This window comes from Podarcis gaigeae (assembly GCF_964106915.1).
Source record: "Podarcis gaigeae genome assembly, chromosome: 1".
In the NCBI taxonomy this organism is placed as follows: domain Eukaryota; kingdom Metazoa; phylum Chordata; class Lepidosauria; order Squamata; family Lacertidae; genus Podarcis; species Podarcis gaigeae.
The window spans coordinates 42060360-42348717 of record NC_139678.1 but is presented as its reverse complement, the minus strand read 5'-3'; the positions used below and the strand labels follow the sequence as shown (position 1 = coordinate 42348717).

The 288358-nt window shown below is 43.9% G+C and overlaps 6 protein-coding genes and 1 long non-coding RNA gene across 27 annotated transcripts; 4 read left to right on the top strand and 3 right to left on the bottom strand.

Moving 5' to 3' along the window:
* Positions 1 to 8984: 8984 nt before the first annotated feature.
* Positions 8985 to 12724, bottom strand: INAFM2 (InaF motif containing 2). The gene has a single exon (XM_083745703.1). The coding sequence runs from the start codon at positions 12061 to 12063 to the stop codon at positions 11722 to 11724; it is 342 nt and encodes a 113-aa protein (XP_083601829.1). The 5' UTR covers positions 12064 to 12724; the 3' UTR covers positions 8985 to 11721.
* A 22425-nt stretch (positions 12725 to 35149) lies between these two features.
* On the top strand, positions 35150 to 88389 carry PLCB2 (phospholipase C beta 2). Of its 4 annotated transcripts, XM_083744359.1 has the most exons (32): positions 35150 to 35747; positions 40455 to 40532; positions 47587 to 47655; positions 50869 to 51009; positions 51744 to 51823; positions 52671 to 52724; positions 54363 to 54438; positions 55393 to 55493; positions 56054 to 56220; positions 56891 to 57037; positions 58058 to 58215; positions 63815 to 63897; positions 64247 to 64331; positions 64501 to 64672; positions 65363 to 65457; positions 65967 to 66063; positions 67849 to 67933; positions 68747 to 68871; positions 72179 to 72333; positions 72922 to 73086; positions 74803 to 74902; positions 76182 to 76286; positions 77466 to 77551; positions 78856 to 78958; positions 79180 to 79251; positions 79611 to 79824; positions 81316 to 81493; positions 83628 to 83704; positions 84170 to 84265; positions 85606 to 85663; positions 86471 to 86557; positions 87710 to 88389. In XM_083744359.1, exons 1-32 carry the CDS (start codon positions 35664 to 35666, stop codon positions 87968 to 87970), a joined length of 3654 nt encoding a protein of 1217 aa, XP_083600485.1. In that variant the 5' UTR covers positions 35150 to 35663; the 3' UTR covers positions 87971 to 88389. The 4 variants fall into 4 exon arrangements, with proteins under 4 accessions (XP_083600485.1, XP_083600488.1, XP_083600486.1 ...); XM_083744360.1 differs by lacking the exons at positions 35150 to 35747; positions 40455 to 40532 and adding an exon at positions 46973 to 47056; XM_083744361.1 differs by lacking the exons at positions 35150 to 35747; positions 40455 to 40532 and adding an exon at positions 46974 to 47040.
* A 2638-nt stretch (positions 88390 to 91027) lies between these two features.
* Positions 91028 to 98104, top strand: ANKRD63 (ankyrin repeat domain 63). Its single transcript, XM_083745517.1, has one exon. The coding sequence runs from the start codon at positions 94544 to 94546 to the stop codon at positions 95366 to 95368; it is 825 nt and encodes a 274-aa protein (XP_083601643.1). The 5' UTR covers positions 91028 to 94543; the 3' UTR covers positions 95369 to 98104.
* A 1551-nt stretch (positions 98105 to 99655) lies between these two features.
* LOC310847078 (serine/threonine-protein kinase PAK 6-like) lies at positions 99656 to 145196 on the bottom strand. Of its 10 annotated transcripts, none has more exons than XM_083744541.1 (10): positions 144861 to 145196; positions 133041 to 133102; positions 121948 to 122156; positions 117784 to 118416; positions 108786 to 109271; positions 107802 to 107935; positions 105358 to 105484; positions 103561 to 103686; positions 102593 to 102727; positions 99656 to 101441 (listed from the first exon to the last, which is right to left on the bottom strand). In XM_083744541.1, the coding sequence occupies exons 3-10, from the start codon at positions 122149 to 122151 to the stop codon at positions 101274 to 101276; spliced, it is 2013 nt and encodes a 670-aa protein (XP_083600667.1). In that variant the 5' UTR covers positions 122152 to 122156; positions 133041 to 133102; positions 144861 to 145196; the 3' UTR covers positions 99656 to 101273. The 10 variants fall into 10 exon arrangements, with proteins under 10 accessions (XP_083600667.1, XP_083600672.1, XP_083600670.1 ...); XM_083744546.1 differs by lacking the exon at positions 144861 to 145196 and adding an exon at positions 133990 to 134152; XM_083744544.1 differs by lacking the exons at positions 133041 to 133102; positions 144861 to 145196 and adding exons at positions 124205 to 124357; positions 127573 to 127652.
* Positions 125176 to 148277, top strand: LOC310847735. Of its 5 annotated transcripts, XR_014565977.1 has the most exons (4): positions 125176 to 125998; positions 128936 to 129011; positions 139620 to 139766; positions 145958 to 148277. It is a non-coding gene; the product is annotated as an uncharacterized lncRNA (long non-coding RNA). The 5 variants fall into 5 exon arrangements; XR_014565978.1 differs by lacking the exon at positions 145958 to 148277 and having other exon boundaries at positions 125176 to 125256; positions 139620 to 140090; XR_014565979.1 differs by lacking the exon at positions 145958 to 148277 and having other exon boundaries at positions 139620 to 140090.
* A 17524-nt stretch (positions 148278 to 165801) lies between these two features.
* BUB1B (BUB1 mitotic checkpoint serine/threonine kinase B) lies at positions 165802 to 190579 on the bottom strand. 2 transcript variants are annotated; one of them, XM_083744428.1, is made up of 23 exons: positions 190307 to 190579; positions 189412 to 189616; positions 187939 to 187998; positions 187591 to 187735; positions 185908 to 186104; positions 185616 to 185791; positions 185333 to 185529; positions 184166 to 184260; positions 182535 to 182761; positions 181697 to 181809; positions 181432 to 181580; positions 181204 to 181253; positions 179812 to 179893; positions 179297 to 179399; positions 177828 to 178114; positions 176576 to 176742; positions 175649 to 175792; positions 174067 to 174179; positions 172641 to 172802; positions 171232 to 171365; positions 170241 to 170412; positions 169673 to 169779; positions 165802 to 166343 (listed from the first exon to the last, which is right to left on the bottom strand). In XM_083744428.1, exons 2-23 carry the CDS (start codon positions 189549 to 189551, stop codon positions 166184 to 166186), a joined length of 3180 nt encoding a protein of 1059 aa, XP_083600554.1. In that variant the 5' UTR covers positions 189552 to 189616; positions 190307 to 190579; the 3' UTR covers positions 165802 to 166183. The 2 variants fall into 2 exon arrangements, with proteins under 2 accessions (XP_083600554.1, XP_083600555.1); XM_083744429.1 differs by lacking the exons at positions 165802 to 166343; positions 169673 to 169779; positions 170241 to 170412 and adding an exon at positions 170426 to 170936 and having other exon boundaries at positions 190307 to 190471.
* A 143-nt stretch (positions 190580 to 190722) lies between these two features.
* On the top strand, positions 190723 to 274265 carry BMF (Bcl2 modifying factor). 4 transcript variants are annotated; one of them, XM_083745533.1, is made up of 6 exons: positions 190723 to 190953; positions 195963 to 196203; positions 207010 to 207126; positions 233946 to 234266; positions 238012 to 238175; positions 250678 to 260141. In XM_083745533.1, the coding sequence occupies exons 4-6, from the start codon at positions 233951 to 233953 to the stop codon at positions 250777 to 250779; spliced, it is 582 nt and encodes a 193-aa protein (XP_083601659.1). In that variant the 5' UTR covers positions 190723 to 190953; positions 195963 to 196203; positions 207010 to 207126; positions 233946 to 233950; the 3' UTR covers positions 250780 to 260141. The 4 variants fall into 4 exon arrangements, with proteins under 4 accessions (XP_083601659.1, XP_083601658.1, XP_083601656.1 ...); XM_083745530.1 differs by lacking the exons at positions 190723 to 190953; positions 195963 to 196203; positions 207010 to 207126; positions 250678 to 260141 and adding exons at positions 227146 to 227382; positions 270945 to 271103; positions 273946 to 274265; XM_083745532.1 differs by lacking the exons at positions 190723 to 190953; positions 195963 to 196203; positions 207010 to 207126 and adding an exon at positions 227114 to 227382.
* Positions 274266 to 288358: the final 14093 nt, after the last annotated feature.

Here is a 288358-nt window from a genome sequence, read left to right as displayed (position 1 = left end):
TAAAAGCTTCATGTAACTCTCTCCAAAATCCTTGAAGGAAGAGGGAGATGTAAGTATATAAGTATAATAAAAGAAATACATACCCTTGTAAAAAAAAAAAAAAAAAAAGCTCCAGTATTTGTTGGCAGTATTTCATCTTTGGATTTGAGCCTCTGGTCTGCAAACCCCACCCGATAACCCTTGATATGTCAGGACTTGCTACAGTAAACCACTGGTGAAAAATACTTTGTATATGCTCAGAGGACTCCATCATTGCTTCTTTAGAACAAGGCTGAGTACAAGCATTAAACAAAGAAGTCTGGATTCCAGTTCTGATAAGCTAAAAAGCAAATGTGATATTAGGAGCTCATCCAAAGAGGAAGATGATGGATATTGTATCAATTAAATAAAAACAGTTGACGGGCACTGGAGGAGAAGTCCGCTGCTGCTGGACCTACTATTCAGTCCATCTTACATATGAAGGGCCCCAGCAAAATCAAATACTTCCTATTTTCAGTCCTTGCTATCTCTTATGCTGCATTAACTGCTGTTATATTTTAAAACTGATATTCCATTGCAAGTGTTTCATTGGAAAGGAGATCTTAAAATTATTTTCCATACTGATTCGTCCCTGGACCCAACTGACTGTAATTGGCTTGCAAGCCTGAAGGAAGCTATAAAGACTTTTAATTAAGGGAATTTAAATTACAGAATACGAAGCTTAAATAAAACATGGGGAGGCTATTTAAATCTGGCTACCCGGCACAAAGCTTCTGTAAGGCATCATCATCGTACACCATTTGTCATGTAGCCTTCAAGAAAAGGAGATGTTTGGCAGCAAATCACACCGTCAGCTACTCCATCCTGGTCCCAGAGGCACTCAATATTCAGGGCTGATTCTCCATTTACCTTTTGTACTGGTACACATAACGGAGTACCCAAATGCACGCATGCCCCGTGAAACCCAATGTGTGCATGCATAAGGCAAAAGAACAAAAACAGGAAGCAGCAACCAGGAAAGGATGGGGCCACAATTTCTGAGTTTCTCAGAACAAAAATTGGTGGAGAACATCTGTATTTGTCATGTGTGGACCCATGAAAGACAGCCATCAGAACTCTGGGTACCACTAATACCATGTTAATATTGTCATACGGTTGCTCCATAATGGCCAGGGTCTGAAGGGCGGTTGCTAAATCATGATGATGATCAAAGGTATCCCTAAATAATTTGAGAGGTGATTGGACATGAAGCATCTGCTGGAATGCTAGTTCAAAAGTGACTCTGCACAAATAAATACATACAGCCACATCTCTGCGGTAATTTTTCCTGAAATATCTAAACACAGAAGCGTTTCTGCAAGATTTGAGTCAAAGCCCAGGTGGTGGAAAGGCATGTTCTGGAAAAGGGCATAGATGCATAGATTCTCAGAAAGCTCAAACGGTACAGCATAAGACTCTGAATCTCAAGGTCATGTGTTTGAGCCCTATGTTGGGCAAAAGGTTCCTGCATCGCAAGGGGTTGGACTAGATGACCTCTGTGGTCCCTTCCAGCTCTATGATCTTCAACAGGAACAAGGCACACTGCAACATTTTTGCTACAACGTAACACGCCACCTGTGCAACAAAACTGAGATCCAGAAAATTCAGTGAACCCCAGATGTCCGCTGCACCTCTGCTCTTACAATTATTTTACCTACTACAGCAGCACTAGATATTTGGCTAGGAGCCGCCCGGAGTGGCTGGGGAAACCCAGCCAGATGGGTGGGGTATAAATAATACATTATTTTTATAGAGAACTCCTTGACTGTCGCTGTTTTAAAAACAGAACACAAAACAAAGACGGGGGGGGGGGGGAATACAGCTCCAGACTTGTTCACGTTAGACCTTTAAAAGCACCTTTCAATTTGATTTATCATGCCAAAAATTGACACCCCCCCCCCAATGTTTTAGCAACAGATAGTAGCTAGCTGTGACTCTTAATTTCGGGGCAAAAAGATAAAAGATTCCTGCATTGCAGGGGGCTGGACTAGATTACCCCTGTGGTCTCTTCCAGCTCCACAATTCTACGATTCTTTGATATCTAAGAGCTGTTTCATATGTTATGGCTATCATTTGGAGGCTGCTTTCAAATGCTTCATGTGGTGACTGCCACCATGTGGGAAACCACTCATCTACAGAGGCTTACGCTAAGCAGATTGATTTTTCCCCATGCCATTTTCACCCCCTCCTTTGAACCTTTGTGATGCTATGGAGAAAATCGCAACATCCATATGGTTAAGTACACAAACAGCTCAACATGCAGTGACACAGATCATCTGTGGCAATGACCCTCTGCAGCGCCACCATGCTTTGCAAGCCAAGCCCAAGAGCCCCTTCACAAGCTTCTAAATGCTTAGAACCACTAGAACAGTCAGGCTTCACTAATACGCTCATCTTGGGCTAAGACCCCATCTTATTTTACACAGTGTAACCTTTGCTGCAAACGGACAACTGTAAGATCAGCATATCCCAGAGGAAGAAGCAGTTCATCAAGTGATGCTTCGCCCATTAAATCAAGAGAAATATACCTTAACGTATCAGGCCTGAGACTGGTGCCCAGAGAGGCTGAGCAGCCCAACCTTCAATGAGGCCCAAGGGAAATGCAATGCTCAGTATAATATAACACAGTGGACTTCATGTCTACTGCAGGCATCCCATTAATGAACAGCTAAGGATGCTTTTAGTAAGGCATTTGCTTCCATCCACAATTGCAGTGCTTTTGCCAATCAGAGTTACAGTGGTACCTCGGGTTGCATATGCTTCAGGTTACAGACTCCGCTAACCCAGAAATATTACCTCGGGTTAAGAACTTTGCTTCAGGATGAGAACAGAAATCGTGCTCCAGCGGCGTGGTGGCAGCAGGAGGCCCCATTAGCTAAAGTGGTGCTTCAGGTTAAGAACAGTTTCAGGTTGAGAACGGACCTCCAGAACGAATTAAGTTCTTAACCCAAGGTACCACTGCACATGGAATACCACTAGTCAGATGAGATTGTAATGGAACCAGTGGCGGAGCAAGGTCAGGTGGTACCCCCCCCATTGATTTTTTTTAAAACTTGCAACAATGGTTTGACTTTATTTCAAGGGGGGAGCAAAGTTGTTGAGCTTTTTGAGGGGAGATTGTGTGCCTTGCAATGAGGAACCTGCTGGCCACCATACAGCTGAGGGAAAGCCGGCGGACGGGCAACGGGAAGCCTGGGCGCGCCAAAGCAACAGTGTCTCTCACAGCCGTTGACTGCCGCACAGCATTTTGTCATCCCCCTCAGAGGTGGCACCTGGGGAGAACTGCACCCACCACACCCACCTTGCGACGCCTCTGAATGGAGCCCAGTTTTGATGCAGGGAATGAACTGACTGACACCTGGTCAGAGTCAGGATTCAGCTCAGCCAACCAATTATTATCCCTTGATGGAGGAAGCAGGGGCCCTTTTTCAACCAGAGGATGGCACTCCTTTGTGGGCAGTCTTCTGGGGTTGCATGCCAGGGGTGGGCAGGGCTAGAAGCAATAAGTCGGTGGAGAAACAGATGCAACACTTATCATCACCCAATAGGTGACATTCTAGCCACACACAAAACTGAAGTTTCTACACCACTCACATTAACATATCTCCATCTAGGCAACTGAAAGTTCAAGGACCAACGTCAGCCAGGAAAGAAAAGTAGGGGGGGGCACAAGGAGCAGGACCAGTAAGATGGCATGAACTGTGTAGGGTTCTAAGGGCCAAGTAGAGACCCCCACCCCTGCCTTAAAGGGGTAGCTCTCGCAGTTCTACGAACCAGGAAATGTTGCTTGCTTATGAGCCTATCAAGCATTTCAAGTCGTCGGACAGTTTTCTAGCAAACTTCCATCTTGCCTCTTTATTCATTACTCTTGTCTGCCGCAGATACTCTTGTTTCTCATTTGTCGTACACAATCTGACCATCAATTTTTAAGGCTTTCAGCAGCAACAGTTTCCAGTGGGCAGGCACTGTTGGAGCGAAAACAATACATGTTGCAGCACCTTAAAAGCCAGCGAATTGATTGTGGTAGAAGTTTTGCTGTGGCAGAGTCGGCAACACTTCATGCATCTAATGAAGTGGGCTCTGCTCCACCAAAGTTTATGCGGCCATTAATGTGTCATGAATGTGCCACAAGACCCTTTTAAGGCTGTGCTTCTGCTCCTGGAATCTCCCATTCGCCAAGCCCACAAGCTGCCACATCTTTTCACCTAAAAAAATACTGCTCTCTCCCCAGAGAGCACATCTGTGACTATCACATTGGAGTGCAGAGCGTAGGTGCAAAAGTTTTGTGGCATTTACAGTGGTACCTCAGGTTATATACGCTTCAGGTTACAGACTCCGCTAACCCAGAAATAGTGCTTCAGGTTAAGAACTTTGCCTCAGAATGAGAACAGAAATCGGGCTCTGGCGGTGCAGCAGCAGCAGGAGGCCCCATTAGCTAAAGTGGTGCTTCAGGTTAAGAACAGTTTCAGGTTAAGTACGGACCTCCGGAACGAATTAAGTACTTAACCCGAGGTACCACTGTATTGCAGTTTGTGGCATAATTATTAGCAATAAGCAGCATCAAGTCTCCTGCATGTGCTTCTACATCATACTGTGAAACCTTTAGATCTTTTAAAAAGAGCGTTACCGTATTAAAAATTAACACCCCAGTGCTTATTCCATCAATATATTTTTATGTAGGAGGAATGCCACCAGGACTGCTGCACAATGACACCCTGACATTTTGTGAACGTTTTCATTAATGTTACAATACCCTTTAGAGGCTGCTCAAAAAAAAAAAATGGGGTGGGAGAGAGAAAATGCAGCATATTGCAAAATTGTTTGTGACCTCTTATGGTACTGACAATCCAAATATCAAAAATGTTCCCTACTACAACCCTGTTTGTGTATTACAAGTGGAAGAGATCTGACAGCATCATTATATAAAAGGAACTCATATTAGCATTACACAAGGAAAGGCTGACACATAGTTTGGCCAGGGGTGGAGAACTGGTGACCCTCCAGACGTTGCAGGACAACTCCCATCATTCCTGACCATTGTCCATGTTATGCTGGCTTAAGGAACAAAATAGAGCTGGGGGGAGCAGGGGGGGCACATCTGAAGGGCCACAGGTTTCCCATCCCTGAGCTGTAAGTCATGCTTTCTGCCCATCCTCTGGCCATCAAATAGTGGCACACAGATTCACGAGCCATTAAATTGTCCATGCAGCTGTAATAGTTGATACAGTTAGCTAGGTAAAGGTAAAGGACCCCTGACAGTTAAGTCCAGTTGTAGATGACTCTGGGGTTGCGACGCTCATCTCGCTTTACAGACCGAGGGAGCCGGCGTTTGTCCACAGACAGTTTTCCAGGTCATGTGGCCAGCATGACCAAGCTGCTACTGGTGAAACCAGAGCAGCGCACGGAAACACCGTTTACCTTCCTGCCAGAGCGGTACCTATTTATCTACTTGCACTTTTGGGGGTGCTTTCAAACTGCTAGGTTGGCAGGAGCTGGGACTGAGCAACGGGAGCTCATCCTGTTGCGGGGATTCGAACCGCTGACCTTCTGATCAGCAAGCCCAAGAGCAGCGGTAGGCAACTCAAGGCCTATGGGCCGGAGGCGGCCCAATCGCCTTCTCAATCAGGCCTGTGGACTGTCTGGGAAGCAGCGTGTTTTTACATGAGTAGAATGTGTCGTTTTATTTAAAATGCATCTCTTGGTTATATGTGGGGCCTGCCTGGTGTTTTTTACATGAGTAGAATGTGTGCTTTTATTTAAAATGCATCTCTGGATTATGTGTGGGGCATAGGAATTTGTTCATTATTTTTTTTTTCAAAATATAGTCCAGCCCACCACATGGTCTGAGGGATAGTGGACCGGCCCACGGCTGAAAAAGGTTGCTGACCGCTGTCCAAGAGGCTGTGGTTTAGACCACAGCACCACCTGCATCCCTAACAGTTAGCTAATCTCCAACAAAGCCAGCAAATCCTGGATGTGTTAAAAAATTAATAAGCATTAATTGTTCTGACATGCCCCGGGCTCATTAAAACAGCTTGATTCCTAACAACAATGAATAACCATTTCTTTAAAAAAGGGAAAAAAAGAAATCAGGATTTTTTATTTTTTAAAAATCTAAATCTTAATTTCTACACGTCCGCACTCTTTGAGGTCTGGCTGCTGCATCCCAAGCACCAACCCAGGCAGGAAAAGAAGGTCTAGACAGCAAGACAGGCCTGTTCACAAGGAATGTTTACAAAGAATCAACAAAGGATTTAACCAGTTTCATCATCTGACACAGCCATGAAATCCACGGCAATTATCTTGAAAGTCTCCCATGACATATCTCAACCCTATGTTCTTTAGCTATATTTTGGGGAGAAAAGCAGCCAAGCTCACAAAGAAGGAATTTGCAATGTGTCATAGTTAATAACTACCCTAAAATCATACCCATGTGGCTATAATTTTGTGAACCAAAATAGGATTGTTATGGGCTGTGCAGTGCTTCCTCTGGTCAGCATAAAGACGGAACCTGCCTGTCCCCCAGAATGTTCATGGTGTTCCTGGTTTTGAGAACAAACACCCTACCAGGACCTTGGTCAGTTGACTTGGGATGCAGCCAGGTAATATGCTCCAACCTTCTAGGGACTGAACTATTGACACTTCACCTGCCGCAATCAGCAGCTCAGGAACAAGATCATCTAGCTCAGAATCGTCTATACACTGATTGGCAGCACTTCTCCAGGATTTCAGACAGGGAACACTCCCAGACCTACCTGAAGATGCCAGGAACAGAACATGGAACCTTCTGCATGCAAGGCAAATGCTCTACCACTTCACCATTGCCCAGTCCTATGCAACAGGTAGCAAGTTGGCACATGAGTCCAAGGGGTGCTGTCAATGTTGCCTGCCAGAAGTATCCAGCAAAATAAAAAGCTTGGGGGAAAGGAATCATAGAATCGTAGAGTTCGAAGGGTCTCTGAGGGTCATGCAGTCCAACCCCCTGCAATGCAGGAATCTCTACTAGATCCTACATGGCAAATGGCCATCCTACCTCTGCTTACAAACCTCCAAGGAAGGAGCAGTGGCGTAGCGTGGGGGGTGCAGGGGGGGCCGGCCACACCGGGCGCAACATCTGGGGGGGGTGCGCTCGCACTCACAGCTCTCTGCCCCCTGCTAAAATCCACGGGTTAGGGGGCACAAATTACTTGCCTTGCCCCGGGTGCTGACAACCCACGCTACGCGACTGGGAAGGAGAGTCCATCACCTTCCAAGGATCTGCCAAACAGAAAGTTTTTCTGGTGTTTAGTTGGCATCTGCTTTCTTGCAACTTGAAGCCATTGGTTCCAGTCCCACCCTCCAGAGCAGGAGGGGGGGAAAAGGCTTGCTTCATCTTCCATGGGACAGCCCTTAAGATGGTTGTCGCAATGATCTCAAACTATTCCTACCTCCCTAGCATGGCATTGCTTACACTTTCTCTATAACACTATGATCCACGCCAACCTCAACTGTTTTACAAATAAATGGACCGGCTTTATGGCACTCATACTTGCATCATCAAGCAGTTATGGGTAGACAAGATGTTTTCTGCACACGAATGGCTGTGTCGTGCATACTTGGTTGCTGGAATGTCAGCAACAAAAGTAGCTTTCAACTCCTGTTTGAAGAGTGAATTTGCTGAGATGTTAACAGCCAGTCAACAGGACTTTCAGGTGAAGCTGCCCTTAAATGGCAGGCAGGTTTTCAAGAAAGGGCCTTAATCTGAACGTATATGAAAAGATGCCGAACCACAGGAATTCTAAGTTGTCTCTGACGAAGTGGCAAGAGAACATTAAGCAGCGCTCATTTAATTGAGTTTACTTCTCTTCCCCTTCCATCTGCTTTACCCAGCAGACTTAAGAAAGCCATTAGCTGTTTGCAAAAAGAAAACATGTTTGCTCATAAGTCCCTGTCCGCCTTCCCACAAACATCCCGCAGCCTCTGAGGAATCCCCAATCACAGAGCAGTCCCAGCCGCGGCAGCTTCCTATTGAGTCTTTTCTTAAAAAAAAAATTTAAGCTGAATGACTTCTTAAGTGCCATGGGATCTTGGGAATGCACATTTCCCATAAACCCAGCTTCCAAATATACTGAACTGTCCTGGCACCCGATGAGTCTTCCTCCTTCCTTTCTCTCCCCCTCATTCCCCTTTGATGAGAGTGAGCAGAGATGAATCCCAGATCAACGTATCGCGAAAGCAGTGTTTCTCACCAAGTCTGTTCCTGCCAACTCAGAGGTCCAAACTACACAATAGTCTAATCCTACCCGCAACACAAAACCATCGCCACCGCAATGGGCCCCTTCCACCCATCACCTTCTGAATAGTCAGTAGTGTGCAGCAGGCATGTAAAAAGTCATGTATGTGGGATCAGACACACATTTTCCCACTCTGCACCTGCCCACTGGGAAGCCACAATTGGGCCCACTGCACAAACAGACATCAGACAAAACAATTGATAAGCTAACTGTACATTTTCTTTGAATGCCTTCCATGTATGAATTTTTTATAACACACGAAACAGTTCAACTTTCTACAGTTGCACCCTCAACAATCAAAGACATGCAAAGCTACTCCCAGACATGGTGCCCTCTATCCACAGAAAGCCAGGCTTGCTTTAATCCGAATTAAAGCTAATTGGAGTTCCTGTACCCACAAAGTTCTTTTTTCTGCCATTTGACCAAAGCGCTTCTCCTCCTGACCCCTGCTGCATACAGCCATCTCCAAATCACATAAATACTCAGATTTCCCCAGCTTCCTGTCTGGAGTAACGTACAAACCAAACAGCTGGTTAAAAGAGGATCTAGAATCTAGAGAGGAAGCAATTTTCTTCTTGTTGGGTAAGGCTGACAGGCTACTTGCCATTTCCTACATCTGTAAATAAGGAAGGGTAATACTCTCTTAAGGAATGTGATTTTTTAAATAAATAAAAAAAGTCAAAAACATTTGAGTTTAGGCAGAAATCTCTCAGTGTATTTTTTTTCACCTTAAAAATATTTTTTTAAAAATATACAGAACTTCTGAATACAGACATAGCTTACATGGCTGAATTAGATATAGACATAGAGCATGTTCACAACTTTGAATTTAAACCTATTCAAGCCTGACGTTCAGTGACAACCGTACAGAAGGTTAGTGGCTTGGCAGCCCAATATCAAGTAATTTTGCCAACATTTCATTTCATTTCTTCCCCCAGAGTAAATCACTCAGAAATATCACACATTTGTCCTTGCGTGTTCAAAATGTCTGACTAGCAGTATTAACTGTACAACATATCAAAAAATATACTGGAAATCCCTCTAAGGGCACAAATGTTTGCTATTTATTTGAATCAATAAAGGGTGGTGGTGGGAACCTTGTGTTTTCCTTCAAAGGCCCATCAGAGGTCAGTTCACTATTACATCTTCAGCTTTTAAAAAAACACACGCTGCTCTTTTTTGTTTTTAGTTTGCTACTTCAGCCACTGGATCCAGCTGATCAGAAGGGGGCAGCTTGCAAGCTTGCTTAGTTCAAAGCGAGAAAGTCAGGGAGCAGCTACACAACACCTGGTCCAGTAGTTTCCTGGGCCGGCATGCTGCTACCAGTGCTCTAGACCACTTCAGGCTGCTCACACATACAGTGTTACCTGGGGACTAATTCCCACTGTGAAAGCAGTGGGGCTTCCTTCTGAGCAGGCATGAATAGGATTTGCATTGCAGGCTTCCAAGCTCCCCTCTCCTGCTGCACAGTGGACTTAAGGTTACAATTTCCGATGGAGAAATCAATCCCCTTGTCACTGCAGGAACACAGATCAGGTAGCTGATATACACAGCAACTGCCATCCCACAGCAGACAACACACATGTGTGACACATTGTAATGCACATGTTCCAGAAAGGAAGCCATCTTTATCTTTTCCAGGAAAAAAAAATCAACCTTGTGGAACCTCTGACTAATATATTCTGGCGTAAACTCAAGTGTTTATTATACCCGATGCAATAAAGTTTTAAGAGACTACAAGATTCTTTGTGCAGATGCTTTTTCCTGACAAAAAGATTTATGCGCCTGTGGGAAAAGAGTACTGTACGAAGTGATGGAAACGATCAACTATAGAACTAAACGCTATGAGCTACGGAGGGAAAATGCATGTTTTAAAAAACCTGAATATCAGCTATGTCTAAGCACTACAGTGGGTTTTAAACCATGTTCTGCTCTCATTAGATTCTTCAGCAAAATCGTGAATGTTGTCAGCTCATACACTAATGTATTTCAAATCCCTAACAGATAAGTTTAAAAATATAAAAGATTAGGCCTCTGACATAGGTTCAAGAGAAGAGACCAGATTCAAGTCAGGTCCTGGGGAAACTAACCGTGGCCATTTCCAGGTATATATTTCTATAGGAGGGTGGTTGTGTTAGCTGCTTCACTGTTCCAATGCTCAGACTACTGGAATCGCTCATACCATTGTAAAGTCTGCACTTATAGGAATGGTCCTATGGCATTAAAATGCAATTAAAATGCAACTGTTTTATTTCTGGAAGCCCCAGCAGCAGTTGCAACCAACGAAGGAGAACAGAAGTGGCAGAAGGATGGTTTGGGGATTTCCAGACAAAAACAGTGACCAAAGGGTAGCTGTTTCCACTTGCTCTCATTCACTGCTGGGAAGGGGAGGGGGTGTTCACCATTTGCAGTGGGCAGGGTAGAGTCAACCCAAATTGGGAAGGTCAGCATGCAGGGCAGCAGCGATATCAGTGGGGGTTTAGGTCAAAGAATTTAGGACTGGCAGCAATGACAGCTGAAACAGAAGGAAAGTTAAATGAAACTCAAATCTGATGTAACTGGCCTGGGAAAAGGTCAGGAAGAAATACACCAAAGGTTAACTCTCAAAAGCAGCATCGCCATGAGGCCGGAGAAATATGACAACAGTAACCTCAGGAATGAATTCCTTTCGGGCATGTTTACAGCAAAATATTAACCGGAACACCTCTTCCTTGCTTACAATTTGGAAAAAGAATGGTTTAACAAAAGAGGTGCTGAGCAAGCAGTAATAAATCACAGGGTCAAACAGTGCTATAGCCAGGGCGTTAAGGAACTGGGCATCCTTTTCCACCCCAGATTAGCTGTGACTTGCAAAGGAAGCTTTCCCCAATAGCCCTTTAAACACCATTCAGCACCTGATCCTTCTCTCTGTCCGCGTGTGTACAGAATATAGATTATATAGGTCCTCTCTATGCATTAACTAAGGGAATCTGTATACAAAGAGGTATATGCACAGGGATACAAAGGAAATGCCTCGGGGTACATTTCAGATAGGCTGACATACCTGAGCTCCATTCCATGTGGTTCCCCCCCACTTATTTAGGGATTAATAAAGCGTATTTGTAAAAACTAAAAACCGGTACAGTTTTCCCTGCTCGAGTCCCAGAGAGCCGGGCGGGGAAGCCAAGGGCCAAGACAGGAGGAGAAGCGTCCTTCATCTCTCGGCCTTTCCGAGTCCACAGCCGAGAGCGCGCGCTCGAGTCCGGGCGACGGGGCGGTCCAGGCTCCCTGCTTGCTCCAGCGGCCGTCGGGGCTCCCGGTCGGATGGCTTCCCTTGTACTCCGCAGTCGCTGTCTCCGCCGGAGTCGGTGCAGCACGGTGGGGTCGGTCGAGGGATGGGGTTGGCGGGGAGAAAGGTTGTGCCTCCGGCCTCCTGGGCCGGATCGAGTCCCTAGCGCGCCGAGGTGTCGGGCGTCGTCGTGGGCGGCACGGCGGTGGTCAGCGGCCTCGTGGTCTCCCCGGTGCCGGGCGCGAGCGGGCCAGGGTCGGGGCCGGGGGCCGTCCCGGGCGGCTGGGGCGGGGTGTGCGGCCCGCCGCGCACGGGCTGCCAGATGAGGCTGTAGTAGACGGCCAGCACGATGGCGGCCAGCGAGACGGAGAGGACGTAGGCCAGCACGGTGGCCAGGCGCACCCACTTCTTGTTGGTCTTGGCCGCCATGCGCGCCTTCTTGTCCCCGGTGTAAGTGGCCGGCTTGCCCCGCTCCCCGCCCGCCCCCGCCTCCTTCTCCTTCATGGGGGCGCGGCCTTTGGCCCGCTGCTCCACCGCCCTCTCCGTCTTGCTGAGGCTCCCGAGCGGGATGGGCCCCAAGGGACGCGCCGCCGCCGCCGCCGATCACATCACGACATGCCCCGGGGCGCCGGGAGAACCAGGCGCGGCTGCTGCTGCTGCTTCTGCAGCGGGTGGGCCTCGCAGGCAGGCGGCGGACAGCGGTCGACGGCCTCGGCGGCGAGCTTGCGACGCGCCCGGCTGCAGGGAGGCGGCCGTGGGTGGGAAGCCCGTCGGGGGAAAGGCAGCGTCGCTCGGCCTCGGCCCGCGGCGAGGATGCTGCTGTCGGGGCGCGCGCCTCCCTCTCTCTTTCGCAGCAGCAGCAGCAGCTGAATCGGCGGCGTCTCGGCGGCGCTCAGCGGCCGGGCTGTGCAGGCATCGGGTATTAAAGGGGCACGAGCGCCGACGGAGGTGGGAGCGGATGCTGTGGCGCCTTAAAAAGGCAATGCAAGAGCGGGAGGACCACCGGTCAGCCGCGGCTCTGCGCTAGCAGCAGGCCAGGGACCGCCGATCCGCCTTCTGTCCGGGGAGGGGGAACAGCTCCGAGGCATCACATATTGGGAGGGGGAGCGAGTCGGGGGGCTGCGATCCCCATTCCCATTTCCCTGGGAGGCAGTCTCATTTAATGGAGTCACTACTTCCGAGTACATGCGGTTGGGTCGCGCTGGGGGGCGGGCGGGGGCGGGGGAGACAGGAAGCGAAAGGTACACGCACAGCTGCGATCCTAAACAAATTTGCAATCCTTGGTGGGGTGGGGGGAGTCGCACTGAATGAAATGGGACTTCCTTCCGAACGTCCCTGCATTGCTCCGCGTTGCTCAAAAGTCCTAAGCCATTCGAGAGAGAGGTCCGCTTCAGACACTAGTTTTCCCTCCTCTAGCTGATATTAGGGTACGGGCGTGTGGGAATGGTCAAATATCGAGGCTCCTGTCCGTGATCCCGAAGTGACAGGTATGGAAGAACAAACGGTCAGCGAGCTGCACTCTCCTCCCCACCGGCCTGTGTTGTAATGTCAACATGCGGACTCCCGGATTTTGTCCGAGAAGAACTTCTAAACTAGTTTGGGGGGCCCTTCATCTCACTGTGGACAAAATTTGTGAGTCTCATAGCTCCCATTTCACACATTGCAAAAGAAGCCAAGAAAGCCGCTTTTTCAATCTATCTAGCCAATGGGGGGGGGGATTTTTATACCAATAGGTGAGCACCTGGAGTCTGGACATTGCAAACATTAGGTACGTTTGACCGTTTGAAAAACGCTTTCCTTCCTCTAGAAATCTGATCTGCCCTGCCCAAGATGCTGCTGTATCTAATAGAGAGTCTAGTACCCACTAATGACTTTGGTGGAAAGTCTGATTAGCTCCTTGATTGGCATCTGGGTGTGTGATCTTGGTTAGAAATCCAACATTTTGTATTTTTGTTTCATGGGAGCAAGGAATTGAGGGGGAAGAAGCTAGAAAAGTGCTCACTGGTTCCAAACTTTCAAAACAGAGATTTTAAAAACAGGAGTGTTAGAATGAAGTCACCTTAAGACGATCTGTTACTGCCATTTGACTCTTAATGCAGTGATGTGCCAATATGACATGTTGAGAACAAAGGATTGGGATTTAATAATCCCTCTGCTGATTTTATACATATGTGATAGAACTTCCCTTTAATATAGGTATATTGGATCAAAATACTAAATGAGGTGGGTAAATGAATGACAGTATTGTATACCACTTGTCTTATTGGGACCATTTGATCTCTGATCTGCTGGCTGCTGCTAAATTCAAAGTCTTAAAGTATATGTGACAAAAGTTTGAAATGTTGCACAAATACTAACATCCAATAAATTGATGAAATGTCTAGATAGAAAAAGGACAGCTGAAACATCTTTGAAATGCAGCGTTCACGGAGGATACAGCTCTGTCACTCAGAAGTCCTAAATGGATTTCCAGAAGTTCAATTACAGTATAACATTTCACACTGTTTTAAATCTTTTTTAAAAAACCAAACAGTTCTGTGACATGAATCTAATTTGTTCTATCTGAAGGTATAACCTCTTAGGAAAGAAATGGTTCTGTAGTTCCTCTTTTTTAATATGACAGGCAAATAGCTATACATTCATTCATGTGGGTTTCATCTACGTCCTCTTGCTTGCTGACCTGCTTGAGTCTGTGATAGCCTGCTGTATGTTTAGCTTTCTCTAGTGGGTAAAGGTAAAGGTAAAGGTACCCCTGCCCGTACGGGCCAGTCTTGACAGACTCTGGGGTTGTGCGCCCATCTCACTTAAGAGGCCAGGGGCCAGCGCTGTCCGGAGACACTTCCGGGTCACGTGGCCAGCGTGACATCGCTGCTCTGGCGAGCCAGAGCCGCACACGGAAACGCCGTTTACCTTCCCGCTGGTAAGCGGTCCCTATTTATCTACTTGCACCCGGAGGTGCTTTTGAACTGCTAGGTTGGCAGGCGCTGGGACCGAGCAGCGGGAGCGCACCCCGCCGCAGGGATTCGAACCGCCGACCTTTCGATCGGCAAGTCCTAGGCGCTGAGGCTTTAACCCACAGCGCCACCTGCGTCCCTCTCTAGTGGGTAGAGAAGGCTAAAAAGGTAACAGGGGAGCTTGCTGTTGAGTACAACAGCACACACCTTTAACTGAAAGAAGGACAAGTCAAGAGCTGATCTTGTAATGGGAAATTTCATATACTTATTACAGTGGTACCTCGGGTTACAGACACTTCAGGTTACAGATGCTTCAGGTTACAGACTCCGCTAACCCAGAAATAGTACCTCAGGTTAAGAACTTTGTTTCACGATGAGAACAGAAATCGGGCGGCGGCGCGGCAGCAGGAGGCCCCATTAGCTAAAGTGGTGCTTCAGGTTAAGAACAGTTTCAGGTTAAGAACGGACCTCCGGAACGAATTAAGTTCTTAACCCGAGGTACCACTGTACTTCAAACCATTGATTTGGCTTTTGAGCATGTATAAGCAAATGGCTGAAAAAAGTTCAGGGACCTTTATTTACATAAACAGTCCCTGTATCACATGTCAGCAGCTAGTGGCCCTAAATTCTAATCAAGCCCTCTGACTTCCCAGTTGTCAGCTCAGGTGCAAGGGGGCAGCATATTTAAGGAGAAGCCCTTGTTGTCATGTGAATGGCTACCAGTTCCTTCTTGCAGGTGAGGTGGACCCTGGACTTCCGGTTCATGCCATTTCTCAAAATGACCCTCTGTTTATACAGGAATGACCAACCTTTCTGGGCCCATTTGCAAATCTTGTGGGCATCACACACCCAGAGCAACCAACTACACACCAACCTGTTCTATAGGCGACAACAGAATGCACATTTCAAGTCTAATTTCAGTGGGAGAAGAAGACCCTGTGGGCACCAGAGGAAGCCTATGGGTGCCCCTGGGCACAACTTTGGCAACCCCTGCTCTAGCAAAACATGTTTTAGAAAAGGGCCTTTTGAGCATCTTCCATTATAGCTGCTTAACACCTCTCATTCTAAAGAACAGCCTTATATTTTCACTCACCTCAGTCCCATATCATGATGGGAGATCTTTATGTCACCCAAGCCAATGAATGTCTGCTCAGATGTAAACTGCAATAAGCTCACTGAGGTTTACTCCCAGGTAACTGCGCACAGGGTGGCAGCCATATGGTGGTATTAAACTAATTTTTACACAGAATAGTTCCACTGAAATGAGTGAACATGACTAAGTTAGGTCCATTAATTGAATACCATCCATAATGACTAATCCGTATGCCACCTTAATTAGTTATTGCCACTCTGTCCTGAAGATGTAGCTTTGCAGCTTCACACAACTTCATAGTTGTGGGAGGCTAATTTGCCATTATAGGCTTGGATTGTTGGCTGACTAAAACAGAACAGTTTTTGCTGTCAGAATGCTATTTCCCCTCCACATTAAAATCCACACAGAAACAAATGCATAAGGGGAAGTGAATGCATGCCTAAACACACATTCATGTTAAGGTAAGGTTACCAGATTTTTTTCCAATGAATCTGGAGACACTTTTCAACTTCAATGGATTTTGTATGGGGACTGATTTGTAAATCTGGGGACTGTCCCTGGGAAACGGGGGCATCTGGTAACCTTATGTTAAGGAAAGTAGGATGAAAAATTAGTGTAATAATAATGGGCAGGGGGGATTTCCCCACTATTAAGATTCTTGTTATTTGAATAACTATCCTACATATGCCTCCAACGTTTTCCTTCTTGTCTTATAAATCATCTCTCTCTCTCTCTATCTCTCTCTCTCTCACACACACACACTCCCCATCTTTGTGTTCTGGCTGGCTATTGGTGAAGGAAATCCTTATTAAATGGGAATTGGTCTTCCGGTTCCCAGGAGCCCAGCAAATCTGTCTTAAGTGGGCAATGCTATTGAATGGAAGAGAACGAGCCGCACAGTCACAGATGCAGCTATTCTGCAATATAGCAACAGCTGATCGGAGCTCCAGCAGGATATGAAATTACTGGTTTCCAAATTGCACCGCTCATTAAAAGGCTCTGCTGTTGCTCAGCAGCTGATAGGAAACCTAAAGAAATAAAGTGGATCAGGCATATATGAGGATGCTGGGCTTTGAGCATGGCTTTCAGCAGTGGGAGATTTGGTATGGTGATATTATTTTCGTGATACAATACATTAGGGGTGCCTAATGTGGCCAGTGGGCCTTACATGCCCCCTAAGGTTTTTCATGGCCCCCCTCTATTTTGTCACTGTCAGCGGTTTTTAATTTAATTTATTTACTTATTCACCCAACTCCTCTCCGATCTCCTGTGTTCTGGATGTTCTCCATTTGTTTCTCCAGGCAATTTGGGACCCAAAATTTCCCTGCTGAAAGGGTTGAAAGTGACAGATCCCTCTTCCTTTGTTGAGAGCTGCCAGTAACTTTCTTGTTTCAACTGCTTCTGCAGCACCCTCTGAGTTTGTTGGAACCCCTGGAACCGTGACACAGAAAAAGCATCTGAGAATCGGCCTCTAGTTCTTTTTTTATATACGTAAAAAAAGGAAAGTTAAAGAAAAAGAGAGACTTCAGAAATCAGAGATTTAGCTCTAGGATGTTTTCCTTAGAACTTGTAGGGTGGAGAGCTGGATCAATGACTTAAGAAGATGTCTGGCTGCCCTGGCAGTCGGGCTTTGGCTTTTCTCTTTGCTGTCCGCAAATCAATGGATGTGTGCTTATATTGATGCCTCTTTGTGATATACTCAGTTGGATAAGGAGATGTGCTTTGAAAATAGCTTTGTTTATCCAACAGCAGCTCTAAGGTACCATGTGGGTGATGATGAGCACAATTAACCTTTCTTCTACGCAGGTCCAGGGGACATGGGTTGCAGACAAGAGGCTGGGAATAGGTAAATTGAATCTGCCTGTTGTCAAAAGGCAGGGAGTTCCAAAATGTGGGTGCTGCAAGTATCATGTGGCACCTGTAACAGCGCCAGTTCTGCAGATCAAAGCAGTCAAGTGGGCATATATGGGGTAAGGCAATCTCTCAAGACATCTGCACTCAGTACACAGATGTCAGGGGCATGGTTAGCCCTCTGGTGGCTTGACATTGAGGGCTGGGCCCAGAGGGTGGCCCCGATTGTGCTTCAGACTGCCAGTACCCTCCATGAAAAGTTGCAAGGAGCAGGGTTTGTGCTTAATTCTTCAAGGCCTGGCATCACTAACCCAGCATATCTCAAGCTCCTGTCCTGGCCTGGTCAGTCTGTTGCAGCAAAAACGAGAGAGGGAGAGAGCGCACCAGCCCTAGGGCGCCATCGAGACCAATGGATTTTGTACAAGATGCAGTACAAGGGAAAGAGGCCTACCAAAAGGTCAAAATGGGGCATGGCTTAGTTACATTCACTTTGGATTACTGCAGTGTGCTTTCCAAGTGGCAGCAAATGAGATCTAATTGAAAACAACTGCTCTGTCATCTGTCGGGAACTGTTCACCACAGCCCTGTAAATAATAATAATGATAATAATAATAATAATAATAATAATAATAATAATGTATTATTTATACCCCGCCCATCTGGCTGGGCCTCCCCAGCCACTCTGGGCAGCTTCCATAGAAACCAAAAATACAGTAAAATATCACACGTTAAAAACTTCCCTGAACAGGGCTGCCTTAAGATGTCTTCTGAATGTCAGGTAGTTGTTTATCGCTTTGACATCTGCTGGAAGGGCGTTCCACAGGGAAGGTGCCACTACCGAGAAGGCCCTCTGCCTGGTTCCCTGTAGCTTTGCTTCTCACAGTGAGGGAACCGCCAGAAGGCCCTCGGTGCTGGGCCTCAGCGTCCGGGCAGAACGATGGGGGTGGATATATACATAACTTCAGTAACTGTGTAAAGATCCTTCCAGGTTGTCTATTGTCTCCTACACAGAGAGCTTCTTGTCTCAGAGGTGATTTTCTTGAGCATCAAGTCCTGGTGTGTTGTATGCTTCTGCTCCTGGTCTTGTTCTTTGCTGCTGGCTCTGAGTTCCTAGCTCCTAACTCCTTCCCTTGACCCAGCTATGCCAGCATCCATTCTGTTTCCAGGTACAGTTTAGGGTGTTGGCCGTACTTTGGACCAAGGACACATGAGTGATGTCTTCTCTCATATATGTCTGCCTGTTTTTTGTGATCTGCAGAGGAGTCTCTTCTCTGCATCCCAGCAGTGATGGGAGTTGTGACTTGCTGGTGCTTGGAAAAGGGCCGTTTCTGTGTCTAAATTATGGCTCTCCCCACCTTGGAAGGTCAGTCTGGTCCTTCCCTTCCAACCTTCCACTGTCTTATTGATTTTATTCTGGCAGGCTTTTGATCTGCTGGCTAGATGAGTTATAGCAGTGTGGTTCCTTATTTTTAAGCTGTTTTTATCTGGTGTCTTGGGATTATTGTTTTGCTTATGTACTAAGTTTCCTATGTCGTATGGAAGATTTGATCCATTCTTAATCTCTTGTTGTAAGCCAGGGGCTGGAAAATATTTGTTTAGCCCAAAGGCTGCATTCCCTTCTGGGCAACCTTACAAGAACCACATGCCAGTGGTGGGTGAGGCCACAAATTTAAATGCCCCCATTGTAGAGCAGGCTAGCTTCTACACACTCAAATATCCCACTCTTTCCTACAGCCACACAAGCAAAAGATACTACCAGAGTTCCATGACACATTCCAGGCAGCCTAGGGAGAGTTCTGAGAGTCAGGCATAGAGACCTGGGTAGCTGCATTTGACCCCCGAGTCCTGTTGTAACCTGTACTTATGGTACTGAGTTTACACTGTAAGGATGGGGATAGTGCATAGTGCAGACGATGACTGAAATTCAACCACCTAATAGAGTAAACCAGCACTTAAGTATTCAAAGACATGCATATGCAAGCAAAACATAAAAAGAATAAATTTGTATTTTACGACTGAGAAAATGGAACTGAAGATAATAGAAAAGGCTGCTAACCTGGACTTTGGTTTGGTATTGATCGCAGGTGCAAACAGCAATGGCACTGAGCTTGGGTTACTATGGTACAAGAGTTTAAAGATCCCTGCTCAAACAAGACACAGCATCTCCCCGGCAGAAACTTCCTGTCTCTGCCCAGGCAGTGTGGATCGTTGTCAATCTAGCAAAAGCCCAAAAATCATATTTGTGTTGAAGACTACAAAACACCGTGTGGGAAGAACTGACAGTACAACTTCAAACAAATCCAAGAATTTTGTTGCTGAGATTCATAGAAAGAAGAAAATACATAGGATTTCTTGAAAGAGATTTGTGCATTGCATAAGTCACTGGTGCCAAATCGGGGGCGGGGGGCAGAGAGGAGGCTGGGTATCTCTGCTCCCAGAAAATTTCCACTGTGGGTGCCCAAGCAAATCCATGGCCCAGCAGCAGCAGAGGCCCTAGCCCAGTCAGAGAGCCAGCAGAGGCAAGGCAGCTGGCAGTTTGCGCACAGTGCATGCGCCATGACATCATGACGTCACACACACAATAGCCTGATGAGTTCTCAGGAGGAAAAAGAAGACATAAATGGAAGAAATAAGAGGGGTGTGTTTTGGTTTGAAATAAGAACCCTCCACATCCGTTAGAGCCTAACGATTAGGAGTTTGTGAAGGCAAAGCTGAGGTAAATCCCTGGCGCTGATATTCCTGGACAGTTCTTAACACAAAGATCACCTAGAAAATAGCAACACACTTCTCTTGCCTTTAAAAAATAAATAAGATGTCCTGAACTGTGAACCCAACTGTCTTCACATTATTAGAATGGAGCTCTGGGGTCATGCAATGCTCAACAACTGTGGATCTTTGGCACCGAAAGAAGCAGGCAGTTTGAACCCCCTGAGGGGTTCCTTTACCCTCATTAACCTAGCTTGAAATGCAGCAAAGGGATGCAGACTAGACTGCTGTAGGAATTATTCTGTGCTCATAGAAGCTCAGCCGCAGGATTCATATTGCTGGCCCCTGGCAGTGGTGTGCCTTCCAAAGGGTAATTACAGTCTCTTGAGCAGCGATCACTCATTTTTACTGGCTATAAATACGCTGCCTTTACAGAGAATCACTTCATTCTTGTACTACGCACAGACTTAAAGTCACGCTGTGTGCCTTCTAATTTTCACCCCATCATGTTCCTTCAAGTTCAGCCTCTTTCCAACTGCAGAACTGGGACCAACCCTTCATTGCTTAATTTTGAGGCGAGGGGCAGGGGTTGCCCTAACGCTACGGATTTTTCTTTTAATATGTTCATCCTATTCCTTCTCTGGTTTTATTTATTCCTGCAAAAATAAAATAAAACCACATTTTGCCCTCTGATTCCCACACCCCATTATACTTTAGCTTATAATTGCTTCTTGAAGGAAATATTTTCTCACACAGTGCAGTCCCCCCAGTGTCTCACAGGAAAACGTACAGTCTCTGGCTACACCTTCCCTGTATATTTAAAACACTATTATACCATTTTATAATAGCCATAGCTATTATAATCATGGCTCCTGCTGCATGCAAGAATCTGGACAACTGTAGTTTGTTAAGGGTACTGAGAGTTGCTAGGAGACGCCTATTCTTCTCACAAGGCTACAGTTTTCAGAGTACAGTGGTTCCTCGGGTTAAGTACTTAATTCGTTCCGGAGGTCCGTTCTTAACCTGAAACTGTTCTTAACCTGAAGCACCATTTTAGCTAATGGGGCCTCCACCGCTGCACAATTTTTGTTCTCATCCTAAAGCAAAGTTCTTAACCCGAGGTAATATTTCTGGGTAGCGGAGTCTGTAACCTGAAGCGTATGTAACCTGAGGTACCACTGTAGTTTATCAGCCAACCGTTTATCAACCAACCAATCAACCCCTCTTTCCAGGGAACTCTGAGAATTGTAGCTCTGAAAGCGGAATAGGGACTCTTTCTCTCAGCACCCTTAACAAACTGCAGTTCCCAAGATTCTTTAGGGGAAACCACGATTGTTTAAGTGGTATCCTAGTGCTTTAAATGTATGGTGCCTCTGTACCCTACAAAACTCTCTTGTTGTATGGTCAGTGGGCAGGTGGGAACATTCTTTCTTCCTTAACCCCCCCCCCCCCAATACACAGGAAAACAACAGGATATGGCAATGTGTTGTAGCTTGAAAGAAGAGCCTCTCCAGTAGATCTAGCTGGGTTGTGGAGGGGTGGAAAGGGACACGGCCGTCCTTTACGGGGTCCTGGTCCTAAGCCAAAAGAGATTTTTCTAGAGGAGATTTTCCCCAAAGTAAAGGCATGAAGTAGCCCCTTGGTAGGAAAAGCATGGGCACTGCCCAGTCTGACAATGAAAGAGCTTTTGGGAATCCCTTGGGCTTTCAAAACCTTTAGCGGTTGTGCACTTCACAAATGTCAAAATGTGCAAAAAGTGACATCTCCCTGTCTCTGCAAAGTGCTTGTACTGGAGAAGCAGGTGACTGCACACAGAATAGGTTTACACTTTTCAGGCTTCAAACCTATGCAGTCTATGAGGACAGACTTCTGAGTAAACCTTCCGATCAGCAAACCCAAGAGGCTCAGTGGTTTAGACCACAGTGCCACCGCGTCCCAACTGGAGAATAAAGGAGATGGTAAATCAGAAGCAGGTTGGTGTGCAGGGCTGGCCCAACCTATTTTGCCCTGTCTCAAGGCAGAACCTCTTGCGGCTGCACCTCCTAGCACCAGTAGCTGCTACTTTACGGAAGGTTTTACAAAGAAGCCTCCACAAGTCTCTTGAAGCTTTGTCAAGAAGCTGCTGGCAGTGGCAGCTCAAGCGGCATAACAGTAGCTGGCAAGGGAAGCAGCTTGTTCTGGCAGCTTTGCAGGGGGGTGGGCAGGTGGTGGTGCTTGTTCTGCTGCCCACTACCTGAGACGAGTGGGCCTCATGCTAGAGCTCATAATATTTGAACCATGGTTCCTAATAGGGATGCGGGTGGCGCTGTGGTGTAAACCACTGAGCCTTGGGCTTGCTGGTCGGAAGGTCGGCAGTTCGAATCCCCGCAACAGGGTGAGCTCCTGTAGCTTGCTCCCAGCTCCTGCCAACCTAGCAGTTCAAAAGTGCAAGTAGATAAATAGGTACCGCTCTGGCGGGAAGATAAACAGCGTTTCCGTGTGCTGCCCTGGTTTCGCCAGAAGCAGCTTAGTCATGCCACATGACCCGGAAAAACTGTCTGTGGACAAACGGCTCCCTCGGTCAGAAAAGCAAAATGAGCCCCACACCCCAGAATCATTTGCAACTGGACTTAACTGTCAGGGGTCCTTTACCTTTCCCCCCTAATATTTGATAATATCTGAACTGGGGTTAGCACAAAATATTAAGCAAGAAAAGGGAATTGTTCCACCTGTTCCACTGAGCATAAGCTGGATGTAGTGATCCATGCTACAAAGACACAAGACATCCAGCCGCCACTCACAAGCTCGATGTGTTTGGCAAAGGCATTGTCTGAATGAGGTGCACATCCCAGTGGCGTAGCGTGGGGGGTGCAGGAGGGGGCCGGCTGCACCGGGCGCAACATCTGGGGGTTAGGGTTAGGGGGCGCAAATCCACGGGTTAGGGGGTGCAAATTACTTGCCTTGCCCTGGGTGCTGACAACCCACGCTACGCCACTGGCACATCCACATGGAACCGTGTGTCATGGTGCTCCTAAACCTGCTCACCGGCTCCTCATAGATGGAGCAGGGAGGTGATTGGGTGTACTTATCAATCTGACTCTCTATTTGCATATATTATCATACACAGAAGTGACTCATCATCCAGTGTCTTAAAACGGTACTTTGTAAAGCAGTCCCCAAGGGAACCCAATGGAAGTGATTATGGTTTATGCAACCAAGATGTTATTTTGCTGAGGTGTTATTCTTTTCAGCAAGAATTGCTGCATAACTGCTTTTTTTTTTACACTGTTTGTTCTGCTCAGCATTGTTACCTAATATGAAACTAACCTCTTTTCAAGGCTAAATTTTCCCTGAGAAAAATAGCAAGATGAAAAACATGCTGTGGCAATTACGTCCATGCAGAGCCAAACATGGAAAACTTTGTAAAGTGTTTACACTACTGAATAGTCTTGTTGATTACAATCCTGAGGTGGCGTGTTTACCAGTAATACACCAATAATGCCAGAAATGAGGGAGCTGTAGCTGCTGAAGCCTGAGTCTCTATTACAGTGCAATCCTGTGCAAATTTACTCAGAAGTCCATCCCACTACGTTCAGTGGGGTTTTCGCCAGGCAGGAAGGGACAGGTCTGCCAATTCCAGTTTCTGAGTTTTCAGTTCATTTTTCCACATTTCAGCACCAGTTTGTGAATTTTCTTTCAAAGTCCTAATAAAATTTTATCAGCGTTCTAGTTCAATGAATGTTTTTTGCAAGCACGTTTGCCTCGTATGATGCATTTTTGTGCTATTTTCACCAATGTATGTGTTTTTATGCACCCTTCCCCCTAACATGCACCGCTTTTGTACACATGATTTGGTTGCAGACCTATTGTTTCAGAGAGTGTGAATTAGGAAATTTGCATTAAAATCCAAACCCCAGCCAAATTTCTCTCCCATCCCTGTTGTTGTTTAGTCGTTTAGTCGTGCCCGACTCTTCGTGACCCCATGGACCAGAGCACGCTAGGCACTCCTGTCTTCCACTGCCTCCTGCAGTTTGGTCAGACTCATGTTTGTAGCTTCGAGAACACTGTCCAAGCATCTCGTCCTCTCCCGTCCCCTTCTCCTTGTGCCCTCCATCTTTCCCAACATCAGGGTCTTTTCCAGGGAGTCTTCTCTTCTCATGAGGTGGCCAAAGTATTGGAGCCTCAGCTTCACGATCTGTCCTTCCAGTGAGCACTCAGGGCCGATTTCCCATCCCTACTCCCAGGTAAATGTGCACAAGATTGCAGCCCTAGTCTTTTCATCTGCTCTGCTGTCCCATCTACAACAGAGGGCAGGATGCTGGATTTGCGCAACTGCAAGAGAGGAAGATGGACCAAAGAAATAAGGGAGTAATGGTGGAATCAGAAAGGAGCAGAGCACCTTGCTCTTCTTCTTTTTTCTTCTTTTTGTTTTTTGAAATAGTTTTTATTTGGTTTTACAAGTATAAAATTATAACAATACCATCATACATTTCCACATTTGCAGATTCCTCTGGATCTCTGGATTTCCCACCTCCATGGGCCCTATTATTAAACCTTTTCTACTGCATCTTTTCCAATAATCTATATTTTATATCATTCCATTGTCTCCATAGTACTTGCTACATTACAAGTGTTACTGTAATCCTGCTAAGGTTTTCATTTTATTGTATTTTTAATATTTTGTTGGAAGCCACCTAGAGTGGCTGGGGAAATCCAGCCAGATGGGTAGGGTATAAACAATAAATTGTTATTGTTGTTGTTGTTGTCTGCTTACAGTGGTCTCCAAGATAAATTATAAATTTCCCCCATTCTTTGTTAACGTTCTGGTCTTCTTGATTCCTGAGCTTTCTGGTCAGCTTTGCCATTTCAGCATAGTTCAACAATTTGATTTGCTGTTCTTCTCTGGTAGGGACTTTATCTTCTTTCCATCTCTGGGCTAATAGCATCTGGACGGCTGTTGTATACATAAAAACGTCTTTTCTGCACCTCACTCTTCAAGACAGCCAGGCTACTGATATTAAACGTTCCTCTACCTGAGAGCATGGTCACACCTTTATCCATTGTGATATGGAAATTGCCACCATGTTATGAAATGAAGAGATTTTAACAAAGCCCAGCTTGGGAAGAAAGATATAAAAATTCCAGAAAGTTACACTTCTGCACTGCATCAGGTTTGGCCAGGGTCCTATGGCACAGCATGCTTAGCCTAATGGTTTATCTAGTTCTCTTAGAACCTGATATATATGTTTTTTGTTTTTTATGATTTTCAATTTTATACATTTCAGTAATTTTACAATCGTTTTAACATTTCAAAATTTGACTTCCTCCCCCCCTCTTTCTGCGGTACCTTAAATTTATTTTTTATATTTTCTGCATATTCCAAATTAGCTTAACAACTTAATCATTTATTCATCTATTTTAAATGTACACTCTTATAAAACTGCAGCTTATTACAATAATCCTGCCAGTGTTCTTATCTGTTTACAGTTTGTTTGTAAATATTCAATAAACCATTTCCATTCTTTTATAAAAACTGATTTTTGTATTTATCCCATACTCTACAGATTTTTCTGAGTTATATGATTTGTAAATCCTTTATGTACTTTCACCTTTTCATACTATAAATAAGTGTGCCAACCGAAAATATTATCATAACCTTCTAAATCTAAAATATGTGAATTCTCCAATGTCATCCCTTCTCTTAAATGGGAGAATTTAATTTTGTTTTCAATGATTGTTATAGCAAGAGTTTTTTTCTTATAGTGGCAAGAAGCTGCAGCGCCAGCAGGGCAGGCAGGGAGCTGCAAATGGACGTTCTTTGCACCAGAAAGATTCACACCCATTTGAAAAACAGTGTGATAAGAGCTTTTAAGGGAGTACAGCGCCTTCTTACAGTTATACCGCCAGATGGGAAGAAACACGAGCAGCCCATCAGAAAAATTGAGTGAGGTAAAGACATCTAGAGAATTAGAGGTTATATCAGAGAGCCATTTTATGTCTAGGAGAGACGAGGAACAACTTTTGCAAGCATCTGAGGTAGAGGCAACATCAGGGCAGGGCTTTGGAGCAGGTGTCCAGCGTTTCACGCAGCAGAACTAAGCAGGATAGTTCCCAAATGTGGCAAGGGTTATCAAATTTTGAAGTGAGCAAAGCAATCCACTCTACCATCTAAAGAGAGCCTCCCTCATAAAACTAGAGACTGCAGAGTCAAGAATCACCTAAATACTCTGAGACTATGGCACATGATTTAGCTTTTTGTCCTTTCTCCAGCAGGTATAGACTTTCTTGTTCCAACTGGCTTTTAATGAAAGAGTTGGTGCCATGCTTTTTAAAATAAATGAATAAATTGTAATTATTGGTGTCATTTAAATAGACTATATATGTATATAGTTTTAATTCTGTCAGTGTTTAATAGTTTTTCAGTTATTGTTTTCTCTGTGTTTTAGCCATTTTTATTTTTATCTGTAAACTGCCTTGAGTCCAGTCGGGGGGGGGGGGGGAAGTAATAGTAATAATATTAAAAACTGTGAAAGTGTGGGGGACTGCTGTTATGATGACTATTTTATTATTAGGCTGTCTGACAGTATGCTTTTTATTATGTTTTTATTATTGGTGTTCTGTAATGAGTTTTTAATGTTGTATACCACCGTGGGATCTGTTGATAAAGTGTGGTATATAAATTGAAATAATAATAATAATAATAATAATAATAATAATAATAATAATAATAATTAATAATGGTATAGTTTTTACAACAGAAGATGGAGAAGTTGAGTAGAGCACAAAGCAATGCAGTTCTGCACAACTGAGGCCTCTGTTTCCAGTAACATCTATGAATGTCTTGCATTTTATTGCCTATTGCAGAGGGAGATTGAGGTTATATATGTGAAAGTGCAGTGTTTAGGAAATATGTAGGGCCGTTTTGGCTTAGCATCTCATTGGCTTAAGGCCATACACTGCAAATACACTTTCTTAGAATTTCTCAGGTCAGCAATGAGAAGCAAAGGTCAAGTCATGCTAACCCAGCATTAATTCTGGGCTACGTATGTAGCAGCAGGGGTGCCAACTTGAATAAAATATTGGGGAGGGGGCCACATAATTGATCACAAGATGTGGTGCACACACATCATTTGAATGGCAATGCTCATCAATTTTTGGGGGGGGAGAACCTCCTCAAATATTTAATGGGAGGGGGCAAAGTGACCTCAGCCCCTAGGCATTGGTTCCCTTGCAGAACTTCCTGTATCCTGGCACCTTAAGACGTGGACTTCCTGTATCCTGGCACCTTAGGAGAGTCTGTTATATGCTGTCATGGCAGAGTATGTAATTTCACAGGTCAGCCACTAGATGCCAATATTTCATGCAACTGTTGAAAATCAAAAAATGTAAAAGGGAAGGTTTTATTTGGTATTTAGCCAGGTATCCTCAGAATACAGTGGCACCTCGAGTTAAAAACTTAATTCGTTCTAGAGGTCTGTTCTTAACCTGAAACTGTTCTTAGCCAGAAGCACTACTTTAGCTAATGGGGCCTCCTGCTGCCACTGCGCTGCTGCTGCACGATTTCTGTTCTCATCTTGGAGCAAAGTTCTTAACCTGAGGTTATATTTCTGGGTTAGCGGAGTCTGTAACCTGAAGCATATGTAACCTGAGGTACCACTGTACTTCATTGCAACACTTACAGTCAAAACTGCCAAGGTACCACTGTACTTTGAAAGAGAGAATTAAAAGGGAGCGTTGCCGGTATAATTACAGATAGGTAGCCGTGTTGGTCTGCCATAGTCAAAACAAAAAAAATTCCTTCCAGTAGCACCTTAAAGACCAACTAAGTTAGTTCTTGGTATGAGCTTTCGTGTGCATGCACACTTCTTCAGATACACACAATTATACACCGGTATAATTGTAGAACTTAGGGGAGAGGCCAAAATCTACATGAGTTTGTGACGTACAGAACAAGTGTTATCATTAAATGCACCTCTAAGGCGGGGAATGCCTTAGCAGCCATTGTTCTTCTCTGCCCCTTCCCTTTGCTATGTTCCCACACCTGGAGCCCAAGCATCAAGTAGGAGAGAGGGTAGAACCACATCTCCTTCTTTACGGGTGATAATTCCAGCAGGGCAGCTATATTAGACCCTTATAGAAAATGAAAGAGTCACCTTTCGAACTCACTGTTTACAATCCTTTCATAATACTAGAACTTGGGACCATACAACGAAGCTGAATGTTGAAGAGAGTTGGGGCAGGCAAAAGAAAGTCCTTCAAAGTCATTTTTGTTGGGAATCACCCAGACAGAAATTCCTAGGTGTCAGAAAAGGTTATTTATGCATGCCACTACTGCGGCCCGTGTTTTGTTAGCCCCCCCAAATGGAAAACGAGCGAAGTCCCAACTAAAGAAGAATGGCAACTTAAACTGATGGAATATCTGCAGCTTGCAGACTTAACATATAGAATAAGAGAACAAGAAGAACATAGGTTTAAAGAATATTGGAAAATGTTTATTGAATATATGGGGGGGATTGTGTACACCTGAAAACATTGGCAGCATTAAAATAAATTCAACAGTGCAAATAAGTTTTGATGGATGTAATAATGGAATACTGAATGTTTTAGTTTATGTAAAATATGCAGGGATTTATGTTTTGCAAAATGAACCATGGAAAGAGAAGAAGGAAAGTCATTGATATTTCAAGGTTGTTTCAATGAATATTCTAAATTGTAAAACAGAACATTTAATAAAAATTATATATGTTTGTGTGCGTGTGTGTGTGTGTCCTTCTTTGCACAGTGTATAACTAAACCACAGAATTTGCTCCCTCTAGCAATGGCCACCAATTTGGATGGTTTTAAAAAGGGATTAGACAAATGTGTAGAGAGACGGCTATCTTTTTTTCTTTTTTTTCTTCTTTTTTTTAATTAAAAAAAAAATATTTATACAACAAGAAAAAACAAGAAAACACACACACACACAAAAAACCCCCACAAGTATCAAATTACACACAAATTACAAAAATAACCATAGACGCATAATTTTCTTGACAAACAATAAAACATCTATTGGTCTTAACACTAAAGACCCAACTTCCCGTCTATTCCATATTTCAAGTTCAAATTACTTATTGCCAATACACATTTTTTCATAATTAAACTTATTCTCAATAAATCTAATTTCTTCTCTCTACCTAGCAACTATTACTGAAGTTCCTCGAATGCTGCAACAGAATTTAAACTACTATATTTATTTTTCAGATATTCTTTGAAAACCTCCCATTTAGAAACAAATTCCTGTTTGGATTTATTCTTTATTTTTTCTGATAAACCATCTAATTCGGCATATTCTGTCAGCTTTTGGATCCAATCTTGTATAGAGGGGATTTCATTACTCTTCCATTTTGCTGCGATCAAAACTCTTGCTGCCGCCGTTGCATATAAAAAGATACCCTTCCTCTTTTGTGGAATATCCAAATCTGTTATTCCCAGGAGGTAGGCCTCTGGTTTTTTATTGAATGAGATCTTTAGCATTTTTTGCAGTTCTGCGTGTATACTCTCCCAGAATACCTGTATTTTCCTACATGTCCACCACATATGGTAGAATGTTCCTGAGTCTCCGCATCTCCAACAATTGCTTGACACATTTTTATACATTTTTGAGAGTTTCCATGGTGTTAGATACCATCGATGTTGCATTTTTTGAAAGTTCTCTCTAATCGTGTAACAATTTGTGAATTTCCAATTGATCTTCCATAAATTTTCCCATTGGGCCATGGTTATTGAATGGCCAAAATCCTGAGACCACCTCACCATTGCCACTGTTACCTCCTCCTCCTTGACTGTCCAGTCAAGGAGGAGTCGGTAAGTTTTGGAAAGAGTTTTTCTTTTAGAATTTACAAGATCAGATTCGAATCGGGAAGTTTCTACTGAGAACCCCTTTTGTTTGTCAGATTTAAATTTTTCAAATAACTGATGGTATTGGAACCAGTCTGAAATGTGTTCTCTTATTTCCTCAAATTTTTTTAATTTTATTTGGTTATCTTCATTTTTTAGAAGTATTTTATATGTTGGCCAGCTTTCCTGAGTATTTTTCCGTTTTACTGCTATGGCTTCTACTGGAGAAGTCCATCACGGGACTTTAGGCTCCATCAGGTTTTTATATTTTTCCCATACAGCAAAGAGTGACTTTCTTATTATATGGTTGGTAAATTTTTTATGAATTTTCGCTTTTCCATATATTAGGTAGGCGTGCCATCCCCAACGGTTGTCAAAACTTTCCAGGTCCAGGAGGTCCGGATCCTGCAACGTGCACCAATCTTTTAACCAGGTGAAACAGGCTGCCTCATAATAAAGTTTTAGGTCGGGTAGGGAAAAGCCTCCTCTCTCTTTTATGTCTATTAAGATCAGTGTTTAATCCTGGGTTTCTTCCCTTCCCACAAAAATTTGGAAATTTCTCTTTCCATATCTTGAGACAACCTGCTTCACCGAGTATCGGAATCATTTGAAATAAAAAGATTAATTTTGGAAGCACATTCATCTTTATAATGGAAATCCTACCGAGAAATGTTAATTTTAGTTTACTCCAGGTTACCAAGTTTTTTCTAATCTCTAGCCAAGTTTTGGTGTAATTATCCTGAAATAAGTTTATGTTCTTGGGGGTGATCCAAATACCCAAGTATTTCGCTTTGGAAGAGATTTTCAAGCCCAATATTTTTTCCAAGTCGTCCTTTTCTTCTGTGGTTACATTTTTAACAAGCATTTTTGTTTTTGTAATATTCAGCTTAAAAGCCTGCCACTTCTCCAAATTCTTTAATCGGTTCCAGCACTCTTTTCAGACTTTCTTTAGGGTTTTCAGTCATAACGAGTAGATCATCCGCGAAAGCTTTAATTTTATATGTTTTGTTTCCCAGAGTGATGCCTTTAACAAGCTGATCCCTTCTTATCTGATTGTTCAATACTTCCATCACCAAGATAAATATCAGTGGAGACAGTGGGCAGCCCTGTCTGGTTCCCTTGTTTATTTTGCACTCCTCAGTAATTCTTCCGTTGATGATCAATTTTGCATATTGTTCTGAGTAGATGGCATTTATTCCTTTACAAATATTTTCTCCCAGTCCGATTTCTTCCATTAATTTTTTCATAAACTTCCAGGACACGTTATCAAAAGCTTTTTCAGCGTCTACCAACATAATAGCTGCTGGTTTATCAATTTTAATATCCAAATATTCTAATACATTAATCACACATCTAATATTGGATTGCATAAATCGTCCGGGAAGAAATCCGGTTTGATCTTTATGAATTATCTCTTTCAGCACCATTTTTAATCTATTTGCAAGAATGTCTGCAAATATCTTGTAATCGTTATTTAGCAGTGCAATGGGTCTGTAATTGGCCATGTTTGAGGCTTCTGTTCCTTGTTTATGGATAAGAGTAATAAAGCTGTCCTTCCAGGTTTTCGGAAGTTTTCCATTTGCCAGAATATTATTCATTAGGTCTTTCATAGGAAGACCTAATGAATAATAGAAAGAGAAAGAGAGACGGCTATCAATGGCTATTAGCCACAAGACATTTTGGCACCTGAGGTAAACCACAAAATAGTGTTTCCTCCCTGCCAAGGAAGAAGGAGTGAGTGAATATCTATATCAGGAACAAGACAGAAATAAATATCTATCTCTATTGAGCCTGTGAATCCAGCCACCTGAGGTGGTCACCTCACTCTGCCTCATGGGTGGGCCGGCCCTGGGAGTACCTCCACTTTCAGAGGATGTAGGCTTATGAACACCTGTTGTTGGGAACCAAGAGTATGGAGCATGCTGTTACACTAACATCCTGATTGTGGATTTCCCACAGGCATGTGGCTGGCCACTGTGAGAACAGAATGCTGGACTAAATAGGCCTTTGACCTGACCCAGCAGGGTTCTTCTTATTTTCTTATATTCTTATATTAATTTAGCACTTCATGCATCTGGATGTCTCCAGACTGTCACTATTTTGCAGGAGGGATTCAAGAACATACCATAAATTTAGGTTTGAGCAATTAAAGTGTTCTGTTGCCCTAGTGCAAGAAATCCACTTTTTAAAAAGAAGCAGACTTTTCATGGTTAATACTGATGGGGAAAGTATGGAATGAATGAACAATTAACGGGAAGGCAAATAAACACCCCACAAAAATGAATGCAGGATGAATGCTCGCTGTCATAAACAAATCAGAATAAATGCTGAACGAAAGCAAAATATAGTTTAACCTCTGCTTAAGCTTTGTGGAAGCAAATCAGGATGAATGCTCAATAAACAGGTTGTCTGGAGGAGTCATGAATCCATGTCAGTTTATTCCACAATAAATCCTTTCGACGTTAGGATGCCACAATCTTTTCCAGTTGAATTTAAGGTTAAGGCTCGCTGCAACCTGGCAGCCCTCCTCAGAGGGACCACATCTAATGCAAGACTTTTGAACGGAAATCTTCCTGGGGGAAAACTAATTATAGGCAAGATGTGGCAGATCAACTCCTGCATTTTGGAATGTGCAATGCCCATGGATTTCAACATATCCAAACCTTTCTACGTGGTTCCACAAATTCTTCTTTCTCTTCCTATTGGTTAAGACTGTAATTGTCTCACAGCAGAAGGGAAACCTAAGAGTTCAGTTATACAAGAGGAAGTAGGTCCAGATTCCCATCACCTGAACACAGGTGGGGAACTAAGCAATGTGTGTAGGTCATGGTATGTTGCAAGCCCAACTTTCCTTCTGAGTTTCAAGGTCAGTAGTGCATTTTTTACAGCTAATACAAGCAGCCACAAGAGCTTATTTGTGCTACTGCACCTCTCCTAATCTGGCTTGCTTTCCCCCCTCACCCATGTTGAAGTAACATTCAAGTACCTTTCTGCCAGCTTCTGTATGAAGAATTGAGAGGAAACACCATCTTGTCTTTCACCTCAGACAGCGAAAGGTCTTGGACCAGCCCTGAAAAAGAGAGAGGAACTGCAGATGGGAGAAAGGTTTACAGTGACTCCAGAGGAACATTTCTGTGTGAACTGGCCTTTAGGAGCCAAGTGTTATAAAATGTTCCAGACGGTGATTGGTCTTTTGCTTCTGATTATAGCCAGAGAATGGACAGAGAAACCTCCCTATATTGTTATTGTTGCAAAGATTTCCCACAAATAAATGAATCAGCAATATTCAGAGCTGTGCCATAGACTTTTAAAACTGTCTTTCCTCCAGATACAGCCCAGTTTTCACTATACTATACAGCTAAAGCATAACAGCTAATCTCTGACTTTAAGATATTTATATTGTTTAGTTTTGTGTATAATTGTTGTAAACTGTTCTGATATATTTGTGTGTGTGATTATGATACCAGGTTTCATAAAAAGTGATTGAATGATGTGTGGCAGTTTCATCCTCATTTTCTCACACTCACAATGGGTAAAATAACACTTTTGCATAAGGGAGGATTTTTATGAAATCTCAGTTTGTATATGGAAATCACTTAGATAGCAAGTTGGCGGTTTGAGCAAACCTCCTGTTTGCTGTAGTCAAAAAGGCAAAATGTTTTTACATGCTTCCTTTCGATGCAGTTTGCTCCTCTCTCCTGCTGTTTAGTCACCGCAATGTGTTCTGCCAGTGCATAAAACATTGCACTGGAAATATTCCAGGCTACACTTAGGATGGCTTAGACATTAGGCCAGATGAGGCAGCGTGCCCCAGATGGTAGATGATTTTAAAGGGTAAGAAACTGTCATGAATTCGTTTTCAAATTACATTTTGTAATTACCATGAAAGTACCAGGTCACACAATTAATATGGATCTGAAGGTCTTGTGCAACTTTTCTGTGATCAGGAAGTGATGGGAAAATTTACTGGAAAGTGTGGGATAACTCTTGCTCTGATGCAACATCATCTAACCTCCCTACAAACAAATCAGGTTGACTCTTGTTAAATAGCTGGCTTTAGTCTAATCTCTGCAACTAAATCAGGATGAATGCGTAATAGAAATAGGTTGCCTTAAAGCACACACAGTTCACACTGCAAAATGCGGCCTTTTAATAGCTGGGAAAATGCAATATCACAATAAAAGCACATATGCTAAAACTGGAACAATACAGAGAAGTTACAGATAGGTAGCCGTGTTGGTCTGCCACAGTCGAAACAAAATAAAAAAATTCCTTCCAGTAGCACCTTAGAAACCAACTAAGTTTGTTATTGGTATGAGCTTTCGTGTGCATGCACACTTTTTCAGATACACTGTTTCAGTTGGTCTCTAAGGTGCTACTGGAAGGAATGTTTTAATTCTGTTTTGAATACAGAGAAGATTAGCATTGCCCCTGCACTATAAAAGAAGCAGTACCTTTGAGAAATAATAATAATAATAATAATAATAATAATAATAATAATAATAATAATATGTCTGGACCCTTGCAACAATGAGCAATACAGGGATTCATAATGCAAAGATATACCTATCTGCTCAGAAGAAAATCTCATTAAGTTCAATGGGAGTTACTTCCAGGTCACCGGGGTTGTGCTTATTCTGTCTGTTAGATATTGTTCATAAACAGGGCCAACCCAACCATTAGGCAGAGCAAGACAGCTGCCTCGGGCAGCAGATTTTGGGTGCCATGGAAAGACAGCAAATGGTTTGCTGCCTAATTTATTATCACTGTATTTTGCTACCATAGAGGAGGGGTGTTTGTGGGATGTTCTACCTCAGATGCTAACATAACTTGGTCGACCTTAGATACTACGCACTTTGATTTTGGGTTGGGGAGGGGGCACCATTTCCTACTGTGCCACAGGCAGTGAAATGTCTAGCGGTGACCCTGTCCATATAATATTGAAAGCAGAATAGAGAGCCATTTTTAAAAAATTCAGTTGTACATTCTTGTCCATGTGGGCCTCCCATCCTCTGAAACATAGTTTTAGCTACCATTCTTTAGTGTCCTTTGTGAAAAGACTTTGTTTTACCCCAAATAGTTCTCACTGCTAGTGAGATATTTTGGTACCAACAAGTCCCCACCCCACACCCACCCCTAAGTTTCCAGGCATAGCTGTGCGCGTGTTTGTGTTGTGCAGATAGTACCACTCCCTTAGCTTTTTAGGGAGGAAACGTTACCAAAACAACAGCTTTGAAAAGGAACTCTGAAATCCTTCAAGCCCTTTTGAAATACTTTATGAATCAACTGTAAAGTTGAGAGGAGGGAAGCAGAAGCACTTATGAGGAAGTTCATAACAGGAAGCCCTTGCTTGTGGGTTTCTGCAAGGAACAGCCTGCTAATCAACTCCGCCTGTCCACCCCACATTCTCTGGGCTGTTGGCTTCCCAGAGCTCACCTGTTTCTTCTGGAAAGCTGATAATTTGCCATGCAGATCAGCGTCTCTGCTTTCAGTTTGTGGAGCCATCCTGGTATTTTCTCTGGCCTATAAAGCATCTCTGGCTCCTGAAGCAACGGAGAGCGTTATGTGAGGAGATCTAGAGAGACAGGAAGGAGGCGGCAGCTGAGAACAAGAGTCCTACAAGTCAGGACCTGAATGCCAAGATGTCAGTGCTTACCCCTATTTTGACCCCCCCTGAGGTGAAGGAGTACATGTCCAGAGGTGAACGCTTTATCAAGTGGGATGATGTGAGTACCGTAGTTTTTAATTCACCCTGGTTTGGGGCTCTTGAGAAGCAGGAAGTGGAAGGGTTCTAGACATAACTACCCAACTGTGTGAGTGAGTAAATCTCTCCTTCTGTGGTTGAGGGCAATAAATGAATGTTTGCATGTGGTAAGATTTAGGGGGAAGCAATGAGTGATGAGTAAAAAAGAGGAAAACAATGCAAAGTAATTATAAAGTTGTGATGGGCCCACTCCTGCATTTTGTGCATGTGAGATATTATTATTATTATATTCCAGCCATCCTATGGAAGGCACTGCTATGAAGTGTGGAGGAATAGTATCTATCATCTATCTATCTATCTATCTATCTATCTATCTATCTATCTATCATCTATCTATCTATCTATCTATCTATCTATCTATCTATCTATCTCTATCTATCTATCTATCTATCTATCTATCTATCTATCTATCTATCATCATCATCTATCTATCTATCTATCTATCTATCTATCTATCTATATCATCTATCTATCTATCATCTATCTATCTATCGTCTATCATCATCTATCGTCTATCATCTTCTTCATTTAATATCTATCATCTTCTTCATTCTTCAAGCTTAATCTGTTGAATACCCCAAGTAAATCATATATCAAATAAATAACTATAAATATAACAGCATTGAACAAAGAGCAACAGGCCATGTTCATACGAAAGAGCTGATCACCAGCCAGTCAAAACAAATGTAAGTTTTGACAGTTCTGTAAATAACAAGTGATAAACGTGAATCTGCCCTGGGAAGAATCACATTAAAGAGGCCGTGGTTCTGCAAGTTCATCCAATTATCTGTGAGATCTTTCAAAAGTAAGTCAACCACAGTCTTCGTATACGCTGCATTATCTGGCACAAATGACAAATTCACCGTGTTGATCTATGATTAATATCGGTCTTTGAGTGAATAGGAAACAACTGCATGTTTCAAATGAAGAATATTGGCAAATACAGAGGCCACGGTGGTTCTTCCGCAGGTCCATGTACTCTAAGGCTCTGCAGCATCTCATAACCTTTGTGCAGAAAGCGACATGATGTAGGGATGTCATTGTGCCACTTTATGTGCAGTAAGCCTAGCATGCTTTGGTGATGTCCCCAAACTATGAAAGGTCTTTAACAGAGGGTTAGATGAATTCATGGAGGAGAAGGCCATCAACAGGTTTCCACTATCAAAGGCAGTACAGTGGTACCTCGGGTTACATATGCTTCAGGTTACAGACTCTGCTAAGGGGGGGTAAGGAAGAGAGAATGCTCCCACCTGCCCACTGACCATACAAGATAGCAAGAGAGTTTTGTAGGGTACAGAGGCACCATACATTTAAAGCACTAGGATACCACTTAAACAGTCGTGGTTTCCCCTAAAGAATCTTGGGAACTGCAGTTTGTTAAGGGTGCTGAGAGAAAGAGTCCCTATTCCGCTTTCAGAGCTACAATTCTCAGAGTTCCCTGGAAAGAGGGGTTGATTGGTTGGTTGATAAATCATTAGCTGATAACCTACAGTGGTACCTCAGGTTACATATGCTTCAGGTTACAGACTCTGCTACCCAGAAATATTACCTTGGGTTAAGAACTTTGCTTCAGGATGAGAACAGAAATCGTGCTCTGGCGGCGCAGCAGCAGCAGCAGGAGGCCCCATTAGCTAAAATGGTGCTTCAGGTTAAGAACAGTTTCAGGTTAAGAACGGACCTCCGGAACGAATTAAGTACTTAACCTGAGGTACCATTGAATACCAGTTGCTGGAATCACTGGTGGGGAGAGTTATCTTGTGCTCACATTCAGCTTACATACTTCCAACAGGCATCTGGTCAGCCACTGTAAGAACAGGATGCTGGACTAGACGGACCACTGGCTTCTTCCAGCAGGCTCATCTTCTGTCCTTTTGGAGGCCTCCAGTTTGGCACCGGGGTGATTCCATCATTAACCTGTGTTTCCTTTAGAGCAGGGTTGGTGAACCTCCAGTCCAGGGGCCAAATATAGCCCTGCAGCCACCTGTTTTTGGCCCTTAGGTCTCTCACCAGCTAGCCCCACAAACTTCACTGGACCTACTGCGCACTCTTAAGTGTTTTTGGCCTGGCTGGAATGTGTCCTTAAACTCTAACAATGCCTCTTGTTTATCTGGATAGAAGATACAGAGAGGTGTGTGAAGATGCAGCGGCAAAGTTTACATCCATCGCTCCACTCCCTTTTGCCTCTGGTCCCACCCACCATTATCACATGGCCCTCTGGAGGAAGCAAAGAAGGAAATGTGGCCCTTGGGCTGAAAATGCTTCCCTGCCCCTGCTTTTAGGGCTTCAGCTGTATAGAATATTGTCCCGCATTGGTGACAATATTCATTTCCTGTGTTGGAATTCAGGTCAAACCAGGAAAATGTTTCCCCATTGTGTTTTGATGCCCAAATGCACTCCTTCCTGTTCTGTTTTGGTGTTTGTTTGTTTTTTTAAAAAAAACTGGTGTAGATTATATGGGTTCACATATGTTAATTAAGGAGATACCTTTGGATGACGTTAACTAATTATAGAGGGTTTTTAAAAAATGTTATTGAGGACCTTTATATTATCATTTGGGATGTGGGTGGTGCTGTGGTTTAAACCACTGTGCCGCTTGGACTTGCTAATCGGAAGGTCGCGGTTCGAGGCCCCGCAACGGGGTGAGCTCCCGTTGTTCGGTCCCAGCTCCTGCCAACCTAGCAGTTCCAAAGCATGCAGTACAAGTAGATAAATAGGTACCGCTCCGATGGGAAGGTAAACACTGTTTCTGTGTGCTGCTCTGGCTTCTCCAGAAGTGGCTTAGGCATGCTGGCCACATGACCCGGAACAATTGTCTGCGGAAGTGGACAAACGCCGGCTCCCTCGGCCTGTAAGGCGAGATGAGCACTGCAACCCCAGAGTCGTTCGCGACTGGACTTAACTGTCAGGGGTCCCTTTACATTTTATATTATCATTGCTCTTGAATTGTCAAGCAGAAGTTTCTTATTAACAGTGTAATATCCCAAGCCACTGTGGGTGGCAAAATCCAGAGGCAGGAGTATAGTACACAATGCTTGCACTATTTGATAGCTTTTCCTTCAGCAGCCTTTACAGCTCAGATGCTAAAGTACTGAATCAGTCATGAAGGAATCTATCACCTGGCTGCCCCCTCAGGTAACAGGTGTGTCGGTTGTTACTGTCAGCTGACTCAGTAGGCACAAGTTTTCTGTAAGTGGAGATACTGTATGTCACTTGGAGATAGACCATGTAACTATGGCTTTAATGGTGAAACAGAAAGCTCTTAAGGGCAGGCTTCATCATGGTCTTCATTCTGTGTGGTGCGGTGCAGCTCAGTATATCTGAGTGCCATAGATATTTTAAGAACTAAAACCAGCTCAGAGTCTTGTATGATGCAGAACAAGGCTGATCACACAAAACAAGGCGGGCACAGCTGTCACCTCTATCATATTAATTTCCACTCCTTCCCCATTTCCAAATCAAGGTGTTTGCTGTCAAAGACATCCAAATGCTGACTGAGTAGTTAGTTTAAACAAATACAATAAAACTGCAAAAACAAAGCAGTAAAACCACAGAAAACAGAAGCTGCAGCAAATCTACCCCACTAAAAGTCCCATGAATTGGATTAAGACTTTAGGATCTCTTCTTTTAGACAAGTGTGACAGTTTGACTTCCACTTTCTCCTCCAGATGCTCTGAGATGAATAAAAGGGAATTGTAGCCAAGGTAGCAGCTCATTCACATCAGATCTGGAGAAGAAAGTGGAAGTCATTATTACATAGTGAAATTAGCAACTAATAAACTCCTATTAAAAAAGTAGCCAATTCGATTTTGGAATCCAGAACAAACTTTTTATGAAGTTCTACCCCATGCTTTAAAACCCTCTCCCCCAATCTCTCTCTCTCTCTCTCTCTCTCTCTCTCTCTCCTCTCTGAAAATCCCGCTAATGAAGAAAGTGGGGTGGCAGAATGGGCAGGAATAAGGGCAGAACAAGAATTCCACTCAGCTGTAGAAAAGTTTGTACTGATTTAACATGGGATACATTCCTCTATTTACCATACAGCAATTCCAAAATACGGTATATGTGGATAGAAGTCAACTTAAATGATAGCATAGGGGAAAACCTTAAATCAATCATAATCTTAATCATAACCATAATAATAGCAGCTAACATGGAGGCATCCAGATGTTGATGGACTCCAACTCCCATCATCCCTTGCCATTGACCACGCTGTCTGGGGCTGATGGGAGTTGGAGTCCAACAGGCAGGCCCAGACAGAGGGGGAGCCATATGGGCCACTTGGCCCGGGCCTTCGATTCCAAAGGGGGCCTCTGTCAGCATATTCACAATCGCAGGGGATGCACTGGGGCAAACACGGAGGTGCGCGGGGGGGGGCACATTATCTACCTGGGCCAGGCCTCTGCCTGGCTCTGCAAGGCCCTGCCAACAGGTAAAATGTTGGCATCCCCTACCCTAAATATATGTCATCCAGCCCACCTCACGCAGTTGAAGTGACATTTCCTCCCCCTCACAGAAATATTAGAACACATAAATGACAGTTTCTGAGCTATTTAGTGTACGGCCTTCGTTGTTTTCTTTTATTGTATAACTTGCTTTGATGCACTCAAGTCCAAAAAGGTGACTAATAAATACAAATAACAAACAAACAAACCTGTTTTTCTGGTTTTGTCAGGATACAGCAACTGCATCTCCTGTGATTCTGCGGGTAGACCCAAAAGGCTTTTATCTCTATTGGACTTTGCAGAGTAAGGTAAGTCCTGATCCTCAGTCTTTAATTGGAGATGTTGATGTCAAAAGATACCAGAGTCATAGAATCATAGAATTATGGAGTGTCATCTAGTCCAACCCCCTTCAATGCAGGAATCTCAACTAAAGCATTCATGACACATGACCATCCAACCTCAGCTTAGAAATCTCTAAGGCAGAAGAGTCCACTATCTTCTGAGGGAGACTGTTCCACTGTCAAACAACTCTTACTCTCAGAAAGTTCTTCCTTAAGTTTAGTTGGAATCTCCTTTCTTGTAACTTTAATCCATTAATTTTGGTCCTCTAGAGCCAGAGAAAACAAGCTTGTTCCTATAGCCCTTTAGATATTTGATGGCCCCCATATTTCCTGTCAGTCTCCTCTTATCCAGGCTAAATATACCCAGCTCCCTCAACCATTCCTCATAAGACTTAGTTTCCAGACCCTTGATCGTCTTGCTTGCCCTCCTCTGCATACGTTCCAACTAGTCAGCATCCTTCTTAAATTGTGGTGCCCAGAATTGGACATAGTACTCCAGGTGTGGTCTGACCAAGGCAGAATAGAGTGGTACTATTACTTCCCTTGACCTCTACACTATACTTCTGTTGATGCAGCCTAGAATACCATTAGCTCCCCCACCCCCGCCACATCACACTGTTTACTCATGTTAAGCTTGTGGTCTACCTAGATCCTTTTCACATGTACTACTGGCAAACCAGGTGTCCCCCATCTTACATTTGTGCAGGTGTTTATTCCTGCCTAAGTGTAGAACCTTTCATTTGTCACTATTGAAATACATTTTGTTAGTTTCGGCCTGGTTCTCCAATCTGTAAAAGGTAATCTTGGATCCCGACTCTGTCTTCTGCAGCATTAGCTACCCTCTTAGTTTGATGTCATCTGAAAATTTGATGAGCGTCCCCTGAAATCCTTTATCCATGTAGTTTATAAAGCTGTTGAACAACAACAGGCCCAGGGCTGAACCCTGTGGGACCCCACTTTTCACTCCCCCCCCCCCGGATGATGAGGAACCATTACCGGTAGTTATCGTTGGGTTTGAGTCTTTGAAGGGCAAAGCACATGGGTCCCATCTATGAAGCTCCCATCTCCTAAATAAGACCATTCCGTCAAGCTATCTAACCCAGTCCCAGACATCTTCTCTGATTTAGGGAACAAACTATGTCTTAAATGCAAATGTGTGAAGCACACAGCCCTCGTGCCTCACCTTTTTCTGAAGGAGAGCAGCTTTGAGAGGAACCCATTGTGAGTGATGAAGCAAGAAGTGGGGAGAGGGTGAAGGTGCGCTTACTTTTTTCTCTGCTGGCTGTATCTTGGTAGTAAAGCATCTGCTTTGCATGGACAAGGTCTCAAGTTCAATCCCCGGCATCTCGAGATAGGACAGGGAGAGACCCCTGTCTGGAACCCTAGAGAGTCACTGCGAGTCAGTATAGGTGACAGTGGGGTAGCTGGACCAACAATCTGACTCTTTGTGAGGCAGCTGCTTCCTACGTAGCTGTGGTTTTCAACTCCAGCTCCATTCATGTGGGGTTCTAAGCAAATGTTTGCACATATGGTTGTGGGGGGGGGGACAGCTTGGTGGCAGAAGAAAAATGGAAATGATCCCCTTTATTCTAACTCCAGATGGGCTCTTCTTGGAGGCTTCAGAAAAAGCAGCCATAGCATTACACCTATCTTTGTATCATGCAAAGTTTTGAACTTATGATGGAGGTCCCTGACCCAGCTCTGCTCTTTGACATCCTTTTATCTGGAGATACCAGGCACCCAACTTCTGCATGTAAGGAGGGTGTTCTGCTGCTGAGCTCTGGCCCCTTCCAAGCTAGAAGGGCATTAATTATATTTGCTGACTGACCAGCATGTGCATCTGGGGAATTCTAGAGAAAAGCAGTGAGTCAATGGAGAGCGGAAACTAGAAAGCTAACTATTTTATGTATGGAGATGCTTCATGGGAAGTGATGATGATGATTTTATTCTTAATTGTGTGAGAACATTCTTTTCTCATGCAGTAATGTTCTAAAATATTAGACACAGGTCATTTTTTAAAAGCCTATATTAAATGCACAAAGTTTTTAAATATGTTTATTTGTAATGGTGTGTTGTTTCACCACGTTGGTGTTAGCTGTCCTGGACTCTCTTGGGTGGAAGGGCAGAATAGAAATGTAATAATAAGGGAGCATTGAATACCCCATGCCTGTTGGCCACTTCCTTCTACAGCAGGCAACCTCCAAACTCACTTTTTCTCTCAACCTTATACATCATCTATGATGTGCCTCTAAGCCTCATAGGAAGCTTTGTCTACCCTGACTGGCAGAAAACTTTCCTATCAGCTGCTATCTGATCTTTTCTAACTGGGGGTGCCAAGGATGGAACTTGGGACTTTCTGAGCACAAACCATGTGCTCTTTCATTGAGCCACACTTCCTCACTTGGAAGGGACATCCCAGACATTAATTCTGTATGTAACCTTTCTGATGCTCTTAATCTTTTGCTCCTAATTTGCATGGAATTGAACATGCAGGGGGTAGAAAATACAAAGTACTTGTGCATCCTGTTCTCCAGTATCTCTGTAACGGCTGGAGGTGCTACGTGTTCTTTAGGCATCCTCTTAGTCTCAGTTTCTCTTTGGCACATCCAATTTAGCTCTTCCAAAGAGCCACTTCCCACTGTCACCTGGCCAAAGCATGTACTTGTTGTTCATTGCTTGTGTAAAAGTTGGGACTTATGGAAGCACAAGGTTGCCTTACATGGAGAGATGCCTTGAAGATTTGAGACTGGGGTAGATTTGTCCTGCAGATTTGTCAAAACAGAGAAAAGAAGGAACATCCAAACATAACGGGTTAGGCCAATGTCTCATGGCATCTAGTGTACTGTTCTCACAGTTGCCAACCAAATGCCTATGGGGAGCTTGAAAACTTGTCATGGGTTTCTGGATTTTTGGTATGTGGATACCAAATGGATCATAGAATTGTTGAGTTGGAAAGGATCTTGAGTGCCTAGTCCAATCCCCTGCAATGCAGAAATCTCAACGAGATCACACATGACCGGTGACCATTGAACCTCTGCTTCAAAACATCCACCTTCTAAGAGAGACCATTCTACTGTCAAATAGCTCTTACTGTCAGAAAATTCTTCTGAATGTTTAGGCAGAATCTCCTTTCTTTTAACTTGAAGCCACTGGTCCTGTAGCTTTAAGACCTACCCTCTAGAGCAGAAGAAAACAAGCTTGCTCCATCTTCCATGTGACACCCCTTTAGATATTTGAAGATGGCTTTCATATCTCCTCTCAGTCTCATCCATTCCAAACTCCCTCAACTGCTCCTCATAAAGCTTGGTTTCCAGACCCTTGATCATCTTGGTCACCCTTCTGTGCACCAATCCCAGCTTGACAATATCCTTAAATTGTGGCACCCAGAACTGGACACAGTACTCTAGTTGTAGTCTGACTGAGGTAGAATGTTGTGGTACTACTTCTCTTTGGACACAATATTAGCCGAAACTATGGCTTAGATCCTGTGAGCACAGAAGCAGCATGAAGAGGAACAATCAGCTGTAATTCTAGCTCCATACACCAGCACACTCCACATTTATCCCCAAACCAGTTAGGCTTAACTGTGGCTCCAAGTGATATGCATGAACCAGCCCAGTGTAAGGATGTTTGGTAAGCGGAGCAATAATCCACATGAAAAGGAAGGCCATCTGTCCATGAAAACTGAAAATGCAGTGAGATAGAGCAGGCCAGTGGGTACTGAGAGCCTCTGATCGTTTAGTTCTGCTTTCTAGTTAAGTATGATACTGTGGTTTGGGGCTGCTTCCTTCTCTTAATCACAGGAGTAACTGAAGCTTGAGAATAAGACAATAGCAGTAACTATGCACAGTAGAACTATGTCAGGAGGTTGACAATTTGTCAGGTTTCACTTCCTCTTGGAAGACTAGAAGTGGTAGAAGTCCAACAGCAGGGATCATTCAGTTTGTAACGTAAGGGCTAACTCTGCTATCAATAAGTCTGCTAACCAGATAGGGTGGCGGAGGTTTCGTTTGGCAACAAGGCAGAGTGGCATGATGTTTGCTGAGTCACCTCATGCCCTGATTGGCTATGTAGCCCTGAGGGAGCTATGTACAAGACCTTAACTAAGAAAGGCAAAGCTTCTCTGTTTCTTTCTCCTCAAACTACCGGTATACACTGCTTTCATTCAATTTTGCTCTGCAATGTGTTATCAGGACATTTCTCTCTGAAATCTGTCTGCATTACAGTGGTACCTCGGGTTAAGTACTTAATTCGTTCCGGAGGTCCGTACTTAACCTGAAACTGTTCTTAACCTGAAGCACCATTTTAGCTAATGGGGCCTCCTGCTGCTACCGCACTGCCGGAGCACGATTTCTGTTCTCAACCTGAAGCAAAGTTCTTAACCTGAAGCACTATTTCTGGGTTAGCGGAGTATGTAACCTGAAGCGTATGTAACCTGAGGTACCACTGTATTTAAGTGACTTTGCTGACAATAAGAAGATCCGAGGTGGATCAAACGACACACACATCTAGACCAGCACCCTCGTTTCCAAAGTGGCCAACCAGATGTTTCTAGGGAGCCCACAAGCAAGACATGAATGCAACAGCTGTTGCTCCCAAGCAAGTGATATTCAGAGATATAATTGCATTTGGACCTGGAAACTCCATTCATGGCCAATAATCACTGATAGTTGTGCCTTCAAACGTTTGTCTAGAATAACATGTCACACTAAATTGAGACATTTACCTTGTAATCATGTCAAGTCACACCCTTAAAATGCTTAACAAACTATAGTCATATGCTTAACAAACTACAGCACCCAGAATTCTTTGGGGGGGCCATGAGTGGTATCATAGTGCTTTGAATGTGTGATGTGAATCTGCCCAGTGTTCTCCACCACACCCGAGGGGAGCTGGCTAGCTTAGGGGTGCAGGCAGACCACGTTACACACAAAGCTCTGACCTCCTGACACCTGGTTGCTGCTTACTCACGGCTCTGCCAGGTACTAGTTTGCTGCAGTATAGGGACCCTTTGAGTTAAGGATGAGTTTTCTAAAGAGTGAAGTGGGGCCTCTTTCACTCTGCTGCCTGTAGTTCCTGGCAGATAGCTCACTAATTTGTCAACGGAAGAGATGGGCTTGTCTGAGGGTAGTGATAACTCAGGTGTCTCATTTGCCTGGAAAATTCAGTAGTCTTATGATTAGAATACTAAGCAAAATAAACAAATATGGGAGTAGGATGGTGGTTTGTTTAATTCCACACTGGGAGAGGCCAGTGGCAGGCTGGTCTCCCACTTGCGAAAAGAGCTTGTAAACAATGGTGAGCTCAAATGCTGTTGGGCAAGCTAACAAACAGTCCAGTTCCGAAGCCAGTTTTTGTACAAGGGGGTGTGTGTGACTTTTTGTACAAATGTATAGCAGTGTACAAAAAGTTCCGTCAGAAGGGTTTATCCATGTAGTTCTCTTGGGGATAAGAATGCTATTCCTATCCATTTTAAGGTGTTGCCAGAAAGGGTACACAAAAATGTAACATTTACACGTGTTTGCCATCAGATTCCATGGGATCTTGCATCGTGTGAGATGCCAGTTTTTGAGTTACTGGGAAGTGGGGTGATTAACTTTCCCCTCCCCATTATTTTCTCTCTCCAAATTACACACTTCCTGTTGCTTCCCCCTTCTAAGTTTTTTTCCCCCAGAATGAATGAAGTGAGCAATCTGGAGTGTGGAAATGGCCAGCAGGGAAAGGGTTACACCCACCCACCCCTTCTCTGCTCACAAATTGAAGCGGCTTTTAAGTTAAATAATAATAATAAGAGCTGAGGCATGTGATATGCCATTTGGCCTGAATCAGCAAACGAGAATTGTGATGTTCTTGGAAATTTGCTTGTCAGCATTTGAAAATACAAACAAGGGAGATTTAGGCTTCTTGAGCTCCCTGCTGTTATAACCCATTATGAAAGTAAAAACCAAACAAAAAAGATCTGCATTGATGCAGATCAGTGGTGTGTAATATTAAAGCTTCTATCATTTGACTGCTGTTGCTAAGCAGTAACCAGGGAAGGGGGTCTTACCCATGCTGACGGGTGCTAATGCCGCTGAGAGCCAGCAGACTTTGAAGGTTAGAAAGTGCAAGTACAAGAAGGAGAAGAAGATGTGCAAAGCTACCGTATTGTGTGGGTTGCCCTAACCACTGTATATGCAGCGTAGCGCAGTGGCGTAGCGTGGGTTGTCAGCACCCGGGGCAAGGCAAGTAATTTGCACCCCCTAACCCGTGGATTTGCGCCCCCTAACCCTAACCCCCAGATGTTGCGCCCGGTGTGGCCGGCCCCCCCTGCACCCCCCACACTATGCCACTGGCGTAGCGTGAACCAATGATGTCATCAGAATGCGTCCTCAGCGGGCTAAAGATCTCTGCAGAGGCAAATTCTCCCAGCAAGCTCCTCTTTCAGATAACCTAACACAGTGGCTCATAACACTGCATGGAAAATGCAAAGAAGGTTGAAAAATGCAGTGGTCAGATTACTGGCTTGGGTTCCGTTTAGATCTCTCATGTTTTAAAGCACCTGTATTGGTTGTCAGTTTGTTTCTAGTCCCAATTCCCAAACATTAGTATGTGATACTCAAAAGAAGACAGCTAGTGAAAGATCCAGTTGCCATTTGAGTATAATACACAAACGTTTCAGAACCTTGCATTTATTTCCCCAATATTTCCACATAATACTCATGTGAGAGTCGCTGTAATAGTTAAAGCTAAGAAGAATTCTAATTTTCTGAGAAGATACCTTGCTTTTTATATAACACAGATTCCAAACATCAAAGTGATACTGGGCTAGCTGTTATGTTTTGGACATTACCAATTACTGCTTAGTAGTGGTAACATTCTCTGGGCCTGCCCCTAATGGAATCTGTTGGAAAATGGGTAATGTTTAATGCATGCTGTTTTGTACATTAGAAGATGTGATTAGGCTGCTGAGTAATGGGCTTGTGAATGCAAGTGCTTTCCTTTCCAATTGCTCAGGACTTGAATGTTATTTTTTTTGCAGGAAATGGAATTTTTGGAAATTACAAGCATTCGAGATACTAGAATAGGGAAATTTGCAAAGATTCCCAAGGTGAGTTTGTGGCATAGTGTATAGATTAGTAATTGTTATCCATGCAATATTCAATGGGAGATGCCATTGTAACTTGTTAATTGACCTCTTCCTCTCATATTGACTGAGCTGTTCTTTTCATTTGTGGTAGCAAATTGTGTGTTTTGTAACACTGGACTGTATGAAATGTGTGGCCTGTGAAACATGTATCCTTTTTTTGCACTGCTAAATTTGGGAGTGGACGGTGGGTGCAAAATCTGAAAATGTTCAGGAGAAACTGCTAAACAGTGCTTATGTAAGAGGTTACATAATAGGTAAAATCAAATGGGGTGAAAGTTTAAGTCTGGTGAATAAATGGGCATGCATAGGCCCACATTTAAAAGAGAGAGAAAACATTCCCAAGAAACTAAAGTTGGTGCAAGCAATATCCAGTGTGCATGGGGTGGTTTTGTCAAAATCAGCAAAGTCCCACATTAACAAGACAACATCTCATAGTCCTTGTTTTTAGGACAGGATTATACATGGTGAAAAACACAGGATTGCTGCAAAAATATTAGCCCCATGAGAAGTTTGTTCCCTTCCTTCCCATAATGTGTGGTGAAACTTACCTGTGATCTGGCATCAAGAACCAAAGGTGTGAAACATGCACATTTCCTGACAAGTCTGGTACTGTAATACTGTTCAGTATAACTTATGGAGGAGACAATCTCTCTTTTTTAAAAATATTATTTTTATTGATTTTCCAAATTATTAAAAATCAAACCAAATTACTTAATTTAATACAATTTCTTAAAACCAGGTTTCCTGCTCTTGTTGCAATCATATGTCCATTATATTCCCCCATAGCTGCTCAGTTCTTATTTAGTCTCCAGTTGACATCCTTCACTTGCCATTAAACCATTCTTCCAGCTGTCCCCTTTGTCACCTTACAATCAGCACCTCATTTCCCTCTTGTAAATATATAATCCATTTCACTTGTAGCCCTTCATGTACATTTTTGTTCCAGACTTGGAATGTTAAAAAAGTTCAGTTCTTTCTCTCGTTGTTCAATTCTTTGCAGTGTTTATCTGAGTGGTACAAGGTCACATTCCATTCAGTTCCACTGTTATCAGGCTGACATGTGAGCCACAGCCATAAATATCTCACAGAGTGAACTTTCCAGACATCTGCCATTAAATTCCCCTCTGGAGTTCTTTCTCGGCACACAATACACAGCACACACTTTCCTAAAAATCAACCTCTCTTCAGCAGCTATCCAGTTGCGGGTCATTTTTCTTTTTCCCTGCTGGATTTCTCCAACAACACCCTGGTCTGGCGGTGCTGATAAATACAATCCATTCAGCCTCAGTCAAGGGGGGGGCATAGCAAAACTTTATTAAATTCCTTGTAAAGCATAATTGAAAAGCCCCCCTCCCTGGGGGCATATGAAGGGGGGCAGGGAGCAGTCCACCCCGGGTGCCACCCTGGGGGGGGTGACAAGATGGTCCACTGCCTCCCCCCAAGCTGTAGAGTGGCCGAGGGTACAGATCCATACACAGTCCGTACAGATGGCACTCGATCAGTAGTCCATACAGGCTGCTGCATGTGCGCTACCGGGCGGTTCGCTACGCCCCTCAGCGCCGCGCCCCAGGTGATGGAGAGGCTTCCTCCGCCACTGCCCCTCCCCGTTTTTGAAGTGTCAAATAAAGTAGCAACTACACATGTTTCTTCATCGTAGGGGAGGACAAGAAATAGAAAGACCATTGGAAAACCCTAAGAAAGCACAAAGCTCCTTGTCCTCCCTCTTTCCTTTGAGGCTGTTGTAAGGATTCTCAAGCTTCAGAAAACATTCAAATACCTTCAGAAAACCAGTCCCGGATATTTCGGCAGCTGATTGATTGCAGCCTCTTAGCATATGATGCTTGGAGAGCGCCTCTTGATGAATGCCAATTATCCAAATTGAAGAGGAACCTTCCAGAAATCATGCCTGTAATGAAGGCTTGTCCATGGCAGCGGCACACTCCAGATCGCTCCTGTTATGCCTTTCAAGTTGGCAGACACGGGATTGCACCACACTGCGGGATGCAGTGAACTCCCCACTGAAGAGCATCTAGAGGATTTATGCCTCATTTCCCCTTTTCCCCCTGCCTGAATTTCCCTGCAGCCCCTGGAGGGCTGCGGAGAACAACCGCCATTGATCGTGGGCATGGCCAGAAACAATGGAGAAGACAATCTCAACACAAAGCTGCCATTATTTTCTGACAGCTCTGAGTTTATTGTAGCATCTGACCCTGTTATAGTATTTCTGTAAGAAGTTCAATAGTGTATGCTGGGGTGGGAGCATGTTAAACTTTTTTGTAAACTAGGGATGGGGAACTAGTGACTCCAGATGCTCCTAAATCACATCTGTGTCAGCCAGCACTGGGAAGATAAGAGTAATCCAACAACATCTGGAAGGCCACAGGTTCCCCATCCCTTCTATAAACAGTAAATGAATAAAGTACTCCACTATTCAATGAGTAAAGGGAATTACAATTTAAAAAAAATGCTATATTGGTTAATGTTTTCTGATCTTCAAGCTGAATCATTCCACTTTGAATTTCAAGCAAAAGGTTGACCCAGTTCTTGTTGTTTCTGTCAGCATCGCCCTTGAGCCAGTGCACCAATTGGACTCATGCACCTCAACCCCGACTGGGCTAGTCGAGCTGGGTAGCACTGCCAGAGACCTCCTTTCCCACAGGAACAGGTCACAGTGCTGTGGACTCACAGCTTAGAGCTGAGAGCACCGGATTCACTGTCTCAATAATACAGTTGTTGCGCAGCAGAGTCTTGCAGAGTATAAACCACTCGGAGAGCAGCTCTGTAGAATATCTTCCTTTTATTCTGTAACTACAACTATGATACAAAACTATATACAGAGCTGAATATTCTAAGCATAAATCAATGCTACACTGAGAGTCTGCAGCTGCTCTTAGCAACAACCTTATCTCTAGACACGATCTCTAACACTCTCTCTCTCTCCCCGATACACTGACTGACTGACTCTCACACACACACACTGATGTGGTGCTGGGGCAGAATAAGTAGATAGCAGAACACGCCTCCTCCTCTCTGGAGAGTCAGCAGAGATCATCAGGAGATCATCAGGAGATTCTTGGATATGGGAGGGGTGAAATCTCCTCAGTTTCATGCAGGCAACTTGTCCTCCCCTCTGCATTCCTACTTGGAATGTTCATGTTTGTTTATCCTTTGCAGAGCCAGAAGCTCCGAGACGTTTTCAACCTGGATTTCCCAGACAACAATTTCTTTCTGAAGACGTTGACTGTGGTTTCTGGTCCTGATTTGGTGGATCTCACTTTTCACAATTTTGTTTCCTATAAAGAAAATGTTGGAAAGGTATTGAAAAACTATAAAAGGGGTTGGGTTGGGGCATCATGAAGAGTTCTGAAAGGAGTGATGGGAAGATGGGCAAACTGTCCACTAGTGACTTATTTTTCAAAGAGTGAGCACATGTTATTCACAAAAAGAGCAGTTTATGCTGCTCTGCTCCTCAATTATCCTGGAAGTTTGCTCAAGCAAAAAGATAAATGGAGCTTCCATGCTGAGTCACTGAGAAAGCCAGTAAAATATTTGAAGTGCTGGGTTTGGCTATGAGAGATTAATGTTTTAATCCCTGCCTGGCCATGAAGTTTGCTGGATGCTTTGCAAGACACACCTGTTTTCAACTTGAGAAAACAGGAATTGAGAAAATGATGTCTGCTTATTTACCTTCAGCTCTTTGGAGGAAAGACAGAATATAAGTTAATTAATAAATAAACTTTTGTGGGTTTTTTACCTTGATGCTCTTTATTTATTATAGACAGGTACCTGTAAGATGTACTGAAGTGCCCTCTTTAAACAGAGAAAAGAATAATTTGTTCCGCTAAAATCCTGATTTAAAGCTTATATACTAGAAACTAAATATCATTTATTTCAATGGCTGTCTAGCTGGAGGGCATCACTTTAGAATGGATAACAAGGGCAGAGAATGAACAAGTTCCATGTGGAACTTGGCCATAACACACTTGCTCAGCGGCACTGGGAGTGAGGGTGTTACACAGTTCATTTTCCAGTCTTTCCTTGTTTTTCAGGCTTGGGCAGATGATATCATGGTCATTTCTAGGAACCCCTTTGTATATAATGCTTCCCGCTATTCCTTCCTGGAGAGAATGTAAGTAGTTATCAAATAACTTCATACTACCAAGTGTTTTCTGTTATTCCTTCAAATAGCATGCTCAAGTGTTGAGTGCCAACAGAAAGGGCGGCCACTGAGAAAGAAGGGATAAGACTTGGGGTGCTTATGGAAACCCTAAAGTTTGCAAATTACAAAACAACGGTTTAAAAGTAAGGTGTCAGTGCCTCCCCCCAAAAGCCAGCCCAGTGAGGACAGAGCTATGGAATACCGGATGTCAGCTGGAAAAAGGAAAACTGGGAGAGAGAGTTGAATGTCCTGTTTCGGTCCCTTATGTCATATAGTGTCCCAAAGCAGGACATGGCTAGCTAGGACCTGATCAGGTGATGATACACTGCAGGCATGTATCATTCCAACTGTTACACTTCTTTTGTATTTTGATGACATGAAACTAGTCATGTGCTGAGATGAGAGGAATGTACTATAAACAATTCAATCCAGAAAGCTTAAGTATGATATCAACAGAAGATTCTTTTTAGCATCATGATGCTAATTCTCTGGCAAGTTCCACTGACTTGTATTAATCATCTCAATATGAAATGTTGTTGCCTTTGAGTTTAGCTTGGGATGTCAGTAAACAAGGTGCCCAAATCTCAGTTTCAATTCACTTCACGATTCCCTGTGACTGCAAATGCGACGAGTCTGTGGAATTTAATAACTTTTCCAATCAACGTGGAATCGAATTTCAGCTTTAAATCTAACAATAATTCACCTCAGGCTTTTCTTACGGTTATCTTACTTTTCCCTATTGTTATGGCTACCATACTTCCCTTGTTCCATTTTTTTTCTCTTAGCCAAGGATTGTCTATTTTGAATGTTTCCACAGACTGGTGAAGCTGAAACTGCAACTGAATAGTGAGGGGAAAATTCCTGTTAGGAAGTGAGTACGGCATGTGCATTGTGCTTCTTTTGACTACTGATGGTGTGTGACAAACTTGAATGACTGCACTATTGAGGGATCTTCTTGGACAAATGGCTGCCCAGGGGTTCTTTTGGGAGGGAATGCTTAGAGATGTCGAGTCTGATATACAGTTCAGAGGGCTGAGGTAAAATTTACCAGGTTTCAAATCCAGGACAAATCAAACTGTTCTACAGCACTCACTATATGTTATGAAACCAGGTTTGCCTCAACTTAATTGTTTATTTATCTGTTTATTACATTTTTACTCTGCCTTTCCTCCGATGACCTTAAGGGGGCATAACAGTTTTCCCTACCCTAAGTATATCCTCACAGCAAGCCTGTGAGGTAACATCCATACCATACTTTTAAAGCACATACCATACTTTTAAAGAATACCAGGAACTGTAGTTTATCCCTAACAGAGCTACAGCACCCTTTTAAAAAACTACAGTTCCCAGGATTCTTTGGGGGAAGTTGTGTGCTTTAAATGTATTGTGTGGTGCACATTAGGCTAAGAGAATGTGCCTAGCTTAAGGTCACCCACTGAATTTCATAGCTGAATGAAAATTTGAAACCGCCCAAGCCTTGAACAACTTCATCCCCCTGGCTTCCAATCCTAGGAAGACTCACTCTCTCTGGCTTCCTCACTTGTGGAAAATTTATAATAATAACAATTTGAAAATATTAAATCATCATCATCCAACAACAACAACAACAATAATAAGGATAGCAGAAGACAGGTTGCCATTTCATCCATCTGCAGAGGAACATAACTTGGCACCAATTCAACATCAGATTGGCAAGAAAAAGCAAACATAGAAAAGAAGAGTAGGCTCCTGAATTTATGGAGTCCTCAAAAACACTTTCATTGCCAGATGCCAGATTGCCAGAAACAAAGAACTGCTGAGAGGTGTGACACTTTGTCTCTTAAGTGAGGCAAGTCATCTACACTACTCTGCCAGAAAATAAAAAAGGATAACACAAACTGCTTGTCTTTTCTCAGTCACAGTTACTCCTAAAAGAAAAGGGGAAGGAAATATCAGATAACTATTGCTTATAGTTTTTGAATTATGGTGCTGGAGGAGACTCATGAGAGTCCCATGGACTGCAAGAAGATCAAACCTATCCATTCTGAAGGAAATCAGCCCTGAGTGCTCACTGGAAGGACAGATCCTAAAGCTGAGGCTCCAATACTTTGGCCACCTCATGAGAAGAGAAGACTCCCTGGAAAAGACCCTGATGTTGGGAAAGATGGAGGGCACAAGGAGAAGGGGACGACAGAGGACGAGATGGTTGGACAGTGTTCTTGAAGCTACCAGCATGAGTTTGACCAAACTGTGGGAGGCAGTGGAAGACAGGAGTGCCTGGCGTGCTCTGGTCCATGGGGTCACAAAGAGTCGGACACGACTAAACGACTAAACAACAACAACAACTGCTTATAGTTCTGGTTGTATAGTTGGAGCCTATGCTGAACTAGTTCATGGAGACAACTAATGGCCTACATGTTGGGCAATTTGCCATTTTTTCTATACGGACTGCCTTTCCCACTGGAAGTTTTGCCAAATAGCTCTTCCCCAATAACGGTCACTCTCACTCACCCTTTTCTTTCTCTTTCAGTATTTTTCAAGCATTTCCTGCAGACAGAAAAAGGGTAGAAGCAGCATTAAGTGCTTGCCATCTTCCGAAGGGCAAGGTAAGAAGTATATTCTCCATAGCCCAGGCCTCATAGTCAACAAACATGTCTGCCCAACAAATTTATATTAATTTTATACCAGTTTATGTCTTCTTTCGAAGACTTTTGGGAATTGTAGGTTGGAAAGTTCTGTTACAGGTGCCTAACTTTCCAGGTTCCTTGAGGAAACTGAATGGCAGTTAAACCAGTTTAATTCTATGAAGTATAGATGCCCATTGCTAACACAACAGTAAAACAGCTGTAAAAAAAGTCAGTTTTCCAGAGAACCTCCTGCATTACTGTACAGTATGCAGTGTACCACAGTACAACACTGCCTATTTAGAGCTGAAATGCACATAGTTTTAAATGTATCTTTTTATTTAACGAGCTGTGTGTGTGGAGGGTGTGTGTGTCTGATGATTATTTAGATCACAGGAACTGTGAAGAGAGAATGTACTATTGACCAACTCAATAGATCCCTCTTGGTTTGTCTCAGCCTTGGAATCTCTTAGCTCAGCCTCAGAAAGTATTTGTGTTCAGTGAGAGGTCTCAGTCCTAGAGCACACACACACACACACACACACACACACACACACACAAATGAAAACAAGAATGTGTATGAATGCGTGTAGAGCTGAGTACAGTGTATTTATTCTTCACTACTGAGTGATGTGCACCTGGCACACTTTTATTATTATTTATTATATTTGTTAGTTGCTTTATCTTGCCAAGACAAACTGAAACGACTCACAAACAACCAAATGAACAACAACAAAACCCCACATAGATACACTGAAACCAAGTGATGGTGGAGGTAGAAATACATTTAAAGTATGCGTATCTGGGTCTGGGCAGGGAAGGGCATCCAAGACAGAGGGCCCAACTTCCAGGGTAGGTTTTGGGCCCCTTCATTTTGGAAATGAACTCCACAAAAGGGTTGATAACAGTCATCAAGAATTGCTGTTCTGCTTCCAGAATGATGGCATCAATCCAGAGGACTTCCCTGAAGCGGTGTACAAAACGTTCCTGATGAATCTGTGTCCTCGCCCAGAGATCGACGAGATATTTACCTCACAGTAAGCCTCCATTATGTAGCAGCCAGCATGTGTGGGAGAGAAGGGATAATGTACAGCCGAAGTGAGGCTGTGAGAACCAGCTGGAATTTTGCAGATTGCTAGATTGACAGCACTGTTACTTTTTAAATGAAAAAGTGGGGAAGGGTAGCAAGATTATTCCTATTCCTCCCACCATTTTGTTAACATCGGTCGCTATCCAGTACAGAATTAAGTGTGCTTATGGTCAGACTAAATGTTTGCATGCTGTTGCCATCTCTATCTATAATGCCTAGTTATCCCCATAACTTCTACTTATACCAACATTGCAGTGCATGTTTTTCCAGCACCCACTTCATGCTACTGGATGACTGTTTTAGCATGATAAATCCCTAGTCCCCCCACATCTTGTAGTACTGCTGATACCAAATGTAAAGTATCGGACAGGGCAAGGGTAACAAGGAACTAGTCATGTCAAAACCACAAATGAGTGTAAGAAAAGTTGTCTCGCTGCTAAGAGGGATTTTCCAGAACATCTAAAGACACCACTCTCTCTTTGTCCTTTTTCCATTGTCTTTGCTTAGCCATTCAAAAGCCAAGCCGTACATGACCAAAGACCACTTGACAAAATTCATTAACAAGAAACAGCGAGATTCTCACCTCAATGACATGCTTTTCCCCCCTGCCAAGCCACAACAGGTACAGGGTCTCATAGACAAGTATGAGCCCAGTGGGATGAATATTCAAAGAGGTGAGTTTATTTTTTCCATAAGCAGAAGTATGTATCATAATATTGTTGTTGTTATTTCTATATCACTACAATTCTGGCGGGGGGGGGGGGATGGACCTAAATGGATTACAACCATTCTTAAAAAATCAGATGTAACATTACAAAAGATCAAAATAAAATATTGCAGATGAAAACCAGATAGAGATGGTCATAGGGGTCCACTTTTAAGGCAGCCAGGGATGGCCTGCCCTCAATGAGGCAGTTGCTTCAGGGCAGCAGGCTCAGGGCAGCTGGTAGGGACAGCAGATCTGGGTCCCTGAGGAGCTCTTTCCCTGCCTCCTCCTCTGGCGCCACCTCCACCTCGCCTCATCCCACTCACCACTGGCCTCTGTTTTGGCCTCCTTTTTATTGGCAATGATGGCAGGAGGTGGTAGCAGAGGATGAGGAGTCGTGGATGGTGCAAAGTCATCAGGGGAAGAGAAGGAATCTGTTTATTACATGGAAATCTTTCAGTAGCCTGGGCCTAGGGTAGCTTAAAGTCATTGGGTGTATCTGACTAAATAATACTCAGAGTAGCCCCACTGGAATCAATCACTCATTGCTTAGATGGGCAGGAATATGCAAACTCAGTTCCTCCAGGCCCTTGTATTTTGTTACCAGCAATAGTAACATTTTAAAAATTATCTTGCAGGGCAGCTGTCTCCAGAAGGAATGGTTTGGTTCCTGTGTGGTCCTGAAAACAGTATAGTATCACAGGACAAACTCTTGCTGCACCAAGATATGAGCCAGCCACTCTCTCACTACTTTATCAACTCGTCCCACAACACCTATCTAACAGGTATGCAGCCATGAGGAGATATGTCCATTTCTACTAGCTGTTGTATTGCAAGAGGATAACTACTGACCCTTGACTTAGCTTTGTAGCTTACTTTCATTATGAAAACTGTTCATCAGGCCATGACTCATTTATCACTAGCAGGGAATGCTTGGCAATGCCTGGGAATCTGTAGAAACCAAAAAATATTACAATTTTTTAGTAATTTTTTAATTTGTGAATGGACCTATCACACCAGAAATCAGGCAAAGTCACATTTTGGTCCACCATCTTGAATCAAAATGGCACTCAGCATCCAAACATTGATGAAGATAGCTGCCCCTACCTTAGGAACCCTCATGTCAAGTTTGGTAATGAAGTGGCTGAACCTGTGCCCAAAACCAGGTAAAGTCATGTAAAAATCACATTTTGGTCTGCCATCTTGATTCAAAATGGCATCCAGCATCCAGATGTAAATGAAGACCACTGCCCCCACCTCGGCAACCCTTTGTGCCAAGATTGGTGCTGATATTTTGAAAGGTGTCCAAACAAATAGAGAACAGATGGAGAAACTATTGTCCAAAATTTATAGCAGAATTGTCCATAACTATCTTTATATGTATAACACTGGCTTGATTGTGCTGTAGATATTGTTTCATGTTCCTTTTACGTATATGCTCTACTTATTGTTATTTTTGTTTTGCTACAGTCCACATGTCTACTTCTGTCTACCTATTCTGAAATAAGTTATATAACAATTCTTTTTTTTAAGAGTTTTAAATATATAACAATTTTCAAAACGACCCACAATTATATAACATTGTGTGTGTGTGTGTGTGTGTGTGTGCGCGCGCGCGTAAGCAATATTTATAATTTCAATTATGTCATGGGTGAAGTTTTGGAAACAGAGAAGTCACAAGTCATTTTTTAAAAAGAAATAAAAGTTTTAAACAGAAATGAGTTTCCCTTCTCTTCATTCAAAAGATATGGCTGCATAGACGATGATGACAGGCTTATTTTTCCTCCTCCCCCCCTTTTTTGCAGCTGGACAATTTTCTGGAATCTCCTCTCCTGAAATGTATCGGCAGACCCTACTGGCTGGCTGCCGCTGTGTGGAACTTGATTGCTGGAAGGGGCGTCCTCCAGATGAGGAGCCTATTATCACCCATGGATTCACCATGACAACTGAAATATTGTTCAAGGTACAGATATCTTCCGCTGGTTGTTGTTTTTTTACCTTTTGCTTTTAGAGATTTCACAAAATTTCAAAACGCAAATTTAAAAAAATACTGATAACATCAACATTCATAGAAGAAACAGAAAACATAACAAACCTAGTCAGATAAAATCTGTCAAAATAAATAATATTTCCCTGGTGCCAAAATGGCATCAGATTTGATTCCAGGTGTGTGTAGTGGTGGAGGAACCCTCTCCGACATCCGGGGTGGGACCCGGCGGCGCATGCACGACGTCCATACAGACTGCACATGAGTGGCAACCTGTACGGACTGCGCATGTGTGGCACCCCATACAGTTGCCGTGTGAGAGGCAGCTTGCACAGACAGTGCACAAGAACGGCAGCCCATAATAACTGCACGCGCGCCCTTGGCCACTCTACAGCTGAGGAGCCAGCAGGCCGTTTTGTCACACACACTCCCGAGTGGTGCTCGGGCGGCCCGCCCCCTCTGCCCCCCCTTTGTAGGCCCGTGGGTGAGTGTACCTGGCAAGGACATTTAAGAAATCAGTCCACCACCACTGAGAAGCCTCTTTCTGATAGCCACTTGGTGTATCTACCTCAGGCAGTGGGAGAACCCAGAACAGGGACTCTTATGAGTATTTTAGTTGAGGGAGAGACACTGGGAGACAGGGAATCTTTCAGGTATTCTTGACTCGAAGGGCTTTAAATGTCAAAAATATAAGTTGTTTACTACATTGTTTTACATATGTATGGTATTTTTAGTGTGGCCATTAACAGGGCCGTTAACACAGCAACACAGTTGAAATGATAGAAACAAAAGATTTAAGAGGCACTGAAGCAACGGGGGGTGGGGGTGGTATCAGCATCCTCATAGAATAAAACCAAACTCAGCTGGCATTTTAAAAAGCCTGGGATACCATCTTTCCTCCAAAGAACTCAAAGTAATGTCCCCTTGAGGTAGATATGGAAAACTGAAGCAACTATTGCTCCCCCACCCCAAGCCCAATACTAGCCATTGCATGACATTCACTCTAGATCAGTGGTCAGCAACCTTTTTCAGCTGTGGGCCGGTCCACCATCCCTCAGACCATGTGGTGGGCTGGACTATATTTTCGAGGGGAAACCAAACAAATTCCTATGCCCCACCAATAACCTAGAGATGCATTTGAAATAAAAGTGCACATTCTACTCATTTAAAAACACCAGGCAGGCCCAACAAGTAACACAGAGATGCATTTTAAATAAAAGGACACATTCTACTCATGTAAAAACACACTGATTCCTGGACCATCCGTGGGCCAGATTGAGAAGGCGATTGGGCCGCATCCGGCGCACGGGCCTTAGGTTGCTTACCCCTGCTCTAGAATGAGGCCTAGACTGCGTACAAAGAATGTGCTGAGACACAGAAAACAACCTTAGCCAGACATTAGAGCTCTTCACAATGTAAAGCGTCCATATTTTCAGATTGCTTTATTGGTTTGTTCACACACATGCAGCCCCCATTTTTATTTATCAGTGTAAGAGCTATTCCTTCTGGCTTAGTCAGCTTCTACTCATCTATGCCATCTGACATCAAATAAAATACAGTAAAATGTATTTTCTTTGTGGCTTACGATTATGAATCTACTTCCTTTTTTTTTTTTTTTGCTGGTAAAATGGGGCATGTCTTACAAAGCTGAATAGTTTTAATTTAACACCAAATATACACCAATATAGCAAACTTAAAACCTGGGTCTTATGGAGGCATAGGCAAACTCGGCCTTCCAGATGGTTTGGGACTACAACTCCCATCATCCCTAGCTAACAGGACCAGTGGTCAGGGATGAGGGGAGTTGTAGCCCTAAGACATCTGGAGGGCTGAGTTTGCCTATGCCTGGTCTTACATATGCAAGTTTAGTACTTAGAACATATACATCATTAGTGACCCAACTATCTGCTCAATGTCTGCTATGTGACCCAGAGTCCTGGTGTCTACCTGCATTTTTTCTCTCCCAAGCTTTTTGAAGACCTTGAGAAGCCTTTTTTCTGGACGCAAAAGTGTGCAAAGCATATCCGTTCTGGCAGGCATATCGAGCTAGATTATAGTGGACTAGTACCTCCAACAGTAATTGCATCAGCAGGGAATGAGCAAAGATGAAAGGCCGTTTTCCCTTCTCCTACTTTAATGATTAGCTTCTCTATTATGCTTGTGGTTTTGGTGTTCATAATTTCACATTCCAGATCTTATGACATCACGGTCCCCTTTACACTGCACCACCCAATCTGCAAAACATATAGAGTGCTATTGTGCTTCACTGGAGCTATAATTACATGGAAGAATTGCTCTGCACCACAACAATGAACCTTGCAAAGGAATGACAGGCCATTAACACAGCATGCACCTTTCATTATAGCTTAAGTAATGTATGTTTCCTCCCCTCTTCCTATGGCTGCCTTCCTCTCCAAAATAGCTGTACGTGGGGGAGGTGACACTCTCCTGCTTTCAACCTGCAGCACTTTACTTTGACATGCAGATTAAGTACAGAGGCACCGTAACAGCCTCCTCCTAGTTCTCTACTGCTTGTTCAATCAGGAACAGTTGCTTAGCAAGAGGTAATATCAAGTCCTAGGCCATGTTGAACCTTAGTACTAATGCTGCATATCAAGGCTCAGCTTCCACAAAGAAGTAATAAAATAGCACAGTATACAATTGCACGATGTCACAGAACGGAGCAGAAGAAAGAAGGCAGATAATTAGAGATAAAAGCAATGTTACCGTAAGCTACCAATTACTAGTGTTGGAAGGGGAATAAAGAAAAGTTAATGACAAATGCACAGAGGTTTCACAAAAGTATGATTACAAAATAAAAACAAAAAGCTGAGAAAGTGTCTGTGGGATTTGTTTGGAAATCTTATCGTGCCTTCCATTCGTGCATTTCCCAAACTGTTGCTCTCTGAGAAGTGTTTCATATCCAAGGGGTTTGAAGTCCATATATTTAAAAAGTTTAAAGTGCAAGCTCAACAAATATGTGCTTACAGGTGTGCATGGCTCATCATTCAGCTGTGATTGGCTACAGGAGAACATGGTTTTCCTTCCTGACTTTTCTAATGCTAATGCAAGGGCTAGGAAGGAATTTGAAGGATAGAACTGATGGGCAGGAGGAGGAGGTGCTTAACCTTGGCCTACTGATTTTCTCCAATCCACCCCAGAATTAAATAGAGTGGTACCTCTGGTTATGTACTTAATTCGTTCCGGAGGTCCGTTCTTAACCTGAAACTGTTCTTAACCTGAAGCACCACTTTAGCTAATGGGGCCTCCTGCTGCCGCTGCACCGCTGCTGCACGATTTCTGTTCTCATCTTGAAGCAAAGTTCTTAACCCGAGGTAATATTTCTGGGTTAGCAGAGTCTGTAACCTAAAGCGTATGTAACCTGAAGCATATGTAACCTGAGGTACCACTGTACATGGTAAAATAATAGTTGCATGATGTCACAGAAGTAATGCAGCAGGAGAACAAGAAGGCAGATAAGTTTGAGGGGTGATGGGGTTTTTTTTGGGGGGGGCTGTTCATGATTTAAAATAACAGAAGACCAAAGAGAACCAGCAGGGTTGTACTTCCCCCAGCTCGCTCTCTCTCTCTCTCTCTCTCTCTCTCTGACATCAACAAGGAATTATGTGAGGGGAAAAGATTAGGACTTGGCTTCAGTTAATGTGTGACTGCCTTTCAGTAGATAGATTGTTGTTGTTTAGTCGTTTAGTCGTGTCCAACTCTTCGTGACCCCATGGACCAGAGCACGCCAGGCACTCCTGTCTTCCACTGCCTCCCACAGTTTAGTCAAACTCATGCTAGTAGCTTTGAGAACACTATCCAACCACCTTGTCCTCTGTCATCCCCCTCTCCCTGTGTAGATAGATTAGAGTTGCCATATTTCAAAAAGCGAAAATCTGGACCGAAAGGTTGTTGGGGTTTTTTTTTGGGGGGGGGCAAAGTTGTTGATAGATAGATATGAGAGAGAGAGAGAGAGAGAGAGAGAGAGAGAGAGATGATAGACACGAACTACATACAAGCTACATGTTACTCTGCAGCTCCATATAATGAAGATCTGAAAGGCCCTGTCTCCTTTGCATGTTCCCTCAGTTGTTGTATTTTCTTTAAATGAGGAAGGTGATGGAAAGTGTCCATCCATCACTTCTCCAGAGCCAGCTCCCACTTCTGAGGGCACTTTGCTGCAGGCCGTTATGGCTTTACTGCATGCAGCTGCAGTGTAACATGTAGTTAGCCCCTTAATACCAGGAGATCATGAGGGATAGAACCATCAAACCAAAATGTGACAAGAATGCTGCTGCACCTGGACTTAAAAGAATTAATAAAAATTGAAATAGTCTCATCATCCAAATATAAGGGAAATGTAAGTAATTAACGGCCGTCTAGTGTAATTTAAAACTTTACTATGCTCTATAAAAACAAATTACTGCTCTCTAACACAGCCATTCAAATCGGGTTGAATTTAAACTCGACAGATGACAGCAAAAGTATTTCAATTACTTGTCAACAATTTTTAGTACCAACAGTAGGTTTTGCACTGTACAGAACACAGATATGGCCTCTGTCCCCAAGGGACTTACAAATTACAGTGGTACCTCGGGTTACAAACACTGCGGGTTACAGACTCCACTAACTCGGAAGTAGTACCTCGGGTTAAGAACTTTACCTCAGGATGAGGACAGAAATCGCACAGTAGCAGCGGGAGGCCCCATTAGCTAAAGTGGTACCTAAGGTTAAGAACAGTTTCAGGTTAAGAATTAAGTTCGTAACCAAAGGTACCACTGTACAATCTACAGCCTAAGATGATAAAATGAATAAATGCAAACTTTTCCTATAGGTCTCAACAGATGATAGTTTGAGGCTTCATAAAGCAGAAGCCAGGAACAAGTGCTGGGTCTGAGTGCTCCTCGCTCACTCGCTCGTCCTTCTCCTGTTGCACACTTAGTTCAGTGTGACAATTCTGGCACGTATTAAACCAGAATTCCCTGTTACTTCTGAACTGAGGAACTCTGGGTTAATATCAGTTAACAAACCTGGAAAATGATCCAGAGTTACATTGACACTGTAAGACAGAAGCCACATATGAACACATGTGGCAAACTCTCAGTGGGATGCTGGCTCTGCTCCTGACCATCATGTGTTCAGCAGGATGCATACAACTGCACATGCATGTAGCGATACACACAAAAGGCTCTCTTTCTGAGGTCACAAGCCACATGTTTTCAAGGGTTCCAGTGGTGTAGAGGGAGCTCTATGGGAATGCTGTTGTATATGCAGAGGCCCTCTGCAGCTATCCAATGAATGCATAATCCCTCTGTCTCCTCTATGAATTCGCTATGATATCTCCATATGGACCATGGAGGGAGGTGTTCATGGTGAGTTCCAGCACCTCTGTTCACTGTATATGGTTATAGAAATGGGAGACCCTTTAAAAAGCTTTGGATATATCATAAGGTTCATACAGGAATGACTGATGCCATTCTGAAAGCTGGATAACTACCAAGAACAAGGAGTTCCTTGGTTTGCAAAGTACCAATATCTCTCTTTCTCTTTCTCATTTGCCTCATGCCTTATACAGGATGCAATTGAGGCTATTGCAGAAAGCGCTTTCAAAACCTCCCCTTATCCAGTGATCCTGTCCTTTGAGAACCATGTGGACTCGTGAGTATTAAGTGTCTGCTGATTAGAGAAAAAGCTGAGATTGCACTCTGGACAAAGGGTAGAGGGGTGGGTAAGAAATGTGTCTAGTCAGAACAAGGTAAAAAAAAAATTGCTGCACTATTAGAACCCACTAACCTGGGAGTCAGCTCCTTTCAACTCAATCAAACTTACTTCTCAGAAGTTATTAGGATACAATGGCACAAGCATGGCAGAGAGTGGCAACATTTTAATTTGCATGGGACAGTAAGCATATGCTAAGAGACAGATAGGGATTTTGGGGTATGGAGCAGGGATCATGCCAGTCTTCAGGCTTGACATGTATGTGTTTTATACCTATATTTTCTTACAGGCCGAAGCAGCAGGCTAAGATGGCTGAGTACTGTAGAACAATATTTGGGGACATGCTGCTGACAGAGCCACTTGAAAAATTTCCAGTAAGTGAATAGGGATGCCAAATTGCTACATGGGATGAAGTTATCGTGCAAGCAGCTGTTAGCTTGGTCTGAGGTTGCCCTGGCAGTTTGTGCTACATCTTCACTAGAGGAGTGATGCAAAAACCTAAACTTTGCATGAATGCTAACCTTTTTCTTTTCTTCTGGGCAGTTAAAACCAGGAGTCCCACTGCCAAGCCCACAGGATCTCATGGGGAAAATCTTGATTAAGAACAAGAAGAATCAGTTCATACCTGGGGAGAACCAAGAGACTCTGAAGAAAGCAAGAAGTCTGGAGGATGTCATGACTGATCAGCCCACACCAGTAGACAAGGATAGCATAGGTAGTATATTCCATAGGGATAGCCCTGTTAATCTTTTGCAGCAAGAGCAACAGTCTTGTGACACCTTACAGGCTAACAAATGTTATTACTGCATAAGCTTTCATGGACTAGAGTCCACTTCATCATTTACAGGGTACATTATGACAAGGGATGGGCCTTACTTGGGGAGGGGGGTGGGAATTCAGATAAGCCTGGAATCAGTTTTTAAGGCTCTGACATAAGCACAATGATTTGATGTGGAAACAGAGGGCAACACTGCCATTTTAGGGCAGAATTTCACTTATAAGAATGAGTGGCATTATCAGTGACTTCAAAAGTGTCTCCAAAGTAGGGATGAGGAAGAGGAAGTCTGATTCAGTTCTCACTTAAAGGTGAGCCTGTAGACCTCCCGATTTGGTAGATGGATTGGGAAGGATAGAAATTGCAGTCTGAAGGAATTTCAGATCCTAAAGAAGATTTTAGACAAATAGCTGGCAGATCTTGGTTGCAGTCATAGGTGGCAACTCCATGGGGCACTGGGTGCCTGAGCACCCATAAAATTCCCCATAAAGGGACTAGACACCTACAAATTTCAGTGCCAGGGCACGCTGCACCACACACATGGCCCCGGGCACCCCCCATCACGGGGCCAAGTTGGTACTCCTGGTTGCAATCATCACAAATGAACTAATTTCTGTTTTGATTTATCAGTGAAGTCAGATGAGGTGACTGAAGAAGTATCTGAAGTAGAGGAAGACATGGGAAACCTGAATGAAGAGGAGATTAAAAAGATGCAGTCTGATGAGGTACAATTACTGCTCTTAGTTTAAAGAACACTTTAAAAGTAACATGTTTTTGTTTTTTAAAAAATCTTCCTACTTTCCAGCTGTTTGGTGGAATTGTGCTTTCCACCTGTCCAGGACTGGTCCAAGACATCGTGCTGCCTGGAAGTCTACACATTCCCCACCCCCTGTTCTCTATGGGCCAATTAGGAAGTCCCTGTCCTAGCAATATTGCTGAGGCAGGGGAGCAGCTGCACACACCCCATTCATTTGTGCACTCCGCTCCTCATCCGACTAGAGAGACACACAAAGGAGATAGCTTGCTTCTGCATATCTGTGCTTCTCCAGCTGGATCAGAGCAAACTATACTCAAGGAAAAAGATACGTGGTTCTCATTGACTGTTCTTCTGAGTTCTACCCACTACTTTCTGATTCTGTTTAGGGCTGTGTCTGCCACTGGGCTTTATCAATAAAAACCATTTTGTCAGTCTGTATGATATGCCTTTTCCTCTAACTGTCCTAATTTTGCTTAGGGTACAGCAGGTCTAGAAGTGACAGCATATGAAGAAATGTCCAGCCTGGTTAATTACATCCAGCCCATCAAATTCGAATGCTTTGAAAACTCAGCACGTAAGCAAATATTTATTGTTTCTGTCCTATTGAATGTCATGTTTTCAGGTATTTAGAGCTATATACTCTATCTGCATGCATTTAGTTGTCATCTGTTGGCTCCACTGTAAAGGTTGAACAACAAATTACATGCTTTTGGAATCCTGTGTAGGGAAAAGAAGTCTTCCTAAGATGGTGTGGAGCAGAGAAGGTGGCAGCCCAAGAAAGGTGTTAAATACCTCCCTCTTGCTGATTCTGTGCTCCAAATCACCTACTTCACAAAACTGTATTTCCTTGAAACAAAACAAACTAGATGTTAAGGGTTTTATTTTAAGAAAATGCCATTTTCTTAAGACTGGACAAAGGTGGTGTATCTGGAGGGGGAAGGGCAAATAGGCCAGGTGAAATCCAGAACAGGCAGAGATTTAGGGCAGAGCAAGGCAAGGTGCAGTAGAAAATGCATCAGGTTTGGAGCACAGTCATGCAGCACTAACCAAAGCTACTAACCAGCCTCCTAACAGATTATTCCTACTTCCCTTTTATAGAGGTTATTAGGAGGCTAGAGTTGCAGAAGGAGGTGACCTTACATCCCAAAGCTACGCTGACCTGTAGATAAGTGTTCCTGGCTTGCAGCCCCTGAATCAGATGCTTTTCTTCAGTATGGCTGTGTAAACCCAGAAAATTTTCCCTGCACCTGGAGTTACTCTGGTATCTACCCCAGTCTAATTGAGAACTGAAAGGGAGAAGATTGCATACTTGAAATCATATATCATGAGCCATGTTTTCATTACATCTGCCAAAGCATATCAAAAGATTCATGAGTTTGGGCAAAGTATTGAGTGTCCTTGAAAGGATTTATGGAACTGATGGGAAGCCTGATGAAATGCAGAGCTCCCCCCCTCTCCAAGTTTTGATTCCCAACTGATTTAGTGTCAGACAAAAAGCTGGGGGCTTCTGAATCCTCATATTTTTACTAAATAAAATTGTGGACTGATCTATGCTACATAAAACTCCTGGAAAAGAAGTCTGGAAATGGAACAAAGGACTAATTAAGATTATGCACTTACTATAAAATAAGCTGCTTCTTCTAAAAATATTAGGCAACAATAGCTGATTCTACTCCAAAAAAGGACCAGCAGCTCCAGATCCTTTATACCAATTACTTCTAAGCCTTCTGCCCCTTTCCTGAATCTAGAGTAGCCATTCCCATCTTCAAACATAGCAAAGCAATGCAGGTGGTCTCACCTTAACATAAGCAGAGAACTACTGTCACGCTATTGCAGAAGCCACACATGTGGCAAGCCCTCCTGAACTAGGGCAGATAGGTGGACAGGTTAAATGCATGAAGAAGAAAAAGAGAAAGTAAAAATAAATAAATGTCATGGACAGGTGCAGAAGGGACACCGTGGAACACTTTGCAGTGAAGTTATGGGCACCATCCCTCTAGGTTTCAAAAATGTGTCAATAGTCCTTGGAAGAAATGCTGTTTACCCACAGATTTGATTAGCAGTTGATTACTGATCAATTCCACAACCAAAACACTTGCTCAGGTGATACTGTCTGAGGGCTTCAGTGCTGCTTAAGCAACTCCCTTGGGAAACTACCATGCAGAGAAAGGTCCTCAAATCAACCTCCATCAAAACCCAAATCAAACTTGATATTTCTTACTACTCTGTGTCAGAGGATCATGCATGAACAGTGTCTTTATTTGTGAATAGCAAGGGGCTGATAGTGAAGAAAATATGGTAGAATAGGAGGATCTGGAGCATTGGGCATGATTTATGTTTACCTTGCTTGTTTTTCCAGAGAAGAACCGGAGTTATGTCGTTTCCTCCTTCACTGAGATGAAAGCTTATGACCTGCTGACCAAATCGCCCATCCAGTTTGTAGAGTATCCTTTTTCTTTTTTCTTTGGCGCACCTGCAAGTGCACCTATTCACATATTTAAAAGTTCATTCTAGGTCATGTCACATGCAGCCAATCATAATGTTACTGTCTGGAAACAAGAGGTTGTATCCAATGAAGTTGTCCTGTTTGCACAAGGACTTACTATGAAACTGAACATATCTATCTCCTCCCCCTGTGTGGTCCTACACACACACACACACACACACACACACACACACACACACACACGATTTACTCTGCAGGATTTAGGGAAATCCCAGAACAGATCTGAGAATGCACTGGGGAGGAAAAGGGGATGCTCTGTTCACACAAGTGGAAGTCCTTGCATGAACAGGAAAACTTTGGTGGATAAAATCCAATAATGTGAACTACTGCAATCTTCCATGACTCAAGGCCAGTTCCCAAAATGGGTATTCCTTAGAACTATTATATATAAGGTGTACCTGTTGATTTCTATAGGATTCCCACAGAAGTTGTTGTTAGCTTTGCAGCACTGTCATATTAAACTTTTAAAAACCTTTAAAAACACTTTAGCTGTGTAGTGTTCTCTTCCAATGGGGGGGGGGGAGTGCAGGGTTCACGGCAAAGTTTCATGTTCCACCAAATGAGAGCCAGGCAAGTCAAGGTAAATAAAAACTCCAGACTGGTGAAGCACGGGCAGAGTCAGAATATAGGCAGCACCCTGGACAGCTCCATGAAAAGCTCATACTGGGAGCAAAACTGTAAGAGCAAAACTGCTAAGGGTATATATACTGCAATAAACTTCGGAGATGGAACTCCTATTAGGAAAATTCAGCTACAACAAGAGGCAGATGAGCCGAATTTATCCCAAGGGTACCCGGATGGATTCTTCTAACTACATGCCTCAGATGTTCTGGAATGTTGGCTGTCAAATGGTGGCATTAAACTTCCAGACAACTGGTAAGTGGTCACCTCCTACATCCCCTTCCTGTTCATAGGCGATCAATAATTTTCTGACTCTTTTAATTTCACCACCACCCATAAATTTCCCAGAGCTGCTTCACTACCCTGCTATGTCTATTTCTTTCTTTGCCTTTTCTCTTTTCTTCATATGTGTTCCTTCATTTATGTTTATTATTATCACTGGGTGTTCCCCCCTATATTGGATATTTCCCCATATCACCCAAAAATGCAAGGGGTCAACATCAAAGCTTGCGGCATTTAATTAGAGATCTTTCCAATGCAAAGTCTCCACATGTGCTGAAGGCAGATGTTTTCAAAAGAAAGGGCTGCCAGCTGTGCAGTTTGGCACACCTGATTTTTGCCATCCCCTCCAACCTGCCGAAGCCCTGCTTCCTTCCCAAAACGCTGCTCCTGAGAGTTAGGAGACCCTCTGGAACAGAATGGGATGGGGCTGCAGTATTGGGGGGAAAGGCTGGTGAAAATTAGGTGCCCCCAATGTGCTCATGGAAGGGCCTTTTGCTAAATTAAACCTACCTTTGGATACAATCCAGGTGTCCTTTCAAAGGAAGCAGGTGGGGTCAAAGGACTGCCTGTAACACAAATGAATCTGTTTCCTTTTGCCTCTAGGGCCAGTCCAGAGCCATCTGATAGAATATGGCGACCCAGAGATGAAGTTTCAACAGGCATTTTTTACATTCAGAGATATAGATATAAAAGTGACCCACAGGACTTACATAATGATACAAACATTAAAGCCAAGTATAAAAAACCAGAACAAAACTTAAAGCTAAAAAACAACCCCACAATATATATATAAAAAGACAGGTCTAACACAGAACACAGCCCACCCTACTAAAAGTTAAACAAGAAAGAGGCCACAAGTATTCCTATGACCTAAAATCTGAGATTAATAAGGACAAATTGCCACAGGTTGATTTTTGTCCCTGATAGAAATGACTATATAGACTCACCCTAGGGCTCAGAACTTCTTAAGATTGGGAATATATAGGAAGCAGGCAGGGAGGGACATTGGAAAACAGTGGCAATATCAATACTTCCTGATGGAAAGGCAGAAAGGCGTGACTTCAGGGTGAGCACCTTAAAGGCAGGAAGCTAAATCAGCATACATAGAACAGTAAGTGGAGCTCATAATGTAATTCAGGCAGGAGGGCACTAACCTCTTTGGATATTGAATGGCCAGGTACAACTGAAGCAGAATTCACAGATTCTATTCAGCTGTGGGGTTTGTTGTTGTTGTTGTTGTTGTAATGGGGGAAATGGAGTATATATTGCGTATATTGACAGTACGAGTGCAGCACTTCATCTTGCCTACAGCAGTTACCATATGTTGCCGGTGCAGATGACATTACCAGATGCTTGCTAATATAGCAAGTCAGAGCACATAAGGGATGCCTGACCTGCAGTGGATGTGTAATGCAGTGCAACATCTGCGACCTCCCTCATAGCTGCAGCCTTGCATAGTTTGATCTACTCTCATTTCACTGTGAGGAAGGGAAGGGATTCAGTCTCCTTTGGAACACAATGGCCAGTATGACTTCTGTTCCATCTCTTCAGTACCGTATTTTTCGCTCTATAACATGCAACTGACCATAACACGCACGTAGTTTTTAGAGGAGGAAAACAAGAAAAAAAAATTCTAAACGAAACGGTGGATGTACGATTTTTGTGGTTCATGCTGTGGCCACAGACATGTGATCTGACAGTGAGTTTGGAGTAGCCCAATGCAAAAATCCTGAGGATCCTTTGTAACCACGTTTTAAGTGGGGAGGGAAAGAAAAGCACTCAAGGGACAAGGAGCATGCGTGGGGTGGGTGGAGAAGGATGCTGCTAATAATGAAGAAGAGGGGTGTAAGGGGAGAAGGCTCCTCTCCTCTCCCGCTTTGCTCCTTTAAAGCAAGCAGGCTCTGCTTTTCTCCCTCCTCCCCGCTCATCCCCAGATTAGCGAGCTGAAAAACTTTGCTGCTATTTAGCTAGCTGAGTGGGCAGGAGAGAGGGACAGAGAGCCTGCTTGCTTTAAAGGAACCAACCAGACAGGAGCCGCTTACACTTATGTAAGCGACTCCTCTCCTCTCCCGCTTTGCTCCTTTAAAGAAGCAGGCTCTCTGTCCCTCTCTCCTCCCCACTCAGCGGCTCTTCTCCCACTTTGCTGTTTCAAAGCGAGCCACGGAGGAGGGAAGGAAGGGGAACCATGGATCCTCTGCTCACGACTGCAGCAGATCCCCCCGCGACCCATAGGCATTCCCTCCATAACACGCACAGACATTTCCCCTTACTTTCTAGGAGGAAAAAAGTGAGTGTTATGGTACAAAAAATACGGTAATTTTCATTTCTTCCTTACACTCATGCATAGAAGAGCAGAGTTGTGTGATGAAGAGAAGAGTGGGAGGAAAAGGAAAGGATAAAGTGAACAGATGGGAACTTGCGGGGAGGCAGTGTAATAAATTTGGGAGAAAGGGAGACAGGATGAATCAAAAGTACACAAGAGAAGGAAGGTGTTGATGGAATTGTAAGAGGAATGAGACAAGGAATGTAATGAGAAAGTGGACTGAGGTGTTCATTCATTTTAAAACTGGATACCCAATAGAAGATATTGGATACCCAATAGAAGTGGCAGGAAGATGCAGTTTCCTCATTATCTTCCATTCTTCCTTATTAGTTTGATTTATTGTCCTATGTATCTCAGTGCCTATGTGCAAACATCCACCAGCACTTTACTCAGGAATGTTTTCCTACATCAGTATCATTTCCATTTAGGAGAAAGTTTTATATCATCACATGTGACAAGTACAGATGTGCTTCTTTCACCACATGTGTATGGTCAATTTGCAGCTTCCCAGCATGTGTACATGGAATGAAACAGACATGCAGCTTTCATACATGATGGTGCCTATATATATATTTTTCTACACATAGGTGACATCAGTGTTGGAACATAATTATTACATCTATACATCTCATGAAGTAGGATGCTGTGTGAAGTTAACTCTGCAATAAACCAATTAGAATGCCAGGGGGTTTACTCCTGAGTAGATGTGTGTAGGAGTGCACTCATATAAAGGTGCCAGAGCAGTTAAAAACAAATGGGCACTTTCAGAATCTGTGCTGGAACGTGGATAAGCCAATAGGTACCAAGATGGCTAATCCCCTTTATGTAAAGCACACTGAGGACTTTGAAATGAATATGCTGCTGAAGCACAATTTAGTCTGCTTTTCATTCATACTGTACATACATGCTAACAGACACTCCTACCTGTTTATTCCTGTTGGCCTGCTCCCTTAACAGATATTCCCATGCAGCAGAACCTGGCTCTCTTTGAATTCAATGGGCAGAGCGGCTATATTCTCAAGCATGACTTCATGCGTCGCCCAGATAAGCAATTTGACCCTTTCTCTGTGGATCGCATTGATGTGGTGGTGGCGAGCACACTCTCAATAACAGTAAGTAACAAGTGCTAGGTTGCTTCTGGATTTAGAGCCCTTTAAACAGAGGTATAGTCCTGAGGCCCTGAGACATTTATCACCCAGCAAGGCTCTTCGTGGAAAAGTGGTATTTTGAAAAAGGCTAGTTTCCTTCAGTGTTTAAATGTAGTGAGTCAAATGAAAATGGAGAATGAACAATAGAAAGATGACACAAGTAGCACTAAAGCAAGAAAATGCATCTGAAGGATTAAAGTAGAGAAGAACCACAAACTAAGGACTTTCCCCAATGCACTAATTATTGTGTAATCATCCTGATTTGTTTTCACAAAGTTTGCATGGAGGTTATACAACATTGTACTGAGCAGTCGTTATCTCACATTTGGCAGCTTTTCAGTGTTTTCCCATCACTTTCCTTCCTGCAAAAAGTTCAAGGGGGGATTGTTGCACCAGAGTGGCAATTTCACTTTAATTGTGCAACATGAATTTTGCCAGTATGTAATTGAATTCCATCTGCAATATAGTGACAGTCTCTAATAATATAACGATGGATGATGTAAACTGGGTTTAAGTAAATGCTCCATCGATCTTGTTTCCATGTATTCGTAGATACTTTCTGGTCAGTTCCTCTCAGAACGTAGTGTGAGGTCATATGTAGAAGTGGAGTTATATGGACTGCCGGGTGATCCAAAACGCAGATACAGAACCAAGATGTCACCAAATGCCAACTCAATCAACCCTGTATGGAAAGAGGATGCTTTTGTCTTTGAAAAGGTAACAGTGCCTCATGCAACAGGTGTCTCTTCTAAGAACAAGCTTCTTAGACAGTTCTAGACTTCCATGGGCTGACATCAACTTTCAAACTACAGTGTAAATAGTGGGGGGGGGGGGGTTTGAGTGATCTAGGAGCCACTTGCTTATATTTTACATTTTCTTTGACAACCTTCAAGCACAGCGTTTTTTTACAATACTGATTTCCTTCTTCCTAGCAACCTTGTGAGGCAAATAATTGACATTTCCATCTCACAGATGGAGAACTGAAGCTGAGAGACTGAGGCTTATCCAAAAATTACCCACTGAGCTCTTGTCTGAACAAGCTTTTTAAAATTAAAATATTCCAGATCCAAGTCCACTGTTCTTATTTTATGAACCCACAAAATATTTTGTTCTGTGCTTTTAAAGTGGAACTTGCAAATCAGATGGACTATGGAAATATACACTTGCTTTGTTCAACTAGAAGGCATCTTAATTTTATTTTCCCCCATACATAAATTTGACAGCGTTGATTATTTTGTATGTTTTAGTTCACCCGGTCCTCTTGTATTCCTGTAATAGTAAGGACATTTCTAGTTCTTAGTTGTTTATCTCAGAGAAAGTTCCTTTCTCTCTATAAAAAAACCCTTTTATACAAATTCACCTGAACCTCCCATAATAGAAGTCCCCTCCTGCTTATTCTCATCAAAGTAATTCTTAAGAGCTGTCTCAATTCATTCTCTAATGTCCTGATTAGCAAACAAAGCTGGTTTAAGAGACCAGGAATGACTCATTTCTAACCATGAGCACAATGTAAAAGAAGTTGAGCCAGATGTGTGATCTGTAATTTTTATAGAGCCAATATTTGTGGATGTTACCATAGTGAGTAGTGAGCTGGAAGCCGTAACAAAATTGATTCAGGTATTTGTTTTAAATTGGTATGAAATGAAAAGCTCACGTCTGTCAAGTCAAATTCACTCTGTGTATCTCGCAGTCCCCACCTCTCAAGGAGGTGCAATAGTTTTAAGTTCCCTGCGATGACTGGAGAAGAGATGCTGCCTGACATGTACATTTTGTAGTGAGATTCCCTAATGTTTCAGTTTAGATCACCTCCTAAGATAACATCTTCCTGTGCAAAGAAGTGAAGTTTTTATAGTGAATGGTGAGGAAATTTAGTTATCTGTTGTTCAGGACATAAACTTAGCCCATTGTGAGCTGTTTATTTAGGGTTATCACGTTTAAATCAGCCATACTCCTGTTTCAACATTATGAACCGTATCTCATACAGTCCTTCGTTCTTTCCCAAAACACACATTCCTTATCACACACACTACCTTTGGTTATGATGGGGGGCGGGCGGAATTGTGTGCTAAAAAAACCAAAACAAAATAGGGAACACTAAGCTGTTTTGTATGCTCTGGAATTTACTTAGAATCAATTAGGTTGATTCAATGCTACATACAAATCAGTGTTGTGGAACTGCACAAGCGCTATGTTTTCTCAGCCAGCTATAATCTACAGGACACTAGTGGAGAAAACATATGGCCTGTTATTATAGGAACAGAGAGCTAGCAAAAACAAATGAACTGGAAGTATAAAAGAAAAATTGCCCTCAAACTGAGTGAACCAGAAGTCCAATACTTGGACAATCCAGGAATTCATGATTCTTGAAAACTCCATTTTCTAAAATATTTTAAGTCAATTGAAGATAAGCATCATTTGATTCTTTCTTGACAGATTTTGATGCCAGAGCTAGCTTCTCTCAGAATTGTGGTTTGGGAGGAAGGAGGAAAGTTCATAGGGCAACGTGTCATTCCCATCACTGCTGTGCGTTCAGGTGAGAATGGACTATTTTTGAGATTTCTGAAAATGGACTTACTTTCTTCACTAGATCATTTGGTTGACTAGTAATTTATCTGCATGAATCCATATGCCCTTCATGTGTTATAGGATATATGTAGAAACTGCTAATGGCAGTGACCTTTATATTTGTTTCATATCTCTCTCTCTCTCTCTCTGTGTGTGTGTGTGTGTGTACTCTCTGTTGGTATTAAACTTGATGCTTATGAATTTTACCAAATGCCCTCTACTTCTTCCTTTTCTATATAACTCAATCATAGCTGCATCCTCTTTTAACTGAAAAATCTAGCAATTTAGTCTATTTGTATATAAAAGCTGCTTGGTCTGTATATAAAAGCTGCTTGGCCTGTGCTTTTCTAGAGTCCTTTCACTGACTTCTACCCTATCATTTCCAGAGCCATAAATATTCATAGTGAGGATGTGTCATGATTTGTATAAGGAAATTATTGTTTTCCTCACCAGACTGAGACATTGCCACAATTAATTGAAATGAACGGAGCTTCCACAACTATAGCTCAGATGGTAGAGCATGAGACTCTTAATATCAGGGTCATGGGTTTGAGCCCCATGTTGGGCAAAAGATTCATACATTGCAGGAGATTGAACCAGATGATCCTTGTGGTTGCTTCCAACTCTACAATTCTATTATCTGTGATTCATAACTCCTGGCCATTTCAATAGGACTTATACAGGATAACTTCCTGAGGGCCTGTGCTCCATGCATCAGCTCCCATGCCCACTATCCTTACTGGCAGGGCCGGCCCATCCATGAGATAAGGTGAGGCAACCACCTTAGGCAGCAGGATCCAGAGGGGCAGAAGAGCCAGACTCCAAGGAAGGCACTGTGGCAGCAATGGTTGCAGTGTGCACCTTGTAGGTTGGATCCATCATCTCCTCAGTGCCTACCCCCCACCATGCCACCTCCACAGCAACCTCTTGGCAAATTGGAGATGCTACTGGTCTCCCCGCACACTTAGTTCCTGATGTAGATCACTCTTGCCCCTTGTTCCTGATGTGGATCTTCACTCACCCCTTCTCCCCCGGTGGGGGCACCATTTTGTGGTTCACCTCAGGTGCCAAAATGCCTTGGGCCAGCCCTGCTTACTGGTATGCAGAACCTGCCATTGCAGGTGACTTGCTGCACCTTGCATCATCTGAAGCTGATTTCTGATCGCCTCCAGCATTTTCCAAAACAGTCCCTCAGTAGCATTCTGTTTGCCACCTGTTTCTATTGGGATATGTGCTTTCTGTTTTAGGCTATCACCATGTTTGCCTTCGTAGTGAGAGCAACATGCCACTTACAATGCCTTCTCTCTTTGTGTATGTGGAGATGAAAGACTATGTTCCGGATTCGTGGGCAGGTACCGTATTCCAAAAACCTGAAAGAGGGATGTAGTTACCTTTTGTTCAGTGGCAACTTCATAATATCTACCCCAGAGCAGTTTACAGTGAAAAGAAAAACTACAATGATAAAATGTACAATGGCTCAGTTAAAATCGATATAAAATAGCAAATGATGTATTAATTAAAACAGCAGAATGAAACCTGCAGATATTAGCAGAGTTTAAATTGCATCACCCTTATAATATTAAAAATGTGCATCATTCAAATGCCTGAAGAAATAACAATGTCTTCCTATGACATTTCACCGAAAAGATAACCCAGCAGGTACCTGGGAAGGAGTTCCATATTGGGGGTGCCACAGATCTGCCTTCTTGATCTGCGAAGGCGGTGACACTCTGGGAGGGGGCTCAGTAAAAGTTCTTAATATTTGGGCAGGTTAATATGGAAGGTGATCCTTACAGTATCTGGATTCTGTGCCATGAAGAATTTCAAAGGTTAAACCACCACCATGAAGAAAAACAAGTTAGCAGTGTAGACCTTACTAGAAAATGGTCTGACCATGACAACTGGATCACAACAAACCCTCCACTATTGGCACGCTTTCACCAACCCATTACAAGCACCAGATCCAGAATGTGGCTTGCCAACTCTGAAGGCCCTTTGACAACTTGAGGCATGATGGTCAGGTGGTCGTTATTTGTAATAGTTGTTTCTTAAGGGCTGGCTGAGGTATTCATAAATCCAGTGATTTTCATAAATTTCTGGGAGGGGTGAAGTGGAAATGTGTCCTGAAGTTTGGCTCATGTGGGTAGCCATCTCCTATCCATGAGGCATGTGTCCCAAGAACATCATTGCTTAAGGAGATACACCCCTTTTTCAGGGTTTACACCAGCTTAAGTTCCACCGGGCTCAGCATAGCCAGCTGGGATGTAGGGGATGCTGAGATGAGGATGAGAGAATTAAGCTGGTGTAGCCCAACTGTGCTGAAAACCCCTGGCTTATCCAGATATATGCTGAATCCTGGCAGAACTTGCAATAGGGTTGCTTCTTTAATAAACCTGTACTATTATGCATGAATCTGGAGAACTGAGAGACTCAAAGCTCAGGATATATGATCTCTAACATATTCCTAGAAACATAGCAGTAAGGAATAAGTAGGAGAGGGATGATATTATATTGTTGGATTATTTTCCTAGATCTCACCATGGCACTCTCCAACCCAATAAAGTTTTTTAATGCACATGACAAAAAATCAGAGAAGAGCCAAGAGGATACTCCTGAGGTGAGTTCCACAGATACTTTTATTTATTTACCTACTCAGAATAATTGCATTCCACTTTCACTTGTACGGTTCAAGGTGACTAACAGCAGAATTCATGCAATAAAAGCTGAAGTTACTGCAAATGGCATGTATAAAAAATGCCTGAAATGGTAAGTAGAGAAGACATGGAGGTTCCATCTGGGTTTTATTTGCTTAGGGGAATCAAGAGCAGGAATGTGGGAGAGGAACCACTTCTTAAAAGGAGACTTTTTCACCCTAGGAGGGGCCTACAGGCAGAAGCTGGCAGCAGAATTTGGATCCTGAATAAAGTTCAGTTCCCAAGAATAATCTTAAAATGATGGTCCAGAACTTTACCCATTTGGGGTAATGCGGAGTTGGCAATTAATTTTACAAGGGGGACACTAGCTGAAAGGAATGAGTGAACACACTTGGACTTACATTTTTATTAGTTTCCTGCATGTGTACAATGACATCACAGCATCCTATACTGTGCATCTTTAAATGTGTGCATTTCCATATTAGAATATTTCCATATTAGAATATCCATTTTCCATAAAAGGAGAGGCAGCCCCTAATGCTAGTTTTCTCTAAGGAGAAGCTAGCTACTGGCAATTTTAAAAAATGAACATTCATTCATTGGGATAGGAAAACCTACACCCACTAGATCTTTTTTAAAAATTCAAATAGGATGTATCTGGGGACTATTTTTCACTTCAAAAGCAGTTGCTTCAAGCATTGCATACCACATTAATTGTATCTACAGGATTCTTTGAAAGAGATGGGAATGCATTCTTAGCATTGTGTTTGAAATTATTTATGCCACTGCAGGCAGTTAAGGTTTTAAATCAATGGTTGGCTTTGACTGATTGACCAAGTTAATGGATTAAATACTGCAGTAACACACACTTCCATAGAAGGCTCCTGTGCCTGGCACATTAGTGCACTACTGTACTAGTAACCACAAGCATCACCTTTCCTGCCACAAGCTGCAAGACAACTCCCTCCTCAATTCTAGTGTATTTATTGCTTGTTCCTGAATCTTCTGTTCTGCTTGCCACATATACACAAGCCAGTGTCTCCTCAGCTTCCAGCAGGGACAAAAGGGTGCCACCACCAACCAGACTAAAACCCAAAGTCCACAGTGATGCAAGTTTGCAAGAAGATTAGAGATGCACTCTTATGCCTCCTATAGTTTCAGTGTGGCCAAATACACAATGCCATGAAGCAAAACTGAGGGGGAAGTGTCCATTTGTTTCTAGTGATCCGTTTTGCTATAACTGATGCACAATTAATTTTTGTTTTAGGGGCCCGACTTGCAAAGAAGTCTTTCATCTGTTCAACTCAATACCAACGGGATACATAATGCCACAGGGACCTTTAGTACTCCTCCTTCAAACGGGCCTGGAGGTAATGCTATGGATATGGTTGGGGCTGAGCACGGCAGCTTAAATATACGCTGTTCAGATTCTGAAAAGAAATGATATTGATCCAGGAGACAAGAAGCAGGGTTGACATTTCTCATTTCATTGGGACTCACTTAACATGCTAGTTGTGATCAATTTCAGTGGCTGTTATCTTTCACGAGACAGAATAAGCTCACTCATCCGTCGTGTGTTTTTGCCCCTCAGGAACCCTGAATGGAAAAGGAACCTCGACAGGAAAAGAAGAGACCACAAAAGAACCTACAAAAGAACCTACAGGTATTTCTAATCCTGTTCCTGTTGAATGGCAACATTCAAGTTCAAATTACTGTAATTTCTGTCCTGATTTTGCAGGGACAGCCAATATGGCAACCTCCATATGTTGTTGGACTCCAACTTCCATCAACCCTAGCCAGCATTGCCAATAGCAAGGTATGATGGGAGTTGCTCCTCCTCCCTCCAATGACAATGGGTAGATCACTGCCAGTTTTTTTATACTGGGAGTAGATTGTAGTCTCTTCGGAGTTGGATGTGCCTGGAGTATAGGAAAGAAAGGTCCTTCAAGTGGACGGTGAAAATAAGTGGCAATTTAGCATCTCGTTTAAGCAGGTGCATCTCTTTTTCATGCTATGTTTCAGAGCTGCAAACGGCGAGCTTTGAGGAGCTGCAGCAGATGAAGAATTTTGGGAAACTGTTGAAGAAGCAAGAGAAAGACCTGAAGGAGGTGGAACGGAAGACAGTGAAGCGCAAGGAAGAGCTGTTGCAGAAATATGCCGTCCTTTTCATGGAGCTGGGCATGCAAGCTGGCAAAAAGAAAATGCCATGCCCACCTAAAACCCAGAAAAAGAAAAGGTAGAAATTGGATCATGAGCAGAAAAGGCTGTGGGATCCTTATTGGCCATCAGAGGACTTGCTGTTAACTGTAACTTTATTTAATACATTTCTTTCATAATGTATGTATCATGGCATAAAAGGAATTTGTTCGACTACTGAGACATTATAGGACTTTAGGCTTTTCCAGAGGAGAGAGATTTAGGTATGTGCATTAGAGAGAGACATTTAGGTGTGTGTTACTGATTTGTGTGTTGATACTGTGTTAATCTCAGTGCTAGAAAAGAGTGTGAGGAGAAGCCCCTGGCAGGTGGCAGGAACAGTGTACTACTATTCTCAGTGGTATAGATACCTGCCACACAAATACACAACGAAACAGAAGGGGAATGCCACAATGACAAGGAAGGAAGCAAAGGTGCAATTCAAAGCACTGAAGGAAATCCAATCACAGATGTGTCTCATGTAATTATTTAATCACAAAGCTCAGAGATCCCAAAGTATTTTAAGGAAATGCCTCTTCACAAAGGGAAACAAAATAAAAGGGCATTTCTTACACAACAGCTGCAATAAACAGCTGTTACATAAACAGAGAATTACAATACCACAGTTTTGCTATGTAGCCACTTTCTAAATATGACAGCTGCAGGGTATAAAGGAAGCAAAATCAAGGATTAATGATGGCTCCACCGTTCACCTTCCTGCTTAAAGAGCAAGTTATTTATATTATTTATTTACAGGATTTATATACTGCCTTTTTGTGAAGGCACCTGTTATTTCAGCACCCATGGCAGTTTACAGTTCTGCTACTGTCCCACCCACTCACCGTCACACAGAGAAGCATAGAATATTCCTGCACTGCAGGGGGTTGGATTAGAAGATCCTCAGGGACCATTCCAACTCTACAATCCTATAATTATAGATTTCTATAATCAGTTCTACAATTCCATAATCACTGCAGAATTGGAAGTGGCCACAAGGATAATCTAGTCCACACATAGACAAACTCTGGCCCTCCAGATGTTTGGGACTACAATTCCCATCATCCCTAGCTAGCAGGACCGGTGGTCAGGGATGATGGGAATTAAAGTCCCAAACATCTGGAGGGCCGGAGTTTGCCTATGCCTGATCTAGTCTAATCCCCTACGATGCAGGAATCTTTTACCCCATTGTGTGGGCTCAAACCCATGATCCTGAGATTAAGAGTCTCATGCTCATAAAAATAAAACACAAACAATTCCCTCTCCCAGCCTTTCATCTTCCTTTTCACGGGGCAGGTGATGTTCATTGGTCCTGAAAGGGGACAGTCTGAGTGGCAAAGGCCTAATGGTTTCCCTGCCTGCCTCTCTTCTTTCTCACATGGCAGAATAAGGCCCATAATCTATAGCTGTTATAGAACATACTGGCAATATTATGCCATGCAGAGATCTCATGAAAAATGGCTCCTTGGTGGTACAGCAGTGAATTGGTCACAATATTAGCCACATTGTGAGAATTATTCCTCTTCTTCTGAAGTTGCAGGAAGTGGACTGTGGATGACAGCAGCTCAGGAAGGAACGCCGGTGAGATGGCAGAGAGTCCTCCTGACAACAGAGTCTTGGAGCTGAAGGAGAAGCTGGAGAAAGAGCTAATGCAGCTAGGAGAAGAGCAGTATGATGCAATTCGGAAGAAGAAAGAGCTCCACGCCACAGAGGTACAGATAGGAAGTTTATTGCCCTTTCCTTACTTAACATTTGGCTTGCAGTACAGTGGTACCTCGGGTTACAGACACTTCAGGTTACAGACTCCGCTTGTAGCCTTATGAGGCTTTGCCCTCGGGTGGGAAAAATATTGCCCCTGGGAAAGGGAAGTGGGAGTCAACAGACACTCAAGGAATAGTTTCGGAGAAAAGGCTTTTATTTCTACCATCCATGAACTGGTAGAAGGAGCAAGTGTGATAGTCCACAAAAGCATGCACGAGTTCACAATCATGTGCACAAGCATATATACCCATTCCAGATCTCTCCTCCTTCCAGAGTCCTGCCCCATGAGTTCCTCTGAGCATGAACAGAAAGCTCCTGTCTTGGGACTATTCCCAGGAAAGGGGTTTCAGAGTGTTCAGATATGTTTCAATCTCTTGTTCTGGCATGGTTCCCAGACAGAAAGTAAGTTGCAATGTGGTTCTTTAGCAAGGCCAGAAGGCATCAGAAAGGCCTGAGAAACAATGGACTGTGTTCCCTACCTTTGTTGCAATCTTTTTAGTTACAGCAAGCGGAATGTTTCTGATGCTTAGCTAATGCCTTTTAACTGCTGAGAAAAATGATTTTGAAAAGCTCTGAGAAGCTTTGAGCCTGCTTTGGTGGGGGGTGACTTCGGGCCTGGGTGAGGTCACCTGTCCTCACCTTCCTTCACGCTAACCCAGAAATAGTACCGGGTTAAGAACTTTGCTTCAGGATGAGAACAGAAATCGTGCTCCGGTGGCGCAGCGGCAGCGGGAGGCCCCATTAGCTAAAGTGGTACCTCAGGTTAAGAATAGTTTCAGCTTAAGAACAGACCTCCAGAACGAATTAAGTTCTTAACCTGAGGTACCACTGTAGTTAGAGGTCATCCTACATCAGAGTTCTCAAAGCAGCCCACAACAGGAAATGAAACCATTTAAAATCTAATAGCAATAAAAGCAGCAATATAAATATAATACAGCATAAAAACATAAGTCACATAGAGTAAGCACAGATTAAAGACAGATTAAAATGCCTGGGAAAATAAAAAGATCTTTACCTCACACTGAAATGGCACCAAAATATGCCCCATGTGTGCCTTTTGGAGGAGGGCATCCCATAGTGGCAATGCCACCACTGAAAAGGCCCTAGTGCACATCATTTGTTTAGGGGCACTCAGAGGAAGATCTTTGAGGATCTCAAGGCATGAAGTCAGTGATCCCAAGTGCTACTGCCTGAACACAACTCAGATCATTTGGTTGCAACTGAGTAGTGTCAGACAAATAAATCTGTTCACAAGAAAACATCCAGCACAGGAATGGCAGGTAAGGGTGAGGGAAAACCATGTTTTCCACTTGCTTGTTCTGTAGATTTTAATATAAGAGAGCAGCAGCATCTCATCCTCACTGCTATGGTTGCCTGATGTTCAAGTCAATGTGTCACAGACAATTTCAAATACAATGGTACCTCGGGTTACATACCCTTCAGGTTACATGCGCTTCAGGTTACATACGCTTCAGGTTACATGCGCTTCAGGTTACAGACTCCGCTAACCCAGAAATATTACCTCGGGTTAAGAGCTTTGCTTCAGGATGAGAACAGAAATCGGGCTCTGGTGGCACAGCAGCAGCAGGAGGCCCCATTAGCTAAAGTGGTGCTTCAGGTTATGAACAGTTTCAGGTTAAGTACGGACCTCCAGAACGAATTAAGTACTTAACCCGAGGTACCACTGTATACCCCAAACTAGCTGTTATAGACCTCATGGGGGGGTCCCTATTTTATGGCTGAATATAGGTTGGAGCCAGATTTATTGTAGGAACTCTGCTCACGGGCTGTTCCTGCTGCAGGAAGGGAAGGCTACAATTTTGCTGATTCCTCCTTCTCCCTGCAGCACCCTTAAGGTCTGTTCCAGCTTGTCAGGCGCCCTTCCAGGACAATGAAAAAGGTGGCACAACGGGCTGCAAACAGAAGTAGGAACTTGCAAAAATTGCCTCTTTCTCCCTTCCTCCAGCAAGAGCTTCCACTGGATAAAAGGCCCTCCCACAAATGGAGGAGCAACGTTTTAGAAACAAAAGAAAAAGAGTAAAATGAAATTCTGACATTCTACCCTGTGTTTTAATCTTTGGACAGCAAATTTCTAAAATAATTGAGCTTGCAAGAGAAAAGCAAGCATCTGAGCTAAAGGCACTAAAGGAATCCTGGGAAAGGTAGGTAACAAAATAATGTAAGTTTTTTCCAGCGTTTTCATCTACTAATTTTGCATGGCTTAATTTTTGCTTATGTTTTCCCTGTTCAGACTGGATTGCAGCTGATAGGAAGGGTGGAGTTATTTTGAAATGGCTCAGTGCATGCAGTCCTGCTTGGTGCTAGTCTAGTTCATCTGTCGTTTGACTGGGCAAGAAATAGAAGGGGTGGTCAGAAGGGATTTGCATGATGTAACCTGCACACAATACCTATGCATTTTCTCTCATTCCACTGGGATCATTTACCTCCGGCAAGGAACATTTTCAGGCCTGTAAACAAAGAGCATTATGTGGTGCTTCCTTTACTAACCTGTGCTCTATGACTGAAATGATTGAAGACATTAGGTAGACAAGAAGACAGCAATTTACAGAGATAAAAATGTGTTATTGCTGAAATCGATCAACTCTAGGTGATATCTTCCTCTACAGTGACACTAAAGAAATGAAAAAGAAACTAGAGGTGAAAAGATTGGAAAAAATTCAGACCATGGCTAAGAACACAACCGACAAGAGTGCCCAGGAAAGGTACTGTGGCAGACTGATTGTCCTCTTTGGAGTTTGTATCTGCTGAACTCTTTCACAGGGCTGGGCATTAGCTAGAAATAGAGATGGACAAATCTGTCAATTTTGACCCTCTAAGTCATGGGTCAGCAACCTTTTTCAGCCATGGGCCTGTCCACCATCCCTCAGACTATGTGGTGGGCCAGACTATATTTTTTTTGGGGGGGGGGATGAACAAATAACCCAGACATGCATTTTAAATAAAAGGACACATTCCATTCATGTAAAAACATGCTGATTCCCGGGCTGTCCGCGGGTCGGATTGAGAAGGTGATTGGGCCGCATCCGACCCCCGGGCCTTAGGTTGCCTACCCCTAGTTTTCCTTTTTCCAGTCTTAATTTTAGATCTCCACATTTCTGCTCTGCAGCAAATTGCAATTTATTTTTTTAATCCTCTTGAAAATTCACCAGTATTTTAGTGCAAATGTATCCTAATAAACACATTTTGACTCATGCATGCATTTTTGCAAGCAAATCCCAGTAATGTAATGCATTTTAATATTATTTTCACTGATATGTGCATTTTAATGCACCTTTCCCCCTAATATTTTTGTATTTGGTTTGGACAGAGAACTGCTATTGCAAAATTTGGAAAAGTGCACATTTTGAAGGATGGCCATATTTCAGTTTGCATATTGGTTCAAGAAGTGTGAATGAGGTAGTTAAAATGGAAACAAAACAGAATTTCTCCTCCATGCCTAGCTAGAAACAATTTTTTACTTGCAAAGAGCCTAAAACTTAAAAACAGTGTGAGAATTCTGGTATCCTGCTAAACCAATGATGGCTAACCTTTTTTGACCCAAGGGCCACATTCATCCTTGAGCAACCCTCTAGGGGCCACATATCAGCCATGAGTGTGACCCACACACTCTCCCACACATCCTCTGCTGATCTGTGCTTATCACACACACTTCACATACCCTCTCAGCAATCTTGAAAGACAGTGATTGGCCTAAGGTCCCAAGTGAGTTTCATGGCTGAGTGAGAATTTGAACCTAACCCTCCCTGGTCCTTGTCAGACACTCGTAAGTACTGCACAGCACATTCTCAGGTTACAATTCATTTGTGCAGGTTTCCTTAACTGATACACATTGCTATCATCATCACTACAGGGAAATCACTTTAGTACAATTCTTTACAACACAATGCCTTTTGCTGGCAAATCATGTACCTTTAACACTCTGTCATTTTAATTCTTAACTGGGCATCTGTGATAAACCTCTCAGTCATGACTAACTGAAGCGTTTCCCTGCTGAAGGTTATCATTATCAAAGTGTGTTGATAGGGTGGTTTTTTCCCTACAGACTGAAGAGAGAAATCAACAATGCGCACATTCAGGAAGTGGTACAGATGGTCAAACAGGTAAGGCTGTCACGAAAACTAGTTGGATAAGGCCTCTGGCAAATCTTAGTCCAATTGTACAACGCAAAAGTACACTCTCGGCTTAGCTTAGACCCAAACCGTTTATTGGAGGACCTGCACCTTTACCACCCCACTGGAACTTGAAATCTCCTGCTGTGCCTGCCCCCTAGGTCAGGAAGGTGGGTGGCCACAAAGGAGAGAGGTCCTTCTCACGATGACAGTATTAACTAGTTCTTTTTTCTTTTATAGTCCTTGGTTGCAAGCTGCTTTGGATAGCCAGTTGCCCAGAAAAGTGGTCTTTAATATTTAAACATTTTTAAAAAAATAAATAGCTATGCCTTAGCTGCTAAGAAATCCTGAGTGTGCACTCCTGCTTTGTCAGCTTAACACATTGCTGATGGACCACAGGGATTCAGCAGGGGTGTTTCCAGGGGGTGGCCCAGGGGCCTGAGCTCGTCTTCTTCTTCTTTGCTGGGTCCCAGAATTCCTGCCGCTGAATCACTTTTTACTGAGCACACTGCAAAATGCAGTGCTAGTGTGAAATCCCACCCACTCACTAACTCAGTTTGCCCAGAGGCAGTCTATACCATTATGCAAACTTGTGCCATGAGCCTATGCCCCAAGTACCTAGCAATAACATTTGCCGCTTTTATACTATCTGAAGAAGTATACATGCACACGAAAGCTTATACCTAGAACAAACTTAGTTGGTCTCTAAGGTGCTACTGGACTATTCTTTTTATTTCGCTTTTATACTGTTGCTTTGAAGATGGTGGCTTTTAAAATACTTTCTTTCCCTGCTTCAAGATGAATGAAAAGCAGGCTAGGGACCAAGAAGTACTGGAGAAAAAGCAGGCAGCCTGCCTAGAAGCAATCAAGGAAAAGGAAAACCAGGTAAGAGGATGGGAGAATCAAAGATCTAGAATAGACCCCAGAGATAATTTACTCCAGCCCCCTGCTCTAAGAAGTGTCCAGCAGAGAAAGCCAACAATCCTTTTGAAGCCCTAGTTTTGCTATGGAATGGTTGAGATGAAATGGGTGGTTGACACTATTGCTCCTGAGCATCCTCTCCAGCTTTGTGGCACCCAAGTGGCTGCTTGGCATTCTGGGGAGCTTCAGGCAATGAAGCAAGTCTGACAAAGACTAGAGGCCAAGTGGTGCAAACCTCACTCCGAAGCCAGCTGGGCACTGACTAGTGCACATAAGCATGCAGAAAGGAAACAGCAAACAAATTACCCAGAGTTGGGAGTACCAAGGGGACCATTTGGACTGGGAATGTGGTGTTGGGCAGGGGTCAACAGCACAGCACTCACATACACCAGTGTACTTGATTGTACTTACTGTGGTATGTGCTGAAGGTCTCAGCAAATAGCTCAGCAAAATGCACAAAGGACTGTTTGTTGTCCCTGCCTAGCTCCTGTTTGCAATGGTTAATCCTCTCCTACTTTGAACCTGCCCCATCCAACATCCTTGCATTTCAGTGGATGCCAGGATTCGATGCCCACCCTCCTGTGCAGAGCTTCTCTTTGTGAGTTCAATAGTGGCGGATGTTATACCACAACCCCATGGCAGCCATTCTGTGCTTTTCCACACCACAATGACAGCAGCCATTTTGTAACGGTCACCCACAATACTTTCCCAGTATTCCATATCTGCTCACTGGTTCAAAACGGCTGCTGACCTCTTGTGTAGGGTAAAGTGAGCCCACGTGATTCAAAAATCCCGGTTCCTACCCCCTTCCCCAAAGCTATTGGCTGCTGAGGTGCCTTGCACGAGAGAACTGGCATAATGGGGGGGGGGTGTACAAAGTAATCCCTCCCAATCCAAATATGGTCAGCTACTTTTCATTAAAAAATGATCCTAATAGCTCCTCATCACAAAAGTTAGCATGCCTAATTTGGCCCTTAACAACTGAGGCTTTGTAAAACAAAGGCTCCCCCCCCCCAGCAGCACCATTTAAAATTCCACAAACAAGCAACTACTGGGCTTCTTCTGAGCATTTGAGCAACATGTGTGTCTCATGTACTGACCTCTCTCTTGGTACAGCTGCAGCAGGAGGCATATGCAGAGTACGAAGGCAAAGTGAAAGCTCTTGGCACAGAAGTGCAAGTTTTAGTGAAGAACTGTGTGAAAGCTGATGCAGCCAAGAAAGAGGACCTATATGCTGCCAGTGAGGGAGGCCAGGGGCTGAAACAACAGCTGCAAGAAAACAACCTGATACCTGTTGCTGAAAGATGTGAAACTCAGACGGCTGAGAATACGGCAGAGGATGAGGAATCTAGCGATATACTGGTGAGCAGGCTGTGAGTCTCTCACCTGACCCTGTTCTTAAGGCACAGATTTTTTTAATGACTCGTTTTGTTCCAGACGTTACAGTTCCATAGAACTTAATGGGCTGTCTCTTGTCGCACTTCCATCAGCTCATTGAATCTTTGATTATCATGATCTGGTAACCCAGATTAGTTTGCATCTACACTGGAGTTTCTATCTTTCAGGATCTGTAGTGACAATACAGGATAGAAATAAACTGTTATATATTGAAGTTCTCACCCTGGCCACCAGGGCATATTGTGTATATAGTTTGCACTCGGGTCCACTAAGTTAATTTAGGTAGGAAACCCTGAGCTGTTGTTGTTACAATGTTGACAGCCAATAAAAGCAGGACGGCTGAGCCGTTTGCTGTTCAGTTCAGTTCCAGCTTACTTATAAAGAACTACTTGGAGAAATCTCTGTGTCGTCTGCTATGTCCACCCACTACTTAATATAAACTTTTTTTAAAAAAAAAAACCCAAACCTGTAGTCGGAATACAAAAAGAGCCTTGAAGGATAAGAATAAATGTCCAGTTAATTTAGCATCCCATATCCCACAGCAGTTCAACAGTTTTTCCTGGCAGGGCATGAAGGCAATGGCTCTCTCGTAGAGGTGAGGTTTTTCCTCTTCCAGGGCACAGTTGCCCACCCTACCTGCATCAAAGTCCAAGGGTTTATGACTGGTTTAATGAAAAAAGTGTCTTCTTTGCGGGTAATAGTATGGTCCAAAAGGAGGCCTGAAATAATCCTAGCTACCAGAGCACTCACAGATCAATTGCTACAATCACTAAATCACTTTTTATGCACACTTTACCCCCAGGATATGTATTTTTATGCACATTACTTCATTAGTAAACACTGCACTTTTGACCAAATTGTGAGAGGCAGTGGAAGACAGGGGTGCCTGGTGTGCTCTGGTCCATGGGGTCACGAAGAGTAAGACACGACTAAATGACTAAACAACAAAAAAACACTGCACTGCAAAATTCAGATAGGTGTAAATTTTGACAGATGACTGCATTTTGGTTCACACATTTTAGAAAGTTTCTGCCCTTCAGATATTTGAAGATAGCTATGCTATTTGACAGAGGTGCCTGGCGTTCTCTGGTCCATGGGGTCACGAAGAGTCGGACACGACTAAACGACTAAACAACAACAACAAATGCTATTTGAAGAACATCACCACTACTGAACATCTTACGAGCTATGCATTATTGCCTTGTCTTTCCTTCACACTGCACCAAGCAGTCGGTCAGCAATTTCTAGCAGTTTATCTTTTGTTCGACAAATGAGATACATTCATATTAGCTCGCTAGCCAATCCCTTTCCTTTGTTGGTGCCACCTCCTGTGTAATTCCTAAAATCTGTTGTTCAAAGGGCTGTTAACAGCTTCCAGAAAACAGTGCACTGTTTTCACTTGACAAATAATCCTTACCTCCATAGGGCATTACAGTGCTATGAAATTAAATACCATGTTAATTAATCTAGGGATGCTTAGACCGCATGCAAAGTCACCAGAGGGAGACCAGTTTCACCCAAAGGGACCTACAATAACAATTGCAACTGGAAGAATAATAATCACAACTTCAGGGAGTGGCTTTGGGTTTTGCTTTGCTGCTGGGCATTGCATTCTTTATGACCAAGTTCTGATCAATATCAAAGCACTTGTCAACATTCTCTGCATTGTATACAGCTGAATGAGTGCTGCTACTGGAATAGTATTTAGCCCAGATTAATTTAGATGCAAGAACTAATCACAAGACACTATAGGTGGCATTTATTTAGAGTAGATCCATTGGAAATAATAGACTGACTTACTGATTGATCACTTTATATTCTTCAAGAAGCTCAAGGGGGCGTACATGATTCCCCCTCCAAATTAATCTCCACAACAACCCTGTGAGGTAGGTTAGGCTGAGAGGCAGCGACTGGCCCCAGGTCACTCAGTGGCCTTCATAGCTAAGTGAGGGTTTGAACCCTGGTCTCTCAGGTCCTAGGGTCTGAATTTCTAACTACTCATTCATTCATTTCAGGGGGTCTGCCCTTGAGTAAATCTTACTTGAATGTATTGCAGGGGTTGGACTAGATTACCCTCGTGGATCCTTCCAACGCTACATACAATCCTATGGATTCTACGACACCCAATATTTTGTGTGTTCAAGTGCATATGCGCGGTGTATTCATATTGTATCCTAATTTGCAAATGCACAGAGCAATCTCACCTGCCTGGATTGGAGAGGATACATGGTGCAGCAACCACTGGATCCATCGCCCTGCTGCCCCATAGGGTGGATGGCAACTAAAGGTAAAGGTAAAGGTAAAGGTACCCCTGCCCGTACGGGCCAGTCTTGACAGACTCTGGGGTTGTGCGCCCATCTCACTCAAGAGGCCAGGGGACAGCGCTGTCCGGAGACACTTCCGGGTCACGTGGCCAGCGTGACATCGCTGCTCTGGCGAGCCAGAGCTGCACACGGAAACGCCGTTTACCTTCCCGCTGGTAAGCGGTCCCTATTTATCTACTTGCACCCGGAGGTGCTTTCGAACTGCTAGGTTGGCAGGCGCTGGGACCGAGCAGTGGGAGCGTACCCCGCCGCAGGGATTCGAACCGCCGACCTTTCGATCGGCAAGTCCTAGGCGCTGAGGCTTTAACCCACAGCACCACCTGCGTCCCTCGGATGGCAACTAGTTCATTCTTAATTATACCAGCTTCAAAGCTGGTCAATGGTTTTGCGGGGGGGGGGGGGGAAGTGACTGTTCTTCAGATCAACCACCTCCCCCAACATGTTTTGTTCTGGACTCCACCACAAGCACAGCTTTCTGCTGCAGCAGCAGGAAGGGTCCCAGTGGTGGCTGGCTAAGTGAGGGATCCACAGCACCCTATATCCTCCTCTTCCATCCTCCCAGTGAGCACAAGATTGTTCCCTAATAGGCCAACTCTATAGGCAGGAGAAATATGCAAACAGCAATTTATCCTCTTTTCTCCCCCCCCCCCCCACCTTCATAGACAGAAAGGTTGCTATAGTTTGTTTTGTAGCAGGCTGGAAAGGAGCAGAAGGCACCTCACCTGATTGCTGGCTTATTAACTTCCTCGTAATTATTTCCATGACACTTTCTCCAAGAGCTTTACAAACACCAGTAAGGAGCCAGAAACAGATGCCTTAAGCAGAAGCTATTGCTGCGAGGAGACTTTTCAAGCAGTGCGGAGAGTCAGGCAACCAAAACGCCAAAAGCAAATGCCCAGAAAAATACCCACTGCAGCGTTAGAAACTCATATATATAAGCTAGGCACCAAATGGCTCCTTAAACCAGGGTTACAGTTGCCAAAACAGAATGTCTAGTTGTCATTTGGGGGCCAGTCAGCTCAAAAGTCGTATTTTTCAATACAACCTTTAGGTTCCTGAAATTTGTTCCGATTGTGGGGATAAAATATAATGGATAGAATTCTACAGGATGTGTTACTAGTGTGTGAAAACAAGATCCAAGGATCCCCAGGCATGCACCTCCAGATGGTGGAGACGTCAGGCGCCACCTTGGTGCCCAGGCAGCCTCACTTGGTCCCATGTGGCTTATAGGCACCTGATACCTGGCCAATTTTGAATGCTGGCCCACCAGAATTGATGTGATGCTGACACTGTTCTCATGCTCCAGGCACTCACAGTACAATCCTTTACATGCCTGCTGCGTTCAGTGTAGTTTACTCCCAGTGTATAGAACTGAAGCCTGAAAGTCTCCAAAGCATAGCCTTAATAAGAATGGCTAGAACACTATTTTTAAAATGTTTTCATCCCTGGTATGTTGGTCCAAGTCACAGGACCCTGCCAGGTGCTGCTCAGCATGTGGGCTCCACCAATTCACCCTAAAAGGTCCTGCATCTGATGCTAGTGGTGACCTCTGGCCTTTAGCATCCTACCACAAGCATCCCTTTGCATCTGACTGCAGTCATGTGCTGAAAGCTGGTGGGCGCAGAGCTAAGAATTCACCAACAGGCACTGCACACCTGTCATGAGTATCCGGCTGCTGGAGCTGGTTCTTGACACAGGGAAAAGCTGTCTGGCAGCAGCGGCACAACATCTGCTTGCTGGTGGGATGGTGTTGCTTGGCCCTTAGAAACAATGATTAAAGAGGAAAATGCAGCACCTAACATACAGGGGCTCCCACTGAGTTGGTAGATTACCATGCATGTGGAGGTTCCTGCTGAATCTAGCAGGGGACAGAGAACAAGGGAAAACCTCAGTTCTTCTTTAAAATTAAAAAAACAGTTTCTAGACCTCGTGGGTAAGTTTGCCATTGGCAACTTGGCTGGCAGTAAGAGCACAGGGCTCTGATGTTCAGAGGTGGGTCCACTGCCTGACTCAAGCTGCAAACTCATGCCAGCAGCTGGTGTTGCCTAGCCATGCTCCCCAACACCCATGACATCTCGCTTCCTGACATGAGTTTTGTGTACTTTCTGTAAGCCAGATAATTGACAGATAGATTCAATTTATGCTGGATTCATCACTAAAATAAAACTACACTACTACTTGCAAAACAGCTTGAATTTCTGCCTTAACCTAAGGCAGGGGTAGCCAATGTGGTACCCTTCAGTGTTGGTGGACTACGACTCCTGTCATCCCTGACCATTGGCCTGTCAGGAGCTCATCCTACACTTGAGTAGGACCCTGGCAGAGACACATGCCCGACTTGCATGTTCTCTCCCTCCTGGTCTTTCGTTCGGGAGCTTCAAAAGATTTCTTCAGCCCGAACATCACAGCGACCAATGCCAACAGACACCGGCACACTTAGGGATCCGCAGTGTTCACAGTTTGTGTAACCGACCTCAGCAACTCAGCATTTTGGCTAATCTACTTTATTTACATATAAACATACATGGAGAACTGCAACATGGCTCCCTCTCTCTCTAGCATCAGTCAGCAAAGGGAATGAACAAAGGAAATAGTCCCACTTCATCGAAGACAGTAACACAAACATCCTGTCTCCATCACTTCCCACTCTGTGGAGTCAAAACATACATTGTCATATGAAAGACAACAGTCCCATGACTGCAGTCACGGAGCAGGAATTCTAACATGGCCATGCTGGCTGGGGCTGATGGGAGTTGTAGTCCAGAAACTCCAGAAGCTCATGGATCTGCCTCACAACAGTGGGAAGCTGGTTACAAAGCTTGGGAGCCATCATCAGAAATGGGCTCCTTTTCACCTGCCAGAATGGGTGGGCCAGGAGAGTGGTTCACCCAGTCTCTTATAGAGAGATTTATGCCTTAATTCTTTTTATGTATGAAATGGTTTTAATTGTTAAATTGCTTCAATTACTTTCATATGAAGCCATTCATAAATGGATGGAAATAAATAAATAAATGTTCAGGCTGCAAAACCTGAATGCTGCAAAAGCAGAATTTTTGAGAAGGCAGCATAGAGATGAAATGAATGCAACTCTGGGCTGGTTCCTCTGTGTTTGCTGCATTTCACAACACACAGCAGAAGGTGTGTACAGCCTCCCCTGTAAACCACTGACTTTGAGGTCATATGAAAGGATATGAAGATTTCACCTAGGATGGTGCATTTGCTGCAGGCATCCAGGAGCACCTGCAGGAGGAGGTAAGTACAAGGCAGTCAGGGCAATCGTGGACCACTTTGGATTGTGGATACACCCCTTCTTGCACTGATCCCAGTATTGTTACTAACCATCTGCCCTGCAGGAAAGTCGAGAGCAAAAGACCCGCAGGAGGTGCGTGGGCTACAGGAACTGAATGTACTGCATATACACACATCTGATCCTCTGACAAGCTCATGCAGGAACAAAGGGTGAATTCACACATGCACAGTTGATGACTGTAACTTTACAGCCACCCAGAGCGTCTTCACATCACCTTAACAAAATAGTGGTCAAAAGTCACAGTTCAGACCTTCTTCACCCCGTGATAAGAACTATCAAGTGTTGTGCAGATAGATTCTGTCCATGGAACCACACACTATCAATGGTATAACCCTGAGCCCTGAAAAAGTTGGGGCATAAGGATCCCCCAAGTCATTTTCCAGGGGGCTGGACTTGATTATCCTTTAGGTACCTTCCAACTCTATTTATTTATTTTATTATTATTATTTTCACGTCTTCCTCCCTCCCTGAAGGATTTCACAAATCGGAGAACACCACGCGTGTCTTGCTTCAAAAAAAATACCGTAATTCCCCGCATATCTATAGGACAAATACCATTCCAGTGTTCTTCGGTTTTTAGACTGTTGTCACAGTCAGCCAATGGAGATATGGACCTGCCACCTTGAACCAGTCACACGTCACACCATTGAAAGCACACTAATAACAAGGACAGCGTATCGAGCGCACGACATTGCCCTGCCTTATTCGAGGTGGGCGGGGAGGAGCTGGAGGGGCTCCGGGAACCCTCGACGACCCAGCCCCGCCGCCCGCCGCCCCAGCGCGCAAATCGGAGAGCGGAGGTGCCTCCGTGGCTCTCTCTCTCTCTCCTGACACTCCAAGGCGGCGATCGCCATGGCGACTTGAGGCGAGGTTATAAAGCGGCTCCGGGTAGCCGGCGCCTCGAGTCGCCGTCGGGCCATGAGCCGCGCGGGGTACGAGCAGCAAGCCATGCTGCGGCCGCGGGACCTGGGCCCGGGGGCGTCGACGCGCACTTTCCTGGAGGCCATGAGCGCGGGCCGCCTGCACCTGGCGCGCTTCGTGCTGGACGCCGTGGACGGCACCATCGTGGACTGCCGAGCCGACCGCGGGCGCACGCCGCTCATGCACGCCGTGGCGCTCAAGGACCCCGCGTGGCGACTGGCCTTCGCCCGGCTGCTGCTGGAGCGCCGCGCCGCCGTCGACCTGCGCGACGACGCCGGGCGCAGCGCGCTGAGCCTGGCCTGCGAGCGGGGCTACCTGGACGTCACCAAGCTGCTGGTCCAGTACGGCGCCGACCCGGACGCGGCCGACTCGCGAGGCTGGAACCCGCTCATGTACGCCGCCTGGCAAGGCCGCGCGCCCGTCGTCGAGTGGCTGCTGCGCTCCTTCCGCCGCCTCGGCCTCTGCCTCGAGCGCGCCGACCGCTCTGGCCGCACCGCGCTGCAGCTGGCCGCCAGCGAGGGCCACGGGCGCTGCGTGAGGGCGCTGCGGGCCTCCGGAGCCTTGATCCTTGAGCTGCCCGAGCCGGCGGCGGCGGCCCCCGGCGACGGCCCGACGGCCCCTCGGTCGCCTCGCGGGGACGGCGGCGCTCACAGGCGGGAGCAGGAGGACGACGACGAGGAGCAGCAGCAGCAGCAGCGGGGCCCAGACGCCGCCGCAGCGCAGCATGGCTCCGAGGCGGGGAGAGGGGGCGCCTCGCTGCGAGGCCGCCCGCTGATCCGCAGGGCCACGGCGCCCGACTGCCAGAGCCTGCTTGGCTACTAGGCGGCGAGGGCGGGAAGCGCGCGTCCCCTCGGCGCGGCCAGCTCCCACTTCGCCTCGCAGGCGTTGCTTCTGCCCGCGGATCCAGCCTTCGTCGTCGGGTTCCGACTTGTCGGCCGCTTTGTCAGCGACCATTTGGACCATTGCATCGTTGCCCGCGGGCGGATTCGGAGCGCCTCCGCACATCCCGAGGCTCTCCCGATTTCGTTGAACAGCACAGGTGTTAGCATTTATTTAGTTGAAACAAGTAGCAATGTGCACTGTAATAAGGTGCGATGAATGGTGATTTACTGCTTTCTCTAGTCAAGAATGTTCTAGAATGATTGGGCGTAAGGGTCTCGTCGATTTCAGGAAGAGGGTCGAAGTGTACTTCCTTTAAAATCAACCTAAAAGCACAAAATGTCATTGTCACCTACAACATTCATCAGTTTCCGTTGCCCGACTGGAGTGTTGTTGCCAGAGCTATCTTTGCCCATCTCAAGAATTTATGTACCGTTTGGGGGCAAATCTTGCAAAATGTGCGGGTGGAAAATCTCAGGAGCCTAATCCATGGATGACAAAGTACCATTTTGTCAAACCCTAATATCTTCCAGCTATGAAAAAAAAATATTGGTAACCTATCTCTGTATAGTAAGTATACAGAGAACAGCCAAGTAAAACTAATGGTGAACCTGGCTAAAAGTGCTGAAAGGTCAGTTCAGGGCATGACAGCAAAATAAAATTTTTGCATTTTCTGAGTATGCTTCTTTCTGTAATGAGTGAAATGGATCAGTGGTCATTTTGGTAAAGAACAAAAGTGTCAATATGATGTCCAGATTGCTACATTTTCATGGCAGTTTCTGTAAGGGCTTCTGAAGAAGATTTTGCACCATGTCTGATTCTTAGGAGATGCTTTCGTGTCCACTTATATCTGTGTGGATTTCTTTATCTAAATGGAATTGCACTCGTGTACATTGTCTTTGAATCCAGCAAGCCTTAATAAGATAGAAATTTATTTGTAACTAGATGCCGCATTTGCCTGAAATGATTTCAGTGGAGTGCGTTGGGATGTTTGTGGCCTTTCACTTTTTGTGGCATTTTTTGTTCAAGTTTTATTTATTTAGTGACACTGCATGAACTCTGAAAGTAACGAAGGACAAACAAGGTGTGAAATGGGAGTTGTGTGATCAGATCAGCTGTTATTTAGCCACAGAGGGGGGAAATGATAAGGGCTCATACTGTATTGTCCCTGTCTCCCCAGCCCCCTTCTGTGACTAAGGTAAAGGGAAGGTAAAGTTAAGGGAAGGTAAAGGACCCCTGGACAGTAAAGTCCAGTTAACAGCGACTATGGGGTTGCGGAGCTTATCTCACTTTCAGGCTGAGGGAGCTGGCATTTGTCCACAGCTTTGACCAGACAGCTTTCTGGTCATGCGACCAGCATGACTAAACCGCTTCTGGCGCAACAGGACACTGTGACGGAAGTCAGAGTGCACGGAAATGCCGTTTACCTTCCTGCTGCAGTGGTACCTATTTATCTACTTGCACTGGCGTGCTTTTGAACTGCGAAGTTGGCAGAAGCAGAGACAGAGCAACAGGAGCTCACCCCATTGTGGGGATTTGAACCACCAACCTTCTAATCGGCAAGCCCAAAGAGGCTCAGTGATTTAGACCACATCGCCACCCGCATCCCAGTTTCAACTGGATGAGTTATTGGAACACGTTGTTGGTGTTATTGCTTTATTTACATTTTTTTTTTTGTTAGTTAATAGTATATTATTTATTAGGTGGTTGTTAATGTATTCAGATATTTATTTATTTATTGTTGTTGTGGAAGGTTAACCCACCTTCCCTGGTATAACAACTCCAATCCAAATTCTGTTTCTTCGAACAGCTTTTAACAAAAGAAAATTACATTGGGGAATCCAATCCTGGATTTCTCAGGCCCACTGAATTCAACAGTACTCATTTCTGGTTAGACATGGTTTAGCATTGCAGCCTTACTGTCTGGCAGCAGCTCTCCTGGACTCTCAGGCAGGGGGGTCTGTCTGCTACATCACTTGCTACCTGTTTTTTTGTTTTGAGATGTCAGATTTAAACTGGGATTGATTTTTTATTGCCAATACTTTAAAAACACACACATGGTGGTTAAGTTTTTGAAGATAGGAGGGCAGTGCACTTGAAAAGCACATACTAACTTGGAAAATTATTAGCAGTTTAGATAATAGTGCATGATCATTTTCTTTCATTTTCCTTTCATAACATCTTTGTAAATTGTAGTAGTACGGTTTTCCACTTCAGAAAGAGTGTTGAAGCTGCATTGGTGTCCATCTGATGAGTCTGCAGCTGATCCCCATCTATGAATTTCTTAGAGCCAGGATTCTAGGAGTTGCATTTTAGTAGCATTGACTGCACAATTCAGAAACACATTGTAAAGCTTTGATCCAGGCCATTAAAAGGGATACTGAGTGCAAAATGCAGTGTGTAGCAATAACACAATGTCAGTTCCATACCCACTGTTCCAACATACTGGCTTTATTTACTGGCAGATGCTCTCACTTGTATGCATTCAGTGTTGAACTTCTGTTGTCTACAAAGACTGTGACTTGTTCCTTTTGTTTCTCTTTTTTAAAAGCACATTGTGTTTACAGCAGGATGGACTCAGAATTTTCTTCTTTCAAATGTTGGTTTGTTCTGGTAAAGGGTTATGTAGCTTATCAAGCTGACCTTCTACAGAATGCAATAAAACTAGTTTCTTGCTAATTGTATGGCTCTTTCTTTCTAAGGAATCCATTGCTGAGTAAACATTTCCCCCTGTCTACTTTGGCGGATTAATATTCCACAGCCTTTAAATGTGTTGTAGGAAGAGGAGGTTATTGTTTTGTTTTGGTTATAACTATTTATTTTGTGCTTTTATCCTGTATATTTATCTTGTGAACTGCTCCGAGATCTTCAGATAAAGGGAAATATATAAATTTAATAAATAAAATAAATAATACAATCAGATTATGTGTCCTCAGAAATGACACCCCCTCCCTTTTAGGAATTCAGTGGCAGAGTAACCTCCATATTCATTTTGGGATTACTTTTTGTTTTCATCAGTCACAAGTATGAATGGAAGGATCTGTCCATTTCATTTCTCTCTGTTCCATACTTTTCCAATCTTAAATTCAGGTTATCCACATTTCTGCAGCAATTTGTGATTTTTTCCCTTCAGCATTTTAGTGCAAATTTCTCCTAATAAACAAATTTTGGTCTGCACTTTTGACTAAGGTGCACATTTCTGCAAGCGATTTCTTGTAAGACGCATTTATGTTATTTTTCAGCACACTCATTTTTATGCACTTTTGTACAGATTGTTTAATTGGAGAACTGTATTGCAAAATTTGGATAGATGCAAATTTCAAAGGATGGCTGTGTTCTGGTCTTCATACCGTTTCAGAAAGTGCAAATTTGGCTCTAAAAGCTAGGTGAATTGAATGTCTCCCCCACCCCTAGTCACAAGCCTTTTTTATTTTCAGAAGATGGTGCCCATTGTCTGCTACTTGGGTTGGATTTTGTAGTTTAAATTCAAACTTTTATGTTTCTGTACAAATGATTTATAGGCACATTCTAGTAAGGTAGTTGTGTGACGAAGGCCACTGAAAACAAAGGAGTTCCACTGATTTACATGGTGTTTGCCATGAAATGCTTTTGCTAGGTTGTGCTCTGTGTTTTTTCTGTGTTTGTGCAGCCAGAGAAGCTTCTTGGCATCTGACACATCTTCAGAAGAATAAGAGAACATTGAGTTACAGAAACTTGTATTTTGTGGTTGTTAACTGCTGGCGGGTGGGGTGGGGATTTTCCGTAAAAAAAGCTGCATGCTCTTTTTAAAGTAGTGCTGCTTCTATATATTGTTCCAATTAAAAACAAACAAATAGATCTTCAGGATCTATAATGGAGTGAGGCATCTGCAGAACCTATATTCCCTTGCCTCCAGAGTAAAACAATAGGATCATACCTCGGTCCAGGGGGCCCTTTTTTGAAGATCCCTGCCCTTTCAAATGGCAGGGCTGTACCTGTGCCTCATTACTGCCATCCACTTCCATAATAAAGCACTATTGGCCAAATGGATTTCACACACCCCTCACTGCCTTGTTGGCCATTCTTGACTAAAACTACATGGAACTCATTTGGGTCACTGATTTGTCTGTCAAGTTTATAGGCCTGAAACTTTCTGTGGCAAGTTTTTAAACTCTTGAGTTAGGAACTCTGTGGAGCACTTTGGAATAAGGATAAACGCATTTTTCAAAAACATTTCAACATTGCAATGGGTTTATGAATAATCAAAATTGTGTTTTAATTTAAAACAACAAATGCAAACAACTCACGGAAAGGAGAAATATTTGTTTCAGATAATTAAGTTAAAAAGAAGGAAGAAAGAAACCTGGGAGTTTTTTGCACAGGATTCCTGGAACATACAGACATATTTTACAACAAGCTCTCCCCACAATATTTCAAGTTTTTTGTTGTTGCTGTTTTTACACGTTTTCATATGTTTACCACTTGGTGGATTGTGTAAGGGCAGATTCTGAGGCGGTAGAAGTGACACCTGACCCCCCTCCAACCTACCCCTCCCCACTTTCCATAACTCAAATGTATCACAAAACTGAATTCCAGTTATGTTACAACTATGCTCCACACAGTAACACACATAACACAACCTAAACTAATCGGTGCCAACTGATCTGGACATTACACAGATAAGACTTAACCATATAAAATTTCTGCATCGACCTTAGATAAGAATATTAGAAGTGGTCCACCTACATCCAGGAGATTATAGAACCATGAGCACACATTTAAACTCTGTTCCATGCATTTCCCCTATTCTCAACAACATAGGAGGTAGGTAGAGTCTTAACATTCTCACTGGCAAAACAAACATGGTTCAGTGGAATGGGAGAGCTTCAGCATTTTATTGACCTTGCTACAGAATTCAGAGCTGGTGAAAAACACCACCCAGCAGCTGCCTCAAGGCCGTATCCTTGGTCAATTCCAGTGTACTCAGAGGGGCCTTGATATGAGCAAACTGAAGTTCTTATCGGGACAACCCTTGTGCTGCCTTCTACTTCCAGTCTTCGCTGGAGAAGGCACTGTGTTTACATGCTGTGGAGTTTCAAGCATCAGGTTCCAGCATCTCTGGAGAAATGTCTGCCATGAAGCGCTGCTTGCCAGCTGGAGTAAGATTGTGAAATGACAGACCATTCTTAAGATTTGAAAAGCCACAGGCCCCATATTAGTCCCAACTGTAGAAAGAAAGAAAGTCCTGGGGAAATGATTTGAAAGGAAACAAGGTAGACAAGTCTTTTGTAAGAGGATCAAGTAGCCCATATGTGAGATGAGGCGATTGCTTTAGGGAAGCCCATTGCCAAGCTTATGCCATCCAGATGATTTGGACTCCCATCTCTCATCAGCCCCAGCCATCACAATCCAAATCATCTAAAGGGCACCAAGTTGGAGAAGCCTGTTTTCAGGTTAAAGTAAGGACGTCTACCTCCAAATGTGTTTTAAAGAACAAATACCATCCTGCGAGAGGAATGTTGTTCCAGCGCAGTCAGTAGATGAAGTCTCTGGAGGTCTGCAGGTATGTACAAATCAAGTGGCGAAAATCTTCTTACAAACACCAAACATACTCCTGAAATAGGAACTATCCCAGAAGCTTCACAATATATATATATTAAGACTTGGAGGAGTCCAGCTTTTGATTGTCTTCAGCAATGAAAAAGAGAAAAAGGTAAACATTAAAAAGCAGCTCAAGATGGTGAAAATTCCCTCTCGCTGACAAGTTCCAAGCCATGTTTGCAGGGCCAGGCTGCCCTTGATCTGATAACTCCGAGAGAAAGACTGCATTCGAACGCTATGATATACTAGGTGCTTCTTAAGTTTGGGGTCAGCAGGTGGAGGTCCGTTTCCTATACCGCTGAATAAGGGGCACCAGACACTCTGGAAGTCCCGTCTGAAGCAAAAAGGGGTGATCAAGGAGTTCCTGGGCTGTTGCTCGCTCTAACGGGTCTCGTGTTAACATCCGTTCCAAGAAGTCTCTTAAAACTGGAGACGTCTGTGAAAACAGAACAATTCAGATAAGCCATTTCAGAGCAGGAGGGTGGATGAAGGGCAGTATACACATTGAATAAATAACAACCAGTAGTAGTACTTAAGGACATATTTAAATATACAGACTCTGCAAATGATGCTTGTGTGGAGAAAGTCCTCCCCTATGTTGTTTCAGGTGATCGTGCTACTTGACTAAAATGCGATTGATAACATGATCTAAGCAAAAAGTGGAGCCAATGGGCTCAGGAAGCATTTTACTAACTAGCAGCTTTGGTCAGGTCCAGCGTTTGATTTAAGACGCAGCGGTGTTCACAAACCTTTTATTGTGAGAGGCATTTCTTGTACCAGTCACTAGATGTCAGCACCAGCCTATAGAACCAACAGCTGAAATCATTACTAACTTCTCCATTCTGAGTCTGAACAAATCTCAAGTACAGTGGTACCTCTGGTTATGTACTTAATTCGTTCCGGAGGTCTCATCCTAAAGCAAAGTTCTTAACCCTGTGGTACAGTGGTACCTCAGGTTATATACGCTTCAGGTTACATACGCTTCAAGTTACAGACTCTGCTAACCCAGAAATAGTGCTTCAGGTTAAGAACTTTGCTTCAGGATGAGAACAGAAATCGTGCTCCGGCGGTGCGGCGGCAGCAGGAGGCCCCATTAGCTAAAGTGGTGCTTCAGGTTAAGAACAGTTTCAGGTTAAGTACGGACCTCCGGAACGAATTAAGTATTTAACCTGAGGTACCACTGTACTATTTCTGGGTTAGCGGAGTCTGTAACCTGAAGCGTATGTAACCCGAGGTACCACTGTAGTCAGTATAAAAGGTGGGATACATAAACACATAGGATGCAACTATCATAAAGCAAGAGCTCAATTGTACTTGGGTTCCATGGCCCAATTTTCATGGAGCAGGAGCTGCACTTAAATGTTCTCCGTGGCAGTTTCAAATATCACAGGATCCTTCAACATGGAAAGAACTTCCACACAGGGGGGAAATAGGGCAAATCCACGTATATTACCTTGCATGCCAATAACATGTGCCTTTGTTTCACTGTGCAGATCTGCTACATAAGACATATGTGAGATTATCATAAGCAACCACCTATACTGCTATGAAGTACCTGGCTGTGACACTTCTTACAAACTGACTGACCTTATGAGAATTCTTTATTTTGGGAGGAGGGCTGTCCCGGAGCCTCTTCATTGCTTGGACTGGAGAATCGCTGAAATAAGGGGGTTCTCCATCCACCATCTCAATCACCATGATTCCCAAAGACCAGATGTCTACCTGCAGAAGCAAAATATTGCATCAGTACAGATGGCCTGCAGAAAGATACCCCATGGTCCTCTGGCGTTTACAGAACTTCTTATCTGTGAAGCAGACTAGCAAAGAGGTACTGGGGGCCTTATATCAACAAACAACCTGAAAGGCTGAATCAGGAGTGGGAAAACTGTGGCTGCCCAGATGTTGTTGGACTCCAACACCCATCATACTTGACTATTGTGTAGACTGGCACTGGCTGGAGCTGATGGGAGTTGGAGTCCAAAAACAGCTGGTTCCCCCCTGTGATATCTTAAAGGACTCATCCAACCTCCAAATTATAACACAAAAGCATTGCTTCACAATGCTCCTCTTAGGACTGTCATTACCTTTCCTCTTTGCTTTTACACACAAATACACACTCATCCAAAACTTCCAAGTTCTGCTAAAGAATAAGAATAATAAATAATCATATTTTGTTAAATAGGAAAGTTGCCTATCTCCATGTTTTATTCTGGATTTGTGGGCTTGACTTTGCCACTTTTAGACTTCCAAAGCTGTGAGAGCAGTTTTATATTCATGCTAACCTTTCACTGGGGTGGAGATGTAAGTGCTGCTGGAATTAATGCAAAAGCAACATAATCCAGATTCTTGCATCATACCATCAAGCACGGTTCCCATCGTGGTGGGCCACACACTTCACAAGTAACATGGCAGAGAGCAGGAAACACTGAGGCATGCTAGGTCAGATACACCTATGTATGTCAAGGAATTGGTTTCAGAAAGCATCGTAAGCCAGGTTTAAATGGATATGTCCTGCTCATTTGCTGCCTCTTTTGCAGTCCAGGAATGATAGTTACCTCTGTGGTGTATGGAGACCTTGAAATAACTTCCGGAGCCATCCAGTACGGTGTCCCCACTAAGGACTTCCTTTTGGGGACGTCCTTACTGATTTGAGCACAGAAGCCAAAGTCGGAGAGTTTCACCTATCCCAAAGAAGCAAAACGTTACCCTACAGTTAGCAGGAAAATAAAATGGGGCAAAGGGGCAAATAAAGCAGGTTGTAGGAAAACCTGGAGGCAGCCTGGGTCCAGGGATGCCAACTTGAATGTTGGGGTGGGATGGGGACAGGTAAGCCACACCCCACATAATCACAAGGCACAGCACATGCACACCATTTGAATAACAATGCCCATCAACTCGGGGGGGGGGGCAACCCCCTAAAATATTTTATTGGGAGGGCCAAAAGGACCTCAGTCCCTTGGACAGGCATCCCCAACCTGTGGCCCTCCAGATGTTTTGGCCTACAACTCCCATGATCCCTAGCTAGCAGGACCAATGGTCAGGGATGATGGGAACTGTAGTCCAAAACATCTGGCGGGCCACAGGTTGGGGATGCCTGCCCTAGGAGTTGGTTCCTATGCCTGGATTGCAGGAGTAGGGGGTGTAAAGGGGGCAAAAAGTGAACATATGAAACTACAGTCAAACCTCGGTTGTCAAACGTAATCCATTCCGGAAGCCTGTTCAGCTTCCGAAATGTTCGACAACCGAGGCACGGCTTCTGATTGGTTGCAAGAGCTTATTGTACTCAAGTGGAAGCCATGTCAGACGTTCAACTTCCAAAAAACGTTTGAAAACCGGAGCATTTACTTCTGGGTTTTCAGCGTTCGGGAACTGAAACGGAGCCATTTGGGAACCAAGGTTTGACAAACCCTTGGCTAGCCTAGTGCTGTCTATGCTGAGCAGCAGGAGAATATCCAAGTCCTTGGACAAAAAGCAGGGGTAGCCAACTTGGTGCCCTCCAGATGTTGTGAACTAAAAACCCCATCATCTCCAAGCAGCATGGTAATAATAATAATAATAATAATAATAATAATAATAATAATAATAATAATTTATTTCTACTCCACCCATCTGGCTGCGTTTCCCCAGCCACCCTGGGCAGCTTTCAACAGAACATTAAAAACAGAATAAAACTTCAAACATTAAAAACTTCCCTAAACCGGGCTGCCAGGAATCATGAGAGTTGTAGCCCAAGATGTCTGGAGCTTCATCACGTTGGCTGCCCCTGGGCAAAACTCTTGCTCAAACTGCTGCCTGAGGACTATAGTAGACTATGAGATTAACAAGACGCCCAGGCAATTGCTAAAGGTCAAGTGTGGGCATGAGAGGCCTGATCCGACTGGGACCCTGCCGCAGAGGGAATGGGGCTTCAACCTTTGGCCTGACCCCTCCTGCTGGGGTTCAAATCTGGACTGGGCCCTCTGCTGCCTGCTATTTTCTTGGCATGGGGGGAGCCCCCACTTGCTCCAATGGGAGGTGTGCGCCCCATGACATGCAGGTACAGAAGGCCCAATCTGGACTGGGAACACAGGGAGGCAAAGAGTTAAAGCCTCCTAATCCCACCACATACATTGGGTTCTTGATCTGGATGCCCCCCAAAGATGCTTGCAATTTACTTTTTAAAGCCATTTGCAATTGCTAATTCATGTGGAATGGATGTCCACTGTGGGCCTGAAATCTATCTTAAACTACAGAATGAATTTGTGACTTTCAGTGCACAAAACCTGCTATGGCACAGGGGAGCTGGAGAGAGGGCTTTGCAAAGCGTTGTCAGGGAAGAGAGAGAAGAGCCCAAACTGCGAAGGAATTCTTACCCTTCCATCAAGGGTCAAGAGAATGGAGTCACTCTTAATGTCTCTGTGAATCACACCTTCGGAATGCAGGTAAGCCAGTGCCTGCAGAACTGACTCACACACTGTAGCAATTTGCTCTTCATTCAGCCTGGAACAAGAAGCAAAAATAAAAAAATCGGAAGTCATTTTCTTTCATATAGCAGAAGCAATTAAATATCCAATTATGTCTGATGGCATGAGGTTTAAGTGAACTTCCTCCTCCGTTCAGAGTTTCGGAGCTTGTAATGGAATGGTGGTAGCCACAACCATTGATTTAGAAAAGGATTAGACAAATCCATGAAGTACGGGGCCTGCAGTGACTGGAATAGCTGTGTGGAAGTTTCATATACAAAAGACGCTTGCAGAATTCCAGAATTTTGTGGGAAGGATTCATAGAATCATAGAATTGAAGAGTTGGAAGGGACCCTGAGGATCATCTAGTCCAGGGGTCAGCAACCTTTTTCAGCCGTGGGCCGGTCCATTGTCCCTCAGACCATGTGGTGGGCCAGACTATATTTTGAAGGAAAAAAATGAACGAATTCCTATGCCCCACAAATAACCCAGAGGTGCATTTTAAATAAAAGCATGCGTTCTACTCATGTAAAAACACACTAATTCCCGGACCGTCTGCGGGCCAGATTGAGAAGGCGATTGGGCCAAATCCGCCCCCCGGGCCTTAGGTTGCCTATCTCTGATCTAGTGCAACCCCCTAATATGCAGGAATATGCAGCTGTTCCATAGAGGAATCAAACCTGCAACCCTGGCATTATCAGCACCACGCTCTAACCAACAGAGCTATCCATAATTAAAGCGAATTAAAGTGCTCTGTGGCCCTAGCACAACAAATGCACTGTAAAAAAGAAATAGATTTTTTGGGGAGGAGGGGTAGGAAAGTAGAGAAATGCACTGAAAAGTGTGGGATAAACAGATGATTAATGACAGACATACTGTATACTGTAAACACCCCACAAGGAAATCAGAATGAATGTTCATTGTCGTATAACCTCTCCTCGAACAAACGGGAACAAATGCTCAATGAAGGCAAGACATAGTCTAACCCCCATGTAAGTTTTGTGCAAGCAAAGCAGGTTGGGGCAGCATGCTGGAGTCACACAATATCACCTTTATACATTGCACCAGTGGGAAACTGCCAATGTAGAATTTATTAGCAAATCTAACACTCTAGAACTTGATCTCAACAAATCCTGGGAGTGGGCAGCTTGCGACAGAAAGTAATTGTCCCTCTTTGTGTTTTTATTTACATTACTGATCTTGCTAGGCCTATTCATTCCGAGTGGCTGCTAGCTGCGTGTGGCTGATGGGACCTTGTGTTTATTGGACTGGGTTCTTATTTATTCTCACAGTGGCCAATCGGATGCCTATGAGAAGCAACAGCACACACCTTATTGTGCTCTCCTGAAAGTGGCATTCAGAGGGATATGCTGCCTCTAACAGTGGAGATAAGACACAGACACCAGGGCCAGTACTTCTTGATAGCCCCATGCTCCATGAATTTGTCTTATGCTCTGACGGAAGCTATCATTTATTTATTACATCTGTATCCTGCCTTTCCTCAAGTATCTCGAGCCAATTTACATGGTTCCTCGTCATTCTATTCTTACAACAACCCATTGAGATTGATCAGGCTGAGAGACGGTTACTGGCCCAAGGTTGGGTATGTTTAGCCTGACTAAGAGGAGACTGGGACGCGGGTGGCGCTGTGGGTTAAACCACAGAGCCTAGGACTTGCCAATCAGAAGGCTGGCGGTTCAAATCCCCATGACGGGGTGAGCTCCCATTGCTCGGTCTCTGCTCCTGCCAACCTGGCAGTTCGAAAGCACGTCAAAGTGCAAGTAGATAAATAGGTATCGCTCTGGCAGGAAGGTAAATGCCATTTCCGTGCGCTGCTCTGGTTCGCCAGAAGCGGCTTAGTCATGCTGGCCACATGACCCGGAAGCTGTACGCCGGCTCCCTCGGCCAATAAAGCGAGATGAGCGCCGCAACCCCAAAGTCGGTCACGACTGGACCTAATGGTCAGGGGTCCCTTTACCTTTAAGAGGAGATAGGATAGCCATCTTCAAATATCTAAAGGGCTGTCACATGGCAGAGGGAACAAGCGTGTTTTATCCTGCTCCAGAGGGTAGGGTGGTGAACCCAAACTAATGACTTCAGGTAACAAGAAGGGAGTTTCCAACTAAACATCAGGAAGAACCTTCTGTTGGTAAGAGCCGTTCGACAGCGGAACAGTCTCCCTCAGGAGGTTGTTAAGCAGAGGTTGGATGGTCATCTGTCATAGATGCTTTCGTTGAGATTCCTGCATTGCAGGGGGTTGGACTAGATGACCCTTGGGGACTCTTCCAATTCTATAGTTCTATGATATTTTAGGCAGGAAAGGTGGGAAGAAATGAGTTTTTTTTTTAACCTACCTGATTTGGGACAGAATATCCGTGAGGGCTCCTCCCTGGAGAAATTCCATCAGCACCCAGAGCTCATCACCAACCAGATAGCTTTTGTACATCTCCACCACATTGTCATGTTGGTAGTCTCTCATTATCACCACCTGAGAAAGATGCGGATAGACATGGAACTGAGGCTTGCATCCAGTGCAGTGCAAAGTAACTATCAGTGCAAGGATTTCTGTGTGCGCAATGGGACTTTCCATCGGATACAGTTTGCACAAAGCAAACTGGATTACCAAACAATGCAACCACACAACATCAAAAATAAACCCCAAACATTTACATCCCAAACACCGCAGATCAATGGTCTGCCTGGAATATTCACTGTCTTCATTCATCTCCCTACTCTATACTAGCTAATATCGCCTTCTTTTGTAATCTGGCCCATATTCGCTTTGTCGACTGCCTTTAGAAATACAGGACTGGTTCCAGTTAGGCATGTTTTAGTCCCATTGAAATCACTAGGGCAATTTAGTCATGACGCAGGTGGCGCTGTGAGTTAAAGCCTCAGCGCCTAGGACTTGCCGATCGAAAGGTCGGCGGTTCGAATCCCTGCGGCGGGGTGCGCTCCCGCTGCTCGGTCCCAGCGCCTGCCAACCTAGCAGTTCGAAAGCACCTCCGGGTGCAAGTAGATAAATAGGGACCGCTTACCAGCGGGAAGGTAAACGGCGTTTCCGTGTGCAGCTCTGGCTCGCCAGAGCAGCGATGTCACGCTGGCCACGTGACCTGGAAGTGTCTCCGGACAGCGCTGGCCCCTGGCCTCTTGAGTGAGATGGGCGCACAACCCCAGAGTCTGTCAAGACTGGCCCGTACGGGCAGGGGTACCTTTACCTTTACCTTTAACTCAAATCCCTTTGATTTCAGTGGACTAAAGCTCAGCTAACTTAAATCTGGATCCACCTCATTCAGTATTCCTTGCCATCTCATTCATCTCTTCCCTCATCTAGTCACCTCATTGAAAAGGAGCTCTCGTCGCTGCTGCTTCCGCAAGTCCATCATCTTCACTGCCACCTGCCGTCCAGAATGCTTCTCACGTGCAATGCAGACGATACCTGTAGACCCCTCCCCAATCTTAACATAGTTTTCCAGCATCGTCCTGGGGTCGCCTTGGTCCACCACCATCCTCAAAGCAGCTTTGAACTGCTCGTGAGTGACAACAACCGGGTCCTCACTGGATGGCTGGGCTTTCGAGTCCAAGGGAAGGTGGAGGTTGCTGGAGCTGGTTTGGGTGTGTCTGTTCCGGGGGGACCCTGCGGGCGACGGCCGGCCTGGAGGCAGGGCCGCTGCAGTCTCTGTGGTCGGGGATTTCTGAGGGGTCCCAGCTTCTGAAATCCGAGCGTACTCTGGCGCTGGCTGGTCCGAGGGAAGGGACTGGGACTTGGCAGCAGGGCTGTGCGGTGAACCCCAGTGCTGTGGCGGTCGGTAGAAAGGACTGGGCTGGAGGAGAGCAGGAGAAAATGGCATTATTAGGAGGGCTATCAAGTCAGTTTTACAAAATCTCAGTCCATTTCTCAAATGAATTTCTGTTGAATCGTTAATTGCTTAAGGGTGCAATCTGAACCTGCTTTGCCCTGGGATGGAGGGCATGGATTGGGTGGAAGGGTCCCCTGGTCCAGCCCTGCTGGGTTCCACTGGCTCCTACCTGTGGAGTGATGCAAAGCTCTTCATCCCACCTGCTGAATGGGCAGGCAAGCAGGAGTATCACTGGCATGAGCCCCATGGTTGGTAGCCAGCAAAAAGCCACAAGTGGTGTGTTCTGAGGGCGAGGTGGGGCTGATCCCAGGCAAGCCCCCGCACCCAGTGCATCAGGCCCAGTCACAGCACGTTGCTTATCTCTCCCTTCCCGCTGTGGCTGGCATGCACAGCAAGACCAGGGGAGATCTGTGACCTTGTGTGATGTCCACAGGGGAGCCGGATTCTCCTGCTCCTCTGCAATTTGAAAAATGAAAAACTATACCCAAGGCTGGACTACATGAAGTTTGTAATAGCAACAAACAAGCCCAAATGGTTCTTAGCTTACTGGTTGTGATTTCTTTGGTGTGATACAAATTGTTTAGATGTAACACAGCAGTTTGTTTCCTTTCCACGCTAGCAGGGATGAGTGAAAAGGCTCAGACAGGTGAATTCACAGGAAATGGTTAAGTATGGTTTACCATGACATGTGAATGAGGTCACTGATTTACAGTGACACACCACACCAAATGTACACATCTCTATTAGCAAAGTGCTGGTTATGCTTGGAAAGGGGAGATTTGTGTTTTCCGAGGCACCTTCTAACATGCTGCATACCTCTTGATAAACTGGTTTGGTGATGACAGAACTACAACAAGGGGAAATGCTTGTTGTAGACATCCAGAGAAGGCTAAGAACATGCCCCCACCCCCTTGAAAACAAGTTTTCTGTGTTATATGCAAGAACACTCACAATGCATTAAAAATACATAGTTGCTCAGTTTTATTTGTTAAAGCTAGTTGACTTTTCAAAACATGCACACTGAAAACTTAAACAATTTGATTCCATGCAACAAAACATTTCACACTTCTAGTATCTGTATGACAACAAATCAATCAGTCATTAGCTCTTCCTAAAAAAAACAACCAACATTATCTGTTCTTCAAAGCAGCAACCAACCAAAAAACAACAACACAACTCTAAGCATTCTCTTAAAAATTAAGTGATAGACCTCTCTTTGCCTGAGATCTGCAAGAGCCAATGCTAGCCAGAGTATCTATCCCCACCCCCCATCCATAAAAAGTGAATAAATACTTTTGGCCACTTTGTAAACGGATCTAAGATTGATGGATGAAAAGTGCTCTGTTAAGAACCCAAGTGAAGATGCAGTGAGAGAGTCAAATAAAAGAAAATGTAATTACCCAAATTGGAACATTGGCCATAATACCAGCGTTCTCTTGGGGAAAATGCCCAGAGAGTTTCAATAAATGTAAGTGATCCTCGCGTCACTGGCACAGAGACTTGCAGTAGTACAGCATTAATGCTTTTATTGCATTGGTTTTGGGTTATTTCAAAAGAAGTTAGATTTCTTTCCTGAAGAATACAAGAATCCCCCAGGCCACTACTGAAGAGAAGCAGCCTTACTTTGTGACAGAACACAACATAAGCCCGACCTAAGAGGAAAAGCGTTCTAGAAGATCAGCAGTTTGCTACAGCTTGGCTTGAAACACCTAAATTAATAGAGAGCCGCATGAGATGAACGTTGTTGCTATCATTTACATTTCTATCCCACCCCACTTCTTCTCCAAGTAGTTCAGGGTGGTGTAGTTGGGGGATTACTTCGTTTTATATTCACAACCACTCTGTGAGGTAGGCCCAACTGAGAAAATATGCGTTTCATGGCTTGGTGAGGGAAGAGATTCGAATCAGTTGAAACCTCTCAGGATATGGGCAGGTAAAGTGGCAGCCAAGACACAGATGCATCGGAAAGCAGCCCTTTGGTTAGCTGGGCTGGAGAAAGCAGTGTCTGTGGGGGATTAAAGAAGTACATCCACTGTGGGCCCAGACTGAGTCGCAAGCTTCTTTTTCTAGGTTCAAATGCTGTCCTTATTAAGTAGCTGAAAGTCAGTGGCCTTAACCTTACGGAGGTGTGGCTTTGACAAACTAATACATAATATAATAGAGAGGAGAGGAAGTTTTCCTGTTTTCCCAGCACCTATACTCCACCTTGACTGTACATAGTGAACTATCTAAGATAAACTTTTATTTTTTAACCTATTGACCTCTGTGGGTACACACACACACAGGGAAATGCAAATTTATTTTGCTTAGTAACACATTGTGGGTTGGGGACACACACACACAGTTACAAGTAACTGCCTGTTGAAAATTACTTCCCCGTCTTCTACCTGCACCACCCTTCCATTCCAGCTGAGACACGTTCCTGGAGGAAAGGTGTTTTCAAACCTCCAGCTTTGTTTTACAGACGTGTTTTATGTAACCTAGAGCAGTGTTTCCCAACCTTTTTTGGGCAAAGGCACACTTGTTTCATGAAAAAAATCTCGAAGCACACCACCATTAGAAAATGTTTAAAAAATTAACTCTGTGCCTATATTGACTATATATAAAGTAACTCTTTTTAATAGGCATCAAATAAACACAAAGAAAGTATTTTATAATTACTTTATTATGAAATAGGAAGTACCATATTTTTCGTCCCATAGGACGCTCCGTCCCATAGGACGCACCTACTTTTTTGGGGGGGGGGGAAATAAAGGGGGGGGAAATTCCTTTATTTCCCCCCCAAAACCAGGTCGGGGAACAGTGGGATGGCGGTGCTGCGCCTCCCCGCTGTCCCCCGAGCTTGTGGGGCTGGCCCATGTCTGCCTGGCGCGAGGGGCGTTCTGCTTCAGGGCGCCCCGCGCGTCGGGCGGCAGGCTACAGTCCACAGCATGGGGAACCCTCTGTTTCAGGGCGCCCCACACACCCCCGGGTGCGCAAGGCTGGCCAACACCAGCGCGGAGCACGGGGCGTCCTCCGTAGGGCGCCCCGTGCTCCGTGCTGCCGGCTTCCGCCCGCAAGCCTTGCGCTCCTGGGGGGAGATCCCCCGAGTGCGCAAGGCTTGCCAACACGAGCGCGGAGCACGGGGCGTCCTCCGAAGGGCGCCCCGTGCTCCGCGCTGCCAGCTGCCGCCCGCAAGCCTTGCGCTCCCGAGGGGACATCCCCCGGTGCGCAAGGCTGGCCAACACCAGCGCGGAGCACGGGGCGTCCTCCAAAGGGCGCCCCGTGCTCCGCGCTGCCAGCTGCCGCCCGCAAGCCTTGCGCTCCCGGGGGGAGATCCCCCCGGTGCGCAAGACTTGCCAACACCAGCGCGGAGCACGGAATGGCCTCCGAAGGGCGCCCCGTGCTCCGCGCTGCCAGCTGCCGCTCACAAGCCTTGCGCTCACGGGGGGAGATCCCCCGGGTGCGCAAGGCTTGCCGACACCAGCGCGGAGCACGGGGTGTCCTCCGAAGGGCGCCCCATGCTCCGTGCTGCCAGCTGCCGCCCGCAAGCCTTGCGCTCCTGGGGGGAGATCCCCCGGGTGCGCAAGGCTGGCCAACAGCAGCGCGGAGCACGGGGCGGCCTCCGAAGGGCGCCCCGTGCTCCGTGCTGCCGGCTTCCACCCGCAAGCCTTGCGCTCTCGGGGGGAGATCCCCCGGGTGCGCAAGGCTGGCCAACACCAGCGCGGAGCACGGGGCGTCCTCCAAAGGGCGCGCAAGGCTTGCCGACACCAGCGCGGAGCACGGGGCGGCCGGCCGAAGGGATGTGGGAGGGAGGGAGCTCGCCGCCCCGCGTGTGCTCGCCGCCGCCGCCCCGCCTCTCGCCGCCCGACTCGCCCGCCTCCCCTCCCACGGCACACCAGGCAACGTGCCGCGGAACACCGGTTGGGAAACACTGACCTAGAGCACCCAAAAAAAGAGGTGTCATTGCTCACAGAGGCCTTCCTTCCTAATGATTAGACCAAATATCCATTCTCCATGTCAAGCTTTCTAAAAACACACACGCACAAGTAGCCATGTGCCTAGAAAAACAGAAATTTGTTCTTTTTGTTTATTTTAAATGTTTATAGGATGCACAAAGCTCTCTGAAGGCAGTGAGCAGCAGTATAAACATAAATACTCATTATCATATTACAGTGGTACCTCGGGTTACATACGCTTCAGGTTACATACGCTTCAGGTTACAGACTCCGCTAACCCAGAAATAGTACCTCGGGTTAAGAACTTTGCTTCAGGATGAGAACAGAAATCGTGTTCTGGTGGCGCGGTAGCAGCAGCAGGCCCTATTAGCTAAAGTGGTGCTTCAGGTTAAGAACAGTTTCAGGTTAACAACGGACCTCTGTAACGAATTCAGTTCTTAACCCAAGGTACCACTGTATAAACTTTCTAATTTAAAAAATAAAATACAAAAAGTAAGCAGACATACTTTGAAATATAATCCAGGCAGTAGAAACACTTTGCTATCATCATAGAATCACAGAATTGTATAGCTGGGTGGGTCCAATAAAAGTACACCAGTTAAAAGCTGCTCGAAAGAGAAAGGTTTTTTTAAGCATTTCTGAATGCCACGTTTGAAGGGGCCAACCATGCATCGCTTGGAAGGGAGTTCCACAGAATACAGCCCACCACTGAAATGACCTGTCCCTTCTGCTATCAGTCTAACAAGTGTTGGTTCCACAATCTGGAGGGTCCTCAGGCAAGACACCTCTGTGGTTCCCCCTCCCTCAGTGACTTGACCTCCTTACTGTCTAGGGATGGAGGAGAAAATAGATTCAGTTCACACTGAAAGATGAATCCACCTAATTCTTACTTTCTGAAACAATATGCGAACTGAAATACCTTTCAAAATCTATGCTTCTCCAAATTTTGGAAAGCAGTTCTCCAGGCATGTCATGTGAACAAAAATATACATACCAGGGGGCATATAAATCTACATATTAGTGAAAATAATATAATCCTACATAAAAATGAGTTATATTAGGTAAAACTGCTTTGCAGAAACATGCATATCAGGCAAAATTACATACAAATATGTCTATACGGTGGTACCTCAGGTTAAGTACTTAATTCGTTCCGGAGGTCCGTACTTATCCTGAAACTGTTCTTAACCTGAAGCACCACTTTAGCTAATGGGGCCTCCTGCTGCCACCGCACCGCTGGAGGACGGTTTCTGTTCTTATCCTGAAGCAAAGTTCTTAATCTGAAGCACTATTTCTGGGTTAGCAGAGTCTGTAAGCTGAAGCGTATGTAACCTGAAGCGTATGTAACCCGAGGTACCACTGTACAGTCAAACCTCAGTTCTCGAACGGCTCCATTTTCTAAAGTTTCAGCTCCTGAACACTGAAAACCCGGAAGTAAACACTCCAGTTTTTTAAACATTTTTCGGAATCTGAATGTCCAACACAGCTTCCACTTGAGTGCAAGAAGCTCTTGCAACCAATCGGAAGCCGCGCCTCGATTGTTGAACGTTTTGGAAGTCGAACGGTCTTCTGGAATGGATTACATTCGACAACCGAGGTTTGACTATCAGCAAAAATTAACTGATGATTAATTTTCATAAGGACTTTAATGTAACACACAAACTGCTGTGGAAAGCTGAAAGTGCAAAAATGAGAAACTGAGAGAAACTGAAACTGACAGAGTCACCAATTCCTGCTTGTGTGATCCATACCGTTTTGCTTTTTCCCCTTTCACTGAAAGGAAAGACACAGAATGAGAAACCAACAGAGGCCTCAAGGTGCTCTGCAAACACCCTTTAGGGGAAAGAGTGGTGATGCTGCAATCTAGGTCAAGTTAACATGGGCCGCAGCCTGACTGGCTCACTACTTGCAATCTGCTCTCGCTGAGCAACCACAGTGTGTGTCATCCTCTTGCATTTATGAAGATGTTCTGAGTCAGCCAGAACTCAACACACTTTCAGCTGAGCTTCCTCTTCTTGGCTGGCCCAGAACAAACGTGGTTAGTCAATAGCAGCAACCAGGAGTCGTGCACAACCAGCTTCCAAAGAACTCACAGCATTAAAGGCTGAATTGGTTTTTAATCTTGGATGTCTGAAAGCACCATTCAGAATCAGATTGAGGAAGGGAAAGCCAGGAGGGCCATTTTTAAAATTACAGACATTTCACACACACCCCATATACACAAGTTCTACTCACACACAACTGTGTATATGTGAAGCGCCGGAAAATAATGAAATAAATAGAATCAGATCAGGAAGTGATGCGAGACTGAAGAGTCCTTGTGGCTAGTGAGGAGACCCTCATGGAGTTCGAAAAAGACATTAGTGAGGGCAGAGGAAGCCCCAAAGAGGCTAGAGGTGAAGGGGCTTTGTTTAGGCTGCTCAGCCTCCCCGACTAACAGCTGATGTGCAATAACACAGGGAACTCTGTTCTGGATTTTGTTCTGGCATCTGGCGTAAACTGAAAGTGATTACTGAAGAAATCCTGCTATACTCAGGTTGATTTAATACGGAGAAGAGATGGAACTAGAATTGTAACTAAGGCATTTAATTTCATAAAAGCCGTTTTGGTAAAAGTAAAAAAAAAGGCATTGGCACAGTGTTTGTGTGAGGTGGGAGACATCAGGAAGGCCAAGGATCTGTGTGGGGCCAAAGGAGATGTTCATGCAGTCACAGGAATCCTGCCTCCAGCACAGGGGTTCTCAAGCTTTCTACCTTCAGGTGAGACCGTGGAAAATGACTGAGGCCCACCAGCCACAGGAGCAAAGGCCATCAGAAAGTGGCAGATGGAGACAGCATTTGGCATATCCACCTATCAATGACTAGCATAATTTTCCATGAATATCAAATCAATCTTTGATAAATTCTTTACCACAGCATTTTCCTTGCTGCGAGGAGTTCCATAGCTCAACTTTCCTCAAGCTACTACATATGTTGGCTCTGGAAGTATTGTGGCTCAGCCTCTCCAATTTAGACAGAATTTGCTGATCCAGTGTCTCTACATGGAGAAGGCTTTTTCTTTTATATTTTTTCCTTCCCACTCCTACTTGCCTCTCTAAGTATTTTTACCTATCTCTTGTAGTTTCTTATCCCATTCTCCTTTCACATTTAACTTGTGCCATGCTGAAAGTAAGCACTTTCAGCACATCCACCCCAGCCTGTCAGGTTTTTTTTTCATCCCTCCCTCTAGTCCTTCTACATTCACTTCTTCCTCCTGTAACAACTTTCCTCTCTTTTTCCCTTCCTTTGTATTCCCAGCTTGTTTGCTAGCTAGCTAGCTAGCTATATATATATATATATATATATATATATATATATATATATATGAATGAATGACTGGGTTGCTTGGAGCAGAGCAGGCCAGGAAGGAGGCAGACAATGACACTGAAGCCCAAGCCCCCTGGTCAGTCCCAGCCCACTGCTTAAGAACCACTGATCTACCATTTTATTTTCTTCAACAAATGCAACCCTGAGAGCTTACGTGAATGAATGGCCATTTGAGGGCAGGGGTGTGATAAAGCAGCTGCATTCACCATATTTCCAACGGGTCTTTTCTCACTCAAAATTCAGCCCCCATTATTATTTTCTCCCCATGAGAAGAATAATAGGTAGTCTCAGATTCAGGAACAACTGGGTCTTTAGTACACAAAGATCAAATTTCATTGCATTTCCGTATCGTCATGAGGCCTAGAAACATACGTTTTGAAGAAAAGTAGAGGGTCCAAGGACTAGTTGCGTAGTGATCCAGAGTAATGGATTGTCCAAGACCTGATACTATTCTGCAGCAGGGTCCCTGTCTCCAGAGTCCTACAGCCACCCAATGAACATGAAAGGGGAGCTTTGTAGTCACTTCATGCTCCAAAGCTAAGCATCTAGGAACACTGAAAGCATACAGTATTCCAGCTTCAAAAGAATGGTGTGCAAGTTCTGCTCCATACAATAGAACTTCACAGAAAACACAACTTAAGTCCCTCCCAAAGAGGATGTTGGAGCTCCAAATCATTTGCCCACATATGTGCACAGAAAATAGTAGATCTGGCTAAAAGGCAAAACATGGAGATCTGCACTGATTGGGGCAATGCATCTTTAATTATGGCTATGATATAATTATAAGTTTACTGTTTAATCCAAGAAGGCTGTATGATCTTAGAACGGCGCATGGGTGTGACCACCATGAATTCGCCACTACACTACTGCCAAGGACAATGACATTGACAAGCAGATTATGATGATTGCAGACATAGATTTGCTTGTTTGTCTTGGCTCCCTTGACAGCTGTACTGTGGGCAACAAGGGGAAATACAGTTTGCCAAAGAATATACCAGCATGCTCTGTGGATTGTGTCGATGGTGTAACATCAGTGCAAATTTAGGCCAATAGCTGCTCCATAATGCAAGCATAAGGCCTGGCCTGACATTAACTTTAAACTATTAGAAGCCATATTGACCTTCAGAACTGTACTTGAAAGGCACCAACCTCTCAGGCACAAAATAAACATACCTTTATCTGTGTTTGGCTGTTTCCGATCTTGTTTGAGGCGCTGGACGAGGGGAACACGCTTCTCAAGAGCCTCCTCTTCAAGCTGTTGTCTCTCGATTTGGAGCCAGGACTGCCTTCCCCGGGCGGCCTCGAATTAGCTTGGCTCCCCTGGCTAGGCTGAGCGTAGTGCTCTTCGGAGCTCCATCCCCTTCCAGCATCTTCACTGTTTGCCTCAGGAACCGGGATGTATTGCTGGCACTGAAAACCTGAGGAGAGTGGGATAAAGCGGCTGTTTGCGCCCTGGAATTCTGAAGGGCCAAGAGACTGCGCTTTCATCACGAGGCCATTGGAGTGAGCCTGTCCGTCCAATGCAGGTTTATAATCTGGCCATAAAGTCTGCCGTCTCGAGGACTTGCTCCCGCCATTGCAGTTGAGGTAGTTTCTATATTTGTCTGCCCAGTCTGGTTCCGCACACTGTAGGTACATGTCAGTGGGTCCATCTTCTCCCAGAAGCCCCAGCGACTGGGCTCTTCTCCTGCTCGTGGGACTTTTCCCCCTCAGGGTATTTGAACTGATGAGGGAAAGCTTCTGGATGTCATTGAGTATCCCAGAGATATATCCTTCCACTTCAAATGTACTGGCTCTCACAACCGTCTACCACAAAACAAACAAAAGCTATGTTAACGTTCTGTGGTCACCTGTTCAGGCATTCTCAGAAGATTCATTCAGAAGATTCTCAGGCACTTTGACACTATTGAGTGTGTAACTTGAACCTACCTCTCACTGGAATTAGAGATTTATGGGGTGAAACACATTCTGCTTTACATGCATACATATGGTACATATGCTGTGAAGCGCCTTGAGATCTACAGATGAAGGGTGGTATACAAGTTTAATAAAGATTACATACAAAATTTTATTTGCATGCCACTTTTCCACAGTTCAAACCATGCTCAAGGCAGCTTACAACATAGAAATATACATAACTACAACATGACAAACGTAGTCATAAACAATAAATAAAACATTTAAAATACACAAGCAAACTGAACAACTGCCACATAAATCACAAGATCTAAAATAAAGATATAAAAAATGGAGAGCAACAACTCTACACAACGAAAACCCCAAACAACACCCCAGCCCAAGTCTCTGTTCAGCACCCTAGTTTTTGTAGCTGGAGTCCGTCAGGGCCCTGCCCTCCCAGGTAGGTGGAAAGCGCCTGCAAGACTGGGAGCAGGTCTTCCAGGACTCACAGCCGAGATGGTCATCTACTGTGTGATGCTGAACTTGAATTGGAAAAAGGCTTAGCGCTACCTACAAAAATACTTAACATGGCAAGGTGCTGAGAAATATACCTCATGCAAAGCCACCGCCCCCCACACTTCAGATAGACAGTACATTTGTGCCTCCTGCTATTTGTTTTTATTTGCTAGTTGTTTTAAAAACTGGAGCCATGTTCAGTCACTGACAAACACACAACAATAGTTGCCTTAATGGAAGGGGGGAGGAGATGCACCCATTCAGCTCCTACCATTGCACCCTGCAGCAGCTCCAACCAAAGTCTTGCTCATGCATTAAAGACATATCTCTAGCAGTGCATCCTGCAGGTCTCCTTTGAGCCATGGAGAGCCTTTAGGAGATTTTGGAATAGGCGCGAGGTAAATGCAGCCCTCCCCACTCTGGCCACTAACTCACATTTTTAACAACAATGGAATAGGGGTAATATCTGAGGCTCAGTTCAAGGATTCATAGGGCTGAGGGAGCTGGGCTTGTTTCAATCTGTGCAGACAATATGAGAAGGGAAGAGTTTGGAGTTAAGCCACGGTAAATGCACACATGATGAACCAGCTATTTGGATACAATCCACAGTCTTGTTCTAGCTGTCTGCTACCCCTTACTGAGTGATGTATCAAAATGCTGTGGGGAAAATAATCTGCAACACTAAATCTATAATAATGATAGCTTTATGTTCTCACCAACCAACTCGCCCACAGTAAGAAACTGGCTCCATTCTGAGACAAATCATATTGTGACCATGTGCAAATAATGTTGATTCTGGAACGTAATACAGTGGTACCTCGGGTTAAGTACTTAATTCATTCGGGAGGTCCGTTCTTAACCTGAAACTGTTCTTAACTTGAAGCACCACTTTAGCTAATGGGGCCTCCTGCTGCTGCCATGCCTCCGGAGCATGATTTCTGTTCTCATCCTGAAGCAAAGTTCTTAACCCGAGGTAATATTTCTGGGTTAGCGGAATCTGTAACCTGAAGCGTATGTAACCCGAGGTACCACTGTATAGCACACACGTATCTCCATCCCAGACGCCTGCCCCTCCCACACCTTATCTACCTTGCAGCTTAGCCAACTCATTTACTTAGGAAGTAAGAAGCTTAAGAATCTATTAACTAACACCATCTATTTCACTACAGGGAGGCACGATGCAATACCCATGCCTTCTCCTGGCACCATTCCCAATCCGTATGGGGGGGAAACTTCCCCTGGAGTGAGAAGAGAATTTCTTCCCTTTGCTAACATCTCTGCAGTGCCTTCATAAAACACAGGCTGAATTAACTGCAGCAGTCAAAACAGTAGCTTCTTCTGACTACTGACTCCCTTACTCATGCAAGGATGCAGTTCATTGTAATAGATATAAATATGGTAGAGGACTACTAGAGAGCATTCACATATGCGTATGTGCTACTCCGTAATCGGTCAGGAAGGCCTGATCCATCCACCCGGGTTTAAGCCAATCCTATGACCCAACCATAACTACCTCTTTCCTCTCTCTCTACTTATTCTGGCCGGTGGTAGCGATTCTAAAATAGGCAGAGAAAAGCTCGAACAAATATGCTGCCCTATCAGGAACATGGGGATCTGCACTAGGACTAGGATGTTCCTTCTCTCCACTTCTGCCATGGAAATGCATCCATCTACTTGTGCAGACACGCATATGTGCTCTTTTGCTTTCTGTCAACAGTCTGACTTGCTCTGTCAGCCACCCAGCTGGCTCAGGAGACGGGCCCTGGCAGATGGGTTGGGCTTTTTGCTCTGTATGTGATGATAATTTAATAAAAAAAGAGTTGCGGGGGTGGGTGGGGAGGAAACGGCTGAAACAAACACTCAGGTCAAGGAGCCCACTTAACAGGGATTGCTTGGCCTCTTCAGTCTCTCTCAAACAATAATCTCCCATACTCATAATTTCTGGGTTACGGCAACAGAACGGGCTTCGAGACAGTTTGCTTCACACATGCTTTCCCAAGATGGAATGAGATTATATCTAGGCAGTTAAAGACAAATAAAGGACAACATCAATTCCAAAGTGAGATGAAGAGTGCCCAGACGGGAAAGAGAAAAGAACTCCTATGCCATTGAAAGTTGTTGCTAATGTATTAATCACAAAAAACCTGTTTTAAAAAGCCAACATCTAAAACCATATAAAATAGACACCCATGGCAAACATCCAGCTGGGAAAGCCTGTTGGAGCAAAGACGTCTTCAATTGTTTCCGGAATGTGTGGATAGTGGGTGCCTGTTCTATCTCAACAGGAAGCGTGTTCCACAGACAAGGGAAAGTCGCTAAATAGGCCATTGAGTCCAGCTTCCCGTTCTCACATTAGCTGAACAGTTGCCTGTGGGAAACCAGCAAGCAGGATCTGACCAGCAAGAGCCCTCTCCCCTACTGTAGTGTCCAGCAACAGCCATTCAGAAGCATTGCTGCCTCCAACTGTGAAGGCAGAGCAAAGCCATCATGGGCAGGAGTCACTGGTAGCCCTCTCCTCCATGAATTTGTCTCATTCTTTTAAAAAGCCATTCAAGATGGTGGCCATCGCCTCCTCTTGTGGGAGCCGGTTCCATAGTTCAACTATGCATTGCATGAAAAATAAAAGAATTTGTCCTGAATCTTCTAACACTCAGCTTCATTGGGGGTCTACAAGTTTCGTATAAGAGAAAAAGGAAGGACTTTTCTAGTCACTTACTCCATGCCATGCATAATTTTATAAACTTCTATCATGTCACCTCTTATTTGCCTTGTCTCTGAACTACAAAATCCCAACACCTTGCAACCATTCTTTATAAGGGAGTTGCTACATCCCCTCCATATCTGACAAGCTGAAATGTAAAGGAGGGACTATTTAATTCAGATTCCAGATGATTGGGGAGAGTTCAGATATTTCACCCTCACCTTCATAGGCTGAAGCTGCACCCGGGTGATCCTTGAAGGGTCTACGACGGGTTTGGGCCGCCTCAGAGTGTCCAAGATATTCTGCCATTGCAGAGGCAGACCAATAAATTTCCCCTCCTTTGGATCAAACGAGGTGTGCACACGGTGCTCAAAATTCTGTGGAGCAGAGATCTCGGGGCGTTTCTTCTTTTTCTTGCGGAACATCGTGCCTGGATGAGAAAGATAAAATAAGCTGATTTATTTATTTTTGGACCACAATACAAGAAGCTAGTCGCACGTTCCAACTGTAAGGCTCAGCTGGAGACCCACATTCCCCATGCAGAGCTTTCTCTCTTTTCAGATTTCAGTTGCCTGCACAGCTCTTCAACTTCACAAGGAGCTCTCCTGAGCCTGCTCACTACCACAGTTGGGATATTTTTGCTCTGAATTTGGGTCAGAGGCAGAGCATGAATTCAGTAGGAATAATGTCTACTGTAGCAGCCACAGACTTTTCTGGCAATATTTGCATTATGCATCACACTTCAGTGTCACGCTTACTAACGTGATCGCATTCCATATTGTTCATCGCAGTCGTCACAGCTAATACCATAGCTCCAAGCAAAAATATGTACCACATATTCTGAATGTATTCTTTGCCATCCTGCCCTATTTTCTGGGGTCAGCGCAGTCCGTAATAGCTGGATGATTATAATACTGCACTACTGTGACATGCTGACTTCAGAAGGAAGTTCATTTTGTCTGCAAACTACATCACGGTGCCCACAAAAGAGCCTAGATTTAATTAATGAACAGGTTTTTAAATGGACAAGATTCAAATGTTGCTCATGAAATATGTAGAGCAGCCATTCCTTCTCTGAAGACAGTTGGGAACCCAAAACACGAGCATCTAAATGGTAAAGACAAAGGGGTTGATGAGTAAAGGTAACCTGATTTTCACATAACACTTATTATTATTATTATTATTATTATTATTATTATTATTATTATTTATACCCCGCCCTCCCCGGCCAAAACCGGGCTCAGAGCGGCTAACATCAAATGTATAACACATTAACATAAAATCAGGCAATCAATTAAAATACATCCTATAATCAGATCAGGATCAGAATAAAACCCAATCAGATGGCAACCTGCAGATTAGGGCTGGGAAAACCTTAAATGCTCACCAGGCCCAACTGTTTGTGCTGAACTTATATGCACCTGTGAGAAAAACTGGGAGGCCACTTTCATTCAAGTTCTTATGAAAGGGGAGAGGGAGTCAGACTGAACCCTGGCCAAAGACCTGGCGGAACAGCTCCATCTTGCACTAAACCATGGTTTAGTGTGAACACACAGGTTCCTGCAGAGGAGATCACAGCAGCTGAGTTCCCCCCCCAGATCTGCAGCTGCCATGCTGCCCAAGGCAATCCATGGTTTGGCTTAGTGTGACATCCAAACCTGGGTTTCTGGCTTTCTCTTGCTCCAGCTGCAGTGGCAGACCGTGGGGTCTAAAATTTCAGCAGCCCCCTGTGTGACACCAACATTCAGATACACACACCTGCCTCCCGGGCTCCATTCTCCCAGTGCGACCGAACCAACCACGCTACCCTAAATCTGCTTCTGCCAGCTGTAACCAAGGTAGTCCACAAGCTGTACCACGGTGCTTTACAGGGGGAGAAGCACAAGAGCCACAATCTCTCTAGAAATCCACACATTTACACTTAGCCAAACCATATAACCACTCAGTCACATGCAAACCGAGCCTTTACCAGATTACCTTAAAAGGAAAACTGCTGAACTAGCAAACAGTGTGTGAGATGAGCTGGCCACTCTGATCAGCAAACTGGTTGATAAATTCTAGCTCATCTATGTACCTGTCCAATGTATATCAAACCTACACAATGACACACACCTGCACAGGTTTGCATTCATCTAGATTTCAGAGTGTCCAGACACAGTGCTGGGTTATCCTACTTTACATTGTCCCCCTATAAAGCAGTACATTGTGGTACCATACTGTACACATAGATATACACACATAGATATACACACAAGAACATACGCCCTGTTCTTCTGTTGAAAAACGGCTCCCAGAGTAGTTAACTGCCCTGAGACCTCCAAGTATAGGGCGGTATATAAGTCAATAAAATAAAATAATAACAACAACAACAATTTACAAAGATCAATAATAAGACAGTCCCTGTCCTCAGGTTTGCAATCTAAAAGATACAACATAAAAGGAAGATGGAGGGAGGAGGATATAAGCAAACGTAGGTACCAATTCTTAGTTATTAATTCTTCTAATGACCAGTTGGAATGGTCAAGCAGAGGGCAGTTCATAACACTTTTGGCTTCTTCCTTTTTGCTATAGGTCACTCATGCTTCCACTTCTCCAAAGTTCCCCAGAGATTCCTGTCTATTATTTAGCTCTCTGCAAAATACAAACAAAAATGGTGTGATGTCCCAGGGGTTCCTTAAAAGGCCCTGGCTCCTACCTGTCCACCAAGTCTAGACTTCCCCTTAAGTCCCCCCCCCCCCAAATACACAGCTGCCTCCACCTATTGAGTTAAGCTCTAGTTTTATTCATGATTACATTCATACCTCACTTTTTCTCCCAGGAGCTCAAAGTGACATAAATACTTCTCTTTCTCTCTATTTTATCTGCACAATCACCCTCTGAGGCAGGTTAGGCCGAGAGATAGTGACAGACCCAAAGTTATCCTATGGGCTTCATGCATGAGTCAGGATTTTAACTCTGGTCTCCCGGATCCAGTACTCTAACTGCTACACCACAACAAAATAAAAAAATTCCTTCCAGTAGCACCTTAGAGACCAACTAAGTTGGTATGAGCTTTTGTGTGGATGCACACTTCTTCAGATACACCGCGGGAAGATTGTTCTTTTATACAATTCACTATATAAGCCAAAGCCATTGCATGGGGTGAGATATGCTACCCTATATTCCCCCAAACCAAAAGACATTCAGAAATGTAAAGCGATTAAACATATTTATTTATAGAAAATAACACCCAGAAGAACAAGTACAAAACAAGGAACAATGGTTCTGTTTAGCCTAACACGCTGACTCCCCCCTCGAAAAGCTGTTCTGACTACCAGCCTTTGAAGCAGTCCTCTCTCTCTTTTTCTGTTCCCACTCAACAGCTCCTCTCTCTCTCTCTCTCTCTCTCTCTCTCTCTCTCCCCAACTGTCTCTTAACTGCCCTTCTCGAGAGATGGAGAGTATCTGTCACTCATTCTTCTGTTAACACTTCTCCTTTCAAATAACTGCCTGAATTTGGTGCTTCATGACAACAAACAGAGGACAATTTTGGTATAAATAGCAATATGCATTTTGGATATGCTCACTGCTTACTTATTACTCCCATCAGCAGGGGTGTCACTGTAGTTCCCTCAGATATACTCCCAGTTAGTGAGGCAACCCGTGAGGTAGAGATTGTTCCAAAAGAGTACCTTTGACTACTGTCAACAGCTTCTACTGGACTAAAGCTGGCAACTGGTTCATTGTGGGCAGGAAAGATTGAAGGCTAAGCTTATAGTGTCGACGCTTTAAACAAAAAAATGAGTGCCCACTCCTATGTCTAAGAATGATATATGCCTAGCAATGTTGCTGGTAGCAACAGAAAGATGCCAAGGCATCATGAAGCTTCCATCAATACAAATGAGCTACTAAATGAAAGTGAGTTAGCCAGGAGTCATAAGAAGAGTTCAGGAAGTTGTGCCCTTGATATTAAACAAGTGTCTCAGCTGTCAAGAGAGTATGAGTAATACCTATCATTATCTTGACAAATAGTCTGATGTAGGAAGTAATGTCATCTAAAACATTGTCATCAACACCATTGTCCCCAAAGTCCAGTCAGCTGTGGTCCCCCAAGCTATTTTCAATATAGCCATAATTGTAAAAAACAAAAACACACACACAAAACCACCACCTCCTATTACCTTGGGCATTGAAAGCAGAGTGGTAAGCCAACCAAATGTGCCCTTCAACATCCAACAGAAAGCCCCACCTCAGCACAAAAGAAGAACAACAAACAACATAATTAACAGACTCAGTAATTTTGTGATCTTGCTACTTTAAACTCTGCTCTTCCTTTTTCTCCTCACTGGTTTTTCCCTTGGAGCCACTCCCATACCAAGGGCCTGTGCGCAGAAGGTGAAATGAACCACACTAATGCCACCTTAGCGTGGGAAATTGTGTGACATGTAGTCAAGTCACAGTCAGCCTTTTTGCCACGTTATGATTTCCCAACAGCTTGCAAATGTCTTTTGCGTGACACATTCAAGGCAGCCCACAGACATGAGACTAACAGCACTACCCCATGCATATTTACTCAGAAGTCCAATGAGTCGAAAGAGCCTTACTCCCTGGTAAGTGGGTATAACATTGCAATCTCAATGGCTCTGGATTCCAGCAATAGTGACCATTGCTAGAATCTAATGGTCACTATGGCCAGAACACAGGAAGTTGCCTTATACTGAGCCTAGACCATTGACCCATTTAGCTTAGTATTTTCAACACGGGTTGGCAGCAGCTCTCCATAGGCATCTGCTTGGCCACTGTGAGAGCAGAATGCTGGCCCAGATGGGCCACTGGTCTGATCCAGCAAGGCTCTTCTGATGTTCTTATCTTACATTTGGCTCATCCATCTGCAGCAGCCTAGTGAATTTCAATAACTTTTCCTCCAACTTGCTGCCATGCTTCATTCAAAATATGCATTTGAAACTTCCTTCATTCTCAAGACAAAAGATCAACCAGTGACCAACATGCTAATATCCCTCCAGGTTTCCTTCAGCTAATTTTAAGGTTCTTTGGATCCTGGACCATTTCTTTCTTCCTTCCACCCCCCACCCCCCCCCCCAAAAAAACATGCTTGAGTAATTTTGGATGCTTTGAAAGGAAAAGAACGAAGGAACCATGGCTGTGGTGAGCAGCTATTAGCAACTGTGTTCTTCTATGACTCAAAGTCTTCTTGAGTTATGGACTAAACACTTTTACACTGCAGTTGTGGTCTGGAACTCTTGGCCAGCTCTCAAGCCCACACCCACAAAGACTGCCAGAATCCAACCACAATTACACCCAAAAAAACACCCAAGGAAGGCAGTTACACCTGGCTCAGAGAGACACATGGGCATCTTCAATAGCAGACACATATTTGCTCACAAGTAGTGAGGATGATGAAAACTGCATCCAATTTTGCATTCATAACACCTCGGGTTTCCTAGCAGCATTTGTGTTTTATTTCCACCAGCTATCTTAGACCACACCCTCATACCAGACAGGTGGACATGGTTTAAAAGGTCAGACTAGCAAGATTGCTGGGAGGGGGAGAGACCCACCATGCACAAAAACTGATTTTAAAGAGAGAGAGAGAAATCCTCCTGTTTCAGTTTTAATAACCTGCTCACATTTTGCATTTTGCTGAAGCCACACTGTTCTCGTGCATTACAGTTCTGCTTCCAGCAATCCTGGAGCATATTTGCATTTCTCCACCCCCTTTTAATATAAAAAAAAATTATACAAAAAGCCTAAATCAAACACTTTTTGAGCTGGTAGAGAAAGAACCCACAAGAGCAATTTTAATTCACAACTGGATTTGGACCTGGTAAGTAAATGTAAAATGCATACCTGAGGCTTAAGCAATTAGAGAAGGTCCCTTTTTGACATACAGCCTGTACTTCCAAGACACTGACATTTCAGTAACATGCTAGTCTTTAGTCTCTGCTGCCCCCCCCCCGACCTATCTCCCCCCCCCCCCCTGTTTAGTGCTCACATCTGTACTGAGAGAACAGCCACCAGCGGAAATAATCAGTCCCTGCCATAAAGGAAAAGGCGCTCGAGACTGAGATTCTCTCCACGATCCATCCCTGCTGCCCGGGAGCCACGTCAAGATTTTTTCAACTCCGGATATAGCTTTTTCATAGATAATACAATCCCAAAGGCTGTCACATCTCCCAGTGACTGCGAGGAAAAGCACAGCCGGCAGATTCGGAGCAAGAGGGAGGAGGGACCAGCTGGGAAGGAGGGGCGAGGCAAGAGGGGAGGAAAAAAAGGGGGTCAGGAACCGTCAGGGAGAGAGGAGTGGGGAGTGGGGAGAGGGAGAAGGAAAGGGTCGGGGGCTGGGAGTATGTGGTCCGGGAAATGGCCAGCCTGCCAGAAAAGATGCCCAACTATTCGCTCTTGGCAAGGGCTCGCTGTGCATGTTAATAGCGGGGATCCAGCGTCACGTTTGCGATAGCCTCCTGGCCGCACGGTGCATTCGTGAGCTGTGTGAGAGCAGACCCGTGGAAAAGAATGGGCGTGACTAACAGCTTCGTTCATTTCAATGGGTCTACTCTGAGCAGGGCGATCATCAGATAACGCCCCTGAGTGGGGTTCACCTAATGGAGCCCATCAGCTTCATTAGGGATTCTGCTTGCGTAAGGGGTCTTTCTCTGCCTCCCCCGCCGCCGCACCCCCCAAAAAATTTGGCTGGGGGGGGGGGGCGGGGTGTCAGGAAAACCCCAGAGCTGGATGCCAGAAGAGAGGGGCGGATTGTTCCATCTGGCAAACTGAAATGCTTGCACAGACTGAACGTGCATCAGAGTCCTAGTTTCTCCCCTCCCCAGGCTTATTAACTTTTCCTCTCTCTTTTTTTCTCCTTCCCCTCCTTCTGCTGTCTTTCCTGCTACTGAAATTTTGTTTGTAAGTTCTATGGGGCAGGGATCTCCCCCTTTCTTTGCCTATGTTGATCTCTAAAGCCATAGGTGCAGTAACCAGTGGCTTTTTTGTGACCTCTCTGCTTTCACCTCCTGCCCTACAACTGCCCATGGCAGCCATTTTGTGCTGGCACCCACAGATTTTTTGACCCAGATATGAGTACTGGCATTCCTTCCTTTTGTTTTACTACTATAACAAAAAGGAACTGGAGGTAATTGTTGTTGTTGTTGTTGTTTATCATTTCTTCTTTTGACAATACTTTTAATTCTTTGTTCTAATTTCTTTGTTATAGGCCGAAGAACAAGCATAGTAATATCACCAATCTGAAGGCAGCAGGTGTGAAGAATTAGGAACAAGCTAGATATGAGGTGAGGTTAAATGCATCTCCCACCCCGCAAGTGTGGGGTGGGGCATCAGCTGAGAGAGGGGAGCTGATAACTAATTAGATCCCAGCAGCTGTGGAGAGGGAATTTAACCCTTCTTCCCCTTTTGTGTTCCTGGAGGATGAACTATCCTCTCAAACTAGTATTTGTGTTGGGAGGAAATCCCACGCTGCCACCAATGCAGTGTTTGCCCTCAAAGCAAATACAAGCATCATACGTGGGATTTTCCTCGACTGCTGCAGAGGAAGAAAGGGTTACATTTCCTCTCTGTGCCAGCCTTGCTCTCATTAATTTCCAGCTCTCCCCAATGAATACAGTTTGCTTTTTTAAAAAACAACAACAGAACCTCACATGTTAGATGCAAAGTCAAATTTAAGTCATGTGCACTTTTGTTCCTTAGTGGGGTATATATTGAGGGGGAACAGAAGAAAACTTAAGACTTGTGCCAAATGAAAAAAGGACCCTTCTACTCATTACTGGAGAGATTACTTTCCTCTGGTTGCTAATTATTCAGCAGAAATGATTTCAGATATTTCCCTTGATCCTCATAGCTATAGAGATGCTCCAGATTTCCAGCTATTAAGACCAACATCTCATTAGAAGGCTGATGAATGTTATTGTATTACTATGCAGGCCAGAGCTGCTAAACAGAAATTCTCCTGTACACCTGTATTTGTACACCCAATACATTGGTACCTCGGGTTACAGATGCTTCAGGTTACAGACTCCGCTAACCCAGAAAAGAACTTTGCTTCAGGATGAGAACAAAAATCGTGCGGTGGCAGCAACAGGAGGTGTCATTAGCTAAAGTGGTACCTCAGGTTAAGAACAGTTTCACGTTAAGAACGGACCTCCAGAACGAATTAAGTTCTTAACCCGAGGTACCACTGTATATTACACTATACCCAGCCTTGCAGACTCACAGAAACCATTTGGTATTATCATTATTTATACCTAAACACAGATATTTGTAGCACCTGGCAGACAAGCAAAAATGATGGGCCCTTTCCCAAAGGGGTGTAATAATGTAAATCAGATTTTACCTTGCAATCTAAGATTGGGAGGTGGGGAGGCAGGGAAGATGGAAGCCATGGTTTGGCATTCGAAGGGAGGTTCCAAAGTACATGTGGAGGCAGCTGGGATAACTGAATTCCTTAGTCCAGAGCTGGGGGACCTTGTAGCCCTCCAGAGATGTTCCTGAACTACAGTTCCTATCGCCCCAACCAATGGCTGGATATTATGATCCGCAGGACTGCAGGTACCCCATCTCTGCCTTACTCCATTGAAGAGCCAGAATGTTGTACATTTCTTTTGCCTCCTTACTGGGGGAAAAATTCTTTCAGCCACCTCCGTCACAATGTACAGTCACTTTTTGTTCGTATGTTGCATTTTATGGCTTTCTCCCCAATAACGACGCTCTGCTCCTGGCATTTTAAAGATGCCAATGGCACTGCAAACTGATGATGGAATGCTCTAAATCCTTTTGTGGACACAGATTACCATTCCATTAGAAACAAGCTTAAGAGGGAGACAGAGAGTGAGTGAGAAAGAAAAACTATTTGCTATATTGCTGGGTGTATTTGGGGACAGATGAGAAAGAAACTGCAAGAGTGCAGTGTCTTGTGAAAAATTATACCAAGAGGGCTAAAAGGGTAAAAAAATAAAATATAAATGAAAGCCTAAACTGCATTGTTGTTGTTTTGTTCTTTTCTCATTTTTAAATGAATGGCATCTGATGGCTAGGGGGTATGTTGGCTCTTAATAATATGAATGGCAAATTCCATTTAGTGAGCCTGTGTGTTTCTGTAGATAAAATCTTAGGGTGTGGACAAATGAAATGATTGGAATATTCTGAAAGTGACCTCTCTGAATGTGGCCTTGCTGTGATCTAGGGATGGGCAACCTCTCCCAAGCTCACCTCAGTTTGCCTTGGAATAGAGCCAAGTTGGAACTTTAAGGAATAACTGTTTGCTTTGGAAAGAATTGCAGAGTTGGAATGGAACCCATGGTTCATCCAGTTCTGCTCCTTGAAATGCAGAAATCACTGCTAAATCTTCCAGTGAAGGAGTCTAGCTGTCCAGCAGCTTTTACCATCAGAAAGTTCTTGCTAAAGTTTAGTCAGAATCTGCTTTCGTTGAATCCATTGGTTCAGGTCCTACCCTCTAGAACAGTAGAAAGCAAGCTTGCTCCATCTTCCATGTGACAGCCCTTCAGATTTTGAAGATGGCTATCATATCACCTCTCAGTCTCCTGTTCTCCAGGCTAGACATCCCTAATTCCCTCTTCTAACATCCTTCTTAAATTGTGATGCCCAGAACTGGACTCGGTACTCCAGGTGTGACCAAGGCAGAATAGAGTGGTACTACTACTTCCATTGATCTGGACACAACACTTATGTTTACGCAGCCTAAAATAGCATTAGCTTTCTTTCTGCTGCATCACACTGTTAATCATGCTAAGCCTATGGTCAACTAAGACCTCTAGGCAGGGGACGTTCCTGGGTTTGAACCTGTGACTTTTTGCATACAACACCATGTGCTGTACCCCTGAGCCATGGCTCTTTCCCCCAAAGCTTTAGCCCCACAGTTTCCCTCAGTTCCACAGGACTGATGGCAAGTATAACTGCTCCTATCAGTTTTGGAGAGGCCCATGGCTGCTCTTAAATATTGGCAGAACAAATTACAGATCTCACATGTTGCGTGTAGTTAGAATGGGCAACACACAGAAGCAGAATGCAGAGAAGCCTTGAACTGGTACAGATGTTGTAATCCAGCAAACTGTTTGCCAATATGACTTACACTATATTTTACAACTAGCCATTGCTAATGATTGCCAATCTCCTACACATACAATGTACCAATTTAGCATTTGCACATAAAATTTCATCACTTAATGACTGCAAATGATAATTTCCATGGGTGAAACGGCTATCATCAATGAAACAGTACACACAGAGCGAGCTTTCATGTCATCGCAAATCACCTGAAACACAATATCTTTTAACGGAGGCCATTATGTACATGCCTCTCACTAAATGCTTAGGGCGGGGTTACCCCTGGGTCCAACATTGTCACAGGAGACTCTGGTGGGCTTGGAGTGCCTATCTCCAGCTATACCTGGTTTGCCAACTATGGCCTTCTTTTGAATAGAGATGACTTGGCCACTGTACTCCATGCTTGGATAGCTTCCAGACTAGATTATTGCAATGTGCTATACATGGGGCTGCCCTGGAAGACAGCTCAGAAACTTCAGCTGGTCCAAAATGCAGCAGCCAGATTACTGGTTGGGGGTTCCATTTTGAATGTGTATAACCCCTGTGTTAACACACCTGCGCTGGTCAGCACTTCATTTCCAGGCCCAATTCAAAGTGTTCACATAGATTTATGAAGCCCTAAATGACCTAGGCCCCAAATATCTGAAAGACCGCTTCCTTCCCAACAGACCCTCTTAGGTGTTAAGATCAGCCCTCTTGGTAGTTCAACTGCCCTCCGAGGTCCATTGACGTGTTTGCAGAACAGTGGAGCTTTTGTTTCGCCAGCTTTACACAGTGCTGGCCTTTCCATTAGGAGGTGGAGAGTGGCAGCAAGGTGCTGAAGGAAAGATCTCACCACTCATGCTAGCCTGCAATGTACAGTGGAGGATGCTATCATAAGAACATAAGCAGAAGCTGCTGGATCAGGCCAATGGCCCATCTAGGCCAGCATCCTGTTCTCACAGTGGCCAACCAGATGCCTGTGTGAGACCTGCAAACCGGGCATGAACATAACAGTGCTCTGCCTACATGCGATTTCCAGCAATTGGTATTCAGCAAAATGTCTTGGGCCAACTCCTATGGACAACCTTTCCCCCCAAAACACACACACACCTCTCTGATCCTTTGCATCAGACTTTATCTTATGTGTATGGCAGCGAGAGGTACACAGCACACACAAAATAGGTCCTACGTTTTAAACGCCTGTCTCCTTATCCTGCTCAACTTTCCCAGCTCCATGACATTTAGATGTTTTCACTCACCAGGTGAACAGTCCGCTGTCTCTTCTCTGTTCGGCCTCAAATCAGGCTAAATCCTTAATACCCTGGCAAAGAAGAATACACAGCAGTCAGCAAATGTTACCAAACAATTCTCATGTGGGACAAGTAATTATATACACACAGACACCACAACATGTGGCAATTACCTTTGGATCACGGGAGATGTGGGTTGCCATCTCCTCTAAAATCATACAAAAGAGTTTCAACCACGTTTTGTCAATTTTCCTTGATAGTTTAAAATTAAATCTGGATTGTGCACGATTCCAGGAGATACGGCAAGTGTATGCCAGGCATATAGGCAGGGGCTTTCTTAGTAAATTTGAAATAGGTGGGTGTTGGGTGTCCCCCCCCCCCCCCAGGCAGAAGGTCCTGGGAAGACAGATGATTATGTCTTGCATACATAGAGGCAGCAGGCAGACACGTTTCTTGCATGCTGACTGATTTCAGAAGCATCAGTTGGGGCATCTTTTAACCCCTTCCCCTCTCCTTGTCCGTTTCATCCATGCAATTTTCCTTCCACGTATTCTGACAGTTTACAGAGTCGGCCCCCACCCCCAATCCTACCCCACCCACCAGACGGACACCACATCCCCACCCCACCCCCGTAAACGGCGTTAACAGATATACTTGCAGGTCACCTCCCACAGGTCCTGGAAATGACAGGGTGCGAAAGGAGATCAGGGTGCATCAGGAATGATGCTGGTGAGGACTGTTCCAAGGGAGAAGGAATAAAAGACTGCTAGCAAACTCTACTTCTGCCATTGAGCAAAGCTGATTGGTGGATGGTTGTTGCCGGGTTACAGGAGTGAAGATGGAGTAAAGGCCTTCCCAAAGGAGTTCAGCTTTCAGTTTTCTTCCCCCCACCCACCCAAGAATAATCCCTGAAGGGGGAGAAGCTGCAGAAGCCGTGCACACTGCTCCCCGCCCTCACCGTACAAGCACATCAATGCTCAGCATATTCCTCCTTGGCACTCTGTTGTTTTTTCTTTTATCTCTTTTTTTTGAATGCAGCTCTGCGTACGAAGAGTTAATCCTCAGCAGCAAAGCAACTGGAAAGCGAAGATGTTAGTTGAAACTGACAAATCCAGTCCTCCGTAAGCAGCCAGCAAATAGGATGTGAGAGCAGCAATCAGAAGTCAGTCTCATAAATAAGCAAACCTGGTCGTGCTGTTCCCCAGCAGGAGGAAGGCTCCTTTACTCCAGGGCTGCCGCTGCCACCTGAGAGCAAAGTAGGAACTCAAGTTCACGCAGAGTTCCTTGCTGACGCTCCAAAAGAAAACTTAGGAGAGAATGACAGAAGGGGAGCAGAAGAGTGGAGGAGAAGGGGGCGGAGGCCTGCCTGGCGTGTTTGTGCATGGCTCCCGTTCACCTAGCGAGGAGTTTGACTTCGGGGCGTGGCCCTGCAGGCACATAGGAGCGCGTTGCAAAGGCACGGATTTGAATTTTAACGAACCGGATAATGCTGACATTGGGGTTTGCAGGGCCTGGGTTTTCCACTTGAGTGTCCACATCAGGATTTGCAGCCAAAGTGACAGGTTGAGAATCCCTGGCTAAGGTGCTGAGATTTCATACCCTCCCACATTACTCTGATGAAAATAGGGACAGCCTATTCAATAATAATAATAATAATAATAATAATAATAATAATAATAATACAGTGGTACCTCTGATTAAGAACTTAATTCGTTCTGGAGGTCTGTTCTTAACCTGAAACTGTTCTTAACCTGAGGTACCACTTTAGCTAATGGGGCTTCCTGCAGCCGCCGCGCGATTTCTGCTCTCATCCTGAAGCAAGGTTCTTAACCCGAGGTACTATTTCTGAGTTAGCGGAGTCTGTAACCTGGAGCGTCTGTAACCTGAGTTACCACTGTAATAATAATTACTATTTATACCCTGGCCATCTGACTAGGTTGCCCCATCCACCCTGGGCGGCTTCCAACACATATAAAAACATAATAAAACATTAAGCATTTTATAATAAAAAAACCCACACCTTTCCTATACAGGACTGTCTTCAGATGGCTCGGGGGTTGGATAACGCCTCCAACATTTCTCCGATGAAAATAGGGATGTCCTAAAGAAAAGCAGGGCATTCCGGGCTCAAATCAGAAACCAGGAAGGTTTCTGTAAATCCAGGACTGTCCCTGGAAAAAAAGGGAGACTTGGAGTGTCTGAGATTTGTGAGTGGGTACTCTGATGTGGTTGCACACCCGGTGGTGCCATTGGGGAGAGCTGGGGGGCAGATTTCTGGGAGCCCGCTACACAGCAGAATAAGCAGGAGGGCTCCCTAGGGCAACAGGGCTGGCTTATTGTACTTTGAAGCCATTCACATTGCCGTCTAAAGAGACTCTTTCCCCACCCATCACCTGCTGCATGGCAGGTAAGTTCAGGATCCAAAATCCCTGCACTGCTGTGCACAGACCTTCTTAGCTGACTGACCTACTAAAACTTTGCTGAGATCATTAGCTCTTCTCTCTCCCAATCCCCAGAGCCTCAGGGCCTTCGAGCCTTCGCTATCCCTAATGAATCTTGACATTTCTTCACCATGTCACCCGGCTTGCAAATTTCAAGACCAGCCCTGAATTTCCTAGCTATTGCCAAGCAGAAGCAGTCTTGCTTGCTGATATAAATATATATTAGGAGGAGGAATAATAATTAATGCCTTGCAAATCCACACAACACACGATCTGGTTTAAATGCTCTGAGAGTCTCTTGAGAGTCTGTATAGGCTCCTAGAAATGTACCCAGCCCCCCAGCCCCAGCAAACCAAGTACACGGAAGATACTGGAAATGTGCCTGAAGTAGATAAAAGTTCAGAGTTCACGTCATCCAAAGCCATCGGCAAATAAGAGGGGCTTGGTTTATTTGCAAGGATCTAATGCAAACAATGGACACTGCACACAAAAGCACTTAGGTCCAAAGACCTCAGATAGAACGCCTCAAGGTACACATAGTATCTTGTCTATTGATCTAAGGTCTCACAAGAACAGCACATTCACTCTGCTCAGTTAACTCCATCCAGCTTTTTAAGAAAACAGAGAGTCATGCTTTTCGGCCTTGTTTTTAGGAAAGTACAGGGCTTGGCTTCTTTCCAGACACTGCTCTTTACCAAGTGTCCTTGGGAAAGTCACTTGAGCCCATCTGCCTCTGTACAAACTATTCAGGGCACAAATATTCAGGCTCTTAGTACACTAACATGAAGCATGAGCCATATGGAGCTGGGAAGATGCTGATGATACTGGTGATATTGACGCTTTAAAAAGACCAGTGTTAATCTAACCTCCATGTAAGCTTTCTGCAAGCCAATCAGGATGAATGCTTAAATAAACAGGTTATCTAGAGGCACCCAGGCATGAGGCTCAAGTTGCACTGCATTTTATTTATGCATTTATTAAAAATACAGATTTCCAATACTAATTCAGTTCTGCAAGTATAATTTTTAATTGGTGCTTTGTAGTAGTTATGCACATAAAACTGGGCCACGGAAAGGACTCAACAAGCTGGCCTGGATTTGTTAGGCCACTGTAAGTTAAAGTAACCCTCAAAAATTAGGCTTCCAGGAGCACACGTAAGCACAAAATTGCTGCAAGAAGTCAATTTACAGTAGAGAGAATGGCTGTGCCATCTTTGGTATTATTGTCTTTACAGAGCAGCCTTCCATATTATTATCTATTGTCTGGACTGCAATAGTCATAGAGATCACTATCAAAATAATGGCTACATGTTCTGTCATCACTCTAAATGCTTGACTGTGGGGGTTGGGGTTGGGGGGGTAACAAAAGGCATCCTCATTCCACATCTTTGACATGGGGAAACCTGACTTTCATTTACGTGGGTGCCAGTGAGAGATCTTAGCGTTCAGGATTGTCACTGAAGGAATGTGACAATATACAGAAGAGCAAAATACTTAAGACAAAATTGCTTAAGGACCCAACCACACTAGAAAACCTTGCAAGAAAATGACTGCACATAAAGCATTTAGTGTCCTGTTTTTGGCAAGGCGTTGAGACAGAAGCTATTACAGTAGTAACTATCCAAACATTTGAGCAATGTTTTCTGTAGATAATATTGTCCAAGTTTGGTCAAAGGCCAATTCTATACTCTCTTTCAACATGTTGCTAAAATAAATAAGCCATGCAGGTTGTTGAATAAGCAGAGAACAACTCCCATCACAGAAGCATTCCAATTTGTGTAATCCCATTTCCCACTGAATCCAGTATCAACAATTTTCTTCCAGTTATTATTGGCTTGAGATTTCACTTTGAAAGTCAACAATGTCAGAAGTGCCTGAAGAACATATCTGGGTGCAGGAGTGCCAGCTTGGCCCCGCTACTGCGGGTGCTCGGTACCGTGGGTGCCATGCAGCGTGCATTGCCCTGGCCCCTTCATGGGGAGTTTTGTGGGTGCTTGGGCACCAAGGGCCCCAGGGAGTTGGTACCTATGTCCGGGTGGCTCATATACCCAAGTCCATATTGGTACCCTAAGTTGCCAGTCAAGCTGACCATTAGACAATCATAGCATTGAGATGTTCACTGAGCCCCCCAAGAAGCCATGATGACGTGGGGCTCTGTGGTGTCCCAAAAGGAGAAAAATTAAAAAAATAAAGGAAGTGTTTCCAGAAGCCAGTAGTTGCCAACTTAGCATAGCAGATCATTTTTGGATGACACGTTAGTTGTCAGGAATGAGTTATCTTTATTACCATTGCATTTTAGACTACCCTAATCTTCACAACACACGATGTGGAAGCAAGTCCTATTGATCTCAGTGCTCTAAATTTCCGAGCAACATGTTTAGGAGTGGGTTTCAGCAGGTTTCAGCGGGCCACCAGGGAATCAGCTGAAAGGCCATCAACATGGAATAAAACGTTCCCTACCACTCTCTGGGAATAAAAACTTAGAATGTGTTCGCATCATGGGTGAAGAACTTACTTCGTTTTGCCTTAGAATATTACATCTGCTACAAAGGGGCCTATTTCCCCATTTGAGCTTTCCCCCCTGTGTATCTAGAATTGTTAAGGAAGCCTGTGAATAGAGATTGTAGTAATATTGAATCTGTTAATGTACTATGTACCTAAGCCATATTTAGAGTAGACCTACTGAAATCAATGCACTTAAGCCTGCCCTAAGTATGACTATCACTGAATAGCAACCTTAATTCATAACACTATATGCTGTAATTTAGTGTGGGGCACAGATTAAATTACATGGAATTTGTACTTTCTGAATTGAAAAGAGAGCAATCAAGGCAAGAACCTGTCTCTTTTAAAGCATTCACGGGACATAATGAATACTAGAAGACTGTCAATAAGACAACACAGATGCTACTTAATGAGGCAGAATCTCTGGGGGAATCTTACTGAGCCTACAGTAATCAAGCTGCCATTATTAACTTATAAAAACACAGAGGCCTCTGTCTCTAATTCAACCTTAATAAAATCACCATAGCAGCCTCGAGGAATAAAATTGCTCAAAATATTTAGTTGATAATATAGATCACTAATTCCCAAAGGCTCGGGGTGAGTAAAAATAAAATGAAATTAAAAAACAAACATAAAACTATCCCATTAAAATTGCAATTAAGCCGCAAATTTAAAATCTCAGAAAATGTGAGCTCTTCTCTCCCCAGCATGTTGGTTCAGACTCTCTGGCTTCAAAAGCCAGTCTTAATGAACAGAGTCTCCTAGGGTTCCGAACAAACCTTAAGACTTGGGACATGCATTTCCAACACTGGTTGACATCTGGAAGAACAATTCACTACGGACAATTTTATCATCCCTTCATGTCAATTCAAAAACTGATACTTAAATGGAGATAAAAAAGTAAAGGTGAAGGGACCCCTGACCATTAGGTCCAGTCGTGACTGACTGGGGTTGCGGCGCTCATCAAATGTTGATCAAGGTGGCTGGGGCAAACTAGTTAGATGGGCAGGGTATAAATAGTAAAAATATTATTATTATTAATGTCCCTATTTTCATCAGAGAAATGTTGGAGGGTATGTAAATGTGAGATGTGCAGGGCGTGGGCAGGTGGTACAACTACTAGCTTCTAGCAGATATAAGAAGTGGAACTGGGAATCTGCAAGTAATCTTCGAAACTATGCTAAAGGGACAGTTTCAAGCTCTGTACCTTCTTAGTCCCATGAAATCAATGGAATCCTCTGGTTGTTGGCTGCCTCTTAGCAAACGCCATCAAGTTTAGCAACAGTCGGTGGGCACTTGGGTGGCACAAGGAAGGAAGCAGGCAGCTAAACCAAGCCTGCTGCCATCAGTTGTGCCATGCTATTGGCATTCTGTGCTGAAAAACAACCACTTTCTTAATGGCCAGTTTAGATATAAGAAAAGCAACAAAGCAGAGCTCCAGAGCTCACAGATCTCACCAAGGGAGAGATCCTGATCTCTCCACAAATTGCCGCAGAACTACAAGACACCCACTTTACCTAATTTACCTAATGTCTGAACTGGTTCTCAGCAAAATAAGACTTTCTTTTAGGATGCTTTGTTCTAGATCTACATCCTTAGAAGATGCCTGCTTTGATTTAAGGTTGCCAAATCTTCATCCACAGAGTTTATCCCTGGCATTTTAAACCAGGGGTGGCGGACCTGTGAACCTCTAAATACTCTGGACTCCAGTGCCCATCAGCTCCAGCCAACATAGCCAGTAGTGAGGAATGATGGAAGTTAAGAGTCCAACGACATCTGGAAGGCTACAGGTGAGACATCCCAGAGCATGTCCTCCAGATAGACTACGGAGATTATTCTGCCCCACCTACTTTCCTCTCACATCTGCCATGTGTAAACAACAACAGCAACCTAGAATCCTGCTCGTTACTACAAGGGGAATGTAAGCAAAGAGGCTGGCAGAGGAACAGGGGAGGGAGTACAGTATTAACATCCTCTCTTGGTGCTTTTGATTTTACTGAAATAGACCAAGGGATAAAAAGCTATAAAATGAACCAAACATATAATAGTGGGGTTTTATTGGTGGTTTTTAAAATTATGTTATGTATTTTGTGTTTTCATTTTGTATTTTTATGTTGTAAACTGCCCTGTGGTCTTCAGATGAAGGGCAGTATATTGATGATGAGGATGAAAATAAATAATAATAATAATAATAATAATAATAATAATAATAATAATAATTTCAAAATCAACATTTAAATGATAGTGGCAGAGGGAGGAGATTGGCACTATTCTCAGGGAGCAACTTCAACAGGAAATCCTACTTGGTCTTACTGCATGACTGAATATTGTTTAAAATAGAGACAGGGAACCATCCAAATGTTGTTGGACCTCTCCAATTCACATCAGCCCCAGCCAGCACAGCCAAGAGCCAGGAGGAATGTTGCAGGATGTAGCTCAGCAACATCAGAAGGACCACCATTTCTTTGTTGCTGCATTAAAATTAGTTCTATCCTAGCAAGAGAGTCAGACGTGGGTGGCGCTGTGGGTTAAACCACAGAGCCTAGGACTTGCCAATCAGAAGCTCGGTGGTTCGAATCCCCGCGATGGGGTGAGCTCCCGTTGCTCAGTCCCTGCTCCTGTCAACCTAGCAGTTCGAAAGCAGGTCAAAGTACAAGTAGATAAATAGGTACTGCTCCGGCGGGAAGATAAACAGCGTTTCCATGCGCTGCTCTGGTTTGCCAGAAGCGGCTTAGTCATGCTGGCCACATGACCCAGAAGCTGTACGCCGGCTCCCTCTGCCAATAAAGCGAGATGAGTGCCGCAACCCCAGAGTCGGTCATGACTGGACCTAATGGTCAGGGGTCCCTTTACCTTAGCAAGAGAGTCAGAGTTAGGGAGCACGCCATAAACCCATCTCCATTCTCAGACTTTCCAATCTAACCGAGATAGAACACAACACTGGGAATCAGCAGATTGTCCTAGAAAGACCTTTGGAATTACTTTAATATCTACCTGGACACCTGGTTATTATCCTGATTCTTCAGTTTGATAATGACAGCACTGCAGCATCAGTGACAGCCCTGCCTGCAAACTGAATGGTTCAGTAGGAAATGAAAGGAGATCAGCAGAGACCAGCTGAAATGTCTTCGCAAAATTCAGCCACTTCCACTTTGAACTGTATTTGAACTTTGTGCCATGAGAGTTCACTCTCTGATTTTTCCACCAAGTAATCCACACACACACCCTATCTACCTCTCACGCTGTTTGTGACATCTATGCAACCGTCTCTCACACATCCCCTTGAGAGGTCTTATTTGTGGCTGGTTCAAGAGGTGTTACTAACAATTACTCACAGATACAAATGGCCTTTAATAACCTGCACTCTAATTCCCTGGATTTCACCAGTATCTTTAGCAGAGAGCAGCAATCAATATTAATTAAGAGCATGTGGTCCTGGCCTGTCAAGCTGTTGCATCCCAAAGGAACATTAACACTGTTCCTCTTAATTATCCCGCTCTCCCTAGATAGCAAAAATCTAGGTCCACAAAGTGAACCAAAGGAGAAAGCATGGAAATGGCTGGAATAAAGAATTGTGACCTTTGTAGTGAGGCAGCCAAGTTGCAGAGAAGGACGCAGAGGGCTGCTCTACCTCAAATGTTTATAACCAAAATAGAAATTTCAACAGATGCTAATTTTTCTTCCATGCATGAAAAGCTCCAGCTTTCAACATCCCCTCTTCTACACAGCGCTGTTCACATTCCAGGTGTTACTGAGTCCAACAGCATCTGAAGGCCCAGAGGTGCTCCACATCTTCTTTCCCTTTCCCTTTCCCTTTCCCTTTCCCTTTCCCTTTCCCTTTCCCTTTCCCTTTCCCTTCCCCTTCCCCTTCCCCTTCCCCTTCCCCTTCCCCTTCCCCTTCCCCTTCCCCTTCCTAAATTTGGATACTGCCCTATACCCATAGATCACAGGGCAGTTCACAACATACAATCACAATACAAAATACATATGGATCAGGACCGCAACACCTCAAGGACCGCCTCTTTCCATATGAACCTACCCGGACCCTGAGATCATCTTCTGAAGCCCTCCTTTGTGTGCCCCCTCCTCAAGAGGTCTGGAGGGTGGAAACATGAGAACTGGCCTTCTCTGCAGTGGCTCCTCGTCTGTGGAATGCTCTCCTTTTTAACCAGGCCTTTGGTTGATCTGATTGACATCCTATGCCCTTTTAAAATGTGGCTTTTGAGGGAGGGGGTGTTATTGGGTTATTGTTCTTATTTTGATATTATATATTATGATCTTTTCTGTGAACTGCCCTGAGACCTGCAGGTACAGGGCGAATCAGGGGCAGATTTAGGTTTGATGAGGCCATAAGCTACTGAAGGTAATGGGGCCCTTTATATATTCAGCTGTCCTTTGTCAACAACAAATTGTCGCGGTTTTTTATGTTGAATATATGGTAATGTATGGACCTTATAGGTATCTAAAGCCATTTGCCACTGTTGCTGTATGTAGGTTTTATTTTATTTGGTTTTTTTATCTTATAGTTTTAAAATGTACATCCAGGGTTTTTTCTTCCTTTAAATTTTTTAGCTTATACATAAATCCAGCACTGAATTTATAAAATAAAATAAAAACAAAGACAACCCAATAATCTCCCCATTGTCTCCCAAGACAGAGGGATGTCAAAAGATGCTTCCGCAGTGGAGGACCCTGGGGTCTCAAATTTCAGTGGTGCCCTGTGCAATGCTGAAATTCAGTGGCCCCCTATCGCCTCTTGCCTTCCATTCCACATCATAGTTGTGGCGCCCCCTCCAGCACCCCTTAGGCTCTGCACCCAGTGCGCCCAAACTGGTCTCGTTCCCCTAAGTCGGTCTCTGCCAATGTGACTGCATTATTGCCATCTGAAGCAGCACTCTTGAGCTATAAAGCAAAACAGAAGAAACCTGGAACATTGCGATATAAAAAGTTACAGGCTTTCAGTGGGAAGGTTCAGTGGATTTGATATCCCGCTTTATCACTACCTGAAGGAGTCTCAAAGCAGCTTACATTCTCCTTTCCCTTCCTCCCCCACAACAAACACTCTGTGAGGTGAGTTGGGCTGAGAGACTTCAGAGAAGTGTGACTAGCCCAAGGTCGCCTAGCAGCTGCATGTGGAAGAATGGAGACGCGAACCCAGTTCCCCAGATTACAAGTCCACTGCTCTTAACCACTACACCACACAGTCCGTCCTGAAACCTTTGCAGGGAAAAAGGTGCATGACCTGACCCTAGATCATCATGAATGCACTATAAAAAGGCCCCAGGTTGAGGAAGGCTTCTCAGTACTAAAACTGTCAGACTTTTCAGATATTGCATATGAACCTACAAAGCAGGGCAATCCCAAAACAGAGAGGTAAGTATTGTGCCCACCAAGTACGTACTGTGGCCTGTCACCATAGCCAAAGATTCACAGAGAACAGAACCTAAATTGATGGGTGAAGGATCTCTCGCTGGCAGGATATGAATTATTCCAGACACTTCCACTGTGTGTCTCTGCACCTGCACTGAGCAGACCAGTTTCCCTACATCTAAGTAGATTTCACTTACGAGAGCACACACAGTTTGCAGACTAGTCAGAGAGAGAAATGGAAAACATTTCTAAGCACCAGCATCTCAAAAGTATGTGCAGGGATCAAGCAAATGAAAGTGAGGGAGGGAAACAGCATGGAACATATCTATAATCTGTTCTGCCCAGACCAGTGAGCATGTCTGTTCTAACAGCCAGTGAATATACTGTATTAGCAGAAACAGAAGTTTAATGGAAGAACAATACAGAAATAAGAATTAATCTGGAACTTATTCCCAGTTCTTAAAAAAAAATCAAGAGTCTTCTGGCATCTCAAAGATTAACAAATGTTATTACAGCAAAAGTGTTCATGGACTAGAGTTTGTCCACAAAAGCTTACACTATGATAACATTTGTTAGCCTTTAAGGTGCCACAGGGTTCGTTGTTATCTTCGCTGCAACAATCTACCATGGCTATTGCTCTGGGAACCATTCCCAGTATTTTACTCTTTTAAAAAATCATTTGAAGCTGTTTTGATTAATTTCTTTTTAGAAAGAAAAAACACCTCCCCTCCCCTCTGCTCAGACAAGTATATGCAGAGCATTCAAAAAATCCATTATTAAAAACCAAGATTGTTTATACCCCTTAAACTCAAAATAATGGCTGTCAGTAACCTTGAATAATCTAGAGAGAGCTGCTTGTTTAGGCTACTGGTTTGGCTCTGTTGGAGGTTCTTAATCTCTTGTTCCTATTATATGGGTTCAAACTGCAAAAGAACAGGAGCTATCCAGTTCTCAAGGACGACCATCTTAAGCCCACATCTTAAGTACATAAAAGGGACCCAATAGCAGCTTAAAATTATTAGCTTTTTAAAAAAAGAAATAAATAAAAGCAGAGCCCCGCTCCCTCCCCCAACACCCACAAACACTTCGATCTCCTATGGTGGTGTGTTCAGCTTACAGAATTTCAGGCTCAACCATTCTTATCTGCTTTTAGTATTCTTCAATAAAGTCCCCGACCCTTTGGATAAGGGATGTAAACCAACCAGATCCTGTCTGCTGTGGTTTGGCTATAGCTAAAGGCTGCCTTTCTAGGGTTAAAAGTCTTCCCTCCACTTGTTGGTGGTTTTAGGTTTGAAAAGATGGCTCCCATTGGCTGATTTAAATTGTTAAGTCTGAGAAGGGAGCGGCAGCTAATAGCGCAGACAGGTCTGGAACATGACAGGTTCCACTTTTCCCAGGCACACCCCACCACCACCAACCCCCCCACCACCACTTCTACATAAATACTCTTGTTACATGAAGGGGAAGTTCACCTGGACCCTGGTCCTTTACTAGAAGTGGAACCGGGGTCTTACCTTGAAGATCGGCTCCTGCCCTGTGTGCTTCTGCTCTTCAGAAGATTCAGCTTAGTCCCTGCCCATCTCTGACTGCAGGCTGCTGCTTGTCTCAGGAGGAGGGAGACATCCCTCGCTTCAGGCAAAAATTCCCCACAATTCCATCTCTTGAGCTTCAGAAAGATTCTGGTTCAGCATTACACATGCACAGAAATACATCCTCCTCGCAGCTGCTTCCTCACCGACACTCTCCTTGTGCCAGCTTGCCAGCTGCTGTGAAGGAGCAGATATGAAAATGCCAAACGCCCCCCTTTGCCCAGGCAGGTGTTGAAAAAGCGGGACTCACAAGGAAGCCTCTTCCTTATACGCTTTTGGAAAGAACCAGGCCAGAGTTTGCTGCGATGAGCGGCTCATACCCGACACACCTCACAAGCAATTTTTAAAAATCTTACTTAGGCATGATATTGTGGCAAATCAGAGAACTGAAGAGTTGGAAGGGACTCAAAGGGTCATCTAGTCCAAGTCTCCACTGTGCAGGATCACAAATGAAGAATCCCTGGCAGCTTGTTACCCAACCTCTGTTTAAAAACCTCCAATGAAGGCAAGTCCACGCCCCCAATTCCAGTTTTGAGCCAATCCTGTAATCTCAGCAGAGAGAAGATTGGATTAGATCCTGAAAGAGAACTTGTATTCCAGGTTAAGATTTTTATTAAAGCTTTTCTTGATACAATAAGATACAGTGGTACCTCTGGTTACGTACTTAATTCGTTCCGGAGGTCCGTTCTTAACCTGAAACTGTTCTTAACCTGAAGCACCACTTTAGCTAATGGGGCCTCCCACTGCCGTCGCGCCACCGCCACACGATTTCTGTTCTCATCCTGAAGCAAAATTCTTAACCCAAGGTATTATTTCTGGGTTAGCGGAGTCTGTAACCTGAAGCGTATGTAACCCGAGGTACCACTGTATATAAAACTGATGTAAATAAAAAAAATTTAAGCTTCAGAAAGTTCAACTAGAATACAGAGTCCTCTCTTAAAGGTAGTTCTTAGCCCTTACCACCCACAGAAGGTAGTAATCCCTCTCATTTCTCACCTGGGATCTTTGCTTTCTCCTCCCAGCCTCTCACCCTGAACAGGTATTCTGGAAGCAAGATGAAAGGGACAGTTCGCGTTGTGCACCCACTACTACTTTTACAACTGAATCTTGACAGGGCAAAGCTGGTGGTTTGCAGACCACCCTGAGTTGAAACAATAAGTACAATTCCTCCAGGTCTCCAAAACTGGAAACAAGAGGGTCATCTGCCAAACAAATTTCAAACGTCAACAACATTGCAAAGGGATTGCTGCCATGAGCAAACAACCCGTGTGTCTTGTGACCCAAGATAAGAGGAAGCCTTATCACCCCGAAATGCTCCTGTGCACTTTTCCATCTAGCAAGGGACAAAATCCTCCTGGGCAGGGACCCGTGTCACATCTGTATTGTCACTAAATAAATATGGTGATGATGATAGCAGTCAACTGTCACATAGCTCTTTCACACCAGTTCTCCTCAGCAAGGCTGTCTTCAGCATTTCCGTATCTGAAGGAAAGCGTCTGGTGGCAATCCTCCCCTGCTCCTTTGACTGGCATACGCAGATTTTGAGATTAGAGACAGGGGGGAAAAGTCACACCCCTCTTTGGAATCTCCTGCCTGAAGCAACTCCTTCAACGTGTTTCATGGCAAAGCCTGCCCTGCAATTTTTAGATTGGCAGATGACCTCGAGGAGGAGTCTGCACCTCTGAGGCTGCGTACCTTTAAGGTACATTTGAAGCACATTCTTTCCCTCAAGGAATTCTGGGCCCTGTACTTGACCCTCCACAGAGTTACAGTCCTCAGCAACTGTTAGCAAAATTGTTTTTTGGGGGATGTGCTTCAATTGTGCTTTAAATATATAGTGTTTACACAGCTAATTCAAATTCAGATAACAAATCTAAAGGAGAAAGAAGAGTTTCAAAACATAGCGCTTCTTATTTGGTGTCTGAGAAGCCAGCCACATATCACACAGTCACAGCTGATGCTGCGATACATTTCAATTAAGAATATTTCTGTCATGGTATTGCCTTCCGACAAGATCCAAGTTCTCAGCAAGGCCCCAGGTAAAACAGGAAACTAAAAAATAAAATAAAAGCCTTGCATCAGAATAATTTCCTCTCCCATTCAAGTTAAAACCAATAGAACTGCCAAAGAAGTATTTCCTCTTTTTCCGGCCTCCTCCCCAGGTATATTTACAACAAAGACAGTTGAGCAATCTGTCAGACACCTTGTACTTTTCTGGAAGAAATTCAGAAGGGAAAACTGGGTTTTCCATTTGATATCCTCACCTGTGTGCCCACAAGTACATATTCTCATGAGCAGTAAGAAAATATAAATAAGGCCCTATGCACATTGTACAGTGGTACCTTGGGTTACATGCACTTCAGGTTGCATACGCTTCAGGTTACAGACTCCGCTAACCCAGAAATAGTACCTCGGGTTAAGAACCTTGCTTCAGGATGAGAACAGAAATCGTGCTTCAGCGGCACGGCGGCAGCAGGAGGCCCCATTAGCTAAAGTGGTGCTTCAGGTTAAGAACAGTTTCAGGTAAAGAACGGACCTCCAGAATGAATTAAGTACATAACCAGAGGTACCACTGTAATGTCTGCTGCTAAGCATGCAGTTAGACAAAACTGAGATAACAATTCTGTAAACATCAGCACTTCATAATAAGTTCAAGTAATGAAGAACGAAGTGCAAATTCAAAGAGAAGGACACTGCCAGACATAAGCAACGTTGCTCGTGAAATACTTTTACCTGGGCTAGCAATCATGTGCTGCATTTCTATGAGTGGAACAGTACAGCACACTCATCTGGGTCTGAAGGGGGGATGAACGGCCGGTCCAAAACTTAAGAGATGAAGAAGTGCAGGAAGCGGAGCGAAAGAAATAACTCCTGGGTGACTCATGCTTGAGTCTTCTGCTTAGTCACCTGTACATCTTCTCTCCAGCTCACCAGAGTGAGCGCAGATGCCCTGCCAATGCCCACCCACTTCTTCATTTTGACAAGGTTAGTTATTAAAAAGAGAGGGGGGAGAAACGAAGTGGGTTTGAGAGATCGGGGAAAGATGAATTTTAAAAAGCTGCAATAATAGAAGCAACCTTTCCAGAGCTGACAGCAGCCCATTTTGCCAGGGCTCCTCCCACACCCCAAGCCCCCGCGGTTTTATTTCTCAATTAAATCATGAATCAACTCGTTCGCTTGAGAGCATTGCATTTCCTAAATGTTGCCTGGTAATTTTGACCTCGTAGGAAGTTGCCATGGGGAAGAGGATGATGTCATTCGCAGGAAAAGCACAGAATTTACACATACAACAGGAACAGAGCTATTTATAAAAGAGCCTGCTTCTCCATTCCCCCCCCCCTTCCCCACCCTGAATCCCTGCACCTCTTTCAGTGTGGGTGTCAGGGGGGAAACGGGCAGGCAGAGGTTCTTGACAGCCATGTCTCAGAAATGAACTTTGCTAACCTGTCAAGAAATGCTCCAAGTCCCTGAAATGCTGTCAGGTTTCAGGCATAATTCATTCCATACAACTGGCTTTTTAGCTCTTCTGCTCAGAGGTGATTTCCAGCGAATCCATAAATAGAGGTCAGGTGGTACTTGGCATACAGACACCAGCAGAGCATTCAGAATTACTTATTTATTTGCCACCAGTTAAATCTGTGCTCCTTGGGAGTGGTATTCTCAAGGTGAAGTCTAGAGACCTTGGGTGCTTCAAGACTGTTGCTGTTTTCAGGTGGGATTCAATCACATTTGGGCAAATTCATGTTGCCCAGTTAAAGCTGATTTGGAGGTCTTGTACAACCAAGGCATTGCCCTAAAACTTCAGGGGGTTTTGATAAGGAAAGGGATGGGCAATGGAACGTGTCAGACAATTCATGCCTGACTCTACAATTCAACTCCAAGTGAAGTGCCCAGGAAGAATTCTGACTGAGACAAACAAGAGTTTGTCCTAGTCGCTGATTACTGTTTACAATAAAGGGCTTCCTCTCATGGATAGATCACATAATGCATTTCCTGAACAACCTGAATGATATGTTGCCAGGAGTAGTAAAGCCAAACGATATTGTTTCTATAGAGTATTTACATTATGATGGTTACTCGGTACGAGCAATGATCACCTTTCAAGATCAAAATTTGGCCAAACTTATCCACAGATCAAAGGGACGTGGGTGGCACTGTGGGTTAAACCACAGAGCCTAGGACTTGCCGTTCAGAAGGTCGGTGGTTCGAATCCCCGCGACAGGGTGAGCTCCCATTGCTCGGTCCCTGCTCCTGCCAACCTAGCAGTTCAAAAGCATGTCAAAGTGCAAGTAGATAAATAGGTACCACTCTGGCGGGAAGGTAAAGGGCGTTTCCGTGCGCTGCTCTGGTTTGCCAGAAGCGGCTTAGTCATGCTGGCCACATGACCCGGAAGCTGTACGCCGGCTCCCTTGGCCAGTAAAGCAAGATAATCACCACAACCCCAGAGTAGGTCATGACTGGACCTAATGATCAGGGGTCCCTTTACCCTTTACCTTTTTATCCACAGATCAAGACATCTATTCTTGAAGGAAAGGATAGCAATATATAAGATTCTTTGAAAATAGAGTACCATTGCCCCCCCCTTTGATGCCAAGTGTGATAAGCCGATGGTAGAAGAGGACCAGGAAAAATCCAAAAAGGAGAACTGACCCCAAAAGGTCTGGTCTGATCATCATAAACAAGAGACCCCAAAATTTAAAAAAGGCTATATGAACTGTTGGCAGAACTCCCTATAAGCATCTTAAATCTTGATTTTCAACTCTCAAAGAAGGTGTACCTTCTATTGTCATGCCTCTTTAAAATCCACCACGCCAGTTATAGCCAGAGATATTAGCTGCAAGAACAGGAACAAATCACTCACTTTCATAATCTTCCTGGTTCAAGGTGTTTTGCTGACACTTGCTTTCAATGACTGAAAACATTGTTCAAACGTTATCGGCCTATTTCACAGGAAAATCCTCTGTAAATATATTAGAAACACGTTACGGCTTATTCCACAAGAGGTTCTTGAAAAATGGCTTGTGGCATTTTGCTGGGTGTCCAATGTTAATCTGTTTTAAGCTATCCTCATATAGCCTAGTCCTTGCTGTACCTTGCATTTATTTAGCAAATTTCATAACCTGGCCTTCAGTTCTTAAGAACTCCGGGGGGACTTAACAAGAAAACAAATGAAATCAAATACAAAAGCAGCAAATGCAATGTAATAATACTGAAACAGTGAAGTAACCAAATCACATTAAAAGCAAATTCCATAGGTTTGGACAAATGAAAAGGTCTTTGCCTGATGCCATAAAGACTTTTAAGACTTAGTGCTAGGAAACCTAACCTGGGGAGATAATTTAAGATGGGGTGGACATGTCCAAAAAGACTCTGTCCCTAGACACCATTCTCTCACCTCAACAGAGCCCCCTATCCTTGCAGGAAGATAGGTATGAACTTTCCTATAACCCACCTAGGTGCTAGGTCACTCATATGCTTGCAGTTTTAGTGCCACAGCACAACCACAGAAAAAGCCAAACTGATAATTTGCCCTGCACTCATAATGGAATGATAGCAAATAATACCAGATGTAGATAAATTAGTTCCCCAGTTCCCTTGCTAATTAACCATCTATATGCATGATTTCAATTTAACTTATTCAAAGTGTTAAGCACCCAGAAATATTATTCAGCCCCCAACTGCCCAAGCAGAGAAAGATGACTTCCTCTCTGACCTTCTGAATCTCACCTCAGTGACTCCACCTGCTACAGAACGGATCCTGTAGTTTATGAACCTGATTTATTGCTTCAGGTCCCGTCTCATAGCATTTACAAGCCTACAAAGAGAAAATCCACAGAGCCAGGAAAGTGACAGCACTGATGTACATACCTTAGGCATTCCGAGTATTTTCCTCACTTCTGATTTAACTCTTCCTGCTTCTGAGAGGCCCAAGGGTGACTCCAGTTTGTTTGTTTGTTTGTTTGTTTGTTTGTTTGTTTGTTTGTTTTGCATTTATATCCCACCTTTTTCTTGAAAGAGCTCAAGGTGGCGTAGGTGGTTCTCTCCCTCATTTAATCCCCACAACAACCCTGTGAGGTAGGCTAGGCAGCGAATGGCCCAAGGTCGCCCAGTGAGCTTCATGGCGGAGTGAGGATTTGAATCCTAGTCTTTGAGGTCCTGCAGTTTGAAAGCATGTCAAAATGCAAGTAGGTAAATAGGTACCGCTCTGGTGGGAAGTTAAACGGTGTTTCTGTGCACTGCTCTGGTTCGCCAGAAGTGGCTTAGTCATGCTGGCCACATGACCCGGAAGCTGTACGCCGGCTTCCTCGGCCAACAAAGCGAGATGAGCGCCACAACCCCAGAGTCGTCCATGACTGGACCTAACGTTCAGGGGTCCCTTTACATTTACCAACAATCTACTGCACCACAGAGACTCTCACTGGGTAATAAGGGAGAATCTTCCTGACAGCCCCAGATGCTCCCCAAGTGCTTGGGGAATTAATAAATGATTCACTTTAAGAAAGTTTTGGAAGCTGAACTGAAAGGTGAAATGAGAGCAGGGCCTTTGAAATGGCCTACTAACAGTCAGCACCTAGAGATCAGACTGAGGAGGTAGACCGGTCACCTCATTGAAACATGATGCCCACAAGGGTGAAATGCACAATATATATCTGGTTCAGTTACTCTATTTTTTTATAAGTTTGCATAAAGGTAAAGGTAAAGGGACCCCTGACCATTAGTGACAGACTCTGGGGTTGCGGTGCTCATCTCGCGTTATTGGCCGAGGGAGCCGGCATACAGCTTCTGGGTCATGTGGCCAGCATGACTAAACCGCTTCTGGCGAACCAGAGCAGTGCACGGAAACGCCGTTTACCTTCCCACCAGAGTGGTACCTATTTATCTACTTGTACTTGATGTGCTTTTGAACTGCTAGGTTGGCAGGAGCAGGGACCGAGCAATGGGAGCTCACCCCATCGCAGGGATTCGAACCGCCGACCTTCTGATCGGCAAGTCCTAGGCTCTGTGGTTTAATCCACAGCGCTACCCACATCCCATATATAAGTTTGCATAGGCACCTATAAATTAACACATCTCTTTTGTCCTTTGCAGGGATGTAATACACTTCCTCTTTTTTTCTTTTTTCTTTTTTCTTTTTTCTTTTTTTTTTTTTTTTTTGGTGATGCAGAAGTGGCCAACCTCCTCCAGTCCAATCCTGGCACAAGGCATTCAGCACTTGGCAAAGGATGCTCAAGGGCGAGAGAGAAGGCGGATAGGCAGGAGTCCTTCCACAGAACAGCATTTTCTAGCCACTGTTGTCAGTGCAGCCTGCTGCGAGACTGTGTTCTGTACCCTGCACTGTTCAACTCTCCCCAGTACTCACTGCCTAGGGCTAAATGATAGCCTAACTTTCAATAATGAACAACCTAGGTTAGGTAACTGGCTGAAAAAACAACAGCGCTGAACCTACTGGAAGCGTTAGTCCGTGCGGGCACCATTGGGGAATTTCCCCACCACGGCAGCATGCAGCACTGCACATCAAACATGAGAATTTCGCCAAAGGCTATTCTGGAATATTTATTATTAGGGAAATCAGATACAAGACTAGAGACAGATATAGAAATGTCAGGCTTTTTTACACAAGCAAGGACAGAGAAACCTTGTCGGGAGGTGTTGTTTTTTAAGAAAAGATTTATAATTTGTGAGAGTTCAGCCATTAATAAAAAAATTTGAGAATTTCTGCACATACTGGTGAGCATAAATTTAATTGTTTTAATTATGCTTATTAATGTTTAAGGCTACTTAAACTGTAAAATAACTATAAACAGATAGTGGTGAAATGTCTACTTCCAGACAGTATAATCCAGGACATGTTTACTTTAAAATGTATGACTCATCTCCACTTAAAAAAAACAGCCAATGGTTGCTGCATGAGAGCCACACAGTCTCAGATGGGCCAATCTTCCTTTGAGGAATGTTGTGCAGATACAGTGGTACCTCGGGTTAAGAACTTTATTTTTTCTGAAGGTCCGTTCTTAACCTGAAACTGTTCTTAACCTGAGGTACCACTTTAGCTAATGGGGCCTCCTGCTGCCGACCCATGATTTCTGTTCTCATCCTGAAATAAAGTTCTTAACCCGAGGTACTATTTCTGGGTTAACGGAGTCTGTAACCTGAAGCGTTGAAGCGTCTGTAACCTGAAGCCGAGTTACCACTGTATAAATTAACAAGTTGACAAAAGTTAAATGATATTTTTTAAAATTAATATTGTTAGTGAAAAAGTTACAAGCCTTTGGCAGTTGTATATCTGAACACTGTGCTTGAATCAGTAGTACTTATTATTGGGGGCAGGGCTTCTGGCCCTCCAGATGTTGTTGGACTATAGCTCCCATCCATCATTCCTGACCATTGGCCATGCTGTCAGGGCATGATGGGAACAAGAGTCCAATCACATCTGGAGAACTACAGGTTCCCCGCCCCAGACTTATGTACATGCCATAGGACTGCAGCTAAGGATTACAGACCAGCAATTATGTCATATGGCGGTCTCGCTACAGTTCCATGAATTGACACTGTATACAGCTGTATACAAAGATGAATAGCTTCCTTGTGGTGCCTAGCCAGTATTTCTTACCCTCCAGGATGACTGCGACAAGCCAATGTTTGGAAATGTAGGTACCCTAGTTATGCTCACCGGCAAACTGAGATTGGCAGCATTGTGTGTAAGAGAGAGACCCAAGATGCATTATGTGTGTCAGCTGAGTGAGCCAAACACAAAGCTTTTGTGCAAGACCAGCTGCAGTACTATGCAAGAGATGTGGGTGAGGATACCATTTTGTTGTTTGTGTTGTAGCAGTCACACACACACACCATTCCACATTCAGAATTCTGTTCATGAACCACCAGTCAGAAGAGCACCTCTTACTGATGTGACACCTCAGGCTGTCACACTAACACCTTTGATGGATAGGCAGAACTTGGAAAGCCTGCAGGCCCATTAACAAACCTGTTTTCTTTAGCTACCTTCTGTAGTAAGGAATCTAATTCCCAAAATCTGATCAGCCTAATTTGCATGTTTGCTCATTAGGTGTCAGGACTGGTTCAACTGCAGGTCAGTATGGAGTCTCGGAGATGAGCATTAATAAAGTTAATTCTTTATTCAAGGAAACAGAATACAAACAGGGAAACCTACAGGCAAGATTGGCTCCCAGTAAAGCAGTTTCCAGAACTGACAATCTGTGCCTCCCTCTATTCCTACTCTTCCTCAGCCGGATGTTTTCCAGGCAGCCTTAAACTCCATCGGGGAGGAGCTCCCTGTGCTCTTTGTTCTGCTACATGCAAGGCCCTCCGTGCCCCTGGAGACAAGGGAGGAGGGGAGCTTAATACATTAGGATCAGCAGGCTGCTGTGAAGTTGCTGCAGCCTCTGCCCCCTCTTCCTCCTCAGCTGCCTGTCCTGCGTCTGCCCTGCTTTCTGCCTCTGGTTCCTTTCAGGGGCGCTGACTTATAAAAAATATTGGGGGGGCGGGGGCCCATACCGACTTATAAAAAATATTGGGGGGGCCCAAGACCTCCAAACCGCTGCTGCTGAGGAAACGAAAGGGGCAAGCCCCGGGCTGCCCCGACCTTAAGTGAACCTGTGAGGGCCCGCCCTTTGCGGCAGCCGATTGGCTGCCGCCATGGGCGGTGAATATTAATGAGCTAGGGGGAATCCCCGCTTCTCGCGGGGCCGAAGCCAGCCCCGCGAGATTGTTGATGGGTCGAGAGCCCGCAACCCCACCCCCTCTCTAGATCGGGAGTGGCTTTGTTTTAACTCATTACTGAATGTATTTTAAAAGGTAACTATCGTCAAACAAGGAAAATAAAAAATACCAACATAATTTTGTGATTTTACAAAGCATAATATAACTAATAATTTTCTTAAATTATTGGGGGGGCAGAGCCCCCCCAAACGAATTTTTGAGGGGGGTCAGGCCCCCTCAGGCCCCATGGAGTCGGCGCCTATGGTTCCTTTCTCTCTCTGAAGCCTGTTGCTTGTTCAACATCCAAGCATTCTGCTCCTGCCCGCTTCCTCCTCTGACCTGTCTTCAGTGTCCCACCACCACTGCCTTGGCTCTGATCCTTCCTCCTCTGAGGCTTCCCTGCTGGGTTCTCCAGCTGGAGCCTCCCACCACTCATCATTTAGCCAGTCCCTGACATCATGCAAACCATGCATTGGGTTGGGAAGGGGTTATTTCCCATGATTTGCATAATATGCTAATTTGCAGTGTATGGCATCTTTGGGCAGCTGCTTTGTTGTTTAGTCGTTTAGTCGTGTCCAACTCTTCGTGACCCCATGGACCAGAGCACGCCAGGCACTCCTGTCTTCCTCTCCCTCTCGCAGTTTGGTCAGACTCATGTTTGTAGCTTCGAGAACACTGTCCAACCATCTCGTCCTCTGTCGTCCCCTTCTCCTTGTGCCCTCCATCTTTCCCAACATCAGGGTCTTTTCCAGGGAGTCTTCTCTTCTCATGAGGTGGCCAAAGTATTGGAGCCTCAGCTTCACGATCTGTCCTTCCAATGAGCACTCAGGGCTGATTTCCTTAAGAATGGATGCATTTGATCTTCTTGCAGTCCATGGGACTCTCAAGAGTCTCCTCCAGCACCATAATTCAAAAGCATCAATTCTTCGGCAATCAGCTTTCTTTATGGTCCAGCTCTCACTTCCATACATCACTACTGGGGCAGCTGCTAGGGCCCCAATATTGTGGCAGGGCCCATTGTTGATGCCTTACTTGGCCTCATCTTGACTTTTTTTCCTGGCCCAACATTCCACAAGCGCAAGGCAGCTGGATGTAACCACCCTTTTAATTTTGCACAATGCTTCTCGCCCAACGGGGAATTAGCAGGGCTGTTGAAGCCAGCCACCCAAGACTGCTTGGAATGCTTCGCAGGAACATGCTACTTCCTAAGGAAGAGACTGCAGCATGTTTGCTCTTCCCTGGGATTTGTAGGTTAGGGTGGTGTGGCAGCTAAACTAAAGTTTGGCTTGGTGTATTTATCCCAGTCCAGGAACATGAGTAATTTCCTTGATTACAATCTGTAAACAAACTTTGGTTACAGATCATGGTTAATGAGAAACCTTCATCGTGATCCCAGGTCTGGACGACACACTAAGCCAAACTTGGTTTACCTGACACATTTCACTGTACTAAAAAGTCAGGGGAGGAGCGAAGTAGCTGCGATCTTCACCTAGGGAGCCAGCAGGCTCCTGCTAGGGCTAAACCATGGTTTGCAAACATAATGAATAACTGGTCTTTGTTTAGCATCAATAGCAGGTTTCCTCCTGGGACAAAGAGCAGCCACTAGCAGCTCAAGACTGTCAAGAGGGACAAAAGGTTAAAAACCTTCTCTCCCTCCCCCAATAGGTATTATCTCCCTCTTGTAGTTGCCTTCAGCTGATTAACATTCTGTGTCCTTTTAAATGCGTTGAGGGGGGTTCTTGTTTTGTCCTTGTCCTTGTCTTCTATTATGTATCTTGTATTTTTATGCTGTGAACTGCCCTGAGCTCTTTGGTGGTATACAAATTTAATTAATAATAAGAAATCTTACAGAAAAAGTAAGCAGCCAACTGCTGATCAGGCAATTAAAACCATGTCTAGTCTGAGCCCGACATTGCTTTTCTTAATCTCACAACTGTCTAATAACAAAAACAAAAAACCTATACCCTTCAGTACTATTAACAAATGTTAGTCTGATATTGACTTAGTCTACATAGAGGTGTTACTTTACAGTCTTTTATAGATCAGATCAGCAGTGTAGCTAGCCGCTTGGGTGCCCGGTGTGGTGCACATGTCCTGCAGATGGGGGCGGGGGCGAGCTGCCCATGGGGGGGGGGCATGGCAAGCCAAGTCAGGGCGCACTGCATGGAGCCTCTCCACAGCCGCCTCCTCAGCTGTAGGGCAGCTGAGGCGGTGGGCGGACGCAAGCTCCATGCTACTCAGAAAAGCAGCGCGGAGCTTGCAGGCAGTCCATCCACCGCCTCCCCCTCAGGAGAGACACGTGGCTCAGGTACACTGCAGGCCCCGTGGTGTGGCACCCAGTGCCCCCCACCTCACCTAGCTGCCAGTGGTGAAGGAAGAGAGGTGCAGTGGGTGCGGGAGTTATTTTTTCGAAAAAAATGTATCATGAGCCCAATTTTTATTTATTTATTTTAAAAACACATATTTTTGCCATTTTGTCACACAAACACACACACACACACCGTGATGACACCCAGGGCGACCCACACTCACCGCACCCCTCTTCCTACGCCACTGGATAAGATATAGATCATTTCACAATACTGAGCATCATAATCTTACACATCACAGGTTCTTAAGGTTTCCCACCTTCAGTTGTTACTTTTATCATCTTTTAATCCAAGTGTTTATTCACCAATTCTTTCCTTTCACATCAAAGTATGTACTGTTATAATCTTGTGGGTGTTGCCTACAATATGAACACAAAAGGAAAGCCAGTTGTGGTTGCTGTCCTTTTACTGGGTGAACTCACACAGGGGTGTGGAGGGCCTAGGAACCCAGACAGAGCAAAAGCAACAGAGCAGGCTGGCCTCCGTGACCTCAACTGTAGCTCATGATTCCAGCAGAACTGAAGATAGACCTCCATACATGCAAGAATTTATCACAGGTGATACCAACAGAGACAGACCTTATCTGCACCTTATGTAACACACTCCGCTCTGCAATACAGCAGGTGCCAATGACTGTTTGTTTCTGGCACCTATTAGAAAGAGTTCTTTGCCCAGGTGTTTCCCAGTCATTGCTGCCAGGTGTGATTCCCTTTGGGGTTGTAGTGACATTTTGCTGCAGTGACACCTCTTTTACTGGTTTTATGTTTACTGTTGTTTTTTCCGTAAATCACTTTTGTTTTTGAGTTAAACAGAAGTCTCAAAATAGGCAGATAAATAAAAGTCTAGCAAGCTGCATTTGCTGCAGGACCAAACTATGCTGCATGTGGGAGACTGCTCTTTTCCTTTCCTTTCCTTTCCTTTCCTTTCGCCTTTCCTCTTTCCTTTCCCCTTTCCTTTCCTTTTCTTTTGATGGCCACAGTTGTGGCTCCCTGTTAAGGAAGAGTCAGCTGAATTGCATTCTGCCATTATAATGAGAAAATAGGTTCACAGTGGAAATCAGTTTTGTGGCTTATAGTTAGAAAAATGGTTCAGTGGACTTATGTGATACAGTGGTACCTCTGGTTACCAACGCTTCTGGTTATGAACGCTTCAGGTTACAAGCTCCGTTAACCCAGAAGTAGCTGCTTCTGGTTGCGAACTTTGCCCCAGGATGCAAATGGAAATCGTGCACCAGAGGCGCATGCCCCATTAGCAAAAGTGTGCCTCAGGATAGGAACGGTTTCAGCTTAAGAACAGACCTCTGGAACGAATTAAGTTCGTAACCAGAAGTACCACTGTACTTTGCTGTATAGCCGAGGTAAGCATGAGGATCATTCATGCTGAATTTAGGGTAGAACAGATAAGAAATGACTTATTTTGAACAAGTTGATGGAGTGACTTTGGGAATTTGACTGGTGGTGCACATTTTTCTACCTGCAGCGAGTTGGGGGAAAGATTTTGCCATTCATACTGCATCTTTTGGGAAATCATTGAGCTAGGGAGATGTCTAGCATGTACTGTTAGCCACAACTTGTGTAACATGGATGTAATTTTTATTTTAAAAGCATTTTTGTGGCCAGTGTTATTCAATGGGAGACAGATCAGGTGTCAGCCATGAAGTTTCTACAATTCAGGTAAGCCAAGACGTTCCACTGAGTGAAAGGAGACAAGAAACCACAGACAAAATCAAAATCCTAAAATTTCTGAATTTTTTCTTTTTTTTTCTTTTTCTTTTTCTTTTTCTACCTACTCAACGAAACTACTGTAGATAACAAATAAAAATTAATGAATTTAAAAATTATATCTTGGAATGTTAACGGTCTAAATGATAAAAGGAAGAGAAATAAAATAGAACATGTACTGAGGAAAGGACAATGGGATATTATATGCTTGCAGGAGACCCATGTGACTAGAAACCATAGAAGGGTTTTAGAAAATAAGAGATTGGGTCAAGAATTTATATCCTCAGATGTAAAAAAGAAAAGGGGAATTGTGATCTATGGGAACCCCAAACTAGACGCAAAAAAAATCTTTAAGGATGATGAGGGTAGAATACTAGGGGTAAAAATAACAAAAGGTAAAGAGCATTTAATTATAGTAGGAGTTTACGCACCGAATGGTAACCAAACAGAATTTTTCAGAAAAGTAGAAGCTAATTTACTGGAATTTATAGAAGAGGAAATTATTTTGATGGGAGACCTAAATGGTGTCACATCAATAGAATTAGACAGGACAGAGAGAGAAAGAAAATCTTAAAAAGGCAGACTCCCAGACACCTTCTTTCAGATGGTAGAAAACTTAAATTTGATTGATACATGGAGATATAAAAATCCAGGAGAAAGACAGTATACACATTTTTCGGAAGTTAAAAAATCAGCGGGCAGAATTGACAGCATATGGGTATCAAACAATTTAACAACTAAAATTAAAAAAGCAGAAATACAGACCAAAATTATTACAGATCATAACCCAGTCACATTAGAATTAAAGGAATACAAGAAAATTAATAAAAGATGGAGACTTAATGAAAGATTATTAAATGACGAAAAGATTGTAAAAAAAGCGCAAGAACTATTGAAAGAATTTTTTGAATTAAATAAAGAACAGGATACAGACCTCAGGATAATATGGGATGCAAGTAAAGCTTTCATAAGAGGCTTTTACATACAACAAAGCGCAATAAGGAAAAGAAACAGAGAGCAAAAACTGGAACAAATAAGGAAGGAAATAGGAATAAACGAAAAATTATTAGCAAAACAACCAAAAAATGAATCAATAAACCAAAAATTAAAAATATTACAAACTCAGGCTTCAGCAATATTAAATAGTGAAATTGAGGATAACATTAAATGGATGAAACAAAGGTCGTTCGAATTTGCAAATAAACCCGGAAAGATGCTAGCCTGGCAACTGAAAAAAAGACAAAAGGAAAAATTGATTGATAAAATAGTGGAAGAGGGGAGAACTTTAGACAACCCTGAGGAAATTAAAAAGTGTTTTACAAAATATTATAATAAGTTATATAAAGCAGGAAACGAGACAGAGGTTGAAATAAAAGAGTATTTATGTGGAAAGGATATACCTAAAATTAAGAAAGAAAAGATCCAAGAGCTAAACTCCCCAATAACCACGACAGAGCTTCATCAAGCGATAATTAAGATGAAACTGGGAAAATCCCCAGGACCAGATGGTCTTACCGCAATACACTACAAAAAATTAGAGGAACCATTATTATCACCTATGAAGACACTCTTAAACAGAATATTAGAAGACGGGAAGATTCCCACCACCTGGAAACAGGCGCACATAGTAGTAATCCCAAAACAAGGACGAAACAAAGAGTTTATAACCAATTATAGACCAATATCATTACTAAACAATGATTACAAGATCTATGCACAAATATTGGCAACAAGATTAAAGACAGTTTTGCAGGATTGTATAAATAAAGAGCAGGCAGGGTTCTTGCCGGGCAGGAAAATGAGTGACAATATAAGAACAGTGATTGATATGATCGAGTATTTAGACATGAAACCAAGTAAGAAGGTAGCCTTTGTTTTTGTGGACGCAGAAAAGGCGTTTGACAAAGTATCATGGAAATTTCTAAAAATATTACTAGACCAGATGGACATGGGAGACCAAATCACAAGAGGGTTAAAAGCAATTTATGAACAACAAGAAGCAAATATAATAATAAATAACGACACAACTGATTATTTTAAAATACAGAAGGGCACCAGGCAAGGGTGCCCACTTTCACCTTTGCTATTCATTTTGGTTTTGGAAATATTAAATCAAGAAATCGGATTGGATCAAGAAATAAATGGAATATCCCTAGGAGAGAAAATATATAAAATAAGGGCATTTGCGGATGATTTAGTTTTAATGGTGGAAAATCCAAAGGAAAGCATAGCAAAGGCTCTAGAAAAAATGGAAAACTTTGGATGGGTATCAGGTTTTGCTTTGAATAAAGAAAAAACAAAACTAATGGTAAAAAATATGGGAGATCAAGAGAAAAAGGAACTGGTAGAAAAATTTGGATTACAAATTGTAAAAAAAGTGAAATATTTAGGCATACAAATAACAATGAAAAATATAAATTTGTTTGAAGATAATTATAAAAAAATTTGGGAAGAAACAAAAAGAGAAATGGAAACTTGGACAAGACTGAAATTAACACTCTGGGGTAGAATTTCGGCTATTAAAATGAATATCTTACCAAAACTTCTGTTCCTTTTTCAAATGATTCCCATAATAGGTAAAGATGATTGTTTTAAGAAATGGAAAATGGACTTAACAAAATTTATATGGCAAGGCAAAAAGCCACGGATCAAATATAAATTATTAACTGACATAAAAGAGCGGGGAGGTTTTGGACTCCCAGACCTGAGACTATATTACGATGCAGCATGCTTTACTTGGATCAAGGATTGGATCAAATTGGATAACAGCGACATTTTGGATTTGGAGGGATGGAACAACAGATATGGTTGGCATGCCTATCTAATTTATAACAAAGTGGCAGTCCATAAAGAATTTCTAAGCCATGTAATTAGAAATGCATTATACAAGGTCTGGGTGAGACATAGAAGGTTGTTAGAACCAAAAACTCCATGATGGGTCTCACCGCTAGAAGTAATATCAGTTAAAAAGAAAAATACTACAGGAAGAATGGCAACTTACCAGCAGCTCCTAAAGGAAGAACAGGGCCAATTAAAACTAAGACCATATGACGAGGTGACCCAATACTGTACCACATGGCTTCAATATCACCAAATTGCACAAATATTTAACCAGGATAAAGTAATAGGATTTGAAAAAGAAGAATCAAAATTACAAAAAGGATTATTACAAAACTCAAAAAAATATATATCCAGAATGTATAATTTATTATTGGAATGGGAATTAAAGGATGAAGAAATAAAAGAAGTTATGATCAAATGGGCATGTGATATAGGATATGTAATTCGGCTGGATCAATGGGAGAAATTATGGAAATATGACATCAAATTCACGGCATGTTATACAATAAGAGAAAATTTTATGAAAATGGTGTACCAATGGTACTTAACTCCAGTAAAATTGGCAAAAATTTACAAATTAAAATCGAATACCTGTTGGAGATGTAAAAAAGAAATAGGAACAATGTTCCACATGTGGTGGGAATGCCGACCCATTAAACAATTCTGGAATGAAATCTATGAAGAACTCAAAAGGATGTTTAAAATATCTTTTAGTAAAAAACCAGAGGCATTCCTTTTAGGTTTAATTACAAATGATATCCCCGAAAATCAAAGGAAAATATTCCTTTATGCAACAACAGCTGCCAGGATGCTTATAGCTAAAAACTGGAAAAGCAGAAAAATTCCATCAGTGAAAGATTGGCAAATTAAATTTTGTGAATACATAAATCTGGCAAGACTTACAGCTTACATAAGGGGACAATCGGACCAGAAACTATTAAAAGAATGGGGTTGTGCTAAAGAGTATATGAAAAAACATTGTTCTGGAGTCAGTATATTGGTATGTAATGAATGATGCTTTACAGGGTTAAAGAACAAGAAAAATGATGTAAAAAAGCATAAAGATGGAAGTAATCTAATTAGACACAACAATACAGTAAGAGTAAATATCTTTGGAGGTCTTAGAACAAAGGAAGGAAGTCAATTTATGTTTATGTATGTTATGATATGGTTTTGCTTTGTAGATGTGTGTTTTTTCGTTTTTGTTTAGTCTTGTTTCCTTTGCCCCCCCTTTTTTTCTTTTTCTGTTTTTTTTTTCTTTTGTTTGTTTGTTTGTTTTGTTTTGTTTTTTATGTGCCGGGGATTTTTGTCTGTATAGTACTATTTTGGATTCAATGTTTGTAATTTTTGTTACGATTTTGTATTGAAAATAAAAGCTTAAAAAATTAAAAAAAAAAACCACAGACAAATAAAATATATAGTTTAAGGGGTACACAGAGAATATCCCTTAGGTGAACAGCAGCTGGATTTCTGTATAAACAACATATGAAGGTGCATGAGAATATTCACGGTGGGGTGGGGAGAGTCTTACAGCACACTCTTAGCCATATCTACTCAGAAGTTGGGTAGAGCCAGTGTGTGTGGTTAAGAGCGGTGGACTCGTAATCTGGTGAACCGGGTTTGCGTCTCCACTCCTCCACATGCAGCTGCTGGGTGACCTTGGGCTTGTCACACTTCTATGAAGTCTCTCAGCCTCACTCACCTCTCAGATACAGATAGGTAGCCGTGTTGGTCTGCCATAGCCAAAACAAAAAAAATATTCCTTCCAGTAGCACCTTAAAGACCAACTAAGTTAGTTCTTGGTATGAGCTTTCGTGTGCATGCACACTTCTTCAGATACACTGAAACAGAAGTTGCCAGACCCTTCTATATAGTGAGAAGGTGGGGAGGGGTATTAGTCAGAAGGGTGGTGGGAATGGGTGATTGGCAGATAGCTGTGATGAGCCTGTTGACGACTCTTTACACCTCTCAGAGTGTTTGTTTTGGGGGAGGAAGGGAAAGGAGATTGTTAGCCGCTTTGAGACTCCTTACGGTAGTGATAAAGCGGAATATCAAATCCAAACTCCTCCTCCTATTGAATTCAATGAGGCATCCTTCCAGTTAATTGCAGCCTTAGAGGGAACCTGTGTTTAATAATAATAATTTTATTTATAACCCCGCCCATCTGGCTGAGTTTCCCCAGCTACTCTGGGTGGCTTACAACGTATGTAAAAAACGTAGTAAAACCATCAATCCATAAAAACTTCCCTAAACAGGGCTGCCTTCAGATGTCTTATTAAAGTCAGATAGTTGTTTAATAAGAAGCAAGTTAGTTGCTGAATTTCCTTTTTCTGCTGCAACTTTCAAGGCTAGTCTTGCCAATTGACCTGCTTGGCCTTCTTCTCCTGTGCCTTTAATGACCACACAATGTGCAGTGGGCTGGGGTGGTTATAGGGTATGGGAACCAACATGAGCACCTGCTCATGTTACCCAATGAACTGGCTGTTATAGGCAGTAAAGCAGCAGCCCACAAAAGTTTGCCAGCCCATTAAGGGCACAGGGGTCTAGTTAGGAAAAAAGCTGGCAACCTTTGTTTCTAACCTTATTTCACTTAATTAGTCACCTAATGGGTGTAAGTCGTTTGTGGATTGCTAAGTGGTATGTAATTTCTTACTGAGGCTATTTCTTCCTTTATTTGCTTATAATAAATATGAAACAAGCTCGACAGCCAGAGACACCCAGGAGAGTGTCCAGTAGCAAGCTCTTTTTAGACTAAAGTGTTTAAAGAAATATCAGATATTCTTAAGAAACCTTTTCCGTTTCCTCCACGAGTAGTACTCCTTTACTTGACGATACAAATGATGGCATTAAATCTAAGGACTTGTTGACCTTTTATTTGGTAGATGCACAAAAATGGAAAATGCTGTCCAATCTTCATGTTTCTTCTTGGTTACATAACGCTTGGAACACAGCATTTCTAGAAAAGAACTTGGCATATTAGAGCTATAAATGTAATAGCAAAACTGGACTCCTTCCAAATACCTTGATGGAATTTTGTTTCCTATGTCAATGCAGAACAAATTACAAATGTACAAATTACACCTGTCGCCTTGTATGCATGGACAAGGCGATACTGTGAAAATCCTGGCATCACCTTCTGTCCTTATTTGATATGTCCTGGATCTCCTTCTTGCTCTTTTACATTATGTATTCTTTCTTTAGTGTTATATTGAGATTTCTGTTATTTTTATTGGATTTTCCAAAAATGTTACTTAAAAAACAACTCCCAGAGTCGCTTGCAACAATTAAAAGAAGACAGTCCTTGCCTACAGGCTTGTAAACTAAAAGATATAATGCATAAGGGGGAAAAGACAGTGAGGAAAGAGTGAAACAAGCAAACAAAGACACCAATTTTTAAAGTTAATTGTTGTTGGCATCAGCATCTGTCTGTCTCAAGATGCAATGAATTGCATCTCTGGTGGTGAAGTCAAACCACTGTGTTAGCAGCACTGAAGTGATCTTCCGTGGAGTGCAAGCCTGGGCAGTGTGTGGAGGTCCTGGGCTGCCTAGATGACAAGCTATGGTTAACTTGTTGTCTGTGGAATGTAATTTATTAAATTTGCATACTGCCCTTCATCTGTAGATTTTGGGCAGTTCACAACAAGACCATTGCCATTGTGTTGTGTCAATCAGGCCACTGAACGAAAAGCATATATAATGGGGACTGGAATGCTCTCCGCAGACTGAAAATCATTTTTACCTATGCAGAATAACAGTCATAGGGAGCCCACTGCTGCTGCTGTAGCCCAGCCGCCCCCCCCCCCCCATGCTATTTGCTTTAGGAGAGAGTTCCCATTTAGCACTAATATAGGTTTTATTCCCTCTGTAAACAGTGACTACAGGAGCAGAGGTTACACCCCCAGTTGCTATTTACTTAAATAAAAACCCAACCTCACCATTAATTATGTAAACAATTATTATATCTAGTTTTAACTTAAGTCCTGATATTTCAGTTCTTGAATTTTGTTACAGCTCAAACACACTTTTAGTTGTTGTGCCTACTCAAAATAAACTGGCAAATAAATAAATACTTTAAAATAAATAAATAAACTGCCAAAGCAAATTGTTGCAAGAGCCACCAGTAGCGTAACATTTCATCCCATTGTAAGTCACACACACACAAAAAAAAACAATAGCCTCAGCAACCAGGTGACAAATTCTGAAATCCAAGTGGCTGAATACAGGTGAGCACAACGTAGTTTTATTGAAATGTGTTTACAAGGAGTGGACAGAGCAGGCCACGTATTTATAAGAATGCAAGGATAAAGAATTCAAGCTGCCATGAAACGATATTTACAGACATTTTAGCAGCTGTACACAAGGAAGCTTTTAATGTGGCACAGAGAGGTACCTCCAAAGAATAGACGAACTGTACATGTAAGTAAGGCATCTTTTACAAACGCTCTTTTACATGAAGAAATAAATGCAAGCAGTATTTCAACTGTTTATACACCTCAAAGTAAGAGAAGATCAAGCAAGAACTCTCACTTGTGCTTGGGGAGGTTGAAGCAAGGAGGGGTGTAGAAAAACTGGGTGGTCTTAGAAGGGTATTTCCTCTAAATCAGAAGAGGTTCCAGCTTTGCCTAGGGATCACTGAGGAAGAACTCTGAAATGCAGCAGTCAGTTCTTGTCTTAGCTCTCTCAGCAGAGGCACAGTAGACTCGCCTTTTGCGTTTAGAATTCTTTCAAAGAATTTACTCCACAAGTCACTGCCAGCAGACCTAAAACCAGATAGGAAAGCAATTTTCATTCAGAATGTCACACACATGGATGCTTGAGGATTCTTGCTTATATGTCAATCTCTCAATTTTCACTGAAAAGGGTATTTTGAGTCCATAGTTAAGAGTAGATAAAATTATTAAATTTCTAGCCTACAACTTTTAACACAAATTTTAGAACATAATTTACAGTAATACTGTAAACTGTACACTGACTGGATGTGGCAGATTTGAAATTTACTGCAGATCACCTAGGACTAAAAACCAGCTAGCTGCCAGTAACTAATACAGAGCTACAAACTGAAAAACTTGTGCACTCTTTACTGTTTGCTTCATTATGCCATATTGCTTCATTCAGTTTGTTTACCCAAAGGGCAGGCCCAGTTAAAGACAAATAACTGCAAGGAGGTATATATTCACTGCAGCTCTTGCCTCTTGCAATGCACCTTTTACCTGCTACCAACATATTTTTATTTTTTTTTAAAAAGGGTACTGGTTGTACAAAAACCATACTGTAATAATTTTCACTGGCTAAAAAAGGCAACACCACATTTGCATTCACATGCTTCATTAATTCAAGATATGTACTCAGAGTAGTGGAACAGAATTCAGACTTGCTTATAAGATATGTGCATTGTGTAATGGAATTTGAATTTTAAGTCTGGTTACTAATATTCTGAAACGTTTCAAAAGCAATAGTCTATATACACAGCTCTTTAGAAAGTTAGTTCTTGCTTTAATGCTACAGGCATGCAGAGATCTCCTTTCTAATTTCATAGATAGTATATGCCAAGTATTGACCATCCCTTTAAAATGGAAAATATAGTTGTGCTTAATCCAACAACCTAAACTCTTTCGCACAGAGCGCAATTTGGCAAATATTAGTTAATATTTGGTCACTCAACTTTGTCAGCCTACAGCTTTCTGCTTAAACAGCAGCACTGGAAATCTTTGAGGATATGGTAAAGGTAAAGGGACCCCTGACCATTAGATCCAGTTGTGACCGACTCTGAGGTTGCGGCGCTCATCTCGCTTTATTGGCCGAGGGAGCCGCCGTTTGTCCGCAGACAGCTTTCGGGTCATGTGGCCAGAATGACTAAGCCACTTCTGGCGAACCAGAACAGCACACAGAAACGCCATTTACCTTCCACCGGAGCGGTACCTATTTATCTACTTGCACTTTGTGCTTTTGAACTGCTAGGTTGGCAGGAGCTGGGACCAAACAACAGGAGCTCACCCCGTCATGGGGATTCGAACCGCCGACCTTCTGATCGGCAAGTCCTAGGCTCTGCGTTTTAACCCACAGCGCCACCCTTTGAGGACATGGTAACATTCAGTATAAACCTTTGCACAAGAAATCAAATTCTGCATGTGAGAGTTCTGTGGCACTTCAAGTAGGAATGGGGAACCTATGAGCGCTCCAGAAGTATTGGGCTACAACCCTCATCATCCCTGATCATTGGTCATGCTGGCTGGGGTTGATGTCCAACCGCATCTGGAAGGTTACAGCTTCCTCACCCCTGACCTAAAGCATTCCTCCTACCAGCTCTCAAGAAAAACCTCATCCAAGAACCAGGAATGAAACAAGTTGAAACAAAAAGCGTAACAACACCAGCAGCTGCAAACCCCATGTAGTGCAAATGTGATTAGTATCTGCATTTTAGAGAACCAGGCTTGCCTAGACAGAGTGTTAAGTGTTAACTGAAACACCTTAGTCAGTTTTGCCTATCTGGAAATCTTCTATCTACGTAATTTAAGATTCAGTTTAAGAACAGGAACAAGGAGTTCCTGCATACATACACAAACACTTTTGGCAAAGGCATCTCTTTTTCTGCAATATTCTGAACCTTCCAATCAACGTAAGAAAGCGCTGAATATACTGCTCCTTGCAAACCCATCACACCCACACCATGAGCCAGCTCCATGAAGAACTGCTGCTGATGTAAAACTATCTATATTAAGCCCATCTATAAAAGCAGATGGCTATAAAAAGGCAGCTTTGTTCCAACTCTTTAGAACACATAAAGTGCAACAGATTTTCTTCTGCATTGGAACAGACTTAAACAGGAATTGCCAGGATGGTTGATAGCAAAAAGGAAAGGCATCAATTTGCATCAACCATCTATATACCCCCTTGATTCTACTTATGTAGGGGATTAAAAGCAAAATATAATAAAGAGACAGGAGAAGTTGATTGGTAAACATTGCACAGCAGACCACTCTCTTGGGCAGCCTTCACCATTCTGATGCCCTATGGATGTTCTGCACTGGAATTCCCATCAGAGTCAGCCAAACCAGTCTACAAAAAGTTAACATTCCTCCTTCAGAGAAAAGATTGGTATACTACAGATCTAAAACACATATCATTCCATGTCTGAGATAAGTCAGCAGGTGCAAGGTCAGCCAAGTCAGTTTACTATGGCAATGGCCCAGTGCCATCTTTATAAGTAAGGCGAGTCAGTGAGTGCTGTCCATGAGTCGGAGTCTGTGTTATGTCTTGAATTGCTGGAGCAAAGAAATATTTCCTACTTGCATATAGATGTATCTGCAAAGCCTACAAACTGTATGTATACAGCAATGTCCAAAACTGAAGCTTGATCTTCTGTACTGGTTAACAATTTGGGACCTTAAGCTATCTCTATGTGGTGACTAGAACTGGGGGCAACTTCCACCTGGGGGGTATCTCACCTAAGATCTCCAACACATCATCCCTGACCATTGGCCATATTGACTGAGGCTAAAGGAGTCAGAATCTATCATCTGGAGGGCCACAGGTTCCTCATCCCTGGGTATATGGCATTGGGAAACAGAGAAGCAATGGTGTCACAGCTGATGATGTCTGGCCTCTGACACCTTGGCTTCCAAGCTAAAGATGTTGGCCATTCCTGAACCAGAATGTAGCAGTGGTGTGGATATAAATTTGCTCCAGAAAATCAAACATCAAACTGGCTTGAAATTCAGTTGCACAGCTACATTGGTATCCCTTCTCCTCCCTCAAGACCTGTTAGCATCCCTCACCACTTTACAATATAAATAGTTGGGGAATAGGGATCTCCTAACAACTCTTAGCACCCTTAACCACACTTCCCAGTGTTCTTTGGGGAAGCCATTGCTGTTTAAAGTGGTATATTACTTTAACTCTACAGTGCAGATGGAGCCTCCAATTTGCTCTGTTCATCAACTGATCAATACATGTAGCCCTAACTCAAACATGCACATACCATTAGCTGGCAGACGTTATCACTTCTACAACTATGAATCAGAACCAGTCAATAGAGGAGATAGAACTAATAGTCTAATACAGGAGATAGAACTAAAAGTCTAATACTTACTGAGATAAGTCTCTCATAGTTTTCCAGTGGCCTTTCTCCTGATAAACTTTCATGGGCTCCCCAAACAATATTAGATGTATTGTGTCTGCAATGCCAAGCAAGTCCACCTAAAATCACAACATCATTAGTCAGACTTGGTACTGTCCTCACCTGCAGTTTTAACACCCATCATCATTTAAGTTGCACAGTAAAACAATTTGAAAACTACTCCAGAAATACCATTATCAGCTTCTATGATGTCATTATGGGTTCTTCCAGTAAGTGATGCAAGAATTTTTTTTTAGAAAACAATTCTTACAAATTAAATATAAAAAAGCAAATAGTGGCAATTAGCTGCACATGGGAATAAAACAACAGGAGAAGTAGGCTGCCACCTTCTTTTAGCCAATAGAAGAAATGAAGACTAAGGTGAAAGGGGTGTTCCCATGTAAGAGAGTCTTGCATGGTTTGTGCAAACAGCTCCACAAATCCAGACTACATGCCACCTACATAAAAGGTCAGCACATCTGATTTTTCATAACGGCCAAGGGCTATCAACAATATTTTTTCTACAGATACATGTATTCACCTGGTGAGGAAGTGATTTATCATCAAGGATCTGTTTCCCGTTCTGGGTCTGAGCTATTGGAAAACTTTTTAGTGAATTCACTGCTGGCTGCAGCTGCAGGTCTAAGCTGTGGGAGAAATCCACTATTTTGAGAGCACTGGTGGTTTCAGCAACAGCGTTCGGATTGCAGATTCTGAGGAAAGATTTGTGGACACAAGTTTCTTGAATGCTCCATTGCACTTGCACTTCGCTATGCTGCTAACTCCCTCTAGTGTTTGTCTTAAGAACTGGTACTAAAAGGAGTTTACACTAACAGCAAATTATTCTATTATAGTTCTCAGTGTAGAATTACTGTGGATGAAAAACACGTTTCTGCTCCTTCTCCTTCTGTCCCCTTATTTCCCCGTAAAATCTTCTCCAGAGGTTTGGGAGAAGGAGTTGAAGGAAGAAGTCTCATTCCATTAGTGCAAGTACACTTAACCAACATTAGCTTTTTTCCCTATAAGAACACATCATTACAGACTGTAGAATAATCAGAATCTCACCCTCTGTTGGCATCAACCAGTATAGGACCATTTCTGTTACAATTCCTACATTTGAAAGCCAACATCCCCAGGGTACTTGTAGAAGTAAGCGCATAGTATAGCTACATATTTATGATCAAGACCATCAAAGGCTACTGAAAGATTCAGCCAGGTCAACAAGCTGCTTAGAAGCCTCAAAGAAAGGTAGGACAAAAATAGAATCCACAAAGCTTTAATTTACTAGCAACAACTTTCTACATTATGATACTGTAATGATACAGTATATTAATAATAATATTAATAAATACTCTGCATATTCTATTTACTCACAGCACTAGTACAAAACAAACATCCAACATTTAAAATTCCAGCCATCTGAACACCTTCTCCTCCCACCCACCCCGATCCAAATGACTTGTATCAATTCAGGATTAACTTTAGAAAGCACAAAGCCCAAGGTATGGGGTCACTGGAAAGGAGCAGCCAACCTGTCTCCCAAGAATAGTGTCCTTGGATGCAAATTTCCATGGACTATCTCCGCTCTGTGTAATTTCTCCACCACTTCTAGAAGATTGTTGACAATCCACGTGACTGCTTCTTGGGGCAGGGTATGAATCATATCCTGAGAAGGAAAGAGCAACATAATCTATTACAGTACTATGCCATCATGGTCCAAGCAGGTACATTTGATCATAGGTGGGAACCTATTGGGCTTGAAGAGGGTGATTTTGTCAAAACATAGAAAATAGCAAGCGTAATGTGTATTATAAGGACTCAGAATTGGCTTCCCCTTACTCAACCAAGTGATCACACTGATAAAACAAGTCTCTTGTACTTTTCCGCATTTATATGACCAAGACTCTGGATGGATCATTTAAACAGAAACATGTACTTTAAACCATTTAGCACAAGTTATACTGCAAGCATTTGAGTTCATGCATAAGCATCAGCATTCTACTAGCTGGGGGCAAAGGGATCTGCATTATTAACTATATGACTCGGGAACCACTCAACATTGTAGCAATGTGCTTTGGTACAATTGGGGTTACGGTGATACTCTAGATCAGGGGTAGGCAACCTAAGGCCCTTGGGCAGGATGTGGCCCAATTGCCTTCTCAATCCAGCGCACGGAGAGTCCGGGAATCAGCATGTTTTTACATGAGTAGAATGTGTCCTTTTATTTAAAATGCATCTCTGGGTTATTTGTGGGGCATAGGAATTTGTTCATTTCCCCCCCCCCCAACAAAAAATATAGTCCGGCCCACCACATGGTCTGAGGGACGGTGTACCAGCCCACGGCTGAAAAAGGTTGCTGACCCCTGCTCTAGATAACAAACATGGAAAATCTCAGAGTGCCAGAAAACAAGGCCAAGAAGATGCATATATCACCCGCACCTTAGGATTGATTCTCGAATACAAGTCCTGCTTGGCTTTTTCCTGCACTGTATTGCTTGAAGATGCAAACTGTAAACTCAGGGATTTATTTATGTGGCACCACCCAAGTTGCACATCATACTTGATGCAAATAATGAGGTGACTTTCTGCCCAACCACAGCAGACTTACACTTTAAACAAAGGCAAATGCGAGGTGGCGGGAGACGGGGAAGGAACTGAAGGCAGGGCTAAACAGAAGAATACTGTATGCTGTTACTGCAGTTCCTCCAGCTTAGTTATGGTAGGGATATGGGGGACTCCTATAATCACTTGGTGGGGGAAACTAGAGAAAATGGCTTCCAGCTGTCTATGCACTGCCTAGTTCATAGTAAACGTTTCTTCACACGGTTGTGTCTATGCTCACATGGCCACATGGAAAAGGATAAGTGGAACCAACATTTTCAGACTCATTTTCAATATGCACCTCAACTCTGCCCATCATACTAGGGTTATCCACACTGACCTGGACAGTAAAATCATTTATCCCCTTGTGCAGAGTCACACAGCCATTGTGATATAAGAAACAAGAGCAGTTTGCATTAAAGCTCTGATCAAACTCAGTGCCTAGACGCTCTTGGAGTTGCAGTGTGATATAGAAGTCCCATGGCAGAGGTTCTGAATAGACCTAAACAGAAGGAAAATAAAAATACCTATAGTTGAAACTGCACCATTGACCTAAATGATTGTTCACACAGAATCCAGATGACTTCTGTGCTGGATGGCAGCCTCTATGCAGCATATTATAATCCTGAGCTGACATGACAGGCCTCACAGCATAACTAGGAAGGCCATTTTTATACTGTCATCTCACCCAATGACATCCATGCTTACAATGTGCTCTAGAATTACTGCCAATACAACTTATATTGGATAACACAGCACAGCTCCACCAAAGCAGTTTGGAAGAGATGTGAATGCAAAGTGGCCCATCCCAACCTAAACATCTTACAGGGAAGTTACAAATGACCTGAAGAAGTGTGCATGGACACAAAAGCTCATACCAATAACAAACTTAGTTGGTCTCTAAGGCGCTACTGGAAGGAATTTTTTTTATTTTGTTCTGAATTAGAATGTTCTCCTTCATGAAGATGCAAGAATATGGTAAACAAAAAGAGAAATCAAAACACGAGGACTCCTCATTAAAACTTGCAATCTTCATCAAGACTCTCACCCAGCTGAATGAAAAGTAAAGTTATGTTATACTGCTTATTTAAATTGAACTGCTAAAAGCTGTTTTCCACACCCCCCACTACCAATAATGTCTGGAACAAGCAAGCCTTCAACAGCATGATAGAGCCCATTCAGAATATTAAATATAAGATAATAACTAGTAAAAACAGCACATGACGGAAATAGTATATCATTTAAACATTATAAAACCCCAAGTAGTCAAGAAAAAAAAGAAAAGGAACCAAGGACATTAACCATAGGTGATCAAGGATAAGACCTTCTCCACTATAAAACCTGTGTTGTTGAAGTCCCTTCCCAAGAAAACTTCAACTGGTATGAAGTCTCAGTTATGGACACCAGGTTAATACAGTTTTATTCTCACAGGCTATTAGCTGAACTGAACTTATGATTTTTTATAACTGCTGCTCTTTGGATAAGCTATGCCCTTACATTTCTAGGTTGGTTTTATGGTGCCTTTCTGCTTTTATGTTGTTGTAAATTTAAGATACTTTATAATATCAACACAGCAACATTTTATTGTGTATTTTTGTTCCTAATACCTTGGAGATTTCAACAAATTGAAAAATGGGGCATCTAGCTATTCAGAACAGAAATAAGAGGGCCCCAACACAAGTCAAGGAAAAATAAGAAGGGCGTTGATAAAGGAGTAGTGAAGATACTGTGGAGTTGGGTGAACTATAAGGAGGACACTTATATACCTTTATTAAAACTGTATTTGAGTCTTCATCTGCACAGCTGGTTGCTACAGCAGAAAACAGCTTGTCCCCTTCACTGATCAGATGCTCCTGAGTGATAGAGTATTTCACACCCCCTGTTGAAACAGAATTTTAAGACTGAAGTAATCATGGCCACCACATGTTGAAAACAATCTCTGGAGAGAACATTCTACAATATAGATAATTAAAATTTAAGAAAGCTGACTTCTGTTGCCTTTAATGTTTTCAAACCTGAAGTCTGAATCATGGATAAGATCATCCAGCCCTTTCTACAAATTTGCAAATATCATGTTTTTCAATCACTGCCTCACAATGGGCAGGAGTCAACTCATGAGTCCCACCAGCAGAAGCACTGTGCAAGGACTTCCACTTGCTCCCCCCCCCAAAAAAAAAAAAGGCTTTGGGGAGGGAAAAGAACCTACAGAACTGCATGTGGAGGAGATTTGGGGAGGGGCTCATTACATCTGGCAAGCCAAAATGCTTTCCCTGACATAAATTGTCTTACCATGACATCAAATTCCTGCCCAGAATTGACAGGTGCTGTCATATATTTTTTAATTAATTTGGACAGCTACAGCTCGCTTTGCTTAGTTACTATGTATTTTGGAAAATGGCCCAAGTGTTCTCTATGCCTTTGGATACCTCTTAAGATACTGTAACCAAACTTTGCATTTTGGTTCCTAAGCTCAAAGAGCAGGCTTTTGTCTGCTTGGATACAATTAGACAATTTTGCTTCAAGCTGCAGGCTTCACCTTTCAAAATTGTACTAGTTTTGGTATTTCTTAGAATTTCTGAGCAATGCCAAGTACAAGGCTGCTAGTGTTACATAACAAAATACTAGTTCAAGCAAATAAGTAATCCATTCAAGATACCACAAGCTAGGCTTAAGAAACACCGTATTTTTTGCTCCATAAGACACACTTTTTTCCTCCTAAAAAGTAAGGAGAAATGTCTGTGCGTCTTATGGAGCAAATGTGTGGCTCCCTTTCTGGCCCTGCCCCCTTGCCCAGGCCTCCAGTGTTGAATGTTCTGCAGAGGAGGCTGTTTGTTTCCCCAACGACATGTGACTGGCTGATTAGATTATCTATCTGGAAACTGTAGAAAAGGCTCCCTTTCCTTTCCTAAAGAAGCTGCAGAACTGAGAGTTGAACCCCATAAAAACAGGATTTTTTCCCTTTGCAAAGTAAGCTCAACAATTTTGAGCTGATCCTCAAAATAGGGGGCTTTTTCCCTTTGCAAAAGAAGTTGCACAAGTGTGAGCTGATCCCCCCCCCCCAAAATGGTGCTTTCTTCCTCTAAAAACTAGGTGTGTCTTATGGAGCGAAAAATACAGTATTCATAATATTACAAAGTTTACTGACAACTATTCTTCCACACAGCAGCATTATGAGACCAAGCAAAGTGAACTAGGTGGGAAAATAAAGCATACTGGTTTGAGGAGCTTGTGTGCGCACATTTTTTATATTTCAAATAAAAAGAAATCAGAAACATGTGCAAACTAGGCTACAGGTTTTCGTCTGCTCAGAAGAATTCTAGCATAACAAAAAAATCTAATCATTTTTACCAATACAAATTTCTTTTCCTAGCTCCATCCAAGGCATAGGCTGAGCCTCCAATTTAAAGTCAGGAGACTTTGTCAACAAGTCTGGAAGGGGTTGCAACAGTTGTTTCCGCTGCTCGGCATTCCACAGCCTGTCAGGAGAGTAACCTAAAACAGGCAAACAAGCAAAACTATCAGTTACAAGTTACAACTATTGATAAGGACTGCATGGGCATCTCTCTCCACTGAAGATATTAATATTTCTTTTATTTCCTAATACATTCTCAAAATTCAATCATTCAAGCAATTTAAACATTTTTCTTCTAGAATCAGTTCTGCTTTTTCTGCCTTAACACTTAAGATCACTTCTCTTTTAACCTCTGCTTACACTACTAGCTTTAGCTGATTTTTCACTGCCATTTGATAAAGCTATAGGATACACCCCATACCAAACACTGTCAATCATTAAGATAAAAATACTTATTGTTCCATCAGTCATTTATCAAGCTAAAGGTAAAAAGGTAAAGGACCCCTGACGGTTAAGTCCAGCCAAAGGCGACTTTGGGGTGCGCTGCTCATCTCACTTTTCAAGCCAAGGGAGCCGGCATTTGTCCACAGACAGCTTTCCAGGTCATGTGGCCAGCATGACTAAACCACTTCTGACACAACAGAACACCATGACGGAAGCCAGATAGCATGGAAACACCATTTACCTTCCCACCACGGTGGTACCTATTTATCTACTTGCACTGGTATGCTTTTGAACTGCTAGGTTGGCAGAAAGCTGGGACAGAGCAACGGGAGCTCACCCCATTGGGTGGATTTGAACTGCTGACCTTCCGATCGACAAGCCCAAGAGGCTCAGTGGTTTAGACCACAGCACCACCCACTCCCTATGGTCATTTATAAAGAACCTGGAGGAAGAAAGCAAGTCATCAGCAGCATACTCACTAGAGCCATTTTCAACGTCACTGACAAGTTCATCAGCTGAGGTATGACCCAACTCCAGCTTCTCTGGGATTTGTTGAAATTTAATGGTGGAGATATGTGTAGGGGAACATGAAGATGCTGAAGATGCTGAAGAAATGGTATCTTCCTGACTTGCCTCCATAATTGGGCTATACATAATTGGGGAAAGATATTAAGATTTGCATCTGACAGATTTATTCAGACTCCCTTGACAATTCATAATGCAACAATTTAAGATCCTATCCCTTTAATGAAAATAAGTTTCAAAAGCATCATATAAAGCAGGGGTGTCCAACAGGTCGATCGGGATTAACTGGTCGATCCCCAGGAGGTTGCAATCGATTGCGGGCTCATTTTCCTTTGCTTTTACCTAAGAGCACCTGGCCCTGGCCCCTCTCCCCTGCCTGGATTTTCTCCTGATATCTGTAACAGAAGATGGAGTTTTTGCTGCAAGGCAAAATGCTTTCACAGTGCTGTTTTGATAAGCAACTAATCCCGTTCCCCCTTAAAAATCCCCCCCCAACAGAACCCCAACTAAATGGGCATAAAAAAGGTCAACAGCTTTTACCGGAACGCCAAAAAACAGGGGTAGATCACTGTCAGATTTTAATTCTGAAAGCAGACCACAGTACCTCCGGAGTTGGCCACCCCCGATATAAAGCATAAATAGAAATGAACTAGTTCAATTTTTAAAGAAAATATTAACAGGTGCTTCAATATTTATACCAAACTGTCCTACTTGGAACCTGTTCAGAAGCTATTTCACCCCAGGATTCTGCACAGGATTCTTTTGGGAGTGGACCTCAAGATTGTGCACTCATCACCCATGCTCCTTACCACATTTTTGATACAAACCTGGGGGTGAAATAGCATCAAAGCAGATTGAGTTTTCAGTATCATGAATCCGTTAAAGCTTTCAAAATTCTCACAGGACCCACAGAAAAAGAAGTTGTTTTTGGAAAAGAATCAGAGAGAGAAAAAGGCAATACAGCCCCCCCCCCAAAAAAAAGATGTATGGGTAATGAGAGTGAAATAGTAAGCAATATCTTAGTATATAGAAAGAATGTCTCCATGCTGCAGCTTGCATGGTTGCCAGTAGGCAAAGAAGGCCACTGAAAAATTTGAGCCACCATGGAACACTGAATCATGCAGTTCCTAGTATATGAAGGCAAGGCAGACATGTGTCCCACCCTAGATAAAACCACATGAAGCCCACTGAATCCTCTTCAGGTACCTCAGCTTCTTCGTAGAGAGGGCCTCAGCGTACTGATTTTCACTAAGAATTGTTTGCTGGCTCAGAGATGTAGGCTTAGATTCTGGATGTTCTTCCTTTGGTTTGTCTTCAAGCTTGTCATCAAGCTGATTTCTCTGTTCTGTTATCCCATGGAAAGGGGTTGATGCCAGGTGGGCAGCTCTAACAAAGTCACAGGTGTCTTCAGGATTAGGGCAAAGGGTTTTGTTCTTATACGAGCTTGTGAGAATTGCATCTTCATTCAACGGTTCAATTCCATTGAGTTCAGCCTAGAGAGAATCACATAATAGCCACCACCAAAAGGTACTTTTTGTTTTCAGAAATTTTGTCCAAAAAAAAAAAAATCTACCTGCTGAACAGCATGCAGGTACATCTATGGCAAGAATTTACTTCTGCACCACTTTGCTCATTACCCAGGTAAGAGACCACCTTCTAAATGAAACATGGAACCAGGGAAATTAATTCAAGTCCAGCATCCAGAAGGGACCCAAAGTTTATAGCAGCTATGCAATAAGGCAGACCTCAACTTAACATGGTTATTCTAGCTGAATCACCAGTTACGAAAGTCTGCCACAAGGGGCATCAGTACAAGGGTTTTATAGGCAACACACAAACAGCTAAACATTTGAACATTCTTAAAACAAACATCCTTAGGATGGAGTCTGAATTAGGTCACCCATATGTCTTAAGTCAAGGAGTATCAATTTTGGATTTCTCAGAGGACATGCTCTTCTCAGATACTAGTCCTGAAAGCCAGAAGGAATTACGCTAGACTGTGGGTAGGCAAACTAAGACCCGGGGGCCAGATTTGGCCCAATCCGGCCCGCAGACAGTCCAGGAATCAGTGTGTTTTTACATGAGTAGAATGTGTGCTTTTATTTAATTTGTGGGGCATAGGAATTTGTTCATTCCCCCCTCAAAAAAATATAGTCTGGCCCCCCCATAAGGGTTTGAGGAACAGTGGACCGGCCTCCTGCTGAAAAGGTTTGCTGACCCCTGCACTAGACAAACCAGCCCCTTCACAAAGTCAACAGCAGCAGCTTCAAGAAATAAGAGCTTTACCTTGGGAATGCCTAGGCTACTGAAATCAGAACATTATTATTAAAGTGCGGAAACAGAATTATCTTTAAAACTGTTGAAATTTATCTCTCACACCTATACTCTCATAGGGTTGCTGGAGGCCAGACAAAATTGGTTTAGTGGTCTGACCCAGCTCAGAGTTGTCCCACCCCACCCCCCCGCAAGTCTACACTGGTGTGAAACTGATTTAACACAACAGAGCCTTCACACATGATGGGTGACATATATTTAAAGGTAAGCAGTGCATACATATGTACACTTTGGTCAATGTGTGAAGTGGTCCTTAGTGACAAGATGCCACAAGTGTTCATTTAAGAGGTAACAGGATATTCTACATAGATCTCAATGACTCTAAGCTATGAAAAACTTACAAATTTTTCAGGGGATATATTTTCCTTGGCAGTTATACTTTCTGAAGGTTTGCGAACAGCAAGAACTCGTCTGGAACGTACCACTGGAGGGCCAGTAGAAAGACTAAAGGAAAAAACAAATATATGAACAGGTTGACTTCGAATGTCAATTCATTCCATTCAAGAATTTCACCACTTGCATTCATTTTCTTCTGGGTTACAGGATTACAAACATACTGTACAAATACAGTTCTACACGTACATTTAAAAAAAATTATAGGTGGTATAACCTGTATTTTAATAAACTGGTTTTTGTTTATTTGTTTGTGTCCCCCCACCCCCCATTAGGTTTTATTGTAATTTCATTGGTGTTAGCCGCCCTGAGCCTGGGGTATAAATAAAATATTATTATTATTAAAGCATAAAGAAAGATCAATGAATTTTCTTGATCATAAAATTGATCCCAACATAGAATGCTTTTAAAACAAATTGAGATCACTCTGTCTCCTGCTGAGAAATTAGTTACACACAGTTACCTGGTACTCGCATTTTCTGATGCAGATTCCTCAACAAATATAGAAAATGTCAAAGGATTCACTGCAGAAGGAATCTCAAAATCTGTGGAGAGGAGAGCCAATAGACTTTAAAAGCTGTTTGGAATTATTAGAGAATATACTTTTTACTGAACACATTGCAAAGGTGCAGTGCAATCAGCCAATTCCAGTAGCCCATCTTCACATCAGATGACCATCTAGCTCACCAGCAAGTTCCACTGTAACAGTGAGGATGAAAACCTATAGCAGGAAGCACATGGTATCCACTAAAGAAGTTCTCAAAGCAACACGTGTGTGAAAGAATGCAAATGTTTCAGCCATTTTACGTTCTGTTTGTTGTAAAAGGTTTAGAGCTTTCTGTGCAGGAAGACAAGAAGTTCTTCCTATGACACTTGACACACAAAAGGAAAATGGCAAGTCTAGCAACTAAAAGGGGGAGAATAAGCAAAGGTAATTAGGGGAAAATGAACACACATAGAATCTACTGTCCTGATTAGTGAAAAGGTTGCAAGACAGAGTAACATGATGAACTCAGACTAGATGTTCTCTTGGCCTAACTTAGGTCACATGCTTACAGTTTTGTGGCTTTCACAGTGGGTAGGAATAGATTTTTTAAAAACAAAAGGGTTTGTTTTTAAAACTGTAAATTCTACACTTCTGTTAAACAATTTAGATAAACATGCTAGCTCCTACAGTTAATCTACAAAATGTATTTGAGCTAAAGATTTCCTCTTGTCAAATGAGGAACCAACTTTATCATTTCATGTATTTACACTCATTTTCATCTGAGGAAAACAAGCTGTTCTACTGTGACCAGCAACTTTCAAGTTTTCGTTTTTGCTTGCTGCTTTGTTTTTGTGAGGGTGAGGATGGATCAAAGCAAAGTAAAGCAGGAAGGAACAATACTGGAAAGAAGAGATGGGTTGCTGACTTCTGTGTGTCCAGGGCCAGACTGCCTTATAGCAAGCCTTCCAAAGCGGTAGGCCCAGAGTCAAAGAGCAAGCAAGGCTTTAGACAATTAAGTATCAGTAATTAGTCAAATATCGGTCACCCAAAAGAGATTAAGCATAAGTAGACATAGGGGTCAAGTGACGGGGGGGAACTGAGAAGTAGGGGGAAATGAGAAAGAAAGATTAGAGGCAGTCTCAGATTCTATTCCATCAGGGTAAAGAAAAACCTCAAAAACAAGTAGGCAGACACACACTGCCCATTGCCCCCTCCTGCTGCTCCTCAAATGATTAAAATTAGCCTCAGTCATTTAACAGAGTGTGCATACTGCTTAATTGTAACTAAAACCTCTAAGTGGTTTTATTGAACACATAGGAGGAAAGTCAAGAGACTTCCTTCAAGCAGGAGCCTACGAACAAAACTTACCGCTAGAACTTGATTTCTCGTGTGGAACATTTCCAACCAGATCAAGATTGCTATAAAGAAAGCATTGGATTAAAAAAAAATACAGGGCACCGTTCAGATCACAAGAGCAGACAATATAGTAAGCCACCCCACACCACTCTGAAACATATTTTGAACTGGCATATCATTTAAATATCTGACAATTTAAAAAAAGAATTTTCTTTTCTCCAGAGCCAACTCCCACTTTACCTTTTCAATGAAAAAACATCTGGAAGGCATTCTTCAACAAATGCTTCATCATCGGCCAGAGAGAGCTGTCTTTCCTTTAAAGGATGCTTCAGAATCTCAGCCTCTGCCTTGTCAGAAGACACACCTGCAGGCTCCTGCTCCACTACTTGCTGAAATAGTTGAAGAGAACAATTTGCTCACAAACCATACTCCAAATTACGTTCCATGTGCTCTAGAAAGGCCACTGCAAACAAATAGCCTACCAGAAATTAAGGTGGGATATTACCTGTGCACAGGATCTCTGCTTATCATTTCCTTGCTGTTCTCTCCCCATCTTCTCCAACTCCTCAATTTTCCTTTGTAACTCAGCTTTTTTCTGTGCTAAGGCCTGTAGTTCCTCTGTATGAAAGAAGGTAACAAATCACCACATATTCTCCACAATAGAAGCACAGCTAGAAAGACCACGTATAGTCCCAACCCTTTTCCCAGGTTGCCCTGTTGTAGACTTGGGGTGGGAAAGGGACTGCACATCTGAAACACAAGGCTCCCAACCAAAAGAAAAGAAAATGGACGCTAGTCCCTTGTCAAGTTTATTTCCTACCACCTGCAACATGCAGTGGAACTCTGTTGTTGACTAAGTTGAAACACATTTCTCAGAGGAGAGGGAAACTGGACTGAAGGCTGCAATGATCCTACACAAACAAGGTTGCTGAACAAACAAATACTGTAAGACATTTACACATTGAGTATTCTAGAGTAAAGAGAAAGGGGAAACATACTTTGATCTTCCTTGTCTAACTCACCTTCCATCTCTGTTTTTTTGTTTAGAAAGAGGATTGCCCCAAGGCATAGACTTACACAGAAGGGCTTACTAGCAAACAAGGCAGGACACTACAGTGCACTCTGGCCAGCTTAGAAAAATAATCTACAGGACGAGAATTCTTTGAAGAAATAGAGTATTTGATGATGAAAGTATTTCCTTGACTTGTAACATGATCCAAAAGTGCTTTTCAACCAATTTCTTTCTAAGAAACTAGCACAGGCTCTGGAAATCTATACATTTTCTGACTAACATTAAGCAACACTGGAAGATTTTCCTGTATTTGCCCATTTCTAATAGATACCGTCTCTTCTCTTTTTTGCTTTCTGTCGGTAGATTTCAGCTCTGATCTCCTCCAAGGAAAACTCCTCCACTCCAGCATACACTTTCTCTTTACAATACATTGGCTTTTCTTTCTTCTCCTGGCCATCCTGTTGATGGCTTTGCACACGATGTAGGGGATCCTCCTCCTTTCCAGGCTTCCAAGTGCTTAGTACACAGTTTATGCTAGACTCTATTTTACAAGGAGTCCTAAGGAGGGAAGTATGAAGCAAGAGTGATGATTGGACCAGGTACTTAAGTGCAAACTATTAGGACGAGCTCTCTATCTAATGGGTATGGGATTATGCAATGGAACAAGTAAACAGGGTTGTAATTTTGGTATTTAAAACTGCCAACTATGTTAACACAAATATCACTGGGAAGTTACTGTCATGTTCAACAAGCAAATATTTGAAACCAAAAGGAGGAAATGGTGATATGGTATAGCAACATACTCAACTTCATACGAATCAAATTATAAACTAAAATTTTACTATGTGTTCAGGAGCAATTTAAAGGCAAAATCTGTCTTGGTCATCCTGATAAATGCCGTTCTTCGTGAGAGGGACAGGACAAGTGCAACACTTGCTCCTGCTTGATCTCTCAGCAACTACTGATACTGTTGGTCACAGTATCCTCCTGAACTGTCCCTGTGAGCAGAGGGTTGGTGGCACTTTGTGTTTCAGTGTTCTACTTCAGTTAATGGGGATTATGCACCCATGCCGTTGCAGTTGTTATGTGGGATGCTACAGGGTGCTATTATGTCCCCAATGCAATTTAATACCTATTTGAAGCAGCTAGGAACACTCATTAGGAGTATAAGCTGATGACATCCAGCTCTTTCTCTGCAACATTTGAATCAGGAGAGGGTGTGACTGTTATGAACTGGTCCTGGATGCAGTGATGAGCTAGTTGCAGACCAGCAAGTTGAAACAGAATTCTGTTAAGAGGAAGACTCTGTGGGCAAGTGGTTCCCAGTTCCAGGCACTCCCTCAGAAATAACAGGGGGTTGTTTGCGGGGTAGTGGGGGTGTTCTAGAACTATCCTTGTCAATGAAAGCCAACGTAACTTCTAGGGAAAGGAACATCAATCAATATAAGTTGCTACACCAACTATGTCCTTTTCTGGACAGGGATAACTTGCCATTGTGATTCAAGCATTGATAACATCACAGTTGGGTAACTGATCCAGAAGCTGTGGCTGTTGCAGAATGCTGTGGTCAAGTTGAGATTATACCAGAAGGAATTGCACTGGAAGTCAACTGCCTACTGGGCCATGTTCAAAGTCTTGTTACTAACACATGAGAGCCTTCAACAACTTGGGGTCAGATTACCTGTGATACTGCCTGTGCCTTTATAAACCTATAAACTCATTTATTTCCCTATACAATCATTTAATCATAGCACTCTACAGAATATCACTGAGTGGGTGTGTTACCCAGGTTCAGGCATTTTCCTGCTATTTGTCCTGCATCCCTTTACCATGCATGAAGCATCATCAGTCGCTTTCGACATCTTGTAAAGACATACTTTTGTCCTGGCCTTCCCTAACCCATAAGGTTGAACATTAGTTAATACCGAGTTTGTTTTTATTATACGAAGGCATAAAACCTACATTGTTTGTTGTTGTGCAGACTCTTCAACATATGGAGTAAAGCTGGGGACTACAGCAGGGGAGACAGTAGCAGAATCCAAATTGTTCCGAGGACGCTAAAGGGAAAGAAAATCAGTATCAGTATGTTCACATATGACCACACCAGTCTGTCACGGTGGCCTTTTAGATGCTTCCATCAGAAAAAGGGAACCCTGACTGTTAAGTCCAGTCATGAACAATTCTAGGGTTGCGGCGCTCATCTCGCTTTACCGGCCAAGGGAACCAGCGTTTATCCGCAGACAGCTTCCGGGTCATGTGGCCAGCATGACTAAGCTGCTTCTGGTGAACCAGAGCAGCGCACAGAAACGCCATTTACCTCCCCACCGGAGCAGTACCTATTTATCTACTTGCACTTTGATGTGCTTTCGAACTGCTAGGTTGGCAGGAGCTTCCATCAGATAGCCCTTTACAAAAAAAAGTGCACCATATCAGCCCTGCGAGCATTCCTTAAGAGTACCTAAATATAAAACCTGGGAGGCAATATCACTAGAGACTGAAATTTCTTCTTCATTAGTTCATTATAGTAAGATAAATCAAAGCTAAATACAAGGCAAGAGCCTTTTCTGTCCCTGTGTAGAACCCACTACCTTGAAGTTAAAACCATGACTTCAACCTTCTGATCCAAGCCGCAAAGTATACCTTGGGTTTTGCCTCCTATAGAACAAATTTCTTTTCCCCACATTTCCTCTTATGCAAAACAATGCACAGAACACATTTCTCGTTCAAGGATGAATGGCAAAGCGTTTATATATCCCATCTAAGGCCTAGAGAGTGAATAACCAGGAGCTGCAGACTCTCCAGAAACCCAAGAGGTATCCCACACCCAAGGTTAAAACATCAGATGCTACCTGGTTTATGTATGCTAACCAGTGCTGCATGAAAAAGGATTGCAAGATAGGTTTAACTACCAGGACATTAAGACAGGAAATATTCAGACCAAAAACTTTGAATGGTCTGAAATAGTCAGAGAGAGAAGAGCTTTAGTTTTAGACTGAGCCCAAGATTAACATTAAGAAAACAAAGGTGAATTCCCCACACTCAAAATAAGCATTTACTTTTGAAAGATATTCCTACATAGGCACCCATTATGTTCCAACTGTAGTGGGAAGATTCACCCTTTTTCCTTACCCTGCCTGTGTTCCAAGGTCCTGCCTGCAGTTCATTCTCTTTAGCCTTTACTGCTGGCGGTACAACCCATGGCTGTGGTACAAGTGCAGGAACCTCAGCTCTAGGAGCTACAACTCTGTTCTCATCAAATATGGCAAAGCCTGGGCGATGTGATGCTTGCTGAGATGAATTATGGAGTCTCTGTTCTTGGCTTGGAACTAGAAGATGATACTGAGGTTAAAGGTAAGTGTTCATTGTTCACATGTGAGACTTATTGTTTCTAACATAGCCAAGCTCCACTTACGCTTCAAAGCATTTCCTACACGGCTGATTGGCGCTTTCACCATTTTCTTTCCTCTTCCCTTCAGTTCTGCCAGTGTAGCTCTTTGGGGTTCAGAAGCAAGAGCACCCAACTCCTCTTCCCCATCAGCATCTTCTAGATCTTGCAAGGCCTGTCGAGACACACGGGCCTGGAACTGCCTAGAGACAGAAGTATCAAGTTCTTTGCAGTGTAAACGACATTACTAGGGGTTTTTGGGGGGGTGGGGATTGCTTTCCGTATTCCCACAGGCCCAGTCTCTCTTGTGATAGGTTACCTGTGATGGGACTCTAGTTTATCTAAAGGCTCAGCTTTGAACTGCAACCCATCCTGGAATATCAAGTCAGCTTTCTGGTAATTCCCTCTTGCCTCAAGTTCCTCGGCCCAAGTGATGTAGAGTTGTGCCAGGGATTTGCCTATACCTTGGCTGTACATATAGCTATATAGGTCCAGCGGTTCACTACAACAGCTACCCTGCAAAATGCAATAGAAAAGTAAGGCTTTGTTGTATCAAAAGGGGGAGGTACAAATGTTCTTTTTCAGAGCAATTCTAGACTTCATCAACTTGGAATGCTCTGCAGCAATATGGAACAAAACAAAGCACACTTCTAGTCCTTGGGGTCTCAGAGACATTGGACTATGGAAGAATGAAGTGTTCTTTAAGCTGTTCACTCTCATTCTGTGATAAGCATGATCACCAGGATACTAAACAGTGCTCAGTCTGACCTGTGCTCAACATTCAAACCAGCCCTCATCAAAACATGAGAAGCAATTTTAAATTCAAATCATTAGCCCTTAGTCTTTTCTTTTTTTGGCTTATTTGTTATTCTAATATTTTTATTTTTTGTAAGCTGCTTAGAGGTTTTATTGTAATCAAGTAGAAATTAATACGGTTATATTTACATATGGTTAAAACAATGTTTCTAAAGCAAGAAACATGCTTAGTTTTTAGATAATTCACACATGACATAGCAAACATCCCTTCCTGGATGAAGAGAGAGGAAGAATGCTTCTTAAGAATCTACTCGGCACCTACAGATTTTTAAGAGATCACCATATCCCTTATATAGTGTGGGAGTTTCTACTAAAGGTCCCAAAGAGATCAGAAGCCTGCTCCACAGTAATTAGGAGCAGGGCTTTCAGTGTATCTGCTCCTGTTCTGTGGAGCAGCATTCCTATTGAAATATGGCAGGTGATCACTATCTATTACACTTTCAAGAAACAATTGAAGGCATTTTTATTCTGACAAGCTTCCCCAGTTGAGTCAAGAAGTCCCTGCCATGGGCATCTCCTTATTTTCCAATTCACCTGCTGTTATTTTTTGTACTGTTCTTCAGCCATTTTTATTATATTGTGTGCATTGCCTTGAGACATATTTCAAAGGTGATTAACAATCAACAACAAATGTATAATATATATAAACTACCTGCTTAATCAGGGCTCCTTTTCAGTTTATTATTACATTTTATAGTTGCTTAGCATCTATCCTGTCTCATGGCATTGTCATCAGTTTTGAAATGTACGGTTTTGATATTGTAATAGATACAGTACAAGAGATATGTCCTATTAGTATTAAACTCTTTTGGAAAACTAAGTAAGTCCAAACATGATACAGTTGGATGATTCAGAGGAGAGGATCAACTAGGTAAAGGTTAGATTCCGCCCCCCAATGAAATCTACCTTTTTTGCTGTGGCGCATGTGTCATTTCAGCATGGGCAAGAATTAGCCAGTGCAAATGAATGCACACATCCTCCCATAAATGGAGACAGTTCATGTGGAGTGAACTGCCTCAAGAAAACTCATGAAGTACAATAACTTCTGTGATGGAATAAGAAAGTCAACGAAACTTATTGATGTTCAGAGCATAAAGTAACCTACTACAGTCTGACAAGGCTTAGAGCTCAGCAAGCTGGAACAGAATACACATGAGAAAATTCAAATAATATATCTATCACTCACAAATTTAAGCCAGAGACTGAGATAGCGGGGGTCTTGGTAATATCTCTGCTGCTCATTCAGTGCTTTAACAGCTCTCTCCAAAACAGCAGAAAGGTTGCTCTCTTTACCACCTTGAGGAAAGGTTTGCTCTGTCCATTTAATATACCTAGAGATATCAGAACAATTATGAGCACAAGGAAATGACACCTCTATTTGAGAATTGCCCATGTTCTCATTTTATTATTTTAAGTTTTTTTATCCAAAGATCATCTGAAAACCTCAGGATATAAATACAAAATAAATAAAACAGAAGAACAAATAACAGCCCCCCACAACAAACCAATAATGCCCCCCTTCACAAAAGCTTACCTGTCCCAGACATCCAGTGGATCATCTCCATTATAAAAGCGAATTTCAGATTCAAATTCCCTGGAATTAAAGTAATCAGTACTTAAGTAGCTACAAATATATATTTACTATTTCTTAGCATAATTTAAAAATTAGCATCAGAGGTTTTTTCTCAGTTAAGTCTACTTTTCCTCACTATATACAAAGTATTTGATTAGCAAGATACCACATTTTGGAAAATTCTTTTTCAATAGGTAGTAAAGATTCCAGGTTTATAATAGTGACTAGCTTGTTTGAAATACTATTTTGAGGAGAAAGGACAATGTTTTACTTGACTAACTTGTGCTGTTTGGATCTCAGGTAGCAGGGCTAGGAAAATTCAGATCAAAAGTCACTGAAAGTTGAAGGAGACAATACTGAACTAGATTGACCAATGGTGTGAATGAATACAAGATAGCTTCTTATAGCTGGCTTATAGTAGCCTATGTAAATATGAGGTTCCTGGATCCAGCGCAGATTCAATTGCTGGAATAGCCAAGGCCAGCCTGGTAATGGCCCTATGGATCCTTAAGAGAACAAAGAGAGTGACTGCGCCAGAGGGGAAATGGGTGGGCCTCCTTTAACTGTTAGAAAGAAAAAATGCCAAAAATGCCAAATGTCATGTAAGCCCAAAGCTGGAAGAAAAGCTGCAGGCTGCAAAGGCAGAGAGGCGACCATGTTTTATTTCTATTTGAATCTAAGGCCACTTAAAAACAAAGACCTTAAAGCAGTGGTTTCTAAAAGGTGTGGCACCCTGGGGTGCCTTGAATGATGGTCAGGGGTGCCTTGGGCAACACTGGCCTCCATTCCTCTTTCCTTCCCTGCCTCCTCTGATACCCTTTCATGTCTCTGTCTCCCAAAGGCTTGCATGGCTGTTTGTTGCAGCAGCCCCTGAGTAAGCAAGCAAGTGCGTGAGGAAGCCCAGCCAGCCAGTCCACCAACCTTTGCTGTTGGGAATGGACAGATAAATGGGAGGCCAGGCAGGCAGACGCTGCACTGGACTATATTGTGCTTAATTGCGCAATGCCTGTCTAGGAGCTGAGTGCCTGGTGCTGAAGGAGAGCCTTTCTGCCATGTAGGCCCAGTAGCACCCGCTGCTGCCAATCAACGTAAGGTGCTGGCCTCACGTTCACATTTGGCCACTCTCCGTTGAGCCACTAAGGCTGAGAGCATCCTCTTCCCAGGCCCCTGTGGGGTGGTATGAGGAGGCATTTCTCTTTGGGGCGGGGGGGGGGGCAGCTCAGAGACCAGGGGCAGCAGCCCAGAAGACTCCCAAGGAGAAGGAAGAGGAGAGGGTGGGAGGCTGAGGGAACTGCTGACATAACTGGGCTCCTGAGCCCCACAGAGGTGTCACAGAAAGAATGTAGTTGGTCAAGGGAGCAGTGGACTCAAAAAGGTTGGAAACCTCTGCCTTAATGGATAGAGAGACAAACAAACAAACCATACTATGCTCACCGCTTTTGCTGCTGGATGGCTGTATGGCTGGAAACATCCAGCTGAGCCAGAGCTTCTTGTAGGGTAGCCATCACTCGTCCTTGCCTAAGAGGTTGCACATTCTCCTTGCTCAGCTCCCACTCGCTCCCATCCGAAGACATGGTAAACTGTATTTTATGCACACAAGGAAACAGTGCCTAGGTGCACGACTCCAGGATTACAAACCCTAGTGATAAAGAGAAATGAAAACAATGAGGATATTTGTGTGGAATGAAAGCAGGAATTCAGCTTGTCGGTATATTTCCTAGCAACCTGACAGTATACTTTTGCAGGGCCCCCCATCTGAGTGGTGCAAGATTCCAGGGGTTCCAGGTGCTTACCCTGGGTTCATGTTTCCTCAGAATGGGGACCAGAGAGACAGTCTTTAGAATATATGGCTTATTCATTTACACACATATATACAACCCGAGCTTACGGTGGAGGGGCTCACAGCATTAACACCCCAGAGGATATTGCTTCTCCCATAGCCACAGCCTTGGATTCCAGCAGTAATCGGGCATGTCTCTCCCTTACAGGCTTCCGCCTGCTACCTGCTTCTAGCTCACTCTTTCCCACACACAACTCTCCACTGTCTACTCGCGTGTCACAACTGCAAGCAAGCAAAAACGTGGGCGGAGAAAGAAGCGTGTAGGTTCTTACGCTCTTGCCATTCCCTTCGCGGGAGCAAACGGGTTAGCAAGAACCTCGCCCCTCCCTAGCGCCGTATTTGTCCACCGGCTTAAGCGCGCTTAAGAACTGGCTCTCCACGCCAAAAACAAACGAACAGAGAGAAAGCAGAGACTCGCCACCCTTCGGCTTCCCTGCCCCGCAGAAGAACCGGCTCAGCTAAAGGAAAAGCAGAGCGACAACCGCTCACCTCAGCCTCTCGCACGGCCTGGGCCCGGGGGGGGGGGGAGGAGGCGCCTTCCGAGGGAAGCTGCTTCTCCGGGCTCCAGCTCCGAACTCTCGAGGCTCCTCAGCAAGTCTCTCCTCCGTCCACGTTCAAATATTAACCGCCGCACACACGAACACCCCTCACGAGACCCCGCTCCGCCTTATTGGCTGCCTCCGAATACTGCCGCCTGCCATTGGATGGTAGGGAATGCAAAGCATGACGGGTCCGCCGGTGCATGATGGGAACGGTAGTTCTCTCTGGGTGTCGCTTGAAAGCGAGGAGAGCGGGCGAAACGGAGCTCGCTTCGCAGTGCCGCCTTCTGCAGGACGTTCACTCCCAGCAGCAGCACGCCCGCTATCTGAGCGAGAGAAGACACTTGGGAATATGCACAGTGGGGCTTCCGAGTAAGCAGGCGCAGGGTCGGGGGGCGGTGACCGAGCAGCGTGCGTGGTGCTTTACGGAGTACAAAAGAGCAGGTCCCTGCCCCGAGGACTTTACCATCTTAAAGTACGGTACAGAGAAAGAGAAGGGGAAATAGTGTGTTGCAGCGGGCAGGGGCCAACACGGAAGTCAAGAACATGCCTCGTCAGGGCCGGATTTAGGTTTGATGAGGCCCTAAGCTACTGAAGGTAATGGGGCTCTTCATACGTCCAGCTGTCCTTTGTCAACAACAAATTGTCGCTGTGTTTTGAATATACGCTATATCGTAATTTATGGACCTAATAGGTATCTAAAGCCATGTGCACATGCAGACTGTAGGCACCCTATACTGTATTTAGAAATGAGCAAACCAGTGATATTTTAGGGAGCAGGCTAGCAGGCGGGGCCTATTACTTTCATCATAGGAGCCTATACAACACAAAATACCGTTGCTGTATGTAGGTTTTATTTTATTTTTTATCTTATATTTTGGAAATGTACATCCAGTTGTTTTTTCTTTTAAATTTTTTGGGCCCCCCCCCCCAAGAGAGTGGGGCCCTAAGCTACAGCTTTTTTAGCTTATACAGAAATCTGGCACTGTGCCTCATGTTCGTGTATGGGGACACCTGAGCGCCAGGTTTGCACATATGTATGCACACACACGCTCTTGCGTTTTGCTCCTAGTGTTGCCAGGGGTGAAATATGTCGGGTGGGGAGAGACGGTGGCTTTCCAGGTGTTGCTCAACTCGCAGCATCCCTGGCCATTGCCATTGGCTATCCTTGCTGGGACTGATGGGAGTGGCCGTTCAGCAACGCCTGAAGGATCAAAGGACCCCACACACCTGAGATATGTGATTTTTTCCCCAGTATAGATTGGGAGTAAATTACAGTGAATACTGCAATTGATGGGGTGGGGAAGAATGCAACTTTAGTTCTTTGTTTTATTTTATTTTTAAATGTTTTTGCTACAGTTTTTGAACAATACAATTTAAGCAACATGCAAAAAATAAAATAAAAAGGGAAATAAAATAGGAAGGAGGGGCAGGGGTAGGCAGTCTAAGGCTCGTGGGCCACAAGCGGCCCACAGGGGTCGTTTAACCATCCCATGAGCTGCCCCCAAACCAAGCTGCCCGCTCAGCAAATCCTCGCATGCTGCACTAAACCGGTGCAATGCAGCGTGGTGACTCACTTCTGCGGCGCTGGAAATTGCGTCTGCGCAGACTCTGGAAATCACATTTGTGCAGATTCAGACACTGGAAATTGCAGGTGTGCGCAGTCACATGCACACAATCCGGCCCACGGAGGGATCTCTGCTGGAGTGAACCAGCCCAGGCGAAGTAAACCTTACCAACCTCTGGGTTAAGGTATTTTGACCATATCAATTGTTAATACAAATATACTGGACTGCCAGCTATGATTAGGATTGCCATATTTCAAAAAGTGGGAGCAAAGTTGTTGAGCATTTCCCACTAACTTTTCCAGTCCTGTAACTAACTACCTGACCCTTTAAACCTTTTCTCAAGGTCATTTGGGAAGATAATTGGGTGGTGCAGAGGGGAGAAGCATACAGAAGTAAGAGCTGATTATTGGAAGCAGGAAGTCAATCTCATTATTTATCTCCTCATGAATGATGATGCCTAGCCTTTATATCTATATATATTACATTGGAAGCACATTTTCCTCTCAACAAATTCTGGGCAGTTTGAGCAGGGAATGTGCTTCAAATGTGCTTTGAAAGTATAGTATGTGGAGCAAGACATTTTCACTGTAGTTTGTTTCTTTGCATGTCTGGCCGCTAGGTGCTGCTATTAGGTTAGGATACACACACACACACACACACACACACATATATATATATATATATATTACCGACAAAATATTTTTTGTCACAATCTAGCTGCAAACATTTCCTCTTTCCTAAGACAAGCGTTCAGAACTGTACAATGTTCACCCTGTGGAATATCTCTTGTGAATATAAACAGGGCCAGTCCAGAATAAGGGGCCTAACCATATGGCTATTGGTAGGAAGTCATTATTAATCCAGGAGCACTTGGTGAGTTTCATGAAGCAACAGGTATCTCTTCATCTGACATTATGTCAACCATGTGAAATGGCGTTACAATAGTGCGGGTTGGTATCCCTTCTAGCACAGGAAGATGAGATCAGATACAGGATTCATATTTTTGAAATTAAAACCTTCACATTTATTCTACTAGGCTAGATGTCTTCGAAAGTTACTTCAAATAAGAGAAAGACTTCCTCAATTAACTATCTACAACCATTGGTACTATGTATTGTGACTTGCAGCAAATTGTTTGACCTAATAAACTTGTCCTGCATTCTTGAGCAAAAGCAGTGTGTAGAAACATATCAGAGGCACTATTTAGGCATGGAACAATTGCCCCACATTCCACGTTACATTGCACATGTACTTATATTTTTTTTTTGTTTCAATTGTATTTATTAATTTCATTTATATCCCACCCTGCCTCCAAGGAACTCAAACATGGTTCTGCCCCCCCCCCCCATTTTATCTTGCAAGGTAGGCTAGGTTAAATGAGAATGATTGCTCAAGGACACGCAGTAAGCCAGGAACCGATGGTGCGGAGCTGCAGAGCTGCCATCCCAAAACTGGCATTGCTGCAGCTTACCTGGATGCTATGGAGGTGGGGTTATGACAGCAGTAAGAACAGAGTTGTGCAGGCACACCAGCAATAGCACCAGATTGGCTCTGCCGGCAAGTTTACATAGCCCCCAGTCTCATCATCATTCTGCCCTGAAGCAGCTCTGTAGCTGGTTGTGCAATAGCCACACTGGAGTGGCTCATCCAGTGGGGTGCAGAAGCAGCAGCAGAGGTCCCAACAGCAGTGTCACTGCTGTTTACTAGGAGGGTAAGGTTGACGTAGTGGTGAGGTTGGGGCCATGCAGGTAGGCTAGTACCGGCAACCACACTGCCGCCTCCTCCTCCTGATAAACAGCAGCAACACTGCTGCTGGGAGGCTAGTGCTGTGCCTCAGCCCCATTAGATGAACTGTCCTTCACATCCTCCTGAAAGCCTGGCATGGCTCCCTTGAACCTCATTATCATCTTGGACCAAATGGAGTTGTGTTTCGACACGATGCATGTATTGTGGAATAGTCACACTTCATTCATTCACTGCAGTGGGTCAGTTTGTCTAGCTGTTAACAAGAAGATTAACATTTGGATCCCTTCCAGTCGGGATTCAGGCCTCATCATGGGACTGAAACTGCCTTGGTCGCACTGGTTGATGATCTCCGGCGGGCTAGGGACAAAGGTGAGAGCTGTTTCCTAGTTCTGCTGGATCTCTCAGCGGCGTTTGATACCATCGACCATAACATCCTTCTGGACCGTCTTGAGGGGCTGGGAGCTGGGGGCACTGTCCTACAGTGGTTCCGCTCCTTCCTCCTGGGCCGTGTTCAGAAAGTGGTGGGGGGGATGAGTGTTCAGACTCCTGGGCTCTCACTTGTGGGGTGCCTCAGGGTTCTGTCCTCTCCCCCATGCTTTTCAACATTTACATGCAGCCACTGGGAGAGATCATCAGGAGGTTTGGGCTGGGTGTTCATCAGTATGCGGATGTTACCCAGCTCTACCTCTCTTTTAAATCAGAACCAGTGAAGGCGGTGAAGGTCCTGTGTGAGTGTCTGGAGGCGGTTGGAGGATGGATGGCAGCTAACAGATTGAGGTTGAATCCTGACAAGACAGAAGTACTGTTTTTGGGGGACAGGAGGCGGGCAGGTGTGGAGGATTCCCTGGTCCTGAATGGGGTAACTGTGCCCCTGAAGGACCAGGTGCACAGCCTGGGAGTCATTTTGGACTCACAGCTGTCCATGGAGGCACAGGTCAAATCTGTATCCAGGGCAGCTGTTTACCAGCTCCATCTGGTACGTAGGCTGAGACCCTATCTGTCTGCAGACTGTCTCGCCAGAGTGGTGCATGCTCTGGTTATCTCCCGGTTAGACTACTGCAATGCGCTCTACGTGGGGCTACCTTTGAACGTGACCCGGAAACTACAACTAATCCAGAATGCGGCAGCTAGACTGGTGACTGGGAGCGACCGCCGAGACCATATAACACCGGTCTTGAAAGACCTACATTGGTTCCCATACGTTTCCAAGCACAATTCAAAGTGTTGGTGCTGACCTTTAAAGCCCTAAATGGCCTCGGTCCAGTATATCTGAAGGAGCGTCTCCTCTCCCCATCGTTCTGCCTGGACACTGAGGTCCAGCTCCGAGGACCTTCTGGCGGTTCCCTCACTGCAAGAGGCCAAGTTACAGGGAACCAGGCAGAGGGCCTTCTCGGTAGTGGCGCCCGCCCTGTGGAACGCCCTCCCATCAGATGTCAAAGCGATAAACAACTACCTGACATTCAGAAGACATCTGAAGGCAGCCCTATTCAGGGAAGTTTTTAACATGTGACATTTTAGTGTATTTTTCATCTTTGTTGGAAGCCGCCCAGAGTGGCTGGGGAAACCCAGCCAGATGGGCAGGGTACAAATAATAAATTATTATTACAGTGGTGCCTCGCAAGACGAAAAGAATCCGTTCCGCGAGTCTCTTCGTCTAGCGGTTTTTTCGTCTTGCGAAGCAAGCCCATTGACGGCTTAGCGGATTAGCACTATTAGCGGTTTAGCGGCGCTTAGCGGATAAGCGGCTTAGCGGCTTAGAAAAGGGGGGGGAGGGGAAAAAACCCCGCAGGAACTCGCAAGACATTTTCGTCTTGCGAAGCAAGCCCATAGGAAATTTGTTTTGCGAAGCACCTCCAAAACGGAAAACTCTTTCGTCTAGCGAGTTTTCCGTCTTGCGAGGCATTCGTCTTGCGGGGCACCACTGTATTATTATTATTATTATTATTATTATTATTATTATTATTAAGATTGGTGGTTTGAGCCCACCCAGGGATGGCTGTGGGCAGGATTCCTGCATCACAGAGATTTGGACTAGATGATCCAGCGTGATGTAGTGGTTAAGAGCGGTGGACTTGTAATCCTGTGAACCGGGTTCGCTTCCCCGCTCCTCCACATGCAGCTGCTGGGTGACCTTGGGCCAGTCACACTTCTCTGAAGTCTCTCAGCCCCACTCACCTCACAGAGTGTTTGTTGTGGGGGTGGAAGGGAAAGGAGATTATTAACCACTTTGAGACTCCTTAAGGGGAGTGAAAGGTGGGATATCGAGTCCAAACTCTTCTTTTTCATCCTCAGGATCCCCTCCAACTCTACAAATCTGTGTTTCTATGATACAAGACATCTACACGACATCATCCAATTGCTGCATGCCTTTGTTCCTCGCCCCCGTCCCGCTGCTTCCATCTTTTATAGACTGTTGAAAATCTTTTTTTCTTTAAAAGAACGGCAGTAGCACAACCTTCATAGGTGTGGATGACCCTTTTTATTGCTCTTTTGGCTTTTTCAAGATGTGTGTAGTGACATACTGGGCAATTGAGTATATCAACTTCACTGTTACCTTTCCAGTCAGCACCATATCAGCTGCATATTTTAGTTACCGGTAATCTTTTAATATTATTACTGATACATTTCTTATTATTAAAATATTTGTACAATAGCGTTTAAATAAAATAGGATGATTGCATAAATTTTAGAAACTGCATTGTTATTTTAAAAGGGGAAATTGCCATTCTGTTTTTTTTCTGCTCACTACTATTTTTATCACTGTGTTATTGTTTCTAAAGTTTATTTTCTCTTCTACCCTTTAACACTGAAGTAATTGTGGAATACTGCTGAAATTCAAAAAGTACTTCAGCAGGTAGAGGCTAATAGGCGTTGTAGTCCAAAACATCAGGAGGTCACCAAGTTGGCAAAGTCTGGATTAATGTGTTGTAAGTCTTCTCCTTAAACTGTTAACAAAAAATTGTCAGTGAAGGATGTATTACAAGGGAATGATGTAGAGCTGATAGTTGTTCTTTGGGAAGCCATTCAAAATGACCAGGGGTTTCATTATTTCATTGTTTTCACTTGTAACAAATATTCTGAAGTTTGGTAATGATAATTAGGAACAGCCTCACCTCAAACATTAACCTTTAATTAGAAAGTACTGTACAGGAACTGGAAATTTTTAAAGAGTACCAAGCATCATTGGGTTTGCAACATTCATATGCCTTATCTGAAATTATTAGCCCTGTTTGGATTTCACATGGCTGCAACTCAAAGCAGTAACAATGACATAAAATTCACAGATTGGAGGGCTTGTTGTATTAACTGCCTGTTTCATCAAGTGCTTAACATCTCACCCAATTGACTATCCACATAATACAAGCCACAGAGCTTATCATAAGCAGTACATCATCACCAAAAACTGTGATTAGGAGCTAATATTGTTACAGAATAGTGCTTGTGATATCAGAAAACTGTAACGACCTGCACATTACATGTTGCAGAAATAATGAAGTATGATGATAACAACCTGTATGCATGCACACACACCTTACCCAGTACCACCCACAGAAGCAAACATAAATAGAATCCAAATAAATAGAATTCACTTTGTTTATGATGGGCCCACATTCACACTGGCTTTTCCTAAACTCCCAGGGAGTTGCTATTATCTATCCCTATTTTCGCTTTTGAACCGTGGCCCTAGTTAGGCGATACAGCTCTAGGAAGCTTTCCCACTCTTCAGATAGTTACTCTGTTACTGTGCATTTGTTTAATTAATTGCTCATTTTGTTCTCAGGCTGTTGTGTTGGCCTGGTGTGTTTAAGGTATGCATGAGTGCCTAAAAGGTGACAAGCCTCTGAAGGATGACTCTGTCCCTTTCATTTATTTATATGACTTAGGCACATGATCCCCTGTTAATTGCAGGCACTGTTAGCTTAGTGTGACTTGAGATAATGTAGTGTTGGCTCCAGGCCTCTTAGCTGGCCGTACGCTGGTATATTAACTCAAGCTTATATCATCAAGATCCAAACCCCAAAAGTGGCAGGCGTTCTCCCGCAAAATGGGCATGCGAGTTCTAAAAATGTTTATTCTTAGAATCATAGAATCATAGAGTTGGAAGAGACCACAAGGGCCATCGAGTCCAACCCCCTGCCAAGCAGGAAACACCATCAGAGCACTCCTGACATATGGTTGTCAAGCCTCTGCTTAAAGACCTCCAAAGAAGGAGACTCCACCACACTCCTTGGCAGCAAATTCCACTGTCGAACAGCTCTTACTGTCAGGAAGTTCTTCCTTATGTTTAGGTGGAATCTTCTTTCTTGTAGTTTGGATCCATTGCTCTGTGTCCGCTTCTCTGGAGCAGCAGAAAACAACCTTTTTCCCTCCTCTATGTGACATCCTTTTATATATTTGAACATGGCTATCATATCACCCCTTAACCTCCTCTTCTCTAGGCTAAACATGCCCAGCTCCCTTAGCCGTTCCTCATAAGGCATCGTTTCCAGACCTTTGACCATTTTGGTTGCCCTCCTCTGGACACGTTCCAGTTTGTCAGTGTCCTTGAACTGTGGTGCCCAGAACTGGACACAGTACTCCAGGTGAGGTCTGACCAGAGCAGAATACAGTGGCACTATTACTTCCCTTGATCTAGATGCTATACTCCTATTGATGCAGCCCAGAATTGCATTGGCTTTTTTAGCTGCCCCGTCACACTGTTGGCTCATGTAACATTTGGCATTGGAGGCAGACAGGCTGAAACTAACCTACAGGCGAGTTCAGAAATTGCAGAAATCATATTAAGGACAAGGTGTCAAAAGGCTTAAGAACAGAGTGTCTGTTCATAGAGAAAGCTTAGCATACCCAAAGAACCCACATCCAAGCACAGGACGATGTTAATAATATTCCCTGAAGGCAATTCTAACTCGCAAGTACAAATCAGACGATCAAGCAAGTGGTTGTTTACTAGTCTGGCATTGGCCATCAAGACTAAGACTTCCACTCCATGCCAGCAAGTGTGATCTATCAATGGCCACAGGCTTCTGGATATGGATCCCTGCACTGGAGGCAGAGGAAACGGGTGCTACAAGGGAGAAAAACGCTTCAAGCAGCTAGGATCCAAATATTATGCTCTTATTCAGGAATGGGAATATTTTAACAAGCCTGCTCAAAGATGGTAGTGCTGAGCATCCTGTTGTATATGAGGGCCTCTAAATCTTTCAGAGGGTTGCATGAGTTGTTAAGGTATTTTTAAATATTTATTCCTTCATTGAAAGTTATAGCCACTGTAATTAATGTTGTTGTTGTTGTTCCCCACCCATCTGACTGGGTTGCCCTAGCCACACTGGGTTGTTTCCTACAGAATATAAAAACACAGTAAAACATCAAACATTAAACACTTTTGCATGCAGGACTCCCTTCAGACATCTTCTGAATGTCATATAGCTGTTTATCTCTTTGGCATCTGATGGGAGGGAGTTCTACAGGGCAGGCACCACTACCGAGAAGGCCCTCTGCCTGGTTCCCTTTCTTTCTTTGCAGCACTGAATGTAAGGCCCCAACACTGCTTACCTTGGAGTAAGTCCAATTGAACTCAGTGGGACTTATTTCTGACTACTCATGAATAGGATTGCCCTGCCAGCTTCAATGAAATCTGCAAGGATAAACACTTAAGGATTGCACTCTAAATCCCAAATAAACATAGGATTTGGTTGTACTTATTTACCTGCTAGTAAGCCCTCCTGAATGCATTGGGAGTTACATTTGAGTATACCTGTATAGCAGGGATAGCCAAAGTGCTCCCCTCCAGATGTTGTTGGACTACAACTCCCATCATCCTTGATCGCTGGCCATGCTGGCTTGGGCTGATGGGAGTTATAGTCCAACAGCATATGGAAGACATCACTTTGGCTATACCTGAAGTATAGGATTACATTTGTAAACCAGCCTGTCCTAAACTTTAATCACCAAATGCTAGTTTAAATTCAGGGAAATGACCTCAACATCTGGAAAGTGCTCTGACTTGTTGTGTTTTCAAAGGAAGGACTAGGGAGCAGCCACATACAGTTATCTCTGCACCGTATACAGTGATACCTCAGGTTACATACGCTTCAGGTTACAGACTCTGCTAACCCAGAAATAGTGCTTCAGGTTAAGAACTTTGCTTCAGGATGAGAACAGAAATCGTGCTCCGGTGGCGTAGCGGCAGCAGGAGGCCCTATTAGCTAAAGTGGTGCTTCAGGTTAAGCACAGTTTCAGGTTAAGAACAGACCTCCAGAGTGAATTAAGTACTTAACCCGAGGTACCACTGTATATTTTTTTTGTTCAAACTGTATTCCGTGGAAGCCTGGAGTTCCTCAATGAAGGAAGTAATGTTCTTTGTTCATTGGATTTATATCTTGCTTTATCATAGCTTCAAGATGGCTACAATAATAAAACCCCAGTAGCATCAAAATTTTATTTTCCATGTTGAACATGGAGATGGTCCATTATAGACAACCACAGTTTGAGACACAGACCCCCTAAGCAGTGGGGCTAATGTTAACTCCTCCTTTACTGCAGATTTCCTTTCTACATGGTCTGTGCACAGAATGAATACTCTGGAACAGCTACCCTGGAAATTAGGATGGTGCCAACAATTTTTAGGCATCTACTAAATACTTTTTTTATTCAACCAGGCTATTCCAGGGCAGCACAACTGGATATTGTTCCTGCTGGTTTTACAGATAGATTTAATGTGGGGTTCCCACCCCCCTTTAACTTTGTACTTTGTTTTTATTTTTAAAAAAATGGTATGCCATAACAGTCTTTTTGAAAGGTGGTTTTTTAATCATTTTTAAAATAAAATAAACTAATATAAAAGGAGCATATTGGCTATTTTGGCTAGCATTCAGTATTCACTAGAGGCTGGGAGGAAACCACCACCACCCACCTCAATTGATCTCTATTCAACATGAAGATGAGATGCATATCTGTGAGCAGCAGGGAGTTAATTACATTGATGATATGCCGGCAATGTAAATAACACCTGCTGCCTCAGCAACTGAATACTATCAGTTATAACCACACCAGTATGTTTTCACAGTTACATATTACTAGTGGTATGGGCACACTATAGATCCGATAAACACACCCTTGTTACATTGTGCACTAGATTCTGTGTGACTAGGGTTGCATACGGATGACCAAAAGATATCCACCTGGGTCTCAATTTCTTTCAATGCAGCAGACGCTATTCTAATTATAATTAGGGTGACATTATTTACTGGGGTAAATAATACTTTAACACACAATGCTTCTTCCAGGAAGGTTGCTGACTTTGTGTAATTTCTGTTAAGGTGGTCAGGTACCACTCAGCAGAGCATGTGATAGATAGATGAGATTAGAGTTTTAAAACTGCCAGGATCAAATGGCCGTTTTCTGTTACTGACTTCCAGACAGCTGAGATAGAGCTCAGATACGACTATGATATGCACCGTAGAAAGGTTTACAACTGACATTTGTCATTGAGAAGCCACTGAATAAACCATCTACTCCTTACACAACAGTGTAGTACAGATGCTGAAATATCAGCTATCATCTTTTGATTGACATTTCTAGCTACACTGATCCCTGTCTCGTAAGATCTGGTGACTGCCCACTATTCACGCTCATCGTCTTTAAATATCTTGGGAAAGTAAATGGATCTACATTGCCACAGAAGTACATTTATTTTTCCTTCCTTAGTTGTCCTCCAAGGAAACCAAACATTAACCATTTACGAGAACATAAACATGCATACTTTCCCTTGCATTCAGTCTCAGACATTGAAGCTTACACGCCACTGCACAACCACACACCTTCAGAATGTATCTGAGAGAATTGTTTTGTGAAAGCACTTCCACGTCATTCATTCATTAAATTTATTGGTTGCTTTTTTGCCACAGCAATTCAAAGCGACTTACAATATTGTAAACAAACACTTAATACATTAAAACTGGAATTTAAAAAATATATATCTTAAGGGCAATTCTGTTTTTAAAAAGCTACGTAGATTAAAACTTACCACTCAACTTTGTTGGGCTGGTCATGATTATCGTCTTCCAAAGCAACTACTCTGTTCCCAACTTAAGAATGGAAAGCGAAATACCAGTGGACAACAAAAGAGGTTTTAAGTATAAGCACTGATAATTGGGAAATACTGGCCTGTGAGTGCTCCAATTGGATAATAGCCTCTACCAAAGCATCATGGACTTTGAAGAAGCACAAAGTCAGGCCAAAAGGGAGAAACGAGCTAAGAGGAAGGCACGGCTGGCAGATCCTCACCATGATCAACTCCCTTCTAGAAACCTATGTCCTCACTGTGGAAGGACGCGTGGATCCAGAATTGGCCTCCACAGTCACTTACAGACTCACTTTTAAAACCGTGTTTCTCTTCGAGTGATTGCCAAAGAAGATTATTTTTTATGTTTGAGTATTGTAAACTGCCTTTTGATCCTTAGATCACGGGGGGGGGGGTGTGTGTGTGTGTTATATATTTAATAAATAAATACATAAATCATTGGCAAGCATTTAACAGTCAGAGTTTACAGCACTGAGCTAGGTGTGCCCATGAACTACCTCAGTATAACTTAAGGCAGGTTCAAGTGCCTTGCTATTTCTGTTTGAAGGTTTAGTGAGTGATCATCTGCATGTGTCCATAAGCACCGTCTTTCATGTACTAAAAATAAAAGCTTTGGAAGTGTTTGGACCTCTATATCCTGCATATATATAATCCTTTAATGTGAACTGGGACCTGCCTATGAATTGACTGCAATCAGGTGGGCTGTCCCCTGCAAAATAAATAAGAAAGGCTGGATGAATTGTATGAACAGAGCTCACTTGCCATCAGTTGTGTGTACAGGCCTCAGTTCATACTGCCGGTTCTGTTTGTTGTGAGCTCAAAGTTCACTCCCAAGCCTCAGCGCATGTGAAAACTGTGTTGAGCCCACATGTAAACTGGACCTAAGAGATGTGTGACGGTTCTGTGTTTGAGAACATATTGTGTAGGTTCAGTTATAAGAACATTATCTTTCAAAAAGCAGGCAGGAGGTGTGCAAACAGCCTCTCAGCAGCTTCTGCTGGAAGGGTGTTCAGTAGCAAAAGTGAGTGAGAAGTGATTACTTGAGTCTGTCATCTCCTTTGGCATCTCTGCCGTCGAAATCCTGGCACTCTTTCCTCAGAGGCCAGCTCTTGGCTGCCCCTGGCATCGCTGAACAATTGCTTTGTGAGGCTGTGTTTAGACTTTGGACTGGTGCCTGGTTTTCAAATCCGACGCACTTTGTGCAGTGAGTTAAGGTGCCCCCTGAAGGATTTCCTCCCTCCGCCTGCTGCTCAATCCCTGGTGTCACTGTTCCACAACAGGCTGAGACTACAAAGCTTGAGGCCAACAACTTCTCCATTACCTCTCAGGTAACAGTCAGCTCTTCCGATCAGATGCAGTCTCAAGAAGTCCCTGATAATGTGGTGTGCATTCCAGATTCCACTTCAATTATTCACACCGGGATTGTACTTCAGTATCTTTCGCTCAGATAGTCTCTATCTCACTTTTCTTTCTTGCTTCTCTCTTTAAATAAGACATGCCCCACGCTCAAACATAGAGAAGAGTCACCAGTATTTATCCCTCAGCTTTAGTTTCTATCTCTTTTTAAAAAAATAAATCAGTCTGAGATACATTCCATAAACTGTCTGAAAAACAATATTGTCTAGAGATACCGATCAAATATGTCTTTCCTAAGTTTTTAGGTCCTTCCCCTCCTCCACTTGCTCAAAGATGTCTACAGCTAAAAATTGGGGCAGCAAACATTGTGGGCTAGAGTTAGTTAACAAATTGAGGCTGCAATCCTTAACATATTTACACAAAGGCTGCATTTACACATCAGTTTATTCCATTTCCCCGACATTTCCCTAGCTGTTAATTTGAGCTTTCACGTGAAGTAAAAGCCACTTCCAGGAATATAGTGGAATATATTACAAATTTAGCACTCATTTCCATGTTATTTGCAAATGTTATTTGCTTTAAACAAAATTCCATTTTCGAATAACATGGAAATGAGCGGTAAACCTGTGCTATATTACACTATATTTCTGGAAGTGACTTTTACGTAATATGAAAGCTCAAATATACAATCATAGAATCATAGAATTGTAACGGACTACAAGCGTCATCTGGTCCAACCTGCTACTCTGCAGAAATCTCAGCTTAAAGCATCCATGACAGATGGCCATCCAACCTCTGATTTAAAACCTTCAAGGAAGGAGAGTCCATAACCTCCCAAGGGAAACCATTCCACTGTCAAACAGCTCTTATTGTCAGAAAGATTTTCCTGATGTTTAGTTGGAATCTTCTTTCTTGCAACTTAAAGCCATTGGTTCGAGTCCTACCCTCCAGCGCAGGGCAAAACAAGCTTATTCCTCCTTCCTTGTGACAGCCCTTGAGATATTTGAAGATGGCTTTCATATCTCCTCTCCGTCTCCTCTTTCCCAGGCTAAACATACCCAGCTCCCTCAACCACTCCTCATAAGGCTTGGTTTCCAGACCCTTGATCATTGTGGTTGCCCTCTTCTGCACACATTCCAGATTGTCAACATCCTCCTTAAACTGTGATGGATATAGTATTCCAGGTGTGGTCTGACCAAGGCAGAATAGAGTGGTTAATGTGGAAATTAAATTAAGGAAACGTTGGGAAAACTGATGTGAATGCTGCCTTACGCTATATTCCAGGTGTATCCAAAACCAGAACAAGCATTTCTCAGAATTACTTCCTTCAGATTCTCAGACAAAACTGAAGAGAATCATTGCAAGCCTATTATCTCTGAATACCAATTATGTCAGGAAGCTGGACAAACAAAACCCATTGCTTCATTATGTCAAAAACCATTGAGGGCTACTGAGCTTAAATTCCTCTACGTTCAATGGGACTTTGCTCCTTAATAAAGTGCCTAAGATTTCAGCCTTACCAGATCAAGAGGGATTTATTTGTTCTGTCACTATCCAGTGAGAGGCAAACATTTCTAACGTTAGAAATTTAATGAACTATTAGTGCATAAAAAGCAAGTTGAAAAACGTAAAAGGAAGATGAGCCCTAATAATACTTTAATGATGCATTTTTTCAGTCGTATCACTGACTTGGCATGCATATTGATGGTGTTTTAATTCATACTGTGCTTTAAGGTATCGCCTCAGGTTAGAATGGATCCCTGGTGCTGGCCCCTCTCGGCAGTAGCAGGTTACAGTCTGAAACTGGTCTTTGACTGACAGCTCCTTAGATACAGCAAGACTGGCGGAACCCAACTACAACCCATCACTCTGTCTAGCCTTGGAGTCACTTTGGTCAGCAGTGGCCTGAGCTGAACAAAAGGGTAAGGAGACATTTGAGGAAAACACCATGCAAATTTAATGGTGTTCCAAGAAGGCCAAGCATAATAGACGAGAGCCAAGATCTCCCCATTCCCCACCGCCACCCCGGTACATTCATGAATACTTTTATTTACAATACACAGAAGCACACAGCGTAGAGCAGGCATAGGCAAACTCAGCCCTCCAGATGTTTTGGGACTACAACTCCATCATCCCTAGCTAACAGCAGTGGCGTAGCGTGGGTTGTCAGCACCCGGGGCAAGGCAAGTAATTTGTGCCCCCTAACCTGTGGATTTGCGCCCCCTAACCCTAACCCCCAGATGTTGCGCCCGGTGCGGCTGGCCCCCCCTGCACCCCCCACGCTATGCCACTGGCTAACAGGACTAGTGGTGAGGGATGATGGGAGTTGTACAGTGGACACTCGGGTTGCGAACGTGATCCATGTGGGAGGCACGTTCACAACCCACAGTGTTTGCAACCTGCAGCACCACATCTGCGCACACGTGGGTCGTGATTCGGCACTTCTGCGCATGTGCAAAGCTCGATTTAGCGCTTTTGCGCATGTGCTGAAACCCGGAAGTAACCCCTTCCAGGTTCGGTGCGGTGCACAACCTGAAAACACGCAACCTGAGGTGTCTGTAACCCGAGGTATGACTGTAGTCCCAAAACATCTGTAGGGCCGAGTTTGCCTATGCCTGGCGTAGAGGTTATGATGACATGCACACACAAATGTGCAAATGCTGTAGGAAAATCCTAGCCCATATAGACAAGTGTATAACTCTAGAAAGTCAGGATGCATGATAGCATAGCTGTCAACGTTTCCCTTTTTTAAAGGGAAATTCCCTTATTCCAAATAGGATTCCTCGCAAGAAACGGGAAAAGTTGACAGCTATGCATGATAGTCGCCAGATTAGTATCTGAAACAGCTGCAGCCTGATGATGAAATGTGCTGCTGATCATTTCCATAATCCAAAACTGACATAGGAACGACCCCCAGGATAGACATGAGAAGTTGTTATTCACATCACTGAAGCAGCCTACCTATTCCTTCCTTCCTCCAGAGCTCAGATCATTGGCATCAGTGCAGTGGCCTGAAATACAGTAATCTGTAGGGGCAGCTAAAGAACAAATCTCACTTGTAAACCTGCACTGGGCATGGGTACCAACCCTGAGCTGACGCAGACAGTGATCCATGCCTGGTCTGGCAGGCCTGCTGTTTGTTTTAGTTAGTGATGGACTGTGCATGCTGAGCATCATTAAAGTGCAGTCTAATGATTCATTTAGCTGGTGTGAAAGTGCACAACAGATAAAGCAGATAAAGCACAATATATACATTTATTTCAATAGTGTGCATGTGTAATTGTTTTAAATGGAAAGGCAAAAACATATGTGTGTGGTATGATGTGCACTTACCCATCAGAAGGTGCCACTACTCTTGCCCAAACTTGAGCACCTGCGGAAGAGGCATCAGAAAAGCAAATAGCTGTGAATTTTTGCTGTTTAATACTCATAGCCATTCTTTGGAGTATAGGTCTACTGGATCCAAAAAGAGGAGGGCAGAATTCCATCTGTATGCAAAAAGTACAAACTATGCAGGGGACCATTCTGCTATGCTTAACTGATGGATTACTAGCAAGCTACCTCTCTTAGCACTATCAAGGCAAGCTAAGGGGATGCAACAAAATGAGGGCAAAATATCTTGTTCTACTTCTTCACAAGGGCATCTTCTAAGATCTTGGGGATGGGTGGAGGGGATGAAGGCCCTGTAAACATCTTATCTGATTTAGGGAGGTGTCTTTACAAGGGGTGGGATGGAGAGGGGGTAGTAAGAGGATCTGTTCTGTCTCTTTAATAAATAAAGAATTTGGGTGACACAAGACCTTCTTGTATCCAATGGAGAACATTTCTTCCCTTGGGAACCTGAAGCTGAGTTGTTATTAAAAATGAAAATCTGTTTCTGCCTTGCAACCAATTTTGTAGAAACAACAAATGCTTAAAAGGAGCAGAGGAGGAAAAGGAGCGAAAGGACAGAGGAGCCTTCCTGACACGGGGATCTGTGACTAACAACCCTAAGAACAGGCAGGACAAAGAAAAAGGGTGAGCTCTTCTCGTTCGTTTCTTTTACACATGGTATATTTCCATTTTCACGCACAGTGTAAAGGATGTGTCCCAGCAGCAGTGCCAGCCGATTCTATGCATGCTTACTCAGAAGTAAGTCCCACTGAGTATTACTGCCTACTCCATAGCACAAACTATAATTTCAGAAAACTGCTTGGTGCCATTGTCTGGAAAATAAGCTTCCTCCTATTATTCCCATGGTCACTTCCAGATGACTTGTTTAAAGAGCATTCAGCCTGATTTGTTTGTGGGGAGATTATAAAACCATGGGCCCAGCAAGTGTTAACCGACACTGTTCAATCCATTTCCCTTTCAATTTTTGCATTGGCGATAGATCTTTGGAGAAAGCAGGTTTGTTTCACAAGACCTCCAAATCTTCTTTAATTGCAGTGCTTAAATCTGCCAGATTGTGACTGAATCTCATCCCAAAAGGGACTGCTTGGAAGCACCCTTCGGCCAAAGAAGCTTTTAGTATTTATGGGAGTGAAAGCTAAATCAAAGGCCATTAGTAGTGGCTTCAAAAAAAAAAACCACACGCTAACTAACAAGGTAACCCCATGTATGTCTGATCAGAGGTAAGTCCCCTAGAGTTCACTGAGACTTACTCCCAGTCCCCAGTAAAGTGTATATACTTTGTCAAGGACATTCTGAGATTTTCATATTGGTTTTCAGCTTCCTTTTGGTTTTCACATTTAGGATTAGGGTGGAGAACCTTGCAGAAAAGGGTGCTGTGAATCCCCAGTGAAAACGGAGGCACTTTTCCATAGTCACACTTCACTGCTACAAATATTAGGTCTTTAATTTATGTTAGCACCTTGAGTAAAGCATAACAAGATGAAATGATAGTAAATTTACAATTATTTTAGGAAAAGGGAAACATTAGTGCACAACAGACAGTCAAAAAAGCAGGCATTTGTATATGCATAACACTTTTGAATGGGAAAATGGGGAGAGCATTTTACAAATTTACTGTTATCCTACATTAAAACTTAAGTGGGGTTAAAAAATAAATATGCAATATACTTAGGTCAAAACAGACCCTCTCCTTCACTCGTTTCCATGCATTGCTAGATGTGTTGCTAAGTATGTCTTTCAATTTAACCTGAAGGTTTTTAAAAATGCAAATTGCATCAACTTGGCGTGGGGCTGAGAATTAATTGTTTCAGAGCATGCATGGAGGGAGAATTTAGCTCTTTCCTTCCGTTCTATGTTCCTGAGTAAAATCCCTCCTCTGATGATAATATCTGCTTTGGGAGGAAATCTCCCACTGGTGCCAAACCTACATACATTTATTAGGGTATAAATCACATTCAATGTAATGGAGTAAATATGCATTACAATTGTGTTGTAATGGCCTTAAACCAAAATACTGTAGCCTAATTGATTGCCGGGTTATAATCTTAGTGCATTTAAATTATTAATAGATTGATTCCTTCTATTTCAGATATTTGAGTGCTTATTTGTCACCCTTAGTCACTATACAGTGGTACCTTGGTTCTCAAACTTAATCTGTTCTGGAAGTCCATTCCAAAACCAAGGCGTGCTTTCCCATAGAAAGTAATGCAAAATGGATCAATCCGTTCCAGACTTTTAAAAACAACCCCTAAAACAGCAATTTAACATGAATTTTACTATCTAACGAGACCAATGATCCATAAAATGAAAGCAATAATCAATGTACTGAAGTCACACAATCAATCAATCTATCTGTAGCTGAACTGGGTTCCACACAGTCACAAAAACAAAACAAAAAAGCCGCAAAACCAAAAAACTCAAAATAAATAGCAAAAACAGACAGACCTCAGCGTAACACTCAAAACGGAGGTGTGTTACTCAAAACAGAGCACGTTCAGCTTCCGAAAAAAGTTCACAAACCGGAACACTTTCAGGTTTGCAGTGTTTGGGTTCCAAGTCATTTGAGTACCAAGGTGTTTGAGAACCAAGGTACCACTGTACTGAGTAAGGGCTCGTCCACACTTCCCCTTGCCTTGTGAGTAGAAAGCATGGGTCCAATTGCTTCAATTCAGTGGGAAAGAGCGGGAAAGCAGCAGGACAAGTGGGCGTGCGCAGGAGCCCTAAGACTTGGTTCATACAGAACACTGCAAAAGCATCTACCAATTCTGTTAACTTGGGAGAGAAAACAAAAAAGAAATTGCATTCTCTAGCCAGTGTAGGTATCACATTTTAACTGCTGCCACGAGAAACACAAGCCAATTTTTAACCATGTGAAAAAAGCCCAAACGTGATCCAGATTGCCATATCTGTTTCCAAAAGCATAAAACATTACCAACGATCAAGAAATCTGGCCTAGAAAATCAGGAAAGCAAAGGACAGAAAATCAGGAGGCAGAAATCTAAAACTTGCTGGAGATCTTTAAGCAGAGGCTGGGTAGCCATGTATAGGGATGCTGTAGTCCCATCCCACAACATAGTTCCATTATAGACCCTGCATGGAATGGGAGTCTGGACTCGATGACCTCAAAGATTACTACCAGCTCTGTAATTCTATGAGAACAGATGAGCTTGAGAGGAACAGGGCCACAGAGGAAATGCTGTTTAAACAATATGCACACTTTTCTGGATCTTATCCAATGGTTACTTTGTGCTGGCAGAAGAACGGCTTGCACACAGATGATCACCAGGGCTGCCAACAGGATTTTCTGCATCCAGAATTGGACCTAATATGGGCCCTCTGTGGCACTCAAAAAGAAGACAGAAATTTGCCTACACTTGCAAATGTGTACCCTCTTTTGTAGGTGGTGGTGGCAGGCCCAAGGAAATAATATGTCTGACAGATATGATGTCAACAGTTGAAATTTCCCCTTGATTGTATTTCCACACCTGAAAACAATTTCCCTGATCAATTTCTACTTGCCACCCAGCTGTCAAAGGGACAAAGGCTCTGTTCCCCTACTCCATGTCAGCCTTAAACCATGCAAATAACTCGGGTGTCTTGAGTTGTGAACCAGTTATTACTGTATGTCTTTCACCAATTGATCTTAGGCCAGCAATACAGGCAATGGCCATTTTGCATGGGGGGGGTCTGTTCACGGCCCCCACCCTCATTTTGTCATCTTCTGGTTCCAAAAGGACCCACACAGTGCCAGCGATTGCGCATCAACTGGATGCGCCTACCTACAATGGGCGCCACTTGTACTACATCCAATGCAAGATCAGACGCGGCATTTCAGATGGAGGGGCTGAAAAATAATAAGATTTACAGCAATCCACATGCTCCTGCTTGGATAAATTCAAGTTTGAAAATGCTGAAAAAGCAAGCTGTATATTGTAAGATTATTTGTGATTATTTATTACTAGATCATAATAAGAACAGCAATGTTGTCACAGAGATGAAACAGTCACTACTGTATGCCCATTTACGGGTTTATACCACAGGCAGCAGTTGCCTTATTTTCCCCTTAGGGATGATAAAGCAATTAATCACCCCTCCCTCCATCCTACTGCTACAATCAACTTCAGCAACCCACAAACAAACACACACAGCTCTCTCTCTCTCTCCCCCCCCCCCCCCCGCAGCCACTTCTGAACTAATGTGTTTGCCTGGTTTTGATATTATTACCATTAGAAGTGGATCAGACTTCATAGAATCATAGAATCATAGAGTTGGAAGAGACCACAAGGGCCATCGAGTCCAACCCCCTGCCAAGCAGGAAACACCATCAGAGCACTCCTGACATATGGTTGTCAAGCCTCTGCTTAAAGACCTCCAAAGAAGGAGACTCCACCACACTCCTTGGCAGCAAATTCCACTGTCGAACAGCTCTTACTGTTCTTCCTAATAGGTGGAATCTTCTTTCTTGTAGTTTGGATCCATTGCTCCGTGTCCGCTTCTCTGGAGCAGCAGAAAACAACCTTTCTCCCTTCTCTATGTGACATCCTTTTATATATTTGAACATGGCTATCATATCACCCCTTAACCTCCTCTTCTCCAGGCTAAACATGCCCAGCTCCCTTAGCCGTTCCTCATAAGGCATCGTTTCCAGGCCTTTGACCATTTTGGTTGCCCTCCTCTGGACACGTTCCAGTTTGTCAGTGTCCTTCTTGAACTGTGGTGCCCAGAACTGGACACAGTACTCCAGGTGAGGTCTGACCAGAGCAGAATAGAGCGGCACTATTACTTCCCTTGATCTAGATGCTATACTCCTATTGATGCAGCCCAGAATTGCATTGGCTTTTTTAGCTGCCGCGACACACTCTTGGCTCATGTCAAGTTTGTGGTCAACCAAGACTCCTAGATCCTTTTCACATGTACTGCTCTCAAGCCAGGTGTCACCCATCTTGTATTTGTGCCTCTCATTTTTTTTGCCCAAGTGCAATACTTTACATTTCTCCCTGTTAAAATTCATCTTGTTTGTTTTGGCCCAGTTCTCCAATCTGTCAAGGTCGTTTTGAAGTGTGATCCTGTCCTCTGGGGTGTTAGCCACCCCTCCCAGTTTGGTGTCATCTGCAAATTTGATCAGGATGCCCTTGAGTCCATCATCCAAGTCGTTGATAAAGATGTTGAATAAGACCGGGCCCAAGACAGAATCCTGTGGCACCCCACTAGTCACTCTTCTCCAGGATGAAGAGGAACCATTGATGAGCACCCTTTGGGATATTCTTTCTCCAATACAGTATTCTGAGTGTGTGTGTGTGTGTGTGTGTGTGTGTGTGTGTGTGTGTGTGTACAATTCTGGCTTCTAGGATCAGTTACTGTTAGCAAGGTGCCAACAAACAGGGCTGCATTTGTTCATTGTGGAAGCTCCAGCACAATGAAAAGCAACCGCGCAAGAGCGCTATGCTTGTGCTGTTTCCATTCATCCTGAATGGGTCTTGCGCGTGCAGGAAAACTTCTCAGCCGATTGTTTCCTTTTGTCTCCCCTCTGCTATTGTGGCAGCTTCGTTATCGACCTTGAGCAAAACCACCGCTGCACAACGTGCTTCAGTTCCCTGTTTTCTCTTTCAGACACACTGTCTCGGTCTTGGTTTGGGTCTATTTACTCAGAGCCAATGCTTAACAATGACTAATTTCCTCAAGGAATTCCTCCGAGTCCATCCTTTCATGAAATCCTGCCATATCTCTCTGTAAATCATTGCAAGGCAAAATATCCTTCCAGACCTCTATTACTGCATTAGGCTGTCAGACATGCAACTTTTACTTCTCATCTTAAGGTGCAGGCTTCGAATCTTTTCCTTTGAGCAGTCTCACTAAAATCGGTGACCACAACCTATTCTTCACATTCTGTTTGCTTATTATACCTGGGGTCGCCAACTTGGTGCCTGTGAGTGTAACAATACCCTTCAGGTATTCCCCTTATGCCCACAAAACTGAGTCCCCTTGATCATGAGGAGGTGAAGGTGGTGACTCCACACACACACACCGCCCCCTTCTTTGAGAAGTACATAGAGCTGAAGAAGGAAGTTGGAGAGTGGCACTCTTTTCCATTTCCTCTTTCAGCTCCCTACGATTTTCTACCCTCAGATTAATTCTACTGGATCAAACTACCAGATTGCTTGAAAAAGTGGCACATGTGCCCATGCGTGCACTTTCAGCAGGGGAAGGGATGTTCTGGCGAGTGGCCCGATTCGGGGAGGTGGGAGGGAAGTGCCAGAGGGTCATGTCCACAACACCTGCTCAAAAAATCCAAGTGTGCCCAACCAGGCTTAAAAAGGTTAGTGGTCCCTGTACATGGGGGCAGGGGGGGCAGCTACCCCCCCTAAATCAGGTAAATCAATAAAAACACAGTGGTACCTCAGGTTACAGATGCTTCAGGTTACAGACTCTGCTAACCCAGAAATAGTACCTCAGGTTAAGAACTTTGCTTCAGGATGAGAACAGAAATTGTGCGGCAGCGGGAGGCCCCATTAGCTAAAGTGGTGCCTCAGGTTAAGAACGGACTTCCAGATCAAATCAAGTTCTTAACCCGAGGTACCACTGTACTTAACTAACTGAGGTTCTTCCCCCCCCCCCCCAATAAATCCTGGCTACGCCCATGTCCCTGTATTATATAAGTTAGATGCCACCTTTCTTCCTTGATGGATTTAAGGTAGTACAGGTTGAATTCCCACCCGGACTCTCCTCCAGGCACCAAGAAGACCTAGCTCTACCTTTAGCTTCAGCAAAGTGGGTGCATCATGTGCCTTCACCCCATGCCAGTGGAGTCCAAGGCTTGATGAAGCAACTTCATCGCCTTGGCTCTGTAAATGAGAGGGAGTCTGAGGAAAATCTTAATGACCCAGTCTTTGTAGCATACACCGCTGGGCTAAATGCCCACCAGCTATGAGTTATTGAGTTATGAGCTGCCAAGATGTATCCCTTGCCCTCTCCCTGTTTGTGCAGTTCCAGGCAAGCATCAGAAACAGCAGATTTAATTAGCACCTGTGAGGCCACTCTATATGGCTGGACACATGCATTGCAAAAAAAAGGAATACATCACAAAAACAAGACATAAATTTGCATACACTAATGTGTGTGTGTGTGTGTGTGTGTGTGTGTGTGTGTGTGAACCTAGAAACAATACATCTCATCACTGTGGAGAAGACTGTGACCTGTGTCCCTGCGCAGTCTTCTATCCAGGTACTAACTGTTGATGGGCAACTTCAAGACCCCTGCTCTCCCTTCTTATGTGTATATATCAGGTGGCTGGTGCTGAGCAGCAGGAATGGGCAGAGCTGTGAGTGCCACAAAACCCCTAAGCCAGCCCGCCGCCCTCAGGGGCATATAGTTGTCCATTCAGCAGTGTTCAAGTAAGATTTAGTTGCCACTCTGATCAGCTCCTGGGTCCGAAATGGAGAGAGATGCTGTCTTTGCCTTAGGCAGTAAAATGTCTTGAGCCAACCCTATTTAAGAAGGACTTTTGTGTGCAGCGTCTGTTCTCTTTTGTTTCTTCATTTTTTGGTGTTGCTTGATAGGGCTTTTCACAAAGGAGTCTCCCGAGAAATCTTTGCCCCGTTACTAACCTCTTTTGTTCCTACGGATCATTAATTTCCCCCCTCATATTAGGCACATCGGCATAAAAGCACATAAACACACATTTTAATGTGCTCCATTGTTTCCTTTAGTCTAGTAATGCACTGCTCAGACTTCAAAAGCCTCTGGGAGCCTCAAAAGCCCAAACAAACAATAGTTTGATTTGAAAATGACTGGCTGTTGTAGCAGAAGTCTGAAATCAGTTGCAGGCCCAGCCAAGAGCTTCCAGAGCATCTGTTATGATGGCACTGCTTTCAGAGCTGGAACCAAGGCTGTCAAAAGTGGAGAATAATCCAAGGCTTTAAGCCCAGTGATATCTGACTAGCAAGATCAAATGCAATTTTGTTTTGCTGCATATCCATTATGTTGTAATTTGTATTCCATTCTTGTTAGTCATGCATTTTTTCCCCAATTCATTAGGATCACAACAATTAGGAATGGAAAAGGACAAATCTAAACAAGCTAGTGTCAGACCAGCAATTTTTCATAAAATTCAAGGTCAGTGGGAGAGTGGGTGGGTGAAAACACTCTCAAAAGATTCCATTAATTGGCATATTATCATTTATATCAGGAGTGGGAACCTGTGGCTGCCTAGGTGCTGTTGGGTTGCATCTTCCGTCTTTCCTGGCCATTAGTCATGCTGGCTGGAGCTGACGTGAGTTGGAGTCCAACATCTGCTGCAGGGCCACAGGTTCCCCAGCCTTGGATTATAAATTAATTAATTAAATTTGTTTATGCAATTAAAAGATTGTATGATGTCTATTAGAAAACACCCCACCTTTCTTTCTCTTTAAAAAAGGCCTGGTGTTTTTCTTTTGCCCCTTACAAAACAATATTCAGCATTCATTTATTTCCAGTTCACAAGTGATTAAGGATATTCTTGCCTTGCAGTGCACAACTGCCAGAATCAGCTCCTGTTGTTGAAACATTTTTAATGGGATCAGTATTGGAGCCAGAATACACAACAATAGGGAAGAAACGTGTTTCCTACTCTGATGTTGATGATACTGGTTTTCAGTTCAGTACTTGTGACATGGAATAGTTGATTCAGCTGCAAAGGTTACACATGCCTATTCCAGTGAATAGACAAATCTGGGACTATGCCCATAATTCCACTTGTCTTGTGCCTGAGCTGTTTTGACTTTGCCCTGCCACTGTCCCCTGGAAAACCTGCTCTTTACTGCTAAATCAGAGCAAACATCAATCCAGATAAAACTTGATTGACGTTTGCTCTGATTCAGCAGTAAACTGGGTTTTGTAGAGGTATGGATTAGCCCTTAGACTTAGACCCACCACCCTGCCACTGACAACCTCCCAGCTCTAAGAAAGTGCTAGAACTGGGACCAGTTACATCATTCCATATCAGTATGGCCTAAATAATGTGTCTCTTAAGAGTCCCTTAACAGCTGCAATTTCCTGCTATTTTGGAGCTAGAGTGAACATTCAAAGTCCTTAATACACCATGTTCAACTGAAAGGTTTTTTTATTGATTCTATTTCTTTACTAACATTGCAGGAAAACCACCACGGCAACCTTTATTATGCAGAGAGGTAGAATTCATCGTGAAAACATAAATAATTATTTCACCTTTTGGGGTCTTGCCCAAACATTATGATTCGGGCTCCCCAAGCTGTAATTCTGAACAAAAATTACTGAAAGTAGCAAAACTGTATAGTGAGCTTGGTTTGGTGCATGTTACAGGTCACTATTATGCATGTTGAATCAGAAGTCCAACTGTGCTAGGACTCACCATGAACACCTCCCTTGTTCTCTTGGGATGGCAATGGCTTCCATTTCAGAGGTGCTGGAACTGGGTTCTGGTGAGTTCCAGCTGAAAAAAGCCCTGCTCACTAGCAAAGGGATTATAAGTTTGCAGCCTTGAGAGCACATAGCATTTAAGGCTTCCAGTGTAGTTCAGAGCATCAGAGGGTGCATGGCTAGTCTGGACATGCCTCTATCCCAGAAGTACTTCATAGTGCATAAGAGCAGCAAACTTCCTGACTACGATGTCGCTGTGACCTGGTTTTCTTCAGCAGATGGTCTTTCATATATGGTAAGTAAAGTATCCCTGCCAAGAAAACTCCATGGACAAAGACAACAGGCATATAAAAGATATGACGCTGGAAGATGAGCCCCTCAGGTCGGAAGGCGTCCAACATGCTACTGGGGAAGAGCGGAGGGCAAGTACAAGTAGATCCAGAGCTGATGAAGCGGCTGGGCCAAAGCCGAAAGGACGCTCAGTTGCGGATATGCCTGGAAGCGAAAGGAAAGTCCAATGCTGTAAAGAAAAATATTGCATAGGAACCTGGAATGTAAGAACCATGAACCTGGGTAAGTTGGAGGTGGTCAAAAATGAGATGGCAAGAATAAATATTGACATCCTGGGCATCAGTGAACTAAAATGGACGGGAATGGGTGAATTCAGCTCGGATGACCATCATATCTACTACTGTGGGCAAGAAACCCATAAAAGAAATGGAGTGGCCCTCATAGTCAACAAAAGAGTGGTGAAAGCTGTACTGGGATGCAATCTCAAAAATGATAGAATGATCTCGATACGAATCCAAGGCAGACCTTTTAACATCACAGTAATCCAAGTTTATGCACCAACTACTTGTGCTGAAGAAACTGAAATTGACCAATTCTATGAAGACTTACAAGACCTTATAGAAGTGACACCAAATAAGGATGTTCTTCTCATTATAGGGGATTGGAATGCTAAAGTAGGGAGTCAAGAGATAAAAGGAACAACTGGCAAGTTTGGCCTTGGAGATCAAAACGAAGCAGGGCAAAGGCTAATAGAGTTCTGTCAAGAGAACAAGCTGGTCATCACAAACACGCTTTTCCAGCAACACAAGAGACGACTCTACACATGGACATCACCAGATGGGCAGCATCGAAATCAGATTGATTATATTCTCTGCAGCCAAAGATGGAGAAGCTCTATACAGTCAGCAAAAACAAGACCTGGAGCTGACTGTGGCTCAGATCATCAGCTTCTTATAGCAAAATTCAAGCTTAAACTGAAGAAAGTAGGAAAAACCACTGGGCCGGTAAGATACAATCTAAGTCAAATCCCTTATGAATACACAGTGGAAGTGAGGAACAGGTTTAAGGATTTAGATTTGGTGGACAGAATGCCTGAAGAACTATGGATGGAGGCTCGTAACATTATACAGGAGGCAGCAACGAAAACCATCCCAATGAAAAGGAAATGCAAGAAAGCAAAGTGGCTGTCCAACGAGGCCTTACAAATAGCGGGGAAGAGAAGGCAAGCAAAATGCGAGGGAGATAGTGAAAGATACAGGAAATTGAATGCAGATTTCCAAAGAATAGCAAGGAGAGACAAGAAGACCTTCTTAAACGAGCAATGCAAAGAAATAGAGGAAAGCAATAGAATGGGAAGAACCAGAGATCTGTTCAAGAAAATTGGAGATATGAAAGGAACATTTCGTACAAAGATTTCCACAATAAAGGACAAAAGTGGAAAGGACCTAACAGAAGCAGAAGACATCAAGAAGAGGTGGCAAGAATACACAGAGGAATTATACCAGAAAGAAATGGATGTCTCGTATACCCCAGGTAGTGTGGTTGCTGACCTTGAGCCAGACATCCTGGAAAGTGAAGTCAAATGGGCCTTAGAAAGCACTGCAAATAACAAGGCCAGTGGAAGTGATGGCATTCCAGCTGAACTATTTAAAATTTTAAAAGATGATGCTGTTAAGGTGCTACACTCAATATGCCAGCAAGTTTGGAAAACTCAGCAGTGGCCAGAGGATTGGAGAAGATCAGTCTACATCCCAATCCCAAAGAAGGGCAGTGCCAAAGAATGCTCCAACTACCGCACAATTGCACTCATTTCACACGCTAGCAAGGTTATGCTTAAAATTCTACAAGGAAGGCTCAAGCAGTATGTGGACCGAGAACTCCCAGAAGTGCAAGCTGGATTTAGAAGAGGCAGAGGAACCAGAGACCAAATTGCAAACATGCGCTGGATTATGGAGAAAGCTAGAGAGTTCCAGAAAGACATCTACTTCTGCTTCATTGACTATGCAAAAGCTTTTGACTGTGTCGACCACGGCAAACTATGGCAAGTTCTTAAAGAAATGGGAGTGCCAGATCACCTCATCTGTCTCCTGAGAAATCTCTATGTGGGACAAGAAGCTACAGTTAGAACTGGATATGGAACAACTGATTGGTTCAAAATTGGGAAAGGAGTACGACAAGGCTGTATTTTGTCTCCCTGCTTATTTAACTTATATGCAGAATTCATCATGCGAAAGGCTGGGCTGGATGAATCCCTAGCCGGAATTAAGATTGCCGGAAGAAATATCAACAACCTCAGATATGCAGATGACACAACCTTGATGGCAGAAAGTGAGGAGGAATTAAAGAACCTTTTAATGAGGGTGAAAGAGGAGAGCGCAAAATATGGCCTGAAGCTCAACATCAAAAAAACAAAGATCATGGCCACTGGTCCCATCACCTACTTTCTTGGGCTCAATGATCACTGCAGATGGTGACAGCAGCCACGAAATTAAAAGACGCCTGCTTCTTGGGAGAAGGGCAATGACAGGCCTAGACAGCATCTTGAGAAGTAGAGACATCACCTTGCCAACAAAGGTTCGTATAGTTAAAGCTATGGTTTTCCCAGTAGTGATGTATGGAAGTGAGAGCTGGACCATAAAGAAGGCTGATCGCCGAAGAATTGATGCTTTTGAATTATGGTGCTGGAGGAGACTCTTGAGAGTCCCATGGACTGCAAGAAGATCAAACCTCTCCATACTGAAGGAAATCAACCCTGAGTGCTCACTGGAAGGACAGATTGTGAAGCTGAGGCTCCAGTACTTTGGCCACCTCATGAGAAGAGAAGACTCCCTGGAGAAGACCCTGATGTTGGGAAAGATGGAGGGCACAAGGAGAAGGGGACGGCAGAGGACGAGATGGTTGGATAGTGTTTTCGAGGTTACCAGCATGAGTTTGAGCAAACTGCGGGAGGCAGTGGAGGACAGAGGTGCCTGGCGTTCTCTGGTCCATGGGGTCACGAAGAGTCGGACACGACTAAACGACTAAACAACAACAACAAAGTAAAGCAGACCTGCAACTAATATCCATATTAAGTATGTAGCTGCACTAAAATGTTTCCTCTCCTACTGAGTTCAGGACTTGCTTTTGTCTCAAGAGCAACGGTGTAACTAGTTATTTCCGTACCAAAGACAGTTTCTCAGTTCTGTGCGTTTTCCATTCTTGGAATCTGGCAGCACGCAAACCCCTTTCAAATCACCTCGGCAATTATGATCCCCTCCAAACTGTCAGCGTTTTGTGTGAGGGATTCAAGGGTCTCCCAGGAAATTTAGATTTGTGTGATTAAAGGGTCCTATCAGCATCAACGAACAAAGATAGTCATGTTGGCCCACAAGAAAGCATTTCGTTGGCACAGTAACGGCATAGCCCTACCATGGATTTTGGAATTCTTTTCATCATACTGACATTTCAGCAACAATTTATGGGAAAACGTAACTTAAGAAAAATCAGGGCAATGCTCTGCTTAGATATTGAAATAAGAGCATGTAAAAGCACCGTCTACAATAGTCAGCCCAGTAATGATAGCTTCCAAAAACCCAACAAAATGATTTGGCAAACCACCTTACACCTAGATTGCCTCCCCCCATCTCTCAGCTGTGGCCATTGCATATCCCATGCTCTCCATGGTTAGTCTAAGGGCAGAGGAGCAGCCCCTAGTCATCTAGTGAGCTCCACAGCTGAGTGAGGGTTTGAACCTGCGTCCCTGCAGCCCTAGACATTGTGGTAGCAGTAGCCATTTTGCACAGGGGTGGGCTAGACTACACTTGGGCAGTTTGTGTCTCACAGACCACATGCATCACAAGCCCAGTGGAGACTTATTGGCAGGATTGGAAAGTGTTGAGCTGGATGCCAGGGAGCAGCTGAGTAATCTGGCAGATGATGTCCCTGCCCCAGCAGTTCCAGACATCCCAGCAGAGGCAGGAGAGACCCTGCCTCCTGCTAGTGTAATCTCCCCAGCAACTGGGTAGGCACCTGGGTTAGATAATGAACTAGTTGGGCAGACCCCACCCTCTGCCTCCAAAGATGCCCTGCTGACAACAGACGCCAAAGAGCTGCCCTGCTTGCCCAGTCATGTTCTTCGGGATGCAGAGCACACAGATGATTTTGCTTGCTCTGCTCTTCCAAAGGAGGGCAAAGGGGGCATGTCAGGTGTTGGGACAACATCTCACATCGTGCCTCGCCATGCATCTTAGAGCTCTGCTTTGCACCACTGAGCTGCGTCACTTGCAACCTGATCTAAGTTTAGGCCCTGTAGTGATTTTTGGTTGGGTAATAATCGAGCCAAGAGTCCAAGGAATGTGCCTGCAAGTGGGAGCCAGGAGAACATGCAGCTCCCAAGGCAGTCTTCCAGTCCCCTGCCCCTCTGATCATTCATCAGCCGTGTGGCAGGAAAAAGACTGCTGTGCTCCTTTGCAGCTGAACAGCAGAGGAGCAGCAATACTAGCTGTATCAGTGCAGGGGAAAGTAGATTTTAACCTGCCCCGCTCCCCACCCCAGCACTCCTGACGCAGCCACGATCTCTGGCCCCAGACTGCCCATAGCTAGCTGCATAGGAACAACAATTTTAGCTGCACTGGGATTGCTGGGAACTAGAATAGGTTGGAACTTGCAGTCCTGATGCCTCTGGGGAAGGGAGGCGTTTGTGAGAGAGTGGGGAGGTTGTATGCCTGTGTGTATGTCTGGGTGCATGAGTGGGGCAGGGAAGGGTCTATGTCCGTGTGGATGCTGTCCCTGGCTCTAAGTGCTGCCTGGTTTTGCCTTGGTGTGTGGCCTCTACCTGCCCACGCACTGCTGCCCATTGCTCTTTTTTGCCAAGAAGCTTTCTACCATCCTTGGCCTAGACCTTGAATGCAAAAACTTTTATTATGTGTACAAGGCTAGTGGAGATCCAGGTAATCTGATTTAAGGATGATTATTTCTCTCATTAAAAAGAAATGAGGGTGTCAGCCATGCCCACCCGCTTAATGCGCCTTGGGATTCTTCAGAAAATGGAATTGCTTTAATGGCAAAGCTACCTGAAATCACCTGCAAAATAATATCATCACAGGACTGAAGAACCGCCTGTTTCTTTAGAAATGGAACAATGGTTTTAGGCAGCAATCCAAACTGAAAATATGCTTAGGAAGCAGAAATTCTGTTTTTGTGGCCAATGCCATTAAAACACATTATAAAAAGGGGAACTAGAATGGATTTTAAATGCTGGCTCAATTAGCTGGAAATGCAGTGGTGATCCTGGAAGCACAAACAATATCCTTTGCACATCAGTCCTGATTTCGATAGGCGGGATATCTAATCTACCTCATAAGCTAATATAATTGTACTGTAAATGAACTTTGTGTGTCTAAAACTATCTTATTGAAATGCTAAAGCGCATATAGTGCATTTTCCCAGCCATTGTACATTTGTTTTGTGTTGGTGATGTTGCCCTCTACTGGTAGTTTCCGAGAAAAATAGTGTATTTCAGAGGGCATTTCCCAACTATAGTATTAGTTTTTCTGTAGTAAATGTGCAGCCACTACTGCTCTGTTGCACATAGTCCAGACATCTGCTCTCTAGATTGTAGGGATATCAGCCACATGGCTATCACATTTTCCCTCACTATGACTGCATTACATTTTGCTTTTGGGGGAAATGCAATTCTTCTCCCAGGGAGACGGGATTCTTGCTTTGTGGAAAGTAATTGCATGAGTATCACAGCAACTGCTTTACACACTGCAACATAAATGGTCACGCGCAACAGCAGTATTCTCAGAGTGCCCATGAAGCAGTTATTAACCTGAGAGCTGTAGCCCAGAATTGCTTGCAATGCCACACAAGGATAAGTGATATAACAGCAACTGCCCCCCTCCCACTCATACAGTGACTTTTGTTTAAAATGTGCCTTTGTGACTTTATACCTTAGAAGAGGGGCACTCCACTGTTATATCACACTCTGCTGCAAGAGTGTAATATATCTAGCTCTTTTTTAAAGCATGTCAAACATCAGTACAGTGGTACCTTGGTTCTCAAATTTAATCCGTTCTGGAAGTCTGTTCCAAAGCCAAAGTGTTCCAAAACCAAGGTGCGCTTTCCCATAGAAAGTAATGCAAAATGGATCAATCCATTCCTGACTTTTAAAAACAACCCCTAAAACAGCAACTTAACATGAATTTTACTATCTAACAAGACCATTGATCCATGAAATGAAAGCAATAATTAATGTACTGCAGTCACACAATCAATCAATCAATCAATCAATCAATCAGTAGCTGAACTGGGTTCCACACAGTCACAAAAACAAACCAAAAAAGGCTCAAAAACAAAAAAAACTCAAAATAAATAGCAAAAACAGATAGACCTCAGTGTAACACTCAAAACAGAAGTGCGACACTCAAATCAGAAGCGTAACACTCAAAACGGAGCATGTTCAGCTTCCAAAAAAAGTTCACAAACCGGAACACTTACTTCCAGGTTTGCAGTGTTTGGGTTCCAAGTTGTTTGAGTACCAAGGCATTTGAGAACGAAGGTACCACTGTAACAAGATCTTAGCCTATTCTCAGCAATGCCGACTGGCAAACACGAGTGTTGCTGCCTTCCCACATTGTTACCAAATTCTAAATGTCAGCAAGGTTATCTCTTTGGCTTACCAATACTACACTAGCATACCATTATTTTTATTCCATTATCTGAAGGCTCTGTACATCTCCTTTCCCTTCCCAGTTTTGGAGTTGGTTCTAAAATTACCAGAAGCAGGGCCTTCTCAGTGGTTGCACCCACCTTGTGGAGTGCCTTTTCAAGTGAGATCTGTTAGGCCCTGGTGTACTATAGTCCTTTAGATATTTTACCAAGGTGGTGTTTTGCTGAGTAGTCCTTTTTAGCATGTTATGTTATATTAATGCTGTCCCTTTTATGATTATTGTTCTGTGATTATTGTTATTTAAGTCACAACTCAGTCCTGTTCCCTTTTGTAATTGCTGCTCTATGCTTCTTATTTTCTATCCATTGATGTGAATGTAAGCTTTGTCTTGCTGTTGTAAGTTGCATTTTAAAAAGGTGGACTGTATGTTTTTAAAATAAAATAGAGACATAAAATTGCTCCCGATTGTTCCTTTAAATGCGTGGCTTGCACGCACCACTGTTTAAATGGGATGCTGAATGCCAGCCACTCTACCAGGTCGGATCCACTGGGAGCTCCTGACTGGCAAATCCCATGTGAATCTGACACAGTCTGAAAGCAGCATGGTTTGCAAAGCTTGCAAACTGTGGCTTGCATTTGGTCCAGTTTAAATTAGCACCAAATACAAGCCAGGCTGCCAAGTTGGATCTACTCTGAGTGAAGCTTCCTTGTGGATCCAACCTAGGCCAAAAGCAGCACAGCTTGCATCCAGTGCCAGATTTAAACAGCACAGAATGCAACCCAGGTTTGCAAAGAAAAATTGGGAGCAAAGCCTTGCATTTGGCGCTGTTTAAATTTGGCGCTGAAAACAAGCCGTGTTGCATCCAGCAGACATTGGATCTACTGGGGGGCTAATATCAGGAGCCGCTGAGTGGATCTGACCCTAGCCGTGCAGCTTGGAATCATGTGATGTCAGGTGAGTGACAGGAGGGCATGACTGGGAGAAGATGGCCTTGCCTGTTAAATCAGGAACCCTAAAAATGCTGTATGTTTGTACCTGGTACCATGTTTCATAAAAAGGAACCATTATACTGGGATATGAGTTGAGTTTCTCCTTTGGGTATCGATGACTCGGATTCTCAAGGCTAGAATTGTTGAAGTTTTTAACCACAGAACAGCATCTGCAAACAAAGTCTCGCCTCTTCATCCTTTTAAAAGTCTGTGTGGCAGCACAATTCTATGCATATTTACTCATTTCCATCGGTGGAAATCACTTCTAGGTGCATTTGAGATTGTAGCTTGAAAGTTTCAATGAACCATGCAGGCTGCTGGAGACAGACGACAATATTCAAAGGGGCAAGTTACAGAGGACCTTGGGAAACATACTGTTGGGTGCTCCCTCTAGTTATCTCAACCTGACCTACCCAGGGCCGACCTGCCCATGAGGCAAGGTGAGGTGACTCCCTCAGGTGACAGGATCCACAGGGGCAGAAGATCTGACCCATGCTGTCTCCACAGTGCCCTCTCAGTGAACAAGAGGTACTACAGTCATACCTCATGTTACGTCCGCTTCATGTTACGTTATTTCAGGTTACGTCCTGCAGTGACCGGGAAGTACCGGAAAGGGTTACTTCTGGATTTTGCCGCTCGCGCAGAAGCACAAAATGATGTCATGCACAGAAGCAGCGAGTCGCAACCCGTACGTGAGCAGAGCGGCGCTGCGGATTGCACTCTTTTCATGTTGCGAACGGGCCTCCGGAATGGATCCCGTTCACAACCAGAGGTACCACTGTACTGGTCTCCTCCCATCCCATTCCCACTGTCGTTCTTTATTCCCTCTTGTTCCTGATGTAGATCACTCCCCTTGCCATTTTGTGACTTGCCTCAGGTGCCAAAATGTCTTGGGCTGGCCCTACCCAACCTTTAAGAGAAGGCAAGCAATGGGGTAGAGGTGGCAGAGCAAGAACACACTCTCGGGGCAGAATGGGAGGGACAGTTGGACCCTGTGGTGCTGCCTTCACAAAGCAAAACCACTTAAGCTATTACTTCTGCTCTCTTAATTTCTGCCCTTGCTGCATGGAGGATTGGCACCCTAGCCAAATATCCTCGCTACTTTACTACACAGAGGGAAAGAAAGGGTGAGCAAACAGAGGCTTGCCGTTGCATTCGTTCTGGGATACTTCCTTCTGAGCCCACTCCTGACTGTGCACACAGGCAGGGTGAGCAAGCAGGTAGAGAATCCCAAAGGGAAAAGAAGGCGAATGATCAGGAGCAGTGGTAGCTGCTCTTTGTATCCCTTGCTTCCCCAATCTTCTGGAGTTAAAGGGTTAACAGTAGGAAGGAGAGGAAGTGTTGCTGTGCAGAGTACAGAGCAGCCCCCCCAGGCCCAAACTTTCCAGGGACTGATGCATCTCAGCAGCTGCTCATCAGCAGGCAGGACAGATACAGGAAACCTGAACAGCTTGTTTTACAGAAGCAAACATGATAAGGAGTGTGCATATCTCAAGCAGTAATCCTGTCTCTCTCTCAAACCACCTCCAGCTCTATGGAAAAGCTGTAATCTGTTTCCAGCCTTAGAAAAGTGTAGTCTTGCGGAAGATTATATGCTTTGGCTGAAATCCCATCACATTTACAAGGGTGTAAGTCCCATTGAAGTGGACAGAGACCTTGACCAAAGCCTCTTAAGCATGCTTACTTAAGACTAGCTCTTTGCTGAGCCCCATCAGATTTACTCCCGAATAAACATTGCTATCATGGTGTTGCATCAATGGGCATTGTGCTTCAGAGAGTTTCATGAGCAAAGTGGGATATCCTATGGAGCTCACCAGCTAATGTTGACAATGGGGAGAAGGAACGTGGAGAAGGGAGACTTAGGAAAAGGGTAGCAATAGTGCAAGGAATGAGTGCAGTTACATATACACTACTTAACGTATACTTCCGGTCAGGTCATGGGCTACACCTTTGTTACAAGCAACCAAGATGTCACAAAAGTGAGCAAGCTTTTGAATTCTCCAGAATTCTTCATTGGACTGAATAGTAAGCAGATGGGGGGGAGCTGACTTTATGTTAAAGCCACAACGTCTGCATTTAGTCCAAGATGGCATGTATGAGATATAATAGAGCCTAATCTAATGATGTCTGCTGGGTGCTGTGCAGGTTTCAAGTTGCACCTAAGGACTGCCGGGACAAAGAAGCAAATGATGGCTGATCCTCATTTATGAAAGTATAAAACCCAGCAGTTATCTGGAGCTTTCTCCAACCCTTAAGCGACACACAGAGATGGAAAGGGAAACAAGAGATAATTGACTTGTTATTCATAATTAGCAGCATTACTATGAAGTTCTGAAGGCGGCATATATAAAAATTGTTAAAACAATGAACATCTTTTAAGAATACAGTATAAAACACAGCGCAGCAGAGATGACCAACAAAATTAAATCAAAACAGGCTGTAAAAACTTTTAAAACCCCAAACATCAAAATCTATGGGAAATATAGAGAATAATAAAAAAATTCTCACTTAGCATTGAAAATAGAAAGCAAGATTCTGTCTCCTGTCCCACATTATGGACCAGAATGACTTCCTTGCTTTTTATTTGTCTTGGGGAATACATGTATAGTTACAGGAGTGAGGTGCCAAGAGTCATAGGACATGCCAAGTCCATTCGTGGAGATACAAGCAGTTTCAAAACAGGAAGCAAAGGCAAGAACGGACAGAGGTTTTACAATGGAGGGAAGTCAGCAATGGAGTCTCCAAAGGATCTCCGCTGGGAATTGTGCCATCTTGGTGGCTTTTAACAAAATATGAGCCCAGTCTAGGGAGGACTGATCTATATAGCCACGCGATGTGTAACAACTAAATGGAACATCCCTGTTCAGCATCAGTATACCCGAGTCCCAGATCGGGACTCGGGAACAAACTTTGCCTTCTAAGTGAGATGAGGGGGCCTCGTGAATGAGAGTCCAAGCGACTTGTATGCACACGGGTGGGCGGGAGCGCAGGTTTCCCACGACATCGATGCTCCCATCTCCAGGGGGAAAGTCCGGTCGTGTGAAGGGGGCCTTCCGGGAGTGAAGAGGGGAGAGCACCGGGGCAGCTGGCGTTCGCTTGGAAGCCGCTCCGCTCTCCCGTCCCGCCTCGCTGTGAGTGGAGATCCCGAGCGCCACTGGGCGAAGCAGCCACGTTGTGTCGCCCCCAGCGCCGCTCGCGGGAGCCCGGGACGCCTCCGGGGATCCCCATTGGCCGGCTCCGTCGGGCGCGTCACGGTGGGGGCGGGGCTCCCATCAGCTGTTTGGGTAATGCCAGGAAGCAAGTGTATTTTGGAAACAATGCCGTGTGCGGCTGGCGGCGGCGCCTGAGGTTGCAGCCCGGGGACTTTCCGGCTCCCGCTCTTTCCGCTGGCCGCGCTCGCTGGCGCTGCTGTTGCAGCAGCAGATCAGATCACATCAGGCGAGGGTTCCGCTTCTCAGGGTTCGCTTGATCCCGCCTTGCAGCGGCTCCCGAGCCTCTTGCCTAAAGGAGACGCTCGCTGGCCGCAAAGCCCCGACCACAGTCCCGCCCAGGCGGAGTCGCAAGTAGGGCAGCAGGTCAGTAGAGTGTGTGTGTTAAAGTTAGTCGCGCGTGTGTATATTGATATATAGATGTTTGTGGGTGTGTAATATTATTTGATCCGTGACAGGCGTTGCCTACAGATGGGGAGGCGAGTTAACCCCAGACTAAGCATCGCTCTCATGGGTCGCCTTCATTTCAACTTTTAACGGGACTGTTGCATTTCCTAAGTACCTACTGTTACTCGGCTTCAGCCTTCACGATTAGGTGGGCTGTAAGTTTAAATGAATGAATGAATGAATTCTCCGAAGGGCTTCGTTGGAGGTATACGAATCTTAATGTTCTGCGATCTCAGTGCACTGTGAGCCGATAAGTAGAGCAGGGGAGCACACCCTCCCCCCACAATCTCTGTATTAGTTTGGGGGTGGTGCTTTTGGGAGTTTTTTTATCTTACTTTTAAAATTTCAGCGTCTACAGTTAAGAAAAACGTTTGTTGGTAAATGTATATCTGCTTCACCTTTTCTTTACATGCACCAGAAAACGGAGCTCATGAGGTCAAGCAGCCTTACCCCTTCCACTTTTTCACCTAACTTTCCAGGGAATAACCTCATTCCTCTGAACAGTTGAGCAGAATGAAAAGTATCAGTGATCACTGAGTTTCTGATAAAGGCTGCCACTTTTTTCTGGCAAGACTTCTGTGCCTCTAAAACAACTACTCTGCAGCCAGAAACTCAAAGGGAAAACTTAAATGTGTTAGATTTGTACCTGTCAGCTAGCTGTTAGGACTGCCACTTTTGTTCTGGGACAACTCCTATCTCAGACAGATTAAGTGAACTAGTGGATACCAACAGTTCAACCATCTCAGTGGTTCCTAATCGCTTCCTTCACTGTGGCTTCTTGGCATGCTGTAAATAATATAGTTCAATTCATCTTTCACTATCTCAAAATAGAAATACTTGAGCCCCTTCCCTTGAGAGACATCCGTAGTAAACAGATCTTCAGCTCTTTACACAAAGCAACAGATCAGGCAGGTGCCAAAAGGAGTGATTTTTTAAAAACTGCTTATTTGCTTTGTGTTACTAATAAAAAAGGAGTCATTTCCTTTAGGTGGTTTGGCCACTAATGTGCTGCAAGACAAATACTTAACTAAAGGATCAAATGACTTTATATACCAGATGTGCTCCGCAAAGTACTGCATTTGTCAAATGGTCTTAATAACTTTGGAGTTTCTTTCGTGTGTGTGTGTGTGTGTGTGTGTGTGTGTTGTAAAGATGTCTTTTGGCCTCATCCTGAATTGAATTGATGTATTTCAGTCTTAAATCTCTGAGGAACAGAAGGCGCAGGGAAGAGTTAAAAAGGGAATTGTGAAGTCCAGCTTGCTTTGTTTTGGTTAACTGGCAGTGCATGTGTGTCCTATAGCCTTCCTCTTTGCTTCGCTCTTGAGAGCAGGCAAGTGGCTGCAATGTTTTGTTCCAGGCTTCTTTTTTTCTGAGGGAATGCTGGAGGGAGATGGAAGAATGTATGCATTGTATAGTTCCCAACAGGTGTTTCCAAGTTGGGAGAACTGCAACACTATTCTAATTTTACATGATTTTTTTAAAAAGAAGTTGCTTGCTGAACTGACTTCCTTCTTTCAAAGGGATATGATTATTATTTATTATGCTTTGACAGCTCTTTCAGGAAATGTAGAGCAGATTATGCAGGGCTCCCAGCTGCTGACCAGGCTGGAATTTTCTATAACGTTATAAATATAACAGCATCAAGTGCCCTCAACTTGCCCTCCTAAGTGATTTCTAGGGTAGGCCATGCCTGTGCTCTATATTCCTTATCCTTAAATAACCACTGTAAAGATTTTCCTCCCTTTAAAAACCTGTTCCTTCTCCAAGCTTATTTCTTTGCATCCTGTCCTACTTCGAACGATTGGAGACTCTCTTGTCAGCCTCCCAGTCTGGTGAGGTGGGTAGCCTGAAGGAGAGTGCAGAGTTTCTCCCAAGCTTCATGCTCAGCGAAGCCCAGTGTCCCAGTCACTGCACAAAAAAACCCACACAGGCAGCCCTATGGTCTCTTCTCTTGGACTGAGCCCCACGGAACACAGCTGAACTTGCTTCTTGGTAACCGTGCATCCATTGTAAGGGAACACTTTGGCTTTGAGATCTGCTGTGCATAGAATCTTATTGAATGTTTCGACAAGTGGTAGGGAACCTGTGCATCTCCAGAAGTTTTCATAGGATCGTAGAATTGTAGAGCTGGAAGGGCCCCAAAGGTCATCTAGTCCAACCCCCTGCTATGCAGTAATCCTGCCCACAGCTCTCCATGGGTGGGTGGTGTTGGGCTGCAATTCCCACCAGCCCCCACCAGCATGGTCAGTCATCAGGGATGAAGGGAGCTGTAGTGCAACAAGCTCTGGAGGGCTTCAGGTTCTCCACCACTTTTATAGATCTCTGCAAGCACGGTTTTTTTTATAGTGAAATACATAGTATTTGTGGGACGCAGTGGGTAAAACCTCAGTGCCTAGGACTTGCTGATCGTATGGTCGGCGGTTCGAATCCCCGCGGCGGGGTGAGCTCCCGTCGTTCGGTCCCAGCTCCTGCCCACCTAGCAGTTCGAAAGCACCCTTAAGTGCAAGTAGATAAATAGGTACCGCTTTATAGCGGGAAGGTAATGGCGTTTCCATGTGCGGCGCTGGTGCTGGCTCGCCAGCTGCAACTTCGTCACGCTGGCCACGTGACCTGGAAGTGTCTTCGGACGGCGCTGGCTCCTGGCCTCTTAAGCGATATGAGCACGCAACCCTAGAGTCGGACACGACTGGCCCGTACGGGCAGGGGTACCTTTACCTTTACCTTTTTACATAGTATAAGGCCCTGACTACAGTTGCAGCCGGTATCTCGAGACATTTATTGGGCTTTGGGGCCTACCCTACTAGATAACCATGCTTCAGTCATGAGCTCGGGTGCAGGGCCGGTCGGAAGTATTGTGAGTGATAGCAAGGGCCAGCAATATCCTTCCTGCCCCCAGGCCCCATTGTTCAAAACATGGCCAGCTCTGTTCGCCTCTTTTTTACTTTTGCAGCCACTTGTCCTTCCATTTGCAGTTTCAAGACTTGTCCTTTTCCATTTGCCCCTTGCTGACTTTTCACTTGGAAGGTTGTCTGAATTCATGTAACCAAAGGCACCTCCCAAGAAGCAGAAGGAAAAGCTGAGAAGATTCTCTTCTGCAATGTGTATTGCGAGCTTCCAGTGCAACTAGAAGGAAAAGCAGAGCATTTGATACTCTCTCCCCCCCCCCCCAGCCTGGACCAACAAGATATTACTCTTACTGTTTCAGGAAATGTTTACTCCTATTCCACTTACTTGTAATCTGTAATCTTCATCTTTCCTCTTGTACTTTAGATATGGTGTGTGCATGTTCTGGAACTTTGAGCTTAACAGCCCAGTGTTATGAATTCCTATATAGAAGTCACATTAACCTCAGTGGCAATGGACTTATTTCCAGGTAAGGGTGTTTATGATTGAAGCCATCTAGTATCAACTTGCACATCTTGACTCTGAAGTAAGCTCCGCTGAGTTCAGTCGGAAGCTTCTCCCAATTGCAATTTTAAAGCAGACGTTTGGGGTGTCTCTCCCTTTTTCTTTCCCCAGAGACCTTGGAACAGGGATTGTCAAATGGTCTCCAGTAGTGACATCCTATGCTTACGCTCTGGATTTACATTACTTCTCTTGCAGTGAATTCAGAAACAATGTTGTTTATGTTGCTGCCTACTGGTCTGTCTTAAAGTTCTTCTTACTGCTAGTTAAGATACAAATCTATGCCTGTTGCATGGATCTGAATAGCGGGCCGTAGCTGACATGAAAACCAAATCATATGAACACCAGAAGACCAGGCCAGCATCCTAACTAGTCCAGCTTCCTGTTTTCACAAGCAGGAGCTGAGCTCAACAGCATTCTTCCATCCTGTGGTTTCCAGGAACTGGTATTCAGAAGCAGTATTCTGTTTAGTGAGGATACATCACATAGGTTGAATCATTTAGACATAAGACAGCTTCACAGCAGAGTGGAATTTATCTGGAATTGGACTCTGTGCAATGCTCTTGATAAGTCTTGTAGGTTATATTGCACAAACCACCGCAAAACAAATGACCCAAAGATTGAATTTCACTTCCTTGTTCAGGGTCTGGAGGCATTTATTTATGTGTGTGTGTGTGTATGCGTTTAGATTATGCTAGTTTTAAAAGGAATAACAAGGGACTTAATTGCTGTTGTAGGGAGCTTTAAAAACATTACATTGCCTGCTCTTGTAATCTCTGACCCAAGGACATGCCCGTGGACATCTCTGGTTTTATATGCTCAACATTTTATGGAACTGCTAAAAGGAACTGAAGCTTTTTCTTTTTCGCCACAGCTTTTTTTCAGAGGTGGTCACCAAAAACAACTTATTTTGAGCAGTTCAGTTTTAACAGAGAAGGGAGAACAAAAAAAATATCCTTCCAGTAGCACCTTAAAGACCAACTAAGTTAGTTCTTGGTATGAGCTTTCGTGTGCATGCACACTTCTTCAGATACAATTTTTTTTTGTTTTGACTATGGCAGACCAACACGGCTACCTATCTGTAAAGAGAAGGGAGAGATATTTGGATTTGGGAATTCATCAGAATTTCCAGTTTCTTGGAAGATAAGGCTATGTTTTACTCCGTTGCAGTATGCCTCTGAATAACAGTTTTTGGAAGTCAAAAGTGGAAATAGGGACTGTTGCACTCATGTTTTGCTGGTGGGCTTACCACTGGCATCCATTTGGTCACTATCAGAAGATGATGGTGGCATTTGACACAATCCCAGCAGAGCTTTCCTTATGTTTTTCTGTCTTAGACTTGTGGCAATGCTCTGTCTGTCCATCTCAGTGCCTTTTGATCTTTCTGTGCAGAAGAATGAGAATTACAAGTTGTTGAACTTCCGTCCACTGCACAGAGGTGGTGGGTGGTCTTCTCTGGCAGCTGGGACACTCAATACTTCTAATATACCACTCAGGGCCATCATCATGTTGGCTCTTCTGTATTTCTATTTTCAGTCTGCCGGCATTTTGGTGGATGCAGAAGTTTTGAGAGGAGGGCTTGGTCTTACTTCTGATGATTGAAAGGCAAATTCTGTTGGGCAACATCCCAACAAGCATCTTCCTCCCCAAAGCCCTCATTCATCCTATCTTTCCCCCTGTTGACTACATCATTAAGACTGGCAACAGCTCCCAACATCCTTCACTTCGTTGGGTTCCATCTTGTGTGGGTGTTTTCGGAAGTCAGGTGGCTGATCTGATAGCTTGGAAGGCTTTGGGATAGAGGGACATTGATCTTGGACATAAATGGACACAGGTGAACAGCAAAAGCAGTGGAAGGTGGGTTCTATAGGTTGGAGGTTATTCTTCTTTTCTCCAGTATTGGAGGATTTTTGTATTTTTACAATGACATACAAGTTAGTTGGCTCAAGAATTTTCATGGGGCATTGTGCTCTCTGGGGTGGCTTGTACTCTGGATGTTGTGAGGTTTGTAGGATGGAGAAAACGATTCATCATTTTCTACGGGATTGCTTGCTGTATATGGAAGACTGAGGACCTCTATTATGTAGTTTTGTGATGTCTGTATGTTACAAGTTTTCTGTGGGGGTTCAGTGGGTTTTTTCTCTGGGGTTCAGTGTTTGATAGTTTATAGCAATTCATGAAGGATACAACACTGTGGTTGAAATGTGGCCTTTTCTTGACTTGCTATGCCATTAAACCTGGAGGAGAGGCTACAGTTATGAGCAGTCACCAGCAATTCCCAACTTGTTACTCAAGAAGGAAGTAATGCTGTCTCCCACCAAGAAGCAGCTATAAGCCTCTTATTGAGAACTTCTATTGATCTGATCCCCTTACACTGGCAATAAGAAGTTCATCTTCTGTCTTGTCTTTTTGGCTAAGGTGGTTTGAGTTGCCAGTGACCAATCTGCTCCAGGTGTTTATAGGATTATAAGGGTTCTCTAGATCCATTTTGATCTCGGTTGGAATATTTTATCAACGTGGGGCACACTTTGGATTTCTTGGCTTGGTTACCAAACAGTCACCATCCAGTCCTACTTGATCCTCAAGAGTTTCAGCAGTGTATTGCAACTAAATCCCAGCATTTTGTAGATCCTGCTAGTTGTGATTAGGTTCCAGCACCTGGTGTCCCAATTCTATTCTTCAGGTACATCCATCAGTCCCGACTAATACCTTGAAACATTTTTGTGTGATTGTAGAATCCTCTGGATTTATTGAGGACTTTGAAATCTAAGCACTGGGTATGGAAAGTCTTTATACATGTATATGTGGTTGTGACGAGCTAGCATGGTATTTGGATTCTAAAACATTCATCATGGAGGGCTTTTCTTGGACTTTCTCCTTGTGGCTACCTAGTTCATAAAAAGTCTGAACCTTTGGGTGCAAAGGAGGGAAGATTGTCCAGTTGGCCTCCATCATTTATCTCTTATCCCAAGCCTAATTCATAGGCTGTTTTGTGAAGAAGGCACAAAGAAAACCATGCATCCTCTCTAGGATATTCAGTGGCATTTTATCTATTTTCTTTTTTTAAAAAAATGCAGGTGAAATGGATTCCCCTGACTACCTGGAGGAGGATTTCTCCAATCTAGATGGGCTGGAGGATGATGTCTTCCACTCTGAAGACTGTGGACTTGCCAGTCAACCCAATGAGATGACATTTCCTGGCATTTTCACACAGAGTAAATCTTACAACTGCCTTCTGGGGAGATTCCAGCTCTTCCCACTTACACACTGTTGTGGCCCAGGTACCAGGCATGCCAAGCAGCAAGATAAGGCAACTCAAACCCTCAACCCATCCTCTTCTAGCCAGGATGTCATGTTACCTTGTGGAGTCACTGAAGAGCCCCAGCGACTCTTCTATGGTAAGAATGATGGATGTTTCTATACTTTTGCACTCAATGAATTGTCATGTGTTAGTATTCATGGCATTCTTAGGTTACTTCTTGTTGTTCTAAAGAAATATAGTTCTCTCTTTGTGTGGGACAAAGGACTGAAGTTGGAGGATCTTAAAATCTATATGGTCAGTACTGCACCATAACGCATGAAATTGGATTTGGGAAAAACACAATTCATTACCACAATTCATCTGAGTTCTGAAAACCTCAAAATATATATGCTATTTTAAAGAAGCAAGTTCCGTTTCTCATGGAACTTAGACTATTGTCAAAATAGCTCCTTTGTATTTCCTCTAAAGGCAACAAACTGCTTAGAGCAGTGTTTCCTAAATTTGGTTCTCCATCTGTTGTTGGACTACAATTCCCATCATCCCTAGCTAGCAGGAGAAGTAGTCAGGGATAATGGGAATTGTATTCCAAAAACAGCCTGAGAGCCAAATCCAGGAAACCCTGGCTTACAGTATCTAATTGAAGTGTGGACATTTCAAGGTGGGAGAGACCTGTCCCATATAATCCACTACATCTCACCAACTCCACAACAAGGAACAAAACCCTGCAGCATACCTGAATGCCTTCTTCTCAACATAAAAAAATGTGTTGGTTCAGTGGTACTGTCCATCACATATATGGCACTTATACCTGTACGTCTACCAATGGGATGCAATTAAGTTCATGCATCAAATATCCACCCATCAGCAGTTTATATTAGGCACACAGACCTATAATGTCAGATACAAAGAGCAAGAACAGTAAGATATCAGCGGCTTACCATGTTAGTTTCCCTGGACACAGTGTTGTAGATCTCAGAGTTACTGTTCTTAGGAACATCAAATCATGGGGATAAATGGTGCATGAGATAGTAAATCTGGGATTCATTCAGAAATGTGAGAGAATTAGCCTGGGCCTTCATAGAGATTGTGGTTTCTTTGCACAATATTAGCACTAAGCCTGCACCTTATGCACATTTAACTTGTGCTCATTCAGCTTCATGCACTTGGCAAGTTTTTTTAAAAAAATTAAAAAGGGGATGAGCATCTGGGAAAAAAGACTTTAGCAATCCCACCCACCATTGAACCCAATGTGTTTTGACTATACACAGTTTTAAGCGAGATCCATGAAATGTACTCCCCGTCCCGCCCCAAAGTTGTGGTCTTACTGAGTTGCTATCCCTTTAAGAACTGCATACAATGTTTTCTTTTGATCAGCTTTTAACAGACTAAATTACCTGGCTTGCCCTGGTTTCAATTTAGCATCTGAAGAGCTTTTCGCCTATGCAAGCTCATGCAATTTAGCAATTTAAAAGCTTCTTCATAGTGAAACAAATTTCTGCCCCACTCCTTATTTGTGATCCCCTCTCCTCTCACACGGAGCTCAGAAGGAAGTCCCATTAAATTACTCCCAAGTAAGTATGTACAGGACTGCAGTCTAATTGATTGAAAATCTTTTGTTGGAAAGGGGAACCTGGTGAACTGGGCAGGAGATCTTTTGAAAAGGTGTTAATTATTTTTAAAGCAGCAGTGCTTAGGAAGTGTGGGGACTTGGAGTAAATATTCTTCTGCCTCATGAAGGAGGGAATGCCTCTCCAAAGAGATTGCCTGCTGGGACACATTCAGGTACCAACTAAAAACAGAGAATGCATTTTTCATGAGCACCATTGTTCTATCCATATGCAGATGCCATCATTTAACATGGCAATCCTAATGGGAAGTGTCCACTCAGAGGTGGATCCGGCACCAAATACAAAACTCTATTGGTGGGTGAGGGGGCAGTGGGATACAGTTTTTCTTTTCCCACTTGGTAGAGAATTACCGTATTTTTCGCCCCAAAGGACACACTTTTCCCCCTCCAAAAATGAAGGGGAAATGTGTGTGCATCCTATGGGGCGAATGCAGGCTTTTGCTGAAGCCTGGAGAGCGAGAGGGGTCGGTGCGCACCGACCCCTCTTGCTCTCCAGGCTTCGCGCAGCTCTCTGCAAGGCGCGGGAGCCCTACGCTGGGCTCCCGCGGCTTGCAGAGAGTTGCCTGCATGCCGAAGGCTGGTCGCGCTGAGCTCAGCGCACCCAGGCTTCGCGTAGCTCTCCGCAAGGCACAGGAGCCCGGCGATGGGCTCCCACAGCTTGCGGAGAGTTGCCTGTTCTGGGGGGCCCAGCCCTGCGCCTGGAGGGGAAATAATTTTTTTCGCCTTTATTTCCACCCCAAAAAACTAGGTGCGCCTAATGGGAACGGTGCGTCCTATAGGGCGAAAAATATGGTAACTGTGCCAGCTGCAGTGCTGACGTACTTTAGAACTATGGAAGGGAGTCTACGAAACAAGATCCACAGCATCCTCAGACATGCAGACCTTCCAAATCTGATGGCAGAGAGCAGGCATAGGCAGACTCGGCCCTCCAGATGTTTTGGGACTACAACTCCCATCATCCCTAGCTAACAGGACCAGTTGTCAGGGATGATGGGAGTTGTTGTCCTAAAACATCTGTAGGGCTGAGTTTGCCTGTGACTGACAGAGAGGGAAGCCCACAGCATCCAACAACCCCCAGATGTTGGGCCTATTTGAAATCAAATCAATCACATAACTGGGGCAATTCAGGGTCCATGATTCTGTTTGGGGGTTGTTGTTTTTTACAGAAAAATAATGCAGCATTTACAGTGTTTGCATGTTCCTCTGTGAGTTTAAAGCAGAGGTGGTGAACCTTTAGCCCTCCTGATGTTGTTGGATTACAACACCGACAATCCTTGACCAATGGGGCTGGGGCTGATGGGAATTGGAGTTCAAGGACACTTGGAGGGCCATAGGTTCCCCATCCCCAGTTTAAGGGGACAGTTGAATCTTTTTATCTGCTCCAAAAAGGTGCCCAGCTGGCCCTGTGATACTTCTCATGAAATTCTATGAACTGCTGTTGCATAAAGCAGGGAATCCGTGGTCCTGCAGATGTTTGCTGGGCTTCCAACACCCATCAACCTCTGCCAGCGAGACCAGTGGTTGGGTGTGATGAGAGCTGGAAAATCAAGCAAAATCTGGAGGTCCACTGATTTCCTATCATTGGCTCAGAGACTAAAAGTGACCTATGATGTGGCACATCCAGGTCCGTAAAACACACAAAGGTTTGGGAACCAATTCATCGGAAAAATACAGTAAAACCAAATGTTCATCCAACAATACTATAAGAAGAGTAAGTGGTGTTGAAGAGCTGACAGGGATAGTGCCATGTGTGTTTCCCTGGGGGGAGCATTCCACAAACAGAGTGGCCCATTTTTGCACTGCCAACCTTTGCACTTCCCGCAGAGGAGCCACTGGGGAAACTGCCCCATGGAGGGCTTCCTCTTTTACCTGTGAGCATCCTTAGGTTTACCCAACAGAGGCAGCAGTACTCTAGGGTGGCTGTGAGTGCCATTGTAATTTCCTACAAAAACCCAGAGGTCCCAGTGTAGTGTCATTCTAGAGCATTGTGGGAAATTAAAATGGAGTCTTATAGACTCAGTTGCCCAATGTGGAGGGTCCTGAGCAGGTATTGCCAGTCATGGATCTCTTAGCTTTCTAAAAGGTGGTTGAAGTTTAGCTGTAAGTGCTTTGCTTAATTCAAATGAGACATTTTATTTCCTTGATTATGATCTTGATTTTGCTGTATTCTCTTCCGGTGTGCTGTTCATGGCAGAAGGATTGTTCACATACGTGAGAGGCTATAAGCGTCTGACTCTTCTCTGATGTTTGGCAGGGAACGCTGGGTTCCGTTTACATGTCAACCCCATTGGTTTCTCATTGAGTCCACACCTCCGGGAGGAACCTCGGGAAAGCCCACAGGAACTGCGAACTGAAGTTCAGATTGCACGGAAGTTACAGTGCATTGCGGACCAGTTTCACAGGCTGCACCTACAGAGGGTAGGTTATATTTTTGGGCAAGGAAAGTGGAGTGTTGGTGGTGGAGTGAGGGGGGGACTTTATTCACTGTCGAGGATGCTTTATTTGGTTTGGCCAAATGTGTTCTCTCTTCTTTTTCCGTTAAATAGCCTACACACACACACACACACAAACACTACTGAGATATACATTTGGGAAATTGTTTTTTGAACCATATTTCCTCTTTGTTCAATGGTCTTTTAAAAAATCATCATTCTGCTTTATTTTTGGGGGTTTTTTCCACCCTCCTTCACACAAAGCATCAGACTGCAGAACAATACATAAAGCCAATTTCTCTTGCAGCACGACCAACGAATAGGCCTCACGAGGAGTTATGAAGTTAGGAGCAGGCTTCATTCTTTAATGGCCCTCACCAAATCCTGTAGGACAGAGGGAGAAGTCAGCAAAATGGTTGAGGAAAGCGCCTATCTGTTCTTCTCAATAAACACTGGGTTGGCTCATGCCAGAGAGCAAGTTTAGCCCCCACCCCAGATATATGCCTCCGTACCGTACATACCTTTGGTTTCTCGCATGCATTCTCCCCCTCCTCCTGCTCCTCTAGCTTTTTCACTTCAACTATCCCAAAGTCTCCTGCTCACTCATAGAACCATAGAGCTGGAAGTGATTTAGTCCAATCTCCTGCTCACTGCAGGATCTGCAAGCCATGATGCGAATGAGTACCCCTAACAACTCTCAGCACGCTTAACAAACTACAGCCCCCAGAATTCTTTGGGAGGAAGCCATGACTGTTTAAAGTGGTATTGTAGTGCTTTAAATGCTTGGTGTAAATGTGCCCTTGGGCTGGACAGCAGTGTACAGTATTGATAGCCACATTAAAGGATCCTGGCTCCAACCCACTGTTTAGGAGTATTGCTTTGTGTTTTAATTTCTTTGCAAGTAAAGGAACCTGTATAACCACAAGGTGTCAGAAGTTTCACCTTGGGCTTTTCTGATTTTTTTAATATGTCAAACCAAAGGAAGAAAGTTAAGGTCTTGAACTTCAGACCTCTCTTCTTTGCAGTCCGAGAGGAGCTAAGGTCACCTCTGGGCATAGGGTGGCCCCTCTGCTCTACATCTCCCCCAGACCCCCAATTACTTGTGTGTAAACTACCCTCACTGTTGCTGCGGCTGGTCTCTTCTCAGCCCATGCGGAGCATTCTTAAACAGAAATCTCAGTGCTGAAACAAAAATAAAAATTCCCAGAATTCTTTGGGGGAAAGCCAAGACCGTTAAAACCAGTTTGTTTTAACATACCCAGAATGATGCTATCTGGGCCTGGGCAGATTTCCACTTCAGCTGTGAAGACTTGCATGCCAGAGCTTATCATTGCTGTGGGTTCTGCTTCTCTTCCAAGGATGAGTGCAAGTTGTGTCACAGGGCCAAAGCCTTGGTCCGGGGCCAGAGAGTTCTGTAACCGAACATACCAAGCTTTCTAAAAAGGAAACCTGCACTTTTTAATAATGTGGATGTCTCTTTGTAAGATAAGATGTTCATCTGAGCTGTTTTAAGGGATATAAATTCAGGCGCATTGTCTCACTGTGGCTGTTTCCAACTGGACAGACGTGGGAGCAAGATTCAGGAAGTTCTTGTGGGTTTGGGTCATGTGTGGAATGGATCTGGGCAGTGGCTGTGGAAGGCGAGAGTCTGACATTCTGCATCCATAGATGTTTCCTTTAGGCATTCTGGGACAGCTGTCTATGCAGATTCGGGATCAACTCAGGGAGAAGGATGTGCATGCACTTTTTTTTGGCTCATGTCCCACATGGGGCCAGACATTCACATTCCAGCTGCCCATTGTTTATCTCAGAGTCTTGTGCTACCATCTTATTTACTCCTTTCCTTCCCAAGATTTCTTTCTACATTGTTGGTTGGGGTATGGTTGCACTTGAGCTAGGGTTTTTCTTTGGCGGGTGTGTGTGTGTGTGTTCAAGGCAAAAGAGTGCAGTCTCCAAAGTTATTTGATCTAAGAAAGCAGATGTGAAAAAAGGTTAACTGGAACATTTAAAACCTACTGTTCATACTGTCTGGTGGCATCCTATTTTGTTGCTTTGTGTGCACGTGGAAGGTTCACATGAGGAGGGATTTTTAAAAATAAAAAAATATCCCTACCACCACTATGGACATCATTATCTCCACTACCCATCATCCCTGCCCTTAGATAGTATTTCTTCAATATCCGTCCTGGAACTCATCTGTGGCGTAGCTAACTTTGCCCAGAGTAGTAAAGGTTAACTGGGTGCCTTTTTCCCCTCCTTCTTCTGTCAAAAGAGTCCTGAAGGGAAGCCACAGAACTGGTTGTAACTCGACCCTTTCCATCTGGGGAGTGTAGCTATCCGATGTCTTTGTCTGGGAAATGTGTCCAAGAATGCCCCAGGAGGAGGGGGGGAAATAAAACCTGTAACCAAAAAAGAAAATTGACCGGTCCCCTCCCTTTTCTTCATCTTCGGGCAAGGAGTGTGTGTGTTGCCGTGGCACCCGAGTCCCTGAGGAACTGACTGCAGAGCAAAAGGAGGGTGAGAGAGAGACTTTCTGTGGAGGCTGGAGAATCGCGTGTCAGCCAAGCATGTGGAAGAGTTAGTAAACAAAAGCAACCCTCTTTACTACGACCTCATGCAGCCAAGAGAGGAGGGGCTCTTTCCCTTTCAGCTGAAATAATAGAGTGTTGTAAAGGAGAGGGAGAGTCCTAGCTGAACATTTGTTTTGTTTTTAAAGAGAGAGAGAAGCCCTGGACACAGGTGGGGAAGAACTTAAGCGCTGGGTCTTCACCGCTCAGTCTTTGGACTGATAACTGGCACTCTGCTGGCAGGGAGACTTTTTGTGTTTGTACAGAGCGATGTTTGAGACCATTGAAGGTTTTATTTATCGCTACGCTTATGCTAATACCGTCTTTTCCTTCCCGCCTTGCTCTTTGCCAACTTTCTCCTCTCGTTTTTGGCAAAGATAACGGAGCGCTGTCCAGTCGCTTTTCTTTCGGTTGGGAAGGACGTCGGAGGCCAGGAAGACTTTGTCTTGCCTCTGCAGTTGCCTCCGTCTGGTTCAATGGCTCCAAATGACACTTTTGGAGCAACCCAAAAGTTGGCCAAAGGCTGTGGCAAGCAGCTTCTGTTCTGCTTTGCTGACAGGACAGCACGTAAACCGCTGGGGGAGCCTCCAGGGTGCCAACCGAAAGCTGAACTAGAGTAGATGTACTTCTGGTGGCGTCCCACCAATGGCAGCATCTGAAAGTAGAACAATCTAGGAGTGAGACAGGGCAGCCTTCTATCCACAGCGTGGGAATCTCCCCCATTCCCCTACATGCTCATAGATCTGGCCTGATGTTATGGCAGCCACCATAGATAGGTCTCAAGGAGATTTGCAAATATACCGCAAAACAGCTAAAACAGTTTTTTAAAACAACTGAAGATAGGCCTAAAAACAGTACAAGATGAACACCTAAAGCAGAGACCTTTTCCTTGTCAATATTGGAGACCAAGATTCTCTGTAAATTTATCAAAGAAGATAAGCTATGGAGCTGGTCTTTGAGGTAGAAGACTATCCAAAACCAGGCTTCCAGCATTTAAAATGTACATAATTCCATGTGCATATTCTCCATGGGAGTAGTTTCATTGGGGTTTGAGCTGACTCATATTCAAAAAGATGCACTCAACTGCTCTGTTAATTTATTAGACAAATTACACTCTCTTTAATATTCAGTTTATGTGCTTTCAGTGTAGTGGGCCAAAGCCTGTGGAACTCCATGCTAACTGAGATTAAGGTAGTGTTTGGCTTTATGATATGTTCTCATTGTCCCATTTTCTGTGGATTTATTTTTATGTATACTGCATAAAAATACAGTCAAGCAGTACTGATACAGGGTAAGTAGGCAAAGTAATGTTAAAGTCAGATTTTGATTTGCAGGATACCAAAGTACATTAATTCATCTTTTTTAAACATTAAAAAAAATTGAACCATTTTGAGGTTCTTTATCTACAGGGCCTCAGAACTGATTGTGGGATGCCAACCCATCTAAGGAACAGCTGTTGGATCCTTTGTGTGCAGAACATGGACCTATAGTGTTTGCTCACAAGTAAGACCTGCTCACTGTGGCTCATGGTGCAATCCTAAGTATAGGAAGCTGGTGCAATTTATGACGGATTAAATTAAGCTGGTGTTAAGTTACCATTAGGGACGCGGGTGGCACTGTGGGTTAAACCACAGAGCCTAGGACTTGCTGATCAGAAGGTCGGCGGTTTGAATCTCCGTGACTGAGTGAGCTCCTGTTGCTCGGTCCCTGCTCCTGCCAACCTAGCAGTTTGAGAGCACGTCAAAGTACTAGTAGATAAATAGGTACCGCTCCGGTGGGAAGGTAAACGGTGTTTCCGTGCACTGCGCTGGTTTGCCAGAAGCGGCTTAGTCATGCTGGCCACATGACCCAGAAGCTGTACGCCGGCTCCCTCGGCCAATAAAACGAGATGAGCGCTGCAACCTCAGAGTCGGTCACGACTGGACCTAATGGTCAGGGGTCCCTTTACCTTTAAGTTACCATTATTCCAAACTCCATTCAGCAGCAAGGCTACCACTGGCTGATCTGGCCTTTAAAATAGCTGCTGAATTACAACATATCACCAAACTTATCACCAATAGCTGCTTAATTACAACTTATCACCAAACTTAAAACCATGGAGAAACCTGGCCTGAACAAAGACCTTGGATTCTTATCTCATTATACATGACAAAGCCATTTTTCACCTTTTCACCCCTTGCTTCTTCCTGTAAGACCTATTGCAGTCGTCAACAGGCTCATCACAGCTATCTGCCAATCACCCATTCCCACCACCCTTCTGAGTAATACCCCTCCCCACCTTCTCACTATATAGAAGGGTCTGGAAACTTCTGTTTCAGTGTATCTGAAGAAGTGTGCATGCACACGAAAGCTCATACCAAGAACTGACTTAGTTGGTCTTTAAGGTGCTACTGGAAGGAATTTTTTTTGCTTTAAAATAGAGTTTGACTTACACAACTAACTATCCAAATGTTAACTCAACAGTGTGCAGCCTTTAGAACAGCAACAAAAGCAATCAGTTTCCACTTGACTGTATTTTGGCTAGAGTCTCCTGTAATAGACAGGGAGTCTATAAGAAATGGGAGGCAATTTATTCTCGCGGTACTGAGGGCTGCATAACTGTCAATAAAATCCAGGAGACCTGACTCCAGTCCCCCTGCTCTGGCCTCCAGATCTTGCTGAGATAATGCTTTGGGGCTTCGGGGACATTTATGTTGAAAATGAGTTGTAATTGAGAGCTGTATATATTGACCAATAAAAGTTTATGGCAGTGAGGCAAGAAGGGGAGAAACACAAACTGTTAAATTCCTCCCTGCTTCTGCAGAAGACACACCAAGGGAGGCAAACCTGTCACAGCCTTTCAAAGGTGCTCTTGTCAGTGGCTCTCAATGGGATCATCAGGCGGAGCTTTGATTACCAAGGGCTCCCCCCAAAAGGGGATCATTTCCTTTACCCTTTGCTGCAGTTTCATGCAGAACGAAACTCTGCATTGCACACCATCTCCCCCTTTCCCCCCAATGTTGCTTTTATTAACCCTGATTAGTATGAGGCAATGGAGCCCCAGGCGATGACAACGAAAAGACACCAGAGCCAAGAAATGTACCTCTTTAGGCTGCTTGGGGGCTTTTTTGGGGGGGGGTTGTTTTTTGAAGTTAGACATAGGAAGAAGAAAAAACGTCCAGGGCGTATGCATGTGTATGGCTGTGCGTGAGAGATGGAGAAGCTGGGTAGTATTTGCTCTGCGGCTAGCACTGTTTAAATCGCTCTCTATATTTAGCCTCTGAGTCATCACAACTGCTGACAAGAGGCTGAATTAGCTGAGACTTTGGTGCTGCACCTGACTGCTGGCCTTTGTGTGTCTCCAACAGAGAAGGAGTGTAGCTCTGTCTAAAGATTTTCTGAGTCGCTTCATCCAGCAGATCTGAAAGTTCCACTTCTACCTCCAGTTCTGTGTAGTGTAAACACAGGCCACTCCCTCTTCCTCATTCTCCTTGGGGCATCAGCTAAAAGATGGCTTAAGTGAAAGGATCCTCGTCCATTGGCTTCTTAGGAGAAGAAGGATTTTTTGTGTGTGTGTGTGGCAAAATAAAGCCGTGTGCTTATTATTATTATTATTATTATTATTATTATTATTATTATTAATTTATTTATACCTCGCCCATCTGGCTGGGCCTCCCCAGCCACTCTGGGCGGCTTCCAAGAAATATTAAAATACTGTAATATATCAAACATTAAAAGCCTCCCTAAACAGGGCTGCCTTCAGATGTCTTCTAAAAGTCTGGTAGTTGTTGTTCTCTTTGACATCTGGTGGGAGGGTTTTCCACAGGGAGATTGCCACTACCGAGAATTTTTCTGGCAACCTGCTTCCATTGACTTGCTTATACTAAATCTTAAGAGCAAGTTAGGAATCGATTCTCAGAACTGGATTGTTGCAGGAAGCATCACTGCAAGTTAGTAGAACTGAAGGAAGTTTGCACTCCTAGGACTATCTGGTCTCCAGCCAGGGGTCTTGCTGCCTTCAGAGGGCTACCTTGGCAAACTGCCATTTTTCACTCTTTATGCAGCAGTATGGTAAAGGTAAAGGGACCCTGACCATTAGGTCCAGTCGCAGACAACTCGGGGGTTGCGGCGCTCATCTCACTTTACTGGTCGAGGGAACCGGCGTACAGCTTCCAGGTCATGTGGCCAGCATGACTAAGCTACTTCTGGCAAACCAGAGCAGCGCACAGAAACGCCATTTACCTTCCCGCCAGAGCGGTATCTATTTATCTACTTGCACTTTGACATGCTTTCGAACTGCTAGGTTGGCAGGAGCTGGGACTGAGCAACGGGAGCTCACCCCATCATGGGGATTCGAACTGGCGACCTTCTGATCAGCAAGCCCTAGGCTATGTGGTTTAGACCACAGCGCCACCCGCGTCCCTTTATGCAGCAGTAAAGGTAAAGGGACCCCTGACCGTTAGGTCCAGTTGCGGACAACTCTGGGGTTGCGGTGCTCATCTCACTTTACAGGCTGAGGGAGCCAGTGTACAGCTTCTGGTCATGTGGTCAGCATGACTAAGCCGCTTCTGGCGAACCAGAGCAGTGCACAGAAAGGCCGTGGTAGTAGTTGACCAGTATTAGCTGCTGTGAATATGTGTAAAGAGGACATGCCCAAATGTTTTGGAAAGGAAGTGCAGGTGCTTCTTCCTGGTGTGAGCATTCTGAATGCACATTTATCCTTTATACTTGGCCTTCATCACTGAGGCAGATTGTTCACACCTGTACCATAGTGGAGTATAAAGTGTGCATCTTCTTTTAGTGAAGACATTCAAACTGCCAAGGGCCACCATCTGACATCCATTCTTGAAGCACAGATAAGGGAGAGGATGAGCTGAAAAAGGAAATAACTTTTTTTTAAGGCAGTTGGAAAACGAATTGTAGTCTGGAGCACGTATCCTGTGACCATACATGCACAGGACCATACTTATGCAATTGTGCTGTAGGTTGAGAGGAGAGATGGCTTGAGGAAGGCAGAGGAAGTTGCCAGAGAATGTTGCGCTGCACTTTAATTCCTTCCTAGAATATGTTTCAGTTGGGCAAACTCTGTGCCAATCCTGCTGTTGATTCTTAATGCGTAGGATCAATGGGGAAGCCATCTGGTGGCCTATACACATAAAAATTCACAACCATTTTCTTAAAGCTTTTTGCTTTGTCATCTGAAAGCATACCTTGGGCCAATGAAATGAAGCCACATTTCCCTCTCTTTTTTTGCTCTGATTGCTTTTTTATTTTATTTTTTTAGGATAGGCGTGGGTATACTTGCCTTTATGTTATTTAATATTAAGGCTGTGTTTTAATTGTTATAACTGGCCCTGGGACCTTCAGGTGAAGGGCAGGCAATAAATTGTTACAACAACAGTTTGTGAGGCTTGTATTGCTTGACTTGGAACCCTTTTTTCAAAACCCTTGAACAGAGTCTCGGGGCTTGCCAATTCCAAAACCAAGAGCCTGTGTTGGGTATAGAGCAGCCTGCCTTCCTTTTTTGTTGCATACAGAGCAAGAAACTAAACAAACCATCAGAATTAAGCAAGACAACAAGGGCCACGTCTTGTGGGCCTAGGAAAATGGTGGCCTGCGGTTATCTTCTCTGGCTTGGAAGTCAACTGGCTCTTGCTACCACTTCCTGCAGCCTCCGTCCTGAAAGCAGAGATGGAAGAGAATGGTTATTTTCAATTGTAAGCATACTGAGGAATAGTCCACTTATACAATCTTCCAGCAAATAGATTCAGTCACACATCAGAGGTGTATTTAGGGGAGCACGACCAGTTCGGTCCTCGGGAGGAGAAGGGCTGCAGCTATGATGTAGAATGAAAGGCAAGAGGTGGGGATGCCAAATTTTGGAATTGGACAGGGTGCCTCTGACATTTGAGAGGTCTGCCACTGCACACACACACTGCTAAACCTTAGGGCAGTATCTTTCACCGTACAGACTCTGTGTTGACCCTTATTATTGCTTATGTGGCCAGGATATAACTTTTACCCCTCCCCCTCCCCCTGCTTACCAAGTCACTTTTTCCTGAAATATACTGCACTGTTCTGAAATGCTCAGTGGCGTCCTCCTTAAAATAGTTAGGTGGTTTTTTTTTATTTCAAGTCTAATGGGAAGACTATTGTGTGTTTGATGCATTTCCACACACACCCTTTTCATAAGCTTGCATTTTATGTGACAGGCGCATGGTACCTGAAGGATCTCTCTCATCTTCCCTTCTGAATTTGGGTTGAAAATTAATATTGGAGAACCATTAGCACAGCTGGACAGTTTTCTTCCTAGTTCACTACCTTCTTTTTGATAGTAAGAAGAGAGGTGTCTACGCTTGTGCTTGTTGTTCTGTGACTACTTCTGCTTCCCCTCACTCTGCCCGCTGCCCGCCAACTTCCTTCTCCAACATGTTCCTGACCTCTGTTGCCTTGGGAACTTGAGTGATTTCCTTGTTTTACCTAATGTGTAATCTGTCCTGTGGCAGCACAGTTTGCCTCCAGGCCCCTGGCAGGCAAAACAACTTTTCAAGTGACTCAGCTTCTGGCTTCTGTGCGCTGCATACTTTGTTTTGCATATCATACTCATCGGTTTGTGTTTTGGTTGTTGGAGTCCCCTTGATTTTCTGCTCCAGTCTTCAGAGTTCCATTTTATGTTGCTGGAATGGCAACTTCAGAGTTAATGCTGACTCCGTCTAGTCCGATAAAAGCTTGGCTGAAGGTTTGGAAGTGGCCACACCTTGGTCTTTTTAAAAGATTGGGCCAAAATGAATTTTTTTTTTTTTACATCCACGCCATTAATAAAAGTTTGCTCTCTTGTGTAAAGTGCTCAGCTGCTTGAAAAAATCTATTTCATTGCACCAGATGTCCCAATTAGCAACACTGTGATGGAAATAAGATCTCAGATATTTTGAAAAATTACTTGTAGATTACACTCTGTGAGTATTTCATCCAACATTGTTCCTTTCTTCCGAATTCTTTCTCCTTATCCTCAAAACTTGCACACCTGTAAATGTCTTGGCTGGAATAACATATAACGGATTCCTTGGTATTTACAACAGCTGCTGTATCCCACCGTATCCCACAAAGGAACATAATTTATATCATGCAGGACAAGGTTGAATGGCACTTTTTTGAGAGAGAGAGGTGGGGTGAGGTGTCTGCAGTGGTCATGGGAGAAGCTGGACCTGTGACACTTAAGCACTTTTAAGTTCTGGAAGCCGGTTCTTTTTATTTTATGCATACTGTTCTATGCTGCCCATTTCCTCAGCAGTGAAAAGTTTCCGTAGGACAGGAGTGGGAACCTTCAGCCCCAGGGCCACATTTTCTGTGGACAACCTTTCAGGGGCGCAATTTGGGAGTGGGGTGGGCAGAGGCAAAAATGCATTAGACTTTTAGCTATATGCAGGAGGGCTCATTCCAGTCAACAAAACTCTGAGGTTTCTACAGATGCATTTCTCCATCTAGGCAAGCAACAGGCATGATCACAGCACCAGGAGACATTTCCACCAAGGAGGGCATGGAGCAAGGCTGGAGAGGGGTGTGGTCTGGGGAGAATCTTGAGGGCCAGGAAGAGAGGCATGGAGGGCCACATTGGGTCCCTGGGCCTCAGTTTCCCAATTATTTTTGTAACTGCAGCAATGCTCCCAAAATACACAAGGAGAACATAAATAGAGAAACAAGCAGCATTGCACTCCTGTTGTGCATCCAATATACTACCTCACAGCTCATCCCCAGACAGAGGGATATCCTACGCCTCAAGATGTTTCTTGCCTTCTTTTAAACTCTCTGCCTTTCCCCAGAACTGCTGTTCTGCACACATAATCCCACTCTTCTTAACTGGGCAAAAAGGTTGTCACTTCCTGGTTCTTGTAGAGCAGGGGTCAGCCAGGTTTATCTTGCCTGGGCCAGATCGGTTCCACAGAGATCCCTCCGTGGGCCGGATTGCGCATGCCCCCTCGATTTTTGGCGTCTGCTCGTGCGCAGATGCAATTTTCGGCACCACGGAAGCAAGTCCCCTCCAGCGCGCGAGCTGGAGCGTTGGTTCAGGGGCGGCTCGTGGGCCTGTCAGACAACCTCTGCAGGCCACTTCCATTACATGGGCCTTAGGTTGATGACCCCTGTTGTAGAGTGAGTGTGTGTGTGTGTATTCTCCAAAAAGGTAATCATTGGGAGTTCAGAGTTATATCCATCATTAGAGCAGACCTGACTCCTGAATTTACCCAAGCAGTCAATTGCGGGAGTTGGTGATGCTGCAAGGGAACCAACTGGTATGTTTTCAGAACCCTTTCAATGTCACAGAAGATACTGGAGTGCTGCTCTCAGCCTGCACAGCTGAGATGTGAGCTTTTTCGGTCATGTGGCACAGCTGCTTGGGCTTTTTTAATGTCTTGGGTCAACCTTGGTCAGCTTAAACCAGGCTTCCATTCTCTGCCGCTTTGGAAGCAAATAAAAGGCCATTGTTAACAAATGAGGCATTATGAATGAGAATAAGCAGACATCATGCTGATAACTGAAGGGAACCAGAAAGAGAAACAGTCCTGGAGTTGCCAGGGGTCCTTTGTTTTAAGGGGGCTTCCCCTTTAATCTACATCACAGCGTTATGGGATATAAGGGAGACAGCACACGTCATAAACGTGCAGCTGTGTAGAACAATGACAATGGCTTGAATCCAGAGTGGGTCTTCCACAAATGGAAGAGCTCCTTCCACCCGCAGAAGGAGGTACAATTCAGCAATTGCCCCTGCTGTTTCCTGTACTGCTTCCCATTCTGTTCTGGATGGCCTTCTGACACTCTGGAGCAGATTTTGGGGGGCTGCAAAGGAAGGGGGAACTCCGATAAATCTCCTCCCCCTTCCTTCAGCAGCAGCATGTTGTGAGCACAACTCTACTCACTGGATCGCTCCATCCAACCCTGTGTCTGCACACGTCTCTGATTTTTGAAACTGGGATCTGGCATCCAATGGTGCCTAATTTTCAAAGCCTGATTACGGCATTTGACAGGAGATGAGTGGCCGGGTGCTCTTGTCCAAAGGTAGCAGCAGAAAGTTTCAGGTTCTCCCTCCCCACCACCACCCCAAACCAATTTTCTACATTTGTTGCTTGATAATGGGACCTGAAATAACCCCTAGGTTTCCCCCCCCCCTGTTTTTGTTTTCAAGTGTGTTCTTGCTTAAGGTTTAATTGGCTCCAGTCAGTAGGAAAGGGCTCCAAGACTGATTATTTATGGCTTACTGTCAAAAGGAGCTATAAAAAGGGGCAGTATTATCTTGGAGATGCTGGGAAGCAAAGCATGGGGGGGTGGGGAGAGAGCACGCATAGGAGTGTGTTTTCTTGTACTGGATAAAATCAGTTTTGCTGTCTCAGCAGTGTGGTTTAAATTGAAGATTAACCCTTTGACCTTCACGGTGTCAAATCACTTACAGATGGATCACCAGCTACACTTCTCCCTCTCTCCCTACCCTCTTTCCCCCCCTTCTCTTTCTCCTATGTTTTGGGGGTGGGGAGGGGGGCACCCTCCTTTTAAAAAAAAAAAGGAGGGGAAAGAAGTTGTTTGTTCTTGCAGCTGGGGCTTTGAGTGGCTCAGAAGCCAATCTGATTAAAAACAGCACTTGGCTAAACTCTGCAGAATCCTGCAGAAAGGAGAAGAAGAAGAAAAAACCTTAATCCTTTTGTGCACAATACATAAAGGGTCTGCTCTTTTCTTTTTTACAATGTTGGAGCTACAGTGATTCCTGGAGGATCTACACATCTCTCTCTCTCTCTCTCTCTCTCTCTCTCTCTCTCTCTCTCTCTCTCTTTCTTCTTCTCCCTCTTTCACATTTTGGGCCTGCCCTTGAAAGCATAACTGGAGTTTTCACTGGAAACTTGGGCAATGAGTTTAATATGAGTAATCGTTGTTTAGACCCTTTCCCCCTTTTTACAGCACCAGCAGAACCGAAACCAGGTCTGGTGGCAGATCCTCCTTTTCCTCCATAACGTGGCGTTGAACATGGAGGCCAACAGACACCATGCGGGTCGGAGGTGAGAGCTACCCTGCTTCTTCCGGGTCCCATCCAGTCTTCTGGGAGCACTGAACAAATCCAGGGCAGACATGTGTATGCCACTAGACAGATGTGAGGCTCCTGTGAAACGGAGGACACTTGTACAAAGGACTTGCTTTCTCTCTCCGCGGCTTCCTGTCCTCTGAGGTGGGAAGCTTTGGTCCAACACTGTTGAAGAACAATCCTCCAATCAAATGTGTGTGGTTTTCACTCAAGAAGCAAGCGAGCAAGGAAGGGGCTGGTATAGGAAAGCTTTGGTTTTAGCCAGTGATGGGCGCATGCAGCATTTTGCCGGTTAGAATTTAGGGACGATGAGTCACAACGAATTGGGGTATTTTACAAATGAGGCACACTTGTTTCGGGAAACCTTTTTTAAAAAATAAAATAAAATTCTGGTCAGGAATAACTATGAAATGGCATACATGTACAGCTGGGGAATATTGAATCCTTACATTTTAATGCTGGAAGACACTGGTTTAAAAAAAGGAGCAAAGCTTGAATGGAAATATACCTTCTCTGGAATTCACGAAGCCATGAAGCTGGGTCCCTCTCCCATCTTTTATTTTTGGGGGGGGGGGGAATCGAAAAATAAGCAACACCTTCTCATTTAAAGTACTAACTGCACTACTTTGAGAACACAAAAGTGTATTGTGATTAACCCAGCAGATAAAATTGTGCTGTATCGTATATTTATGAAAATTTTAAGCATCATTGCCTTAATCTTATTCAAATATATCCAGCGTTAGAGGTGGAGCTGCAAGCTACTGCCTCTAAGATACCTATCTTTAATTTTTGTGAGTTTGGAAAAATAGGAGTAAAAATGATGGGAGAAGTTCACTGTCACAATCTTCCAGTCGTTCCATCAGCACAAGCAATTTCAGCTTGCCCAATGGAATTATATTCCTTCCCGTCGCTGCACAAACTGTTCTGGAGTTCTCCTGGCATCCCCCCCCCCCCGAGCCAGTTTGAGAGGTTCCTGGGGTACAGTGGGACTTCCCCCTCCCTCCACTAGCTCCCACTAGCGCACCTACTTAGTTGAATCCTACCCATTTTAACAAATATATTATTCATGGACTACAGAAACATCACAGTGAACTTGGGGGGGGGGGGATATTACCAGGACTTAGATAGAGAGACCTTGATATACAGCTATGAAACTAGTTTGGTACTCCAGGGCAAGTTTGGGACTTGTGACATTTTCAATCTTATGCAAGTAAAAAGTCAGAGGGTCTCTTTTCCACAATACTGCAGAAACAATATATCAGATATTTGGCAGAACTCCTGCACCAAATCGCCGAAGATGTTCTGCATTCTGCAACATTTAGAGGTCTCTTTGCTAACATCTAAGAGTGCTCCTCATTTGGTGATCCAGCCCAGATTAATAGCAATTATATCCTTGCTAACTCTACTTACTTCTAATATATCGGATCTAAGAAAATAAAAACTTAATTAATTGACTGTGTCAGTATGATTTTTAAAGGCTGCTTTAAAAAGCAGTTCACTTGTTGTGAAAGAAAATTTATTTCACAAGGGGTTTTGATTCGCTATCATCCCAAATTTCTAATTTTTCAACTTTTCCTTTTGGGGAGAAAGCAGGGCATGGGGAGAGAGAGTTTCCTCCCCCCCCCCCCCACCTCTCAGGGGCCTTAATTCTACTTCATATTCCCCTCTGCCTTTGCTGCCTCATGCTCTCGTGAAGCTGACCTTGCAACATTTGCACGAATCAGTGCAACTATTTCTTGTTAGATTATTTCTCAACGTTTTCCAGGATGACGTGGTAGCTTACTGCTTAAAGGACTGTTTTCAGCCTGTTGGAAAGTGGTCTCCCTAGACCCATTCCAGACCCTGGAGAATTTCTAATAGTTCATCACGATGTGAAAATGGATCATTTAGGAGGTGTGGTTGTGACGATGAGACTTTGTTGGCAGACTCCTTTGGGAGGTCAAGTTTGGGCTTTTGGCCATATAAATATATGCATACTCAGGGAGTTATGCTTCTCAGAGTAACTCCCTGGCAAAATGAGTTGCTGAATGAGATTGCGCAACCTATAATGGCCTATGGAGTTAGTGATGGTGTTGGTGGATTATATCTTCTTTTTTAAGGACTCGTCTAGTTTCATTTTTGGCAACCCCTTATACAGCTTTTCCTGATCAATAAAAGTAATTCCTTTCCCATGTGTTACAGAGCTAATGCCTAAAGTCCATTTGATATATCCCCATTTGCCAGCAGTATTGGAGGTTGCCATGAGTGAACATTGGCTAGCAAAAAATCAATGTCATGAGAGTTCTTATTGGCTTTGAATCTGAATAATACACAGTATTTGAGCAATATGGAACAACGGATTATGTAGAACAAAGGATGGGCATCTTTAGTTAATATTGATACAGAATTATTATCGTTGAGTAATAAATAATATTTGATTGCATCCAACAAATTGTCCTGATAGTGTGAGGGCTTCCACTTGCTCAACAGCTCCTCTTCTCCTCATGCTCTCTCTCCCAAATTTGTACTGGGGTTCCTCTAACTACCTGGAACCCCCAACCATAGGAGGTGGAGAGGGAGAGGAACTCCTATTCAAAGGATGACTTCATTGGATAGAACCCTTCATGTGTTAGTTACTATTATTATTGTCAGTATTGACTGTTGGTTAATACTGAACAATTGTAATAATCAATACATACATATTTAAAAGTGTGACCGAGAAACAAGACTTGCAGCTTGGGCTGCATTGTAGGGTGAAAGCAGACAGTGGCTCCATCCTATCTTGAATATCTAAGGACGCAAACGTCATTCCTGAGTGACGATCTGGGGAGCCTACAAGGAATTTCAGCTTCTCATTTCCTGGAGAACAGTAAAAGCTGCTACTTAAGATATGGTAATAGAAAATGAGGAGTTCCCCATTTGCTGCCTCCACTGTCCTTAGGCTCTTTTAAAATATTAAACTCAACTGTACAGGCTAGAAAGACTTGGCTTATTATGGGTATTCCCTATGAGTTCTGCAGCTCCATCATGTTTCGTTTGTATACTTTAGCTGGTCTGTTTTTTCTGGTCTCTGTTTCTGGATAGTGTACATATTTTAACCGCCTTGTGATGCCGTATTAACATTTTGTTATTGTGACATGCTAGGGTTGCCCTCTCCGGGAGTCAGCTGTCTTCTCCAAGTGTCTAGAAGTGTAATCTTTGGGAGGAGTGAGTGCTCAAGTGTGTAAATGTATAACCATTCATTGCACACACTGCCCCTGTATTTGTACAGCAGTAGAGAAGGTTTTTCCCAGTGGTCTTCAGTGCGAGGAGTACTTGTCCCTATTGCGATCTGTGAAATGCAGGAGGGCATACGTTTGTACTCTGTTGTGCATTTGAGGACCTCTCTGTTTTCTCTCAAGTCAATATTTCAGGCTGTAAGGCTGCATTTCCAACCTCCATTGCCCTGGGCTGGGAGAAAGAGGCAGACTGGGCATGTGGCCTCCACTTGCAGAGTGTTGCCAGCTTCACTCTCTAGCACAGAGCTTCTCTTCTGCAGGTGATATGCCTGCTGGTGGCAGCCCCCAGGAAACCCCCAAACAGGAGAGGGAACAGGGCTAAGATGGCCTAGGATCCACTGGTTCCCAAGCCAGCCCTGCCCCACTGCCATAACATGTGACAGAACAGAACTGGTGCAGTTGTTTGCAATGAATGTGGTGGTAGCACTGGGGTGTTAGACATTTGCAAATGTCAGAGTTTTGGAGTGGTAGCTATCACATTGGACTGTTTGGAAGATAGTGAAATTTGTACCTTTTAGAGTATCTTTATCATGTTTCCATAAGGCCATTGATTTATTTCATACATGTGCACACTTTTTCAAGCACAGGTGAATCTGACATTATTATTACTACTATTTTAAGTTGCATTCTGCACACCCTTCATCAGCATATTTGTCCTTGACTAAAAGTGCTTCCAGGCAGGGGTTTATTGTGGATTTGGTTCTGTCATGCATCCAACTTTGTTTGTAGGCAGCATCCACACAATGTCATTGGCAATGAAACACCAGCTCATATTCCCTCACTGCCCCCTGCCCCCAGCTGCCAAAATATAATCCGGATTTACCCTTTCGGGGGGGCGCAAATCCAGTAAGGAGAAAGAACCCTATTGTTGACTACCCATTTGTGGTATCTCCAGGGCCTACTTGCAAATTAAGTCCCCATCTGGAAGCATCCTCAGAAAAGAGGATTTAAATAATAATAATTCTGGGCATCTTTTCCTTTTCTATCTCTTTCTCATTTTCTGTTCTTTCTTTGTCAGTCCTTTTTAAACTTTCCTTGGATGTTTTAAAGCCAGTAATAGTGCTTTTGCTGCAATTCTTGGAAACTGAGACAGAAATCATAACAACTGCACTGCCTAAGGTAGTTTCCAGCTGCCAAGAATTAGGGCAAGGTGGGGAGAGAGGAGGGAAAATGGTCTTCAGATAAAAAGAGCAGCCCTTGGGAAGACCGGCTTTTCACAAAGTGCTGATGGTCTCGGTACTAGCAGTGCTCTGCTGCACAACTTCTGTGGCTACAGATGCACTGCTACCGTTTTTATGTTGGTTTCTGAGGTTTCTCTATGTTCCGTGGCCTTTTTATTTTTCCCATTGTACCAGGCCTGCCTGTCTTCCCCTGCCAACCTAAGCAGCCTGTTGGCAGCAAGTTCTTGTCTGTGTTCCTGAAGGATGGAACTCTCTCGTTTTGCATGCTGGCCCTGAAGCAAGGCTTTCCTGCTCTTCCAGCCTCTCCGCCGCTCGCGAGCTTTGTCCATATCAGCTGCTAGAATAAGGGAGCAGGAAGGGTAATCCAGTGCCTGCATAGGAGGCCATGCCTGTAGCTTTGCTTTTTCCTCAGATTGGCTACTGGTCTTGTTTTGCTCCATGTGGAGTATGAATAAGGGCTGTTTTGGCATGGCGATAAAGCCTGAGTTAGATAAAGCACCAAGATGCTGTTCAAAAGGAACTGCGAGCCGGTATTGATTCACATTAATAAGTACTTTGCACAAATGAGCACATACATAGCCCCCGATTCACAGCAATAGCTGGCTTCAAGCCCACTTTGACAATGCTGCCCTGTGGAAGTGGGCCGGGAATGGCATTAATCGCACATTCTGAACCTGGCACAACAGGTCGAATGTGCTTCATGGAATTTGACATACACAATGGTTGGGAGAATCTTGAGCAGAAAGTTGGAAGTGACAATGCCACTGAACAAAGACTTATGGCGGGGCTTAATAGAAATTGCCCACTAGCCATAAGCAGAGTAAGTGTATACTCAATGGAGAAAATGCTATAAGCACCACAAATGAAACCAGTATATATATTTGCTACTCCACATTGTAGTCACAGATTGCCAAATGGCATTCTGGAACATGGGAAGGTGTCTTCTGCTGGCACAGCCCATTGGCCCTTTCAGCTTAGCTTTGTCTTCACTGATTGGTTCTCTGGGGTTTCCCAGCCCTACCTAGAAATATGAGGGATTGCTCCTGTGACCACGTTCCTCCCTATGCCCTTTTTAAAAAATCCAAATGCATCCATAGAGACTTTGCCCACCTGAACGTGCCTGTGTGTGCTACCAGCTACTCTTCCACCACGCACCTGTATCGCACACCCACCGTCCAGGGAGCAGGGATTGGGGTGGAAGGAAGAAATCACTGCAGGGCCAGCCCATTCGGGGAAATGGGGCAGCCAGCTTGACCAGCAGGTGCTGGTGAGCAAGGAACAGCTGTGCAGGACTGGAGTTAAAAAATGCCTTGGGATTGGGCTGCTGCCTTATCACCGGGTGCATCAGGTGATTTAAAGGCATTGGGTAGGTTTCTGGGTGGTAACCTGGCGATCCAAACACACCACTTTTTCTGGCATGGATTTTAATACCCTTTGCAGAGCAAGCATGTTAATGATGACATGTGGGGATAACCATTCTGAGTGTTGTTTTATTATCTCCTAACCCGCCCAGTTTTGTGTTCTGAAAGCAGGAATTGTTGCTCATTCTCCTATTACGTCATATTTTTAAATGATTGAGTTCCGCATATTAGCAGTGGCCAGAGCTTACCTGACCTCCCGTTAAGAATGTCGCTGCAGTTTACCAGAACGGAGCAGGGGGCGATATGCAGCAACAAGGTCAGCACTGTGCAAATGCCAATCTGACACTCACGGCAGTGTACTGGCAATGTGCCCACTGCACCACTGGGAATGGGAGGTCAGCTATGTGCCTCCACCCTGCTGACAGTGGCTGCTTCCACTGTGGATGATAAACTCAGTAGTGGAGCTAGAAATACGCAAAGCAGGCCTGAGGATTGTTCTGGTGGAAGATACCAATCGCTGGCAGATTCCGCCAGCAATTTATTCGAATAGGATGGAGGGCTTTCCTATATTGGCAAGCTTGTTGCATCTGAATTGCTTTGTATTAGTTGCAGATGAAAGTGTGTTCTCAAAGTAGCAGCTAAAATCCAAAGTGAGCTGAAGGCGCAGTCCCGTTGCACACCTGACTGAGTAAATCCTACTGAGCTTTGTAGGACTTACTTAGTAAGTCGGCAGAGGGGTGTGCCCCATGTCACGTCAGTATCTCTGTGGCTCCTTCAGAGCACTTCAGCAAATCCTCAGAAATTTACCTTTGAAAACCTAGATATGTTCTCAAGGTGTGACGTTTGCGAGCCACTCTCCTTTTGAGACATCCTTCTCAGTTGAGGGCTCACGTGCCTTAGCTACAGCTCATCTATTTCATAGCTTGGGGAGGGGGGGGAGGTTGATAGGGATGCCAGCTTCTTGGCTTGTTGGTGTGCCACTAAAAGCTGCTTGACTTGCAGGATTTAGCTGCCGACAGCCCATGTTATAAAAAGGTATATTTGCTGGTTTCTGCACATCTAGCTGCTCTGAAATGTTAAAGTCTGAATGCTCTCCACCCCATCAGTTGGCATCCCTGGTTGTCATTCCAGTGATTATAATCCAAAACTGCTTAATACGGCCATTAAAAATAATAACAGGTTGCTTTTGATTGTTTAGCCAGCAGGGGGGAAATGCATCAAAAAGAATTTCTTAGTGAGCTGTCCAAGAACTCTTTCAGCATGTAAAGCACAGACTGGCAACTTATGGCCCTCTGGATATTGCTAGACTGCAGTGTCCATCAGACAACATGTCCAGTGAGCCTGGATTGTGGGAGTTGTAATCCTGCAACATCTAGTGGGTCACAGTTTCCCCACCCCTGACCGAAAGAGTGTTTGTGATCATTCTGTTTCATTTGTACATGGGCTCAGAACTGGTACAAAGTTCTAGTTCTTAGCTGTAAGTATCGGGAGAAAACAGGCCAAGGCTGTCTCCAGATGAGTGTTTATCGTGGATTTGGTGCTCCTCATGCATGCAAGTTTTATGCAGCAGCCACACTATGTGGTCAGCATCTAAATGCCAGCCTGTCTTCCCCGCCCTCTCTCTGGAGAAAAATCCAATAAATGAAAACAAAACCCTGTTGCCAACAAGCCACTTGCAATATCTCAACAACCCATTTGCAAATTAAGCCCCTTTTGGGAAATATCCCAAATACGAAATGTTCTGGAATATAATTGTTTATGTGTATAAATAAAATGTAGTCTCTTCTATCCCTCTGCTTGAGATACGGTTGCTCCTGCTTCAAGTGCCTTGCTGCCCTGGATCTCTATCAGCAGCTTGACTTGCTGGGCTTAGAAGGGGGTTTGGTGTTCATTTCCATGTTGTAAAAAGCTGTACCCTGTTATTTCATTCCAACCAAGCCGCTGTTGAAAGGCGCAGCTACAGAGACTAGTTCAAATATTGGCAACCCTCCCCTCTGCCTGCACAGACACAAACACACACTTGTATAAGAAACACTTTTCCTTTGAAATTAATTTTGGAACTTGGCATCTTCCAAATTAAAATCTGAGTGAAGGTTGGTTGTGCTTAAATGAAGCTCTGCTGAAAGCAAGTGAACATCAGTAACTCAGGCCTAACTTTTCCCATTGATTTCGATGGGTCTTAAGTGCAACTAACTGTCTCTGGTGGGGCCTGTGTCTCAGGAGGGGGCACTGGAGATTATGGAAGCCATTTCCTGTGTTTATGAGGAGGGCCTTTGTCTATTTGAAGCCTTTGAGTAAAGCGGGGTGTGGGGTGGGGGAGGCAACTTAAGGGTGCTAAGGGGATTGAATTGTTTAGACAGTTTAAAATGGTGTTATGAAAATTATTGCGTGTACAATGCTTTTTCTAAAAAAAAAAAAACCCCTAATGATTTCTTCTGTATGGTTTTTTCTTCTGAAGAGCTTCAAGGAGTCAGATATAGGCATACACAACCCGGAAGGCAACTGTTACACAACATTTTTTAGATCACTTTTCAAAGTGCAAGGTGCTTTTTAGTCTTACTCTTACGATCGTGTTCAACTTCACAAGAGCCACTTAAAGCCAAGCTGTTGTCTGGCCAAAGAAGAAATAGGCAGGTCTAGTTTGTCATACAGGGATGAAGAACAAATAAAGAATGAAGGACTGTCCCCTGTAAAGAAGGATACATGGCCACCATGCCTCCCCTTTCCAACTCCTTGACACCATATTCATCACATTGATGTAATATCCATTAAAGAAGGCTATACTATTTCTCTACCCTTTTCAGACAGATAGTCTGGTCAAGTGATGTGAAGAAGACCAAATATAAGTCAAATGTTTTGAAAAGTTGGGTTCCTAACCGAAGCATCAGCCTTCTTTCAGGGTTTTAGAAAATCCTGTTACTATAATGGTGTAACCTCCAGGTGAAGTTTAAATTTGGTTATTGTGCCTTTTTCTTTTTTCTTTTGCAATCCTCTCCCTTTCCAATTGCAGATTTTTTAAAAAAGGGATTTAGATATGCTCCACGATTCTTTCAGGAGTAGTATAGAAAGAGAAGTGTGTGTTGCTCCCGCACTGGACTCTTGTACTTTTTATAGAAAGAAATTAACTTGACAATAGCCAATTGCACTGGGAAAGCAGGTAACCTTTCTAAAATTAAAATTAGTTTTAGCATATAATTCACTCATTCTGGCTCCCCTTCGATCCTCCCAGCTTGCAAGATGGCTCTCCAGCCAGATCCTTGGCAAACCTGGTCCTGAAGCACACAAACCTCCTTTTCCATAGTCAGAGACCCAGCGAGAATGTAGCATTTTGTCTATCCTGGTTGTGTGCCTTCAGGACTCTTCTGGCTTGACCTGTGGCAACTTTAGAGGAGATTCTTCCCCACCCCCCTTTTAGTTTTTGGTACCTTTGCAATATATTTAGCTCTGGCTTTTCTCTGTTTTGGTGCTTTTAAATATATTTGAAATTCGTCTTGGATTTTTTCCCCATAACTGGTACAATTTTTAATAAAATGCTTAAATCAAATCCTCTCGTTCTGTGTGTTAATAATAGCTGCTCTTGAGTTCTTCTAGTTTTTACCTCGGTAAAAGATGGGAGATGCAAGCAGCACCTTTCCTATGGATTGGAGGGGACATGGAGGGATGCATATGGGAGGAAGTGCAGCTTAGGTTACATAGTTCCCCCTGCAAGTCTTTGAAGGGTGTTGAAGGTCATCACTGGCACTTTCAATTGGGCATTCAGTACTACAGGCTTCTGAATGTTTTGGAAATGCAGCTCAATATAGAGTGTCCTGCAGTACTCGACTTGAGAGATTAGCCAAAATGAACTCTGAGGTCAAATATTTGTATTAAGACATGGGTGGGCACCTTTTTGGGCTCCATGGACCAGATCCTTATCTGTATTAGCCTCACGGACCAAATCTGTGACAGGTAGATGGCCGGTCAATCATATGAGATCATTATGCCAGTTAAAATCCCTTGCATGGGGTTCCCAAGTACCTGACATCCAGCTCAAGCCCCTTGCCCAGGAAAGGGAATGTTAGCTACTGGCCTACAGTTGTTTACATCTTCTAAGTCCAGTTTAGGTTACCACCAGGACCAAGAAGATGCCAGTGTGTTTGACGTGCAGAATCAAAGGAGCTCTTAGAGGTAAGTCTTGTCCAAATGAGGAGGGAGGTAAAGGAACATGAACTCTGGCCAAAATAAATAAATAAGCAAGCTGACAATAAGGGATGCTAAAAGGGAATTTGAGGAGCACATTGTTAAAAACATAAAGACATTAAATACATTAGTAGCAGGAGACCATTTGGGGAGGCGTTGGACCCTTGGATAACAAGGGAGTGAAAGGTGTGCTGAAGGAGGACAAGGAGAAGAGAAGCTGACTGAATTCTTTGCATCTCTCTTTATAGTAATAGTAATAATTAATAAATAGGGTGGGTTCTTGTTCCTGAACATTTGCAAGAAGTTCAAGGCCTAATAGACGAAATAAATGTGAACAAATTGTTGGGACTGGATGGCATCCACTCAAGAATTGTCAAGGAACTCAAATGCGAAGTTGTTAATATGCTAACAAAAATAGGTAACTTGTCCCTAAGATCTGGAAAAGATAGCCAACGTAACACCAATTAAGCGATCTGGGTTGGTAGGTTGGTGGTCTGGAAATTACAAGCCGGTTAGTGTACAGTCTGTTTGGGAAGACTGGTGGATAGTATTGTTAAACAAAATAACCAAGCCTGTAGAAGAACAAGGCTTGCTGAAGCAGCAGTAGCAGCAGCATGGCTTCTGCAAGGGTAAGTGTCTCCCTAACTTACTAGAAGTAACACACATATACAGTAAGTAGAAGCAATCCAGTTGACATGGTGTTCTTGGACTTTTAAAACGTTTTTAACAAGGTATGCCTCCAAAGATTCCTAAGCAAGCTTACGGTCAAGGAGTAAGAGGAGAGGTCCTTTTGTGGATTAGGAACTGGTTAAGTGGCAGGAAGCAGAGAGAAGGAATGAATGGAGGAGTTTACAAGGTGGAGTCCCCCCTCCCAAGGATTGCTTTGGGGGACCTGTGCTTTTTAACTTGTTCATAGACTTATCTAGAGTTAGTGAGGTGGCCAAGTTTATTTTACATATATTTTCATGGGGTCTGAACTGCCAGTGAGTGGCCAGATCCAGGACAGCAGCAACTGTGAAAAAGACAAATTCCATGCTAGGGATAATTAGGAAAGAAATTGAACATAAAACGGCAGATATCATAAGGCCATTATATAAATCTATGGTGTGACCACATTTGGAATACACTGTATAGTTCTGGTGACCTCAACTCAGAAAAGGTATTGTAAAGCTGGTGAAGTTTCAGAAAAGGGCAACCAAAATGATCAAGGGAATGCAGAATATTCCCATGAGGTAAAGTTATAGCATCTTGGGGGAGAGGGTTTACTTTAGAGAAAAGGTGAGTGAGAGGCAGCATGATGCAAGTGTGTAAAATTATGCATACGGCATGGAGAAAGCGGACAGAGAAGAGTGTTATCCTCTCCTGCACTAGAACTTGTGGACTTCCAATGAAGCTGAATGTTGGAAGATTTGAGAGAGAGAACACTGTGCATAAACTTTGGAGTTTGCTCCCACAAGAGGCTGTGATGCCTTTAAAAGAGGATTGGACAAATTCATGGAGGACAAGACAATCAGAAGCCAGTTTGTGGGCTTCTCAGGAACCGCTGGTTGGCCACTGTGAGAACAGGATGATAGACCTGATCCAGCAGGGCTGTTTCTTCAGGAGCAGTCCAATCACTGTCCCTGTTAAAGAGGCTAGGACTACTCCCTCATGGAAGTGTCTACTACTTCCTGGACCCAACCAGCCCATAACTGTATCCAGTTATTTGTTCAACAACAAACGTACTGCTTCTGGCTCTGATGGAAATGGCAAATACAAGTAGGTTTCAGCAGCATCCTGTACTTCAAATACACGAACAATCTCTCCTGGTTCAACTATATAACTAGAATAGATAAAAGTGTCATTACTTTTAAAGGAGTTGATAGGTTATTTCATTTGGCCTTTCAGAAACTACAGTGGTACCTCGGAAGTCAAACGGAATCCGTTCCAGAAGTCCGTTCGATTTCCAAAACGTTTGGGAACCAAGGTGAGGCTTCCGATTGGCTGCAATTGGAAGCCCTGTTGGACGTTCATGTTCCAAAGAATGTTCACAAACGGGAACACTCACTTCCAGGTTTGTGGTGTTTGGGAGCCAAAACGTTTGACTCGCAAGGTGTTCAGGATCCAAGGTACAACTGTACTGCAGTCCTGATGCTGGAAGGAAGCGCATGGTCCTCTCATCTCATGTGACTTTTGTAAGTGTCGTTATCAGTGCACCAGGGAGAAATCCACATGAAATCCGGATCCCGTGCCACAATGGCAACATGAATCGGCCCCATAACAGCTTGATTTCTTATGCACAAATTGCAGCCAACACTCTTAAAGAGAGCAGGCCACTATCCAGGTAAACAGAAACACCATTTGAAGTGCCATCTGTTTCCATGAGAGGGTTAGGCATGTGCTTAAATTTCTCACATTCAAATCAGTGTGATTGAATGGGGCTTAATTTTAGCTGGCTTCTGACTCATTCAAAATAAATAAATTATGGAAGGAGGGGAAATCTCTCCTTGGATTTTCTGAGAGGGGTTACTTCAGCTCAGAACCCCCTGCCTTGTCTCAGCTCTTAATGAAAGCTCTGACGGTAATCCTGCTTGCAGGAGGAGAAAGAGGTGGAATTGATTCAGACAGCAAGAAATTCAATCTGAGTTGTTTTCAAACTCTCCTGTAAATTTTTTTTTTTTAAATCTTAGCATGGGTTATAGTTGATGAAGCGTTTTTTTGTTTTTAAAGAGCTGAGTATGCAGGTGTTGGTATAGAAAAATACAATGAAAATTGATGACAAGTCCTTCCCCTGGAGACAGAACAGGACTCTGGCACATTGAGCAAGCATTGTAATAATAAACAATTCTGCCATGAAAGGGCCAAGCCCATCTTTACTCAATTGTAAGAATAAAGATGCTATCGCAGGTTGTGCTCGTAAGAATACTGAAAAGTGGTTTGAAAAGAGAAGTATTACTCCATAGAACCTGAGATGATCAGATAAGCAAAACCTGGGCTCTCCTAATGCTCTCCAGTGCTATCGCTGGGCAAAATGTCAATGATGCAGTCTTTTATTTTGAAAGGATCTCTTTAAATCAACAGAGGATAAATTCAAGCAGAGGTTGCTCCAGTCCCCTCTCCACATACTAACGAAATATAAACCTGAACGCATGTCAAAATTCAGTCAAGTCAAACTGTCGGTTGCTGTTCTCCCTTCTGCTATAATTTAGGTTGGAAAATCGGCCACTTGCCTCCTGGGATGGCAGAACTGTTGCTGCTTTATAGGGCTGCTTCAATTTTGTCCTTTTATTTTATCTAGGACATGAAGCTAGTAGGATTTTCTGTTATGTAAAAATAGTACTCACCACCCTGTGTAAAAAGAAAAAAAAAATGTTTACCCTAAGTTTTAGTAATACAGTGGTACCTTGGTTCTTGAACAGCTTAGCTGTTGAACAAATAGGCTCCTGGACGCCACAAACCCAGAATTAAGTGTTCCAGTTTGCGAATGTTTTTCGGAAGCCGACATCTTACGTGGCTTCCACTTGAGTGCAGGAAGCTCCTGCGGCCAATCAGAAGCCACACCTTGGTTTTTGAACGGTTTCAGGAATTGAGCAGACTCCCGGAATGGATTAAGTTCGCGAAGCAAGGTACCACTGTATATGTGATGCACACCAGTTTCCAGAGTAGTCTGTATCTGACATAAATTCAAGCCACACTAAGAACCCACTAGATGCCTAGGGAGGAATGCAACAGCATGCTCTTCCAGCAGATGTGACACAACTGTCTCCTCTCTCCTCCCCCCATGCACTCTTCTGGGGATTCCCTGCCCCCCTGAGCTGAGTGGTGAGCCCGTAGGAAGAGGGAGGAAGTCCCATTGCTCCTGCTAGTTGAATCCGTCTGTTGGTGTTTGTTACAAAAGAGTAACTTGATGCAGTTCAATACATGTACTACAAGTATGTATAGGAAAGGTGAGGAAACTGTGATCCTTCAAATGCTCTTGGACTCCCAGCTCCCCTCATCCCTGACCACTGGCTGTGCTGGCTGGGACGGGTGAGCATTGGGAGACCAACATAGGATTGTTCTTGAAGTACCAAATGATGGAGGGAATGAATCATACTGAAGGCAATCCTTCTGAAGGCCTACTGTTACTGTTTGGGGCACCCACAAGGCTCAAATGATTTGCAGGTGGTCATTGTAGCCATGGCTATTCAGAAACCAATATGTCCTTTGAAAGCTGCCAGGCATTCTTCCCTGAATTTTCTCTTCACTTGGAATGAAAGCAGCGAGGGAAACATGCAACATGATTTTTCAGCTTTCCCTCCAGTGACCTCTCTCCTTGACAAATTATTGCCTACAAAATGGGCGGGAGAATGGGCCTTCTGTGTTTTAATTTAAATATCTTCTTCATTAAAATATAGCCAAGGCTAATGTAGGTTTCCCTTGTGAAGGGACTGTAAAATTCTGATTTTATCTTCAATTTTTCAGTCTTATCGCCCCCTTGTCTACCAACAGAGATCTGTCTGTATTTTCTGCCTCGCCCAATTTTGCCTCGGGATTCTTGAGGTATACAAAAGCTTCTGTGTCTGCTGCCCCTCGCTGTCACATGCTTTCACTCTAACCTTAAGAGAATCCAAAAGAATCCCATCTTTCTGTTGCTGGAGAGACCTCATTTGCAGCTGACACTCAAACCCTGTGTGTGTGTGTGTGTGTGTGAGAGAGAGAGAGAGAGAGAGAGAACACAACAAACCCACATTGAGCAGATATAATCGGCTTTCAGTAAATAGGTCAAGTAGAAACTGAAGACCGCACCCACCAAGAAACACAAAAAAGAGGGGGGTTTCCTTTCCTCTCTTTTCTTGAGTGTTTCAGTACACAGGCAACCAATTTTATTTCTGCACAGCTTAATGGCTTTTAAAGGTTGGGGTGGGGGAAATTGTGTGAGAAACAAGAAGGAACCATTGACTCAAGAGTCACACACTCCAATTGTATCTATTTTTATTTCTTTTGCCTCTGCCCCTGTTAAATTGCTCTTCCTATTTTTGCATTTTACGAATTTCTGATAGTGAAAGGGCCCCTCCAGGCTGGTGGGGGTGTCTGCAGGTGTATTCTGCAACATGTCATTGAGGTAATAATAGTGTGCTAGTTAAATCTCTACCTTTATCCCTAGCCACACTGCCGCCGCCACCCAAACACATAAGCAGCAAATTTCTCACCGGACAGAATTCATACCTATGTTATTTGTAATAATATGACATTTAGTGATATGAATTATGACAATATGAAATAAATAATTTCTTGGCAGCAAATGATCTCACAAATGAACAGGAGCAGAGATCTGGAATGAAACCAAACAATGCTTCATCTTGTGCCCCCAAACAAGCATGCAGGATCAAATCTGTCCATACGTTCCTACAGAAATATAGTGGAACCTTGGTTTTCGAGCATCTCGGAAGCTGAACATTTCAGTTTTCAAAAGCCGAAAACCCAGAAGTAATTGTTCCCGTTTTCAAACATGCCTTGGAAGTTGAATAGTTTCCAAGGTGCATTTCTTTTTCTTTTTTAATGTATTTTTATTAAAGATTTTTTAAAAAATAATATTTATTAAAATTTTGTTTAGACAATTAAAAAAAACATACATAATAACATAGTATTTTCCATTAACCACATTTCATTCTCATCTTTGGACTTCCTCACATCTCTTGTTCCTGCCTTCTAAACTCAAATATTTGCTAGCAAATTGCTAACTTGTTTCAATTCATATAGTGTAGTTTTCCAGCATTGAATCTCAAATTTTAGAATTTAACTCACTTTTTTAAAACTTTAATTTTAACATACTATTTATCCAAAATTTATCTTTTCTTTCAATTTCATATAGATTTCTTTTCATTATAACTAATTTGTTGGAGCCATCTTATTACCAATCTTACATCTGCCTGTGGTTTTCCGATGTGGGTCTCCGCTGCGCCGTAGCGGACGACCCGTTTCTGCGGAGCTCCCTCTTCGCAGTTAGAAGAGGGCAGCCATTGCCGGACGCGCCGCCTCCGGAAGATTTTTATTAAAGATTTCTTGGTTTCCAAAAGTATGTGCAATGTCTCTTTTCAAGTTACATTTTCTACAGATCAGTTTCATTTGTTGAGACATTAATGTTACATTAGGAAGAAAAGGGGGAAATGAGGTGGAGGGGGGAATGGTGAGTGGGGTTGGGTGGCGATGTTTCTATTTTACTTAATGCGTGGGGTTTTGTGTCAGCGTCGCTTGTGCAGGTTCTTTTTGCTATTCGCTTGTGTTCCTTTGGTGGTGAGAGAGGTTGGGGTTGGCCTAGGGCAAGGGTCAGCAAACTTTTTCAGCAGGGGGCCGGTCCACTGTCCCTCAGACCTTGTGGGGGGGCCAGATTATATTTGGGGGGGGGATGAATGAATTCCTATGCCCCACAAATAACCCAGAGATGCATTTTAAATAAAAGGACACATTCTACTCATGTAAAAACACACTGATTCCTGGACCGTCCGCGGGCCGGATTTAGAAGGCGATTGGGCCAGATCCGGCCCCCGAGCCTTAGTTTCCCTACCCATGGCCTAGGGTGTGGTTGTTTGTTTGTGATCGGCTGTGGTGAACTTTGTTTTCATGTGTGAGTGGAGTGGGTGGGTGTTTTGGATCAGGTTAGCCGCATTAATTCGTATGCTGTTGGTGGATTCATGTCGTTGTTTTGTTGGGCTGTGTATGTGATAAAGGGGAGCCATACCAGGGTGAAGGCATCTTCTTCTATTTGTCCCCGTGTCAGTTTCAGTTTATTGGTTAATTTTTTTAGTAAGGCCAAAGAGCATTTCTCAATTTTTTCAACTGAATTCTCCAACTGCCCATTGCACCTCGGTTGTCGAATGTTTCGGAAGTTGAATGCTCTTCCGGAACGGATTACGTTCGACAACCGAGGCTCCACTGTGCACTTTAGGTCTCCTGTGTTTTACTGTGCTTACTCAGGAGAAGCTGGCTTGAGATACACACAGGGTTTTTATCAGCCAGAACTCACCAGAACTCAGTTCTGGCATCTGTCAGGTGGGCAACACTGCCATTCTAAGAGAATGAGGGAGACATTCATGGTGAGTTCTGGCACCTTTTTCTAGAAAAATATCACTGGATACTAGTTCCCTGAGTTCAGAAAATGAGGCCTTCTGAAACATGAATGGCTGGATGGAATTCTCTGATATGCTGGGGACCAGTGTTGTCACTGAGGAAACTGGACTGCGAGGTGCAGGTCCATGTGCGCATGCATGCACAGAGTGGCAGCAACCAACAGCTCGGCTGTCAACCCAGCACATCTAGCTGTGCCTTTTGCTGCAGTGTGCTCTGTGTGCATTAGCAGGCAATCATACTCACCTTTGGGTGATAAGCTTCCCCAGATTATTTTGGTACACTGCGCAGGCTTAAGGTTTTTCTTTGCCTGGTGAGCTGACAAAGGAAAAGTGTCTAAGAGAATTAGCCCCATGAGCATTATTGACATTAATATTATTATTATATTTTGCCAAGTGAGAGGATACATATAGTGAGTTTCAGGCGAAAGAATCCAAAACTGATAGCAGAACATGCAAAGTGGGGAAGAACTTGAACGGGAGGAGGCCATGTAACATGTATTAAGCAGGCTCTCGCCCAAACATCTGTACGTGAATCCCGTGTTTTGGTAGTGCCTGTGACGCTGCTGCATGTGTAATACATGAAGCGTCCTTTGCTAATCATAACACAAGTTCTGAGATGTAGGCTTGATTTCAAGGGCCTTGTTTCCTGTGCTGGCAGCCGTTTAATTCCCTGGCACCGCGCAGCCTTTCTTCACCTTGCCAGGTACTGATTAAGCAGCTATATTGCAGGTTCAGCATTTTCCTGTACGCTTACCAGAGATCATGGAGGGGCACAAGCATTTATGTAGCTTGATTATTAATTTAAACTGTGTATTTTATGCATCAATTTCCCCTTCCTTTGCAGAAATCTAGTTTCTCTTCGCTGTTTCACAATCCCAGAGACAATGCTGGATGAACCACCCGCTTTGTCCTCTCAGAATTACTCTTGGAGGACTTTGATTAAACTCACAATGTTCAAGAAAATGTGTTGCTTATGACACGTTGGGTCCCACAAGCTCTTTCCCTGTGCCCTTTTGACACAAAAATGTTAAAAGAGCCTACTGAATCAGACCAGTGGCCCATCATCTCCAACATTTTGTTCTCACTGTGGTCAATCGGATGCCTATAGGAAGCCTGCGAGCAGGACCTGGGTGCAACAGCACACTCTGCTCTCTTGCAGTTTCCAGCAACTGGTATTCAGAAGCACACTGTCTCAAACAGTGGAAGTTGGACATAGACATCTGGGCTAGTAGCCATTGACAGCCTTGTCCTCCTTGAATTTTTCTAATCCTCTTTCAAAGGCATCCAAGTTGGTGGCCATCACTGCCTCTTGTAGTAGGGTTGCCATATTTCAAAAAGTGAAAATCCGGACACAAAAGTTGTTGATAAAGTTTGTGGTTTTTTGCAAAATCTTTTTTTTTTTTGAAGTTTTTGGGCATTTCAAAAAGAAATTTGCCAAAATCTACACTTCCGACATACGTCTGGATTTTCCCAGACATTACGGTGATTGCCGCCTGGTCACTGTTTGCGTTAGCCAAATCCTGGCTGTGTCCGGGAAATTCCGGACGTATGGCAATCCTATCTTGTAGGAGCAAATTCCACAGTTTATTCCCTGTGTGGAGAAGTACCTTCTTTTCTCTCTCCAGAATCTTCCAACATTCAGCTTCATTGGATGTCCCCAAGTTTTAATGTTAAGAGAAAAATCAGTCTGCTGACATTCTGCTTGGTGCCCACTGACGTTGTGCTGAGCTTGCCTGGTACATTACAGCCTGCTTTGAAACCCGTCCCCTTTAAAAAGACAAGATCAGCGCTAAAGGAATATGCAATCTGTGAAGACTATTAGTCTCTTTTTATTTTGAGAAATGTCAGATTTTCTGTGGTTTGACGGGGGGACGGGGACAGAAGGATCACAGGGAAAATACAAGACAGGAATGATTGGATGGTGGTGTACTGATGCCCTGTAAAAAATTAATATGTAGCATATGTGTGGCAATTCCATTCTAAACACCTAGGTTTGTATCCAATTAAGTTTAACGCACAATAAGCCATTGAAATTGATGGGCCCAAGTTAGAAACTCTTAGTAACTCATGAACGGACATGACTAATATGAGCTACCACCCCTAGTGTGGAAAAGTGCTGTTGTTTGGCAACACTTTCTTTAACTTAACCGTTTTTGCCCAGAAAGGGTAAATTCAGATTATATAAGGGGGGGGGGGAATGTTCTGGCATTTTTATAATGATGATGCACAGGCACTGCAAAAATCTTGTATACACAAGAAGAACTAGTCTGACAAAAATGCCTATCTGGAATCACCCTCTGTCGTGTTGTGGGTTTTTTTGTTTTGTTTTTACAAAAAATTAAGAATGTTTACTATACAGAACTATTGATGGCAAGCAGTTCAGTCGCAAAATAACCTCATTATACTATTTTACTCTTCAAAGATAACAGAAGACCCGTTTCCAGTCCCTTACTACAGACACCGATAACTGCAAATTATAACGCTGATCCCAGAAGAGTTCAGTTGTTGATACAGGAAGCCTTGGAAGATAGCAGTAGCAGAGACACTTATCCACCAGATACCTATGATCAAATGGCTAGTGAAATCAGAACTGCATTTTCTTGTGGAAAATAACTTTATTCCTTATACTATAAAAAAACAATATGAGCCCACCCACCTAAAAAGTGCATTTCAGTTTGGAAAAATTAATAGTGGAGAAGCTTTCTTTGACTCAGAAGTTTACGTTATTTCAGCACAGGGTATATATAATCCTGAATATGCATTTGGAGTGAGAACAAGAAAAAGAATGTTGCAGCTACAATAGAAGAGAGGTTTTGGTACAACCACAGCCAAATGGTACCACAGTAAATGTGAGTATTCGTCAGGCATGGAGACCTTTGTGCTTATAGCCCCTTTATTTCTGCTGGAGTCTTCTTGCCTAGTGTACAAGCCGATGCCCTTACACCTCACTTATCGGTTCATCAGGGTATGTATTTCACAGTTGTAAAGGATCAGCTTTTGGCACCAGCTCACATATAAACTTTGAGATGTACAGCCATAATTATTCCAGATCATATATGTTTATTTTGGATGCGTTTCAGATTTGCATGAAGGATCTGCATTTTCCACTGCTGTCTGTGAAGATTAAGGTCCGTTTTCCTCCCCATATCCTCAGCACTTGTTCAGCTGTTGGTAAGAAAAAGGGGATGGTGAAGTTTGGAAGAGCTCTGGATCCTCAGAGAGAGGGTACATACACTCAGGTAAGGGTGGGATGCAACTTTATTAGAGAAAAAAATGACTCACGAATCAGAAGCCCATATGTTTAATAGGGAACTGACAGGAAGTGTGTTTAGGCTAGCAGCCTTACATCACCCAATATTGCCAAGCAGGCATGGAATGGTGGCGAGTAACATGCTGAAAATGTGGGCCCATAACAGGAAGAAGCAAACATTGCAAAATTTATTACTATTGCTTTATTTTAATGTACTCGCTGCACCGCAATCCATTTTCCTATGTTCTGCTTTCGCTGAACCTTTCGTGTGTTTTCCATTCCCTGAAAATCTGCCAAGACTCTGTCCGGAGAGTATGAGGAAACCTTACTGAGGCCAAGCTCCCATGAACTGCATAAGAAGCCTTCTTCTTCTCCCCCTCAAAAACCTTGAGCCTCATGGAAACTGTCTATCTCTATTAAGAGCTAGGAGATTAAGAGGGCTCCTCTTCAGCGTTGTTACCAAGAAGCCTTTCACTCCTGTCAACAGCCTATGAAGACTCCCCTTCTCAATGGACTCTCATAGGTTCTCTTGGGATCAGCTTTTTCAAGTGCACTATGGAGCTGGGATAGAACTGCATGTGGGAGGAAAAGAACATCAGCTCTCTATTCAGGGTGATTTGGGGGTGGGGTTTGATTCTTTTTCAGAATGAGTACAATACAGCCAAATACTGCATGCATCTGTTCTGCTTGCTAAGCTTGAGGTCCTGCAGAATCTTGAATCTGATAGCAAGAATTAGGGCAATGGCAATAATGGAAGGGGAGTTTGAGGCTTCAGAGAGTTGAGGGAAACAATACCAGCAAGACAGTGGACACTGGTGGTCTGGCAAAGGGACTGGCAGGAATCTTTATGAAGATTTTTAACCAGTCTCTGGCCCAAGCCACTGTTCCACCCTGTCTGAAATCTGCTACCATTATACCCATGCCAAAAAAAAATCAAAGATAGACAGTCTGAATGATTTTCGCCCTGTGGCGTTGACACCCATTATAATGAAATGTTTCAAAAAAACTGGTGAGGAACCACATCATGTCTTGTCTGCCAGTGGGACTTGACCCTTACCAATTTGCGTACAAGGCAAAGAGATCCACAGAGGATTCTGTGGCAATGGCTTTACATGCTGTTCTGCCTCATTTGGAGAAGCAAGGGAACTATGCAACTGTTATTTGTAGACTTTAGTTCTGCATTTAATAGTATTCTTCCCCATAGATTGGTGCCCAAACTATTAGACCTGGGACTTCCACCGTGTTTGTGCAGGTGGATATTAGATTTTCTATCAACCCGTTTCCACCGGGTCAGGATGGGTTCCCACGTCTCTGTGGATCTCATCATGAATACGGGGACGGGGCAGGGGTGCATGTTGAGCCTGCTTTTGTATACGCTCTATACAGCTGACTGTGCCCCCAAATACCCCAGTAATAAGATCATTAAGTTTGCAGATGATACAACGGTGGTTGGTTTAATCACGGCTGGAGAGGGGGAGGCGGCCCATAGGAAGGAAGTTGAGCAGTTGGGGGAGTGGTGCAGGAAAAACAACTTACTCCTTAACTTAAAGAAAACAAAAGAGATTATTGTGGAGTTTAGGAAATGTAAATTGAATATTCAGCCACTTATTATTGAGGGGAAGTGCGTGGAACAGGTCTCGGTGTTTCGATTCCGGGAATGGAGTTGAGAGACGACCTAACCTGGGGAGAAAACAGCAAAGACCTGATGAAGAGAGCACAGCAGAAGTCATATTTTCTGAGAATCCTCCAGAAAAACAATCTCTCAAAGGATCTGTTGATGGCATTTTACCATTGCACTGTGGAGAGTGTATTAACTTATAGTCTGTGTGTGTGGTTTGGGAGCTGCATGGTCAGGGAAAAAACAATGCTGTCCAGGGTTGTCAAGACTGTGGAGAGAATAATTGGGTGCACTCTTCCCACCTTGGATCAAATCTATGCTTCCAGGTGCCATAAGAAAGCGGCAGAGATAGCGCAAGATAGTGCACACCCCAGAAATGATCTCTTTCAGCTTCTGCCTTCTGGAAGAAGGTACATGGTTATAAAGACTAGGACTAGCTGCCTGAGAAACAGTTTCTACCCAAATGCAATTTTGGTTTTAAACACGGTGTAAGGAGTCTCTATGGGAGTATATTGTATTTAAAAATGGGGAACCATTTGCCCCGCAGAGGACCTTAAGGTCCATGAATAATCATAGCTTAGAGGTCCTGGCCCCTAAGGAAGTTAGATTATCCTCCACCAGGGCCAGGGTCTTCTCAGTGATGGCTCCGACCTGGTGGAATGATCTATCCCATGAGACCAGGGCCCTGCAGGCTTTAACTTCCTTCCACAGGGCCTGTAAGACAGAACTATTCCGCCTTGCTTTCAATTTGAACCTGGCCTGATCTTTTGTTCCCCTTCCTTCCCTCCCCCTCCCCTTTTTGTGAAGATTGGCCGCTCTGGGATCCCACAGCTGGTTCTCCCCTGGTCTCCTCGCTGGCCCAAATAGGACTAATTTAGCCAGCTAGCCCTGGTGATCATCTAATGTTTATTGGATGGATTTCCCCCCTAAATTGATTTTTGATTTTATTGTTATTTACACTTTATACTGTATTTTATGCTGTATTTTTGTAGTATCAATTAAGTGTTTTAAATTTGTTGTTAGCCGCCCTGAGCCTGGTTTCCTGAACCAGGAAGGGCGGGGTATAAATAAAAATTTATTATTATTAGAAGAAAACTAGTGTTTGTTGTAACTGCTACTCAATTGGACACATTTCTCAGGAAGTTGATCTCGCTGATGTCTATGGGAACTAAGTGCAACTAACAGTCTGGATTCATCCCATTCTTGACAACAGGCAAACCCCACTAAGGGAAGTGAAGGAACTCTGTGGAAAAGAGAATGTTGCAAACAACAGATGGAGGAGTTTCGGAGCAGGAGGTGCACCCTAGGAAGCCCACAGAACACGTAATACCAAAATAAACAGCAAAAACCAACAAAGAGAAATGTAAGCCTCTGCACAGCGAGGGAAATTTTCAGAAGACGAGACCAATACGGATCAGGCTTTGAAGTGAATTGACATTTTCAAGCCCAAGCAGGTACATGTGCAGCTCGCAGAAACATGAGAATAAAACAATATTAAAAATGAAGATTACAGAGTGGAAATTTCAATCTGGAAATCTTCTCCCTCCCTCCCCCCTCCGCCGGTTAGTGTAACTATAAGCAAGAAGCAAGTGCCCAGAGGAAATGAGAATTTAAGAAAACTTAGACAATCTGGCAGGGTCCTGAAATGCCGTGCTTTAAATTTGGGAACCACTGCTTGAATGAAAGGAAAAACAGAAAGCAGGACCAGATATTAGCTGGAGAAAAAGACAAGAGCATAAGACCTTCTTTCTGGTGAAATTTTAAGATATCCCATATTTTGTTAAAAATCAAACAATATGCTGCCATATCACATTAATATCCCAATATCCCATTAATATGGAAATGCTTGTCATATGGATATATATTTTTAAAAATCAATTTTCTAATGGGCAATATTATCTAACTTTCTGTAGTATTTTTTTTACCTGCAGGTCAGGCTTTTCCTTCATTAAAATTGGAATTGTGTTGATGGATCCACACTTGCTATTCTCTCTACCAGTGAGTTCTTGGCGCTAACAGATTGAGTTGGATGGGAGAAGACTAGATAGAATGCTTAAGCCATTTAGGCAACATTTGATTTCTAAAAAAATATACAAGCAGAGCATAAATCACATGCTTTCCTGCATGCTGTGCAGGAACTGTACCCCTTCATCCACCTGCTCTCCCTCTCTTTCTGCTTCTTGCAAACTGCACTACACACAAACACACACAAACACACAATACCTTACCTCAAGCTCTGATGGGTTTCTCATTCATATGCAGAAAGTTTCACAAGTAGCCATTAGCTCCCATCAACCAGTCATTCTGGGTTCTTAAGAATAACCTGCCTAACAAAAGAAACGAGCAACCTTTTTGATCAGATCAATGTATGACCCAGAGGAATGGCTGGATAATATCCCCTCCTGCCATTGTATCCCCCCCCCTTTCCCCAGTCAGCTGCAGCTCAAGAACAGGACTGCCTTTGGAGCAAGGTGGTTAGGCTTCTTGGATTCACCTGCACTTGTTAGCAGTGGTAGCTCAGGCTGTTTCAGGGAATACTGGTACAGCCCAATTTCCTTCTTTAGGATAACATCTTTGTCAATATCCTAACAGACTGCCTGCTGCATACAGCCTACCTGCTCAGAGACCACAGCAGAAAAGGGCAACCTGAATGATCACAGAGCTAAGTGGGACAATTCCAGTGCCCCTGAGCACGTCCATCACCACATTCCTTGGTCTGAGCTTCAGGTGTTGAGCACAAAAGGCACACGAAACGTCTGGGTTATTGGGGAGCATATTCTATCAGCCTGCCCCCCCCCCCCGATCAAGCTGAGGGATGTACTCACATGCAAGCAAACAGGAGAAAAAGCCCTTAGCAGACCTTCCGCCCTCAGCACTGGAAGGTCATGGGCTGACCAGGAGGAGGCAATGCACACGGTGGAGGCAGGGATTGTGTGCATCCTCCTGACCCTATTTTTAAACGCTGTGTGCTCAAGCAAATGCCTGACCAATTATTTACACTGTTTAAAAGGGGGCTTGCATTAATGGGGGATAAGGCTGTCAGTGACTATGGCTCATGATGGCCATATACCAGAGCCATAGCTACAGCGGGGTGGGAGGTGGGGCTAGCCAGGTTTTTTACTGACTCCAGAGGGGTGCCATTGAGGCTCCTGGACTGTGTGTGTGTACAAATGCACATGGGGAGGAGTGCCAAACTGGGTCTTTGACCCGAGTGAAATAAAGTCTAGTTTTGCCCCTGCCCTATACTGCCCCCAGCATCTGAAACACAAATGCCAGTCACTGGGAGGAAATAGGGGGAGAGGCCTGTTGTGCTCATGTCCCGCAGGTGGGCTTCCTATCAAGGCATGGAGATAGCCACTGGGTGGGTTCATAGACTCATAGATTCATAGAGTTGGAAGAGACCACAAGGGCCATCGAGTCCAACCCCCTGCCAAGCAGGAAACACCATCAGAGCACTCCTGACATATGGTTGTCAAGCCTCTGCTTAAAGACCTCCAAAGAAGGAGACTCCACCACGCTCCTTGGCAGCAAATTCCACTGTCGAACAGCTCTTACTTAAGGGTTAAGGATGCTGCACTAGATTTTGTCTGGCCAAACAGGCTTTTAAAAATATACATAGTCTGGAAACGGACATCAAAGTATTCCAGTGGAGGGAAACAAGTCCTCTATGGACCTAGCTACATGTTAATGATGTGATTAGTAATCACATCATGGGTTGAAAAAAATTAAATATGAGGCATGGGCAATAGCAGTTGTCCTCCTCATCCATATTATTGATAAGAGTCACTCCCCTGTGTTGTAATTAAAACCAGAGAAAGAAGTTATTTTTACCAATAATAGGGACGTAGGGCAAGCCCTACCAATACTGCTGAATGTTGTGCTCCTGAAGACAACTCCCAAAACACTCTCTCTCTCTCTCTCTCTCTCTCTCTCTCTCTCTCTCTCTCTCACACACACACACACACACACTGCATTAATTTTTATAAGTCCCAAACATGATTAATATATTGTGTCATTAAGTTGTATTTCTTCCAGTTTCTTTGGTAAATCTACAGCTGCTGACTATTTTTCATTTCTGAAGGTTTGATCTGTCAGCCACAGGAAGACAGAAGAGCTTCCCTGAAATCAACCCCAGATATAATATTTTATTCTGTCCGAGCCAGCATTTACCTATGTTAAATAGCAAGAGAGTATGTGCCAGTTTAAAAGATCGAGGAGGGAATCCTGCTACAATTCCCAGTCACATCAGTGAAGTTTGCAATCCTTCAAGGACTTGAAAGTTGGATTTGGAGAATGGAAAGATTGTTATTGAATCTTTCCATTCTCCCAATCCAACATTCTCGTTCTCCCTTACGAAAGGCAGTGAAGATAAGAGGCACTCCAAAATGTTAAGTATGAGCAAAATAGCCACCATTATTATGACTGGCGTTTGAGCGGAAAGAAGGCTTATGCCTTGCAAAGGGATTCCTGCCAGTGTGGGCTGAGTCACCCAATGTCAGGGTAGGTGACTACCTTCCTTGCAGTAGCATTTCCAAAAAGATCTCTATCTTTACTTTTCTCCACAGGCCTGAATAACAACCATACTCTCAGAGACACTACTTCATGCAGTGCCTAGTTGAATTATGGCACTTGTTCCCACAGGAGGCAGTGATCACCACCAACGTGGATGTCTTTAAAAGAGGATCAAATAAATTCATGGAGGATAAGGCTCCTAGTGATGATGGATATGTTCTGCCTCCAGTGAGAGGCAGTAATGGTTCTGAATCCCAGTTGCTAAAAACCACAGAAGAGGAGAGTGCTCTTGTGCTTGGGTCCTGCTTAAGGCATCTGGGTGGCCACTGTGAGAACAGGATAGATCACTGGTCTGATCCAGAAGGTTCTTGTGTTCTGATGTCCCTAGGTTCTAACTATGGGTGAAGACTAAGCCTCTTCCCTATTCTTGTTCTTTCCAACCACTGAGAATCCAGTGTGGTGTAGTGGTTAAGAGCAGTGGACTCGTAATCTGGTGAACCGGGTTCGATTCCCCGCTCCTCCACATGCAGCTGCTGGGTGACCTTGGGCTAGTTACACTTCTCTGAAATCTCTCAGTCTCACTCACCTCACAGAGTGTTTGTTGTGGGGGAGGAAGGGAAAGGAGACTGTTAGCCGCTTTGAGACTCCTTAGGGTAGTGATAAAGCGGGATATCAAATCCAAACTCTTCCTCTTCTTCTTCTTCATCTGTCTACATCCTGGTTACTGTTTTTGGTGTTGCTAAAATGGGACAGAATGCCCTCCCCCTAAAAAAAGAATACGACTCTTTGCAATAAGGAAAGTGATGACAAAATGTACTGGAAAATATGAGATAACATTTCCTCAATGCAATGCCATCTAACTTCCCTGCAAGCAAATCAGGATTAATGTTAGATAAATAGCTGGTGTTGTCTAATCTCCCTGCAAACAGGATGAATGCTCAATAAACAGGTCATCTGGAAGTGATCAACGTCTCTGAGCATGTTAACAGGGGGTTGCGACTGTCCATATCCCCCTTTCAGAATGGAATCTTTATCCTCAGAGCACCATCTTTTATACCACATAGCCATATGACTCTAAGATACTTCAATTCTTTTTGCACTGAAGGAACACAAGGGCAAGGCATGTTTCCAATCTTTGCACCAGAAGGACACCAACAAAATCCAAGTTTCACTTCCAGGAACTACTGGCTTCTGCACACCAAACAAGAAAGCAGAGGACATTTCACACCTCTTCTGGTCGTTTAAAGGAACCCAGTGAGATGCTTGGCCTGCGCTTAGTCTAAGAAGTCCCATATCAACTGTTCATTCCACCACCTGTTATTCAGCCTTCTCTAGTGCACTCAATTCTTTCACTGCATTTGGTGAGAATGTTCGCAATGCCCCATAATCTTTATAGGAAGAAACGTGCACTTTTTGTTTTGTTTTGACATAGTTTGTCAAAGACTCTGAAAAGGGTGTGAGCAGAGAAATGTCAAAAAGTGCTGCTGAAATGAAATGCTAAGACACCAAATAAAAGTTTCAGAACAATATGGTATCTCTGGGAAAGTAGAAAGTGGCAGGTGACATTAAATATCCATATTTCAGAAATATTTTTTTCCGGTCAGCAATCACACTAACGGCACAATTCTGTACATGTCTAATTAAAAGAAAGTCCCAGTGAGTTCAGTTGGGTTCACTCATTTTCTGGACTAGATAGATCTTTGATCTGTTCCAGCAGAACTCTTATGTTCTTAAGACAGGATCCTTTTCAATGTCGTAAAAGATGCAACTGGACTTTGACTGCAAATAAAGGACTGTCCTCTGTAAAGTAGGAGACACAGCCACCCTATCTACTGGTGAGCTCCCCACCCGCTTGCCATGTCCCCACTGAATAGTGTGTCTTCCCAACTCCTGTTCTGTTAGTGCAACTTCAATTACGCTTTATAGAAGAGCCTCCTGCATTTACAATGGAGTTGTGTGTGCTCCAGTTTCTGCAATTTCATTTTTCCCAGTCTGTCTGCTGCCGCATGCAGTCCGGTGAAACCCTTAATACCCACACACCTTGCCATGCTCTCAGGAAGGGACAGAGATAAGGAAAGATACTTTGAGCAACCTGGACCTTCTGCTGCCATCACAACCCGCTTCCTGCTCCTTATTGTGCAAGGTGCATATCCTGCGGCTCTTCCTCGCAGCCTCTTTGTGAGCAGGAAGAGCCTAGTGATAAGAGCTATTTTTAAATCCTCGTAGCTTCGAGCCACAGAGAGCTCATTTCCAAAAAAACAAAAAACCAACCAGCTCACACGCAATACTAGAAGTCTGTGTCTGGAATTACGAACACAGGAAATTAAACACAAAACTAGGTTACAATAGCAAGAAAAGAATCAGACTCAAACTGACCCAAACAATGGCAAACAGAGTTGACACAGGTTCTGCAAACCGCATCCCACCCCCAACCCCATGACAATTTGTTTACATGAATAATGTAAGTCAATTAAGGGTGGATTTATTTATTCATTTATTTATTTTTTAAAAAGTCTGCTTAAATTACCAGAACACTTGAATGCTCTCTGTTGAACAGGTGTGGCATTTGAAGTTGTTACAGTAAGTGCCACACTTTTCACATTGGGTGGGGGGAAGTGTCAGTACACCCCTTGGGTACCCCCAGAAAAAAGCATTGAGTACAGTGTGGAGCTACAGTTTTCAGGGTGCTTTAACAATTAATCCCTCTTCATAGGCAACACTTTACGAGAGAGATAGGGGTGTCTTAACAACTCCCAGAACCCTTAACAAACTACAGGTCCCAGAATTCTATGGGGAAAGCCATGCCTGTTTAAAGTGGTATCATGGCACTTGATGTTAATGTGACCTGATATTTCTGGAGCCAGTTAAAGATTTCCCAAACAACCCTGGTCTTCTGCTTTTCTTTATTTTATTCTCAAACCGACACTCTAGCATCTCTGCTTTCTACTAGTGCTGATCATTATTATTTATTGTGTGTGTGTGTGTGTGTGTGTGTGTGTGTGTGTGTGTGTGTGTTGCTCTTGAAAGAAAACAAAGGCACTTTGGGATGAGGATATGATGGGAGATTATTACTCTTTCCCCCTGTGGTTCACTAAAAACAGGCTCTTGCGAAGTGGACCTCTTTTCTGAATGTTTTCTATAGCTCTGCAGAAAGTCCCACATCTCTTCCAGAAAAAGGGTCCACCGTCTTCAACAGAGTGTCCCCTCGCTTGCTGTTTCTGCATAAATGCGGCCCATATTGGAGTAAATAAACAGCCAGGCAGTGTCCCAGACAATGGGCCTTGGCGATGAATTAATAAACTCTGCCTCTTGCATTAGCAGAGTGTGACTGGAACTGGCAGGAGTCCCTGGCCGGACTCCAGAAACTATTATTACTAGACAGAGCCAAAGGAGACTTGGCACGAAACAGGGCCCACAGCTGGAGATTAGGTAACAGAGTCGGAGCGCTCAGTGAGCTGCCAGGGTGTTGGCCATTGTGCCTGAAGAGAGGGTCAAAATTCTGTTTCTGAAGCTCACAGCCGCACGCACACATTACCTTCGTAACGTGCAACAGTACAGCCTGTAACAAGCAGTGATTTTCTTTTTTCAAAAGGAAAGGGATCTGTTCTTCCAAACACTACAGGGTGCTTACACCAGCAATTTATCTCTGGTTTACTAAGTAACCTTGGAAAGGCTTGCCAAGGTACGCTTTGCCGTTCTCAGGTGATGCAGTTTGGTTTCAAGTGCAGGTATGTTAACTCTGGCACTCCCGAGTTTCCTAGGGAGAATCGATATTAAACGAACAATGTGGACATTACCTTTATTTATTTTTTAAGGGTAATTTTCAGTCCACCCTCCAGGGCTGGCCAAGGACAAGACAGCATTCCCCATTTCATGTACAGACTCTGGCTGGGAAAGAGGTTGAAACTCACTTCAGCGCTGTCAATGGGGCAACATCTTTCCATGCACCTGAGGGCAGTGGGCTAGTTTAGGTAGGGTTGCCATCATCCAGATTTTCCCATTTGTTTCCCCCAAAATAAGCTCAACAACTTTCCCCAAAAAAGATCAACAACCCTAGTTGAGGGAATGTGGAATTTAGTGTAGCACTAAGTGGGGTGTGCAGGAAGAAAACAAGGTCCACTGTGCAACAGACTTTGCCTTCCCCACTGTCCCCACTTGTTCTGGGTTCCCCTGCAAAAAAACAACAACCAAAAACACCCTCTCTGGCAGAGGGCAGGGGAGTCTTGCTGCACAAGCAACAATCTTGCCCACACTGGGAAAGGGTTAAGCATACAACCTGCCATTTCTCCATGGCAAAAAGCCTTCTTTCAAGGATGATTTGCAGCAGACAAGCAGCCTTCGGGACATGCAACTGCCTTTGTGAGGGAGTTTGAGCAGCAGCTTTCCAAACCTACAGTCACCGGTGTTTTTAAACCACACTGAAGATTGTAGAAGCCTGCTGGATCAGACCAATGGCCCATCCAGTTCAGCAGATGCCTATGCTATATTCAAATGCAGGACCAGAGCGCAACAGCACTCTCCTCTCTTGTATACTTCCCAGGAACTGGCATTCAGAGGCATGCTGCTTCTCTGACCCTGGACGTAGTCCTTCTTCCTTATGGTGGGAATGAGAATCTTGCATGAGAAAGTTTAAACTACTTATACCAAGATAAGGCACAATAATAACAAAGCAGTTAATAAAACAGATCTTGAAGGAATTCAAGCAAAATAGAGCAGGCCAGCCGTCAGAACCCTGGCCTCCTTTGTCTCTTGCCATGCTAAGCCCCGTCCCCTTCTCTGGGGACATTGCTGGAGATACTTTTCACTTGGAGAAAGGGACATCACGTGTGCAGGGCCCTTTGGGCTGCAAAAGTGCAACACAGCTTTTGCCAACCTGACCAAATTTGTAGTTCAAAACATCTGGAGGGCACCAGGTTGGCAAGGCAATGGAAATGAATAGATCCACAATATTTAGAGGGGTAAACAGTGGCAGAACACCATGGAGAAACTCATCCATTCTGTTACCTTTGCTACAATACATGCCAACTCATCAAAAGTATATAAAAGGAGGGGCTTATGTTTCTTCCATTTCAAAACTTCCAGTGTGCTGCCCTCTGCACTACTGCCCCTAGCATAATGGTTAGGGTCCTTAAGAGCTTAATATAAATAGAGCCAGTGTGGTATAATGGTTGGAGTATTGAACTAGGGCCTTTGGTGACCAAGTTTCAAATCCCTATTGAGCCATGAAGCTCACCAGGGGACCTTGGGGCAGCCACCATCCTTAAGCCTCGTAACCTACCTCACAGGGTTGTTGTGAGGGGAAAGAGAGCCATGTATGCTGCACTGAACCCCTTGGAGGATAAATAAGTGTATAAGTAAAAATAAACAGTCCGTCCTCCTATTCCCTAACACTGCCCACCAATTTTTCAGTCTCTCTCAGCAGCATAGCCACCACATGTAAGGAAACACTGTGGTATTCTGTACATGTTATTTAGTTTGTACATTCATATTTGCTGTTTCGTGAGGCGATTTCCCTTGAAAAGCGGGATAAAAAATATTAAATAAATGAAAATAAATGTGCTGTTTAAAAACAAGAGCGGTTAGAGAGCTGGAAAGGCCTCCTAGCAAAAAGACAGGTGGTGAGTCTAGAAGATTAAAATACAAAGTGTGAAGATAAAGATATTGTCATAAAAATTGATAGTCTTCTAGCCCAAGTGGGAAAGTTGGCAGGTGTGAGGCCATCATCTGCATCTAATTGAGATCCATGGCAAAAGATCCGTTGGTTTTCATGGCTGTGGATTGTATTCCATGAGCTTGTAAAATATTCTATTTTTATCTGTTGAATATTGGGAGAGAAAGAATCTATAACCCCTCAGCTGTGCTGGAGGAACATTAGATTCTATTTTTTTTTCTGCGGTGAAACAAAAGTGATGAAGTTCCGTATTTATAATGAAAGGTTACATGGGGAACAGCCTTTCCCTCTGTTGGGCCCTGGCTGGGACATGAATTGTTGGAATCTCGGCACCTGGCCTAAACTCTTGGGAAAGGAAAGATACTCTGTTCATTTGCAGTGGTCCACTGACTCCTTAAAAAGGAGCACTTCCTGCCTGCCACCGCTGAAAAATGATCACCAGAAGGCATGGCCCTTTCAAAGAGGAGTCGTAAATATGGAGAAAGTGAGGCTAGATTAGGAGCCGTAACAGAACACATGCATAGCACAGAGAGAGAGAGGAGAAAGAAAACTGGCACACGTATTTGAAAATGCAACTTAATTTAGGAACCTGTTTGTGGCCAAATTATTTCCCCAGTATATTCCCCATAAAATGCCAGTAGCGGTACAAAATAGATGCTTGTTTCTAAATAAAACTGCATGAAAAATCAATACCCAAAGGAACTAGAAGTACCTTCTTCTGAGTGAATTCAACATAAAAACACGAGAAGAGCCTTCTGGATCAGACCAATGGCCCATCTAGGCGAGTAATCTGTTCCCATAGTGGCCAATCAGATGCCTGTGGGCAGAGGCATACATAGGATCTCTTGCTCCTTTGGCAAGGAGTTGTATCTGTGCACCCCACTCCCGAAGAAACCACTTTACCGCAATAGTCGCATCAGAAATTACTACATTTTACGTGAGGAAAAGGCGAGGAGGAAGGGCAAAAAGATTAACACACCCTTGTGCCACAACGCAAGAAGGACAGGAAGCTTTTCCTGTGTTTGATCTTGCTGTGACAGCAGAGGCATGGCACCACACACATAAACATCACACAGTCATACCTCGGGTTGCGAATGCTGCAGGTTGCGCGCTTTCGGGTTACGGGTGCGCCAAACCCGGAAGTACCGGAACAGGTTACTTCCAGGTTTCGGCGCTCGCACATGCACAGAAGTGCTAAATCGCTCTTTGCGCATGCGCAGAAGCGCCGAATCGCATCACGCACGTGTGCAGATGCGGCACTGTGGGCTGCAAAAGCTGCGGGTTGCGAACGTGCCTCCCGCACGGATCACGTACACAACCCGAGGTTCCAATGTACACTCCCGAGTCTGATAGGTGATTTTTGCACCATCCCTTGGCCTTCACCCCTAGCAGCGGCCGGTTTTGCCAACCCCTAGGTCATTGGCGGAGGAAGAGGAGTGCAGGGGGAGCACACCGCCCCTGGCAGCGTGATCCCAGTGGGGTGCCATTGAGGCAGCCCCCCTGCCCATGCTGGGTGCCACGCCCCTGCAGGCAGCGTGCCACACCCCCAGGACATGCACCAACCCTGCCCCCGCCTGCTCTCTGCCCCCCAGTGCCAGAGCATGAAGCTCCGCCACTGCTCTAGGTAGGCCTCTGCCTGTGGAAAGCCTGAAAGCTGAGCATGAGCCTAACAGCACTCTGCCTACCCGCAATTCTAAGAAGCCTCTCTGAACTCTTGTTTTTATTTTTTAAAGTATGCATAGACTCAAATTAGTAGCATGATAAAGAGATAAGCCATACATTACCTGAGCAAGACAGAAACTGTTGCCCTGCGGCTCTTTTCCATGTCCTTCCAGCTGCATCTTTATCATGAAGTCATTTGTATTGCATTTGTCTTCGTTACAGTTGTATCTCCTGCCTTTCCACCAAAATGTCTAGCACCTAACTAGAGTAAAACCCACAACCGAAGACAACATTACACATTCTTCTACATGACAATGGCTGCTATCCTATACAGTACACACATAACCAATGAATAAGACCTGTTGAACTCAGTGAAGCTTCCTTCTAAGCATAGATGCATAGGGATGTGCTAATCCTAAACATTTTTTGTGTGGTTATGTTTTTGTACCCTTTAATAGCAATATCAATATTATCAGTTCTGGTCAAACAATCAACATAAGGTTTGCATGATAAGTTCTACTCAGAGCAGAACCACTGGAAGTCATGAATCTCAGTTAGTCATGTTCATTCATTCAAGGAGCCTACTCTAAGTATAACTATGAACCCTCCAGATGTTGCTGGGCCACAGTTCCCATCATTGTTGACCACTGGCCATGCTGGCTGGAGGAAGTTGTAGTATCATATGGAGGACTGCAGCCCAAGTTTTATATGTTGTCTGTAACACCCAATATATTATTTGTCCAAAGAAGATATTTTAAAAGGAGAAACAGGTTATTTTCCAGCTTTGGTTCTACTATCAGATCAGTGAAGGGAAATATTATAAACCCCTCTGATTTCATGAGATTTCACCACTTCCAAGATATTCATGGCATTGAACCAATCCTTAAATGCAGGACATCTGTGAACCCAAACAGCAACCATTTCTGAATCTAGCCATCATTTGCTCAGCTTTTCTCTAATTAAATAATCCACACTCCTCATCGGTTTCCCATTTCCTACCCCCAGACTGTTACTTTTATTTCCCCCCCACTTTAACCCTCCTCATGATTTCCCTTAATCTTCTCTCTTTTCTTTTCTTCCATCAACCTTTCCTGTCATATAGGTGAAGATCTCCACAGGGTTCTCTCTCCTGCATAGTGTGTGGTGCAATATGGCCTTGCTACACCAGCAGATAGCTTGATGGGATGAAGGTGCTTACCTGACCTCCCAGCAGGTGAGCCACTGCTGCTCATGGGCAGGGGGGATGAGGCGATGAGGAGGGCAATGAAATGCAAGCGTGTCAACATGGCTTGGCTGGAGCGCTTGCACTGCACTGACGTTGCCCCTCCCAGTAAGCAGCAGAGACACACCTGCTGGGAGGTCAGGTAAACTGCTCTGCCTCACCATGCCAGACACTTCTGCCTAGCTGCCACTGTACCATACACTGCAATATGCCTGCTACCAGATTTAATTCTTCCCTGGAATCTAACCATCTGAAGAAGAATGGGCTGTTTTATGTTACAGGATGCCTACAACATACCCTCTACGCACCCACACTTTTCTTTGATGTTTCAGGCTATGCCGTATTTTTTGCTCCATAAGACACACTTTTTCCCTCCTAAAAAGCAAGGGGAAATGTGTGTGCATCTTATGGAGCGAATGCAGGGGGAAGGCAGGTGGGAAAAGCCCCCAAGAGCCACACACAAGCTCCAGGAGGGAGAAGGGACTGACTGGCCGCATCGGTCCCTTCTCCCACCTCGTAGAAAAGCTCGCCAGGAGCTGCACGCTCTTTAAAGGGTGCACGGCTCCTGTGGGCTTTTTACGAGGTGGGGGAATTCCCCCACCTCCCGCAAAAGCCTGCAGAAGCCGTGCACTTTTTAAAGAGCACCCCTCTCTTGGGGGCTTTTCCCTGAGGAGGGAGAAGGGACTGACTGGCTGCGTCAGTCCCTTCTCCCACCTCATAAAAAAGCCCGCAAAAGCCTTTAAAGAGCGCTCCACTCTTGGGGGCTTTTTCCCAAGGAGGGAGAAGGGCAGCCCATCACTGATGGGCTGCCCTTCTCCCTCCTCGGGAAAAGCCCCCAAGAGCCACACACACACTCCATACGGCTCATGAAAGGGAGCGCTGAGCAGAGCCTGGGATGCATACAGGCTCTGCTCAGCGCTCCCTTTAAATATTTTTTCCCCCTTGAATTCCCCCTCTAGAAACTAGGTGCACCTTATGGTCAGGTGAGCCTTATGGAGCAAAAAATACGGTACTTCCAAGTATCAACACTTAGGTTTGTAGCATTGAATTCTCCACTCATTTGTGAGTTAGGCATACAAATGCTTTTATTATTTTCAACATAGATGCCTTCAGCTTTTTTCCTTATGTCTTCTTTTGATACTCTGCTGGGCTATGCGCTGCTCAACACGGCAGAGAAAATCTAAAGTGGGATATATGGAAATGTGGAAACATTTCTGAATCGTTTGGATCTGGCATTCCAAAACAAACAAAGGGGTCAAATGACCTTTCAGCCTGACTTCTCACACTCCCCCCCCCCCAAGACATTAAGAAAAACATTTCAGAAAACAATGAATGTAACCTCCCTCATGGCCTAGTTCCTGCCAAGAGCAACATTTCAATGGCTACAAGGTGTGGGTTTGTAGAAGGGAAGGAGAAAGACTAAGGGCATTTTCACACGTAAGGCTTCGTGTTAAACTCTTATTGCAAATGTGAAACTATACTGCGTTCAGTTACCCTTCTGAATTCTTCCTCCTCTCCCCACATTAACAGTGCATATACATGCTCTCACACGAAAAAGAACCCAAACCCATGTGTTCCAAACACACAACTTAGGGTCACTTGTGAAAATGCCTGAAGCAAATACTGGCTTTCATTCATCATTGGCCACCTTTGGCTGCAACAGGTCAAAGGTCAAGGAGTCAAGAGAACAGATTATTACTAAATGACTTATTCATGTGAGTACCAGAAGGAGCATAATAACTAAAGAAGGGTGATGAAAATGTCCACTGAGGACCATTCAAGCTTGCCAGACAAAAGGATAAGGAGTATTGGGTGTGTGGTCTTAAAGGGGAAAAATGTATTTTCGGACTCTGCCAGACAGTTTTGCATCACAAATCACACTACATATCTATTGATAAGAACACTGGAAATGCCCATTGATCTGGCACACAAAGTCAGAGCTGTGCATATTCCAAAGACGACTGGCCTTTTAAGGGCACTAAGCCAGGTGGAGGTTCCACAGGCGCAGCTTCTCCCATCACAGTGTGGCAGTGGCAGGAAATCCCCACCTTGGCTGATGTTGCTCTGCTTCAAAGCTCTTAAAGGGACAGAATTTCTTTCCTTTTTGGAACAAAGCCACCTGAATTAAATCTGATTCCAGTGCCAGGTAGCAAATGCTACATGTGATGATATAGCAGAAAATCTATTTATGAAAATGTAACCACATGTTGGAAGGAGCCATGCTTTAGCACGAAGGGCGGGGGGGGGGGGGAATGCTTTTTGGACCATTTAGGAGCATCAGTTCCCACAGTGCGGACTGCAGCAGCTCTGGTATAACATTCCCAGCTGCTAAAGAAATCAAGAGCTTTGAGGCTTGAGTTTGCTCTGGAGTCTGTAACGTTTTCTGGAACAAATCTTTGGACTGTATTTTTGCTGGAAAGGGTGGGAAGCTGCCTCTTATCTGTACCCAAGAGGGTTCCTGGTGGCTTTTGGTGCTTCCAGGCTGGTGGCTGTTAATGCTATCCCATTGCTCTTCCTCTGTAAGCTACATGGAACTGCAACTGAATACCCAAGCAATCC

Bases quoted from the DNA above. Each gene is read 5' to 3' on its own strand.
- INAFM2 (XM_083745703.1), bottom strand. From the start codon at position 12,063: ATGAAGGAGAAGGAGGCGGGGGCGGGCGGGGAGCGGGGCAAGCCGGCC.
- ANKRD63 (XM_083745517.1), top strand. From the start codon at position 94,544: ATGAGCCGCGCGGGGTACGAGCAGCAAGCCATGCTGCGGCCGCGGGAC.
- BMF (XM_083745530.1), top strand. From the start codon at position 233,951: ATGGATTCCCCTGACTACCTGGAGGAGGATTTCTCCAATCTAGATGGG. The intron at 234,267-238,011 runs GTAAGAATGATG...GATGTTTGGCAG, and splicing joins GCCCCAGCGACTCTTCTATG to GGAACGCTGGGTTCCGTTTA. The intron at 271,104-273,945 runs GTAAGGGTGGGA...TCTTGACAACAG, and splicing joins GAGAGGGTACATACACTCAG to GCAAACCCCACTAAGGGAAG.
- BUB1B (XM_083744428.1), bottom strand. From the start codon at position 189,551: ATGTCTTCGGATGGGAGCGAGTGGGAGCTGAGCAAGGAGAATGTGCAA. The intron at 186,105-187,590 runs GTGAGTGATAGA...TGCATTTTGCAG, and splicing joins TCAGTCTCTGGCTTAAATTT to GGTAGCTGTTGTAGTGAACC. The intron at 179,894-181,203 runs GTAAGTTTTGTT...TCCTCTCCACAG, and splicing joins CGAGAAATCAAGTTCTAGCG to ATTTTGAGATTCCTTCTGCA.
- LOC310847078 (XM_083744539.1), bottom strand. From the start codon at position 127,766: ATGGCAGGGACTGATTATTTCCGCTGGTGGCTGTTCTCTCAGTACAGA. The intron at 109,272-117,783 runs GTATGTTTATTT...GCTCTCCTCCAG, and splicing joins ACAGCCAAACACAGATAAAG to CCCAGTCCTTTCTACCGACC. The intron at 101,442-102,592 runs GTCAGTCAGTTT...CTGTTTTCACAG, and splicing joins AAATAAAGAATTCTCATAAG to ACGTCTCCAGTTTTAAGAGA.
- PLCB2 (XM_083744359.1), top strand. From the start codon at position 35,664: ATGTCAGTGCTTACCCCTATTTTGACCCCCCCTGAGGTGAAGGAGTAC. The intron at 68,872-72,178 runs GTAAGTGGTCAC...CTCCCTTAACAG, and splicing joins ATTAAACTTCCAGACAACTG to ATATTCCCATGCAGCAGAAC. The intron at 81,494-83,627 runs GTACAGATAGGA...ATCTTTGGACAG, and splicing joins AAGAGCTCCACGCCACAGAG to CAAATTTCTAAAATAATTGA.